This window comes from Falco peregrinus, chromosome 4 (genome assembly GCF_023634155.1).
Source record: "Falco peregrinus isolate bFalPer1 chromosome 4, bFalPer1.pri, whole genome shotgun sequence".
Taxonomy (NCBI): Eukaryota; Metazoa; Chordata; class Aves; order Falconiformes; family Falconidae; genus Falco; species Falco peregrinus.
In genome coordinates, this window is record NC_073724.1 from 118,579 (window position 1) to 406,936 (window position 288,358).

Below are 288,358 nucleotides of genomic sequence, written 5' to 3' on the forward strand. Positions count from 1 at the left end.
CAAAAGGTAAGATAACCGCCAGGTGTCCAGGATGCCGCTTGTGAAAGATAAGATAACCGCCAGGTGTCCAGGATGCCGCTTGTGCATATGAATGAAGGGTCAACACCTCCACTACTTCATGAACACGAAAGTAAAAAAAAAAGGTATAAAAAGGGACTGTTTGAACTGCTCAGGACGGCAGTTGGCGGAGCGCAGACTCCCCTGTCGTCCAGCGCTGTTTTTGCTCATATTCTACTTGCTATAATTAATAAAAATTTTAATTGGATTATGATCTATTGTGGTCTCAATTTATAACAATGGGGTGTCCAACCCCAGGGCTTCACCATGCCCAGGCTGGATGAAGTTGTGCAGGGCTTTGCTTGTTTGGCTGCATTTGGAAAACCTCATCCCTGGTTGTGCCTGGGCTCCTACCTCAGCACTCCACGACCTCCACCGGGAAGAATTTTATCTTGTATCTAGTAAGAATTTCCTTTGCTGCAACCACATTGTCAGGTCAGCATCTTGCTCTTGCTGCTGAATCTTAGAGGCACGACTGCTTTACAGACTAGGATTTCTCCAGCTGGACACTGAAGCATGGTTAGGCTGCAGTCCCTCGTGGCGGTGAGGAGGAGTGAGTGTAAAACGCTCCTACTATTTCTGTGCTGAATCCCTCACAATAACTCCTTGCAAGGGCTTCTTCTCTAACAACACTTCAAGGTTGAAACTTCAGCCAAATGCCATATACTTTCCCTTTGCAGCAGTGGGGAAGGTGCAGTTAGCAGACAGGACTTCAAAAATGGCACCTTGCACAGGGAGAGATTTTTGTAGCCCTGTTTATGCGTGTACAACCAAATTCTGCTGGCCAGTAAAAATACCATTATAGAGAGTAACTCAAGCTTCCTTTTCAGTATTTGAACTGAATGTGGTGCCTTACCACATTATTTCAGCTTACCTCTCTTTACAGTACTGAGAATAGGAGCACATACTGATGATGCACATACTGATGTTGAGATATGCTCAACAACTCAACAGTGATAAGAGGCAATAAAATGACAGCTTACATTTTGATCTGCAATTTCAGTGCATAGTGTTGGTAAGAAGGGTGGGGGCTTTCAGCTTGTGTGTGTGCTGTTGCATTTCTGTGCTCTTCTGCTTCGTTGGAAGTGCAAAAGGAAGAGGAAAAAAGGCACTCAGAGCTCAAAGCCAAAATGAAAACCTGGAACTGATTCTTGCATTTCCTTGAACAAGAATTGAATATGAGGACACGTACCTTACCCTTTTTTAGTGGGCTAGGAGAAGTTCCAAGCTCTTGACTTGCTTTGAAATCTCCATGTCAATTTTTAAATTCTGACTGAACATTTACATGATGGGATGATTTTGAATATCGTATCACTTTGATATGGAGAAATAGTGTGAAATGGGGACAATGGACATTGATCGTGATTGTATGTCTGCTCAAGAAATGTGGGTATGGTGACTGGTCATGGGTGTGGTGTATGGTCACATAGTCACATAGCTTTGAGGAGACACCTACCCTTCTTCCTCTGACAAAGGGGCTATTTAAAAAAGAATGAGAAAAGGATGAGAGATATTCCAATGCTGTCTAGAGGGAGTGAGTGCTAAGTCTCCTTGCTGGAGAAGACCGCTCCTTGCTGGAGACGGAAGGAGATGATCGGATGGTTACAAGAACATGAATCGCCTACAAACCTGCAAGACCACCACATTCCAGGCAAAGGACTGATAAGCTAATTAACATACGAAGCGAGAGTAAGCGGGTTTAGGTAACGAATATGTATAGGCGTTAATTGAATATTCATTTGTTTTATTGTATAAATGTGAGATGGTTCGTCACTTTGGGCATGCACGCTTGTGGAGGAGCGATCCCCCGTGCATCTAAGTGCAATAAACATACCTACTTTATAACTTTCGAGTTATAGAGTCTAATTCTGCACGTCAACTTAGTGGTTCATCCATTTTCATACCTGTATGTGTTGTAGTAGTGAGGGTCTTGCGGTGAGTTTTGTTTTCAATGAGACTGAAGCCATTTAGATTTGCCTTGTAGCCAAAACCTCTACTCATGCAAATGAGTAAGGTTCTAGAGAAGGGTGGAGCACTACAGTGATTTCAAGAAGATTGGAGGAACTGGACTCCTATCTACAGTTTTTTGTAAGGACCTCCAATGAAGAAAATAATATTGCTAATTTTCTTTCTTTTTTTGTTGTTGTTTTACCTGTACTTTGAAAAGAGCTCTGAAGCTTCTCTGCTGCTTGTATTTAGATGCCGTCTACCTTGTTTTTCTTTTTTTATCTTAATGAGAATTTATGCACAAAGAGGGTATCAACAAATGAACAAGAGACACTGCATATTCTGAGGTCTGGTTCAGACTGAGACAGGCACAATGCTTTCACAGAGGCTGTTTGATACTTTTGTTTTGAGCACTTAATGCAGAAAATTGGAAGAAAAAAATTCCTTGAGAACAGGCAAATTTCCCATCAAGTTGGCACTTACGTTACTTCTAAAGTTAAAAGAGCCAATCTCATCCAGTTTATCACACAAAGCCTTGATTGTGACTTCAGAGTGATGCTGAGGGCTTGCAAAGTTGGACAAGTAGTCTTGTTTATCAGAGGTGGCTCACAGGTTTTGCTTGACAGTATAAGTTGAATTAAGTTAGTATTTCAGTATGTGTCAGAGAGAAGTAAAAGCTTTGAGGACTGAGCTGAAACAGTAGGTGATGAGAAGGTTCTAAGAGAAACATGAAAACTGAGTAATTTGTCTGGGTATCTCAGTAATTTGTCTGGATGGCAGGTTCATAGGAACTCCATTTTTCCTTTTTTTTTTTTTTTTTTTTTAATGCAGGATTGATTGTCCTGGGTATATGAAGGAGGGAAAGGGTAACTACAGAACAAGAAGCTTCTGTGCTGAAATTGCTTCAGGCTACCTCCTGGAAGGTAAAAGAAGTTGCAAAATGCCTTAGGAAAGCCTTTCTTCCTCTAATGCTTTACCACCTTTACGAAGTTAATAAGAGAACAGGAAAAGTGAAATGTAGCATTGCCCAAGGAGTGAGTCTGCTAGAGAGGCTGGCACTAACAATCAGGCCCCAGAATGTGCTGCATGCAGCCTCCTCTGGAAATGCACTGGTATTCCAGGTCAGGTATACAGTCTTCCCTGTGATGAGAAGTATGTCTGTGGTTTCCCTGCTTCCTCTGTGCTCTTCCTTCATCTCTGCCTTCAGATTTGCTATTACATTACACAGTCTTCATAGAATGTCAGGAATTTTCCAAAACCATAGCTGTTGCATATGTGGCTTTGTCAGGGCTAAAAAAACAAACTATGATGTCTTTCCTTGGAAGCCTGGGAGAGGAGAACGGGCAGAAGTGATCTGTTGAAGTGGATTCCCTATTTTCTTGTACCGAGATCCAGGTCAAATGTGCTACTCCCCTGCCCTAGTGTCATAACTCTCTTTTCTTGTAGCCACTGTAGCTGTTTATACAGACTAAATGTAGTGTTTGCTGTTACGAAAGTCCATCCAGAAGACAAACTACACACCCTTCTGTCTTCCCTGGAAAAATCAGTATGTTGTTTATGATTAAGTTAAAGGAGCAGCTGAGTTAGCTTACAAGTCTTAAGAGACTTGTTTCTGCAGCTGTTTTTGAGTAACAGATTACACTGTGATAGCATGGTTGAAACTACTGACTGGGCAGCTCTACAGAGCTCCAGAGACTTACAGTCTTTGAAATGCTCCTGCATAACTACAGAACTGAACTTTGAACTTGCAGATCTAAAATCACAAGCTTATGGTCCTTTAAGTTCAGTAATGCCCATCAAGAAGCCTTGATTCTAAGGGTGTCAGAAAGCACTGCCCATGTTATCATGTGTAAAATAAGATCTTTCCCACTCTTGCAAGAGGGAGATGCTAAATGTTTTTGCTGTGGTAGCTGCAGCAACTCAGATTAAAAGACCTGCAGTGCTGTCTTAATATCTTGTGTGTCCATAACCTTTCCTGGTGTAAGACATGATGGCAGGATGAAAGCTATGTCATTAGGTCCTAGTTCATCTTTATTCAACTGGACTAAATCACACTCACACCAGTACCTGTGTAATTGTTTACACCTGTTTTGTACAGCTTGCTGCAGATTTCAACATTTTTTTAAATTGGAGTACGTCACAATCTGCACTTGATCGGACTTCTGTAAGGCATGTATAAGTTAACATCCCATAGTATTCAGCAGGTTTTTTAATACTTACAGTTATTAAAATACAAATCTTACAGAAGAAGTGGCTGTACCAGTGCCACCACCCAAAACAACATTAGCAGGAAGACTAGTGGCAGGGAGGGTTGTGATGCATACGTGGAGAATCAGCAGAGAGCTTTAGAACAGGAAAGCAGTTTCCATGGAAAAAGGAGCTGTGCTCACCCTCGCTGACAAGGAGGATGACCAGTGTAAGAATCAGGGACAGTACACAAGAGGAATGTTGGGAGTAATTTAGAAGCTGGCAGTTTGGGACTCATGATGGTTCCTGGCTGTGGCATTTTTAACCTGGTGCTGGGGGACTGGTTTGCCATCTGGTGGAACTGTAGGCTTAATGCACCTTCTTAATCTTACCCTTACTGCAGGGATGTCAGGCAAGAGTTTCATGAAAAAGAAGATAAACTGGTTTTCCTGCATTGCTTCCAGAAAACTGATGGTAAGGCCTGCTTACTATATTAAGTGCTATCAAGTAAGAGATACTTTTTCCTCATCCTGTTAGTTCATGGAAGGTATAATTCAGGTTTTGCAGTAGCCGTTATTCAGTGACAAGATCTAACTATCAGACCTGATTTTCTCCATTGGTTTAAACCTAAAGTAGTCATTCTTCTTCTACAGGGTGGATACAAAATGCAGAACAGGGTTAGGGTGTAAGGAGATCTGTTACCTTGGCATAGAAACCTGGTTGGATTGTAAGGTTATTCATTGATATTTCTTCCATCTTCAAAACACTTAAATTCTTAAGGATCCAAAGGCACTTTTGGTGCAATCAGCACTCCACATGCATGACCCTGAGTGTCAGTGAGGTCTGTGCCTTTAAAGTAACATGTGTACAAATGATCAGACTGGGTCAGACCAAGCATCTGCCTGTTCCCCATCTCCAACAGTGGCCCCAAGCTCACCTATAATGGTTTGCCCTGAGCTCAGTGTGTGAAAGGGTGCTTCTGGGAAGCAGCTGGTCTAAGCTCAGGAAATCCCTGTCTACCTCACAGCTGCCCAGGCCAGCAGGCAGGGAAGCACATGTGCTCCATGGGAACAGGAGCACATTTGTTCCCTAGGACTTGGTGTTGTTTAATATCTTTATTGACAATCTGGACAAGGGGATGAGTGTACGCTCAGTGAGTCTGCAGACACCACCAGGCTGGGGGGCGGGGGGGAGTTCTGACCTACTGGAGGGCAGAAAGGCTCTGCAGAGGGAGCTGGGCAAGCTGGACTGATGGGCTGAGGCCAACTGTATGAGGTTCAACGGGGCTCAGTGCCGGTCCTGCAGCTGGGTCACAACAAACAACCCCACACAGCACTACAGGCTGGAGGAAGAGCAGCTGGAAAGCTGCCTGGTGGAAGAGGACCTGGGGGTGTTGGTCAACAGCTGGCTGAACATGAGCTGGCCGTGTGGCCAAGAAGGCCTACGGCATCCTGGCTTGTATCCAAAATCATGTGGCCAGCAGGACTAGCAAAGGGATTGTCCCCCTGTACTCTGCCCTGGTGAGGCTGCACCTCTGAGACTGTTCAGTTTTAGGCCTCTCACCACAAGAAAGACATCAAGGTGCTGGAGTGTGTCCAGAGAAGGGCAACGGAGCTGGTGAAGGGGCTGGGGCACAAGTCTTGTGAAGTGCGGTTGAGGAAACTGGGGTTGTTTAGCCTGAAGAAAAGGAGGCTGAGGGAGGACTTCACTGCTCTTTACAATTACCTTGAAAGGAGGTTGTGGACAGGTGGGGGTCGGTCTCTTCTCCCAGATAAGAAGCAATAGAACAAGAGGAAATGGCCTCCCGTCGTGCTAGGGGAGGTTTAGTTTGGATATTAGGAAGAATGTCTTCACTGAAAAGGTGGTCAAGCATTGGAACAGGCTGTCCAGGGTGGTGGTTGAATCATCATCCCTGGAAGTGTTTAAAAAAACATGTAGATGTGGTGCTTAGGGACATGGTTTAGTGGTGGACTTGGCAGTCCTGGGTTAACAGTTGGAATTGGTGATCTTAAAGATCTTTTCTAGCCTAAATGATTCTATGATTCTATGACAGTGGAGTGGCTGCAATGGCTCCATGGTGACTGCACTGATGGGTCTGCTGGGCTCAGGACATGTCTGCCTGGCCCTGCTCAGGCCATTAGGACTGTTAGCCATGGAGTCTTTTCCAGGAGGAGGAGCCACTGTCACTGAGAAGGTTGGTCAGTGTGTGGAGAAGCAAGCCTTGTCCAGGCTTTTCAACAGTCTAGAAATCCCTCAGCCTCCAATTGTCTATGCATGCCCTGTTGGACCTTGATGCGTGGTCATAGGGCTGCCAAAAGAGAGCTGCAGCTGCAGTAAGAGGTGGTGGGAGAGCAGGTGGGAGATCCTCTCAGAGCAGAATTGTGAGAAACTCAGCAAGAGCATCTGGTTCTTGTAGAAGTGCTTTGACTGCTCAAGAAGCATGGTTAGGAGTGGGCCAGTGGAACTTGCCACATCCACCAGGACAGGAATGGTGCTTAGGGGATGGTTCAACCCTTGCAATATGCACAAGAACAGATTGGTAGTGTTATACCATGTACAAACTGAGCTGGCTGACTAAAAGCAAGCCAAATCCAAAACCAGGCGCCAGGGAAGCAGGAGAGTGAGGCATGATACATGCTGGATTCTCTCCCAGACTGTGTGTGCTTTCACTTTAGGGATTTCCTGAACCTGGTGTGATTTATCTACTTAGTGACTATCAATAGATCTCTCATCTAAATGCTTGTTCAGTCTACCTTGAGAATTTTCTGCAGCTAGAAAATCCTCTAGCAAGGAACACTGTGGTCAGTAGGTCTTGTCTAGAACCCAGCTTCTCTTTGCTTCATTGATGGCTCCTCACTCTTGCATATCTGAAGAGACAGTGAAGGCCATCAGGCCTTCCAAAGGTGTCTCTCCACCAAGGTAGAGAATCCTAGCCCACTAGCTCCTTGTATGGTGGCCATTGTTGCCATGTGTAAAGTATGTGTCAGGAACACATTGCTTACCTGTGAAATGCATGTGTTTCACTAGTGAAACACTGCAGATCTTCATCAGCAGGTTAGTGGATTTCTAAATTAACCCACTGTCTTGAGCAATATTTTCTTCTCTCAAAACCCTGAGGACCAAAGACCAATGTTTTGTTACTGGCTGTTCTTGTGTATGGTTTGAAAAAGAGCACCCTAAATGTCCAGCCAATAAATGTCTTGGCCACACTGTGATTTTAGTCTTGCCCAAGAGGAATCACCATCTGTTGAATCACAACTTTCACTTCCTTTGTTGCCGGAGTTTCTTAATCTTTCATCTCACATTGGTCTAGCTCTGTAGATGGGACAATGTCACCAGAGCAGAAATAATCACGCTGGAGGTAAGGCTGAGGACTGCAGAGGCGAGTCTACGAGCAGGAGCTCTGGGGACTGGGCTGGAGTGAAGTGGAGCAGCCCCCGTGCAGATGAGGTGCTTTGGGGGAGACTGGACAGCAAGGGCAGAGAGCTGAAGTTTCTGGGGCAGTTTGTGACAATTAGTTTGGGTACCACTAGTGGTTTTAAAAAGTTTGCCCACGTGGGCCAAACTACTCCACGGGAGCCCTGTTGGGTACAGTGTGGCTTGCAAGGACTGAAATAGATTTGAGGAGCAAGCCAATGTATTGAAAGCCACAGAATCAATTTCTTCCTGATACTAGTGTCTGCTATGAACTTCCTCTGTACGACTCCTTACTAGAGATCTGAAGAATGCTGATAAGGTGTAGGACATTGTAGGGCGGTTGCACCATCTTAGCATCAGACTTCCTTTTTTGTCTATTTATATAACTCTCCTTTCTTGCCAGAGTGTGCCTCATCATGACTTCTGTGGGATTTTATTGTCTTTTCAGCTCTTAAATGAAACAGAATGTCCCAAACAATACTGCATCTCAGCACTGCATTATCTTCCCCTTCTGGGTGGTATTTTTTTTTCATTCTTTCTCAGTGTAATAAACCCCAGAGCCCTGACCCAGTGCCTGGCTTTCCCTGTTCTTCAAAACTGCCTTTGAAGTCCCTGGCTAGACTATCACATGCTCATCACTGGTTTTCCCCAAGGGCCCTCTTTCTTGTAGAAGCGTAAGTCCTTAGGGTTGTTGTCCCAAGTCTGCCTTTCACAGGAGAGCTGTTTTCTATTCTTATATGTGGAAAACGTCTGCAACTTTTCCTCTCCCACAAGTTTCAAACTTTTCCACTCTTCTGGACTTGCTCATTCTCCATTAATGTGAGATACTGACCAGCCACAGCAGCACTGTGCCTGCTTCCTGGAGAACAGAATTTCTCCCTCTATATTTCTTAATAAGAGGCTTTTGAGAAGTTCTCTTGTTTTCACCTATCAAAGGAAAAAGTAGGCGGATGGCTTTTATTTTCAGAACAAGGGATCATGTGAAAGCCATGGGACACAGGGCCCTACCTACCTTTGTTGACTCTTAAGATATGCTGTCTCTTAGGTGTTCAGGTTTAGTTGCACGGTATCAAAATGCATTTAAAAACTGGGCTTTAATACATCTGTGGTTTTATGATCTCTATGTTAACAGATGTAGCCTGTTTAACTGGGGAAAGTGGAAGATACAGGTCTGTTGCTCTAGCTGAACAGTTGTTCCATTGCCTCCCACTGGTATCTGTGTGACCCTTCTCTACAGCTGTGATCCATTTCTTTCTCGTTTTATATTTAGCTCTAAGAAGCAAAGGAAGGGATATTGGACATACAACATTAGCCTGTCCAAGAACTGTGCATCAAGTCCTGTAAACTTGCGGAGCACTTTTTGAACCGTCCAATGTAACAGAAAAGTGAGCTATTTTTAATACTGCTGTAGCATTTCTCTAGATAAATCAAAAACATATATCAATGTTTATACTCTCTATTAGTCTGTGGGATTGTGGAAGATACTGCTCTAAAAACACATTGACTCATTTCTGTTACATTTTCAGGGCAGTCTTGTCACAGGATTACAGCAGTATTATATACCAGATGACTCTGAGGGCTTCAGGAGAGCATGAGGATTTTGGAGAACATACACCTTTGTTGAAGGATAATCTTACAATATAGGAAATAAGCAAGGTTCTTAAATTATTGTAATTTTTAAACTGACTGATTTCTTGCTGACTTAATGTCAATGTTTTGTATGCGCTGTCTATAGCTCAGTTATTTCAATCGCACTTTTGTAAAAGACAAACTGTTCAACAGTTGTTTATGTTTCAAGTTTTGCTTACTTGTATAATTTTTTATGCTGTATAATTTGTATCTTGTATAAATTTTTGACAAGTTCTCTATAAACTCAGTTAGCAAGTTACAGCTTGTATTCAAGCAGTTTGATATATTTGATTGACTTTTTCAGTGCTGAGGCCTTTGGATCTTGAAAAATGTCTGAGCTAGCATGTTTCCCAGCCATTCCTGGAAGTACTGGGAGGTGAACTCTAACAGCTGGCATTCATTAGCTTGAGCAGTTTCTTTGTTTAAAGTACAAAACCCTGGTCTTATTCTGCAAGGGAGATCTAGAAAGACTCCGAAGGCTTTTGTTATCATTTAGTTAGTTCAGAAACTGTTGAGATTGAATGTACTTTTTTCTGAAAGTTTTCCCTGTAATTTGTGGATATAGCAGCAGCAAAACAAAACTTAGATGATCCTTGTTTTGCCTCTATATCTCCTTCTGTACTTCTAAATCTGGCCCTTGCCCCACCGGGACAGGTAGTGGAGATAGTGGTTCTACTACTGATGACCTGGTATTCAACTTATGGTCTGCAGGTGGTTATGGAGGGGATTATTCTATCACGGGTTAAGAAGTTCAGAGTGCCTATTGAAATTAGTAGGCAGCAGGCTTAAATCAGCCAGGGGCAAGTTCTTCTTACATAGCACAGTAGAAATAAACTATGAGACTGATGGGCACAGGGCACTACAGAGACCAGGAGTATAAATGGGCTCAACAAGGAACTGAGGAAAATCATAGAAAGCCTTTTAAATGCACAGCAAAACCAGCCTCTGGCTCTGCCTCTCTCTGAACAGCAAATTACCAGATCTCACGAGGGTGTATTAGAGGAAGAGTCAGTCTTGCCCTGTTTTTTGTACTCTTTCCCTAAGTACCCATTATTGGCCACTGTCAGAGGAAGAAGCCTGGCTTTTTATAAATTTGATCTGATTCACTATGGCTGTCCTTATGTTATTGACGCCCTACATATGATAAACAGGAGCAGATTCATGGCCAAGTACACATTTTCTAGTGTGCAGAAGAAAAAAGTAAAAGTAATTTCCTCAGCCACACCACAACTTGTTCTCACTTTGTTAATATGCAGAGTTAATGAGCATAAACACATCCACTCAGCCTAAACACATTACCTAAACTAAGAGCAGCAGTGCATTAAGTCCTGGGATGGTTTGAGAAGAGAAAGTAAAACATCAAGTTACTTTTAATTCTGCCATGGTCATATTCGGTTAGCTCACAGATATTCAGGAACAGCAAGAAAAATGCAGGCTTCTAGTGTAGTCCAATGCCAAGAATGTAATCCACAGTTTGTCCTTAATCCCGTGAGGATCATCTCAAATGTTTTCAGTGCTTTTGACAGGAATATTAAATTACAAAATCTAGTATGCTTGCCAGAAACAGAAAAAAGAAGGTTCACAGTAAAAGCAGTGCCCCTGCTCTATGCTTCTGTAGGAGCAAAACGGCATGTCAATATGGATAATTACTTTGAAAAAAGCAAATTAAAAGGGCAACTTCTAATAAGTGTCTTACTTATTAAGTGTCCATTCAAATTAGTTCCCAGTACTAAAACATGCACTCTTTGATGCCTGATGACAATTCAAGAAAGTAAGTGAAGGTGACTATCTTGTCAATATATTGAGCTTTTCTTTTATGGAGCTAACAGTACTTACCTGTCTCATGTCCAGCTCAGGCTGGTACCTGCGCTCCACAGCCCAACTTCTGTTTTGTCTGTGTGTTGGAAGCAACTTGCAGAACACAAAGGGAATGCTTCAGATTCTCTAATGCAACCAAGACCATGCTTCAAAGATTGCAGTTTTTGTTGAATTTGCTGTAAGAAGGTTTATTTTACACATTTGTATAAATAAATCCTTGACTATACAAAGAGTTCCAAGGAGAACCAGTTGGAGAACTGTAAGGTCTTGTTGTATATATGTCAACCCTCCTTTGAGAATTACATGCAACTCAATACTTGCTTTATTTGTCAAGGTGAAAGTCCCATTTACCTTTAGGGAGTGAATCTTTAGCCATTTCTGATGAAATTGTTGTACTAGGGTACTTCTGTGGGTATAAGCTCTCCACTAGAGAGAAGGGAAAATTATAAACTCTTTATTTAGTTGATACTGGAAAATTTTCATCTTACATCAAACATGTTGACTTTGACACATTTTCCTTCTTTTCTCTCTTTTCCTGTTCCCCTGTCCCACATGACTGCTTTTCCAGGGTCTACAGGGGAGTATCTGACATTCTCACACCTTCTAGGCAGTGCTCCGGTCACTTCTTCAAGAGGTAGAAACACCAATGATTTATTCAGTAATACATTTGAATTTTGTCACTCTTTATATTCTTACTTATGCTTCGTTGAAGAACTGACCTTAAAATTAGTTGGAGATTTAAATTAGATATTCCAGATTACCTTAATATTTAGATATTACCTTAATAATTAGATATTACCAGTACCTTACCCAAAATACACATCCTACAGAATACCAAAGGTACACAGATGTCCACTTATTGGCTATTGCTTTAAAATAAGAGGAGTCTGAGCTTCAGTCTCTGGATTTTTTTCAGTGCTTACCCCATGCGGGTCCATTGACACTGTGATGGTGCAAATGAAAAATAATGTAGTTACATAAAGCTGGTAACAGGATTTTATTGGCGTGTTGCTTAGCATCAATGCCAAATAGTGGGTGATGCTGTACTTCAGTGTCTCCCACTCCACAACTGTACTAACTCAGGCACAAACATCACAGAATCCATCTCTCACTTTCTGTCAAGAGTATGGGGTGGCTGAAAAACTCTTTTCTCCTTTGTATCAGACAGTTACACTTTTCTGTGGTTGCAGGAAAGGGTGGAGAGGAGGAAGTGTTGACCTCAAAGATGCTTTTGTGCTGATCTTTTTTGCCTTTTCTTATCCTGGGGGGTATTATGCCTGCTAGCTGGAACTCACCCGTGGCTGCATGTCTTACCTTGCAAAGCTGATTGACTTCTTAGGGTGCTTAAAAGACCCTTATACGCTGTTGCATTTGTACCATATTTGTTAGAAACCATGTCCTGTATCGCGTACAGAATTGCAGCTACAAACAGAAAATAGGACTTATTTTCCACTTGTTACTTAAGTTCTGATAAATCTAAACATGAGACAGCATCTAGCTTGTTATCTTGATTCTGTTTGCAGCTCTGTTCAGATGAAAGTGTTTGAAAGAACACTGAAACTACAGGGAAGGTGACAGATCAAATACATGGAGGAGCAATGCACACTCCGCCTCTCTTGTCAGAAAGGTAGATAGAGGTTCTGGAAATCTTTGGAGGCACAAGGCTTCTTAAAACCACTGCACATTTTTCAGAGTAAGCTGGACAGTATTCAGGGAAATGTTGCTGGCAGTGTTGCAGTTGCTTAAAGAAATGATGGCACTGCTTTCTAAACATAAGCTCCTCTTCCTTTTTAGTTATAAATCACTAGTTACTTTCATCAAAGGAAACCTTGAGATACTTCTTTCTTGTTAACTGTATACTTAATGACTTTTTTTCTGTTGAAGATCGACGTGACCTTTTGTTAAAACAATACCACAGGGTAACTAGTTAGTGTTAGAGAAGTGACAAAGCAGTAGTAGCATTGACAGAGGGAAGAAAATGGAGGCTTCCCACTTGTCAGTGTCAAAAAATGTATGTTACTGATGACAGCCTAGTCAGCTATTTCTATACAGCAGTTATTTTGCTTTGTGACCTCTGGTTTCAAAGCCTTGGATGTTTAACTTAAAGTATATGAAAGCAAGTTATGTACATGTGCTGAAAAAGCATACCTTCCAAAGACTCTCTGGCAAGGCATTTAGGCCCTCATGTAAACTCCAATTCTTCAATTGCCATGTTTGCTGAGCACCTGTGAATGAGTATCGACTGCGGAGGACAGCTATTTCAGATGCCTGTACTGCAGATTTTTATGTTGGCATCGTAATACAAGCAATTAAAATGCGGAAATAGTTGAGTACATGAGACATCTGAGGCTAACGTAGACCCACTAAACGTACTGAATAATTAGCTTCACTGAAATTGGAAGCAAAATACCCAGCATTTAAACAAGAAATGCTGGCCTCTTTTCTATGTACTATATATACAAGATGAAAAATGAAATAAAAATAAGCCTTGGAGCACAATCTTAGATAGGCTCGGAGTCCTAAATGAAAGAAAGAAAAAGGGCAAATGAAAAAACTGAATTCAAAGCCTCCAGTAGTTTCCAGACTCAGCATGGAACGTTCCAGGGAGAGCAGAGCCCAAAACTCCTTTTGCAAATAAGGGGGAGAGCCTTACTGAAGGAAGAGAGGGATAACATAGCTGCTTTGCTTGTGTTAAACTTGTCTTTCAGCTGAACAGATGTTCTAGTAGAGTCCAGTGGAGTTTTGCCAAAACAGAACTGTATTAGGCACTGAATAGGATTTCAAGACTTTAGGTTCATTGATGTACTTTTTAGCCCCCTGGGGCATTGTGGTAATTACCCATCTTCCCCTTAAGAAATGACTGTAATGATACTCTCTGCTTCTTACATTATGTTGTGCAGATTTGGTAAAAAGCCTTCCCCCTAACTTTTAGCATATTGTTGCACTGTTTAGTGCTGGCATGAAATTAAATAGCAGGAGTTTGGAACTCATGCTGCTTTGTGCTTTTTTAGTATTTTTTTGTGTTGTTCATGTTTACTGTTGTTTTAATATAACAGCCTACATGGGGTGCTTTAGTTGAGAAGAAATTTTCTTATTAGCATTCTTGAGGCATACCGGTCAAATCATACTCACTGTAAAACATTGAGCAATGATTAATGAACCCTTTGAAGAATGTAGGTGAGTCCTGCTTCACATTACATTCTGATGAGCAGAAGGACAACTACCAACATTTTCAGGACGTTTGCTAGTGCTGTGAGATTCAGTAGCTGGGAGATTTGCTGTTATGTGCTGGGCCCTATTAAAACAGCTTAGCTTCCTGTTGGCTGATCATATGCCTATTAGAAAAAAAAACATTGCCAACTAGAAATGCTGGCCGCAGGGTCTTAGAATTTGTTAACTTCTTGAGCCTTGCCTTGAAGGATGCTGAGGACCTGTAACCCTGGTTCTTACTGATGAAAGCTACTTCCCCTTGGGATTTCTGAAAACTAGCATAATGTTTTTCAAGCAGAGTTTCCAAAAATGACTGTATGAGTCATTAGGTGGTAAGCACTGTAGGGGCTCAGCCTGTCTTCCTGTTCTGCATTTATGCAGTGTGCAATATTATAAGGGTCTGGAACTGAGTGTCTTATGAGCTACACAATTCACTAGATATCAACAGTGGTCATAACTAAGGGATGTAGTGTGGCTCTGATGAGATTAGAAGCAACCAAGTTTCAAATCTTGCAAAGGTGAATGTAGAAATCCAGAGTCTCTAGACCTCGCCCTTCATTTTTTGAGCAGCAGGCCTTCCATTGCAGTAGTTATTCTGTTCTATACACAGCAGCTCCCCGTGAAGTAAAATAAAAAGAAGAAGGCAGAAAAAAGATTTTGATGCAGTGCCTGATTGTTTTGTTTGCTCAAATGGCATTTACAACTCCGCAGTGTGCAATTGGAAACAAGGCCTCCTACTGCCACGTCCTATGCAAACATGCTGGAAAGTATAATCTTTTCCACACAATTCTCTTAAAATTATATTGCCTGTTAAGTAAAATTTTTACTTCGGCACTGAGATTATCATGAAAGCAAAGGGAAGATTAGGAGATGCAACATTGTCCAAGCCATCCATTTGAAGAAGACTCAAAGTCACAAGACTTGCTTAAAATACATAATAACTTGGGGTTCTTCTCTCTTTGCCATCTTGCCCAGGGGTTCAGATTTTTCAGCTTCAGATCTTCAGCCCGGATGATGAAAGGTGGCTTTTATCAAGGGAGTTGAAGGTCGTGTGTGGTCATGTGATTGCATGAGTTAGCCTTCAGAAGGGAATACCAGATATTACATTATTTAGCAACGTGGGGTAGCATTATTATCCCTTTAAATTGCTTTTCAGCACTGGGGAAAGATGTTATTTCCAGTAACTCTTCCTAAAACTACGAATAGACCTTCCTTTTGCTGTATTCTCAAGGAATGATAGTGAATCTTCTTTATAGCCATAGGGAGATTGCATTTTGCAGCATGCGGGGATAAAACACATCTTAAAGCAGCATGCTTGTATGTGAATGAAAGCTTCCTTAATGAATTGCCTACATTTGGGGGTGGGGGAGTGGGCATGGTGCAGGTAGGGCTACAATGTGTGTCAAAGCAGGGCTTGCAAAATACCAGTCATGATTCAGGCACTTCCATGACTTGGAAGATTAGGAGTGAATGCTGCTGAAAACCATAAAGTACTACAGTATGTAACCATCCTCTTTTTAATCTAATCTTGGTGGCTTATCCTCTGTGAACAGTGACATTCATGATGTTGTTAAAAACATCATGAGTCTGAGCGAATTGATTCCAGAATCTCTTTGGTGGCTTCAGTGTATCCCAAAAGCTACAATCCTCAAGATCAAAATGCAAAATATAACTTACCTTACTTCTCCTTACTGAAGTGAACTTTGTGTGCCTGCATCATTTATCACTTCTTATCATTACACAAAGGATAGAAGATACATTTAGACACCAGAAAGTGGCATATGATGAATTTACGTTGGCACCCAGCTAAAATAACAGTGAAGACAGCAATTCCAGGTAGAACTTGGAGTAAGCCTCTTTTGTTTGACTATGGTCTTGTCTATAAACTTTAACTACTGCAGCCAGCCCAAGTTATGCTGGCTTGATGGCTTTCTTAACCTGAGTTAAGGTCCCCCTTGATTTTGGGGGTTGCATGTCAGGTTTTGGGTTGTTGGGTTTGGGTTTTTTTTTTTGAAGGGTATGTTAAGGAGTCTAAATTGCTTCAATTCCTTACAGATAAAAGGAAAGAGATAGTAATTAGAAAAGCAGCTAACAAGATAAAGAAGGCTAGTTTTATGGCTGGGGAGACCTGAAATCAGGGTGACATAAATTTCTTGAGGTCACATCAGAGTCCCTGCAGAGCAGGGATTAGAAAGCAAGATCTCCTGGCCACTTTTCAGTTTATTTGTGCCTATGTGTTTGCATAAGCCAGGAAAAAACATGTGTGTGTGTGTGAGAGAGAGGAGGCTTTCTATTTTTGAGCCTATGCTACTGTTTCATAACCAGTCTGTGGCTGTGTCCGCAAGTATTCAGATATATGGGGCTCATGTCTGCAAGTTTTCAGTTGTGTAGGGCTCAGCTCTCCCTTTTGATAAGCAGAATTCAGGTCTAAGCCTGAGGACGTATACACTCCTAAACGTAGCCTAATCTGGGACCATTCATTGATACATGACGCTGAATCACATAAACAATCCAAGTGACACTGAGACCTTACTGACTGCTGAGCCTTTTGTGGTGTAATCTGTCCCCTGCAATAGGAAGAGTAAGCAACAGGTAGCAATTACTTCTAACGCCAGCAGAAAACAACCTGTATCCCAGGTACATTTTTCACAAGTGAAAAAAGAGAGTTGTTTAGGTGTGCAAATCGGACTGAGAGTTCTGGCTATAGTAATCATTTGGGTGATGTGCTTATTATTTTTCTAAGCATTCAGGGAGAAAGCATTATTATCAGGGAAAATCTGGAGCATCTTGCTGTTTTCTTTCTTAGTTCAGTCTTACTCTTCTAATACATCTTCAGTTCATGCACATTTTCGTCCTCTTTATCATCTTTTTCTCCCTCTCCTGTATCTCATCCTATCACTGCCTTTGTCCTCCAGCTCACCTCCATTCACTCTGTTTTTTCTACTCTACTACCAGACCAATTTTCTCACTGGTGTACTCTAACCCTAGTATGTTGGTATGTGCTGCACCTATATGATCATAGCATAATATATGGTAATATGTGAAACAATTTGGTATGATAGAGAAGCTATGTAGAACCATACATTTATTTTTGTTGTATGTGTGCTTATTATAATGCTGTGAGGTCCCAAACAGGAAACCACTTTAACCCAGACATGTTGAACTCACCTAGTTGTCCTCCTTCTAGCTTTGCCATTATTCAGTTCTTATTGACCCAGACAGACTGGAAAGTGCCTAGATCTGAAGGAAATGAAATGTTTTCACCAGCAGTCTGGCTAACACAGTGTAGCAAGTGCATAAACCCAATTAATGAAATCACACAAAAGCAGGCTTTCCCAAGCAGTGTTAGGCTTTAAGTATAACAGTTTTTATGCCTCCCTATTTCTGTTATTCTACCTTATCATGACCTTTTCCAGATGATCACCACATGTACTTTTTTTTTAGTTTTTATTTTAATTGTTTTATTTATTTTAATTAGAAAAGCATTTTGAGTAGATGAAGAACATTGTTTTAACTGTATTTTCCAGGAAAAATCCCGTGTTGGGGTCCCTCTTAAATAATGCAGAATTAAAAAAACAAGAGGAAGATGATCAAGACAGCTGCATCAGTTTGACTCAATCACTTTACTAATTGGTGCAGGTACCTTTTCTGGGCTCTTTCCTAAATCATTAACAGCTGAAGCTGATTCAGTCTATTATCTGTTGTTAATTCAATTTGAGATTGTCAGCCTACATGGGTAGCTACTCTAGCTAAGTCTGTGCAATCAAGTCAGAGGGTAGACCTAATTTTTTAGCCAGCTCTCCTTTTCCATGGAGTATGAGGATCATTGTCGAGATTCTGAAGGTGAAGAAATGACTGTTTATCATAAAGTATTCATCCTTTCCCATTCAGGCCATGAGGAAAGTTACACTGATGAAAGTGGAAAGAATGCCAGAAAAAACCCCAACATTGGAACAATTGTGCAAAGACAGATTTTCTTCTCAGTCATTGGCTGTGGGAACAGCTTGCTGCCTAAAGGTAAGTTTTCCATTTTTTGCAGGAGCAATGCTGTGTTTGGTAGTATTTATAAGACTTCAAATGTTACAGTTAGAGGAGATGTGTTTGGGCCACTGATTCGGGAGCTGGCAATCTTTCTGACTTATTCAATGTCTACTGCAGAATGTCTAACATTATCATGAAATACTTCATAATAGCAAAGTATCTTTGGGAATATTGTATGGATAAAATGACTTATTGGTGCTTATGTTTCACTGACTAGAAACATTCTGAGTAGTATTACAGGATACCATAAATAAATGAAACCTGAAGTTGGAAGGGACCCTGTGGAAAATTCCCAAGGCTGCTAACCTTGATGAAGCTTTGGAAGCAACAATGAGAAATAAAACAGCAAAATAATAATAATAATAATTAAAAAATAATTTAAAAATAATTAAAATTATATAGCTCTAAAGGATTTTAAAAGGATTTTCATATGTGATACTTGACTATATTTCTCAAACTTGCATGGGATAATTGCGTTTGAACACTCAAAGCCTTCTTTTTGTGCTGCCCTCTATTTATGCCTTAACTCAGAAAAGGGCATTTGTTCCCACCATTTTAAAACAAAGCCTATGAAGCAGCGGAAGGAAATGCTTATGAAATTAGTAGGAGATTTTATCTGGTAAGGAAAAGAAGAGCATGGTACTGTAATACGCTTCTTTTTTCTTCCATCTAGAAGTGTTTACAGAGGGGCACAGCAACCCAAGTTTTCTACTTGCTGACTCACAGGAGTGCTAGTCTGTACAAGCCTTGCTGGTCACAAATTTTCACTGTTTTAGTGAAAATCACCTTCCAGGTAAAAGGGAATTAAATTAATTAAATTAATTAATCGAACCCAAAGAGCTCCAAACACTTTTTGATGATGAGGCCTTGTCCTCTTCACTGAGAGGAGGTTGTGGAGGCAGTGCTTGCATACCTGTGCATATATGGATCTATCTTACCTCAAGGTGATTATGGCTATGTTTACGTTGGTAAGTAGCACAGCACCATAGGAACTGATTTGTGGAGACAAACAGTGCTGAAGACCCAATGTCTACACTATATGCTTTTTTTAAGGTGGTTAATTTGGACTGGCTCTAGTCAGGTCCCATGGACTGACGGCCCTTTAGCAGCCGGAGCACTCGAGTTTATCAACATCTTCCAATTTTGTTTTGTCAAAAAAAATAATCCAGCCCCTGTGCTCTGAGGCTGTTATGTGAACCCAAGTGCTGAATATGGGAGCTACTGGGACACTGATTTTAACAGGAATGAGACTGTAGGCACCCTCCCTCAGCTGCCAGCTACACTGAGACAAAATCATAATGCAATATTGATGCTTTCATTTTATTACAAGGCACATTCATCAAGGTCATCACAGAAGCATTGGATGAAATTCCTGTGTGTGTGACTGATGTCAAGGGCTTTGTTGTCATCTGTTTTCCCATCTTTCAGCCCAGATGAATTATTCTTTAAAGATTTATTAAAGGCTTTATTCTTTGTACCTTTTTGTCTTCTAATTTTTTACAAATGGGTTAAGCCTAATGCTTAGTCCACTTGTAATTTCAAGAGGCTTTCAGTGGTTTACATCAGGCTCATAGATTCTACATCATACCACAAAAGCATTTTTGGAATTCTTTAGGTTTTCTCCTTTGTATCCTCTTTTGTATTTCTTATTTGATTCTCAGAGATTGTTAGAGGCATAAAAGTGCCTGCTAGCATTGTTCCTGACTATGATGACAGGTTGAGCCCTTATCAAGGGTTCTTAGAAGTCAAGGAGGATGTTGGAGCTATTTATGAAAAACTGGATACTCATTTCCAGCTACGTTGGTGAGAGTACTAGAAGAAAATGGTTACACTCAACAATTTGTTGACTGAAGCTGGAAGAGCAGCTTTTAGTTCTGGAGGTATTTTCAGTTTCATGCATGTCTGTAAACCGAGTGGAAAATTTGTCCTTTGATAAATTCCTTGCAAGAAATCTTTAGTGAGTGCTAACCATTAGTATGAACATTGCTTTGGCTGCCCTGGTGCCACAGCAGTGGTACCTCTTAATGGAGGCATAAATGCCGTCTTCCAGTACAGTATTTAGTTATATATAGCACAGCTGTAGTGCATAAAGTGCTGACAATTGTTGTGGGAACAGGGAGATGATCTGCATGAAGGACTGATGCAAAAAGAAAAATTTCTAAAACTCCTATCTGGTTTTAAAAGCAGCTCAGTTGAACTGTTTTTTAAAATAGTCAGAGCTGGAGCTACAGGTGCTGAAAATGTTATACTGTAGGTCTGTCACTGACTGTCATTACAACAGGTGTATCCATCACATAAGTAATATCTCATTTTAGTCTAAGTAGAGACAAAGAATAAGTGTGTTGTGGATTCAGTACCACATAAACAGGAATAGTAAAGTTCAAATAAAAGAGATATTAAAAAAATGTGACTGATATTAGTAGAAGAGTTTTGTTGAAAGTTTTTGTTTTTCTTCAGACATTTTCCAAGATTGGAGCCAGAAGACTTTGGACAAACTGAGACACCAGGTTAAGAACGAAGAGCAGTGGGTATGGTACCATACAGGGCTAGCTTTTCAAGGGGCTTTTTTGGAAGGGCAGATCCTAGGATCAGGGGAATCTCTTATCAAGTGGCTGAAGAACTGGACAGCAATTACAGACATGGGTGGTAAAGGGAGGACTGAGGAGGGAGAGAAGCCTTTTGTACACGTGCTATTCTTTTTGTGGCGTGGGGTGGAGGATACTGAAGAATAACATGCCTGAGGAGAAAGAAATGAAAGTATTGGAATGGGCATGCTTTAGAGCAGAACACAGAGAAGAGAGCTTGGCAAGAGGGTATGAAAGAGAACAGAACTACTGAAAAGTCATCCCCATGGAAAATAGTCACCCAAGATAAGAGGTGGGTTGCAACTCATGTATGGGTAAATACAGACATCACAAATCGGAACAAATTGGTGCCATAGTGAGTATAGCTCTTTGTTTGTGGAAATGCTGGCCTAGAATAGCTTTAGGCTTATCTATTGGTTTTGTCTTCAACTGCTAAGGAATTTGTGGCATACTGGCTGTATCTTAATCAAGAGATCTGATTTAAAATCCAAAATGGCCATAATGAAGGGAGGAGAGGGAATAGTGGGTATATGCATGTGGTTGCTTATGTGTGTATAGTTGACTGTGTCCTGTGGTTTTATTACAGAAAGCTGAAGTATGATCCAGTAGGTAAGACAGATCGAGAAGTTTAAGGCTTTTCTGGGTAGCTGTAACTTTCTTAAAGGTGGCTACTTACTGGGTAGAAACCTTCAGAGCTTCTGCTCCACAGGTGGAGGGAGAATGTTAACTCTTCTCCATGACTGTTAACTTGAGTTTCAGATCTAATGTCAGTTTTGCCTCGGTTAGTTTGCCATTCACAGGTGTTACTGGAAGACCCAGGTTCAAACATAAATACCTGGGTTGTGAAACTGCGCTGGGTAGCCAGTGCACCAAGGCTGCACTAGAGAAACAAACTCTGGTTTTTTTCAGTTCATAGCAGTTCCTCCTTTCCCGTGGAGGCATGTGTGGGGGCACGTGCTAAGAAACACAATAAAAGTGGCTAGTGCTATGGAAATGGCATTCAAAAGTTTATGGATTCTCACCATTGGTATTAGAAGCCAGCTGGGTCAAGCGCCATAGACCAGACTGCTCTTGTTTCCTGAAGGCATTTTTCTTTGTAGGAATCATTACTGCACCTCTGTACTCCTTGAGTAACTGAAGCAATGAAAACTTGACTTTTTGTAGCTACTTACATTAACATGTATTCCAGTTATTTCCTTCTCAGGGAACGAACAGAACTTTGCATGTGACAGACACTTCTTAGGTTACCCCAGGAACACGTTTCTACAATTGTTTGGCAGTTCTTGAAAACCTGAGTTATGTCCTTTCCTGATTCAAAGTTTCACTGGGGAGCTCCCTCTTGCTGCTTTTCACCTCCCCATCCCAACAGGTACCAAGCCCGCTTGCACACCACAAAGTGTTTCTGGTGTTATCCTGAGTGACCTAACCTGCAACTGTTACATTATAATAAACAGTCAAGGTCCATTTTTAAACAAAACTCTAGCCTCCCTTGGTTTTTTAGGGTTTTGTTTGTTTTTTAGTGTTCATATTCATATGAGCTAAATAAAACAAATGTTGAACCAAAGTGCTACAAATCTACCTGTAGTTTTTCCTACAGAATTACAGCAGTAATTAAAAATGAGCAAATTTACAGTATCAAGATTTGCTTGTAGGCAACTGAAGAACAGGACAAACAGATAAACTTATCTAGCATATTTCATTAGTCTACACTTTTATTATTAGTAGTGCTATTATTTGTAATAATTATGCTTGGGTCTTTTGCTTTTTACAAAATAAATTATTGGCAGATTTGATATTGACAATTGACCATGTTGGGTTCAAGGATAAAACTCATAGCAAGATAAATCATTAGGTGCAGCTGAGCCTCCAGGCATGTAAACAAACAGTAGAAAACATGTATTGTAAGTATGAATAAGATTTTTGTTTGTTTGTTTTGCTGCTTTTTGGTGGTTGTTTTAGTTTTTTTAACACAGGTATATCATGAACATTTTTTTCCCTATAGTTGACAAAGCACACCCATCAACCCAAGTATTAGTAAATGTGTTTGACCATCCTGCATAGGTGAAACCTGTACCAATTTTGCCAAAAAAAGTAGTGTGTTTAGCTGAAAGTAAGAACTAATAACAATCGGAATTGATTTGTTGACTAGGGGGGGAAGAAAAGTCCATGGACTGGATACCAATCAGTCTTTATTTCTCTTTGTTACATTGGCAGTTGCATTTTCTGTTCCTTTTCAGCAGGCATGCCTATCATATACTAATCAAATGGGTGCTTACTTACTCCAAAGTGGAGCACTTTTCATACTAAATTTTTTTGCTTTCGGGGGGGGGGGGGGGCGTGGCATGGGGGGGGGGGGGGGAAGAAGGTTGTTTGAAGTTCATAGTATAGAATGTAAACACATGCATGGGACTAGAATTGTTTTAGACCACAGACAAACATCAGGATGGTCAGATCTGCATTCTGTTTGTTTGCCCAGTATTTAAATCAGGTTGGCCATTTCTTTATTGCCTCTGAGGACTGTGGATATACGTAATCTTAAAGATGCTGGAAGATAATCTGATTCAGGCTTTCTGTTGAATTCCAGTGTATGGTATTTGAGTTTAAGAAATGATTTCCTAGTCAAAGGTAGTAGGGGGTTGGGTTTTTTTTTCCCCCTGTTGTTTAGGGAAAGATGGTTTTGCTCAGTTTAATCAGGTCAACAGCCAAACATTAAATCTTCAGCATTTTCCGTAAAACTGATCCCTAAAAATGTGCTGAAGTATTAAAATGAAACCAGCTGTAACAGTTGTCATACTAGATATACTTTTGCAAGTCTCCACATATTATTTTTTTCACTGTAGTTTTAATATTGTTTTTTCCTTTATATCTCTTATTCTCATGGCAAAAGTTAGAGCCATTTTTGGAAATGTGTATTTTTTTAACTTGTCAGTGGCTTTTCTTCTTCAAACTAGCCACTGTAGTATCTGCAGATGATTATTAATTCCCTCTTGTTCAGACTTGTATTTGCCTATCTGCCTTTCCAAAGACACAATTCTGACACTTCCCAAACCAGAGGCAAGATGAGAGAATGGTAAATTCTCATCACAGATGACTTTGAAAATCAGCAATTCTGTTTTCATTCCAAACCGCGGTGAAAGACAATTGCTAAGCTCTGCACAGAATAGCAATCTGAAAAATGCTAGTTTGCTAATTTCAACAAATTAGAACTGAGGAAGATTAAGGAAGTGCAGGCTTCCCTATTCAAAAGCCCCTGGATCTGTCACAGAAGCTGGAGCTTTGTTCCCTTTCAGCCTGCTTAGTGGGATGGCAGGTGAGGGAGAGAAGCATCTGTGATTCTCCAGTTTCTAGACTTCTGGGGCAGGTAATCTGAAAATCTTGGACACTCCTTCCTGAGAGGGCTGCCAGAATCTGCAGGGCTCCTGATATTCCTGGTTTGGGGAGGGGGAATCTGCTTAGTAGGCTCTGTGGGCCATGACACCACAAGCACTTCCCAAAGTCTGTCTGCTGAACTTCTGAGGAGCTCAAGGAGTAAACCAGGGAGAGTTCAAGCAGGATCCCAAGGGAGAAGTGCCTATTTTCTTTGATTTAAAATGTATTTCTTGAAAGTTCACTAACAACTGTAATTGTAGATGAGGAAAAGCAAGCAGTTTGCGTACTGATGGCTGAACATCCCAGGGAATGTCACCAGCAGTGACTGACTGAGGACTCAGATGCAGCTGATACAAATCTTCTCACGGATTTTCTGCCTCTTGGTGTCTCACATTGACATCAGATCTGCACTGGCTTAAAACTGATCCGCTTCCTCTGTTTTATAGCTACAGCTTGCCCTGATCTTCTTATTCCTAAACTCTGAAATGCTTTCAGTCATCTGACAGTTGTCCACAGGACCTGTAGATCCCAGCAGTCAAAGACAGATCTGGAACATGATGTGTCTGAACTGAACTGCAGTGTTGGCTCAAACTTTTTTTTTTTTCAGAAACTTTGGATGTAGGTAGAAATTACTGTCAAAACCCAGATAGCATTTGTGGAAAAAATTAAGTAAACCTGTGTGCAATGTTCAAAAAAAGTTCAATATTTTTGTTTTTAAGCTACCCTTTTTCTTTCCCTTCATGTAGCCTAGTCTTCTTCCTCTGTGTTTGCCTACTGGTCTGAAAGACCTAAAAAATCAAGATATATGTCATCGTTCATGTGGTAGCAGTTTGGTGTCTTGGTTCAAGGCACAACTGGCCGTGTGTTTTGAAGATGGGAAACAAATCTCCTTTGTTGTTCTTAAAAAGCAAAAAGTTTCCTCTCGGAGAGTGGCACGTTACAGCATTCAGTTGCATGTACTTTGAGGAGACTTCTTAACACCAAAAGACACTTTGATAAATTTAAGAAGTGCAGTGTAAAAATATCAGGTAAGATCTAGTGGCAAGTGATAATTAAGTTGGTATGAAGGTTTTATTAATCACCCACTTCTCAGGCATTTTAGATGGAAGAAAACCTGTTCAGAAAGCGGACTGTTAGCTGCCACACCTGCTGAAACACTGCCTCTTCGCAAGCAGACACAGCAGTGGATGAACCTCTTTTGGAAGAACAGCCTCAGGTTAGAGTAGAAAAGGGAAAGAATCCTCAAGAGAAAAATATGGAAAATCTGTTAAATAGGCAATGAGGTAGGTTCTGCTCTCAGCTGTATGGATTTAAATAAAAGTTGTTTCAATGACATGAAATCAAGATTTATCTAATAACTGAAGGGCAACATCTGGTTTGCCGCTTGTGTTGCTATGACAGCTGGGCTTCACTTGCTTGGTGGGGAAAACAGACACTTCCACTTCCACATGGTCATACCAAGTTCAACGACCAGCTCAAAAGCATGAGTGATGATACAAGCATCAGTTGTGCCAGGGAAAGAGTAACATAACTGAAAGTTACTTCATTCTAGTCATACTTCTGTAAAAGAAGGTGTAAGTTGGCAGCCTCCTTTCTGCTAGTTCACTATGAGCATTGGCCAGTTACAAAAAACCTTGGGGTTTTGTGTTTGTAGGTATTCTGACTTAGTCCTTCCATGCTTTTAAGGGAAGAAGGGGAAAGATGTCATGGTTTAACCCAGGCTGGTAACCAAGCCCCACACAGCCATTCACTCCCTCCCTCCGCAGTGGGATGTGGGAGAGGATGAGAAGAGTAAAAGTGAGAAAACTCGTGGGTTGAGATAAAGACAGTTTAATAGGTAAAGCAAAAGCCCCACACACAAGCAAAGCAAAACACGGAATTTATTCATTGCTTCCCGTTGGTAGGCAGGTGCTCAGCCATCCCCAGGAAAGCGGGGCTTCATCATGCGTAACTGTTACTTGGGAAGACAAATACCATAACGCCAAATGTCCCTGCTCCTTCTTCTTCCCCCAGCTTATATATCCTCAGCATGATGTCATATGGTATGGAATATCCCTTTAGCCATTGGGATCAGCTGTCCCGGCTGTGTCCCCTCCCAATTCCCCATACCCCCCCAGCCCTCTGGCTGGCAGGGCCTGAGAAATGGAAAAGTCCTTGACTTAGTATAAACATCACCCAGCAATGGCTGCAAACATCAGTGTGCTGTCAACATTGTTCTCACACCAAATCACAAATGCAGCACTGCACCAGATACTAAGAAGAAAATTAACTTTGTCTCAGCCGAAACCAGGTCTTGTTTTCATCACTTAGTAATTTGGGGTTGTCTTTTTTTGTCTCAATGACTATTGAGAAGAAATCTGGCAGCTATTGCACACATGGCTAGCTGGGCCTGAGTTTATTATTAGAATCATTTGTTTCCCAAATAGTATCTGGGGAGTTAAAGCTGACCATGGCTTAGTTCCCAGTAGTGTTTCTGTAATAACATTTCAGTGACAGACCTCTTCTTGCACCATTATATTTTAGCTGCAGACAAGAAAGGTCAGGTTTCAATGGGGTGTCCAAATCAAAACCAACCAACCCCTGAAAAACAAAGACTGTGAGCAGGTGGTCTGGGCTGCTGGAAGCGGAGCTTCCCGGTCACACGCTATGGAGAATTTTATGATGAATTAAATTATGGTGAGTTCAGTGACAGGTGGCTTATTTTTTGATAAACTGCAAAGATCGCTTGATGTTTTCCACTTGTCTGGATGAAATGGCTAAACGCTGAAATAGAAGGAGTATTGTACTAGGATATCACAGCTTGGATATTGGCCTATTGATCATAGTCACATGGGTTAGGTCTGGCTCCCATTTGGAACAGGAGTTGAGCTGTAAGAAAGAAAAGTCTGCTGTATGAGCTATTGCTCTCCGAAGCCACAGAGACCAAGCCAGCCTTTCCTGCTGCAGGGCTGCTCTGCTCAGCCTGGAGCGCTGTGAAGGAAGAATTCCCTCTCCCATGCCAACAGCCCTATTTCATGCGGGTACCTACTGGATTCTTCGCACCTTGCAAGTGGCCATGCCTGCAGCAATGGTCTTTACCGGGTAAGTCAGTCATGGGAAGAAACGCAGCAAAAATTTTCCCAGGTGTTGAACCTACAGCCAAGACTGAGTGCAGCTTGAACTCTGAAATGTAAGAAACACGCAAAGCACTTCTTCTTGGCCCATGTCTGTCTCCTTGAAATTAGCCTGCTGTTCACTTATGACAAGGCTTCTAGTGGCTTCTGCCACACCATTCCTGACTTACAGTGGCTCACCTAGCCTTCTCACCCTCCTTCTTGGCAATCTAATGGTAGCTATTTGTATCACTTTTATAGCTCTGTGTTGTGTCCTGTCTTGCTACATTGTATTTTCAAGCATAGACCCAGCCTGAGGAGTACTTGCAGGAAAACCTGTGCACCTGTTTCCAGATCTTTGGCTGCTGCAAACCAGTAAAGGAATCCAGGCCAGTTAACACCGGCCAAAGAAGTGGGCCAGAAGTTTGAAGCTGAAAGGCTATAGATCTGAGAGCTACTTGCAGCAGCTGCCTTAACATTTGTAATAATGACTCAGCTGTACAGGTGATGGCAGCAGTACACCACACAGAAACTTGGGGGCCTGGAGGCCAGAAAGATAGGCTTTGCAATGGGGAGCCAGTGCGAAAAACAGGGAGGTCTTTTTCATAAAGTGCACAGAGAAAGCAACTGGGCACTAAGCTGTGCTTAAAATGGCAAAGGCATTTTGCATGCTGGCCTCTCCTTGGAAAGGAGACAAGGAGCAGTGAGTCTTGGCATGGTATTGTAGGAATGACTGAGCTATCATAAAAGGACAGGTATTTAATCTTCCAAAAGTAGCTTATCTCAGTCATTTGAGCACATGAGGCTGAGTGGGTAGGGACCCAGAGCCACAGGTTCAAGGACTTCTTGTTCTCTCTGAGCTCAGAGCCCATCTGCATTTGGCACCGGGGCTGTGACTGCAAATGAGGGTCTCCCACCACCCCTGCCACCCACCCGGGTCGTTACTCCCTCTGTACACCACCTCACCTCTCTCCTTCTCCCAGTCTTCCCTCATGCCAGATGCCACAGCCAGCATCCTCTGTGAACAGCAGTCACTGTGTCCCCCTGAGCTACAGGGAGGGGACTCCCACATCCCTGTCAGATGGGTGGAAGAACTGGATCTTGAGAGGTTTGTCTCCTGTCAGGGAAGGCAGCATCAGCTCTTGTCCTCTTTCCCTGCGGGAAGGGCTGCTTTCAGTGCTGTGCAACTTCAGTTTGGGTTACTCTTGGACACATGTAGAGGTGGAGTCATGCCAGTATACTGGCATCCACTGGAAGGATGGGGGCACAAGTGGAAAACTTACCTTGAGTTCCACATGACAGCGTATTTTAAAGAAACAAGGCAAAAGTGGAGGGGAGGAATCTGTAATTAAATGTTCCTCTTGATCTAGTGCAAACCACTACCTGCTCAGGACACGTTTTCCTCAATTTCGCAAACCCTTTCCCCTTCTCCTTCCTGCTGTTTTGCTCACAATGCTCTTCAAGTGGGTGTGTCTTGACCTATTCCATCCTTTTGTCCATGCCTAGTGAAGCACAAAGATGTTTGGTGCCTATTGGATAATGTATTTCGTTTACTGATGCTATTATGTATAGATACGTGCCCTGAGGGCTTCACTTTGGTTGGCAAATAGTGCTTCCTAATGAGCTCACCACTTCAGATAACATTGGATTGGCTGGCAGGGAGGCTGTCTCAGCCTTACCTGGGTTACCTCCATGGTGTTTCTGGTCATCATATGTTTTGTTTGCTTGTGTCCTCTCTCCCAGATGAAGTACAGGAGCACTGCACAGCCTGGGGCAGGAGAAAGCACTCCGTACTTCCCACAAAAAGCAGTTCCTAGGGACCATGAGAGCAGTCACAGCCTAATGTAGTTCTTTGGTTGACCAGGTTGTGAAAAAGTGACCTTGAACTAGGTGCGGGTTGCATGCTGTGAACTCATGACAAATGCTGTGGGTTCTGATGAGATGTCCTACAGGAACTAACTGGATTTTTTTAAAGCTCTTGCGACAGGCTTTTTAGCAAGTTGTCTCCTGGCAAAGAGTCTCTAGAAGAAATACCATGCAACCACAAATCAGTAACCAAACAAGCTAGGTGAGGACTGGTGCTTACTATAGCAGTGGCGAGCTCAGAGCCCCCAGCATCTGGGACAAGGGGACAGAGAGAAACTCTATGAAACAGAGTTGTGCTGAGACAAGTTTTGGAGCTCAGTAGCAGAGATCTGAGCATGTATGGGACTTGGGGCTGTTCTCATGGCATGACATAAAGGTTAGGATCAGACTGTGATGGCAGGTAGTAAAGCTAGTAAATGAGTGAAGGGATGTTGTGACAGTTTGTATTTCTATAAATGCACTCATCTCCTAAGGTAATTAATAAAGGGTGGCAGTTATGTCACATTTTAATTCTAGGACCAGAGATGAATTGCATACACAGAGCCTGATTAGTCATCTTGCCTACTGGATTGCTAGGGAGGAAATCACTTTCATGATGCTGCAACTTTCCATTCTGTTTATTCCATGTTCTCCACAATTTTGCTTTTCCCCTGTTCAGCAGTTTTTCCTTCCATCTCCTGTAATTGTTCTCTTTGTTTTTCTCTGGTTTTGCAAGCTGGGGTAGGGTCTGGCCACATTTTCTTAGTTTAGTGACTCAGGAGGTACACAGATTTTCCTGGAACTAAAATATGACTACATTTTATTTGGATTTATTCTAGTTATTGCTTTGCATTTCAAGGTTTCTGTGGCTTTTATGTTTGGTTTGGGGAGATTTGTGTCTCAGGAGAGTTAATTTTGAATTGAAATAGTAAAAAAAAAGAAAAAGTATCTGTTGACTTTTTGGTCACATCCATTGTTTGTGCTTGCACAGCATTCATTTGACTTCCTGTTAGTCATCCTTTTCCAAAGCATTCTGAAGTCTACTCATTGTTGTCAAATCATCACTGATACCATTTGTGTGCAATAGACTATATCCCAGAGAAGTGATTCCTTATACTTTCTGCCAAATACATGCATCTGTTGCAGGTGAGTTATTAACTTCTTGCTTATGCAGATCATTTGGAAAACTCCTAGGAACTAATTTTTTTTTGGTACTATATTAATTGTTCAAATTGCCATTTGAATCCTTGAATTTAGTTCAACATATTTAGATGACAACAAACACCAGCTTTCATTCTGTTGCTGGTCTTGGGACAGTTACAGTTGCTGGAAGAGGCTGAAATGAAATTACATTATTACAAATTAGATTATTATGTTACTTGACCAATGTAGTTAGAACTTGAGATCCAATGTAGTTAGAACTCGAGATTTTGTGATTTATTCAAGGTAGAGATGTATTCAGATATCTTAGATACAATTCTTTGTATTTCTTATACATGCTGCCTTTAATGCAAGAGGATAAAACTGTGAGCAACAGGTCCTCTGTTCACAGCACTCCATCTCCTATGGAGTTTGGCTGCAAATGTGAAAGCTCAGCTCTTCCTAGTTGGATGCCTTGTAAGACTCCCAAAAAAGCAACAAGCACATAACTTGCAGCCAGCTGTAAAATCAAATGGCTGCTTCTAAGTCATCACGTAATATCACCATAGGTACATTGCATATGTCTAACTAGCTTCACAGGTGTGTCAGTAACTCGAGTTGGCTTCTCTTGGCAAGTGGCTCAGCCCTTGTAACAGCACATTCATGTTCTTCACTGCGATGTTTTTCAGCCTGCCCAAAGATCCATGCTAGACTGTTATCAATACCCAGGTTAGCTAGTGTGAAATTAGCTCACACCCATAAACTTACACACATGCAGCTGCAGCACACACATCCTGTCTGGAACAGAAGGAGGAACAGCATCCACTTCCTCAAAGTTTCCTATGCTCCTCTGCAGTGAATTGTCCCAGCATCTTGTTCTGAAAAAGTCTGGCACATCCCAAGAGTAAGTCCATCCTGTATCCTAACAAAGGCAGGGTTTTGCAAAATAAAGCAAGGGGAGAACAAAATAATATTGAAATACATAATTTAAGACTGTCCTGAAACATATGAGCAAGGGGATTGATGTGAAGTCAACCCGTCTTCTGGTATTTCCTAACTTCCGACCCCTTCATTGTGCAACTTGTTTTTTGCAATTGTGCAAAATTATTTATTTTTTATTGGTTTTGTGCCTATAATACTTCAGTGAATTGAAGGGTAGGTACAGAAGAGACACAGGAAAAAGGTACAGCAAAAATTAGTTTAGAAGGTAGACAATTTAGCTATATACACTTTGAAGCAGCTTGGTTTTGTAAAGGCCAGGATGTGAAGGACAAAGGCCTGAGGAACCTCTTGGGAGAAGGGAGCAAAAGTACAAAGGTATTTTCAGCTCAAGTGAAGTCAAATTACAGAGGACTGAACTTTGGTTCCCAGCCCAGAACACACTGAAGGCCATCTCAGCAGGCTACAGGGTGGGATAGTCCCTTAAGAAGAGACAAAATTTCCCTGCTTTTAACATGTTATTTTTATTACATGTTAATGTCATAATTACAGGCTGCATAAAACTGCTGCTGAGAACAGACTCCACCTCTGGTCATTCCTAGCGACAGCCACGAAAAACAGGAGCTGCTCTTCGAATAAGGGAAGCATCCTGTTCTGATACAATGCTAAAAACATCCTGCAAGCTCCCTGAAGCATCACATAGAAAAGTTTTGGATTAGAAGTGATCAGGGTCATAATGTTTGAAACAGTAGAGGACAATTAAATTATTAACAAACCCTCAGTTTTCTTCTTGCACGATAAACTGCTCTGGGCAAATTACAACACTGGTGCAGCACACGATTCCAGACAAAGCCGGTTTTTGCATCCTCTTTTATCACTGGCAAAACTCCTTATTATTTTCAAAAAGCAATGCTCGGTGCCGCGCGGTTTGATGCTCTGCTATAGAAAGCAGGTTTTCCAGGAGCCCCCTGGCTTCTGGGATGGTCGCGCAGGACAGGGCTGCGCTTTGCCCTGCCAGCGGCTCTCAGGGGGTAGTTCCTCCCCCGACGGCTCTCACCGGAGCCTGCTGGAAGGGGCCATGAGTCCCGCACCTGAAATAACTGCTGTGCCTTTCAGGCTGCTTGGTTTCCTACCATAGGTGACAATCAGTTTGCTAATTAGCTGCTAATTCCCGGAGGCTGTGGAGTGCAGGCGGGGCGGGAAGGGCTGATGCAGCGGCGGGCGCGGCTCGCCGCACCCTGGCTGTCGGGCGGGCGCGGAGAAGGTTCGGCGCTCGGCGAACCGCCGGCCCGGGGGGGGACGGGGGAGGGCAGCAGAAGGAACAGCGGCTGCGGCCCCTGCTGACATTCATTCAGAGAAAAGAAGATATACTCGTTGGGGGGGACGACACGGGGGACTCGACACACGGAGCAGCGCTTTAGCTTTCTTTCTTCATGTCAGTCTCTCCTCCCCCCGGAAGGCTTTGGTATAAAACGAGGAGGAATTTCGGCAGACTCAAGTAACATCTCTGCTTCAACGCAAAACTCAACGCTGCCTTTTATTTTTACTCTTGCAGACGGGGCTGAGCTGAAACAAGCCCTCCCTCTTCTTACTGCAAACACCACTGCGGGATAAGGATGAGGTTGCTGAGAGGCTGCCAACAGCGGCCAGGACGGTCCGAGTAAGAAGCGACACGTTCCATCCTCTTGTCACTGATAACTTAGACATAAAATACCCGCTCTGCTGACAGCTGGTAAGTGAGCATCCCCGCTCCGAGGAGCGCAGCTGGCTCTGTAAGCTGTTGCATGGGCCCAGGGGGACCCCGCGCCGCCTGCTCCCGCGCCGCCCTCTCCCGCCGCGCTATTGCACGGTTTCGGCCGCGGAGCTCCTAGCTGGCCTCGTGGAGCCTCCGCACGCTTCCGTTCCAAAACCTCCTTCGGGCAGGTACCGGTGGCAGCGGCTGCGACAGTATCGCTATACCATGTAAATCGCCGCACGCTCAGAGGCAGAGCTGGCCGGTCCCGTACATCGGCGTGTTCCTCGGTGAAAGCATTCAGGGAGCTAATTGCGTTTCCAGAGGAATGGAGCCTGCCTCAAGCTCCTTTGAAGAGAATACGGTATTTAATGGGCTTGCGAGCCGGTGAGACGAGATGTCCCAGAGCTTTCCCAGAGGTTCCTGGGAACTTCCTGGTAAAAGCTGGTATCGCGGCGAGTGGAGACGCGGGTACCGGCGGGGATGAAGTGACAGGGGCTGCGGCGCGGCTGCCCGCCCGGCCCGCGGCGCGGAGATGCGCCTGATGCCGCGTGCGCCGGCGGAGAGGCCGGGCGGAGCCGCCGCCGCCCGGGGCCGCATGCAGGGCCGCCGCTCGCCCCCGGCCGCAGCGGGGCCCCTGGGGGGCGGGGGCGGGGCCTGGCCGCGCCTGGGAGCGCGGGAGGAGGTGGCCGCGCCGCGGGGGCGGTCCGGTGGGTCTGCCGGGCGCCGTCGCCCGTCAAGGTAGGCGGGGGGGACGGCCCCGCTCCCCTATCGGCGCTGGCGGGGTGGCGGAGCTGCTCGGCTTTCGGCGGCCTCCCGGCGCAGCCCCGCTGCTGGGTGGGGGCAGCAGCCGGGGCCGGCCTGGGCCCGAGGCGAGGCGCGGCGGGCCGGGCGGGGGTGGGGGGTGGGAGCGGCGGCGAGGCGCTAGCGGAGATTCGTGGCGCCGGCGAAGCCGCCGGGGTGCGGCGGTCCCACGGGCGGGCTCGTTGCGGGGCGGCGGCGCCAGGGCTGCCTGGGGCGTGCCTCGGCGCGGCGGAGGGAGCAGCGGCTCCGTGGCTGTGCTCGGCCTTAAGCTGTGCGAGCGCATGACTGGTGCTTTATCGGAAGAAACAAACCTTGGAACGTGTATGTTCTCTGCTTTTCTGAAAGTCCTTGGGCTGTTCTTTGCCGGTGGGGGTGGTGCTTCTTCTGGTTATTGCAAGCCGTGAGGTCGGTCCCGCTGTCCTTTCTCAAATCAAAGCTTCCAGCGAGATGAACAGCCGCTCTGTTGGGAGGATTTATGGCTGTCGCGCCCCGGTTACCCGGCTGAAGCGCTCTGTCGAGGTTCGGTCGGTGCGGTGTCTCTCTCTTCTTCACCTGCTTTGTGCCGAGGTATTCTTACATACAGCGTGGCTGAAGAACTGTTTATAAAGGGTGAAATTTGCGATGGGATGAGATTACTTGTTTTAATCTAACAATTCTGTTGCAGCTGAACTGTGTGAAAATGTTATGTGTAAAAAAAAAAAAATGTATCTTCTGTTGTGGCGAATGTGATGGTGCTAGACTGGTCGCTCCTCAACTTGAAAAATAAAATTCAGGGAGGGCTGTAAGGGAAAGGAGATGTTCATGGAGCGAGGCTGCCTACCCATCTATTTCTGGATATGAAATATTCCTGTCTAATTAGGTCGCAAAAGTGGTATTTCTGAAACGAAAGTAACTTTCCTTCCATATGTTAGATTGCACCAGTTGTATCCTTGTTTTTCTTCCCACCTGCACGAAATAAATCTACAGATCTTTCTTTCCAGCTTGACATGGTACCTGATTCTTTAGTATGCCTGTGCATCTGCTGAGCTGAAGCAGAGTCAATTAAGTTACTCTTTAAGTTTACAGCTGTTTCTTGAAGCAGCACTATTAAAGGTAGGTAAGTCCCATGGTTTCCCGGAAGGGCGTCTTGGCTATAGGAGACACCTCCTGCTTGTGGGATGTATGCATCCTCTCCTGAGACTCATGAGAGTCCCAGTGTCCAAATACCCCTCTGTTCAAAACTAGGAGGAAAGTTTCTCTGGAAGCGTTTGCCATCTGGGGAAGTGCTGTGGGAGCAGCTGTGGAGTGTGTAGGCAGGACAGCAAAACCTGAAAGCTGGCAGGAAGATCGTAAGTGCCCAAGCCCTAAGTCATAAACAAGTGGGGAAGGAGATATTGTGGTCTTTTGGCTAGACAAGGTGGTTGGTGAGAAGTTATTTTGATAACGTACTGTGCGTGCTGCTAAATAATGGCTTTAGCAATTATGCAGGGGAGTTGCCTCACTGAGGAGGGAAATACAGCAGCTGGCATGGTGATGGGGCTTATTCACAGTGCCAAGCGCTTGAGGGGCTTCTCTGTCACCACTTCTTCAGACCTTCGAAAGCCTACAAGCAGAGGGTTTTAGAGGATTTTGAATGATTGTTTTCTTCCTTGTGTGATCATTATTGATAGAAGATGGTAGGGAGGGGGAATAGTTTTTCTTGTGATAGCTGCTTTGTGCCATGAATGCTTTTATTTTGTCCCAGGCTTGTTTTTGTTGTTAGTTTCTGGGCACACCATGATTAGTGCCTTTCAGTAAAGGTTTGATCCGTCTTCCCAAGAAGAACCTGCTTTGGCTGATATGTAGCTTTTGGGTAATCTTGTGTGTTGCTTGATATGCTGCTGGAGAGGGTGCAGTCAGATGGGTCATTTGACAATAGAACTTGCAAGACCACTGAGTCTCTGTGAGGCAATCCACACCATTGACTCAAAGGAGCTTGTGAGAAAAGGCTCTCATTTTTTTCCTCCATGGTATAGCTTAAGCTGTAGCACAGGATCTTTGTTTTTGTACTTTAAGGTTGTATTACTTATAAGCATGAACAGTTGTTTTTACTGAGTGTATGATGCAAGATACTCCACTGTGGCTCCCTAGTTAAGTGCATTTTTAGGAATGGGATCAAGATTACTCAAAATACCTCTTTTTACAGACGTCTTTTCTTCCAGATGTTTGCACTGTTTTAGTTAAATTGGTTGAAATGTGTGCTCTGTGTTTGAAGAGTTTAATTTATCAAGCTTGTGGCAACTCATTTGTCATTCATTTCAATAATTTGTTCATCAATTTCTCTAGCCTTATAGAGAAGCTAGTAAATAATTGGGAAAGAAATTCATGCAGTAAGTGAGTGTACAGGACATTTTCTTTTCAGTCTCTATTTTCTACTGCTATCAACTCAAAAGACCAAGAGCTCTGTAGCTGAATAAAATCCCTCTGAACCTCCCCCATTATTCCAGTTTCTTCTACTTTTGCTGTGTTATGTATGGCTTCTTCTGTACCTATTCATAGTCTTCAAGGGAGGTTTTCATTTGGTCTGGTAACTTCCTGAAGCATTTAATCTTTCTTTCCATCCTCCTGCTAGAGAAGAACCTAAAACCTCATCTTTTCTTGATGTGTATTGAGGTCAGGAGGAAAATGTAACATGCAAGCTATTTCTTTTGCAAGTCGCCTTTCAGTAGTGTGTGGAAATTAATCTGTTCTCACTTTGCAGTTCAGTGTATTAATCACTGATATCAGTAACTGCTATTTGTACAGAAAGGTTGAAAAGCTGAAAAGTGATGGGCAGCGTTAGCTAGTGCATGCTATGAAGCAAAAATAGGGAACATGTGGCTTGCATGCGGTATTGCTACCTGTTGAAAAATGCTTTGAACAAATGCAGGTGCAGAATGTGGTAAAATAGTTTGTGGTAGTGCTTCTTACGTTCTGTACTTAAAACATCACATCCTTTTTAAAGTTCATTTTCTTCTGGTGGGGTCACTCGTCAGTGTTCAAAGTCAGTCCTCCTTTGGTCTTGAAGACAAAAGTTAAGCCTTGATATCTCAAAAGGAAAACACTTGACAGTACTGCAACAGAGTGAGCAAATTTTGTGTTCCCTGGGATAACATCCAAAGTTTGTGTGTAACTGTTCTGCGTTGCATCTGCTCCCAGCCCTGGCAGCAGCAGTGGAGCTGCTAGAGCTATTCTTTACATTCCAGCATCCGTGTGGAGCCAGGAGGAGCAAGGCAAAAGCTCAAATAGTCCCCACTTCCTCTGGTTAGGAAGGGAAGGCTGGAAAGCTTGAGGAGCCACAAAGCTGATCCTCCTTCCTGTTAGGAGGACAGGAACAGGGTAATGAAGAAACTGGTTTTAAGAGAGACAGGAATGAAATGAAGTTCAGACTTAATCACCGAAACTGCTCTTAACACCTGTTGATTTACAGTGCAAGTTTCTATTCCCTTAGCAGGAATAGTGCTTTCTTTTAGGCCACTAGTCTGTAGGAAACTTCATTTGTGAGGTGGGTGGCTAGCAGGCTTAGACTTCTATGGACTCTTCAGCTCCCTTTTTTTCCAGTTTCTAGCCCTTGTGAGTACAGGTTGGAAACACTAAAATAAGGAGCAGCTGCTGCAAAGCTCTTTGTTAAACTGGATCTGCAGACTGTTACTTTGCAGCATAGCAGTAGCTGTCTGTTGCTTTCTTTCACTACTGCTTTTCAGAGTCCTTTGGCCAGCAGTGAAATGATGATGGTGAGGGGCACATCACTGGCTTACTTGGAGCCTTAGCAGGGCAGGCAGAGAGAATATGCATAAGTAATGGCCATTTAATAGTCAATGCAAAATGTGTGTGTATAAAATACAAATGAGATTGCATATGGGATGGGGGAGGAGTCCCTTTCCTAGGGTAAAGAAGGAATTGAAGTTGTGTTTTTGCCATTATTCGTTTTCTTTTTTCCAATCTAATTGTTGGTTGGTGTAGCTCTCTCCTGGGCAGCTAGCTTTTGCAGGTGTGTTATGCTGACACAGGTTTTTGGCTACACGATGAACTGTGTGGCAGAAATGATCTGTTAGCAGTATACAAGCACCCTTGTGTAACACAAGGGACAGTGTGGGGAAGGAACTTGGGGGTTTTCTTCTCTGCAGTGAGGAGAGAAGAAGGTGCTTGCTGCTTAAGAGCTATTGTTGCTGAATGAAACCACAATCTTATTAATCTTTTGGAGGTCAAAATAGGTATTTCCTGTTTCTTTTGAAGTTCTTGAACCTGCCTGTATACATCCTGCACCAGTATTGTGCCTGAGCACCCTGCAAACACTATCACCTCAATCTTAACGGTGCTTCAGGTAGTCTGAAGTCAACGTACAGGATTGAGATCAGGAGGAGGGTTAGTGGTATAGATGTGAGGTACCCTATAATAGGGTTTGTTTGAACGCAACATTTGCACAAGATTAAATGGAGCCGTAATATTAAATCCACTTGATGAAGTGCCAGAGCAAGTTAGGATTTGTCCGTATTGAACATGTACAAGGCTTGCTAGCATGTGGTAGCTAGTCTTGATCGTGACCCTTGTGTAGACAAGTTACTGCATTCTCATTTGGTTTGCTGGGAAAAGCATGGGTTCTGCTGGAAACAGTTAAGGGAAAACTACAGCTAGTTCTGCCTGCCTAAATGTTTTGCAATATTTAATGAGACAGTGTGACTGTTACTTGCTTCAGCTGAGAATCTGGAAGGGTATGTAAACTTATCCTTCTCCCCACTTGCTTGCCCCCCTCCTCAATTTTATAACCACACGTGGCAGTTTTAATTCCCCATTCCCAAGAAGTCACGGGCCTCAGGACTGTGTGGCGAAGTGCCCTGTGGCTCAGCAGCTCTGATCTAGCAGTATCACTTCAGTCTCAATTGATTGGTTTCCTGTCCTTTTCTCTGCCCAGGTGCCAAAGCGTGGGTACTGGCAGACCCATAAAAAGGGTGCTAGAAGGGGTAGACAGGGATGTTATCCTCTGACTCCTATGCTGAACAGTTGTAGGTGCTGCAAGTGAAGTGTGTGGACAAAGGGAATGAACAACAAAATGTGCTGTCCCTAAACAGCATCTCCGTCACTGCTGGAGACAGACTAGTGGGCTAGATTGGTCTGACATAGCAGAGCGCTTCTTGTGCCTGTCTTGCTCACCTTGCGCGGTGGAGCACAGGCCCGGTGTGTAAACTGGGGTTTGAGTAGCCAGATGGTTAAAGTACTGGTTAGATACCATTTGTGCAATTTCTCAAGACTGACTGCCCTTTCTTGCAAAATATACTAAGTAAATACTGTTATTTCATTTTCATTGGAGCAGTTTGAATGGAATAGCTGTTTCAATTCTTTCTTCTGTGCTAATGGCACACCATAATTTGTTTTCAACTTGAGACATTGATTCTTAGGTAGCTTAGCCTCAAATCTTAGGTTTTGTATTAGTTTAAAGATCTCTAATCTGAGAATGTTTTTCAGAGATTTTTGGAAAGAATAGTGAAGTGAAATAGAATACGCGTGTCACTTGAGATTGTATGGAGAATATTTCCTATAATACATACTGGCTTATGTCTGACTTTTTGAAGCTGGGTGACTGAAGTCAGCTAAGACTATCTAGTAAGTGACTGAAAAGGATATCTATAATGTTTAACTTCAGACAACTGTTTTGGAAAATTCGGACACTTAAATGTTTGTGCAAGACTTCAAAATTTTAGCACTTTTTTTAATGGCCAGAGGCTCTTGCAGTAACTCTGCTACACAGTTGTGTGACAAGCCGATATAATGAGACCAGGTTTCTGATGTCTTTCTGCATGTGGACTTTCTGATCTTTGATTAAAGATGAGCTTATGGGGTTTCTTTGTGTTACCCAGCTGCCTGTTTATTTTTGCAAAACTTACGGACGTCTCAATTTGTTAAGTTCCTAATCTCCTGTCAAATTTGACTGAACTTGGCCAAAGGGATTAAAAAAAGTTCTACAGGGAAGGAGAGAACGGATATGCACACATGCATGCAGGATGTGTTTGTCTAAATCTCATTTCATGCTAAAACCACATGCAATAGAACAAAAAGCCTTTTACTGTACTGCATTTCATGCTCTAACGGAGTTCTGCATCATTTGCGGCATGAATAGAATCTGATAGGACACGGTGATGCCAGAGGCTGAGCTGGATTTGGTGTGGTCAGGGTAGCAAGGAAAAGATGTCAGTAGGGACACACCAGAACTTGCTTACAGTGTATCTTGCTCTAGAGGACTACCAGTTTTATGCTGAAGTTCAAGTGTCAGACTGCATGTTTTATCCCTGCTGCAGCGTGGGCTAGCTTGGCTGTGGAAGAGCAGATCTGTGCCACAAAAGCCCATCACCCTGCTGTGACTCATGGGGAGGTGAGCTCTGTTGTTGTCTCGGGGCTTGCTTGTTAATTTTACCTTCGGAGGAGACACCTGAACATCTAGCCCTGGGCAAATCTGACCTTCTGCAAGGATCAGGTAGGGGAGGATGGCTAATCTGTGTAAAGATACTGCAGTCCTAAAGAAACCCCTGTTCATTTTGCTTTAGCAGTTAAGGACTGTTGAAACTGAGGATTGAACAGCAAAAATAGACAGTATTTTACCTACAGCAAACCAGGCTTTGTTTAAGAAATGAACAGATGAAACTGATGGAGGGTGCTGATGATACGCTGGCAGCAGAAGGCACTGTGCGAAGCCATCCTGCAGCAGGGACAGGGCTGCGTGTCTGCAGCCTGCCCCTGGCAGCAAGGCTGCCCAGCTGCTTGGTGACTCCTGGCTCTCAGCTGTGCATCACAGCTGCTACAGGGCAACCCCAGCAGAAGGGCTGTGAGACCATGAGAAATGATGTGTGGGTGGGGTGAAATGCACCTTTGACTCCTCTCGGTTTTAGCCATGACTGTCCGTTTCAAAATAAACCAAACTAATAAAACCCCCAAAACAGTGATACATCAGCTTTCATTTTTGGGGAAGGAAATGGTTTGTAAACGTTCAACCTTGTGTGAGGACTGAGGTCTGAAAGCTCTCAATGAGTGTCTCTGTAGTACTGAGGAAAGCCTATAATCTCTCCCAGCATTCCCTACTGACTCACTTAGGCAGCTTTCCTCCCAGACAGATGGCAATTGAAGATTACCATCAAAGATAATTAGTTTTCATCATGTATAGGTAAGGAAGCCAAGGTGCATAATTCAGGGCTGTGAACTCTGCTACTGGATGGATACCCACTAAAAGTTAGCACTGCAATATGGGCTGTTGTAGTGTCACTTTGTATCTCTGTATACACAGAAGTATGTAAATAAACTTATGCATGCTTTTCCACAAGGAGCTGAGTTCCCTTAACAGCAACTAACAGTTGCTCTGTGACAAATTCCAGTTCTGGCTTTGGGTCTTCTAGTTTGCTGCTTTGTCCTGGGTTTTTATTGTTGTGAGTCTGATTTCAGCTTTGTCTAAGGAAACACACAGTTAATGATGCTCTGAATGCTGAAGTCAGATACATCTTTGTTCCCCTTGGAAAGCTCATTGCTTTACAAATAACTTTTTGTTTTTAAAACACAAACACATGTAGACTTACTGGCAACCTTTCCCATTCAGAAAAGATGTCAGTTAGGACTTGCTGTGTTAAATGTTCTTCAGGACTACATTTCGTAACTATGGTATGCCTCATAGCTCTCAATCCTCAGGATAAGTACTGTTTGGATATTTTATGTAGGTAGCTTTTCCTGTATTCACATTTAAGAAATGAAACACAGCACTAAAAGCCTTTAGGGGATCAGCTACAGGCTTTGCTGTAACCTGTACAACGGTTCTTTGTTAGCTCAGAAACACTTCACGTCCACAAAACGTTATGAAGTTGCTTATTAGAGCTTTTCTTCTTATGGGTTTTTTGTTGTTGTAAATAATATTTTTTTGAGCTTTGGTGCTAAGAAAACAATGCTACATATAAAGAAGACTTTTGAAAATAGTTGTAATACTTAACAGTAGTCGGGCTTTTCAAGTTTGGCACTGGCAGTTTGGCTTTAGCTTGCTTATAGTAGTTACCAGTTAAAGTGTGTATTCTGATTAATTTTCAAGATCCAAAGGCAATGTGAATGTATTCATTGCAATGCTGATTTGAGAGTGCTGGAAACATAAGGCATTAACATTATCAGAGAAGCTGCTCACACTGCTAGTGTCCTGCAGCTTTCTCCAGGGCTGGCAAGTTAGCTGCCCTGGAAGACTTCCAAGAGCAGTAGTGTGGGGTAAGTGCTACCACTTATCTCCATTTTCCTTCCTCCTTAAATTAATTTAGCTTTACACTTTTCATGGACTCATTTTGCTGCATTCCTGAGAATCCCAGAGCTCTCTGGCGCACATACATTGCAGCAAATAGAATTTACCACAACAGCAGATTCTGCAATTCAATCTCAAACAGCTGGGTGTTTTTTTTGGGGGGTGGTTTGTTTTTTTTTTTAAAGTAGCTAGAGTAAGATAGGGAGCAATACAGCAAAAATCAGTGAACATAATATGTTTGGGGCTCTGACGGCAGAGGTGCTTTGCATGTTATTTAAATGAAAATTAAACTGTTCAGTTTTGTATGCCAGTAGGAGCACGTTCACAGCTATTTGCTGAGCCTCTTAATCCACACAAACCTGCGTAATGTAACTTCTTGCTTTTTAAAATATGGGGACTAAAAATTCCAGTAAAAAGAGCTGTGGCATCAGATGATGGCAGTCCATGCATATTTGGACTCTTAATCATGACTGGGGCTTGCAAATCCTGCTGTGAAAATTAGTCATAAAAAGATCCCGTGTCTATTTAGGGACAGATTCTGACACCAGTACAGATCAGTATTTATGTTGCTATGACTAAGCGAGAAATTAGTCGGATTTACTTGGGGCTTACTGTTGATGTAGATGGGGAGCATTTAATTCTCCATGTGCTGGTAGTGAAACAAGTAAATTAGCCCTCAGTTATATATATATATGGTTTTTTTTAAACAAGGAAACATTATTCCCGCTGCCCTTGAGAGCTCTGACTTTGCTTGTGAGTGGGGTTTTTTTGGTGACTTATTTTAGCCTAGGGTTGAGATTATTTGTTTTCCCCGAGCTGACTGGTAGATTTAGTTTTTTAATTCCCAGCCATTTTTGTGAGAGTTGAGGTTTAAATTGCTAGCTGTAAATCAGCCAGAGCTGGATGTTTTAGATATCCTAGACATTATTAGAAGACAAAGTGTGCCTTGTTTTAAGGTGAGCCTTAATGCTCTAGCAAATGTGTGTATAATACAAATAAAATTCTCTGGTTGGATCTTTTATTTATTTAGGTTGATTGTGGTTTCTGGGTTGGGGGTGGGGGTGGGAAACTGGTGTGCTGATACGGTTTGGAACTCAGTTGTTCTGAAACCAGGATAATTTGGCTATTTCCAGCCTTTTCTCCCTGCCCTTTTTTCCTTTTTTTTTTTTTTTTTTTTTTTTTCTCTCTCTCTCTGGGAAACCCAAGAAGGATTGCGTGTTTGACCACAAGCCTCTCACTCTGTAGGCACTCATGGACAAAAAACAGTGGGTGTGCATGAGTATACTGGTGTTGTAGTGGGTAGTATGTCTTCCTATTAATAATTTTCTGTTTTGCTGAGCATTGTGTAGTGTGTCATCTTTGTCTAAAAGGAGGTGAACAAGCAAAACCACTCAAAATCATGATGCTCTCTTCCTTCAAGAAGAGTAGATCAAGTTGACAGAAGCCTTTTCAGTTATGCAAATCAGGGTATGAGGAAAAAATTGCTTGAACTCTGACCCCCCAGAACACACTGCATGACTTGTTTATATTCCAGTCTTTCTGGAAGAAGAGCTGAAAGGAGAGGGAGAGCATAGGCTGAGAATGACCACTGTGTGCAGGAGGAGCTGTGTGGATTTATAGTACCTGTTCTCTGTGTATTTTGTTCTGTCATGTATTGTACTGATACCTATGATGTATAATATACAAACAGCAGCCTAACTTAAGCTGGCTAAAGCTTTAAAGATTAATCAGGAAGAGTACAACTGGGCTGAAAGAAATGTTTCAACTAAGGCTGTGTTACTGAATTTGTGATTATTTTTTTTAGCAATTAAAAAAAAGCATAGTTAGAGCTGAATTTATGGTGTTTGCTTTGATTAAAGCTTTGGGAGTTCAGGAAGCAGAGCTATCTATGCTTGGCTCATACCTGCTTTGGGCTTTGCATGCACAAGTTAGCTTCTGACCAAACCCAAAGTAGTTGTTCTTGTACTACACTGCATCGCTGTGGCTGTTGGGCATGGCAGTAACTGCTGATCTGTGTTCAAGTGCACAGCAGGAAGAAAGTAAAAAAAACAAACAAAAGCAACTTGTATGGGGAGGCTTGTGGAGGGACAGTGCAAGGAAAGCATATGGAAACGTCTGTTCTGAATTTCTGTGCACCTTTGCATAAATTGACCAGTTCCTTCTAGTCCTCATCTCAAGGCACAAAAGTGGGCAAGAAGATGAGACTGTGGACTTGGTGTTATTCTTGATTGTAATTATAGACAAGGTTTCTGGAAATCTGTGATACTTAGAAAGCACTACTTAGATGTGAATCCAGTAATTATTTCTCCTCTTCCCCTCAAAACCCATGTTGGATTTGAATCTACCCAGGGCTGACTTTTAAACTCAAGTTGGTAGTGTTTAGCTGTGTATCTATTGTTGGAATGAGCCCCAAACCATTTTGGAACATTAGGGATCATTTTTTTTCTGTCTTGGAGGGGAAATAACTAAAACCAACATTCACCAGCTGAGAAGTATCAAACCACCTGTCTCTTACACATGTAGTTGTGTATATCTACACCATGCAATAGAGCATGTTGTCGCCTTGAGCTGGCTCCAGGGATCCACATTGCACTCTAGTAATCTGAGCGTATGTAAATATAATCAGTGTTAACTCTGATCTTGAGGGTGGTGTAGCAACCCTGTGATAGCCCTAAGCTGGAGGTAATGTGTTTCTGCCTCTCAGTAGGGCTAATTAACTCAGTATCAGACAGTTGCACCAAATACTGCTCCTATTTGAGGGCCATTTCAGTGATACCTAATGCCTGTGCTCCATTGTGTTTTGCTCATCAGGGTTTTCTGGCAGGATGCACTGGTGGATGCTTTGTATTCCTGTTTTTCGTCTGTGGATCTAGTATTTGGTGTCAGTGTAAGTGACATTAAATTTTGTATTTGTAGGCCCAAAAGTGGTATCTCTGTGGAACAGCACAGGTCATTGATTGCAGTATGTCTGAGAACAGGATCACAGAACTTCTTTGCAGCCAAAAGGGGAGCTGTTTCAGTAAGCATTAGTAACCTGACCTAGGCTTGTACATGTGTCGTCTTGCTATCCAAGAAATGGTCTGAGTGCATGCAACCTATCTTCCCCCCCCTCCGCTTTTTCTGTTCCTGCCCCCACAGTGGGGGACATGTAAAAGCTCCTGTGTACTCAGGCAGAGGGAAGGAAGAGCAGTGAAAAAGGAGTTACACCACTGAATAGATGATAGTGCTCTAGATAAAAAGGAGGTAAGAACAAGAGTCTGAACATGGTGATAAGACTGTAAGAGTAAGTCAGTACCTGCAGGCCTTTTGTAGCTTTTGCCAAACTCTCTATTGATGGCATGCCTTCCTGGAAGGTTACAAACCTGTGTGTTTCACATCTTGCCTGAGATCTTGGAGGGCTTAGGTTTGGCTGGAGCAAGCTGCTGTACCCAATTTCTTGCATTTAAAGGTAGCAATGGGAATGAGGTGAGAGCATGGGACTGGAGACAAGACTTGGAGGGGGTGTAGGTGCTACACTGCCTGTTATGCCCAAGACACAAGCATAAACCGTACTTGTTCCTGGGCCTGCCTGCAGCCTTCTGGAAGGGAGCTAACCTTCGTCTTCCACCAGCTGTCCTCTCTAGGTAAATTGAGATTGCAGGGGGTGAAAATTACTACAATAGATCTCACTGGGCTTTGATATTATTATTATTATTTTTTTGAATCGATACCTTTTAGCTGAAGGATATGCCTGTCTGAGAAGAGTTTCTGAGCTTGGAGAGTCACACAAGAGGGAAAGTGATGCGGAGATCTCCTTGAAGATTTTTGGACTGAAATTGTGATTGCGATGAAAAATACTGATTAAGTTGTTCTTCGTCCTTGCTTGACCCAGCTGGTGGGCATGTTCTGGTGAAGAGCAAAATACTGGTGTCTATACTTGAAAGACAAAAATGGAGTAAAATAAACATGAATTGTCCACAGAACAAATGTGTTGCTGTCTCTTGTGGTACAGAATACGTTTCACCATTAGCAGGATGATGAAAGGGAGGGAGCACTTAAGGCCCTAAACCCAGTCTCTTAACTCTTTCAGCCTGTCCTGAATTGGTATGCAGCCACACAACAGGTCAAGTTGGACATAGCTCTAGACAGCATCTCTCCCCAGTAGATTAATGTCTGCAGAGGCTGTGTTTCTGGCTGTAGTAGCTACTAAAGAACAAGGGCTGACTAAATCTACTAAACACTATCACAGCTACTGCTGTGATACTAAATCTTCTGGACCTCATTGCTTGCTGTTGAGTACTTGAATAAAAGATTATCTTGGTATTGCTTTTCAGGTCTTCTGTAGTAGTTGGAGAAGGGGGAGGTGTTAGGGGAAACACTGGAAACCTTCCTTAACAAAGAGAAGCTATCTCTGGAAGAACATAGTCTTTTGTCAGTTATCAGGATGCTGTGGAAGCAAATAGCTAGTCTGGTGTGCTCTTGGAGGGAGGAAGGCTCCAGCTGTCAGTCAGCAAACTCTTTCTGTACTGCTTATCCCCTTGTTGTTGAAAGAGATTAGGGCAGAAAGCCTGAAAGAATCTGATCTTCCAGAGCAGAAAAATCTTTTAACTGCTGGTAAAGATCATACACGTGGTGGGATGGTGGAAGTCCCCAATCATGTTTTGACACAGTAATACTGTGGGTTTTTGGTGTCATGGTTTGTGCCGGCCTTGGGGAACAGCAATAACTGTTTTGGTTTGGTGGGGGACAGGGCATGTTAGCGATTCCAGTTAAGATGTTGTTAAACTTACCACTTCAAAAACAAGTCAGTGTTGTCGGAGAGTTAGAAATGTAGTTTTGATTCAGGGCTACTTTGTTAGGATGATCCAATATATCTACTGTCCTCATTTAAAGTTAGTATTTCTGAGGACTTCTGTTTCCTGATTAAAATCAAAAGGAGCGTTGGAAATTATGAAAAAAACCTTGAATGTATGAGGAAAGGCACTGAAGTGGCTGAGTCAGACTGCTGTGGTGCTATTGTATTGTCCGCAGTGTTTCCTTCCTGAAGAGGGGGAGAATAAATGAACTATTGCATGTACTTAAGAGTGAGAACTGGAAGAGTTAATGATGAATAGTGCCCAAATAGATTTGGCAGAAGAAATATCTGTGCATGTGCTATAATGTGATCATGTTCTGGCAGCTTGAGACAAATAATGGCATGAGGGAGCTTCCTCTTTGGTTGTCCCTTTTCTTGCATAGTTTATCCACCAGGCACGCACTACATCCTGACCAAAGGACACAGTGCAGCAGGACTGGTGATCACACCCAAAACCCACAAAATACTGACTACATCTTAAGAAGCCTGATATTTCTTTTTAAACTTCTTAGTAAGTTTTTATTTGCTTTTTCTACTGTCCCTTTAATTTTCAAGGTCCACTCAAAGCTTTCAAGCTCACTTTCCTTCCTCCCCCACAACTAGTAAGAGCTAGGAACTGAAGGTCTGAGTGAGCTGAAATTTTCATGCTGTCAGCTAACTGCAGCAGCAAGAAGTCAAACTGTCCCAAGACTAGGTATGTAGCTAAGATTGGTTTATGATGAGTAGTATTTCATTTAGTAGTAGCCACTTTTTACTTAAATATTTATTGTTTAATAGTCAAAGGTGCTTTACAAAATAAGCAGGACAGATGGAAAAGCCTCTTGCATTGTATTATTAACAACCTAATTTTAAGCAAGAAAGCAAAAGGAAGGCTTATAAACAATATGAAAAAGTTGCTCGTAGTGTGGTGGTGTGATCACCCATCCCAACAGCTGTATTTTCCTGTGTGATTATTTTATTCTGTGGCATGGCTGCATCAACTGTATATTTAAACTGAAAGATAAACAGAGACTCTGAGATAGTGGCTCATATTGAATACCACACTTACTGAAGTAGCAGAATAAAGGCTAATGGTAAGTGAAGATGCAGCTCAGCCTGACAAGGATCTGGGTTCCCCACTTCCACCAAGGGAACAAAAATTAGCCTCTGGGCTCATATAGCTAATTTTTCATATACCCAAATGTGTCTCTGTGGTGGGTTGGTGGGAGCTGAGGTGGATCTATCTGTCCATAGGAGATGCAGGCTGACCTCTGAGATCTCTTAATACCATAACAGAGTCAGTCTGGTCTAATTCTGTAATTGTAGCTCAGCTTTGGTAGGACTGTGAAGTTGGACAGAAGAATTTAGCTTAGATTGCTATTAAAAACAGCACGCCAATCTTTTTACAACACTTAAGCATCCCATTGCTTGCTTGCTTTCAGAAAACTGACCAGCCAACAGCTTGAATGCTGGTCACTGGCATGTTGGGTTCCTAGCCCCTTTCATTGTGTGGATCACTGTAGGCTTTTTGGAAAGAGGAGGGAATTGAATAGTTAAGTTCCAGCTTTGTCCTTCTTGTTTTGCTTATCACTGACTGACCTAAGGGCACCATGATCTCTGTCAGTTAGGTGGTAGGGTTTAAGTCATGATGCTGGGTCTTGTGTTGTGATAAGATGGAATGGGACTGTCATTTTACATCTGAACTGTGTCTCCTCAATTACCTATTTTCTTGCATCTCTGACAATGGGAATTTTCTAGTGCAATATGTGTGTTGTGTAAGTTTGTTTTCTTTTGATTAACTTTCTATAACACTCAGCTATTTTAAAATAGGAAGGGAGAGCTGGAAAATGCTGTCATCATTAAATATACACCCAGAATAATTTGTTCCTTAAGGCAATGGTTTAGTTTACTAAACCAGGTTAAGATATTTGCTAAAACGACAGTCTTTCTTGACTGCAGAACATCAAAGCACTGAATGGAGCCAGGCGCTGGGGGATGGGATGGTGAGAAGATTCTTAGATAATTAAAGATCACTTTATGTTCCTGAGAGCTAAGTAGACCCTTAATGATGGGTTTGGGTCCACCCCAGCTCCTACCTTCTGATGTGTGTGCCAGGTTGAATGTCCTATGTAAGATACTGAAAGTTGTTACAGGTTTCTTGTGATCCTGTTTGAAGAATGATGTAGACTTATATTCTCTTGTTCTAATGAATGTTTTGCAGGTTGTATGAATATATTTGTAAATACTATACAAACAGAACTTTTTTACTCTGTGACTAATACTGCTATGAATAATATTTTTGTTTTTAAAGACTGTTTATAGGACTTTTGCCCAAAGACCCTTTGCCTTGTCTTTTCTCTGTTTTGTAGCTTGGCCTGACTTCAGCAAGGTTCTCTTTTACACTGAAGTCATCAAATCGGCAATTTCATCAGTTGTTAATTTAGCAACTTTATCTGAAGAGCTGGTTCTTTATGTTTGGTTGTTTAACTGAAGTTTGCATTGATTGAATTAGGGAGTAAAAAATAAACAGCTGATTTCCACTTTAGTGGGATATTTTAGCAAACCTTTGCACAGCAGCAGAGGGATAAAAATACTGATAATGAAAGGGAAAAAAAAAAAAAACACCCCAAAGAGTGCAGCATCTTTTTCAAGTAAATGCTAGAATTGTTTAGGCTTTGATCATTAAGATCATAAAGTCCAACTATTAACGTAGCACTACCAAGTCCACCACTAAACCATGTCCCTAAACACAATACTCGTTCAAGCAGGATTTACTCGAATCCCTACATTTACATGTTTTTTTAAACACTTCCAGGGATGATGATTCAACCACCACCCTGGACAGCCTGTTCCAATGCTTGACCACCTTTTCAGTGAAGACATTCTTCCTAATATCCAAACTAAACCTCCCCTAGCACGACGTGAGGCCATTTCCTCTTGTTCTATTGCTTCTTATCTGGGAGAAGAGACCGACCCCCACCTGTCCACAACCTCCTTTCAAGGTAATTGTAAAGAGCAGTGAGGTCCTCCCTCAGCCTCCTTTTCTCCGGGCTAAACAACCCCAGTTTCCTCAACCGCACTTCACAAGACTTGTGCCCCAGCCCCTTCACCGGCTCCGTTGCCCTTCTCTGGACACGCTCCAGCACCTTGATGTCTTTCTTGTGGTGAGAGGCCCAAAACTGAACAGTCTCAGAGGTGCAGCCTCACCAGGGCAGAGTACAGGGGGACAATCCCTTTGCTAGTCCTGCTGGCCACATGATTTTGGATACAAGCCAGGATGCCGTAGGCCTTCTTGGCCACACGGCCAGCTCATGTTCAGCCAGCTGTTGACCAACACCCCCAGGTCCTCTTCCACCAGGCAGCTTTCCAGCCACTCTTCCCCCAGCCTGTAGTGCTGTGTGGGGTTGTTTGTTGTGACCCAGCTGCAGGACCGGCACTGAGCCCCGTTGAACCTCATACAGTTGGCCTCAGCCCATCAGTCCAGCTTGCCCAGCTCCCTCTGCAGAGCCTTTCTGCCCTCCAGTAGGTCAGAACTCCCCCCCCCAGCCTGGTGGTGTCTGCAGACTCACTGAGCGTACACTCAGTCTCCTTGTTGCAATCATTGATAAAGATGTTAACCAGAACTGGCCCCAGCACCGTGCCCTGGGGAACACCTCGTGTGCCTGGCACCATTCAGCACCACTCTTTCGGTGCAGCCATCCATCCAGGTCTTTACCCAGCGAAGGGTACACCCGTCCCAGCCATGAGCAACCAGGTTCTCCAGGAGAACACTGTGGGAGATGGTGTCAAAGGTTTTACTGAGGTCTAGGTATACGACGTCCACAGCCTTTCCCTCGCCCACTGAGTGGGCCCCCTTGTTGCAGAAGGAGATCAGGTTAGTCAAGCAGGACCTGCCTTTCATAAACCTGTGCTGGCTGGGCCAGATCCCCTGGCTGTCCTGTATGTGCTGTGTGGTGGCACACAAGGTGATGAGCCAATTTCTGTTAATGACACTTGGCTAAACCTGGTAGGTAGGTTTTCTTGTAATGTTCTTGTAGTTGTAGGGAAAGATTGTCGCAAAATTATTGTAAAAAAGTTGGGGTTTGCTCTAGAAGTTGAGGGTAACTGTTGGCAAAAATTTGCATTGACTGTTGAAGGAAGAGACAAGGGAGCTGGAGCTGTAAAGGGAGCAGTGTTACTTCCTGACCAGGGATGAAAGGTTGGAATTGGAACAGGGGCAGCCTATGAGTATTTCATCCAGCACAGAGCAGGACAGCCTGGAGGATACACTGAAGGTTGATAGGTTGTAGCTTGTTTGTTAGGTGGCTTTGTGGTAGATGCTGTTATAAAACCCCATCTGTGACCCGACAAACGCCTGTGAAAGATATGGAGGGTTGGGAAATAAATAGGTCATGGCTTGTTGCATTCAAGTCATTGTAACATATAGTTCACTGTTAGGTATGTCTTGAGGGGTGAAGCTATGTGAGTGGCAGTAGTTTGCTTCTCAGTTTCTGCTGACAAAATGCAGTGTGCTCTAGTAGTTTCTTGGCCTTAAATAAGGTATGATATTGGGACGTTACTAACATAAAGCATAAATCACTTGGACAACATCTACCTTCGGTTTTATTGCGACCTTGAGTTTTATTGCTTTAAGGCAGTTTAACGCAAGTTTGAAATAACAGCAACTCTAAATATTCTGAAAAGCTACATGGAGTTTAAAAAAAGAAAATTAAAAAGAAAAACCCCAAACCTAAAGCCGAAGGCTCTGCTTTTGGAAAAAGCAGCAGTATGTTTGGATGTGGCTTGGTTTTGATGGACAGTTCTTTGTTACCTTCACTTTAAAATATAGATGTGCAAGTAGGTGTTTGTGCATTGTGTGTACTGAACTCCTTACCATGGGGGTAGAAGTGGAACTAATAGAAGGATTATAGCTCGTGAGTAAATTTCCACAGTAACTTGTGGCCAGAATGGCTATTTTGGACTTTCACAAGATTAAGCAACAACAGTTCATTCATAGCTGCTGAAAGGGCAGCTCAGTGTGTTAGATGTGAGCAATGCAGAACTTGCTTTTTCCCCAGTGTGTCTTGCTGGATACATGAGCTTCTGATATTTCTCTGGTTTTCTTTTACTAGACTGTGCAATGAAATGAAAACTCTATTTGAAAAATGAACGCTTTTTCTGCTATTTCTCCATAATTAACAGATTCCACAGATTGGGTCCTAACTCGTCTTCCTGATTTAGTGATGTTTGAAAATAGCATTTTTCTGTCACTGTAGCAATGAAGCCTAGCTTGTGTCAGGAGCTGGAGACTGCGCAGGAGATGAGGGTGTAAGCAGACAGCTTCAGTGATGCTTTAAATGTCCAATACCAGACTTCAAGAATATTTGTGATCCTAAAAAAGCTAGTAGCAATTTGTGGCAGCTCATACCCCATTCTCCTTCATTGGCATCAGCCTATCTGCCTCCTGCAAAGTGCCAATGCTTGTTTAACTGTATAATTATGGAAACTGATAGTGGGTGGTGCAAGAAAGAGGAGAGGCACAGGTACCTGTAAAAGCCATTTTCTGACCAAAGAGGCTGGTTTCCTTGGGCTGCCAGTGGACAGAAAGGAGCTCCTACTCCGACATGCTTCTGGAAGAGCCCATCTTCCTCCTGTGTCTGTAACAGAGAACCTAGACTGAGCCCCTGTCAGTGCTTCTGTGCAGAGTATACATATGTGGTAGATGCAAAGCAGTGTTCAGCTCCTGGCACTGGGGCTTTGTGTGAGAAATCAGACTGGAGTGATCCCCTATCAAATTTGTGGTAGTGGAGAATGATTGTAATAATGATGACTTCCTTTCTTAGGTTTCAGGATGCTTTATAGGAGTTAATGTTTAATAGCATAACTGGGATTTAAATTTCTTGTTTTGTTTTTCTTACATTTCAGGTCTACCAGTCATGAAACGAATTCTTCTGTTTTTTATCTTGGCTGCTGCTGTTATGTATGGTATACTGCATGGAAATCTGTGGAGAAATAACCTCTATTGGTATGGCGATGCTTTGTGCATTTATAGTGCAAACATCCTCCTGGCTGCATGAAAAATGTGGTTGTGAGTTGCTGAACAGCTGTTTACTAGTAATCAACTACTCTGTGTGTTTGGGGTTATATTTTTGTACTGTGAGGGAATGAATGTGATTGTTCTGTCCTGTCACCCCTTCTCTCATTTCACTTTTAAACCTAGTAGTCTGTTTGAGCCTGGTTGCATAGAGAGGTCAGGACCTCAGAGAAAGGAAGCCCCTCTGAGTTTCATGAAAACAGGTGTTCAGGTGAGGAGAGGTATCTTACTTGTGTGTGTCATGTGTCCATATCTCCTCCCACCCCACATCTGTTTAGCGTTAGCACGTTCCTTTAGATGCCTGATAAATGATACGGGAGAGACCTGCTCCACATGTGGGAATAACTGCAGGTGTAGTGGACACCTTTTCAAAAACTGAAATTTGTTGAGTCCCAGTGGCAACCTTGTGCGAAGTGTGCATTTGGTGTCTCCAGGCTGCACGGGACAGGTGGCTTGGGACCTAAGATTCAGGGTGCTTATCAGAGAAGTAGAGTTTCCATTGGCCTTTGCACAGCTGTGACCAGGATGAACCAGTGTGTTTATGTTATTATGATAATAGCAATAGCTTTTAAAAGTAGTCACTGATGTGCCTCTACTTGTCTTATAACGTACAATTGATACAAATGGCTTTCTGTTGTGGTTTCTGTTTATAGGAAACCACAGTGTTGTGACATTTCCCTTTTTGCAGGATTAGCTTTTATGGACAGACTTCCTCTGTGAGGGCTCCTCCTTCCTATGAGACTAGTGGAGTTACCCAGTAAGTTCAGGAGCTGAGTGTTTTTTGGTGGGGCTTTTGTTTGGTTGGCTGGTTTTTGGGCATGTGGGAGGGATTGAGACTAAAATCCATAGCCTTTGTCCATAGGCTCCCTGTGCAATTGATTATTGTTCAGCTGTGTCCATTGGCTGTTTCTGTTCAGAACACAATTGTAACATGTCTGGCAGAAAGGAATTTGTCCACGTCATGTTTCCAGTGTTTGGTTAATATTTATAGCTACTTACAGTGACTGTAACAAGCAATGAATTGTTGGATGGACATTTATTTACAGCTTCCAAATTTTTACAATTCTGACTTATACTTGAATAAAATTAGCAGAGGTGCGGTTCACTTGCAATGTGCAAGTGTACATGTAAGCAGATGTTGTACTGGTAAGTTTCTGCAGTTAGGTTTGTGGGACCTGATGAGTGCCTATGCTAAAACTTAAAAGCAGGCCTCTGTTCTCTGAAGCCATCCTGGGAAATGCCTTCTGTGAGGCTGATGCTGGAAAGCAATGAGCTGGCTAGCTGATACATCTCACGAGATGCTTTCTCAGTGTCAGTATCCATGTGACGACTTGAGGTTACCAAAAGCAGTTAACCTTGATGGTCTGTTTGGCTTGTGGTTCTAATGTGGCAGTTTCGTTCTCCTGTTCTTAATGCAGCCCAGGTGCACGCATTGCTTATACTGAACTTTACCTTCCCTTCTGGGCTTCATATTATGTTATTAATGGGGCTCTATCACCAAGGCAGGTATGTGCTTAGAAGTGTACACCTTATGATGAGAGTAAGAGTTTATCCCCAAGCAGTCTTATTTTCCTTGAAGTGCCCTATGTGGTGCTGTCTGTTCCCCTCTCCAAACAAGACTCCCACCTGAGGAGCGCTGGTGATGCTATCTGGTACGGCTGCAGGGGTGACTCAGCCCAGGTGTCCTGCTTCTCTGCAGGTGGGCCTGAGATCTCACCTCTGGTTTTGGCTGCATTGACAATTGCTGTGCAAGGGAGGCTGTAGACCCCTTGAAGCAGCACTGTGAGATGGAAGCTTTTACTAATAAAAGTAACTGTACCACAATGAGAAAGATCCATGTTTATAATACAGAGGCGATTACAAAAATTTTGTGTGGTGTTAACTCAGTAGTCAGCTTTGACTAATTTGGCTTGTCCAGGTTTCCCTGCCTTGTTTCTGCTACCCCTCCATTCCTGTTCTTGCTATTTCTTTGAAATTCTCCTTTTGCAGGCTGCCACCTACAGCTGTGGAGAGAAGGAATGCACTGGGTACTTGTGTCCTGAAACCAGCATTTGAATCTTTAGTGGGGTGAGTCTTTGCTGGGGAGGGAGGTGGAGGAGGAAAGGCTGTACAAATTGAGGTAGAAATGGGCTATTTATATTTCTGGACTATTTCACATTTTGATTTGCCTCTGGCAGTACAGCTTTTGGGCTTGGGTTCGTTGCTGCCTTCCTGGTTATAGCAAAACCAAATATTTAGCTTGCCACTGACCAGCAGCTGAGCAGTACCACACAATTAGCTCAACACGCTGGTGTATGTACTGAATAAATAAATGCTTCCTGTTCAGATACTGTAGCTAGTAACAGTAAAACTATTCTAATTATTGAAATAAAAGCCTTAATTCCTTCTGCAATTCCTATTTCCCCCTGCTTTTCCTGTAAAAGAAACCTGCGTTTCCAAGACCGAAACTTGGTCATTCTGCTGTTAAGAACCTGGACTTAAAAAGATTAAGATTTTTGGTAGCCAAGTGTTTCTGTAGCAGCTAGGGACCAGAGACGTTTTGAAAATATCTTCATTTTATTTGGAAAGCAGAGTATTGGATGACTTTTCGCATATTTCAGTCTTTAATGACCTAAGATTCTCTCCCTTCAATGGAATTTTAATTTTAAGGAAATTTAATTCTGATTAAATTTGCAGTTATTCATGCTTTCTTTCCTCTGATAGTGTTGTTGAATTGTGTGTAGGTGTCCTCTGCTTTAAGGTTCTCACGGGAAGCTTCCTTTGTAAATGAGCAATCAGGTGAAAAAAGGAAGAGCTTCAACACAAAACAAAGGAGGTGTCTGGTCACAAAAGTGCATCCAAGGGGTTTGTGAGGAAATACTGAAAGTTTTTGTTATTAGAAGCACAAGTTTTAAATGAGAGATGTAGGAAATGCTACAGGACCAGGAGCAGACAGGCTGTGTTGTTGGCTTTGTATTTACCTGAGTGAACATTGAGTGTGGCCCTGAGAAAGCTTGGGAAGATGTTTAGAGAGAGTCCTGGCTTAAAGCTCTGAGCAAAGACACCATTGTTTCTTTCTTTCTTTTTTTTTCTTTCTGTTGTCCTTCTTGCATACAAGAAAACATGGCTTTGATTCAGTGCTGTTATTGTTTTAAAGAACATGGAAGGGTGTCCAGTTAGTCCTCCCCAAAGCAGTCCTGTAGTCTGAGCTTTGGTTAGCTGCCTGGCCCAGCGTGGTCCAGGTTAGTCTGGTTAGTTAGAACTGGTTAGTTCCCTTGCCTGTGGAGCATGCCCAGGCTGTCAGGCACTGCAGGATGGCTCTTGGACAGAGCAAGGAAGGGGGTGGGAAGGGACTTGGCTGCACTGTGAGAAGAAGGTAGGTGCAGAGCTAGAGCGGTCTCTTATTTTTCCATAGCTCCTTTATAGGGATAATTTGTGTGAGCTGAATATCTGGTCTGTGCACTTCAATAAGAGCCTGGGGAGGCTGAAAGGATTTCTAACCTGCAGAATTAATTATTGGAAAGGAGCCAGAGCTATAAGAGCTAGAATTAAAAGTCTCTTTACAGTAGGTAAATTATTTATTATGTCTAAACTTACCAGCTGCTTCTGAACAGCAAGGCAAGTTATTAAACTTAATATGGGAGTTCAGTCTCTCAAAGTTAGCTGGTCTTGCTTAGTTAATCTATGGCCCAGTTCTTGGTGTGTGGGCTGTGGTGTTTTGATTTTTTAACAGCTGTTAATATTCTTAGTGGAAAAACAAGTCAGGTGCTAGCTGTGGGTATTTGTGATCAATACTAGGTTTTCTCACTCTGACTGTATACTTCTGTGTTAACATTTTAATATGGAAGCTAGTATGCAGAATTGCTACAAAGTTAACCAGTTCAGTGAGTGTGTGTCCTCGTAACTCCAAGGTGAAGCTGAGGGCATGGTAGCATGTGAGGGGACTGCGTCTACGGGTCATTCATTTGTCGTAACAGTCCCTTCCCTGCTGTGAGGTAGCCCTTGTCTGCGGTTACTTTTGGAAAGTGACCCATTCTTTCTATCTTGATGCTTATAAGGTGTAATGCTGTCGTGTCCTAGACTGCAGGAGGGATGTGCTGTTGGGGCACACCTGCTTGTGATCCCCACGTGCCATGCTTCTCATCACAGGGTAGCCTGTGCGCTGGGCTCCTTTCAGACACCCGACTTCTAGCTAAGCCAGAAGATGCACTGCAGGAGCACACCTGATGTGCTACAGCTGCTGAGGGGTGCTCAATCTTCGGGACCCTACTAGAGTTAGTCTAGGGTTAAAACAAACAAACAAACAAAACCCCACAAAAAAACCCAACACATCCCCCCCACCCCACCAAAACCAAACCAAACTGCCTGAGATGTGTGTAATGTGTGCATGAGAACTCCATACCATTTTGCTGTATGTTGCCCCAGACTACTTACTAATGTCAGCACGGCCATAAAACACCTTGTTTGAATGGGAGCGCATATCAAATAAGCTGATGTCCTCAAGAGGTGGTATTTTCAGGTTAAAACATCTTGTTTCATATCCCATTCTTATTTATTAAATTGCCTTATATAATAACTCTTAATTTTCCTTGCCTCTGTTATGTTATCTTCCTGGGTTATATATTCTCTTAAAATATGCTGTCTCATGGTGTAAGCTTTCAGTCATGTGATTTTGGTGACTCAAACTTACACTAGCAGAGAAATTCTTCTATCTCACTCTCTACCCATATTTTCCATAATAAAATCTTCCCCTTTTCTGTCATCTGCTTTCTTTTCGTGTGTTCATGAATTTTCTTCTTTTAAAAATTGATAATACTTGAAGTAGGCTAAAGAAAGCTTTTTTATTTAAAATGCAATTGCATGAATTATTGGCTTATTTGAATAAGTCATGTGGATTTTTAAAACATCTTACTTTTTCCTTTCATTTAGTGTTGACAAAATATACCCATTCCTGTGTGCTAACGATTTTATCAGAGTGGCTGAGTTCCACGGGAGCGATAAGTTTGAACTGCCTTATGGAATAAAGCGAGCAGGTTTGTCTTCTCTGTGTGCCTTGGTTTTAAACAAATACCTAAACAGTTTGTAAAGCCACCTGAATCTCAGGCCCTGGTCTTTCATGTTTACCAATGCCAATCCTTTTGGGGGTATCTGGTGGTGATGTAGTGGTTTCGTTTAGTCCCTCTGACCTGGCACCTTTCTGGTTTTAACAAATAAAACACTGTGTTGGGTTTGCCCCTCTTAGCAGAGAAGCTCCAAAAAGGTGGGAGTGAGGAAGAGTGGACCTTATTCAGCTTCCTTCCGTTTGTATGTGGGCTGGAGCACTAAAGGTACCTAGCTAGTGCTTTGCTAGGTGGAATATTAGCTGGGTCAGTGTGATGGGGTTCGTTCAACACACGTAAAGCCAGTTGGGATCTAGTCCTATTGAGGCAGAAGTCCCTGGGTTGGGGCAGTTAAATCAGCAAAATTTTCTTTTTACTGGACTAGCTTCTCCCACCAAGAAGGAGTCACTGGGGCTGCAGGGGGTATTCCTGCTGTTGCACGGCTGCTGTACCTATACAGTGTGTTGGCTTGCTTATGCCTGGTGCCTGTGTTGGTCAGGGCAGAGTAGATGGGGCTGGAGACCCTAAGGGTCTTAGTTGCACTTTTGGAAAGTCTCAGGTCTTAAGAGTTTCTAACGCTGAACAGTGCACCTTCCTAGTACCCTGCAGATCTGGGCTTTAGACTCTCCACTTGTCCTCCATCAGTATAACAAGGATGGTGTATTTTCCTGCACCTCTGGAGCTGAGGTGGAGAAAAATACATTTGGGAATGAACTGAGTCCCTTTCTCAGTTAGAGGCACATCAAGTGTCCAGCAGGCACCTGCCAACCAAGGGAGGGCTGGGAAGGTGCCTCTGCCCAGCTTTGCCAGTGAGCACAGGCTGGTTTGGTGTCTTTGCCCAAGATATGTGATGCTCTTACTGTCTCTGGCTGTGCAGCCTCTCCTCTTGGGTCAAGGCTGCTTCTGTTTGAGCTGAAGATGGGTAGAAGAAAAAACAGTCAATTAGGATGCAGGTCTTAAACTCTTCCAATGCTTATTTACTATAACTAAAACTTACTATTTTTTTAATACAAATTCCATGCTGTTTTCCAGCAATGGAGTGTTGGTGCAGGAAAAGCTTCCCAGAGTGGAGCTCTGATAAACCTGAATTTCTTTGGCATCAGTGATTAACCTGGGGCCCTAAATTGGTGTCCTTACTTGGATGTTTTTAATGCACAGTGCATAAAACTAACTGTGTCTGAAAATGCTGTAGTCAGGGTGGCAGGTGTATTTTTATATTGGAAAGCACTGAACGTTTTCGTTAATCTTTCTTCACTTTTTCTTTCTAGAGCAATTTTTTCGTTTAGCCCTTTCAAGACTACAGAACTGTGGACTTTCCAATGAAGATGACAGGTGAGATCGTTTGTTTGCTAATGTTTCTGTTCATTGCATTTTTAATACCTATCTGAAAAGGAATTTCAGTGGCATTATCTTGAAATTGGTCAAGTTAGCCAAGATGCAGATCTGTCAGTGTCCAAGCAATATGTAGCTGATTCCAAGATTTAAGTAAGTTTGGTTTTAAATGTATGTAGCATCAGCGTTCAAGAATAATTTCTCTGTGAGGGAGCTTAAACCTACAGATTTCTTTTTGCAAGTGCATTAGGAGTTCACTAGCTGAATACAGGGAGATGGGACTGCAGTATCTTTCTATACTTGAGGAAAGTTAAGCCACCCCTTAAAAACTGAATATGATGTAAATGTAAAAATGACTCTTTCGAAGTCATTAGTGTAAGCTAGAAAATGTATGCAGTAAGCAGATGCAAACCAATGACTGTTTCTACACAGAAGAAATCTTAGGTATATCCGTGTGCCACCGCATCCATGGGCCTGCTGCACACCCTGGTTTGTGTGTATGCTCAGCTTCCTTTTCCTGGGAATGGGGGAGACGCAGGCAGCCAGGAAAGGCTGTTCCTGGCATTGTGTGAGTAACTAGGGTGCGGCACATGCATTAGACAACTCTCTTCCCATGCATTAGGTTCCCCTGCTTAATCCAGTGGTTAGAAGCCACTTCTACTGAGATTTTTTTTGTTTGGTTTTGGAGGGTCTTTCTGTGCGCATGTGCGTGTGGTTGTTGTTGGGGTTTGTTTTGGTTTGGTTCTTTTCTTTGGTTTTGGGAGGTTTTTTTAGGAGGTAGCATACCTGGGTTGGCAAGTATACTGAAATCCTGTGTTTACTAAACAATGCAAGTGACTTCTTAGACTTACAGTCCAGAAAACGGGCTGACAACCTGCCATATCATGTTTAGTATGTGGACTTCTTAATAAGTTTAAAGCCAACCTCAGCATTACTTCCATTCCTTGGTTTCACTTTTTAATCAAACAGAAGACTGGCTTCAAGCCAAATGCCAGGATCATGTTTTATCCTTGGGTGGAATATGAACAAAATAATTTGCGTTCAAGCTGAAGGATTATCTCTTAGTACCCAGTTTTCTTTTCCCTACTGTACTTCCTTTCCCAGTGTTTAGTATCTATTTCTAGGATGTTCAGGTTTTCTCTTAAGAAGAGAGAGGGGAAAAAAAAGCAAAACCACTCTTTGCTGTCAGGAGTGTGATAATTGGGGAAATTTATGCAGAATTGGCTGACAAAGGCTAGTCTTTGTCTGGAGTTTGAAGGAGAATGTCAAACACGAAAGTCACAAGTTCAGCACTACAATAATTTTGGCTATAAAGTAGAGATGCTTGCAGTACAGCGTAGTAGCTTTTAAATGGCAATGTCAGTCGTTCTAGATCAAAGGTAAGATAATTGGTATATTTATACTTTGAATGTAGGCTCTCTGAGATACAGATATGTGCAGTGGTTCTGGGAAGTACGTCTCATTTTCAAAAAAGTAATGTACTTCAGTAGTACTGAAGCAAAATGAGAACCATTACTGTTTAATAGGCAGTAGTATAAACAAATCAAATGTACAATGACTTCATACAGTATTCTTTCTGGATCCATCAGATTTTGTGTATAGCACTGTTAGGGTGTCAATCACTGTAGGAAGGAAGAGAGCTTTTAGATATGCATTTAACTGAGAGACAGTGGGTTTTACATGTGAAACACTTTGGGAAACAATCCTAACAACATTCTCCAGTAATACAGAATTATTAGGCAGCTCTGTAATGCTGCTGCCTAATTTGGCCTTCTTGGCAGAAGGCAAACTGAATTTCCCTATAAACTTTTCCTGGGGCAGAGTGGGGGAACCTGCTGTATAAAGTATCCTAACAAATATGCTCATATAAGCTGTATTTGTGTACAGCTTAGGTAAAAGTGTACATAGTGAGCCACAAAGGATTTTTTTCTGAACAGAGCCATTTCCCACAATTAGATGGGGTTCTCACTGTCTAAAGGTCTACATTCTCCAAAACTGTTTGGAAGTGAACAGTGTCACTAACTTCAGTGAAACAGCCCAGAGGAGAAGGGTTTTCCATGCTGAGGCTATCCAGAGTAACCTCTGAACACCTGCTCTATTGGTATCCTCATGGTTACTTGTTGGGCACTCTCAGGACTCTTAAGCTCAACAGCAGTAGATTCTCATCAATGAATTTACACAATCCTGAGTCAACAAAATGTGACCTCTGCATCTTCCTTTTACCAAATAACCTCAAAGGAAATAATTTGCATTCCTCAACTGACTATGCGGGGGTGTGTTAAAGGAGTTGAGGTTGAGATCTTCTTTCGACACTTCCAGAGAAACAGTATTTCAGTGGAATGTGGAGGATGCAAGCCTTTTGACCTTTAAAGGCTGCATTTTCATTTAACAAGTTTTTTTCTCTTTTACAGACTAAGAAAATGTTTCTTTCAGCATTAACAATATAAACAAAATATGTAAACTAATCCCTGCCTTTGAGATTAAGAGGCTCTTGTACACCATGTGAATAGGGCAATGGTTTGAGTGACTAAAGGGTTTGCATTTAGATACTGGAGATCAGTTACTATGCAGTTTGCATCAGGATTGATTTATACTCTTAAGCAGATCTCTAACACCTAAATGCAATCCCTTAGTCACTCAAACCATTGTTATAGCAGTTATTGCAGCTGAGGTCTTAATATTTTTCACTTTCATTGGTATTGTGCTGGTGCTTGTAAGCCAGACCTCCAGACTTTTCAGTCTGTTATGTTTCACTTACAGCACACCTTATGTTGGTTAAGGACATCTGAATTTATTTCTCTTCTTGCCAATTTATTGACTTGGAGAAAGCGTGAGTGTTTAGGGTTTTAATATGAAAACATTAAGAAAAAGGAAACTTCTAACAAGTGGGGTTGGTAAAATACCTGGAAGTAACAGTCTGCTGAAAACCAGTGTGTTGATTTCTGCAATCTATGGTAAGTACAGGTCAGGTCAGCTTGTTTAAATAACATTGAATACAGTCCAGCCTTGCTACATACTCTTTATCTCCATTTCATATGTCTGTTTCCTATGATATTATGTTCTGGTTTTTACTCTAGCATAAACAGTTTTCCTCCTCACTTATCCCTGTTGGTGGAATCTGTGCTACTGTGTACGTAGACCTGTGATTATAATGGGACACACTTGAATGGGGGGAGGGAGCACGGGTGAAGGGAGGTGGCGGTTCAGAAATGGCACACTTGTGCCAGACTTCCTGTTTGAGTTGGCCCACTTCAACTTCCTGAGATTGACAGAGATTAAAAGCTGATCCAGTTTGTTTGACTGTATTTATGACTGTATTAATGTACAGTTCATCATGAGTATTTGATCTGCTTGTGGACTTTATCCATTTAAAAAGCTCACATACCAATGTTAGATGTTTTAGTAGTTATTTGAAGTCAGCTGCCAACTTTGGTTTTGAGTATGCATGTCATTAAGGGCAGTGGAGTTTGAAAGCTTAAACTTCAAATTTCACTCATTTTTTCCATCCAAGTAGTATTGCTCAACTCGGCCATGAACCGAGATCTGGTCTGCTTCTGTCTGTAAGAGGGAAGGAGGAGTTCAGATGTGATGTGGAGAGCAGCTACCTAGCTTCTGTAGCTGCATGAACCTCAGCTGCCCTTCTCTAAAGTAATGTTTTATTTTGCTGCCCCTGCCTGGAGTGTGTCCTGCAACATCACAACTGCAGAGTGCAGAGAGGAGAAACCAAAGAGCTCTTCAGTTTTATATCAGAGTGGAAGGCATTACTTCAGTAGTTAGGGTTTGACATAGTGAAGAAACTTCTGAAATCAGCTTCTGCTAAAAACTGGAAGGTATGTAGTAAGGAATCAGTTGAAGTTCATCTACAGGGGACAGAACAGGCAGTGCCTCCTCAAAGTAACATTTTGGTCAGAAGAATACAAATCACTTGTAATGGATTTAACATCATTTTTGGAGATTCATACCAAGTAATGAGTGTTTGTGCATGGTGCATCAGTCACTGCCAAACCAGGGTGTCCAGCAAACATCAGGGATGGATGCTCTAGCTAGGAGGTACCACCAGGAGTTGGAGTATGGGTAGCAGCCCAAGATTTGTATTGTGGTGATGAGGTTTGTACCTCAGTTACCTAGCTGTGTCCGTGATGGAGAATTCAGAGATCTGAGGTGACTGAAGCTTTCAGTGACTCAGAGGCATGTAAACAACAGGAAAATGTGATACAACCAAGTACTAATTCTGCACTCCCCTCCCGCCCCGCCCCCCCCCCCCCCCGCCCCCTTGATTCCACCTTCATCATTTACTGATCATGTTTTTGTTCAGTTTGCCTTTTTCCTTCCTGTTTCTCCTTGCTGTTGCTTCTCTGTAGTGCAGGATCTTGCTCTGAGCTCAGTGATACAGTTTGAGAGTAATGAACTGTAATTCAGGAAAAGGGTAGCTTCTGCTCCCTTCCTCCCATGCAGATTTTGCAAGAGGCACATATGTTCATCACTCTGCTGTCTCAGGATATCTTAAAACGAGGTTGAAAAATTAATTTGAAAATGAATAGACTGAAGCAGTCCTGGAGTAGAGAGGGAAGGGTTTTATGGCCGTAGAGGGAATGGGCATACTGAGGGCAGGAAGATGTAACAGGTTTTCACTCTTCTGATCTCTGAGGTGTTGAGTCATGTGATTCTGTGGCATTAGCTGGAAATCTTTTTATGAATGCTTGGCTTCTACTAAGCTGCTCAGGAAACGCTAGAGAAAGGTGTGCTAGCTCTTTCTATGTCACCCCTCCCAGAGTTGCTGCATTTAGCAGCACTATTCTTATACAGATATATATATACACACATATATAAACATTTTTAAAGGCTGCTCCCTCTGTAGATGTGCCCCTAGAGCAGCTGGTGAGAAGGTGCCATCCCAGCATCTCGTTTGAAATGCAGTGCTTTTTACATTGCCATTTATTCTCACTTCACCTTTTCTGTAAGCAGGTTTTCAGAGTTGTGTTGAAGCCCCTATCCCCCACGCAGTACAGCATAGCTGCATTGACAGTTCTGCAGGAAATACAGGGAACTCCTTTGTACATTGAGGTGTTGGTCAGTCGTGGCTAGAACAGGCTGCTTTCGTTGATGTTGAATAATAACTCTTGGCTGAAAAAACAGGTTGGACTGTGTGAGGAGCGAGATATTGATTAGTCTGCATAAACTGCTACACTGGGCATTTAACACAGATTGTAGTATTCTTTGGGATGCAGTCCTGGGGTCTCCTACATTAAGAAATGACATCGAGCCTTTTTCTTATTTGAAGAACTCTGTGGGAGTGCACACTGGGAGGTGGCTTATCCTCAGTAATCTGTGAGCCTGTTTGCGTATGACGAAAATACTAGCATTTTTATTTTGCCAACATTCCTGTGGCAACAAGGCTTTGCTCTAAATAAAGAAGCATTTTTACAATTAAAAATGATGTGCTTGTTTTCTGTAAGGGGGAATTTGCAATCTTATACATTGGATGTAAACCTTCCCAAAATTTCTTGAGTAAAACGCCTGTCTGTGCCTGTCTTTTTTTTTTTTTTTTTCTTTTTAAGCAAAGCACACATTTTACTAGCCTTAAATAAAGTAGTAGAGAGCAAATGATAAACTTAGAAAATCTGGGATAACTTGGAAAATCTTACCATTAGAATTTCATAAGTTTAGCATTTGCATAATATCTTCTTTGAGTGCTTTTTAACTCTAAATATATTCTAAATTCAAAGGAATTGCTATTTTGATTGGATGTAGTATAAGATTAATTTGTAGCTCACTTTTATATACTTAATGCTTTCTAATATGAATCTAATCATATGAGAATGCAACTTTTAATCAGGCATGTCCTTCTGTATGTCATAACAGCATGCACTTCACGTGTTTAAACATGTTTAGACAGCACTTTTTAAGTGGGAGAAAAATCAACATGATTATATTCATTTGAAGAACCATCATGTGTCATTGGGCTAAGGTTTCTCACAGGTATAATTCGGAGGCCTCTGAGGTAAATTGTGAAAATAGATCTTGCTGCTTTAGCTTATGTTTCAGATCTTTAGAGCTGTGGAGTTGTGCAATATTGCAGAAGCCCCTTAATTTGAGTTAGTTTTTCCAGATGTACTCTATCCTCGTTGCGTACCCCCAGACTCGGATAAGATTGAAGCTTTGTAGAAGATAATTTCTCTAATGGCACCCACATCACCAGCTGGTTAGATGATCTTCAACAGCAAACCACCAGAAAGAGGACCTGTATGAAAACAGTTTTACATGAGAGAAGCCATTTCCTGACTTTAGCAGTTCCTGAAATAATGCAGCTCCTTTTTTTTTGAAAGCAGCCTTAGTGTGTGATACAGGATTGAGACTGCTGTGTAAGGGCCAAGCAGTGTAAAAGATACAGCACCGCAGTTAGTAAATAAGCCAGCTAAATGCAAATATATCATTAATAACAGTATAAAATAGGGGAAGTTGTGCATATTACAAGTTCTGTTTGTTCCACAGTATTGCCTGTCGACGGTGTGTTGTGGTCGGTAATGGAGGAGTGCTTCGAAATAAGACGTTAGGAGAGAAGATTGACTCGTATGACGTGATAATAAGGTAAATGCTATCTCATTTTGTATACATGGAAAGAATTAAACTTTTGCTGTCAGCCAATAGCTTTGGAGTTCAGTTATTATACAAATGAAAATGTTTTACTTATTCTGTCGCAGCCTTCATTTAAAAAATTTTGGGAAAAATGGATCAGTGTGTTGTTATTACACAGACGGGTTGATACAGGGGAGGAATGATCACTGGGTGTCAGCCCGCCTCATGTACAGGTACACACGTATGAGATGCTGCTATCGGGGTGGGTCCAAGCGTGTGGCAGGCTGGAGCCCTGGACTGCCCTTGCTGTGAGCCAGCGTCCCAGGCAGGCCTGTCTTTACCTTCCACACCACCTCTGTGCTGGCACGTGGGTTGCTTGGGGTGGATTGAAGATAAAGCTTATGCTGGGAAGTCCATCTTAAGGTATGTGTCTGCTGGAGGCTGGTGGTGATGCCTGCCTCTTTCTCAAGCATCTTAGTTCATATTGGAAGTTTGAGATGCCTTAACCTAGCAGAGGGTGCTGGGATCTGAAGAAGAGGCATATCTGGACTAGAGGAAACTGAGGAAGTGCTCAGGGAGGAAGAGGCAAAGGGAGGGGGGAAGCTCAAATGCCAAACAAACTGAAAATGGACTATTTGGCTAATCAGAATTTTCTGCACATTAAGAAGATGATAAATTAGTTTCTTCTTTGCAGGAACTGAGATGGTAAATGATTAAACAGCCCTTCTGCCTGTTAGGTACCCAGTCAGATACTGTGACTGAACCCTCTTTCACTAAAACCTTTGAGCTGCCATTTGTCTGCTTCAACATGTCATTGAACAAAATCTCATTTTTGTTACTTTGTCATCAATCCTAATGCTCATTTTAGTAATAATGTTTCAGTCTTAAAGCTCTACCATAAAAAGTTGTATACAAAGCCTGGGGTTTGACATGCATTTGAAAATGCACTGATGAGGTGGAAATGAATACATGCAATTCTTCAGTTGTAGCTCTTCTCATAAACTTAACTATAGGAAGATACTACCCCTGTTCTTGGAAAACTTTACTTGCCTGGCAGCTTTGTGCTTTGCCAAAAAACCCCCATGTTGCACTTACTTTGACTGTAGTGTGATGATGCAAAGAAGCTCCATGGATTATTTGTAACCTATTTCAAGTATTTGGGCTCTTTGTAGATCTGTCTACTCTTCTTTAAATGGAAATCTGCATGTAGACTGATGTCACAGAATTTAAAGATGGCTCTAAATTCAAAACTGTTTCAGAAATACAGTATACATTTGTTTACTGTGAATGAACAAAGAGGTGGTGTTTGCATTCTGTACTTAATGACAACTTCTGATGAAACTTGGAAATACTCCCTGCATCAAAAGCAGCATGACTCCTATGCTAAGCAGTCAGTCACATTGGCAGGAATGGAGATACAGAGACTGCCTGAATTCTCTGAAGAATATGCAGCACACCTACCAAGCAAAAACTCCAAAACAGAGACTTAAACACAGCCCCTCTTAACACCTCAGAACAGACAGACCTGACTCACCTGCTCACTGGTTATTAATCTTGCATACCAAAGCAGTGTCAGCTGTGCAAGCAATACTTAAAAAAAAAAAAAGGGGGGTGGGGGTGGGGTGGGTAGCATGACTGAACCACCACCCCGCACAAACAAACAAAAAGCAAACACAGCAATGTGTCAGAATCAGGTACACAGTCATGATCCCTATTCATGTATGCTGTAGACAGTGAAGAGTATTAAAACATTTTTTAATTGCCTCCTGTATGGCTTGGATAATCTAGCAGCATGAATGGAGCGATGGGTAATTTTCCAAGCCAGGTAATCTTGGTCTTCTCCAGTTTCTGTGTTTGAGCCAAACCTTGGCCAAGTTCCCATATGTGCTTGATCCCTCTGAGTTAAGAGGGTGAGTGCACCTGATAATTGCTCATCTGCTATATAATGTGATAAGTAAGTGCTGGGGCATTAAACGCCCCTGTCCTGCAGACTAATGTGTGTGCTAAGCACCGTGCAGGACAGGCATGGGTGCAGTGGTCACTGCCATCTCTGTGTCTCTGTCCCCTGCAGAATGAATAATGGCCCTGTTATAGGGTACGAAGAGGATGTTGGGCGGAGGACGACTTTTCGCCTTTCTTACCCGGAATCCATCTTCTCTGATCCAATCCACTATGACCCTAATACAACTGTTGTTCTCATTGTCTTCAAACCACGTGACTTGAAATGGCTTTGGGAGATACTAGGTGGTCAGAAAATAGTGAGTTCAATGATTCATGCGCTTTGGCTCAGCTTTCCACATACCTCTCATGTGAAATACCTGTTCTGCTTTTAACCTTAGCTCTCCTAGCTGTGGGGAGCACTGGATCTCCTAGTTAGTCTGCTTGGTGTCCCTTTCCTGTAAATGCTTCTGTCCTCTCTCACACACGTTTCATCAGTTCCTCACCCCAAAGCAGTTTTCCTCCTGGAAATACCTTTTTATCCTCTTCATAGCACGGTTCCATATTCTGATGTGCATGCTCCGGCTGTTTCCCGGATTATTTCATCCTGTATTTTTACTGGAATTATGGAATAATGTTGCAATGGACCTCTGCCTTGGAGATCTTTAGTCCAAAACCTTGTTGAAAGAAAGCAGGGCCAAATTCAAAGCCATACCAGGTTCTCAGGGCATCACCCAGGCAAATTTTGAGTATTTCCAAGGATATTTCTACAGCCTCTGTTGTAGTGCTGCACCACCCTCACAGGAAAGAACTTCTCATCCTTTCACTGTGTGTCTTTCTCAGAGGCTGGTGCTGTCTCTTTTTGTAAACCCCTCCTAGACACCTGAAGACGGGCTGAACAAAGCCAGTCTCCTCAGACCCTTCTTGCTGGCTGTGTGCTCTGGCCCCTTGTCTGTTGTAGTGGCCTTCTGCTGAACTTGCCCTGATTTGATACTCTCTTGCACAGGGGGGAGCCTGAAACAGTATTTGTGAGATTGCAGAAAGACACAATACAAAACAGTCAGTAATAATTTCTGTCTACCTGTTCCCTGTGCTCTGGTGGCCAAGGGCACAGTGAGTGCGTGCTTGCCTCCGGGGCAGGCTGCTGCTGTGTGGGGTGTCCCTCGGGGATCTTTCTGCAAAGCTGTTTCCCAGCCAGCCAGCCCCAACTTCTGCTACTGCAGTGGATTATCCTATTGCAGGAGCACAATTTGGCACACATTTTGGCTGAACATCTTCCTCAATCTCCTGTCCTTAGATTTTTTTACTCTGAGAGTTGCTACAAAACCAAAATCAACTGTTTATTGCCATTAAAAATGTATGTTTACTTGCCTGTTACAGAGTGCTAAAGGCTTTTGGAAGAAACCAGCTCTGAACATGATTTACAGGTCTGGTCAAATCAGGATCCTTGATCCCAGCATCACCAGAAAAGCGGCTTATGAATGGCTTCGTTTCCCAATAAGGTTTCCCAAGAAGGAGGTAGGCTTTTTTCTTCTATGCCTTTTAGTTTTGTACAACCAAACGTGTACTTAGAGGTAATTATCTCTTTATTATAGTGGACTGTGTTAGGACATCTTTTAGGTTCACATTACAGCAGTTTGCATTTAGATGGTGCTCAAAAGAGATGGGAAAATGGAATCTGGAAAGAGTGTGTGTAGCCTTGTATGGCCAAAGTCTCTTTTTATTTTTATAGATTCTATAATTAGTATTAAATGAGACTTTACGCGGACAGATGTAACGTTGTGAAATTGGAACATGGCAGATCCAAAGAGCCTCTAGAAATATTAAGGAGTCTTGAATTATTAAATATAGCATGTGTTACAGTTTTTCTTAAAAAAAGACAACCAAAAAATGCAACACAAATCAACAAACCAAAAGACATACACCCCCTGCCCCCCCCAAAAAACCCCAACAACAAACCCTGAAACAAAAAATACCCCCACACCAAACAAAAACCACCAACAACCTATAATGCTAATGCTGCTGCAGTTTCACTGTGCTGGGGGTGGTAGGGACTGGGGAGGATACAGGATGTTCCAGCCCTGCACTGATGACATATGTCTAGCAGCATTCTTGTGCTTACTGGTTTGATGCCAAGCATCATAGTGAGTTAACCGACAATTTGGACATAAAAATACATTCTAACTGTCAGTTTATGACTGAAGAATGTTTCTGATGAAAGGTAAGGCTTCAGGCTGGAGACCTCCCTTGTGCAGTCAGGGCTCACCGGGTGCTGTTTAGCACCAGTATGGTTCCCTGGGGTCACATAGTTGCGCAGAACTGCTTTGTGGGGATCAGCCACAACTGACACGTGTGAAAGTGTTTGACAGTCACTGTGGAGTATCTGCCACAACTTTTTTTCTGGCTTAATCTTTCGAATATTTGAGGGAGTTAAGGGTTTTGTGCATTTGAGAGGTTTTGTGTCTGTTTTGGGGTTTGGTTTTTTTTTACCCCTTTCTTTTTGAGCATATAGGTGGCTTTTTACTCCTGTGCGAACTCCCAAATTGGAATACTCAGTTTGGCTGTGTGCTTGCCAGGGCTCTGTGGCATTCCAGCCCTTCAGCCAAGGGTGCAAGGGTGGGAAGAAAGTAGCATAGCAGTTGGGCGTCTGACTGTCTCCTGAAGGGCCACAGAACATCTGTGGTCTCCATGGCTCCAGAAATACCTCCTGTCTTGCCTTGTGCTCCCCTCTCAGTGGGAGTAAAGGTAAGACCAGCACCATCAATAATGAGCCAGAGATGGGCACAGTGCCCTGGAACTGGTGCAAAGGCACAGGCCCCCCGTGGCTCTGGGCAGCCTGTGTGCCCACCGCTCCTCTGCCGTGTGCTGGGCACCCCTACCCGGAGCTGGGGGCAGAGTGTGTTTGTGCTGGGAGTCCCCTGCCACCACCTCCCAGTCCCACTTGCTCTGCCCCAGGGGTTTTGCAGCCCATCGTCCCTGGTGGCAGCCACGGTCAGGCTCGGGCATGCTGTCCCCCATCTGGGCAGCAGTGCAGGCCGTGCCCGGTACAGCTCGGCTAAGCTGCAGGCTGTGCCCCGGGGGTTCGCGCTGGCAGGACCCGCTCGGGGAGCCCCCTGCCCCTCAGCCCTCTGCCCCGTAGCTTGTCCCCGGTGGGGCTGGGGCTGCCTCCGCTGCCCTGTGCTCCAGCCCCCTCTGCCTGCAGGAGACACTGAAGACCGTGGTTGCTTTCTCTGCCGTCTCTGCCGCTTTCATTCGGCCAGTTCCACGTTCCCCAGCGAGCCTTCCTGTGGCTTTGTCGGCAGCGCGGTGGTGGCGGGCAGAGCCAGGAGGAGCTGCCTCGCAGTCTGGTGCGCTGCCCCTGCCCCAGCAGCACCCAGGGCAGAAGGTGCTGCAGAGTCTTCCGTGTCTGTGCCTGTTCCCGTTAAATGCGAATGGCTGAGCAGGTTTTCATTACAGGCCAGAGGATATCTGGATATTGTTGGGTGCTAGCGTGATAATATATTTTTAAAATAGCGTTGCTTTTTTTGAGTATATTCTTTTGAGGTGAACTTTGATAGCCAAAGGTAAACAGAGCTAGTTGCAACCTGTGATATCCCTGATATTTCAAAATAGCACTAATCCTGACCTGTAGCATTCCTGCCATGATTTGCAACAGAGTCATCACTAAGTTGATGGTATTGGGTTCCCAGGACAGAAAGTTATTTTGCTAACTGGCAAGAGCCCTGGGCAGTAGTGTGCATTGTAAGCCGGTGTTATTTCTAGAGTACTCAGAGTTGTATAAAGGTTCAAAAAAATTCTACGTAAAAGGTGATAGTTCAGTTCTGTGACTTTTATTAGTCTTACAGACCTGACATTGGTAACTATTTGCTGGGGATTTGTTCCTTTATCATATGTTACAAAGAAGTATTTTTCTGTATCACCAAGTGCATCTGCCTTCGGTGTGTAGAGAGCTGTCCAGTACTGCTTTGCCTGCTTCATTTCCAGAGGCAAATGAACCTGATCCTTGGGTAAGAGTTCAAGAAGGCATGTGATTTTGTGCTCAGTTTGAAGTTTGATCAGAGCTACTAAAAGTGTGTAGTTCACTTGGTCTCTGAGAAAATTCTTGTTTTAGCTAAGAAGGGCATTAGTGCCGGAAGGTTTTGTTCATTTTTGGGGACGCTCTTTTTCCCCACAGCTTCATCTGTTGGTCTTATGAAATTCACTTCTCTCTGCAAACTGTGCTTCATGTGCTTCCCCGATCATTGTAGCCACTGCTGGTGCTAACAGTCACCTACTTTGTCACAAGACAGGGTAGGTGGTTGCAGTGAGTTGTTCTGTGCTCTTGTAAGAAATGCTTATTTTCACTTAGGTGCTCTTGATTTTTCCCAGTTAAAACCTGTTTATGACCTGCTCTTGGTATTTTACATAGCATTTACCTCTGAGCTATCTCACTGTAGGGAGGAATAAGCAATTTCATCTAGTTTCTTTTCTTCTAATGGAAATAAGCAGGAGCTTCCTTGCTTTGAAAAAAGTTCAAATGCAACCAAATTTATGTAGCATTCGTTCTTTTTTAGTTTGATGTTACAAAGATTTGAGGCATGTCATGTTGTTCTGTTTGATGATGGAGATCCAGACGAGACATTTCTGAACACATCCGATAGTTCAGTCAAATCTGATGGGGTGAAATGGCCCCCGATATATTGAAGCCTGACCAGTTTCATGAAAGTAGGTTGCTAAGCAGAGTAATGGGGAGACCTTCCTGATGCCTATGCAGAGGGAAGGGCTACGGTGTGGGCTCAGCTCTCACTAGAAACAAGAGAATCCCAGGCAAGGCTAACAGGGCAGACACCGCAGTCACAGAAAACCTGCGGGCATTACCTTGCTCCTTATGAGACACGAGGGGATCAAACTACAAAACCAAACATCTGTAGAAGAGCCAAGCTGCCTGATTTCTGCTGTTTTCACTATTGGGTTTGCTGTTCTCGTCAAGCTGCCAGTTTTTTCTGTATGTGTGTTCTTTTGTGTTTTGTTTTAGAAACCCAAGCATCCAACAACGGGGCTAATTGCCATTACACTAGCATTTCACATATGCCATGAAGTTCACCTGGCAGGCTTCAAGTACGACTTCACTGACAGAAACAGTTCTTTGCACTACTATGGCAATGACACGATGTCTCAGATGATGCAGGTGAGAAACGCTTGTTTCTGCTGAGAGGAATATAGCTGGTAACTGGGGAAGACAAGTCAATATAGATAGTTGTGTGCTGCAGGTCACTAAAGCCTCCTGTCTTCTCCCGGATCAGGTGCTCATGGGTTAACACTGCTTGAATCTTTTCATCTCTGCTTTATGTTTCTTAAAAATGTGGACAATGACATTCCTTATGCTGCACCATATTCTGCAACGTCTCTGTGAGATACACCCATCTGTATGTTCTGTTTTGCTTTGCTGGCATTAGCCTTAGGCTGCGCAGCTCTTTTTCATAGTGGTGTATTTGCTAGCACTGTCAGAACACTAATAGCTTTGTTCTTGTTTGCATTCTTTTTTTTTCCTTGGCACCTACTTGCGCAGTTTGTCATAGCTGCCAAACTTAGAGAACGAAGAGCAAAAGGAAATGGAAGGAGTTAAGACCTACAAACTTGCAGTTAGGATAAGAACTGAATTTCAGAAATTGAAAGCAGAAAAGGAAAGCAGCTCTTGGAGGGGGTTAGGAAGAGAAAGAACTGCTTCCAGGAGGGGCAAATCTGCCACTCGCCAGGAGAGAGAGAGCAGGAGGCTGGGATCAGGGATGCCTTCTGCTCCCTCCTGCTTTGCTACAGCCACATCTCCGTTTTCTTACATGCCTCAGCTCTTGTCTTCAGCTCTGTACTCGGAGCAACTCAATCTCAGACCTTTACCTCAGTGTGAACAGTTTTCTCTTCCGTGTGCGTGCCCAGTGTGTGTGGGGGCATTTTCTCTCCCCTCCCTTTCCTGAAGGGGAAGGACAGGACCAATCCCATAGGAGCGCCTCATGTCTCTCTGAGGGCTCCTAGGTGCCTGCTGGCTCTGAGAAAATTTCCCTCTGGCATTGAACTCACCTTCGTTTTGGGGCTCCTGTCTGCCTGTGCTTTTTTGCAATTTATACCAAGCTTGGATAAGGTTGATCACTAGTTGAATAGACATCCGTAAGTTTCCTAAAATCTTGGAATTTTAAAAATCAACTAAACAAAAACCTTATCATCAATTCTTTACTGGCATGAAGTTGCAAACATTACACTTCAAATGCTGCATAACAGATTATACATATATATTATATTAAGTTTAATTGACTGGATTCAGTGTCTAAGATTGTCAGTAAACTTCCCTTGTGCTGTCCACCACTAACCTCAGTGGTCTCTTGTGTATCCAGGATCTGGATACAGTACAGAAGATGGGTTGGTTTTGGCTTGTTGAAACCGATTGTCAAAATGCGTCTGATTAACAAATACCTGACATCTGCTTTTCAAGAACTGGCACTGAGCTTTGAGAATTAGTCATTTTCTGATGGCTTGTGCTGTAAGTGTAGTTACGCAGCTGTTACCACTAAGCACTGGGAGGAGTTGGGGGAAGTGGTTATGGAACGACTTCTGTGAGACCACATCTCACCCATTCTTGCCACTGAAGGATTATCCCTTTTGGTTTGTGTCCTAATGGAAACTCTAATCTAGTTTTGAGCAAGTCACTCACCTGTTTCCTTGGGAGATTGTGCTACAGTATTTGCTAAGAAGTCTTTTCCCCAGAGCTTTCCTACTCTTAGCACTTCCAAGTATTACAGGTAATTAAAAGGTAAGAACAATCAAGTGATGCTTCTCATAGTAATTTGAATTATTTGTTTTTATTATTCCCTCACATCTTTTTAGAATGAATACCACAACATCAATGCTGAGCAGAAATTTCTGAAGAAGCTTATAGACAAGAACTTTGTGGTCAATTTGACGTGAAAGCTGAATGGAAAATAAGAAGAACAATCACTATTTTCAAGAGTTGAAAAATTTTATTTTTATATGATGTTTTTATATTTTAAGTGCAGCATAACTGTTTACTCTTTAAAAGGAGCACAGAAACCTCACCAAGGCAGAAGCTTCTTCTAAGCCTGAGGGTGACTACTGCAAATAAGTTAACATTTTCTGTGAAGCTATTTAATAATGGCAAAACCATGGAACGTTCAGCTGAAAGTATTGGGAATATATAAAAATGTGATGCACATCACTTATTTATCAGCAAGAACTCTTTCCAAATGATTACTTGTCTGGAATACTTTTGTTTCTGATGTTGTCCTCCAAAAGAGTTACACTGTCAAGAGACTGAGGCAACCAGAGTTTAATTAGTAGATGGGTATTGAGTCTTGAATGTCTGTCCTATAGTATGAAAATGACTTTAAAACGATGCCTATAAATTGTTACCGTGTGCTTGGGAGAGGGGGGAACACAGAGAGTGTACAGGTTTTGGCCTGCCCTGCTGCTGAGGAGGGGACATCCATCTTCGGCAAAGAAGCCACAGCTTCTGCACTGGCCATTGACTTGGAACTGCTGTCTGCCTTTGCCAAAGGTGAAGACCCTTTGGTCTGACTTGGGGAGATGCTGATGCTGACAATGCTCGTGTTGTACCCAGTTTATGGAAAATCATGCTCCCTGTGCTGTGTGCCCAGTAAATTTTACAGTTGGTGACGTGACTTAGAAAAGAGGGAGTATGAAGACTGAAGAGTTGTCCTAACTATCTGCCTGTCAGCTGCTTCCCCCAAACCACAACAGAAACGTGAGGGAACTTACTCGGGATTTTAATTGAAACATTTAATGGGACTTCTGTGTTTCCTGTATCAGTTTGTCTTAGACGAGCCTGTTGAATAAATCTGCCTAGGAACACCCTTGACAACTGTCAAAGAACAGCTACTAATACACTGTTCCAATTCTCTCATAGGGCGTGCGTATATATGTTTTTCTTTCTTGTGGCAGATTTGCTTGAAGATCTTGCGGTTATCTTAATCACACCTAAACAAAGTACAAATAAGTCCCCTAAAAAAAAAAAAAAAAAAAAAAAGAATTTCAAGTTGGTAGAAAAACCTTTGCTGCTTTTTAAAAAAAATATATGGAGAGTTTTAATACCTTTAGAAGCAGTGCAAACAATTACAATATGAATACAAACCTCTAGCAGGTCAAGAGCATGGTATTTGTGTTTTCAGAAGCTGAGGATTACAAGAGTACTGAACACAGTTTCTTTGCTGCAGCAACGTAGAGGAATAAGCATTGAAGTGACCAGAGAGTCATCTTTTTTTCTTTCCTATTTCTCTTGTGGAGTGCAATAGGTATTTAAAAAAAACCACCTTCCTGTAGTTCTCATCCCTGTCTTTAGCTCCTTGGCTCAGCCATTTGGGAGTTAGTGAGGGCAGTGTGGTTTGGAGGGGAGCCACAGCTGAAGGGGAGGAAGCTTGGGTCTTCACCTAGTGACTCCTGAGCCTTGGTCTGTTTCAAGCAGATTGGACATACCTGAAATAATTCCGTGTGTCATAAAAATCTATGGCAGGGGGTGGGGAAGGACCCCAATGTGTCTCTAGCAAGAGACAGGCTGTGCCACGGTGTCCTGCCAGCTGGACGCATGTCCCTTGGGCCTGGCTGCCACAGGTGATGCTCAGGGGGTGGCCCCTTGTCCAGTGGTGCACGGGGTGGCTGGTGGGTGCTGGGGCGACGACGGGGGGGGAAGGGGGGTCCTGGGGCACCAGAGCAGGTGGCTCTGGTGGTGGAAATGGAGGAAACCACAATTTCTTCACCAGGTGGCAGAAAGGGCTCTGACTCAGTTATTTGTGCTTCCTTTTTTATCTTTTTTCTGGGTTTTTTTGTTTGTTTGTTTGGTTTTTTTAACCATGTACATTTCTGAGGCCTTTGCTTAAAAATCTGAATTTGGACAGGTGGGGTTTTGGGTCAGTAAACAGTGACACTACTGTCTTTTTTTCTACCAGCATATATTTCTCATTGTTTCTGTTAATTAAAAAGGTTTGTTCGTGATTCCGCAGCCCCAGACCTGCAGTGATTTAAACTACTGATAATAGTAATTCCACGTGAAAAAAAAGCTGAGATAAGGCTTTCCGCACAGGTTGCAGTGTCAGCCGAGCTTTCTTTGTGTCTAAGTGCTTGGTAGATCTCAGACTCTCTTGAGAGCAGAGCCAGGCAGAAGTGGAGGGCTGCTGCTTCCCCCTCGGAACTCTGTGGTAGCTCCCAGACCCAGCCCCCCGGCTCTGCCATGGGCTGCCACTACAGGTCCAGCTGCATCCCTTAACGTGTCACAATGTGCTGGCCATGAGGACTTTTTTCCAGGAAATCCGTTGAATTTGCCCTGTCCTCACAGTGCCTGGTTCTTGTGAATGGTGCAGGCTGCTTCCCTCTGCTTCTCCACCCCTGTCCTTGGTGGCAGGAGGACAATAGGGAGCTCTGCTTTAGAGGATGTAGTTATTTTCTCTCCAGAGATACTCTTCCCACTAACCTAAACTGATTCCTTCTAATTTTCCTAGGAGGTTTTCTGCTTTTACTGGGGGGAGGGGGGAGTCGGTTTATTCTGCTACGGTTAGAATCTAAACAGAATAATTGGAAAAAGGGTTTCACAGGAAATAAATTATGCCCCCTGAAGTCCTTTTACTTAAAATGGACTCCTTTATTCTCTTTTTTTTCTTTTTTTTTTTCCTACCACATCAGCTTTTTTAGTCTTTCTAAGATCCCCAAGATATTTTTTAAATCTATATAACATGTTTGGTATTCTTAGTGCATTTAATATGCTATCTACAAGCATTTATACCTATTGGCTGCACGTTTTTATTTCTTCTTAATAAGCTTCCCTGATGGCTGACTTGTTTCTGAAATTAAGTGGTATTCTCAGGGGTATTTTCCCCCCACCTATGTGCTTCTGCAGGGATGTTAAGTCCGTATATGCCAAGGTTACTGTCCCAGGGTGACTGAGTAACATTTAGAGCTGACCTGTTCACTTGGGACTGAGCCAAGGGCTGAACCTCGGGCACTACTTGTTTTGGTTTTTTTTTGTTTTTTTCTTGAAAGCATGGCTTGCAGGTCCGTCGCTTTTCTCTTCAATAATAAGCAGCGACCCAAGTGATTCATTCCCTCCCCCACCCCCCTCAATGTTTTAGTAGGATTCTGCTTCATCACTTGCTTCACACAGTCATTTCCAGTTCTCTGCTTTAAGGACCGGTATTGCTTTTACACTAACTTCATGCAGGCAAGAATACCTGCAGGTAGTATGATTTTCAGTGATCAGCCCACAGATTGGTGTCCATTCTGTCTGGGCACACATTTTCACAGGTGTTTTGCAATACCAAAGACTTGCCTTGGGACTTTCTGAAAAAAGCAATAATGCAAACTCCAGATACTTAGATCTCTTTTCTGAGAGTGAGCTGCTATTAAGATTTTCTTTTTCGGTTTCTGCCATTCCTGAAAGTGAAATCTACACTTAAACTTCCCTTTAAAAGCTACCCAATTTTTTTAATCACAGCAGTAGTGAAGCTGCCGATTTTGAATCCCAGGGTGCTGCCATCTTTATTTCCATGTCTGGTAATGGTGTAACTATATAGGTACCCAGTGTCTCCAGTCAATATTTTTCCTGTATCAATTGCAAAGTCAGGTGATCTCATCCCTTCTTCCCCTGTCCTGTTCTCCAGCAGCCTGGTGAATTTCAAGACAGCAGCATCTTACAGCAAAGGTGCTCCTGCATTTTTATCTGCTGCCCCTTTCAAAATGCTGCACCACCAGAAAGACCCGCCTCTAAGGTACCACAGTATGCACAGAACAGGCAGGATGACATGCATCAGCTGAAAGCTCTGTTTGGCTCTGACTTCTGATGGGGTTTTCTTGTTTGTTTTTCGGTTGGGGAAATTACTTTTCCCTCTGCTATAATAACTAAGGGAAGCACTAACATACGACTCAGAAGGTCACAGACTGTTGCACTAAATAGGAATCTGAGAGTGCTTAAGAGATGCTACTAAATGATACTTTCAGTGACTGTATTGGTGGTGGTATAGAAACAGTAATAATTAGTGTGTGGTACCTCTTGTTTCCTATGTCACATTTTCCGTTTTAACAATGCCCTGGGAGGTAGTATAAATACCTTAACTTTTAAGTGGAGTCTGAATTTTAAGGATGTAGGAAGTTAACGTCTGGTTTTGGGATTGGTAAATACATATTTTATTTGCCATTTGTCTTAAGTTTTATATGCCTTTAAAGTGCCAGCTGTATTTTGAAAACATTCTTACAGTTGTTTCAAGTGAAATTTTGAATGCTACAAATGAAAAGAGATTATATTCCTGTGAATAAATTGTGTTAAAGACTGTGTCCTCAGGCTTATTTTTTGCAGTGTCAGTGCTGGGGTGGGGGGGAAGCATGCCCAGCCCCACCCCGCCCCATAGTTAATGGTGTGTAAAGTACACTCAGTGTTGTCAGATTCAGTATTGAATTTCAGAATAAACTTTGGTGCTTAACAGAAAATAATTAGGCTGAGCTGTACTGCAGGTGGAGTTTACTCTAGGCTGAGTCAAAGCAAAGCTGGGACATAGTTTTGGTGGGTTAAGATCAGGTTTTTCATGGTTAATTTTTCATGCCTGTCTTATTGGGGACTTTCAGGGGAATGCTAAAATAAAAGATATTTGATGAAGAAGATGGTGTATGACAGAAGACTTTACATAGGAAGTGAGGGATGTCAATTGTGAGACTTTGCTCATGTTTTGGTGTTCTCTTTGTGCAGTAAAAATGAGAAGCTGGGAAGTGGGGAGCTGCTTAGTCAGCGGCTTCAGGGAGTCTTAAGAGATCTCGAGAGCGACTACCTGATGCAAGTAGGTATGCAATGCATTTATTCTAGTGTTGACTGTAGGAGTTTGGCAGCTTGGACGAAATGCCTGTGAGGTGAGATGGGGGGGATCCACACTGTGAGTTATAATTTACACCCCACTATGGAGCCACAGTTGAATAGTGATGTAGATCAGTGACAATTACGTGCAGCTTTCACACTAGGTTTTTGCTGCAGGTGAAAAAAGGGGGAGGAATGAGAAAGGCTGTTTTCAGATCACAGAGACAGCCAGGGAGGTGGTGTGCATCTCCCAGCCTGGGCAGCCAGCTCTGACTTTGTAGGCGAGCGCAACCCCTTTGCAGTGCGCCTCTGTGATGTCTGATTTCTTGGCTTCCCACGCGCTGCCCCTCTGCCTTGTCAAGCTGCAGTCCTGCCTTGGCTTGTGCTGAGCAGGCGCCCACCGCTGCAGGAGCCCCACGTTCTGCGCATCCTCCCCAGCCACACTCCCACTAAATGTGACGCTGGGGCAGCGTGTGCATGCCAGTGGCTTAGGGCAGGTTTTGCCAGTAAAGGGGATCTAGAGAAAAGGGGATCTCTCTCCTGACCCCCCTTTCCTTTCTTCTTCTTTTATTTTTGCTTTTCCGTTTTCACATCAGGCTGTCTGGTTTCTGTGAGTCCTCGTGGTCCGATACATGAATTCAGTGGGTTGAATGTTCCTTCCTGCAGTTCTGCTGAATGAAGACAGGTTTTGTTGTTTTTTAGGATATTTAATAAGGTATTTTTTTCAAATCAGTACAAAAATTTTAAATACAAAATTATTTGCTTTTGACATCTCATACATTCTGGAACATACTGAAGTCACCACTGCCTGGTAAACTGTCTGTCTGTTCCTGCCACCGTTCCATAACATTTCTGAGATAAAGCACCACATTATATCACTGGAGTCCTTAGTCAATGTTAGACTGCATTAAACTCTGCATTTAAATAATGGTAATGCCAGTTAAATCCAATCTTAGTTCTGCATGAAAAATCTAGTTCATTTTTGGATCAAAAAGCAGTAGCGTTAGCTAAAGGCATTGAAGAAGTGGTGAGTATTGAACTCTTTCAACTAGCATAACAGTGTGTGATGTGCAGCACCGCACAGGGAACCACAGCAAAGTACAGTGCCCTTTGCGAATGAATACGTTTGAGCTGAGATTAGCACCATTGATGAACAGACAACTCTTGCAGAGAAGTTGCTTTCCTCATGTAGAGGAAAGATTGAGGCCTGCAGGTTCTCCTTGAGAATTGGTAACACATAAATAAGGATTGGAAATTGGCATTTATATAAAATGACATTCTCGGATAAATCTGTATGATCAGTCTTGCTGGTTGATCTCGAACAACAAATTAGTTAATTAGCAAATAGAGCTACTTCTGCTTTGCCTAGTCATTGAAGAGTAAACTGATTTAACTTTTGCTGAGTGGCAGAATAGATGCCTCTTCTGACAAGCCAAACAGATGCAGGTTCTTAGCACGAACACAGAAATCCAAGCAGATTTATACCACCTTGCTGTAATGCCATGTGTTGGCCAAAACATCTCAATCATGTGGCACAAAGGAAAAGCGGAGCCCATCATTTTTGTCTCTGATCTACCTCTACTTCAACCTCACAAATGCAGATGGAGACTTTTCAGAGTGCTGTGGCATTTGGAGGTGAACCCTGTGCCTGCTGGAGTCAGCAGCCACCTTCTGGGTCCAGTGACTGCTGGAGAAGCCTGGCAGGGAATAGTTACACAATCAGTGCTCCTTTTCCATCATAAATAAGTTGTACAGGAAGAACGCACACCTGCAGGAATATTTTTAAAGGGGGGGAGGGAAATAAAGATCTCCAGCTAAGAGAACCTTTGCTTGTCAGTCAAAAAAACCAAAGAAAAACCCACCCAAACAAATACAAAGCCACTCAAGTTTTTCCATGTAATTTGAGACTGACCTACTCTGGTTTAAGTCACTGGATTTCATCTCATAACTATGATCAATGCAACAGTCAAATATGCAGCAGGAATGAGTGATGTACACTGATTTGAACCTTAGTATTGAATTATTGTGAAGGAAATGAAGTAAGCATGGCATCACAGAAATATATAATGTACAGCTAATATGTACCCCTTGGGTGCAAAACGACTGTTTATGAACCGGATACACATCTTTAGATATGTTCACCTCACTTTTTTTTTTTTTTTTATAACTAGCTGTGCATACCGTTAAACTTTGTAATTTATTTTTTTTGTACAAGATGGTCCAAAACTGTCATAAAATGCATCTTTCATGGTATAAAAGTTTGAAGCAGAGAAGAAAGGTTTTGATTGTGTGTGTGTGTGTGTCTGGTTTTTGTTTTACATGGGATACAATAAATATCCTGAAAAAGATGAATGAACGTACTGCCCGGCATAGAGTCCTGCAGCCTGCTCAGATGGCATTTGAACATAAACCTTGTCTCCGTGCATCAGCTGGACAACGGCGCTGCCTGAAGCCTGGTCCAGAAAGCCCTTCTTGTACTCATCGTAGGTGTACATCAGCGGCTCGTTGTTCTTGAACAATGCCACCCAGACGCTGGCCCCTTTACAGTGGACGTGGTAGGCAAAGTAGTAGACACCGGGGATTTCGCAGGTGAAGATCCCTGTCTGGGGGTTGTAGTTCTGCCGGCCGTTGTAGAGGAGCTTGTCAAACTTCACGGGCACCCCAACCCGGGGGAAGGGGGTGAGGAGCTCTGCTGTGAACGCAGGCATCTCATAGATGGCACCGCCAGCCTTGCCCTTCTTGCCCATGTAGCCGTAGGGGGGCTTGACGCCATCGATCCCTGGCCCCACCTCAGGCATGTACTGTCCCACGGCCGGCGGAGTGGGTGGGATGATGACTGGGGGACCTGGGGGCCCAGGGGGGCCAGGTGGCCCCTGGAGCCCCGGCTGGCCAGGGGGACCCAGTGCCCCGGGCTTCCCTGGGGGTCCCTGCAGCCCCACGGCACCAGGCTTGCCCACACCGGGGAAGCCAGGGGGTCCAGGCAGGCCGGGCTCCCCCTTCGCCCCTGGCAGTCCTGGGGGGCCGATGGGACCGCTGGGTCCTGCGATGCCTGGGATGCCCGAAGGGCCCTGAAGCCCCTGGGCGCCAGGGAGCCCCGGCTCACCCTTCGGCCCCACCAGCCCTGGGACGCCTGGCATCCCTGGCAAGCCTTTATGTCCGGCCTCCCCCTTGGGCCCAGTGGGGCCTGGCAGCCCGCGCAGCCCGGGGGCCCCCACTTCCCCAGGAAAGCCCGGCTTTCCTGGAAAGCCCTGCAGGCCGGGTTCGCCCTTGGGGCCGACAGGTCCCGGTGGCCCCACGGCACCACCCTCTCCTTTGGGTCCTGGGAAGCCAGCAGCCCCCGGGGGGCCCATGATGCCCGGCAGTCCCGGCTGACCCGGCTCCCCCGGCGGACCCCCCATGCCAGGTGGCCCAGCGTGCCCCTTCTCACCCTTCGGCCCCAGGGGGCCAGGCAGGCCACCCACACCACGCTCACCCTTGGGGCCAGGGAAGCCTGGCTTCCCCACGCCAGGGAGGCCAGGGGGCCCTGGCAGGCCCGGTAGGCCCTGCTCCCCTTTACCGCCCGGGAAGCCTGGCTGGCCGGGGATGCCGTCCTGGCCGGGTTTGCCGACGCCGGGCAGGCCAGGAGGGCCTTGGATCCCGGGGGCCCCCGGGGGCCCCTGCAGTCCCAGCTCTCCCGGGGGCCCAGGTTTGCCCAGGGGTCCCTGCGGGCCTGGGAAGCCGACCATGCCCGGCTTGCCGACCCCCGGCAGTCCCACGGGGCCGGGGGGGACCGGGTAGCCCAGGCGGGCCCTTCAGTCCTGGCAGACCCGGGATCCCGATGCCCTTCTCCCCTTTTGGCCCTGGGATCCCGGGGGCTCCCGGGGGCCCCTTCATCCCGGGCTCACCCTTCGGCCCTGGCTGTCCCTGCAGCCCCGGAGCACCTGCTTTCCCTATGCCTGGCAGCCCGTGAGGCCCCGGTGGTCCTTGTGGCCCAGGTATCCCCATAGGACCGACCTCCCCCTTCGGCCCCATCTCCCCTCTTGGCCCCGGGGGGCCCATGACCCCTGGTTTCCCCGGCATCCCTGGCAAACCTGGCTTCCCAATTCCTGGATATCCTTGTGGGCCTGGTTTTCCTTTGGCTCCGGGCACACCATGACCCGGTAATCCTGGTGGCCCCGGCGGCCCTCTTGGTCCAGGCTCACCAGGGGGACCTTGCTCGCCCCTCAGACTACGCATGGGCATTTCTGGGTTGGGAAGAAGAGAAAAAGAAAAAAGAAAAAGAGGAGGGGGAGAGACAAAAGGTGATTGCAGCCACATCCTTTGAGAAATACAAAGGTTGTTCTGACCAGAGTGTGCTTGTTATGGTGCCTCTTGGTTATGTGGCAGGCAGGAGGCAGAGGTGGCTGTGACTTACAGGCTGGTGTTTGGAACGGAGAAGATTTTGTGTACCCAAAACTTGTGTGCATGTTTCTACTTCCACAAAATAATTATTTTGCACCATATTTGCTTATTTTTTGCTATGCAAAAGCTACTTGCACTTTGCTAGTGTTTTCCACCTATACAATCAACCAGCAAAATCTGCTTTTTGTCCCATATTGCTGTAATCTACTTTTAAGAGTTTTTGCAGGAAACAGAAGCTGCTTTGTGCTGTAGGAGGAGTTCTGGTATAAAAGTGCTTTTGTTGGAGGGGCTTGCACTAGCAAGATCAATTAATGATTGGCTCAATAAGAAGTTTGTACACAGATGTGATGGCATTTTCACCAAGGCTTTGGTTCCCATCATTACTGGAAACCTACAGCCTTACCCAGTGTTGCTAAGCTCCCACAGGTTTTTGGCATAGCCCTGTCTAGTTAGAGCTCTTCTAAACACTTCACAAAAATGTTTTTATTGTCCAAACCCACATTTTTGTGTATGTGACCACTTAGCATTGCAGGTCAGGGTGAGGGAGTTGCCGCATGAGAGTGGTTGTGCCCGGGGGTGGTTGCTTTTCAAGTTGCAGGTGCTTTGTGTTAAGTGGCAAATCTGCTTCTCTACAGCTCTAAAATGGAAAGAGAAGTGAGAAGTTTGGGGGATGGGGGAGAGATATGGTTTCAGGGCAAAAGAATTAACTGTTCTTTAGGAGGCAGGAACCCTCCTTCTCTGCACATCTGTTTTACGCATGTAGAAAACCTTTGCTTGCTAGACAGGTTGGCTGTAGTAAAAGCAGTTGTGCTTGTTCAGACACTCCAAATGTAGGCCCTGAAATCTTCCATTTCCCTCTGAAGCCAGTGGAGCCTGTGGTTATGCTGAACCCTCAATAAGACAAACAGTTAACCAGCTTGCCTGAAGTCGCACAGACACTCACTGTCCCCACAAGTATTTTATGACACTGGGTGTTCCTGGTTACGCTTTGTTTTTTGGACATTTTTTTGTTGTTTTCTTGAATATCCTAATATTGTCCATATTTTCTTGACTGCATACTGAAACTGCTTGTATGTGCGGACTCGTGCAGTAATGCCCCGTACCTTCAGTGCCTCTATTATGCCCATAAATAATGTACAAAAAGAGTATTGCAGAGTCAGAAGAGCAATTCTATGTTTTTATCTGCAAACCTTTAACTCTCAGGGTCTGGACAAAATGGTGATATTCCTGTAAATTCATATCTTGGGGCTCTTAGCTCTTTTTTCATGTCCAGTCACTGCAGTGAGAGTGGGAGCACCTCTGGGCAGGACCCTGGCTCATCTACCTGGGCCACCATTTGAGACTCCATCAGAGGGTTTTCTGCATGCAGTTGGGATTATGAGGTTTCTCCTAGCCTGGCACAAGCACCCAAACAAACCTAGGGCCAGCCCCGGGTGCTGGAGGCTCGTCACAGGTAGGGCTGCTTGGAGGCCGTGCTGCGGCCCAGGGGATGACTGTGGCCTTGCCCTGGTGACCCTGGGCTGCCCTACAGCTCACATGAGCCCATTTTGTCCACCTGTGGCCAGGTACCAGCCTGGCCAGTCCTTCGGGCACATGGGTGTTATGCCCAGCCTGCAGCAGCCTGCTCCCCATCTCCAGTCCCCCCCCGGCAAACAGTGCTGTGGGGCACCAGGTGGGTCCATGTAGGGGTGGTGAGGGACATGCCAAACCTACCTTTCTCTTTCTTGGGAGCCATGTCCTTGCCAAGCAGAGGCATCTGCGGGACCTCCTTCATGTACTGAGGCAGATGGGGGTACTCTTTCCCATACTGCATGTGGGGCATCTCCTTGCCCATGTGCTGCATTGGGATGCCTTCTTTGCCGAGGGGCATGTGAGGTACTTGTTGTCCGAGGGGTTGGTACTGGGGCACCTGGGGTGGCAACTGCTTGATCCCATAGTAGACGCCACCTTGAGCAGACCTCACCAGCTCTAGGTAAATGGTGAGAGCCACTGCCAGCAGCTGCACAGGGAAGAGCAGCACAGCCATCACCTGCAAAAAATACAACAAACCCCACAGTTGGTAGAAAATGTATTTTCACGTTGTGTGTTTCCCATCAGGGTGAACCTGGTCTCATTTTCTGCAGCAAACTGGTTCTCATTTGTGTGTTGCCCTGGAGGACATCCTGCAGCAGGGCTGTATCTGGTTTATTAGCAGCTCTTTAAATAGTACTATTATAGCAAATGTCCTTATACACATTTAGTTTTATACTACTTCGCACACCCTGGGCAATGGCCTCTGCAGTTTCTCCATACAGGGACCTGCTCCCTCCCATCCCAGAGCTGCAATTTGCCACTTTCTTGCTTGTGTCAGTGCCACGACACAAGGTTTGGAGAGCTCTGCTGCAAGCTCCAGCACAGGGGGGAGAGCAGGCAGGAGCATGTGGGGAGCTCTTAAAGGCTTACTGCCCAAGGAAGCTAAATTATCAACACCATAGCAATGAAAGCTCAGCCTCTGCACCTTAAATCTGTGCTGAGGATTGTGCCCCGTGGCTGCAGAGTCGAGGGACTCTCCATTTCTGTAGCAGCTCTTTGCCAGCTCTGCTCTTAGCTGGGCTCTGATCCGCTCACCTAGAAGAACTGGGCCACCTAGAGAGTGTCAGGGCCATCGCTGCCTCCAGCATTATCAGCTAATCCAAGTCTTGTTCCAGAGATGTTCAACCATTTTCTAAAGGCCTCCCCTGCTGCAGATCCTGTCCCCTCCCGAGGCAGCCCATCCCAGTGCCTCAGCAGTCCTGCTAACACAACAGAACAGGGTTGTTTTTTCTTCCTTATCAAAATATAAGCTTGGGTCATCTTGTCCCAAGAACTGGGAACTCCCTAAATGAATGCAGATTTGGGGGCAGTCGGAGGTAACAAGGGGACTCTCCCTGTATTCAGGTATTTTGCAGTTTGTCCTACAGCCAAGCCTGGTAGGCAACTCCTGCCTCCTGGCACTCTTTTGCCACTCAGAGCCACAGGGACATGTGAGAGGTAGGTAGGTGGGGTTGGGGGAGGAAATGCATTTCTAGAGAAGGGGGCAGCAAGCAGCTCTGCTTGCCTCCTCTAATGCTGCATAGCATCCAAAATAGGTCTCAAAATAATTTGGGAGGGTGGGACTTTGCACTCAGAGGGACCCGTGGGCAGAGGGTGTGCATGGGCTGCTGGCAGCTGTGAAACTTGCCAGGCTCAAGGGTCAGCGGCACCACAGGTGTCACACCCCAGCGTCGTGACACACGTTTTCCTCAGGCGCCACTGTACCGCTCAGCTTGAGCAGCGGGCGGCTGGCATGGGCCGTTCCAGAGAATCTGCTTCCCTGGCTGGTCTGTGCTGACATGAAGGTTATTGACCAGGTGATAATATTGGGTGTCATTTAGTTGTTATGGTTTACTCCTACTTGAAGTTCTCCATGCACTTTGCTTTAGTAAAGCACCTGGAGAAATGCTCACTGCTCTTTTCAAAACATTTCTCTATTTTGCTGTCTGAAATCTAATCTCTCAATGGAAATTAGTGTATTATCTGAAGGTGTAAGTGGAGACTAAATCAAAATTGCGAGTTGAAACAACCAGCGGGAGGTTGATATTTTCCATAATGATCCTAAACAGACAAATGAACTACAAAAAAGATGGAACTATGTGTTAACAGCAAAACAAACCGTTTAAGAAAATGGAATACTAGTGAATAAACACTAGATGGAGCATATGTTGCACAGCTGCGTTTCTGCAGTCACTTTCTGTCCCAGGAATTTAAGGTCTTGGATGCAACCAGCTGCCATGTGGCAAAGAAAACCAAAGCCAAGATGTACAGGAGTTTTTAAGTGTAGCTAAAGGACAAGCACAGTCACTCATCCTTGTTCAGCAAAGCATTTCAGCGAATGCTTCATATCCAGCAAGTTTAATGTGGCTTTTAGCCCACGACTGGCTGCTTTGCTGTGAGCTAAAGTATTAGGGCCTTAGGATGCGGTATTACTGCTTAAAGCTCAGTGGCACTGGACTGTGAGGACAGCCTGTGTGTGATCAGCTACTGTGGCTCTGCTGGGACATGGTAATTTATTAACCTGCTACAGCTTAATCTGGGTACGTGGACCCTAAGCAACCTCTGTGTGTGTGTGTGCGCACACGTGTGCGTGTGTGTATCCCCACTCTTGTCTCTGTTGGCCTTTCTGTTCTGTAACAAGTTACTGGCTGCAGCTTTGGCTTTCTCTAGCAGAGTAAGGTAACACCTGCCTCTGCAGAGAAAATCCCAGCTACTGGAAAATTTGCAGCATTCTGTGCATCTCTCCCCAATGAAAAGCATTGCCTGTATGAAGAGAGAAATGTAGTGACACCTTTTAAAAAATATTAGAAGATATTGCATGATTTAGGACTGTTGTTGAAACGTACAAGTATGAAGGGCAGGGTGGATTTTGAAGAGTGAGTTTATTAAATTAGTTTCTTGGCCACTTTGTTTTTCTGGTGGCCAGGTTTTGTTTTTGGTTTTGGTGGGGGTTTTTTTGTTTTGTTTTGTTTTGTTTTTTAAAGAGAACTTCAGTGGAATAAATTGCGAGGGAAATAGGTAAAATTCCTTTGGATCTGATCTTCCTCCTTGTTTTTGTTACAAAACATGGGCTTTGTGTGTGAGTGGGAGCTATTTGAAATAATTGAAAAAAAATTCCTAGAGGGAGACACCAGCCTGCCTGCAGGCTGAACTCAATCTCCTGCTACTTGTGCCAAGCTCCCTCGGCCCTGCCAAGTGCCATGCAATGCACCTGCGGTTTAACAGGCGTGACTATGCAGCACACACCATGGTTTTTTTTGTGTGTGTGTGTAAACTTTGAGGGAGATCAGGTAAGACTTCTAGAGATAGGAAGGCTCCAGGAAATGAGGTGGTGTCACTACATCTGTGTTCCCTTTAGTGTTTTTTGACCTATCATAACCAAAACAGTGTGGCCTGGAAATGACAAATTGCTTCTCATCTATCGATTTTGGCTGGGGCTAGTGCCTGTAACTAGCTGAGGTGGAATGTGGAGGTTTATTTACTGTATAACCTCGAGCTACATGGGGGACTTGGCCAACTTCTTTGTGGGAGGAGGTGAGAGCCTCCCTCGTGGCCTCATGTGAGCTGTCTGGGTCTTGGGATCTGCCACAGATACCTGGGAAGCGGCCTGTGTTTGGTGCCATCCATACAGCTTGTCTCTCCCCCTGGTCCCAAAGGAAGGATCAGACAAAATTAGTCCTGATGAGAAATGTGGTAGAGTTGTGTGTGTGACTCCTACTGCTCACTGCATCCCAGCAGTAGGTCTGGATGGGTTATTACTATCAGATACCGTCACTATGAGGCAAACCTGCCCTGAAGCGTGAGGGATGCCTGGAAGAGTCCTTCAGTGTTTCAGCTTGTTGCCTGTCTCATCCTACTTAGCTTCTCTGAAAGGTTTTTGTGTACTGACAGGAATTGAAGGTCGTTTTTGCTGCCCTGCAGCTTGTTTCTGAATGCCAGGGTGCACAGCTCTTGTTGTTTAAAGACCTTACTAGAAAGCTACCAGTATCTTTAAATGCCTAAAAGCTACTGAAAATCTTGCTCTTGGTTTTTAAAAGAAGCATATAGATTCTAAATGTTGAACAGGTCCTCCAGAGCTTATTAACAGTGAAAGCAGATTTTCCCAGCGATGACAGGACCTAAGGAAAATACCAGAATGAAGAGGAGAAAAGTCTATGCTGAAGATGCAGCCAAAGTGTAAGACCTCACACCCTTCACTCAAATCCCAGCAATTTAGGCATCATCTCCACATACATTCATGTAATGTGATCCGATGTGCTTTCAAAGGTGTCTGTTAGCGGAGCAATAAACTGGCTTTGGAATGGGATTTTCCTGGGTTTCTGTCAGAAAGCAATGGGAATGTGTCTGCTATTTATGGCAGGTAAATCAGTGCATGCATGCACCTTTAGAGAAGCCAAAGGCTTAAAGAAAGCAAAGTTTTACCTTAACTGTTTGAATGTCTGAGGGAAGATGGAAGCGAAGTAACAGTGCCTTCATATGTATAAGTCATTTTGTACCAGTCATTCAGATTAAGAGACAATAAACATTCTGCTTTACCTTGGGTGGGGCAAGCCACTTGAGGGTAAAGGAACATTATCCTAAACCACAGTGTTCAGCTGCTTGTGTGTGAATGCATGTGGTTAGCTCTGTGGGTGAAAGAGTCCCTGAAAAAAACACAGGCAAAGCTCAAGTGAGAACATTTCTCAATAACCTTTTTGGTAGAGCTGTTCTCCTGAGAAAACTAGGAAGGACCTTCCTTGGCTATTTGCATTTGTCAGTAGAAACTGAAGACAAAACAAAATGTACCAGCAGTCCTAATTCTTAAATTGATGTGAAGAAATAATGGCTGGTTTAGCCTAATTGTGTAAAGAATGTATGGAAAGAGTGATGCCCATCCATATGGGACTTGAAATCATAGGTGGTCTTGCAAAGGGTGGAAACCAGACCTTGATTTATCAGTTCTTACAGGGAAGTAATCACTCTGCAACCAAATTTGGGGCTAACTGAAATTTATCCATGTCTCAGAATCTAAGTTACTCGCCCAGAGACTAGGCCTATGAGCTTTTATCATGTGTTGCTTTCGAACTGCTGTGTTTCCTGAAGAGGCATAAGGCATGAGTAGACCTCAGTGACCTGAACCCTTCTGCCCTGGGGTCCCCTCCACAGGAGGATGCCTAAAGCTGCAGCGACCTGTTCCCTACTGTGCTGATATGGAGAAATAGTGTGAAATGGGGACAATGGACATCGATTGTGATTGTATATGTCTGCTCAAGGAATGTGGGTATGGTGACTAGCTATGGGTGCGGTGTCTGGTCACATAGGCACACAGCCTTGAGGAGACGCCTACAGTTTTGAGGAGATGCCTGCCCTTCTTCCTCTAACAAAGGGGCTATTAAAAAAAAGAATGAGAAAAGGATGAGAGATATTCCAATGCTGTCTAGAGGGAGAAAGTGCTAAGTCTCCTTGCTGAAGAAGATCGGATGGTCACAAGAACATGAATCACCTACAAACCTGCAAGACCACCACATTCCAGGCAAAGGACTGATAAGCTAATTAACATAGGAAGTGAGAGTAAGCTGGTTTAGGTAACGAATATGTATAGGCGTTAATTGAATATTCATTTGTTTTATTGTATAAATGTGAGATGGTTCCTCACTTCGGGCATGCACGCTTGTGGAGGAGCGAGCCCCCCGTGCATCTGCGTGCAATAAACATACCTACTTTATAACTTTCGAGTTATAGAGTCTAATTCCGCACGTCAGTGCTGAGGGGATGGTCTTGCTAACACTCAGCTTTCCACATGGAAAATGCGTGCTGCAAAACTTGCAAAATAAAAATCCTAATGACTCTGGAGATTTTGTGCCCAGAAGAGGACTACTAAAAAATATTTGATGCTAAAAAGCTAAAATTTCTAGGATGTCTTTGACTCAAGATCAAAAGTGGTTAGGAACACGGCTATTTTTGGAGTAACTTTGACTGTATTGCCAACCCGAGGTTACTGCCATTCCTAAAAGCCCGGAGGCCTCGTGACGGAAAGCGGGGGGCGGGACGGAATAAGGCGGAATCTCACAGGAACAAGAGGGACCTCACAGCAGAAGTAAAAGGGAAACTTTTGCGTAGGAAAAAGAGGAAGCTAGAAACTTCCTTTAGGTTGTCTTAAGAATTGGGGAGTTCCTAGAATGTAACAACTGAAATAGCGCTCTGTGTCTTGTTTGTTCTATGTGTTGTCTTGTTACATGTTCAAAACTCGGAGTTATGAAATGTGTGTTGAAAAATAATAATCTGGTAATTCGTGGCAAATACCGGAAAACTTAACACTCTGCTTAAGACCAGGAAAAATTGGTTTTTTGTTTGTTGTTTGTTTTTTGGCAATTGTTCATTGAAATGCATACTTTGTGAACTGTTAGTGTTCCTAAAAGTTGTATGTAAGTGCACGGTACCGTATAACATACTGCTTGTGTGAGGGCTGCCCGGAGAGTGTGAATGGTGTGATTGAGATGCGCATTTTGATTTTCCGTGTATAGCTTAATTATTTTGACTGAGTGTGAGTGCAAGAGTGCTTGAGACGTGCGTTTGAGTGCAAAGCGAGTAAGGAGCTCTATCCGCGTTTCTGACCTTGGGTGGCTAAGGCGGCCGGAGAAAAACAAAGTAATTAAAATTGCAAAATAGGAAACGGAAGGAGTAAGCCCTGTGAAAAATCGCCCTTGGGCTGTATATTAAAACATTGGAGGGATATCGTAGGACAGGGTGGTACCAAAAATAGAAGGAAATGGATTAAATATTGTAATCAGTGGTGGCCTTTGTATAAATTGGAGAGTGATGCGAAATGGCCTCAGGAGGGAGGAACGTTAGATTATAACACTCTCCTGCAATTAATGTTGTTTCTGAGAAGAGAAGGAAAATGGGACGAAGTATCATATGCAGACATGTTCTTCGTCCTCCAGGACAAACCTGAGTGGCAAAAGGACTGTGGATTAGTACCCCCTCAGGATCCTATGGTACTAGCACTAGAAAGAGTGTGGGATTAACATCACCTGATCTTTGATTGTGGCTCTAGAAAAGGATAGGAAAAAACCCCTAAGACCTAAACTAGAAAGATGTTCTTGTTGAAATTTTTGTGTTTAAAAGCTCAGGTTGCGGTTCCTTCTGTGGAGCAACCAGAATGAGACATGTTGTAAGATATAAAAACTTGTACTGATGTATGTAAAACCTGAGATGGGGGTGGGTGGAGAATCAAAGACCTTGTGAAAGTGTTGAAGTATTGGGGTGAGTTTGTACAAACCCCCGTACCCCCTCGAAGGTGCGACTGAATCATGCTGGGATGCATGGCAGGATGTTTTCTGTTTGCCTGCAAAGGCCTGATATGTAAGAACACAGACTTAAAGCAACAAGTAGCAGATTTGCATTCAGGGTAAGAAAGAGTTAAAACAGAAGTGCTGCTGCAGAGGCAGGCTTGTGTAACCTGCAGAGCAGGAAGAGCATCTCCTGCCCCAAACCCTTCTGCTGGTAAGGAGGAGGGGTTGCTATTGCTGACAATTGAGCAGAAGGACCTGACAATGTCACCCCAATTGCTGCAGCATTTGCAGTACAACAGGACCGGTAACGGCCCCTTTTAGGGCAGGGAATGGGTATGAGGTGGAATTTTAGTGAATACAAAACCAACTTACTTGTTAAACTTCAGTAAAAAAAAAAAAAAAAAAAAAATTGTTAAAGTTGTGGGAGCTGCTGGCCACCAGGAAAACATCCTGAAACCTTTAAAGTACAAACTAAAAAAAACAAATAAGAATGCCAAATTCACCAAAATCTTTGTTGGGATGAGATTTATTAGAACATCTAGACTTTAAAGAAGGAGAAATGAAACTAAAAGTTAAAAATGATCAAGTAATTGAAATATTGAGATTATCTTTAATTCAACAGAAAAGAGGAAAAGAGGACCTCCCTGAAGTAAAAGAAATTTATAACCAGGTGTATCTGAAAATAAATTCCAGGAAAGGTGAAAAATGCTTTACCTGTTACAGTAAAATGATAAGGGGGAGGCTTGCCCAGTTCAGATAAAAACAATATCCCTTGGTCAGCAAGGCTGTGGGGATATTGGCAGAAAAAGTGCAATAAAATACACTCTGTAGTAGTTCTACTAATGTAAATCTGTGTTTTGCCATGACAGTGACTTGTTATGGGATGTGCAGATAAAACTGCATTGACAACGAAGTGCAAGGAATAAGGTTGGTCAGGTGCCTCCTACCATAGTCAAGGGCAAGACTGGGTTGGCCTCTGTGTTTGCCACCAAGAAGAATCTTGAGCTCCACTGTTGGCTGCAACCCAGTAGGCGTTGAGTGGTGGGAACATATGCCATGCCAGACCTTGATGTGAGGAATGGCCCCCTCTGTTATAAGAGGGTCATCCAGGAAGGAAGAACATAAGGTGGCCCATAGAGGCACTGATTTGGAAATTGGAAACCGCCTGGCCGACCATGAGGCCAGACGAGTAACAGAGGAGGTAGGAAAGGAGGAATTATCCTTAATACCAAACGATAAAATCCAAACTGTAAGTACAGATCAAGAGCCAAACTATTCTAAAGAAAACTTAAAGGTAATTCAGGACATGAATTATAAAATAAAATTAAGTAAATGGACTTATTTAAGGGATGGTTGTATAGTGGTACCATCCAATTTAATATGGACCACAGCCCTATTATTAATAAGACACATTGGGGAGCTGATGCTTTATATAAAAGTCTAAATCAGAAATTGATAGGGCGAAACTTGTATACTGTAATAAAACAGGTGACTCAGCAATGTGAAATGTGTTTACGCAACAATCCCAATACAGCAAATAAAATAAAACTAGGGAACATTAGTAGAGGAAATGTTCCAGGGCAACATTGGCAGATCGATTTCTCGGAACTTCCTAGAAAAGGGGGGTATCGATATTGGTACTAACAGATGCCTTTTCAGGTTGGCCAGAAGCCTTCCTGTGCAGAACTGCTAAAACCTGGGAAGTGACCAAAATACTACTCCAAGAGATAATACCTAGGTTTGGAGTCCCAGCAGTAATGTCCTTGGATAGAGGACCACATTTTGTGTCCAGAATAGTACAACAGATCAGCCACCATCTAGGAATAGATTGGCAATTACATACCCCATACCGACCACAATCGAGTGGCCAGGTGGAAAAGATGAATCATCTAATCAAACAACAGATTGTCAAGTTAGGTCAAGAAACAAATCTAACTTGGCCCCAGTCTTTGCCATTAGCTCTTACACGAATTCGAACTAGACCAGAGCAAAAGAGGGGCTTAGCCCATTTGAAATTTTATATGGACGACCCTATGGGGTACAAAAGGGGATGTCTTCACAGATTGGTGAAGAAACAATGACTTCCTATATGGTGGCACTAAACAAACAATTAATAAGAATTGAGAAGCATGTGATGGGAACACGTAGTAGGGGTCTGGATGGACCTGTTCACGATATACAACCAGGAGACTATGTATACATTGTTTTGCAGATAAAACCCTGGAAGCACAGTGGACCGGACCTTTTCAAGTCCTACTCACCACCTACACTGCAATCAAGGTTGAGGGGCAGAATTCTTGGATTCACCATACCCAGATTAAGAAAGCCCCTGCAACTTCGTGGAAAGTAACCCCAGATAAAAAAGAACTGAAACTCAAATTTACTCGGACAAATGGGAACAATGTGGGTGGCAAGTAAGTGAACCTGAGCGGTTGTAGATCCACCATATGGGAAGGGCACCACAACAAACAATATAGAACAAAAGAGTCTGGGACTGAGCCAGTGGCCAGTCTTGCCCAACTTGTTATCAGTAAGCCCCAACTCAAACAAAGATATTTTGATCAAAACAGATTTTATATGTATATATGAGGAATGTTTAGATTCTTAAAATGATCAATAGTGGGTTTAAACCATTTGTGGTTTTTTGTACCCTCTCTCTTGCCTACAACCAAGAGCCTGATAACTGGCCTTGGAATCATGCCCAGAAAAAACACACTGGAATAATGGGAAAGGTGGACTCAAAGACGAAACTAGCTGTGGTGGTTTTTTCTGAAAATGAGGTGTACCAAAGGAATCAATGGGACCGGGAGGATGTACACAAAGTCAACTGATTATGGGGAAAATTAGGAGATAGGATAAAAGTAGGGTGTCAAACATAGAATGAAAAGGATAACACCAAGATTTCGGGAGACACCCTAATTAATGTCAGAAAGGTAAATAAGGAATTTACCCTTCTAAATACAACCATGTGCTTTAATTCACGGGAATGTTGGCACAATTTTACCTTAACCGAGCCCATCTTTATAATATGCCTAGGAAAGGAATCCCCAAGAACAGCTCTGACTTATAAGATTAAAATAACAATCCTGCTAACCACTGTTCCTACCACCACCACAGTTACAACAACCCCATTAACGCTTGATCTTAAATTAACTAAACCAAATCCAAAAATTTATACAATTGGACCATATGTAATCAAAAATACAGGTCAGCAACAAATGTTGTTTAACCCAGAATGGTCTCTTAAAAGAATAGAGTTACAAATACAAGTCAATGTTTCTGATGTTAAGCCATCCTGTTCCCTCTTCTTACGGACCTCTTATGAGGGATGGACAACTTGGTTAAGAAAAAGGGGAAATATTTATCGAAACAGAATAGTGAGAGATGTAACTGGAATGTTGGGAACAGGACTCGGAGTATTAAATTCCATGGATTCAGAGGTGATAATGGATAAACTAGCCGCCACCACGGCCGATCTATCAAAACTACAACAACCACTAAAATCTTCATTATTAGCATTAGGGGCACACCAATGGTTGATATCGAAGGTACTCCCCAGGTGGGAACAAACATGGAAGATCATCAGCTTATCACTAAGGTGTTAGGTGGTTTACAGGACGACGTCGCCCCGGCTCTAAGTTGTATCCAAGCCCAAATGTGGAGGCAATCAATAGCTGCATCCATAATAAGAGAAGGAGAGGAAGGCATATTTCCTACGGAAATTCGAAAGATGGTTTGGGACAATGCTACGGAGGTAGAAAGAAAACTCCAGTCATGGTGGAGTATGGTGAACTTTACCTACGACCCCAACACACACACAATCACAGCTTTTGTATTAACCATACGTAATGCAGTAATAATTACCATACACCCCATTGTAGCCCTTGGAATTAACCATAATGGGGTGTTCCTATATCCTTTTGAACATAGAACATGGGCCAGAAAGACAGGCAACAAGTGGCAAACAGTAGATTTAGAATCTTCTATTATGCAAGAGCAGCAGGGCTTCCTCTGTGAAAGCAATACTATAATAGCTCAGGATACTTGTTTAGATACAGATCAGAAAATATGTCATTTCGAGGCCCGACCAAATGCAAACTTGAAAACAGTAATTATATATGCAGGGAAGGGATGTGCGTGTTTGAGAACTAAGTGTAACACAATAACCATAGATGGGGAGGTAAAGGAGACTGCACAATATTCAAATTACTGTATCTGTAATTTTACATCTAACTTTACCCTATCACAGATGATAATTCCTACCCCCATAGGACTAAATATAAGTAGTATAAAAGAACTATTAAAACATGCAGATTTACAACGTATACTGGAAGAAACCAAAGAAAAGGGACACAAAACTCTTCTTACGATCCATCATGATGTAGAGGGGATCAAGAAAGTTTTAAAAAGGTAGAACAGGATGGAAACCATAATTGGTGGAATACTCTCTTTGGCTGGTCACCTTCTGCAACAGGAATTCTTAACACTATGGTACACCCCATTGTGATCTTATTGATCAGTTTAGGAATTTCCTTAATACTAACCATTATGTTATATTTGTGGGTTTGGAGAATGTTTAAAAGGGTAACGCTTATGTATGTACTTTATATCATTCGGGAAGACTGCTTAAGTAAAAGAATTTACTTAGTTTGATAGAAAAGGGGGGATTGATATGGAGAAATAGTGTGAAATGGGGACAATGGACATCGATTGTGATTGTATATGTCTGCTCAAGGAATGTGGGTATGGTGACTAGTCATGGGTGTGGTGTCTGGTCACATAGGCACACAGCTTTGAAAAGACGCCTACAGTTTTGAGGAGATGCCTGCCCTTCTTCCTCTAACAAAGGGGCTATTAAAAAAAAGAATGAGAAAAGGATGAGAGATATTCCAATGCTATCTAGAGGGAGTGAGTGCTAAGTCTCCTTGCTGGAGAAGACCGCTCCTTGCTGGAGACGCAAGGAGATGATCGGATGGTCACAAGAACATGAATCACCTACAAACCTGCAAGACCACCACATTCCAGGCAAAGGACTGATAAGCTAATTAAGATACGAAGCGGGGTTTAGGTAACGAATATGTATAGGCGTTAATTGAATATTCATTTGTTTTATTGTATAAATGTGAGATGGTTCGTCACTTGTCACTTCGGGTATGCACGCTTGTGGAGGAGCGATCCCCCGTGCATCTGCATGTAATAAACATACCTACTTTATAACTTTCGAGTTATAGAGTAATTCCACACATCACCTACAATGGCATATACAGGGTTGTCTGTGCTTGCGGGGGGAGGGTCCAGCCCCATGGGAACATTATAACCCTCACTGAAGTCTCTCATTGTCATATAAAGACATGCAGGGACAGCATAATGCAATGGAAATGGCAAATAACATGTTACTATGCATCAGGAGTAACACCACTGTGTTGCAGCGAGCTGGTGGGTTGGATACACAGTAGCCCTCCATGGGGGGTTCCCTGGCTGTCCCCCAGCTTGCAGGCAGAACTACATGGCAGCTCATGTGTCATCAAAGAAAGACTTGTAAGAGAAAGCTACAAAGTCTTCACAGGGCAATAGCTTTTTTTTTCCTGTTTTCATTTTTAGTGTTACTTTGGTAAAAATAACCTATAGCATTCCTGTTCTGTATCACATGGTTCCCTTAAACTGCTGCGTTATACATGCAAGCATGTGCACATGCCCCACCTCCTACACATATTTTTGCTAAGGTCCCCAACACCTGAAAACCATTAATCACTCTGGGCATATAATTTTGGTGGGCATTTGTAAATGAATCCTGTTAGCCAGCTACCTTGCTTCTAAGAAATTCTAGCACAAAATGAGAAGAGCAGCTCAAGGCCTTAGTTCCTCTAGTTGCTCAACACCAGTGAATAACTGGCATGGCTTCAAGTGGGGACTATGTGCTTAGATGTGAAAAGTCAAGCAAATGTTGGTTATTCTCAGCAGCAGTGCTGTAATGCATAGGTGACTTGAGCAGTGCTCTTCCCAGCATGTTGTTGTCCACAGTTTTCAAAGACACTGTTTCAAAGTTTAATCTCTGCTTACATTAACCTCTGGATCATTAAACTCCTTTGAGGTCTAACTTGTCAGTCAGTGCATACTTTCTGAAAGGATCTGAGGATACCTTGTACTGCACAGAGACTGAATTTTTGTGGGAACTCATGTTTTCAGGGCAGGAAAAGCCAGCAACCTTCTGCTTGCCGAAGAATTCTGTATCTGCTCAGAGCTTAGGGTGCCACTTAACGCACACATTACCACTTGAATATAAAGCACTCTTCTGCCTTTCTGTGCCAAACAAGGTTTTGTGTAATTTGGACAGATGTTTTTATATTTGCAATCAAACAAATTAAACACAGTTGGGGGGGGTTCTTTTTGAAAGTTCCATCGTACTCCACATAAAAACAGGGAGTAAAGGCAACCAAATGCAACTTCGCACAAATTTCCTCCGAAAGCTAACCAGTTTCATAACACAAATTAAGACTAGCTACGCTGATTTAATCTTATTTTCAGCAGTAAAGAGCAGGAGGATGCTAAGGGAGAGCACAGCCTCTCTGCGAGGGCTTAGCTATGCTGAGACAGTTGCTCTGTGCTTGACTTCAGCCCAAGCTGTTTTGGGGTCCCACATGATTTTACTTTTAACAGTCCCTACGGCTTCATTGAAGGCAATACCTGTTTCTTGAGTAGGTGAAGAGTTTACCTTGCTAAAGGGTCTGTAAGTGCCCATGTGTTCAGTAGGGAGGAAAGCAGGATTTATGGTAAATGTAATCCTGCCTTGCCTCTCATGCAACTTTCCCACAGAGATTGGGGTTGGTTGTTTTTTTTCTTTCCCCTCCCTCCTTTTCACTGTCCCCTCCAAGGAAACTAAGTAGTGCTGAGTGTCTGTGTTCAGTTTAGTTTACCAAGAAACAGCTATTATTCAATATGTTAAAATTAAATTAAATCATATTTTGCTCAAGGTCTAACAACTGTGTCTGATTATCATGTGGTATTTACTAAATCTAAGACAGTCATAACAAGGATTGTCATAATAAACATTTTAAAATGCACACATGCATAAACCTGTTGCTAATGGGGAATATTCAACATGTGGTGCACAACTATATTTTTTTTAAATTCAGAATGGTGCCTAGAGTTGCTTTCTTAGAGAAGTGTGAAAACATCTAAATAAATGGCTTAATCTTAAAAACTGATAATCATCTATATGCTATCTTTGGCTTCAGTGGTAATTATACTATCTTTTCTTGCAATGCCTGGGGAGATCTCTGTTAATCCAAAGACAAAGCAGCTGCTTCTGCTCCAACCTTTTTGCAAATACATTCGTGCAAGTGCTCAGTCTGCATGGTCACACACCTCTCTGGATGAAAATGGCACCCTTGGACTTTCCCCATTTCTTACTTCCAAACAGTTTAATTTGCATGTGTGCCTGAATCCACATATATATGAAAATAATTGTCTGTGTGCAGGTATTCATGTGTGCACATATGTGAAAACACACATCCTGAGGCTGGAAGCAGCCATGATGAGAAGGAGAAATTAGGCCATGCAGACATAATTATATTGCCTTTAGTCTTCTCCTCATGCCCGGTCTGCTGCAAGCCTACCTACATGGGCCTGGGTAGGCATCTCCTTCCTTCTCTGCAAATCTGGGCATGATTAGATTGGCATCTCCACAACCCCTAACTCCCAGGCACAGGGATCTGCCGACCCAACACAAAGCTCACGATTTATGATGGTATTCAGATGCCTGGCACTAGTAATTGATTTCCAGGGGAGTTAGTCTCTTGCGTGTCTTTGAAGATCTGGCCCAGAAGCTGTTTGCTGGAAAATGCCTGAAAGCCACTTGCAGTCAGACGGTGGGGAGCCGTGACAAGGATCAGCATGCTGGGCATTGTTGGCTGGGTGACCGCAGTCCCTGGGGATGCTGCTGTCTTGCGTGGTGGGATGTACTTGTTTGCACTAAGCAGTGTCTGACCTCGGAGTGGGGAGGAAGGACCAACGTGGGGGAATGTTTGCAGAAAAGCATGCGACTTCAATTATGGGATTAGAATTAATTATAGGTAGGATTTAACAAATACCTCCCTTTGAATACATTTTCCTGTTCTCTGCCATACACCATGCGCTTGAATCCTCTGCCCAGTGCTCTCTTTTGGGCAGTTTGCCTACAGTCTTGGTAGCAGGCAGCTTTGATGGAGACACTTAAGCGACTGCCACTAACTCCCCATTCAGTGATTGGCTGTACGAGGCACATAAACCCGGACCTGATAATGTGGAACACACAAAGCGATCAAAGCCTAGAGCTGCCTCCTCGGTTATCGGCACGTAATCGCCCTCCTGGCGTGGAGCCCAGGACTGGCGGCTGATAAGTCCAAGCACAGATTGTTTGTTCAACGTGGGAACTGAACTGAGGCTCCTTCTCTGAAGCCGTGGTGCTACCGGGCACTGCAGGAGCTCACTGTGGGGCACAAGCACTGACACTGTCCAAGGAATCTGCCTTACCAGATCTAACTCTATCAGGTTTTCTGCATGCAGCCCACTGGCATCGAGGCTGGTTGTCACGGAAGTGTTTTTATAGCCAACCGAACATCTCCTGGGGGCATTGTTAGTTTGGGGATTGTTATGGCGAAACCACTTCACATCTACTGCCAGTCCCCTATGCCAGTCCCCTACCCCAAAATAAATGCAAAGACAAACAACTGGAGGTGCTGAAGGGCTGAAGTGCTCGATCCAGTGGACTGAACCTCAGGGTGTTGATAATGAACCATGGTGATTACTCATTGCAGAACAGTGTGGATGGGGAACTACAAGCTTTTTGTGGAAACCTCCCTTCTCAGCTGTCACTCTCACTCATCACTCTTGGCCTTACTCTGCCCTGAGATAGGTTGTGCTGGCTGTGTGCAGTAGAAGCCTCCCAAATTTTCATGGTACAATTGTTTGCATGTTACTATGGTTTGCAAAGCATATCACAGCTTTTTACTACTTTAATCCAAAGCAGTGCCTCTAGCAGTGTTGCTATGAATTATACTCACTGGTGAAAGTGTACAATATTTCCATTTTACTACCTCTTGGTTCAGCCAGCTACAGCTTTGTGAATGAGCCACACGCTAGCAATTGACTCTAAATGACAAGTGAATAATCTGCACAGTTAGGTGTTATGCTTATTAATCAGTGAAATGCTCCATCCTGTCAAATGTATTGGAGTAGACAAAAGTGAGTGAAGAAGACTGACCCTTTTGGTGGCAATTAATAAAATCAAATGTATTCTGAATCTTCACCCAAATACTCAGAAGTGGCAGAAAGTCTTATTCTGAAGGACATCTACCAGTTTTACTGCTCAGAGAACTCTTGGTTCCTCATTTAATTAATCAATGTATTGTATTAAAAGAAAAAATAAAATATATTCTTTGTGAAGGTGCATTGGGTCCTAAAGAGACACAAAAGATCAACTCAGGCTATATATATTTTATTCTAATACAGCCTGGCTTAGGGTTTTCTTTCATGTGTCTGGGAAGACTGCTTTGAAGGACAGCAGTGTGTGAATTAGTAGATCTCTATGCCTTTAGGAAAGCTTAGAAGTGCATGCAAAAATCCCATTCCTTAACATCTGCAAGACACAAAGTATGTATTTTTATTAAACACTTTCAAAGCGGCAATAGAAAGGAAAATGCTGACTATAAAAGTGCTCTTGGTAATGAAAATGACTGATTGTTACAGAAGTCGCAGGGAAGGTCACTTATTTTTTTATTAGATTAAACATTACGTAAAGCAATACAGGTGTCTACAGATGCATATTTGTGTAGGCTTGACTTTTCAGACTAGCTAAGCTATGCTCAGTCCCAAACCTGAGGAGCCAGGGAAAAGTTTTAGCCTCTTTATTATCAGTGATGAAGCAGGGACTTCTCTTGAGGTTAGAACTGTATTTCCCCTCCTCTTCCCTCCTTTCTTTAGCACTGCACACATACTGATTAAATGCTTTACAGTGATCTAGATGGGAGCCATTAACCCCTAACAAGGCATCAAGAGCGTGAAATCTCATTAGGAACAAGAGTCTAATTCTGGGTGCACAGATTCTTTGGCTGAAGTAATTTTGTTATAGAGAAACTTTATTTCATGTGCCCCTTCATAGTGATCGTACCCTAGCTTTGCAACCCAGACAATGTTTACTTTAACAATCCAGGGAGTTCTTGAACTATAAAGCAAGAAATCTGTGCAGGACTCTGAAGTACTTGGCCTGATCTTAACTTGAAACAATTTACTGTTCTCTGTGACTCCTGTTGCAATCCTGTGGCCTTACACATTGCCTTCTTGCCATAAAATTTGCTTGATTGTCTTTTTCTGAAAGTGGCATGGCATAGCATATCTGATCCTCTTCTCACTTTGATGGCATAAAAAATGTGTTTTCTTCGCCTCTTGTCCTCATGCTGCTTCATGACTGTTTTATTAATATATATACATAAAAAAGCAAAAGGCTTTGGAAGGTCCATTTTGGAGGTGCATTGTTACCACTTACAATATTTCCATTCACTGTGCTTTGTTGAGCCTTTTGAGAGAAAGAGTTGCTTCTCCCTCCCTTATTTTTATTTGCTGTGTTCTAACTGCGCAGCTCCTTGGAACCCCAAAGTCCCAGTCCAAGGGAGACAGGAAAACAATAACAAATGTCCGTAAAATATTTTTCTTGAAAAAAACTCCTGTCTCTCATACAATTTTTATTGGAAGGATATTTGCCATTAAAAAGATTTCTGCCCTTTGCATACTTTTCCTACCTTTGCTCAGTGGAAGAAATAATCTTGCCGTAGAAGGTTAAATATGCTAGGCTACTCCACCCAGACAGAAATCAGGAGGATGTTTTAAAATTATTTAGCAATAGTTATTTTCCTATTTTATTATAAAATATTGCAGATATCATCATATTTTTTAGGATGTGCTGATCTTAGTCATGACCTGACACCATTCCATTCACAAAAATCAAGCAAATATTATCTGACAATCATATTTCCTAAATGGGTAAATTTTATTTTGTATGCTCTTTTTCATGATAAATACTAAGATGACAATAACCACAACTAAACACTCATTTTGTTAAAATGGTTTCAAAGCTGGGCTTTTAATTTTTATAAAAGACCCTTTGTTCTCTGGGTAGTATCTATGGGCAGACATGAAGTTGGAAGTTGCTAGATAGTTGACAGTGGATTTACCAGTGTACTTCTCTTTGTAATGTGGCACTTTGGTGCAATCACCACCAAAAACTGTAGCATACTCCTCTACAGTGCCACTGTGGCTGAACTGCACACACGCATCCATGTGTCATGCCAGACAGATCTGCCCATAAAGACCTTCTGTCTTCTCCTCTTGTGCAGCAGGTAAGAAATGCTTCTTACTGAAGTCCACTTCAACACATAACCATTTGACTAGTCAGTGGGCAGAGAGTCAGACTGAAATCATTGTTACTTGTTAATGTGTAACATGTGCAGGCCTACACAGATGCCACTCTCTCCACTTGGCAAGTGCAGAAATAAGGGTAGCATGACACCACCAAAAAAACTTTCAACCTTAGTTGTGAAATACTCCCTGTAGGTTTGATTCATTGAATACTTAAACATTTGCCACATCTCTCAAAAGCACAGTAAAGAAAAAGAATACTTCTCAAACACATGCACACACCCCCCACCACCACCCCACCCCACCCTTACCCTGGATCCATGAAAATTTACAGTAATTTAAACTCCAGAGATGCCATGAGGCAGAAATAATTCCCAATATGCAACCCAATGTATGGTTTAAAGGAGTTTAAATTACTATATCTGTCACCTTGGAATAACACAACCAAGGGCAAAGGAAAGCAAAGCCAAGTACTGCACAGCAAATACTGTTGATTACTCACGTAAGTCTCTCAACTCTACTCTGAGAAACAATATGAAATGTTCAGTGCAGCCATATGGACCCGTGATTACTGGTAACTGTGGGACTAGCAAAAACATGGTCTATAAAGCTGGTCACTGCTCAGCTCTTCTGTCTAACTATTATAAAATGTCTGCGGTGGGAGCTGGTACTTGCATTTCATCAGCACAGCAGCCAGGACGGAGGACAGGCTGATAAATCTGTTACTACCCAGCTGGTAAACTGGATGAAAGGGGGACACCGGCCAAGGCAGACATGGGCCTGGAAACACACAAGGAAGTAGGACTGGAGGGGGAAATTAAAGCACTTCAGTCCATAATCAAAATCCATTTCCCTGATCAGAGACTGATTAGCTGTTGCCTGAGCTGGCAGGCCACTGAAGTCCTCAAATGCTGCTTGGTCCTGGTGCACAAACCTTCCTTAGTGCACCTGAGTGGTGCACTTAGTGGACCTGAGGCTCCCTTCACCTGCTGACACCTTGCAAGCTTTTAGGCAAGGTTTCTTGTGGCTTTCCTCCTGCCCAGGCCTCCTTGTGTCTGCTGTGACCTGTGCTAGCTCCCACCCACCTCCTGCCAGCTGATGCCTGTAGCTTGCTGGGTCTGGCATGCCTAGTACGTAGGAAATGCACACTTCAATGCCCTTTGCTAAAGGAAGGAATTAGACCCCTCTTCAGTAGCCTGAGTAAGATGGTGCTTGAGCTGCTGACTGCTGCTCAGGGTCTGAAAGAAAAATTTGGCACCTGCCTTCAAAAGGGGATTGTGGGCTGTGGGCTGAGAGTGGAGGGACGCACCTGGGTACTTCACTCACCAGAAGGCACTTAAACCCCTGAGAGATCTAAGATTTAGGATGAACTGCTTCAGCTTTTCCTATTTGGTTGGCTTAGGCAGCTCCCCAAACAGTGATTTTTGCAAATCCCCCTGAGGCACTTACCTCCCCTTGCACAGGCATGGAGTTCAGGCATGGGCTCCATTATGGGGCCAGATGCAAACATCCCCTCATGGATTAGGATCTGAAAGCTTCTATATCTTGTATTGTTGATCAACTAATGAACACCTCAGTTTTCCTGCCCAGTCCTCCTTTCTGGCTTCAAAATCTGGATTTTTTTGAAGCAGAGATGTATTTTTAAAATTTCTTGTATCTATGCAAAGGAGTAGTCAAGTGCTGGCTATTCCCAGGATGATGCAGTTAAGACAACAGTGACAAACTTTACAAAATCTGGTATTAGAAGAATTAATGCACTTAAATGAAATCATATGCTTCCCCACAAACTTTGTCCACCAGATTCTTACTGCTGAACATCAGAGCCAAAGGTTCATGGCTACCTATATGCCATGGCTTAACCAAATAAAAAATAGGCAGGTATTCCTCTAGCAAGGAAGGAGGAGTTGTTTCTCCAAACAGCAGAATGGCTATCAGCGATGCTTACACTAACTCTCTTTTGTTTGACTGTGAGGGACACCTACATTAATTCTAAGTTAATTCTGTGTTAGGTCAAGAAACCTGCTTGGATTTTCAGATGTCAGTGGAAATCATGTATTCTTAATAGAAATGTTTCTGATGTGCTTTGTGGAAGGCTTCTTTAACCATGTTAAGGAAAGAGATTATCTGTTGTATGTAATTATAACCCACAGGCTCAGGGTTTGAGATGATTATTTTTCAGGTCTGAGCCTTATTCCCTGAAAATTGTGCAAAATTCTCAATAAATTAAATAACAAGGCTGCCTAGATCCTGTAGAAACAAGGTCTTTAAAAGACTGTACTTCCAAGTTGTGCTAGGAAAGTCATCCAGGGACTAATGTTTTCAAAAGATGTGTTTGCAGCTTTGTGAGCTCCAAAAACCTTTGAGGAATACTTTGAGCCAGTGCCTACTGGACACAGGGTGCAATTTTTGTTATGAGTCAGAGCGCTTTACTGCTAAAGGAATACTAAATGGCAAAGTGCTTCTAGCTGAGAAGCAGCCATACCAGCAACTCTGAGCAATGTGCTGGGATAGTAAGCCCTGCCCGTACACACACACATAAGCATGTGCATAGAAATTATATAGTAAGAATTAAAATAAAGAAATTAAAAACTCCCAAGTCAACTTTGCTGGTATTACTGTGTCTATATGAGCAGCTTGTGGTGGTGTAATTTTTGTTTCACGCTGCTGACTGACAGGACCCCAGAACACAGAAGCTTAATAGCAGGCAAAGGAAGAAGCACTTGGAGGAAAGCTGGGCTATGAACAGAGGGGAACGTGTGAAGGAATTAAATGAGGTACCAGAGATTTAGCAGCTGTCTGCTTGAAATTGATGGGTAATCCAATTTCTTCCATCTTCATTGATTTAAGCTTTAATAATAAATCAGCAGTGACAGTACTAGACAGAAGTCTAAGAGCTTTTATAATCTCTGCAATTCTATGTCATTCATGTTTGCTCTTCCATTAGATACTATTTTCATTACAGGTTTTTGAAAGTAACATTTCAGAGAGGGGAAGTAAGGCAAACTTATGGAGAGTTTTCATCTCTCCTTTTAAGACATAGTGGGCAAAATGTACAGACTACTGCCACACGACAATGCCATTGCTTTTAAATGCAGATTTGGATGTATTAGTTTCAAATATTAACTATAGGAAAAAACTATCACTCTCCTATTTTTCTTCTTTTCAACCTAAAAGGCAGCACCAGTAATCAAAATCACCAAGAAATTTTACAAAACCCACCTCAGTACCTCTCTTCTTTTGGCAATTCTGTTTTTCTTGCCTATCTAGGCTCTAGACTGGATTATCTCCTAATGTGTATACAAATCTCATAAAGCACCATTGAGAACTGCTGTTAAATTCTACCCATGCCTCTCCTCTTCCTGAATTCCTTCTTATTTTATCTTTCTTCTATCATTAATAGCTATACCTTGTTTTGTCCTTTATTGTACATATATCTATTCCCCAAATGATGCAGAGTGTCCATTGAAAATTATTTACTTTTTTGATATTGTAATAATGATTACATGACATTATGTATTTGGTTTGGAAATAAGTCTTCATCTTGATTAAATGTGACACCTGAAATGAACTCATCTTCAAAGGACTAAGCCATGACAAATCATCCAGAGGAAAGGGAGAGGTTTGTGCTTTCCTTCATTTGCAGTCATCAGTATATTGTGACCATACAACACTCCTGTGGCATTCATAATGCAGTGATAACTGTTATGGAGGAGAAGAAAAACCTACTTATTTTTCATTTGGAAATACAAAATTATTAACACAATATTGTTGAAGAATTTTCCTGGCTAGTTTTCCCTTGGCTGCCTCAGGCTAAAAATGACTGTTGAAGTTTAATATTTTACGAATTGTCCTGACTACAAAGGCCTAGTAATTCTCCTTGGGAGGATCTGTGACACAGATAAAATGCAGAAATATGAATGGACATGATGGAAAACTATATGCAGTAGTGACTGTAACTTTGAAAAACTTGTGTCCCCTTAGTTCCTGTGCATCAATTACACTGGTAAATACCAAATGTTTAAAGTAAAAAAAAAAAAAAAAAAAAAAAAAAAAAAAGTATTTCCTAGAGTTCAGTAATTCAGACCTCCACAGTTGTAAAGAAAAACCTGACATGATCTGGAACAGATTTTTCTCAAGTGACTCAATTAATCACTTCCATGTGACAAGTAGCAACATGAGAAGCTTGTGAAATTCAACAGCTGGGGAACTGGTCACTTGTGCAGACAGGCAATATGACATATATAGATAATCTCATTAATTCTTAATGAGAACTATAACCTGTATAAAGTTTGCTAGTTGTTAAATACTTTTAAATGGATCTCAACCTGTATATACCCAGACATATATATCCATATATCCAGACATATATCCATGCAGTAGACTATAGCCTGTTTTTCTTAATCAAGCAAAACTACAACAAGAATTTTGCTCAATTAAGAACTGAAGAATTTGGCTGAGTTTTATTCAGTTCCTGGCAGTAGGAAAAATTGATCTTTCCAACATTAAGTGCCAGTGCAAAACATTTTGGCAAGGAATGAATGTCAACTTAGATCTATGAAATTCCCATTTTCAGGCAGTAAAATTAGAATTGCTTTGGTTTGTATTAGCTGAAACATACTCAAACCCTGGCCTGCTGTTGTGTAGCTAAGTAAACAGGTATCCAGTGCTGGCCCAGATTCTGTCCTCAGTTGTAGTGATATTTTGAATGTAGTGGAGGTAATTCCTATTTATAAGCAGAATAGCCAGTATCACTGAGTCCTAACTTTTCTGTGTTCATTTTATTGATATTGATATTCTGGTGTAGAAATGATCACAGTGGTTAAATGTATCTGGCTTGAAGTGGACTGCAGTGATTGTTACGGAGTCCATTTTACTGCATCTTATCTTGCTAATGATTACATTTAATGGGATATCACAGATGAACAGCTTTATTTGCCTAGCCCCTTTGAGCTCAAAGGAAAATTTCCAAAGATGGAAGAGTTGGAAGATAAGTGGGCGTGTTGCTTTCCTTTTATTTTTTTTAAAATAAATGTTTTTCTTATCATTCTTTTCATCTATTCAAAACTATCCCAAATTCTTCCTGGAAATTGGGCTGGAGATGTCATGAGAACAGACATTATTTCATATATATATCTTTTTTTTTTAACTGGCGACAAAGATCCCATTTAATTAAATGAAAGCAGGCTTTGGATGTCTCTGTTAATGCACAGTCTTACAGGCAGCTGGGGTATGAAGGAAGAACCTGTAAAGTAAACCTATCTATTAAATTAAAAGGACACACTTATGTTCAGACTTGACTATTGTTTTACAAGGAACTCCTGAGAAAACATGCATGTGGATCCCATTTCCTGCAGAAGTTTGCTTTAAACACTCATGTAATCAACATAGAATTCTTCAAAGATTCCTTAGCTCAGCTAGAAGGAGGGCTGTAAATGTTCTGCTCATACCCTTCACCATGGCTTTGCTAATGCTATCAGGCAACATGCTTCATACCTGTGGAAAAGGCTACTTCTTTTTGGCCTGCTTTGGAGCTCTATAGGCCAAGTGTCAGCACTGCAATCAGGTCTATAAATCTTCTAGATTATTTGTTGCTGGAGTTGCTTTTGCCATTATGATGAAGAAATAATTGGGTTGCAGAACTCCACCAGTACATATGAAGCTCACTGAATTTTATTCTCTAACAAAAGCATTATTTTGTAAATGGGAAACAAAGTATAAACCTAAGAGAATACATATGTTTTTGATATTTTAATCCATTTAATTATATCATTAGTTTTGCCAAATAACATGACATGGACAAGTTAGATATTAGCCTTTTTTATAATTTAACCAATGTGATCACATATACTGTGTGCTGGCTACACACACTATTATGTTTGATCTTTGTCCAACCACAGAAAATTGGTGCAAAAAAAGTATGGGAGGACCCTGGGCTTCCAAATATGTTAAATTCATTACAAAGACATTTTAAACTTACTCATTGTTCAGTCTTGTTCACTCTTGGTGATGATGCCTCACTGACTAAAATTAATAATCCTAAACTGAATTGTTTTGTAAAGGAATTCAGTGGTGCCATCTTTTTTTTTTTCTTGTAATTAAAATATAGATGATTCTCAAGAAAAACACAACTTGAAGGTTACCACATTTTAAAATGCACATCTATGGCCTTGCTCAGCTGTGTGCTGCCAAAGCATGCACATTGGAAATGAACTGAGATGGCAGTATCCAGGTCCAGAAAAGCCATCATTTTTTACTGCAGATATAACACAGACTTCCACAGTTGCTATCTCTGAATGTGGGGCTGACGCTCTAAATCAGAATGGTGAAACAGGCACATGCTGAATGTTTACTGTTCTCATAAGATATTCTTTCTTTTCTACAGTGCCAGAGGGGGAGGGAGTTAGGCAATGATAATTGTGAAATAATATTCCTGCCTCCTATGAGGACATGCTGCCCCTAGAGAACTAAGGAAATGTCTGGCTTATGCTTTTCCCAATGAATTCCTAAGAACAGACTTAGACACACTAGTATCTCTGAAAAAGGCCAAAGGCAAATTATAAACTGTCTGGTACTGCTGAGTTAAATAATGGCTTGGCCCCTGGCTCTAAGATAAACTCCTGCGTTGGACTTGGATCCTGTCTGCTTACTCACATTGGTAAGGGGGTGGCAAAATTCTGGTTGCAAGTCCTGATCTGGTACATCTGGACACCATCACTCAAGCAGCAGGCTCAAGTTTTAAAAGAACTAGAGATTTTTAAGCATGTGTGTGAAGTTGTTCAAAACTATCTCTATGACCTCAGGCAAGTTCTTACAGCACTGGTTTTTTCATTCCTAGGGAAAAGGCAGGCCTGCTCCACCATCCTTACTCCCTCTCTGCACGTGTATGTATTGCTTGCTCACTTCCAAGTTCCTACCTCTTTTCCTTTTTTGTTATTTTACATGTTCTAACCCCTGCTCACAAGTTTCTTCTACCTTGAACATTATAATTTTTACTGGAGAAGGAAAGGAGCAATGAAGAGAAGGAAACCAACAGGCAGTGGAGTTTCTTGTAGTGTCTTAAGGTCCCGCAGCTCACACATCTCATTTAGGACACATCTGGACTTCAGGACTCCAGTCAAAGTCTACAGTGCAGAAACAGAAATAACTTGGCAAGCCACCCTGTGGTGAGCATCAAGATGGTGCAGCCTGACTGGCTAGTGATACCCATGATACCTGGTTTAAAGTTAAATCTTTGATACCTCTGCAAAACATTGTAGATGCTTCTGGGACTGCTGTATAGGTATTGCCATGCTTTGCTGTATCTTCTTCAGTTCTTCATTTGCAAAATGGATCTGGAACGCCTTAGCTCTTAATGATGCTGTAATAAGTACGTTGATCATTTTGGTGAGGACTATACTAAGTCATCAGTCTTATCTTTCTCATGCTCATGAATGTGTAACACACTAATTTATGAAGAGAAGAAATTTTTGGTGGCAGTTATATGTACTACGTTGTTTCTCACAGTCTCCAGTTCCTGCAGTTGATTGTTTACAGGTCTCACTGAACCTTTTAACTTTAAATAAAGCCACACAGAGACCACAAGTCAGTCTTGATAAGCAGATGCATTTATTCAGGCTCTCTTCAGAGCTATGAGACCCTAAAGAATAGTTTCCTGAAAATATACTTGTCAAGAAGATGATCACTCAAGATAAACAATATAGCGGAGGCCAAAAAAGAAATTAAAACAGGACACCCCACCCCCACCCTGCCATCGTCTGCTTAAGCAAAACCAGATGGATTTGTCTTTGAGGTCCCCAGGACTGGAGCTGCTTTTTTTTTTTCATGCTAGGTGCCATATTTTGCGTGCTTTTTTTTCCTGGCTTTGCTTTTTTATATATCATAGTGTCTAAAGCAATTATTCACGTCAGTTATTCTACTTCATCCATGCAAATTAGAACTGTAGTTGCAGTTAATATGAAACTGTAGGCACTATCCCCAGTTTTTCTTAAATCCACACTGTATTACTTAAGTTCTGTGTGCTATTGCTGCTTCTGAATTCACTGCTTGGTCAGAGTAAATGCGATACATTAACTCTGTTTTAACCCCCATACAAGCATCCTCCCTAGGCCTTTAATTACAACAGCTTTCAAGAACATTTGCCTTCGCTGTCTGTGATGCCATTATGAGATAGACTAGTAATCTAAAATTAAAGGGATGACACATTTCATCTTGACATTATTCTTTATCCTGGATTACATCAACATTTTGTCAGTTTTGGAGCCACCTGAAATTGCTTGCTTCTGTCAGGTATCTACTTCACTCCAGTTTTAAAACCACCAGAGCAACTGTCTTTTCCAGAAATACTTCAGTCCTAGAAAAGTGCATGCTTCACTTAAAACAAAACAAACCCAAACCAAGCTAAAGCCTGTAAGAAATGGATCTTACTGGAAGGAAATGTTACAACAACCCTATACATTTTGAGAAAGGAATAAAGTTTTAGGCTCTGATACTCATCTCCAAGTAGAAAAAGAATCAGAACTTTAGAAGAATCTTCCTTTGTGTCAATGGCATTGTCCCAGTGTACAATTGGAATACCATGGTGGAGCAGATATAACAACTGCTTCTTGTTTGTAGCTAGTCCGTCTCCTGAGAAACAGTGGAGGAACCTTCCTTACTGCCAGCTTTCAAGTACAGCATTTGGTGAGACTGTAAAAGTCTTGGGGAGAAGGAGGTGAAGAGGGTAAAGAAGCACTGACCAAAAATTGCTCGAGCCTGCTGCAGATTAGTCCATTAAAAAGAGAAAAAAACATAATAATGTCTGGAGCAATTGTTTGGTTTCATTTCAGTTTTAATCACATAAGTCCCTGTCATGCTGTAAGCAGCCCAGCTTGCTGAAGGAAGAAAGAAAACAAAACAGGGCATGACTGGGGTAAAACGCATGGGGAAGGCCATGTCTTCTGCATGCACTGCCATCCTGCCATACGCTGTTTCCAGTGATGAGCTGGGTGGGGAAGGGATGCTGCCATCCTTGTGTCTTCATCCATTCAGTTGCTGGTGCCTTTACTTCCACCCTCTCCCAGTGTGGCAGAGCAAGCCAGCCTGGGGCCTGCTGTCCCAGGGACTGCTCCGGCCCCTGTGGATTAGCCCTTTGCTGCTAGGGGACTGGGAGAAGGACTTCTACCACCCTCTATGGCCCCCGCCTTCGGGCTCAGCTGCTCAGGCTGTAACCTGCTTTTGGAGCTCACCTGTTATGACTTAATGACTAGGTAGTGCTAATGACTGAAAAAAACAGCTGAAAAGGAGCCTCTGAAAGCAGTGGAAAGGCTGGTACTTGCAGTTATATAAAGGAAATACTGCTACTCCTAAGGGAAAGGTACTACTTCTACAGCTATAACCTAAGACGTTTTTCTCTTTAGCACCAAAGCCACACACTGGTATTCAGCTAGGCTTAATGCAAACACTGCACTGGGTAATGCAGGGATAGTCGGCTCCTACGAGCACTTGTGGCTTTGTAAGCTTTGTTTTTATCAGATTCCCTACTGCTGTCTTTGGTAGACAAAATGGGCTTTATATTTAAAAACAATCTTATATAATTTTTCTAATTCCAGAAACAGTCAGTGTAGCTCATTTTTGGCAATAATCAAAAGAGAATTAGATGTTTATGTATCCTTATTTGTAACTAGGATGAAAAATGGATCGTTAGCAAGTGTATTTATAAAATGAAGCACACTTTATGTCAAATGGTGTAGCAGTGCATCTGAAGATCAAGTGCTTCTTATCGATATATTTAAATAGTGACTATGGCCCATTCAAATGTCTGTCGGAGCAACTTTTGGTCAGTATGGATACTATAGGGTTATCACGGGAAATCCTCGAGAGCAGACACTTCTCGCTACTGAAGCTGCCCTGTAGGTGGCGTGCACCATCCACTCAGCACAGGCACTGGCCCAACACTCTGCTTGCATTTTTTTAAAAAAAGCAAAGTAACAAAATCGTGTTCACATAGGTGTCCTTTATATAGGTGCTACTACCCGTGTTGATGAGAACTCTCATCTCATGATAAAGACATTTCTTTCTGCTAAAGGTAAAGCCTTATCTTAAAACACTGTGCTCACCTGCGTCTTTGAATGAGGAGGGTCCTCTCTTCTCCCGCATTTAACAGACAGCTTGTTACAAACAGTGTATTCCTGCTATTGGCCAGGGCAAATATGATATAAGCTACACGGTGAGCAAATACCTTTTCTTTCAGTCCTTTCTGGCTTCCAGTCTTTTAGTTTGCGTTTAAGGTTTTCAAACAGTACCTCTTGTTTGTCAAAAGACAAGGGACTTTAGTTTTCTAACTATCCTATAAGTGCATCATGTTGGAATGTGCTTTGCTCTGAACACATCAAAACCTGCAGATTTTTCTGCTGGTAGGTAGAAAATGGTGGGCACCCACCCTTTGATCTTCATTCTTCTACATTTAGGGAAGAAAGGGAATTAATTTTGTGCGCCTGCAGTTCCTATGCAGTTATAGCTCCCCTTCAGGGATCATATTCGTTCCTGGCTAGGTTTAATTGCATGTGACATGGTGTTTGCACTTCTCCACCTGACCATGGTAGGAGGTAACATGTACACTCATGCATCTCTTCTGCTACATTCAGCACTACTAAACCTCAGAGCAAAACTGTCCATGTCTAGGTAAAAAGTGAGGGGAGAGAGGAAATTAAAAGGAGAAGGAATTCAAAGAAGGATTGTCTGGAGAGACCTTCTATCTTCAGCTCTTCACAACCACTGAATATTTGTGCAAATAACTACTACACTTTTAAGCCAGGTAGGCTGGACATCAGGTTTCAGGTACAGTAAAGAAAATTTAATGAAGGGGCCAAACAACAAAATATGTTTTGTATCTCAGGATACAAAAATATCTTTCTTAAGAAGGACATGAAGGAATGTGTTACACAGCAGCTGGAACAGGTATTCTGGCTGAGCTTGAAGGACAAGGTGTGCAAAGTATCCAAGCATTTAAGACTGGAAATAGATCCCCCATGGCATTGTCAGGTATGCCAATGGGAGTTACAGGGAAATCTCACTAGGTACCTCTCAGCACCTATAGGCACAACACGGGCTCGTGTGGCACTTATAGTATACACAACGAACTCCTAATATATGATCGTCCTGAAATACACCAGGGGTTGGAAAGCTAGGAACACAAAGACAAATCTCATCTGGAACATTGAAAGAATACACTCTGCAAAAAATCTAGCCAATACCTGGCTCACCTACTGTTCTATCTTTACTATTTAATCCCATTCACCTCCTAAGATATCTCTGAATATTCTGAGCCCAGGAGAGACGCACCGAAAGGTAAGATTAATACAAAAGGCTTTTTCTTGTTTGTTGGTTCAGCAGTAGAGGCTTGTATACTGGAAGTAGTTATTTCACAAAAAGCAGTGGTTGCATTCACTTCTTAGGTACACAGGTAATAAAACCTCTTTTTTGGATTTCTGAGGTTACATACCTCCAGGAAAACAGTCTCCACTTGGTTTAAATTTACTTGAGTACAGGGAATAAAAATGTCATTGTCTGTGTTGCAGAGGCTAGAACTAAACCTTTCCTAAAGGAGATGTTATAATAATATCCAGAGGATAGAATGAATTCACTGCAGGCAAAAATTATAATTAAAATAATAATAATAAAAAAGTCAGACTCCTCAAAGTCTCCTTTAGCTCAACTACAGACTGTAGGAGATTTCTCATAAGCATTTGATATTTTAATGTGACTGTATGTTGGTTGGGAAAAGAGAAACATAACCTGTTAAGCATTAGCATTTTAGGACCCTCCTTCATCATGCTAAATTCAATACTGCATTTTGACAAGAAAACTGTAGGCCACTTGTCTTAATTGAAGCTGGGTAAGCCTTTTAGCTTATCAAATGTCACATGAAAAAATACCAGGCAAGCTGGAGCTGAGTAAGTGTTAAAGCTTTGTTATTATGGTGTGTCCTCAAATAATCATAGAACGCCAAATACATAGCTCCCATGTTCCTTCAGGCTGAGCAGGGATGCCAAGTATCGAGAACTGGAAGCTGTCTATCAGGGATTTTTTATTTGTTTGATACTGTGCAGACAGCAGAGACAAAATACCAAAAATGCTTGAAATCCTTATAACCTTTCACTGCAAACTGTGAACTTTGTCTGCTAAACTCAAATTTCTATTTACACTGTCAGCACAGGCTCCATGCTGTTGCCTTTTCTTTGCCTTTCCAGTCTGTCATGTGTCTAGGGACAGCTTTACAAACACTGCACCGGAGGAAGAACGACCTGCACACATTCCAGACCTTTTGCAGGTTCAAAATACTAAGTCTCCATGTTGTGGATTGTTTAAAAATAGCTGTAATGCAAGCAAAGTAGCATGACATATGCTGTTTGCACCCAAAGCAAGTATTCTTCAGAAAGCCTTAGCTTTGCCATCAGCTGGCATGCCTCACATTCCCACATTGTGCACGGACACTATGCTGCTGCATAGCTGATCCTGTTCGCACCATTCCCCATTTACATCAGGAATACGCAGGTGATGACAGAGTAAATTGTCCAAAAATGGATTCAGTAAACTACTGCATCAGCTTCTCAACTAAAATATCCCTGACTTCAGCATTGTGCTCCAGCATTCATCCAGCCCTTGTAAACCATGAGCTAGACTCCTGTAGTGAACAAGTACAGGGGAAAGTTCAGCTGTATAAAGTAGAAATTGTGAGAGTGAGTAGATTGAGTAGAAAAGTGAGGGTGAGTGAGCGCTGGCACAGGTTGCCCAGGGAGGCTATGGAGTCTCCATTCTTGGAGATAATTCAAAAACCATGTGGACATGGTCCTGGGCAACTGGTCTGTGTCCCTGCTTGAACAGAGGGTTGGACAAGATAACCTTCAGAGATGCCTTCCAACCTGAACTGTTCTGTGATTCTATGAAACTGTTCCTATGCAAAACTACTCTGAACTGTTAATATTCAACAGTATTTGCATAACTTTTTCAACTGAAAAAGGATATCCTTAACCTGTTACTTAAATAAACAACTGCACTGAACTCCTTTGCAACTAAATAGGTTGAATTACGTAACAAATATTTTTGCTGAACTATCATTATTAGCTGGGTAATTCTTCTGACTGTATTTCGAGTTTAATTTCATTCTGTGGTAGCATTCCCTAACTTTACAAGACAAAGGTATTAATAGAGTTCTGTGCCTGAACTCTTCAGGATCTAGAAAATTGTCTTGAAAGGCAACATTTCCAGAGAGATTCCTGCACTATATTTCCTAAAGGAACTCTGTGAGTTCACTAGGAACCATTGTGTTGATAAATTATGTAATCGAGGCTTTTGAAGGAAGACTATTCACTTAGTGCTACTTTTCCCTGAGCATGAAAGCTACAGAAAATGTGTGGAAAATGATTGCAAAGAGATGACCACAGCTATATGCTCTATGTTGTTGCTGCTAATGAGATATCTGTTAATAAACTGTATGCTTCATCATATAAACAGGAGGATTTAAACAGGGAAACAAAGAATTGAATGAGTAGCAGGTCCTTCAGGTCTGTGCTTTGCACAGCCTGGAATCATAAACTTGTCATCATAGTTACTAACAGCAAGCAGGAGGTATCCATGGAATATCCTCAATTCTAATGATCTGTGGAGGCAAGTTAATCTCCTTTTTCTGTGTTCTTCTGTACTAGAGCTTATGTGTCAATTATCTCTACTAAAGCCCTAAACAAGCCCCTCTTCTTCAAAACACAGACAAAAGCAACCATTGGGTTTATTCACAATAAAGCTTGGATTAGTTAACGAAACCACATTCACCAACAGGAAAGGAGAAGTAAATTTCTAAGCTATTGAATAACACTGTTATGTTTGGAAAGGCTTTTTCTTTTGTAACTCCCATTTAATTTCTTCCCATCCTGAGCTGCTGAGAGGAATCTGAAGCTAGGTTTTCATGTGTGACTACAGGAGTCCAGCAACTGACTCCTGTTTAAAATCAATGGTCCTGGAAATGTAAGGTAACACTTCCATAAACACGTGAGTAATTTGAGGTTTAAGTTCCATTAAAAATCACCTAGTACCTCCAGCTCCCCAAACCAGAGACAGGGAAAAGGCAGACTGGTAAACTAATCCTTATTATCAGATAATCAGGGATTGAATGAAGGAACATAAACCACAAGAAAATGTGGAGGAAACTGAGGACTGAGAAGATGACTATGTTAAAGAAGTTTGTACACTGAAAGGCATAAAAGAGAGTTCAACAGGAAAAGGGATAGACAGAAAAAGTATTGGACTATATAAACTGAAATATTACTTTCAGTTGCTTAGTTTTAATTTGATTTTGAGATACAACCTCAGTAAACCTACATAAAATTGTATAACTTTATCACCTGACTCAGTGTCTCTGAATTCAGCACATTTTTTTTGTTCTGTTTTCTGATTAGATTAAAAAGTGTCTGAAGTTAAATGTGCGTTCTGATAACCTTTCTGAATAGTTTTGCTTTCTTCATTTCAATTGTCATTTTTCAGTTTAAAAATATTAAAATACCACATTTGGGTGGGTAGTGACTACCATGACACTGTGTAGAAAACCAAAGCAATTTGAAGCAAGCTAGACATTGAGTACATTTTTTAAATACCTTATTGCTTAAATAAAATAAACTTAAATCTTTTAGTCTAGCAATTACTTTCAGATGTTTGATTGTTTATCTTTAAGGAACTGTCACATCAACCATTTAGAACTGACAAGTTCTAAATCTGACAAGTTCTATTTTGATATCTTCACAAGTTTTCTCTAACATCTGCTCCCTGCCTTAGGTTGGGAACTACATACTCATCTTCATTGTCTCTTGTATTTATTTAAATTTTGCTGTATTTTATTTTATTAGAGAAAAAACTTAGCAGAGCTGTTTGTGGCAAGATTTAGTTACAGGAAACCCAAAAGCTAAGTCCCAGTTTCAGCTGAGACAATTAGACTGTTGATTTTGGTAGCAGCTCAGGACTTCTATTGGACCCAAATGCCTTTCAAGTCTATCTGCCAGTTGATGCTCAAGTCTGAAAATTTTCTGTATCCTTGCTACAGATAAAGGGCTTTGTTTCCTTTTAATTTGAGGGATATTTCTATTCAGACCTGAATGTTTTGCTGAAATTCTTCTCTATTCACTGGAATAGATTAAAAAGAAAAGGAAGTAACATTTTCCAGAACTTTCAACCCTTTTTTTCAGGCTTTTTTCTCCCTTATTTCTCTATTCCTTGATACTTGTGAATTTTTGAGGGCAGTGTTTTCCTCAAAGCAATTCTGCCATGCATGAAAAGTAGCAGGTGCTAATTTGTAATGCTTAGCTGAACTGTTGCTTTTTTCTCTCTAGTAAGTATGTTTAATAGCTCATATTACTGTTTCACCTGCTGTAGGTAAAGGACTCTGTAATACTGAACATGTGTATACTGAATTTATCTATATTATATAACACAAGATCATTATTAAAAGGTTTGAAGAAATTGCAAAGAAAAAAAAGCAGTGTTCTTATACAGTCTTTTCATCAACTGACAGAAACTTTGCAGCTGAGTTATCAAAGTCCACTGCCATTCTTGGATGGATGTTTTATTGCTAGGTGGATTGGGCTCTAAAACTTTCTTATGGATGCCCTGGGAGAATGTAAATACTAGCTGGGGAGTGTTTTAGTCTCTATTAATATTTTGTGGGCTGGAGCCTTGGGCTATACAATTTTTTATTTATTTCCTTGTTTTTACTCAGACTTTTATAACACCTGACATAGGGCAGGTCACAGCAGCCGATGCCGGGTGAAATGGTTACCAGGGACAGCTCCGGCAGCGGACACTGCCAGAGATCGTAATACCCTGGCACTGCACCAGTCCACCCCAGTGCCTGGAGAAATTCAGTGGGTTTGCAGAGTGGGGTCTCTCTTGCCAGGGCTCATGCTCCAGACGAGTGTTTGTAAAGTCATGTTTATGTGAGTCTACTGCTTTCATTTTAGACAAATTGTGTAGGATTTCTCTGCAAGAGAGAAACACAATTGAATGTAGCATTCATCCTCCTTAAAAGATGTTCAGAAAGTCTGAGGAATTTGCGTGATTAATTCTTGACATGTGGATTCTTTTAATTAGCTATCTAGAAACAAAAACAGTGTGCAGGACACTACTGCAATGCAGCTTGTTAAGCAATAATGCATTTTTTTTTCCAAAAGTCACACTTGATAACAAACAATAGTCATAGGATGACTGTGGATACGATGAGCTAATGTCTAGTTGTCAGGAACTTTTCCATTAAGACTCAGAATGATGTTTAACATATTCTTCCTATTATTGAGCTAAACTAAACATTGCATTAAACATGGATTTCCTAGTGCATGTTACTGCTTTTTATTTTCACATGTGCATACATATGGAAGCAGACACGTGTACCTAAGCATTTTGGATCAATATCAAAATGACATCAATATCATGGTTCACTCTATTCCCAGGATATAATGCTTTTTGACATTTCTTTTTTAATGAAACCTGTCCTTACTCATTCCTTACCATAAAAACACATTTAAAACAAGATTCTTTAAACAAACATGAAATGCCAAAATTATCTGTTCTCTCCTATTAAACAATGGAGAATGACTGAAAGGGTAGATTTTAATTATCTAGGGAAAAAAATGAAATGCTGCTAAGGATGATCATCAGATTTATGTACCATATATTTTTTTTGTCAAAATTCAAAACCTTTGGTGTATAGCAAACACTTGAATAACTTATCAAATCCTGTGTAGACACTAGCTTTAAGACAACTTCAATTTTAAGCCTTTGTGCTTTGTTTTTGGCATGATGTATAACTCATTTAGTTTTTCAAAGCTGGATCTACTTACATTTAGATTTCAGGAAAGGGCAGGACAGGCTGTTTGCTTTTCACTTTAAGAGACCTAGATTTCCTGATAGGCCTGTTGGTACTTTGTTGATTTTAAGTTGGTCCCTTGAAAAAGAAAAGGGGAAAAGAAAGCTTGTAAGAAATGTATGAGCACACTCAAACTTTTTTTCAGAAATATTAAGGAATATTGGCCTATATTTTCAAATCTAGTGGCTTGACATAGACTTTTAACTCCATATTCAGGCTTCTTACTGAAGGTTTACTGTTCAGAAGTATGAAAACCTGGCAACTCATTCACTTTGAGTAGCTTTTTCAGTTGCTCATGCTTGTGAAAACTGATGTAGCAGTTTGAATATGGACTAAAAATCATAACGTTCGGTATTTTTGTTGGCAATCCTGTAATAATTATTCTCTAAATGAAAATATGGGTTTGGATTTCAAGAAAAGTGCCTTGAGCCTTGTTTCTACCCTTTTGCAGAGACACTGCATAGCTTTTTCAGATATCTAGGAATAAAATTACCAGTCTGAAGGACAGCTGAAAAACTTTTACTTCATCTCATCAACAACTAACCATGTGTGTTACCCCATGAAGATGTACATATAAATCTTTTTATGCAATGTGCAACATAAAGTCATTAGTTCCCAAGAGGCTCGGATTGACACGATGTGCTTAGAACTGCCGTACAAAGTCCCAAGCATGACTGCACTCAGAGTGTGAGGATGCTAACAAGAGAGCCACAGGCAATGCTAATGTCCTATATAAACATAAAATATGCTTATCTATTTTATAGGTGAATCACTCTCATGAAGTACCAAGTCATATGTGCTTCACCTGACCCAAATCTCACTGACACGACTGGAAAGAGTCCCTGCGATTTGGTGGGCTCAGCTGTCATTGAGATACGGCTTCAGTGTGATGAAGTCCGACCTAGATGGTGAATTCTGGAGACCTGTGCTCCAGCTGGAGTGTGAGCACATACTTCAGTGCTTTGCTAGATCAGAGCTAGGGGAGGACCCAGCACCTCCCTGCAGAGCCCCCACTTCAGCTGCTGACAACACACTCCATTTGCTGCTCAGTGTCCAGCCCACGTGAACCCACAGGCTACTAGAAAAACAGCTCTTTGATAAGCAGGGTAATGCCCTTCATGTGCTGATTGGCTTTGTGGTGAAAACTGAGGTATTTGGCCTAGGATCTTCCTTGTCTGTGTTTTTACTCTCCAGAGCCACTGGTTACCCAGTCAGAGTAACTCCAGAAAGCCAAACACACCCAAAGGTATCTCTCCATTTACTTTAAGCATTTTATCAGCCAGGGCAAAATGCAAACTCAAGAGTAGTGGCTCCTAACCTCTGCACAGCTGAGCTTCAGCAGTGCTGTGTACCCCAGGACCCAGTGGGCCCCAGGGAGCTCCAGGGTGGTCTGACCACCACAAGACTATGGTAACCCTAGAGGGAGGAAGCATTTGGAGAGGGAAGAGAGCCAAAAAGGAGCACTGATTTCACAAGGAAATCTGTGAGTAGCTTGACTTTTACCTCAGATTTATTCAAGCCCATTTGAAACATGCCTGCTACCCTCTCTTTCATCTGAATGCCACACCTAGGCTACTGTAAGGTCTTCCTCTTTCAAATCTGACAAAAGAATGAATTACATTTTGGTCAAAACAGTACTTTTTCACAAAAGCAGCTTGAACCTTGTAGACAGAGGAGCATTTTCTGCCAGAAAGGAGATCTCAGAACATCAGCCCAGGTACCTCCAGAGCACATTGTTGCCAACCAGCCCTTGAACTTCTGGTTGCTGGCTGGAATCTTTCTACATTTCAGGTGGCTCCAGCTGCCTATCCAGCCCCAGCATGGGCTCTGAGAGCTGCCACATGAAGATCAGAGCCCTTGCAGAAAGTAACTGGCTGCTTTTCCAGGCCCTTTGGTTTAGATTATGGATTAGATTAGTGACAAAAAAGTTTACTGGCCTCTGGTGTCAAACTTATTTTTTACATTTTCTGTAATGATTGCTAGCTCAGTTCTCTGGCAATACCAGATCTAGCACTGGCCGCCAATCGACCCTTTGCTTTGGTAGACAATCCATGTTGATTTTCTCTTGACTCCCCCCATCTCACAAGTGGACGCCTGTTCAGCTTGTGGTGCAGTTTATCAGATGCACTGCCACCTGGGGAGCCAGTAGGAAAGATTATTTCATTATTTGCAATTGCTTTTGTCCAATTCATCTGAGCTGCACAAAGAAATGTGGATTTGAAACCTTTCTGAGAGGATTCTAAAGCCTGGAGAGCAGAAATTGCCAATGCATTATGCACTCATTGCCATTTGCTTCCTAGTTTTACGAAGAGTAGCTTTTTTTTTATTTATCCCACCAAACAGTCCTTCTCCTTCAAACAATGAGTCAGTAATTCAGAACACATCTACACCCATTCCACACTTTTAGAGATGGCTCTAGGCTACACAGTTCAGCTCTGGATACAAAACTTCTCTACAGCTTGCAGGAGTTTGGGTTTGGGGCTTTGGCTCTGCTTCTTGTGTGGATGAAGGAAAGTCAGAAGTAGCTTTGAACAGTTAGTAAAATGGAGAGCTGCCAGACTGAAGGGGTTGGCAAGCTACTTTGCCTGTGCCTAAGAAGAGAGGGATTAGGCATTTCAACCAAACAGCTCATTCCTGCCTCCTGTTTGTACCATCCATGCTGCTGTTACTGCCTTTGTGGGATTAGAGAGAGGGTAAAGCAGTGCCAGTGTGTACCAGAGGGCCCCAGTACAGCAGCAGCAATCACATCTGCCCCTTCTACCTCCAAGTGGCAGCAGGACTCCTCTGGCTTTCTGCCCTGGTCCTGTCCTAGTTCCTGTCCCTCCAAACAATCAAGAAGGTACAGAAAAATGTGTAGATGGTGATGATGGAGACAGTGAAAGTGAAGGGAAGGTCTCTGGGTGTCCTGCCTCTGGGGAGAAGGGGAAGGAAGGAAAAGAAGTGGTCCCAAGGATAAGGGACAACTGTAGAAGCAGGAAAAGTGCCCTGTCCCCTCACAACCTTCCCACCCACAATCACCTCAGTTCTCAAAAAGCCTATACAACATCACTGACACAGTCCCCACCTTTCCCTCTGACATGCCTTTCCCTGTCCCAAACACTGCCACTACCCCTGCTTGCCTTGCCAGCTCCAAGGATGCCCTTGGCCAGCACTGAGAGTTTGGTTTGCCACACAGTGTAACCAATAAAAAAGCCAAATTCTGCTTCCTGTAAATCATCCAGCAGGGTCCTACTGACTTTTCTGAGAGGAACTCCTAGCCACTTTGAAATGTTGTTCTCTTTAACACTAATACATTAGTATTATTACTATTACTATTACTATCATTAATTATTATCATTATTATTAAATATTACTACCACCTTCACTACTACTATCCAGCTCTTCATGTCCTGAGACCAATCACTTCATGTGCATTCTTCCATTTAACTACTTTCAGAACTGAAAACCTGTAACGGTGCAATTTTATTTTTTTTTAACCTGAAAAAATAATCTCATGAAAGATTTCCTTTTCTCCTCTGTGTTACTCAATCATATGGAGATCCTGATATATATTAGGACTATTTGGAGAAGTTCCAAGTCTAAAGCCATAATGTTGGGGAACATGAAGCAATAGAAGGCAGTCTTTTTTGTTATGGAGAAAATAAGCCTAAGGCGGCTTCCTGGAGAAGTAAGGGAGGGAGGGAATATGAAAGAGAGGAGGATGAGAGAAACTATTCCTAAGAGGAAAGTTAAGCTTTAGATTTCCTGATTGGTAGAGTTTCATTTCATCACTCTGCTTTTAAGAATTACTTAGTGCAAAGCTGTAGCTGAATGTAGAAGGGAGAATTTATTTTCTGTATACTAAATCTTCACATATTCTAAAGTGGCATGCACTCTCCTCCCACTCCCAGTCTGCTGCCTGCAGGTATTAACTGGGTGTGAAAAACAATGTTTTCTGTGTGCAATTCAGGTGCAGAAAGGAAGGCAGAAAAATCACTGTGTTCTCTCCCTTAACACAGAAACAGCATGACCCCTGGTTTATTTAAGTAGTCACATGAATATAACTTCTATTTTAAGTATAAACTTAAGTCCTGCTGATTCAATATTGAGCCCAAATACAAATGACTTCTGTGGAATTAGTTTTGCACTGAACTGGATCTACTTAGTAAAATATTTCAGTCTAGTGTTTGAGGGAGAAAAGAGGAATCTGGTAAATTGCTGCAAATACCTCTGTAGCAAAATGACGGTTGTACTCCTAGTTTGTGTTATTTTCCAGGGAATTTTAAATTTTTTTGTCAGAGAGAACTATTGTGGAGTAGAAGGCTGCTTTGGAGAAAAGTCACAGGAATGTGTACACATAATTACATCTTTTGAAAGGAGCACACTACATAGGATTTAATAAATTGTACCAGAAAACATTGACATCCTGGAACTGACATTTGCAATTTCAAATACCAGCTTTCCAAGCATAATTAGTGTCCTTGTAAACATTCCAGTATCAAAATTGGGACTCTCTTTGGACAAGCCAGTCCATAAACTCAGAATTATATTTTTCCCCATTTCTTATTTCCTTTTCCAATGTTCCTGGGATGACAGCTGTGATATTTAAAGCTAAGAAATAGTAAATTGAAATAGCATGTTTGAAAGTATTTATTACATTTAATTACAATTTATAATTCATTCATTTCTCCTGACATTGTTCTTTTTTTTCTTGAAGTACCTATGATTCCATCCTCCTTTATGCAAAACACACAAATACGTTTACATAACTACAGCTTTCCTCTAGTCACACACCAAAATAGAGGGTAGAGAATATGAAAATTACTTATGACAGATGAGTCACATTAATATTTTGTTCTAAGCCACGAGAAAAATGAGACACAAGGGGTAGGAAACAGAACAGATCAAAACCCTTAATGTTTTATGATTCAAACCCACAACTATCTACTGAGGTGCAAAATGTTCTTTTTTCAAATAAGTGTGAGAAAAACACAGAGTTTTGTACTGCAAATGCTGGCAGCACACAATGTTGTAACTAGTCTCAGTATTTTGAGATGCTTGAATCATAACCAAAACTTCAAGTAACACTAGGTAAAAACATTTTTTATATTCCTTCACAAAAAAAAACCCAAAACAAACAACCCAAACTAAAAAAAATTGAGTTTGCCACAGTTGTTTCAGAAATGGTGTGCCAAGTTTCTAAAAGTGACTGATAATAAAAACAGAAGGGAGGGATGTCATGACATCTTCTTGTCTTTTTTCTTTTTTCCAGCATAGTAAATTCAGAATCATTCAGATAGTACTCCCATTAGCTTTTTACCCTATTTCTGTGTTGCTAAAAAAATCTTGTATATTCTGTCTTTGAAAAGAATCATTCCGATAGCCTTTTACAGGTACTTTACTATTCTAGTGCATATGGCTAACTGAGGCTGTATACAAAGCACTATCTTGCTTCCTATTTAGAGGACAATAAAAAGATCGGTCACATTGGGTACATTCCTCGTACGTTACCACTCACTATTAGACATAAGAAGAAACATTTACCACTCTATCTGATGTTGATCAGGTAACATTGTCTGTAATTTGGGTTACCACCGGGTGAACTAGGTATTCTGTTTCCTGAGATGTAAGTACTCTCTTTTTTCATTCCCTCTTCTTGACCTAGTATCCAACAGAGAACTCAAGTCAGGAAGATGGTAAGCATCTCACATGAGCTTGTCAGCACCCTCAAGCCTTGGGAAAGGATGTGCTCCTCTTGGTGTCTGAAAGAGGCAGGCAGGGACCTCTGTCCAAAGGCACTATGAGTGTTCTTCCTTGGCTGCACAACGGGTGCTTCAGTACGTACCTGACAGACACTTCAGCCTGCCAAGCCCCAGTTCAGCAAATACTTAAGTGGGGAGGGATGAGACATGTATTCCCCTGACTACAGTAACTTCAGTGTCACTGTACATGTGCTGTAGACTGTACAATTACTCTATAGGACTGGAGCTGAGCTGTGTTTCTTATCATGACAGTGGATTAGGTAGGTAAGTATTAGCTCCGCTTGTTTGTTCTTCCAGCTGCTAGCAGGGGCCCTGTTCCCACCCACTCCCCATCAAAGTCTCTTTTCCGCACAGGATAACAAAAGTAGCTGTCACAGTGCATACGATGCTGGGCTGGGCTGGGCTGGGTTTATGCCACTTTTTCATTCTGTGTAGGAGAGTTTAACCATGGCAAGTGAACAGAAAATGTATGGCAAAGCACAGAAAAGATGAGGGATGAAGATTCAAGAATTAAATGGGTAGTGTTGACCAGACAATTCCTGTGGACTTTATTCAGAGAAATGGTGGCTAAACAATAGGAACCGGCACAACGCTTTGAGTAGTAATGGTGTTCCCTTAAGCCAATAAAAGCAAGTTCTCCTTTTTCTCCATTTTTAATTTACTTTATCATGCCTGTGGAATTTTTCTGCCTTCTTAATTTGTGCAATACTTTGGATTTGTTCTATAGGTATAAAGCACATTTCCTATCATCCATCGAACGTCAGTAACTTGGTTCTTTAGGATTAGGCTACTGGAGTCTATTGGGGTGTGATTGCAAGGAGCTTGCAAATAGGTATAGTTGTTGTACTTTGTTTATCTCACGAAAATTCAGTGGATTAGTTTTTGTTTGCCAGGCCACGTGTGAGATATTTGCCTTGAGGTAAACATAGACACTGGGTAATGGCAAGCCATTTCTGTAGTGATATGGGAACTATCACAAGATGTGTTTCTTGTTAAAAGTGGCTTATAACTGTGATAAGCTTCTCAGGCTTTTCAGCCAAAGCAATTCCTACAAAACCACCTCCCCAGAAAAGGTTTGTAGGAGCATGCTGAACTGCAATTAAATACTAGGCCTCCAAGTGCCAAGAAGATTATAGGGAGGTATTATTGGTCCAGACAGAAATTTCGCCAGGCCTTCAGGACAGAATTATGTAGCACTGCATGTTTCTCTCTGTTATGTTTCTACACCATGAACTTGGACAGAATTTTAAATTTATGATGAAATCTAAACTCTGTTAAGACTACTGAATTTCTGTCTTAAAATTTTTCCCAATTCTAATTAATACATACAAAGATTTGCTAATGCTAGCCAAGACTAGCTATTTCTAGAAGAGGTACCTGTAAAAGGAAACAGTAGGTATTAAGGGCATGGTGTAATTTAAGTCAGGTTATTTATGTATGCCTCTTAAAACCAAACCAAAGCAAAAAAATAGAAAAGTAAACTTTCCAGTTCCTTACTACTGCCCATCTCAACAAACCTATTCTTTATCCATCCTGGAATTTTTATCAGCGAAGTCTTATTTTATAAAGAAAAGTGAAGTGAAATGCACATTTTTGATATAATCTAATAAAAAGTCAGAACACATAACTTGCTAGCATAGTGTGCATTGACAAATGTCTCTATTTACCACAGGTATAGATAGTGTTCCTTACCCTGATTGGCACCAGCCAATTCTTGCTGCATTGTTTATTTGTTTGGCTGAACTCCCTGAACCACATCACATCCTTTTATGTAATTCACCTTAAAAAGCTAAGTGATAGCTGTAAGGACTATGCTAACTTCTGGATAATATATTTGAAAGAATTGTTCTAAATACCATAAATATAATCATGATGAAATATCAGAGCAGAGAACAAACTTGACCATCATCTGCATATTCTGCATGGGCAGAAATGAACAAACAAACAAAAGTAAATTCTATACTCCATTGCTGAAGCTCAGAAAACTGAATGGACACTCTGCATCTCTGATCTTTGGCAAATGGAAAAAGCTTAAAGGAGAGGAAATTGCCAAACAGTTTCTATGTTAGCGTTATAGAATTTCACATCATAAAGAAAAGGCAAAACTTTTCTGTTCAAGTCTCTAGAACACTGAGTTACTAAAGTAATTAAACATGTATCTCATTTATTTTTGAGAGTAATTAAGTGTTATACATTGAGTTATGTACATTATTAGTTTCTTTGCTGAATCAGGGGCTTAAATCAAACTGGTAGAAATGCCCCTATACTTAGCAGAGAGCAAAATTTCAATTGCAGAAAACCGTGGTTTCCTTTTTTTGCCATACTTTTTCTCTTAAGTAAAATCAAAACAATTAAACATACTCAAACAGATGTGTGTCTACTTAGGTTGGGATGAGGGAACAAAAAGGAACATGGCCTACTTTTATTAATAAAAACGTAGAAATAATATATTTGTATATTTCATCATAAAGTAAAATGCTTTCAGGTTTATAGCAGCAAAAGTAATGAGAGTATGTTCAAAATGCCACCCTTGGAAGTAAAATGCTTCTGTGGACTGCAAAGCATGACTGCAAATCCCCCTTAGGGATTCATGCAGTTTGTTGTCCATTCCTTTTAAGGCAAGATTTTAGGAGTTTCCCATTACATGCAAGCAGGAGAATTCCTCTCCATGCTAATATAGTACATGATGAGCTTATGCCAGTGGCTTATTTGGTGATCATTACAGTAGTACCTAAATATTCACATATTTATCTCCACAGTACCTTGTGAGGTAGGGAAGAGGTACTGCTCCCATTTTGTAGCTGGAATGAGGCTAAACCCTCTCCCCAAGGTTGGTCAGGAAGTGTGTAAGAGATGTGGGGCACAGGAAGGAAGTATTCCCTGCCTCAGGGTAGTGCCTCAGTCCATGGGTCAGCCTTCCTTTCTACAGGAGTGTGAAGCCTTATCCAGGACCAGCAGCACAAACACTGCTTGTGTGTTTGAAGAAATTATGACACATCCTACCTGAACGGTGTTTCACTTGGGATATGTCCTGTGATCTCAGCCAGATCTCATGTTTCCCTGCCCCTTGCCTCTCTAACCCCAGACAGCACAGCCTGCACTCCTTCAAGGACAGAATGAATTATTTTTATCTTATGAATGTCATTAGCTAATTAAAAGGTACAGTACACACTTTGTCTCTACCATGCTTGGAATTTCTATTCCAAAATTTCATCATTTGATGTGATTATAGAGGTGGTATTTATACATGTGACTGTACTAAACTCCCAGCTCTACTGCTATGCAAATTAAAGGCTTTCAAGAGACAGCAGTTACAAGGTGAGGTGTATGACAAGTCAGAAATGATGCTCAGATGTCATGCATGAGTAATGAAATAAAACATTTCAAATGCCACTGAATATATTTAATTAATAAAATGGGCTCGTAAAAATGAGAACATTAACTAATGACTTTAAAAGAAGCATTTAAAGATTTTCTCAAATTTATACAAGAGACAGCAGAAGCACCACAAAATACAGTAAGTACTTTGGCTTAGCTGAAGTCCTACAGACAGAAAGAACATTTGGATGGGAATATAGCTAAGCAGAGATTCTGGAAATAATTCAGCTATAAAAAGCCACAGGAGTCCAGGCTTTGAAGAATTCCTGAGAACATTCTGTGAAGAATAAAAACGTACTAATGCTAATTCTAAGGAAAGATACCTTTTCTGAGTTGCACAGAATGATTTTGGTGATAAGAATGTTTCTAATCATAATCCTAAAACTTCTGAAATTATGAATGTGTGTGGAAAGTATGGATTCTAAGACACCAGCAACATTCTGGCCAGCAGAATGGAAACAATATCAAACATAAATCAGATGTATCACTTTAGATTAACTGAGAACAAGTTCATAATGATGTTAGTTCATTGATTTCATTTTATATTTTCATAAATGTAGAATTCAGTCTAATGGCAGCCTTTTCTGGAGGTGGCAAGAAGGATTTTGATAGTGGAATGTATTGGTTACACCCAAAGTGTTATCTGTACTGTAGCTATCTGAATATGGCAACAGAACTCTGTTCTGGAGTTCACACTGCCATTAGTACTAAAAGGTACTAAAATAAAATTTGCTTGCATATGGGAGACTGACTCCAGGAGTTAACTTCTCTTTCTTTTATCCCTGGTATTTTAATCTGAATTCATTTGAAATCACATGCTATGTCAGTTATAAAACCATTTTCTAGGTAAGTTCCACTTTTCTTCCAGATGACATCAGAGTGACACCAAAGTCGAAGTGATCTATTCAGTTGTAACTTCCCAGATGGATCTACCATTACCTGCAGATAATTTAGATGTTACATGTGGTAGAAAATAAATCTGTCCTCTGTTTCCATGGCTTAAACTATTGAGAATTTAACAGACTTAAATACCTTCACTGGTGTCCAAGTCATAGGGAGATGAGGAATTCCTAGGGACTTAAATATTATTGTTGATTTCATGTGGGATGACCTCAGATACCATGTTCAGAAGTGGTAGTCTAAACCTACATGGAAGCATGGAGTTAAACAGAATCTTTGGCTTTTAGAAACTGGAAAAATACCTTTCTTCCTTCAAAAACTGATGAATGCAAACAAAAATATAAAACGACTTACCTTCCACAGCAGCTGGTTAATGCCTTTAACTTATTAGACAATAATACTACAGGGCTAACTGGGGTAAGTTTTAGGTTTGGTAAACATTAAAAAGATATCTCAAGTCTTGGCAGGATAGCTGGCAGGTTTAGTAGATACCTTATTTAGTTATGATAGCAGTAAAACAAAAGATATGTTTTAATTTAAAATTGGACTTGAATAGGATGAGGTCTGATGAAGGAAGATGGGTCAAACTGCAAATCTGACTGACAGATAAAACTGTTAGAGATCAAAACTAGCAACAGAATTCCACAGCTATTAACATCCTATTTTTATATCACTGTTTCCAGGTGAATTTTTATTGGAGAAAGGAACATAAAATTTCTGAATGTAATGGGAGGACTCTGACAAAAGATGGTGAAAATTAGATACGCTTTGACTTCCAAAAGTTGCAAAAGAAAATTAATCTTGTACTCTTCTAAAATGAGCACTTATTTGAAGAAAGATATAAAGATATCCCTGGGGGTTGCTTCTCCCAAAAGACAAAATCTTCATTAATCAGATGTATGAATACTTGTGGAGGTCACCAGTTCAGTGAACATCAATGTCTCTAGCAGAGGATGTGAAATGTGATGGTTTTAAGAATCCATGTATCACCTACATGGTAGATCCTATTGTAAGACTGGAAAAAAAAGATACGGGTAACTTCAGCAGAACCTGTAAAGATATGTGGTCAGCTTATCTTCAGCAGCTTAAAAGCACATGAAAATCAGTTCTGTTTGATAAAGGATCCGCCTTTCATAGACGTTGTATCAGTCAGCAGGCAAATCTTTTAACAGCTCTGTGCTAACGTCTCTCCATCTGCAAAATGATTATATTAACATTTACCTACCTCGTAGTGGAAGCTGGAAGAGCTTAATTAACATGTGAAGTTATTTAAAGCTCTTGGCTTGAAAGCTGCACTAGAGGTCCAAAATATTTATTAGTATTATTATTTCTATACCCAGGTGATTTTCTCACATGTTTGCAACGTGCCAGTATAGAAATCTACTAGATGAAATGCAGTATTGGACAGTTCACCAAATGAGAAGCTCAATGGCATAAACAATAGTTCTAATTGGCAGGGTGTTTTTGAAGATCCACCCGTCTTAAGGCTTTATTTCAACTCTTTGGCCATAGAGAATACAAATCAGCTTCAATTTATGATTCTATTAGCTCCAAAGCCACTAAAGAACAGAGAGCTAGAGTCTGGAATGGAGCCGGGAATTCATTCCAGCAGCATGCAGTCTCATTTGGGCAGATGTCATAACCTCCACCTTGGACTGAAAGCTCCATGTGTGCCAGCAGAAAATAATTTTTCAATATGCTGGACAATAAAGCAAATGCTGTTATTTGGAACTACTAGCAAAGACACCTGCTGACAGTTGGCATTAAAGGCAATGGCACTGCTAGACACATTGCAGAGGGAGAGGTGAACTCTGATCCTTGTTGAAGTCAAGCGAAGTTTCACCAGTGACTTCAAACATGCCAGAATTTTTCTTACAATGATTAATGATTTATATGTGTATCTACAAGGTTATGGGTAGTTTATGAAACTTTTATACACAGGAAGTTGTCCATAATGTCAAATAATGAAGATGCTGAGATACCAAAGGGATATAATTACCATACTAAATACCTAGTAGAAGAAAACAGATAGATCACACCTTGCTTTAAAAACTGATTGATTGCAGAGTTTTATATCAGCCCACAGAAAAGTCATAAAACAGACCATTCGGTGGCATTGGTGGTTGGTGAAAAACACTTTTCAATGCTTAGATGGTCTGTAACTTCTAGTGGTGTGACATTGCTCAAGAATCTGGGGGGTAGAAAGAATTCCTATGCATTTACTTCATGCAGTAAATAAATTGTCGACTCCTCTTCACATTTATGCAAATCCATGGGCTTTGATGGAGATCAGAAGCAAGCTCTGAGGAGAACCAGCTCTGGTTTTTGCTTGTGTATTTTGCCCAGTGTCTCTTTGTTCCTCTGCATTTTAGTATTATCAGTCCCCCGCAAGTGTCCACATTTTTTTTTCTTGGAAATTATATCAAAAAGTTTGAAGCTTTTAATGACCTGCCAATAAAACCTCTGTAGCTGAGTCTGCTAAAACACCCATGCTTATTCTCTAAAGGAAGCAAATTTGCATGCAGGTTTTTGAGTGCACTGAGAGAATGTTTCTGTTGAAGTAATTTTTTCCAGTAAAATCACAGAGTGCTTGTTCGAGAGGCTGGTCTGACAGATGAACTTCCACAAGCTGAAAAAATTTAGACTGGTTGTGTGCTTCCACTGTATATATCATTAGCTCAACACAGACACCTGTGAGGCTTTTATGCAAAGCCTGGACAAGAGCCTGACACCATTGTTTTAAGCCATGCAGTCAGCCAACAGGCAGCCAATCCGCTATAACATACTATAAACCACAGACAAGAAAACCAACGAGAAAGCACTATTGAGCTGTCCCTTTATGCTCCTTGCAGAAGAGTGTCTGGTTGCTTTGCTGTGTAATTTACACCCTGGAAAAAAAAAAAAAAGTCTGCCCTTGAGAATACAAGCCTGAAAGGTTCAGGTGGAAGAGTCACGCAACTCCCTGCAGAAGAGTCAGCAGCAAGGATTCCCCCTCCTGGTGCTTCAGGACTCAGTTAAAACTGTCAATACCTTCTGTGCATGACTATGGCCTTTAGGTTCTCTCTTTCTTTCTGGTTGAAGATGGAGAGATGCTGGAGAAACTACAGTATCTGCTCTACTTCTGTGAAAATCCTGGGTTTGGAGGAACTCACAGTGACCAGGCACTACCATAGCACTTATAAAGTACTTCCATTTTGATGATTAAAGGAGAATGAAAGCTTGTGTTCATGTGAGGAATGGGAACTGAATGAACTTTGAAAATTTCTTCCAGAATGATTGTTGTCAAGTGATCCCATCACCACAAGGAAGTGCTAGACAAGATAATCTGTGTTGCTGTGATTGCTCAGGAATGCAGCAGCTGCTGCGCCATCACAGCGAATGTATGGCAGATGAATTCACTTTCAGATAAAAGGTTGTGGGTAATCTTCTGGTGCTCAGGGAAACATAGTATGGTGTTTTGCAGACCATAAAAGGGGACAGAAGAACCCTGTTGCTTCTGTTTTCTTCCCTTAATGTAATCGGTGGTGGTGGTGGACAGTCAGGTTTTAAAAGGTGACTTAAAGGGAAGTGTAACTTCAAGCAACATGCATTACATTGCATGTACAGGTAACACAGTTCCACCTGCTTATATCTGATGCAATCACATCACATGTCATAATGTCTTTTAAGTTTCAATGAGTACACTGTTAAGATTTTTTCCTGCTTTATAGTATTTTCTGCCTAATTCTGTCTCTAGATCCTCTTAACATATCTGCAAATCTACTACAGTAGCTACTTTATTTAAATAACAAGACTCCCCCTTTACCAAGGAATTAAGCAACCTTTGTTGGCAATGGTCTGGTAGGGTGCTTAATTCTGAAAAGGTTGTGCAAAACCAGGCTAAACTCATGAAAGAATGTTTGAAAAAAAAATCAGAATTCAAGGTTTGCTCTGTTGCAGAGCAAAAAAACTTGCATTAGCTCTTCAAAGCAGACCTCATTGTTCAGTGGCTCTGAGGCAGCTGTTGCTTTCTCAGCAGAAATGTTTGTGTCTGAGTTTGAACTAGTCCTCTGACATTTTTCACCGCACAAAATTATATCAGCAGAAAATTCTTTGTTCTACATGACCAACAAAGCATTCTACAAAATTTTAAGTAAGTCTCCCTTTCCAGCAAAAACTTATCAGTGTTGCTTACACTGTATCTTTATGGCAGATATTGAGATTTACACTGAACTGCAGCCTACTAAATTGAAAATCTTTGGTAAACAGGGCTTTTAGAAGGGACAGACCAGCCATCTCATCTCATCTCATCTCATCTCATCTCATCTCATCTCATCCATCTCTTAGGAAGCTATTGAAAAAATCTATTGATTTTCCCATGCTATGATAACTCTTGGGGTTAGAGCTCCCAGAAGCTACTGCTAATCTTTTAAGATATTTCTTTGAACTGACATGCTACGGCATTCACTCTTGGTATCAGTGACAATGCAATTTTGCAAAAACACATCTTCAAGATGTTTGGTCAGGAGACTCAAAGGATGTGCAGTGTATTTTACAGAGCGCAGGGTATCTGTCCTGTAGGATAAATTGACATGGTCTGTTCTCCTACCTATCTCCAGTATCTTGTTATGTTGCAACAACAAGGTGTTAGATCAAGGAAAAAGGCAGTATGGTCTCTGTAAAGGTAGGAAAGGTGAGAACATACATAGGATTCTGTGGCCTATGCAGTGGAAGTGAAGGTAGATCCAAAGGCAAAGACGAACAAAAAGGACACTTACCAAGCCAAAAGATTATCATGGAATCTAAAGGACACATTTGGCTAAAAAGCAATGTAGAGAAGAATGCTGCAAAAAACATCTGGACCAGTCTAAGAGAAAAAGAAAAGAAAGGGACAGAGTGATGGGGCAAGAAGACAAAAATTTGGAATCTCTCAAGGAAAATATTGGAAGCCTCATGCCTGAAGGTAAAAAGAGCCGTTTCTGCAAAAAGTATTAGAGAGTGACATGAGGAGATTATCCCTATTTGGCCTAAGTGATCTGCTTAGTGTTTTGCATTTTTGTATCCTACATTTTGTATCCTACACATGGATGCTGTCACTCCTCTCAGCCTGAGCAATTATTTGATAATTAATTAATCTCAGTGCCTCTCATGAAAGAACTTGGGGAGTGATCAGTCTAACCCAGCGTGAGCAAGAGGTACAAGAGCAGTCTTTAGGTTTCATGAGTTGTTATTGCTCAGCTCTGTGTAGAAACAAGCATAATTTTGCTCAGAGATATTAGCAGCCCAGTCTCATTTCTGCTCAGTCTGTGGAAAAGCCTGTGAACTGACAGTGTAACAACAAAAGAAGGAAACAGCCCACTGAAAGGACCATTAGCAGGTAAGACTGCTGTTTTGCAGTCACTATTTATAAACAGTTGGAGGTAGGTATCACTTTGTTTGGGAGCATGCTGAGGTACCAAAGCTGGAGACAATGAAATGATGTCACTATTATCAACAAAATGAAGTGCCTATCACAGCTAATTTTGTACTTATGGTGTTTACAGCTGAAGAACCATTAGCTTACAGACACAAGACTTTCTAGGGTAAGTATGAATAAATTTTGTTACTACCATTTTAGAGTTAGGAAAACAAAGGAAAACGGAAGGAATTGTTTGCCTGAAGGTTCCCAGCAAGTCACTGGCAGTGCCAAGCTTTAGGTCTCATGACTCGTTGCTCAGCCCTGCGTAAAGGCAAGTATCTTTTTGTGCGGAGATGTTAGCAGCCCAATCTCATTCCCACATGGTGGAAAAAATCCAATTTATGTCAATTCATATTTAATTTCATAACTTGGCTTAGGTCACAACTAGAACTAAGTAATAAATTATCTTTTTTTTTGTATTGTTCAGTTCCATACTAAAAAGCTGACTCAAACTTAATGTTTAATATAAAATGTGTGTAAACGACTGCATATATGTATCAGATTAGTATACCTGCAAAAAGATCTCAGCTTTTTCATTTTCCAAGATTTTGAGTAAATTCCTTATTTGTTGATACGCTGATCAGATTTTCATTATCAACATTTATATATAGAGAATACATATAGATAACCTGTAAATTAAGTAACAATATGTATGCTACCAAGACATGTAATTTTGAAGGTGCAGTAATTTGGAATATTTTCATGCCTAATTTCCCATGAATTTAGTTTAAATCAAAATAAAATCCTTAAACCTTAGTTCTCTCCCAATCCTTTCAAAAAAATTAAAGCTTCCCTTTGAAGAGCTAGTGGTGTCAGATATTAGGGAGTTAAGCTGGGCATCCTTGGTTTAAAGTTGTTAATGTCTATCTCATCTGCTCTCTCCTATCATCTTCAATTTGTCAACAGTGTGTAGTAATATGTTTGATTCATTAGAAGTGAAAAAAATGATGAAAGCAAATAAATATGTCAGTTAAACCCCATAAGTATTAAGTCACCTCAATCTGTTTGTCTGGTAAAAAGTGGCCTCTCATTGGGTGAATTGAGGCCAGCTTGATTCACCACCAAAATGTGAATCTGGAACTGACACTGAATTTGCAGATGTGCATAAAAGAAATCCCTTGAGTTTTGAAATAATCAGCTTTAAGGAGAGGCAGGAAGAATGTAAACAGCATTGTTAAGCAGACTGAAGTTAATTAGTTACCGTTGTTACTACTGAAATCAGTCTTGGTGTGACATCATGTTGATTTCTAATTATTTTGTCTAAATAAAGATTAAATTATTTTTTTCAATTCACTTAAATTGCACAGATACAGGATATTTTTAAATAATCTTCTTGCTTATAAACAACACAAGGAAGTGATATCATATATGAGATTAATAGCTGAGGAGTAAAGCTTTTGTGTGTGCAAAAATTTTAATTTGAGAGCTTTCAGGGAAGAGTGAGGTGTAAACACGAAAGAAAACCAGCATGAGTTGGAGTGAAGAATGCTGAAAATTATAAAGCATATACTGGAAACACCAAGCATGTAATTATATGCTGTTCTTGTAATAAGGGCTCTCTAATTGTAAATTTGGGCTTTCGGAAGCAATCATAAAAACAACGCTGTAGTGAAAAAAAAGGACAATATCTCTCTTTCTTGCTTCTCTGTTTATACAGGCCATCTTCCAAAGCTGTCAAAGAATCAAGCCCTCTTAGCAGAGCTTTTCCAGGTGTTTTCTGTCTAGTTGAAGCGTACATACAGATTAATTCAGAAGTGCAATGACTACAATTGAATTATCAATGTTCAAATTCATTTACGCTTCTGTTATTTGGTATTCACTTGAGCCATGGAGCATCTTTTGGGTCATTTAGATCTGCATCAGCCCTTCTAATGGGAGCGATATACTTTACATGTCAACACAGACTAACTTATCTGGCTCATATTTTCTCTCTTGGAATGCAAGACTTAAAATGGATGCCATTTTAATACTTGGCTTTCATTTAAAGACCCATCTGATGACGCCTGATGGAAACATTTTTAAACACTCTATTTAAAGATAATTTTGCTCATATGTTATAGATGATTCTATTCCTCTTTCTCCAGCTTAAATCAGGAAGAAAAAAATGATTTTGTCTGATTAAGACTTCAGTCCTTTATTTTATTAGTGGCTGTAGTGTGCTGTAAATTCCAGACCCATCAATGATGCTGTCACAAACAGAAAATTGCAACCTGGTTTTTAAAAACAGTGAACATTTTTGTCTCATTTTCCTTATAATTTTTTTTAACACTAAATCTCATGTTACACCTGATACAAATGCTGACAACATGCCTAAGTTTTGAAAACTGTCTAATCTTCAATTTGAGACACTTTAAGGCAATCTTCTTCTTAGAAATGGGTGGTCAGCACCTGGTGAAGGTTGGCCTTGCTGCTCTGTCTCTGGTTGGACACTTGGAAAGCCAAATATCTAAAGTCACTCTCCTTTGAATGTGTACTCCATTCATCTGATATGTGTGGCATTTGAAGCAGCTAAATGTGTGCCCACAAACTGGGAAGGACTGATTGCAAAAACAAAAATGGAAATCAACTTAATAAATTATCATTGATTGTTCAAATGAAAAATGTTACAATTTTAGATGTGAAACCAACCTAAATAAATGATTGTTAAGGAACTCTGTGAACATAACTCTCTGTTTTACAAATGCAATCAGATTAATTATCACTGTTACCAAGGTTGCAGCACATAGTCATGAATTATGGAGATCAGCCAACAGAAAATACTGTCTTGAGCTAAAAAACTAGTTGAAGTTATGATGGGTAAAAGGGTATCTCTGCTTTTTCCAGAATAATGCCTAAAAATTTTTTGAAGGAAAGAACCATTTGCTGCAAAAGACAAAGAAAAGTGTCAAATTTCAAGTAACTAGGGTACAGTTAAAAGTGTCTGGGCCTTTTGCTTTTCTAACAATTCTTCTAAAAACTCTTCCATTATTCACAGTACTGCCTATCATGTTGGGAAATGGATTATTTGAGCCCTGAGGTATGGTACAAAAGAGTTTGGATATTTAACCCCTGGATTGGGAAGAATAAAACTTATCATGTTTAAAACAATAACACACAGAAGCAAGAAACCAGCTATGGGTGCCTTTGCATTTACCAGCAAGCAGCTGGACTTCTCTCAGCAACCTCAAGCTAATGTTGAATTGATATCATGTCCTTTTAATCAACATGCTCTTTTGTGTGTATCTCAAACAGTGCTGGTCTTCAGCCCACACAATGACTGCTTGTTTGCTTCATCTTTACAGAATCCTTTAACAAGATACCTGGAGTTAACCAAGGAGCTTTGACCTACATTTTCCAAATGTCATTGCCTAAACCCTGGCATCTTTTATGAGGCACTGATCTTAGAGACTTGGAGAAAGAATTGTTGTTGCTCAGCATTTTGTGGCTAAGTGTAGATTAAAGCACCTTAGTTCAGGCACTCAGTATTTATGTGTTAGGGTTAGGGACTAGATGTTACAGCACCCAGCTACAGAGTTTCTATCATACGCATACAAGTAAGGTGAATGTTTAGGATATATTAATGATCTGATGATGTGAATGGTAATACTTTATGGACATATTATATGTAGATAAGACTAGTTCGTCTTGCAGGTATTTTTCATTCTGTCTTCAGAGGAAATTGTAGGCACTAATCACTCATCAGGAATGAGTTCATGCAAAAGGACATGAGTCCTCCATGCATGAGTTCATTTGTTGTGGCAGGAGTGACTGGCAGTGCCCCCTCCTTAGGCCTGCTGATTTGGAAGACTTCTTGTTTTAGGACCCCAGCTGTTGTGTGAACAAGGTTGGTGCAAACAGATTAATCAGCATGAGAATTACTTCATTTCTTCACCTTACTCTTCCTTGACTGGCTAATGAAAAGAAAAAAAACCCCACAACAAAACCCAAAACCTGTCTGCGGTGATTCCATGGAAACCTAAAGCAAACCATTAATACCCGTATGCGCATGGGGTCATCTCTTCACCAATCAAACTGTGCCAGAAGTAGAATGTACATGGGTCAGTTTTAAAAGGTCAGGTCTGGATTAAGTGTACTATGGAACAGCATTAAGCAACAAACTGCTGTTGAGTCATTATGGAAGAAGCAATGCTACGTGGAATGGAGGGCTTGGCGTCAGTTTTCACATCTGAAGCCATCAGAGGCCAGGATTTTTCAATGTGAGAAATGCAAAGTTCATGTGACTAATTTCCAAGATTCAAGCACATTCTAAGCATATGAGAGTAAGGATGGGAAAATGTTCATTACAAAATGTTATTTCATTCAGATTTTGAGGTTTGCCTTTCTTCTTGGATAGGTTTTAATTTCTTTTTTGATACTTTCCTGCAACATTGTATTACTTGTCTAACCTGAAAGGAACATCCTCTCAAGAGTCACAAAGTAGGAATAAACACCTTGGAACAGTCTTTCTTGAGACATAGGTTCCTATTTTTGTAGGTTCTTATTTTCTTTCAACTTCAAACTTCAAGCATCACTAGTCTCCTAGTGGCCCCATCACAGGAAAAAGTTCTAGAAGTAAGACATCTATGAAGTTCAGGTCCTCCCATGCTTTACAGAAGCTCAGTGGTGGTTTTCAGGATTGCAGTTTCAATCAAAAGCATGCATGTTGCAGCTAAGCCTCATTTTATTCTCTGATAGGCAAATGGTCAACTTTTTGTAAGATAACCTGAGACTTTTATTCACAATGACCATGCAAATACATTTATCTACTCCTATCTTTCAAAAATAAAATCAAAATAATTCCTTATTTTTGCTGAGAGAGAATGCATCTTGCCTTTAGTAGTGTTTGTGTATGGCCACATACCACAAACTAGCCAATGCACTGGAAGTTTGTTTCCTAGCTGACCTGCCAGTCATTTCTCTATGTGCGAGTGCCCTGACTCCTCCATGGAATTAGGCCTAACTTCCCTCAGTTTTGTCTTAAGAGATAATTTTCAGCTATTTTCCAGGAGTTTACTGAAGCTTATTTAGTTATTAACTAGATTTAGAAGTATTTAATGACTTAGAACTTGTACAGCATTTGAAGAACACTGAAAATTTGTTCCTCGTACTGAATGTAATAACAAAAACAGCCCATGAAAAACAAAGATGCAGGAAGAAACTTACAGATTTGCGGTGATAGGAAACACTTGCCAACTCCTTCATTGCGAACCTGAGCCTTTGTAATAAGGTACCCCTGGTCTCACTTAACACTTCCCACAGCTGATTTTCTGTGGTAGGTTATCTTTGTCTCTGGGTTGTTAAAGCGATTCAGAAGCTTGATGCAGTGAGATTAGTTTGGTACTATGTGCTTGTATTTCTATGTATGTTTTAATCTAAAAGATTTGCATTCTTTTTGTTGCTTTTCTGTTTCTAAGTGCAAAAATCTTATAGTCTTTTAAGGTCATCTAGCTCGTAGTGAACAATACCATATCTAAAAATTGACAAGACTGTAATAACAACTATTTTTCCTCTGCTATGCTTTTTTGTGGCGCTGTCTCTGTTATTGGTAAAGCCAAGAAGCTACACAGCTACAGCCCTGGAGGGGACATTTTGGAACTGGCTGCAGCTTGCTACACTCCTCCTTTCAACTGCTAAGTGGTCTTCATTCCGTTATATTTTTTTAATACCTTCTTTTCCCCACCTCTTTTCTGTCATTCTAAAGGAGATAGTGAGAATGGAAATATTGGTTTCTGAAACAGAAGGAATGCTAAGGCTTTTAAAAGGGAGTTGTATTTGTTGTTTATGTGTAATTCTTCTGGGGGAAAAGTAATAATCAGTGCACATATATAAAAACGGCTTTAAAATTTCATGCTGATAACATTTTCTGCCATACCACAGTTTGGAAAACAAATGCTGAGGAAAGATTTTAATATTTGGGGATATACTGTATCTTTGTGCCTATAAAATTAGCTTCTTTAGTTACTAGGGACTTAGATGTGTATGAATAAAAGGGAATAAAAAATATTTGCTTGAATTTAAAAATATCTTCGAAGTTATTTGGAATTATTTTCTGTTTTTAAAAGTGTTGACAGTTAACCCCCCCTGCTTTTTCTCTATCTTTAGGCCCCTAAAAAGTTCTTATCTTTAGGCCCCTAAAAAGTTCTGGAATTTTTTTTGGGGGGGAGGAGGGTGACAGGAAAAGCATTTAACCATTTCTGAATTAATTTGCCAACTTTCCTGTTCTCTATACTATACATGCGTATGCATTTTCCCTACCCTGTTCATAAAATGAAGGCAGAGGTGTTACAAAGGTACTGCTTAGCTCCCAGTTTCCTGGAATTGGGGGATTACATTAGAATCTTGTTTAGTTAATCTGTTTATGAACCTCTTATTTCAGGAAGGCTTGAAATAACCTTGAAAAATATGAACTAAATGTTACCCAAATGCAATAGTTTTTGAAGATGTTAAAATAGTAGCTTTGAAAATGATCAACAGCTTTATAGATTTTGATGACATCTCAGCTTCACAAACGTTACCAGTTCCACCTCAGCAGGTGACAGCAGAAGATGGAGCACAGGGAGCTAAACCTATTGGACTTAGTTGCTGCATCTGTCTCTTCTCAGGGTTGGGAAGACAAGCAGCTTGTGTTCCTATTCCAAGGTGTCTCTTTTACCAACCTATGCGCAAAGTAATCTGCCTGGTGTTTCCCATTTTTTTCTGGGCTATAGAGGTGCATTTACAAAACATGGAGAGCCATATTGCACCAAAGACTCTTGAAATGCCTTGATTTGATGCTGCCCGACTCCTTCCTTTTCTCATTTGAGTTTAATAATGGCATATACTGTGATAAGGAATAAAAAATTCATAATTATGGTGCCTCTATTTTTGAAGAGTTAGTTTAAAGAGCATAGTTCCCTGTTTCTGGTTTTCATCTTCTTACTATTGCTGTATGGACCGAGATAACATTCTTGAAAATAACCTCAGGTGGTAAAGCACTTGTGAATGTTGTGAAATGTGTCTGTACCTGACTGTTCATCTTAAGCAAGCTCCTTTTTTTGAAAAAATAAAAGTGTTACCTGAAGGCAAAATCTATCTGTCAGTAAACTAGTCCCTATGTAGATGTTTTTCATATTTTAGTTAAAAGCATAAGGACTTATTACAAATGTTTGAAAATTATGAAGTTTGAAATATGCCTGCAGCGGATGTAGTTTAGATTCTAAGGTATGTACATACAAAGGTAAGACAGAAGGGACTCTGACGTTGTCTTAAAAGAAAAGGTATGTATTGCTGTAAGAGGCAATACTGCTTATGACAGTTTGAAGACCACTTCATCTTCTTCCTGCAGTGTAACAAAACTCTCTGGCAATTGCTTATTTCCATGTGCGGACTTTAACATTTTAAAGTTACTTACTTTATAAGGCATTCTGTTACTAGCTCATTTTGCTTCATCCCTGAGATGTATGAGTGGAACTGAATTAAAAAACCAACAACATAGACTCTGGTATTTTAATAGGGGTAAATATAGTAGATTGCATGATAGATTTTCAGGTTTCTACTACTTGTACAGCACTTTTCTCACAAGTCTTTCTTTGGCAACAGAGCAATGATTCCTTCACCTGTTCTTTCACGTAAATTTAGTACACAGTCACCTTGCTGGACAATGGCATGATACTGGCATCTATTTTCCTTTCAGTGGGATATGTGTAGCCCAGAATGATAGTTGCTCGGTTTTTCTGCCATCTGGTTCACTCCAAATCCAAAGTGCTTAAAGTTGTCTTGCAGATTAGAATGTGTTACTAAGTGGAAGGTTGTGCAAGAGGAAAACTGAGCAGTGGAAAGGACTCATTCTGCTTTTAAAAAGGCAAAGGATCAGGCTATTCTCTGTCCACAAAAAAATTTCTATTTTATCTTAACATTAGACTTGTACCCAGGCAACACGTGTCCCTGATTTGCTATGGTGAGGATGGGGACAATATTCAAAGGACTTTACATATAGAAAACTAGCTGAATCTCATTGCTGAGATGAGTGAGCAGTGGAAGGATCAGGTGCTAGTATGTGCACTGCAGAACAAATAATTAAGAAAATTTGAATACTCACCATTCCCCCTAACCAATTCAGTGGGGTGCATATACCAGTGAGACAGGATGCTGGATGCAGACAGTGCATTGGAAGGAAAGCTAGGCAGGAACGAGGCTATTTCAGCATAATAGCAACAGTGTGGTGTATATGTTGGCTATGCCACGTTCAGTGGTATTCTTAACATGACAACCTATTTTTTCATTCAGCTACACTGGTATGGTAAGTCTGTGTCTCTGAATAGTTTGATATGTTTTCTCCTCCCCCTACCCCCATATCTGACTTAGACTGGTTGACAGAACAGTCAAATACTAGGAAAAAAAACACGCCATACATTCCAGAAAAGTTGATCTGAATTCTTCGACTGTCTTTAGGCTTCTTCGCTCAAGTTCTAAACAACAAATGTGTTTGGTGGACATGTTCTTTGTAGCAGCCAGTTCCAGCTGAATCAAGCTGAAAGCAGTCTTTTAAACCTGTAATGGTAACTTCTGGCCCTTCAAATGACAGGCTAAGCATTTGCTTACCGAGTTCAGAAAATATCTTTGAAATAAATGTATGCCATAACAACAGCTTATATTTAGAATGCCAAATATCAGAAATTACTAACAGTGAACACACTGAAGACTGAACCCTACTTAAATCAAATTTAATTACAAACTTTTGATTACAAACACTTTATCAACAGTTGGAGATAACCATCTAGTATATATGAAGGGAAAAAGGCTATCTTTCACCTTTTTATAGCTAGGAGCTTTTATGATCAGGATTCATATTTTGTCATAATGTTTACACAGAATGTAATAGACCTATAGGAAAAGTTTTAGAAATACGCATTCAGATCATCTGAACAGCTTTGAACACTTCTCCTCTCCCCAAAGATCATGAGTTGCTGTAGGTCACTGCATCCTTTTACTCGAGGAAAGATGAAACCTGAATCAAAACTTGGTTAACTAGTGGACTGAGGCTGCTGAATTCCTCTGTCAAGCTCAAAACCAATGTAACCTCCGTGTGGCTAAAAACTATAAGCCAGTCTGAGCCAATGATGTTAGCAAAAGATAGTTCAAAGTGGAATATGAAATCCTATCTCTGCTTTTTCAAACTAGACAATTTCTAGAGTATTTTCCCTCAAAAGCAACCTATTCCTAATTCCTCTTTCCACCTCTCCTTTGCTCGGTCTAGAATATAACCAGAAAAAAGTCTGCTTTGTTAACAGAAGTTACCTTTAGGTGGCATCCCAACAGCTGTAGTCTGAGTTACCCAGCAAGAGAATCCTGGCGTGACAAGTTAGGGAAATGAAAAGTGATGTAGTTAATTATAATTCTTTTGCCCTGAATTTCACCCTCAAGTGGAATGCTTGCAAAAACTGAATTATGTGTTTACCATTGCTATTCCATATAACTAGCCTAAACTGGGTCCCTGAGCAATAGACTATAAAACACATACTCCCTAAAGAAGGATCCATTATTCTGGACCATGTAACTGTCCTGTGGCAGTTAAAAAAAACAACAAACTCACAGAAAACCCCCAAAAATTCAAACAAACCACACCACAAAAAATGACCAAACTAACAAACCAACCGATGTTCGGTAGACCTGGTGTCACAGAAGAATGTAAGAGCAACCTCCTAAACTGTATTGCCTCACTGTATCTTCACTGAGCTTCTCCTCCTACCTCAATTGATAATGAGGAAGGAGGACTGCATCCCAAATGGTTCCTTTACTGTATCACCCAACTGGATTGTCCAAGTTGCTATGTGAGCAGCAAACCCAACAAATTTTGATTTCTTCTGGATTTGCATTCTTTACTTTCCTGAGGCCAAACTGAATGACTAAGAGCAGACTCTTGCCTGCCTTTCCCTTTGTGAGGATGCCAAGTTGTGTCTCTACCCACTGCTTGCCCACTGATTTTTCAGGAACTTGTGCAAGGATGTAATTTTCTTTCAGACTCTAGACTACTTTCAAGATGAGTTTCAAATTGCCCAGCAAGCTCAAAAGTTATTCAGGGGAGGGGGGAGAATAGGTGGACAGATAAGGAAGCATCATACTGAGATAAACGTTTTCTATAAAAAAAAGGTAAGTCCTGTGTGTGACTTTGTCTACACCATACATTAGGGACTTCTTGGATATGAAGTTCTGCAATCCATGTAGAAGGCTGAAAACACTAGGAATGGTATCTGGCACCAGTGAACACACAGGCTCAGCCTAGTATACAAACTATCAGCCTCCTTTAGCATTTTTGGTAGGATGGTGAGGAATTACAGATCTTGCTGTTGGAAATGTGTGTATACTGTTTTGAATCACACCTACATGTAAAAGCATTCAGATCTTCAGAGATACCAAAACTTTTGCTATTTAGCCTGGAAGATATATCTTTTCACTTTTCTCTCTAAAGTAAGCTCTTGGTTCAGTTTGCATATGCTATGCAGTGATTTAGCACTTCTTAAAAAATGTTTTTTTTAACATTGATGTAATTACAAAAGCATATGTGTATCACTTATTCCTTTAAATCTTTCCATGCAATTGAAATACTTAGCATTTCTACAGCCAATGATACGATCTCTTTAACACTGCATATATAAGAGGGTTACTGCAATAAATCAGATGACTTGCTGGATATCCTTCCCTTTGCTTCTGCTTCAAAATAAATTCCTAGTGACTTTGAGAAGGTGACAGTATATGCTTCCAAATGCCATGGATGCAGCAAACAGCTGTTCTATTAATACATTTTTAGAAAAGGTTGCTTCAGGTAAGGATTATTTTGGTCCTGTTTCTGACTTCAGCCCCTACAAGGTAGGAAATCCCTGCCTTGACGTAGAGGAGAGAAGTAAAGCTGTGTTTCTTGTGACAAATGATGAAGTCCTAACTCAAAATCTTTCAACTGTAGGAATGTATTTAGGGGAACAAGAGACATTTAGAGCCAAACTGCCAGTAAATTACTTGTAGAACCTAGCCTACTCCTCTGCTTTACAGAGGCATTGGACTGTGACTTCCTATACCATTCTTACACTGGCCAAAATGTAGAGATGAAATGAAAAGTTAGAATCTCAAGGGAAGGATTTTGAACCCATCAAGGGCCTTAATTTTGACAAATGAATTGCATTTCATGACTTATTACAACCTTTTCTCCTTTTTCCTCTGGTGCTTATGTACGAATGTGTAATGATTACATCTGCACAAATAAAACCACTGTAGATGTATAATGATACCAGAATTGTTGGTGCTTATTTTCTCCACTTCTGCTACTCTAAGTACATAAGCATGAGCATACTGTAGGGAATTAGATCTTTTCAAGTTTCATACCAGGGGAAGCTGGTATAATGCTACCTATCTTCCAAGACTAAAGCACCGGTAAGTGTTCATTCTGTTTGCAAGGAAACCTGAGATTTGAAATAAAGTTAATAATAAGGGCTACTGATCAGCTAGAGGCTGATATAGCAAATGCCTGCCTTTCTGGAGTCTCAGCCTCTGTAGCCTTACTCAGCTGAATACAGGGCAGCAACACAAATTAATTCTGTTGGTTATTGCCTTTGTTATGGATGTAATGACATCAAAAGAAGTGATTGTATTTTTTTTTCCTTTTCAGTTGGGTAGTTGAAGAAACATCCTAAACATGGACTAGAAGTGATTGCAAGTAGGACTACAAAGTAGTCTGTTAGCTCATTTAGTGTTTATTTCCTGATATCCTACTGTTATTGCATTTTTAGCCATTTATCTTTTTCTTTTCCAAGATGTGACTAACTGAATGAAGTGTTTCCTAACTGCACTACAGTCTTTGCAGTACAAAACAAAACATGTCTGGGTTTTACTTCAAACTTCATCTCAGAAACATTGTGCAAAGACCCTGTATCAACACCCTAATTGAGTTAGCATTTAAACTCACCATAGATTTATCCTTTAATAAATTTAAGATCTTACAGATGCCAATAAGCCAGTCTGGTTTATGAACACAGCAAAATGAAGTCTGCATAGAAAGAAATAAATGCTCACATTTTCAAAGGTTCATATCCATAGAAGACTGTGAATGGTGCCCCAACAAATGATGTGAAAGCCATTGTCTAATCTGTACCTATCACGTTATGAAGACGACCTTTGCCTCCTCTCGGGAAGCACTTGTCACAGTGGCAGCTTCACTGTCATATTTTTGGCTACATTTATAAAAGGAAATTACCTGAGTATCTGGTAACAGGGTGTAGAAGAATGGCTGCAGAAGCAGCTCTGAAGATCTGCACAATCCAGGCCTGGTATCAGAATAGGCCTGTAATCAGAACTGTACTGAAGTTGCTGTGCTGAAGTTAACAAGAAAGGTAGCCTTGAGCTATTCTTGAATCCTGAGACCAAGTAATTATGTTGTGCCAACAGGCCGTGGCTGTAACAAGCTACAGCTGCTGGGAAAGCAGGTGCAGGGCCAAGAAAGATAGGGAGCGGTATGGGAAAATAAGGAGTAACAAACTACAAGGCTGAAGCATAGCAACACAATTAGCTACATGGATAGAATGCTTATTTTAGTCATGATAATTAGGGATGTGAGAACCACGCGTGTTTAGAGACTACTAACCAATTATATTTCTGCTTTACGAATATGCATGTGTATCGGTTCTATATAAATAGTCTAATAAAGTTGAGCAAGATGCATAACTCATATTGAGCGTCTTCTTGACTCCAGCGAACCCTTCTTCCAACAACAGGGTACTTTGTTTTAAATGCAAAAAGACTTGTTCTCACTTTCAAGGGTGGGTTGTAACAGGGCAAGGTTTGTGAATCACACTGGCATCTGATAAAGGAGCAGAGGATCTAGTTTAGAATATAAAGCCCTTTAGCTCAAATGCTGCTTTCTTGTATATTTAAAGTGCCATAAGGAAGCATTGATCCATGACTGAAGAGTCAAGTATTATTGGTTTTGAAATATTTTCTAGAATTTCATGCATTGAATTATCTCCTTCATGGAATATAATACATGTGTCCACAGAAAGTACGTATGCTCCTTTTGTTGCCTCTTAGAATTATTTCCTGCCCTGTCTTTCAGCATGGAGGTAGAAAGACAAGCTTGTTCCCTTTTTGAAGGTTTGTGTGTGTGTCTGGCAAGGAAGTGACTCAAAGCAAAAATGTGTTGGCAAGTCCACTGACCTATGAAATCAGTCAGAAATCAGATAAATCAGTTAAGGAGTTAACTGCAGGAAATAAATTACAAAATAATAAAGCTTTCTTGTTGCTGCTTTAGCTTGTTTTTGCATTGGAATCTTTCCATTAGATGCTCATAAGAAAAGCAGAATCTGAGTTCCTCTACCAAACTAATAAAACAAGCATGGACTATTACATATAAATTTACACAGTTTAAGAGAAATGGTTCATTTGAAATATTCATAGACCTTACCATGGAGGTGGGAACCTTTTTTAAGAAACCATATATCCTATCTCCAAAATACATGACAGCTATAAAACTTTTGACATGAAATCATAGGATAAATCCAAGATAGTTTACAAGGGAAGGAAAAAAATAAAGCTGAGAATGGTTTTGGAGTTCAGGTCTGTATGCTTTATGCTTCTTAGAGAATTCACATCTCAAAATATTCCTAAAGAAGAGAAAGCAGTGTATCTGATAAATATGCCTTCCTGATTAACATTCAAATGGCATGTGCATGTCAAACAGACCATACAAAGATGGAGTCTGAGCATCATGCTATCAAACACACTGGCATCTGGGGAAATTATTCTGTAGAGACTGATAGGGGTAAGATAAATAATATCACTCGTGTCAAAATCACTGGACAACATTACTGTGTAAGCTTTGGTAAATTAATGAAAGCCAATACAAAATTGAGGTCTTTCTCTGTCAAAAAAGCTACTGCATTTCTTTTTCTTTTGGAGAAACTGTCTTGACAGCATGAATGGGGAGTGGTGCAGAAGTGGAAACAGTACTCACTAATTGCACTGCCTGTTTGTTTTAGCAACTGTTAGGTGGCTGGCAGAGCTTTTGTGTCAGATCTGACAGAGAAGTGAGACCAGGTGTTATTAGCAAGTAATACTATGTTTGCTTTGTATGGGAGTTAAAAAGTCACTGGAATTTTTTGTTAGAGGACTTGGCTATGACCTCCAGAATCAAAATCTGCCCTCTGCTCCTCACAGTTAGGTGCTGTCATCAGTCATCTTACATCCAAAGACTGACAGTGGTTTGTGTTGCTGTGTATAGAGCTGGGAAAGCTGTGGTCTTAGCAGCGTTACTAAAATACCTGATGAAGCTCTTTGGGCTGAGCTGGTGCTGCAATGGACAGCACAAACAACAGTGAGGCTTCCACCAGCTTTCATAGCCTCTCCTGCTTGCCACAAACTGCACTTTTAGTGATTTTTTTTCCATGATGTAGAGCAGCTAAAGGAGCTGGGATAAGGCAGCGGCTATGAAATAAATGGCATGGAATATCAACTGAAGCTTTAAGGGAAATGGTTTATGTCAAGCTGACTTCTGTTGGCAGGCACATACTAACAGCTGCTGAGCCTATGAGGTTTTTCAATTGCTCTGTTCAGTCCCCAAGGCTCTGTAAAATCCCCAAGGCTCATTAAAGGTGGTTTGCACACGTGTGAATAGAGAATCATGAAGTTCCTGAAGTTGCTCACAACTGAATTAGAGGGCACTTGGCTTGCAATTGTTCTGGCTGGTGAATAGAGATTCTTTTGCTGGCTGGAAAGGGAACGAACCAGCTCATAATCTGGCTCTGTGGTGGGTCCTTCCAGGAACAGCATAATTGCATTATAAAGAAGTTATTTTAGAGGTGAAAAAAAATAATTACAACCAAAATACAGTTTGTTGTATTTACTTCTTTTCATTGTCTTCACCAGGCAATGTCATCAGTGAACTTGGAAGCTGTTGTAAAGTATATGTTAAGATGCTTGATGTACTTATTCATGGGAACTTGGACTTAGCTTTTTTTCCCTCTGCCTTTATCAAAGTAGAAGCTTAGGCTATGGATTTATCTGTCACAACTAGAGGAGGAAGTGCCATCCCTCTCCTATAGGACACCAGGAAATGTACCTCAAGAAAACGTTCTTCCTGTGTTCGAAGAGTTGATGGGTTTGCTCATTATACAGGCTTCATCTATTTTGGTGTGCTAGGGTGCAAATGAGCTAGCTGTAAGCAGTGTTATATTGCTTACCCATATCTCTGTTTTATACCTACCAAACTTAGGGTGTGTTTGGGGATGTAGTGTCTGGTTCTTGGTGGGGTTTTTTACTTCTTTTTCTTTTTTTCTGATGAGGAATTCCTAAATGAGCAGATACAGGAGTTACTTGATTTCTGTGAGCTGAAGGGACTAAAACTAGGAAAAAAGAAGCTTTTGCTTTTTGTGGATAGGAGTGGTGTAAGCATCTAAAAATCCTCTTCTTTCCAATTTTATGCACCTTGCACAAGCTCAGACAAATATCTACTGTTTTGGTGCTTAGAGAGGAGAAAAAGCCTTCAAATCTGATTTCTCCTCCCTCTGACTTTTCAGGGGAATTGTGCTTCTCTTAATAAGTTTTCTGATTGACTGTATTTGAATAGATAGAAATATTATGGAAGGTAACTTACATGCATAGCTCTAAGGAAGAGGGTATTCTTTTTATATTTTTCCCAGTTGCTGTGACTGTTGATACAATAGAAAGTATTTTTTCTTTTAAACTTATGACGAAGTGTTGCAGATAGAGAATACTGAATAGATCTTAAAAGACCTTGCAGTATTATTGTGCTGTCTTCACCCTAAAGCCACCTCAAGCTCTAGCAAGAGGCTTGCCCAAACTGCAGTCCTATCTATAAACATAACCTTTACTGGAAGTGTATGGTTGTTCTTTACTTGACTGCCTGTCAGGGTGTAGATTAAAACTTGGTTTAGGAGACCTTACCATTTGCAGTCAGAAACACTCTGTGGCATGTATGAAGGTCACCCCACTCAAATGGGACAAGTTTTCTGGTGCCTTCCCAGGCATTGCCTTTCCACAGTTTTGTGGGAAAGAATTCATGGAAAGCCTGAATTTACCACCAGGTGAAGCAGGACGGATGTGCCCAATGGGCCTTTACTGCCCCTTCCCAGGGAGTGCTTTGCTGAAAGCGGGAAGCACTGTCTGCTGGTGTAACCAGTAATTACTGTGTTGCTAACCTGTGAATGCTTTTATGTTTGGCACTGCTAAATACTCTGAATGCTTTTTCACTCTCCTAAAAGCAACAGTCTATATTTTTCTAATTGTGTCACAAATAAAAAAGTCCTTCTTTTAAAGACACATGAGCCTGAAAAATATACATTGGCTGTCAACTGATTATCATCCAGTTTTCTGTAGTTCAGGACAAACATCTTGCATGTCACAGGACTTTTGGTCTCCTTTTCTCCTTTTTGAATGTTCTTGAGGTTACTTAATTGAAGTATATGGAGATCTAATCTTTAGCACAGTTTTTCAATCCAGGTTTGCTTGTCTTTCCTCCCAATTATTAGCTTCTGCTCCTCAAATTAATGCTGATGGAAGTAAGCAGCACCCAAGACAGTTACAGTAAAATATAAAGGAAAAGGAAGACACTGATTTAGCTCTCTGATTTTTAATTGAAATAAAGTACTGATGCACCTCTTCTTGCTGTACTTTTTTTCTATAGGAGAAGGAAAAGATTTATTAAAACTACATTGTCTTGTATAAGTTACAAGTTATAGATAGTTTCCAGATTTACACAAACTCGTAGAACTATTTCCTTTTCTCTTCTGGATGCTTTAAACACCTTCAAGAACAACTACATTAAAAAAGACAGTTCCTTTGCTGTCAAAGAATTCTGTACTGTTAGAGACAGTACTAGAACAAATCGGGTCTGAAGGAGTTTGGAGGAAATAATACTCCGGCTTTACCCTTTGATTTGTAATCAGTATAAATGTGTCAAAAAAAGGGACATATCCAAGAATATTTCTATCCCTTCAAAGAGACAGATTTACAACCAAATTCCTTAATCATTTTTGCTTTATATTTGGCCAGTCTTTTGAATTAGGTAATGGAAACTTAATCCTTCCCCGCTGCGAACTGTTTTGCAAGACCAATGACTAAGAAGTTCACCTGCTCAAATCAGAAAAACAAAAAGATACTTAACATTTGTTGTTCTTCTAAGAAAATTTTCCTGAGTGCTCTGGCTAGGCCTCTTCAAGATAAAGCTAAACTTCTACTTCAAGAATGGTATTTATCATGGCCTATAGTACAATATTTTCATCAAGGTAGCAGACTTGGACTGCTTATGTTAGAAGGCTATATAACTCAATACAACAAGGTTAACACTTCCACTTAGCAAACCACACTTAAATTCCTGAGTCTTTAGATGTCTGAAAACACTCAGGTCATATTTGGCCTGTGGCTCCTTATGAACCACAGCTTTTGCAGGAACTGCAGAGGGATCTCTTCGCAAACACACGTTAGGATTTAATGATGCACACAGCCTGCTCAATGATAATAGATATTATCCCACAACTACTGTCAATAACAGAACTGCTTGGAGTGAGTTGGTGTGGGCTACTGGATCTATAGCATGACTGTAATTGTTGCACGTGAATATCGTACCTATATGTGATGCTGTCCTGAGTACATTCGTACAGCACAGATGGTTAGTTTTGTATTCAGTCACCACCGGCTCAAGAACATCTCCATATTTTTCTGCTCTTTCTTCAGGCCACTTTCTTATATCCACTTATTTGAAGGGACAAATCACTATTAACGTGGTACATGGTGAACTCATTGTTCATTGCAGCATGTTCTTTTAGCAGTCCTTCTAACCTGATTTGAGGCAGTCAAGCTTTGGTTTAAACAGATACTCTCTCCAAAGTTCATACTGAAGAATTATCATATTAAAAATGTTCAAAGGTGGCTAAGCACATTTCAGATGCATTCTTCCCATCTGGCACACAAAGAGCAGTAAACAAAAGGAGGCTACCAGAATGTTCTCCTAAAATTCCTATAGATTTTGATACTTCGGAATATCCTATTCTTGGAATATCTGTGCCTGTCAGCAGAATTTCCCCTCTGGATTCCTGAAGGCCCTGACACCGTGGAGTAAGAACTGTTGAGTGGAACACGAAATAAGAAAAGACAGGAAATGCTTGGCTGAAGAGAGGGAGGAAAAGCCTCCTTGACAGTGTGTGCCAGGATGTGTCTAAAGGAAAGGCTCGAATCTCCTTTCTCAAGGGTCTTCAAAAACTAAGCACTAGAAAATGTACTACAGGGAACAATACTGCACTGGCAGGAAAATGGCCTGGATGATCTTATTATTTACATCTTTAACTTGTCAAAGTCTATGAATAATCCAGATCTCTCTAGCTGCTCTTTTTCTTACTAATTTCCAAACTATTCTAAATTGGGAATAATTTCTTTTAAAAGAAATAATATTAATAATTATTACTTTTCATCCCTCAGTCCTGAGGCTCAACAAATTCTGACTTTTCCTGTAACTTGTTCTACTTTCCAGAATTGTGACATGCTAGGTATAGAGCTAAGCTTAGACAAATATGAATAATGTCACGGCTGGTTTCTACAGTGTATGCCTGCAGAGTTTTGGGGGCAGTTATACTTAGGTTTTGGTGGTCTGGTATTAGTAATTCTCTACAAGTAAACCTGTAAAGTTTAGATAATAATCTTTGACAAGCCTTGATGTTGAGAATTCCTTCATTCCCTCACTACCATGGATATTTCCTAATACAATGACAGCAAGTGTCCCAATATTTCTATGAATGTGAGTTAGCATCAGCACAGTTTGTTAAAGGCAAGCATTCACCACCTATGTCTTTAGCAGACTTCGAAGTATTCATTCATTTAATATGGGAACAGAAACATAGAGGATACTTTTGCTGAATTGTACATTTTATGGATTTTGCGTTGTGCAAAGACCCTTTGTCTTTCATATCCCTTACTCCTATAGACCAAATACAGCATAGTTTGTATTGTTTCTATATGGCTTGATTTTACTTGAAATGTTTTACTGCACTTTTCCCCAAACAGAAACCTATCTTATTTATATGTAAGCATGTGTACATGCACATGTGTACACATGTACACTTGCATAAATAATTCAGTTTTACAAATCAAAGATGAAATATCAGCAGATACTTAATTCTGTCCCCAGTGCGGAAGGTCTTAAAAGACTCTACAGTCACTCCACTGACGGAGATTCCTGTAGCTGCTTTGAATCAGCATCACAGGACATATAAACAGATCAGGTAAGCAATGTGAATGTCTCTTACAGTTAAGCAGTAAGATTGTAAGTTCTTTAGGACAGAATTCATATAGCTCTATACTTGAGTTCACTGAGTATTGCTAAGCAGTCTTCAGCATGTCATTACTTCACAAAGAGTAATCAGTTTATCATCCAAGCTCCTATGTTAAGGAGTGTCTCATCAGTGTGTTTTCAAAAAATAGGAATTGAGGCACACAAAACTTGTATTCAGACTTACACAAGCAGTGGGCGGCCTGACTCCTGTTCAGTGGAGGTATTCAGTGAAAGTTATCTGCCTGAATAATGTAGGTACAAATCCTGCATCCAAGTCTTGCATTGAAATGTAGACCTTCTCGACACACATGTTAACTTGACCCCACAAATGTCTTGTTTTATAAATTACTCAATTAGTAAGATATCTCAGTCTAAAAGCAAAATACCAGCATTAATTTCCTGTAGAAAAAACAATATTAAGAAACTACATCCATCTAAGCATCTACCTGTTAAGGGTTCTCTTTCAAATCCGAGGTGTTACAATGACTTGTTTATGACAGACTTTCAAGGCTGCAATTAATGCTGAGAGCCAGTTACTTTCACTAAACTCATGAAATTGCTAATCCCTTTGTGAATCTATTATGGACAACATGAGTTAGTCATCACAATGAGAAATGAATCTTTTGAAATGTCCATGCTAGAATTCATAATACTATTAAGTAATTTTAGAAAAGAAGCATTCAGTTAGCTCTTGCTACAGTGAAACTAGTATGATGCACTCAAAACAAGAGCATTCAACAATAACACAGTATGTTCTTAATCAAGACAAGTTTACTGTGAGCCAGGGGTCAATCAAAAAAAGGAACAGGAAGCTTGCAGCTCTTTGTGAGTTTGGGTAAACCTCTCCATCAATATCTGTGTTCAGCAGTTTGTATGTTGTAGCAACACTTAAATGAAAAATCAGTCAAATCTTAATTTAGCCTGTAAGATTTTGTTCCATATGCCATAACTTTCCATGATTCAATTATTTTGTACATTTTATATCTCTTAAATTAATGTTGTTTTATCTAGATGTAGCTGGGGAAAATATTGTTTCTAGAACAAGGATGGCTAAACTAATGAACAGTTGATAAAACTGTGAAGTAAGTGCTAATTCATCTTTTTGACTCAGTATTAATAACTGAAAGAGCTGAATAGAGGAAATAAAATTGCTGAGTTGGTTTCAACCTGGTTTAACATTTATCTAAATCACTGAACTTTTCCTAAGAAACCTGGCTCTATTTTGTGCTTGAATATTTGAATAGTTCTTTAGGTTGAGGAGGATTCCTCTTTTGAATTGGAAATACTTTCAGTCTTTTTAGAATTCCGACTATTTTTGTGCAGCAAAAGTTTAACTATCCTGAAGCAATTCAGTAAGAAAAAACACACCTCCACCTGGTCTCTACATATACAAATTTTAAAATCTGTGCCTAGCCACTATAAAAATAAAATGTTATCGGATGAAGGTTTTTAATAAGTTATTATTATTATGAGTAACATCTCTAAATGTGGCTGTCTGATGGAAGGGAGTGTTTATTTTTTTGTTTAAACAAAAAAATTATCATTGAAGCTAGCCTTATTCTACAAAGTGGAAGTCTTCAGGCTGTTTCTAGCTATGTGCTTGAATCCCCAAGCATTTTTACAGTCTTATGTATTTTCTCCCTGCCCATGCAAACCCACAAATTTCCTATTGAGGATGTGATTTCAAGTTCTCTGAGCTGAGAGACTTTACTTGAGATTCGATTCAAATTATTTAAAAAGGAATTTGAATTTACCCTAAGAAATGTGTAGAACCTTGCTTAAAATGTGCCTATGATTACCAAAACATGGGGCTTGTTATGTATGCATTTGAAATATTTAATAGAAATTAACTATTTCTCCAGATCCGAAAATAGACTGCACAGAGAAACTTTGCCAGATGACACCAGGTCATTAAGTGCTTTGTGAGAAATGTCTTGGCCTATTCTAGTTACTGATGAAACTTGCTTTCCACTTCAGTGAGGCCAAAACTTCACAGTTGGATGGTGCCCTAGAGATTATCAAGAACACTAAGAAAAATTTCCCACCGCCTCTGATTAATTACCCAGAGTAAAAAGTGCTCTCCTGGGCAATTTTGTGTCTCAGCTATAGATACGCACTGCTATGTGAATTTTAACAAAGCATAAACCCTGCAACAAGCAGGATAAATTCACCATTGCAAACATCTCACTTCATAGTAACCACTATACGATAAAGCAGTTTAACAAAGTCGGTTGAGGCTCCCATTGACAATAAAGTTAATACAGTGTAATCTAAGAAGTTAGTACTGGTTTGGGTTGTGCTGAGTAAACATACAGCTTAATGTTCACTGGTGGATTTGAGACCAGTAGTCAAATTGTACAATCACAGCCAAAGGACAGGCATTAAAACTGATCACTTTCCATTATGGAAGTGCATGTGTATGTGTTAGGATATGCAAACCTATATAGTGTGGTCACAGCCTAGGTTCTCTCAGGTGCTAATATCCAATCCATGCCTACCGTAATCCCATAAGCTCAGGAAAAAATTAACATGAACAACATTGTAGAGAACTGAAACCTTTATCACCATGTGTTCCTGCTGGTGGCCTGGTAACACAAAGCTAGAATAGTATTCACTGCTCTCTAATATAGTAATGCCAAGACCTTCAAGGTTATGAATTCAACTGTATTTTGGGGTGGGGTGGATAAAAGGAGGGAAGAAACACCCTAAAAGGGCTTTAGTACAAATTAATTTCATGTATCAGAGTTATTTGCAAAGGAGCTCAGGGACCTATATTGGTAAGACTGTGGAATGTATCTATGAACAATCTCCAATACTTTCTATAGTATAAATACTGATTATTTTTTTTAACGTTCCTATTTGTATCTTCCTACCAGTTAATGCATTTAAAATATTTACTAAAGTCAATGAGGATATGTAGCCAATTATCCAAAACAGAGGTGTTTTTTCATTTAAAAAAAACATTACTCCTTTGTTATAATCATTATGTTATGACATGTAATTAACTCATTAATATCATGATCACATCAGGTTACTACATTGGAAATAATTCATAAAAGTTAGATCTATTGGTAGATTTGGGATACAAGTCCTTCTTCACTTAGTTAAACAAAACCACTACCTTTCCCAACATACCTTGCCTAACTTATATTCTCACAAAAGAAGAAATAAATAAAAAGACTGGTATTTGTTTAACTATGCAAATGAAAATTCATTTGGGACATATTTTTGTTTTGCTGATTCATGTTTTTCAGAGTCTTTCTCCCTCCTTTTCAGTTCTAAGCTGAAGAACTGCTTTTCTTAACATTGATGTGGAGGCTGTACACGTTTTGAACCTTTTCCTTTGTGTTATTTGTCCAGAATGTGAGTTTGAGAGTGCTGGAATAACGGAGACGCAAGTGTCTTAAAAATCTGCATAATTTTAAAATTTTCTGTGTGGACTTGTCTGTAATCCTTAAAGAAGTCGTGAGGGAGGCATAATTTGTGTCATTTTATAGATAGATAAACATAGAAGTTGAAAAGATACACAACTGTAAACAGAAAGATGGTCCCTAATCTTTGACATGAAAGGAGAAAGGGGGTGGTGGTGTGGAATTAAAAAGAAAAAAAAAATAATTAAAAAAAACCACCAAAAAAATAATTGCCAGAAAACCTATAAGGATTACTTCTGAATTTATCCGGGGAAAAATTTTGATGATTCACAAGTGGCTTTTGAGCTGCCAGTCTTTTCACTTTGCTTGCTGTGCATGTAGTGCTGCCCATCACCTGTTGTTAATTATAACATCCTATAAATCTAATGTTAGAAGACTAGCAGTGAGACACTGTCTGCATTGGCTTAATGGACACTCTTGGAAAAAAATAATTTTTCAAGAGTTTATTCCTGGATGAGCTTCTATGGACCTGGCATTGTTGTGAACTGATATTTCAATTAAGAAAAACACTAGTGGATCCCTTTAAATAAATAAGGTCCTGACTTCATACAACCGTTGTGGTTTTAAGCACCATATCAAAACCCACTATGATGGGAAGCTATCATTTAATAAATCAAAATAGCTTGCTTGGTAATAAATATTTTTCTTAGAAACCATAATATTCTCTTTCCTACGGATCATATGACTTCCCAGTTTCTGCATTTTTTGAAATTACAGGAGCAACAAAGGAACGTGGGAAATAATTCAGCATGGTGAAATCATTCAGATTAGCTGTGCCTACACTGTGCTTAGGACAACTTAAAAATGTGTGTTTTCAGGCATATGTGATCACATTCTTCCCTTTTTTCAGGTAGCCACAATTTGGCTGAACTGCGCAGTGCTACCTCTCTGAGGTGAGGAAAGCATTCAGTTTTGACTAAATCACTTCAATTTCATTTCTCAGCTTTCTGTTCTACAAAGAGATGAACAATATTTCCATCTCACAGTATGGGAAATATTTTCTTGCCTATATGGGCTCTGAACATAAAAAAAACATAACAAACTGTAAAAAATGCCATGAATCACTGCTATTGACTGTGTTCCATGTTGGCTGCTGTTCAGGTAACTTCCACTTATATTGATCAATCTGCTTGTGTAGTTAGCAGTGAAAAGAATTAAAAAAAAAAAAAGGAAAAAAAAACTTCAAAGAGAGGAAACATACAGAAATTGATACTCCGCTGTCAGTGGTGGCAGTCTAAATCCAGGTTAGGTTTAGGCATAAGTCCTGTAAAGGCACATGCACATAAATAACATCTATAAGAAATATAATACTACACTTTCATAGATATATTTTCACATGTAGAATAACTTGACGTAAAATATCAAGTTGTCTGTGACCTATCTATTGGTATTACTGAAGACTGTAAGTGGGTCCAAAATACTTAGTGACAGACTTTGCTAAAAAACATATATGCCCTTGCATGCTTGCCTGTATTTGCATATGAAATCATACATAAGTTTCACTTAAAGAATATAAGCAATAAATAGTTCTGTAAATAACAGTGCTCTGTATAAAGTCCTTTGAATTTTCTAATAATGTCTGCTAAGAAAGTCATAAAAGGTTTATGGAAGTCTGAGGATTCAGCTTGTTTTACTGGGATCTCTTTTGCAATGCACTTCTGATGCAAAGATCACTGTATTCTTACATTTATTTGTTCCACAATTATTCAGTATTCCACAGCAAGAATTTTTGTGTTCCTGTGTGCGAGATTCTTTTGATAATGAAGTACAATGTGGGTATGAATATATTTATATAGCTTCAACGACTTACTGGCTCTGCTTGCTCGTAATAATATGGTTTTGATTATCCTTAAAACTCCTGATTCAACTTACTTTGGGGAAGTTGAGTTATATTGTTTTTTACTGTTCACATGACATACTATGCATTCTAGCTGAAATCCAAGGTACCATACAGCGGACTTGCATCAAAAGAGAAACTGTTGCAGCAAACCTTGATCAGAAGCTGAAATGTAACTTCAGAAATATTAATAAGAGAAAGGTATTGAAAACTGAGTTCTGGTCTTAGGCAATTTCTCAGTGGTTCAAAACGATAGTTTAGAAGACAGATAGGACAAAAATTGCTGGAAGTATACAGGAAATATTATGAATGCTTGGGGCAGGGGGTGGAAATCAGAGTAATGTTTATTTAACAGGCAGGCTTTAAATGACCTCAAAGAATTATGTGCTATGTTGGTTGCTGTCTTGTAACAGAATTCCATTACTTTGAAAGCAAATGCAGAGCCTGAGGCAGCTTTGTTAGGTATACTAATAAGAAGACGTCCATCCTCTGGCTGATCTTCCTGTGCACCTACTGCTGTATTTTCTCTTCTTTTCCTCTCCTCTTGTCTGCAATGATATTTATGTGATAACCCACCTAAATCTTATCTAAAGCAATTGCTTCTTTACATTAACTGTGTTTTACTGATTCAGAAATGGGTGTGTGTTTCTAGAAGCTTTTTTTTTTGATTGGGGAGAAAAGGAAGCTACAAATCAAAAAATGCAGCTTCTTTAAGATTCATGTTAATATGCTCTGAAAGTTGTACAATTCTATTAGGGTGATGGATAGAAAACTGACAGTATCTTGATTATGATACACTAGGAAAGAAGGGGATATATTAAAGACGTGTGAGGGAAGAAAACTTTCTGAGAATTTTCTGTGTATCTTAGTTCTGAAGTTAATTGCATATCCACATACTTACGGGCCAGTGGTCAGCCTCAGAGCCATCTGCTCTTTTTTTTTTTTTTTTAATACATTTCTGCAATTGACTGCCTTCCTGTCTGAATCCTAAGTTGCCCATTCCTATAACATACTGTGACCACATAAGGCCTGCACTGGGTGCAGTTCTGTACTTGAGGGAAAACATGACACTATTAACCAATGACTGTTAGATATTCATAAATGCAGTTTTTCATGCTGAGTGAATAATATTTATGAAATAATTCACTATATGGATGCCCATCCCACTAAGTAGAAACTTATACCACTGTGTGTCTGAAAAGCAGTTGATATCCTTGGCAAAGCCTCCCTCTCCCAGAATAATACCCTGACATCTTTTGGATCTGTGAATGGAGAAGTTCTCTCCTCATCTCTGGCTTTGGGCTGGTATTTTCATGTAGTTTCTAGCCTTTGTCAAGATACATGACAAGATATATCCTTTTCAATGGCCATAATTTCCCCCAGGAAATGAAACTTTGAAAGACTTGTTAATTGCATTGTTTCAGCATTAGACTTTTTCATTAATTATGCTCTCTGTCCTCAATGACTTTAGCTCTTAATGCCAATGCAGCAAAAATGCAGTCTCTGACATATCCATAATAGTTATACAGTAGCCTTTTAAGAGGCCATGAATCTAGGATGTTGCATCTATCATGTCACTATTCCCTTTATGAAAGGAAAGGAGCTGACACTTGCAATCGCTTTCCAAACCCAGTTCAGTGTGGTAAGCTTAACTAATGTGCTCTTGCTAAATTTGTATTAATAAATGGGGCCTGAACCTCCCTGCCTGTTAGCAAATCATCAGTTTTCATGTCTTTCACATCAACTGATGGTATACTGTGCCATATAATGTTCTTCCCAGAACTGTCTTTATTGGTAGGGAATAGGGAGGTGGGAGGGCATCTTTTGTAAATGCTTTAAACAATTGAATCATTAGGAAGAAAATTACCTCAGCTTAATGGGAGAGTATACTTCAATGTACTGGTGCTGATATTCAGACTTGACATCCAGTAATGAAGAGATCTTAACAGTGCGAGGGATCAAATCTGAAGGATTCTGACAATCTGTGTTTTCTTCTCTTTCTAGAAAGAGAAGGGAAGAAAGCATGTTCATAATACTCTTCAAAATATGCAGGACAGCAGAGAAGTATTTTTTACTTTACTTGAATAAATAAGCTACATAAAGTTTAATTTGTTTTCCTGTTTTAATATTTTTGACATAATCAAATGTTAATACATTAAATAAACGTGAAACGGCACAGGAAAATTGTGTTTAAAACTGTTGTTCACATTAGAAGACACCATGAAGAGCTCACATTTTCTTTTGTTTTATTTTTATGAGTAATATTGTCTGCAACTGCACATTATGCTTGTGTGTAGCTCTATAATTCACAGTAAACTGTGAGTTATTTTCTCCTTGGACTACTTTGTATTATAATGAATCACTATTTCTATTCAGACAAAGCTAATTTTTCTCTCCCCAGTGGCATTCAATTTCAAACTTGTTCAGAGTTTTGAACAAGCAAAAGCTGGAAAGATGAGAGAGCAAACTGAAATATTTCACTGTACAGTGTAAACTCTTTGGTTTATCACAAAATACCAGACAACGACAAATTGCATCAACTAAAGCCTAAAACCTAAGTAGTTTTTTTCCTCCCCCCATAAACGAGTAACAGTCGACAGTTCTGGAATGTGCACTCCTCTCCCATGAAAACATTTTTCCGCTCTGCCTTTTCCAAAAATCAAAAGTTCAAAGCTGAACTACTACATGTTATAAAAGAACAAATTTACCATGACACTTAAACAAAGACATGAGTCAGTGTATTCAGTTTTCTTGAGGGAGGAAGGAGTTAAGTTTCTTGTTAAGGCAAGGTTTGCAGTAAAGAAATTATGTTTATAGTTATATATATCTCCTTATAATTATTTATCCACATAGATGTTCTACTTTACTGTACAGTTAAAGTTGTAACTCATGCCTTTTTTTGTCACTGATATAGATTAATTAAGGTTTACAACATTCCTCCTCGGAAACCAAAATATTAACACCCTCATTACACAAATAGGCAAGTGCAATCATGGACATTTAAGACACTTAGTATTATTTAGTACCTGCAGCAGTCTGGAAACCTCAGCTGCTGCTCTTTACTCTGAAGTGCTACTCTTGTTCTTGGGAACAGTAAAAGCAAGAAGAGCAGCGTGTATGTCAAGGAGAGAGACAAAATTAAATGGCTTTGGACTGCTGTGGGTAAAACAACATATCTGGAACAAAAAGCATGTGATCTTGTGTCCTCTTAACTGTGAAGTGTGGAACACAATATATTAAACAGCTGAATTGTCCTGTGCAGTTTTTAAAGCTGTCTAGGAAACTTGGAACACCATTTCCATTTATTTGGAACAAGTGGCTGACTCATTTGTGTGCCTTGAAAAACCTCTAGTTCTGTTCCTGACTGAAAGAAGACAGATATTCTGAAAGTCATTCCTCTTTTACAACATGAGAGAAGTGCAGAAAGTCACAGAGCTCCTTCTAATATTGAGCCTGGCCATCACTGAATGTATGGTCGATTTGGAAGGTGTTAAAGGATGCAAACTTCTACTTGGTACTGCAGTAGCTTTGATGTGTGTCCATCCTTTCAAAAAGATTAATACTGCAAAGTCTTGTTCTTTGTGGATACAAATTTGGGGCAGCTAGATTGAAGGTCTGCTCTAGATTTGGATCTTTGACGGTGAATGCTATATTCAGTAGGATGGAACCAAAATCAGAAAATCCTTAAGCACGGAGAAAGCTGACATCTGAAACTATACCCAACAACCCAGGCACGCCATCAGGATTCAGTTTTTCCTTATTGATATGTAATGATTTATTAGGTCATTCCCTAAGACCAGTGTTCAGCAACTGAATGATATGCTCAAACTAAAGGACACTTAGGTTTTTTTTCCTTCAAATTAATTTTTTTAACAATATCTTAGACATGTGGTGTCATAATTTCTATAGCCGCCCTTCTCTTTCTGTTGTTTCTGTAAGATGACATGTGGAAGGACCTTATATGGTAGTTACCTATAGTTGTAAGTTCTCTTTAGCCTTTTAAAAATACTGTTATATTTCACAGGAGAACACAAAGAGGGTGTAATGTAATTAATACAAAGGCGTTTTCTAATCTTTAACTTTTCAAATGGAAAGGTTTGGATTTTTCATTTGTCTTTGTTTTAGAGGCCCTTAACCAATTGTGTGCCATTGAATTTAATATTGGTTATGAATGAGATTGTAGAAAACAAAGGGACATAGTCTGTGGGAAGTACATTTCTAGTAACGGAGAGTGCCATAGTCAGTTTCGTTGGGTGCAGGCATATCACTCTATTGACAATGGCTAGAAGCACCAGGCAACTAAAGAAGTGTTATGTGACCTGCTGGATAGATGAACCGTGTTTTGACAACCTCTGAAATGACAAAAGTGAACTCTGCTCGATAGACAATAAAATAATTTAATTTTCAGTCATCATGCATTAAACTATAAAAGTTACTAAGAAAGCCACACCAAGATATATGTCGTTGAGTAGTAGGGAGCAATTAGGTGGCAGTGCCTCGACAGGAAGAGGGCAGCTGATTAGTAATAGGCTACTGGTAGGCACAATTGCTGGCTATGTGCAAGTGAGGGTGAGGAGTTTGCTTTCCCCTTTCTCTGGAGCCAAGCATAGTCCTCACCTTTGTGCTGCTTTGTTTGGCTACGCAGGCAATACAGGCAGTAATACCATATATGTTCTGATAAAGTCAGAAGCACAGTTCAGGCAAATTAGGTACCAGCCGGTGTACAAAGTATCACACAGGGCAAATATGTATTCCCCTGGCCAAGTCAGCAGGAAAGAGACTCCCACCAGAGGTTAGGAAAACTGTCTGATTTTTAGCATTGGTGGTAGGTGGAACAGGGGAGACTGTGGGACCAAGAAAGCCAAGTATTTTAAGCATCTGTTATAGGCCTGTGCCAGATGCAGGATACCAGACAAGATGTGCCATTTGTCTGTTCTTGAATGGAATTTCCTATGTCCCTAATACCAAGCAAACTCTGTTTATTTATAATACAACTACTTCTGGTTTTGTAGAGATGATATACAGCACATTTCATCTCTTCACTTTCACAATGACATTTAAACACTTTAAAAGTGATTTATTTTGCTGTGTAAAATCAGTCAGGCTTGGAGGTGTTTTGCTTTGTCATGGATGAATCTATGAAGGCTGGAAAACTTCTCCGTTTAGGGAGGCTGAACTGTGTAGCTTCCAGAGAACAGTTTTCTCTAACGCTTGTCTGGGTTAAGAATGAGACCCGAGTTCTTACAACAGCTATGTCAGTAGGCAGTGATTCCAAGTAACAATTTTCATGGGCACAAAGAGAAGAATGAGATATGGGAAAGTTGACTGTCCTTTCCTGAATGTGGATTTTTTCCCCCACTTTTATGTGATTACTTAATAAGTGATTCCAATTATTTCCCAAAGAAACAAGCAGGAATTTTTAGGCAAAACTTTTTCAAAGAACATGTCAATTCAAAACTATGGCTCTTTGGTGGAAATACAAGCATTAGTTGTAAAAGGAAACATCTCTCATTTCTTGGAGTGCATTTCTAGAGAAAATTAGACAGAAACATAACCTTCCCAGAGTAACGGTATCTCATTATGAGATACTTTAAGTATGAGATACTTTAAGTATGAGACCTGTAAGTATGAGACCTTGAAGTCTCTGTGCTACCTTGTTAATTAATATCAAAGACACAAGCCCCAAACTACACTTAAGACCAGGTGGAAAAGTTAGTGCTAGGGTATCTAGGCCTAGAAGGAAAATGTAACAGCCCCACAACAGAAGACCTTGGTTCCAGAGTAAACCAATTGTGTAGAAAGGTCAATCAACCTTTATTAATGTTGTCACCCTTTCCTGCCAGCGCTGGAATACCAGTTTGCTCTGCTTCAAAGGCACATCAGGATGGACTGTTAAATCCTCCAGCCTTTCCCATAGGGCCTTTCTGATATGCCTGCTCTAGCATCACATCTTCCAGACTTTTACCAGCAGGCTGTCCCCTGATCATCTTTACTACTCTCCAAACTAAGACCTTCTGTGCTGTTGCCAGTTTTTGAGTTCAGAGGGGACGCCCAAGACAGACTTCTTGACCTTGGTAGAACCCAGCTTTTCCTCAGAAATGTGTTGTCTTTTTCCAAGGATAGGAGAAGAATTAAAAATTTAAAAAAATAATCTGAATGATGGAAGAAGTGGAAAGTTGTAGTTATAAATTTGCTGACAAAAACATGAAGGCCCACAAAATTAGTAATCATAATCCAAGTTCCTCAAGTGATATTCCCTGTAAATTTTTAGGAATGTTAAAGCATGTGCACTTAACTGTCTGCATAAACAACCTGCAGGAGCAGAACCAAAAGTTCACACTTGCTTCTAGGTGTAATCCTCTGTTAGAAGAGTATCTACACACACATCCCCACCAGCTCCAAAATTTGTCCAGTATACTTAGCTGTTCCTAGCTGTAGCTAGAAAAGACACAGCTGCCTTTTTTGGCTTATATAGCTTGATCTTAACCCTCACAAACAGCTTAGTCTGAGCTGTTTTACAAAACCATTTTTCTGTAAACATTTTCATTCAGTAGTTTTCATGAGATATCTACGCTCCCTTAAAACACACTAGTGACTTGGATGCCTTCTCTTTCTATTACCAGACTCAGATGACTCAGGAGGTGGTCTGAAAGCTGAGGGAAGAGGTGAGACAGAGAACACTTAATGAAAGCTTGACTCCAAGATGGAGTCCTGTGATAGGCAGTCCAACAAATTGATGCTGAGTGACACAGAGAGCAGCATCTCGAGTGGCAGCTGAATGGATATGGTCAACTTGGAGGGGAATTCCTAAGCTAGCCTTGAGCTCATGGCTTTGGAAACGGTTGTTTGCAAACGGACCTCAACAAACAGAGCATAAAACACAGGATCCAGTCTGGGTTTGGGAGGTTTTGCACATGTTCACACTTTCAGGTACTCAGAATCTGGAGGCAGGTCCTTGCTTGAGGTTCAGGACAATCTCTAATGTAGCTAAATCATGCAGCCTACAGAGGCTGCTGTAAGGAGGCTGCTGCTTCCCACAGAGGTGAAGTCCGGCCAAGAATAGCATGTGTTTCCTCCTCTGCATCTAGCACAACTGCAGCTAAGTGGTTGCTTATGTTCAGAAATGAATGAAATATTCAATGAAAACAAGAATCTTCACTGACACGACCACTGCTTCTTAATCATTACACAAAATAGTGCTGTCTTGCCCAAACATGCCTGGCGCTCTAATGATAATGGAGACAGTACAGTGTTTGGATAGCTGTTCTTTTTTTGGAAGAGTGGGGAGGGTGTGCCTGTGTGAGGGCACGTTCAGAAGGGTTTTAGCCCAGAAAGAAATAGGTACATCTGGAAAGAGCATAATCCAGGTTGCCAGACTCTGGCACTGCTACTAGAAATAATCTTTTCTCAGGAAAGTACCAAAATGTGGCTGTCTGGGTTGCCCACAAGTATCCGGGCATTTTTCTTGGCAGGTGTGGGTACTGGCAGTTATTTGGCATTTTGATTCCTGCCCCAAATAGTGTCTATTCTTTCTTTGCTGAAGATGGAAGGATATGTCTGTGGTTAAATCACTGGCCTAGGGATTAAGCAAAGTGGGCTCTGCTCAGATTTTTGTCTGCATCCTTGGCCAGGTCACTTAAGCAAGAATTTTGAAAAGTGATCACCACCCACAAACAGGATCAGATTTTTCAGAAGCTCTCTGCTTCCACTGAGGCAGCAGCAGACAGACGATCAAAGGAACCTTTCAGAAAATTTGTCTGTGAGTGCCACTGCGAGAGCTACTGGGTGCTGAGCACTCATGAAAATCTGGTTCTCATTGAGGTGCCCAGATGGGAACCAAGCTCTCCAACTAGCCCCCGTCATGGAAAGACACTTGAGAATCTGGCCAGGAGCAATCTCTTGAAATGCTACACCAGCAACTTTCTTTGTGCCTCCACTTCCTCTAAAATGAGAGTGATGTTGCCAGGGTGCTTGTAAGGATACATTCATTAATCTACTGTATGTGATGTTCTTGGATGCTTCTGCAGCCAGGAGAGGGAGGTGAAGCATTTGTAGTATAATATCTTTCCAGACATACCAATCATCTGTGTAAGCAAGAGTGTGTTAAAGGGACTACAGCAGGAGTCCAGGAATCAACTTCACTCCATGTACAATTTATAAGCCTTCAGGTTCAGGAGCTGCTGCTGCTCTTTGTCTTAAACCCTTGATCATGACTCAGGGCTCTGCCATGCTAGGCAATGTAACAAATAGATCAAAAAGACTCACCCTGAAAAACCTTTGTGCTAAACAAAACAGGGTGGAGAGAATACATTGGAAAGAAATGGTAAAGCTGTTCCATTCAGCTGTTTGCCTTCTGAACTCTCTGCCTGTTGAGTACAGTAGTTTCATAATTTTTTCGTCACATCCTACCAAAGCATGTGGTATTTTGGGGGGACTGGGGGTGGTTTAGAATTTTAACTTTACAAGACCAGTTATTCTCGTTATACTAGATACCCATATACAGCAGTTCTTTTTGCAGGTAATTTTTTTTTTTTTTTTAGTTTTAAGTCCAAAGACCCTAAACTTCAAAATGTACGTTTCTCTCTTTTTCTTTCTAACTTACAGTGGCCTCAATTTTGCATCCAGATGGGGAAATCTGAAAGGTCCTGCAGCTCCTGTGGTGTGTGCTGGAGCAGCCTTCCTTCTTTCCGAGCAGCCTCCTCACATGACTCGACATTTTCTTTCCAGCTAAGAGTGGAGCCCCCCCCGCCCCCCTCATATTTGGCCTTCCAGCACTGTCCGCATCTGTGCGAGCTAATGCTACCCAGATCCTTCTCAAAGGGGCACCGAGGGCTGGCACACAGAAGCAAAGCCCCCAGGCTGTATCTCTGAAACCGAAGAAACCTCAAACACATTGTGTTTCCATAAAAGCACCTCAGCCGACCGGACTGTGGGCAGTTTCCGCTCGCCTCAACCCTCCAATCTCCGCTGGGAATGGGAGGTGCAATCGCCACATCAATCTCCGCCCGGCCTATGTGCAGACATGGCGCTAACGCCAGAGCCGGCCAGTACCGTGGGCGACGGCACGAGGCGGGAGGCGGCACCCCAACGCCAGGGGCGCGCCGTGCCCGCAGCCCGGCGACGGCGAGCTGCCGACGCCCCGCGGGGCGATGGCGCCTTCCCTCAGGGCTACGGCGGCCCCAACGCGGCCCGGGGACGCGCGCGCGCCGCCACCGTTTTTGGCGGGTAACGGCCGCCAGGCGGAGCTCCCACGGTGCCCCGGGGCTGATGCGCTGCCGTGCAGGCGTTGTTGGATGCAAGTGCTTATCGGCTACTTCCGTTACAGTGTTTTAAACAATAATTGGGGGTTTGCCTTTTTTGTGGCTTATTTTTTTAAATTAGAGTGTGACATTGTTCAACTAGATTGTCGCTGAATTGAATCCGCGGACACGAACCCCTGCTATCTCGACAGCCTGTGGGCCTCAGGTACAACGCCTCACGTTCTCCTGAAGCCTCAAAGCCTTCCACGCAGCTGAGGATGCAGAAGACTTTCTGGGCCCCGGCCCTGGTGGCGGCGGGGAGGTGCTGGGACGGAGGGCTGCTGTCCCGGTGCCGTGTCTCGGCCGCCACTGGGGCTGGCCCGGGCCCGGCGGGCGCCGAGGAGCCGCTCGCCCCCGGGGCAGGCGCTCCTCCTTTTGGAGGAGAAGGCTCTATGTGCGAGTATCCAGCAAGCTACGCTTCCAGCTTTCAAAATACGCTTGATGAATGGAGCATTGAAAATATAGTAGGTTTCTTACCACTTATTTTTTAAATACTTGTTTTCACGAGGTAAAGACTAGAAAGTTGAAGGCATGTAGCAGAGAAAATTACTCTGAGCAGTCACAAATTGAATTTGTTTTGCTTCAGTTTCACAGTCCTTTTGTACTGAGGTCTTGAGAGCGTTCAGCGTAAGTGACAGATGACACGTTGAAAATAGGGTGTTTCAAAAGAATAATATAGTCATTGCAAGTGAATTCTGAACTCGGTGAAAGACAGGTTTGGCACTTGAGATTTGAATCTAAGAGCTATCTTGCCCTGACTGTGGAACAGAGATATACCATAAAAAATCACATGCCAAAACTAATCGGTAATTTGGATTTCAGATACCGAGTACTTGCAATCGGTTGCTTAAGAGCAATCTAAACCCAAAGTGCAATGAAGGTGACATTGCAAAAGCCAGCTGAGATGAGTGGATTTCCTTTAAATTAGACAACTTAAAAGCCGTCTGATAATTTTATAGCACTACAAAAATAAAAAATTTACTGCTGCAAATGAATCTAATAAAGTATCAGTCTTGGAGTTTAAAACATAGAGTTTTCTTTATTTCCAGGATAATACAAGCAGTGTTTTTAGCTGCAGCTTGTAATGCAAGGGAACAGTCCTAAAATCTTTTCCATGTTTCCTGACACAGTAAATTATGCCCAGATCTCTAAAAGGTAATGTAGGAGTTCCTAAGTATAAGAACTAAGAAACCACACTTGCAGTAGCAGCTTGGACTGTACTGCACAGAACTTCTAAAATGATCTATGGTGGGTGGAACTGGAGGAGAGCAGGAATTCCTGTAACAGGCACAGAACAACCAGCTGCTGCACCTCTTCTGTGGGGGACAGAAACTCCTGCTGTGTCTCTACCTATATGTACACACAGCAAAACAATTCTGAGATCTCCCTGCCCAGACTTGCATGCAGCTTGCATGCACAGTAGGAACTCAGTTCATCATGAACACCTCCATCCTTCACTGCAGCATATTTTTGGAGCTATTCATCCAAGAAGGCTGGGATAAGATGGGACGGAATCCTTCCAGTTGTTGCCTTGTTAATTCATGTAGGGAGTTACTACTTAATAAATAGGCAGGGTAGCTCTTGTGAGCTAACACTCAGCCTATGAATTCTGCATTAATGCGTTGAGTATTGTCCAGTAATCTACAGCATCATATCACAAATTGTACCCACAAGTATTCCAGTCTTGGAATACATTCAAGTGGAAGCCTAATAATGATTACAGCCATTTTTGAAAGCACAGCTGGATTTTGCTAAGCTCTGCCCACCCTTGGCAAAAGTGTTTCCATTTATTGGAGGGCTTGTGCTCTGTTTGAGAGCTTTTTTTACCATCTTTGAGTTAACCAGAACTTGGCTTTGGCCCTTTAAATCCTTCTCCCTATCAACTCAGCAACCACAGAGGCAGTTTATTACTGAAAAGAAATCTAAGAATCAGTTTTGGCCAGCATTGTCTTGGAAAGTTCATTTTATTAACATGGTTTTGGTTTTATTTCAAAAACACTTTGACAAGCACTGACATTTTTGGAACCAGTAAAGCACAAGAGACTTACTCCTAAAGGCCTAAGCTTTGCATTTTTCTGCAGGGAACAATATGATGTGCTACTATGGTAAATTCAATTCAAGCCACTGACTGAAAGGAAATAAGTACTGAGTTTTCTTTTTTCCTTCACTTTCTAAAATACATGATGTGTGAATGCTAGTGCTTGTGGGATGTTATTGATTAACTGCTTATTTGCTTTTTATCTATAGTGCAGGTGACAGATGTATCAATGCTGGCAACATAAACTTTCCTCATAAGCCTGCTTTTATTGCTCAACTTTGACCTGAAGTAACTACCTCTTGACCTTTTACTAAGATTTGCCAATAAGGGTCCCAGTTGTGTGTTTTATGTTAATGTCCATCAGCTGCGAGTTGGGCTAAGATCAACTAAGTCATTTACAAAGAAATACTGGGAAATAACTGAATATTTTCTTTTCTTTCTTTTTTTTTTTTAATGCAAGCTGAAGGAGAATTTCTGGTCTCTGAGCCACATAAAAGACCCTCTTCTGATACTCTGCATTCACTGGAGCTCCACACATGGTGGGATGAGTGGAAGGGCAGAACAGAGGTAAGTCGTGTGCTGGCATAAGCAGACTTGACTGCTAGATTTCTTCAGTGCTAAGCTGACTGTATTTGGTTTGAGTGTCTCTGGAGCTCTGCCACCTTCCATTCTGTGCCTTTGAAAATTATGTTGAGTAAATGAGAGGCAGTGTAAGCATCTCCATTTCAGGGCCTGTAATGTATTTTAGAGAGAGATATATATATACACATATATATATATATATAGTGTTGTTTCACATCGTAACAGTGGGTTTTGATAGAAACTTAACTTTGCTCTCTGGATTTTTCAATTGCAAAAATGGTCAAATGCTTTGCTTGGAGTTCCCTATGGAAGTTTACAGTGTGTTACTGTCCACTTCTTACTTTCCTTTCAGAAAAAATGCAGCAGTATGTTGGTCTGGAAAGTGTGGTTGCTTTTTTAGTTAGCAGGAAACATGTGCTGCAGATGTTTCAAAAATCTGGCTTTTAATATATCTTTGATATCTAGTGTGTCAAGCTGTTCGTTTTGACTCATTCTCCTTTTAATAGGATACATTAAGTGTATCCTACCTGTATGTTGCTGTGATAGATTCCTAGGAGCTGACATGAGCTGGCATAGCTGACTCAGGAGTTCATGATTTTTAGTGCTATGGATATTTATTTAAACCAGAAACTATTTCTGAAGTTCGCAGTATATTTTTTCATCTCAACTTTATTTCAGAGCGACTGCATAAATTGTATGACCTGTTTCTATGGTTGTATAACCAGCTTATATAGGCCTTTCCCTATAAGAACGGAAAAGAACTAGTTAGGCTCTTCTTCTGTTTGGTTTGATTGGGTGTTTTTTTTCTTTAATAGGTTGGAGTGTTCTTGTTGGTACTATTTATTTCTTTTTTGCAAATGTGGAGTTCTCAGAAGCTATATTCTGAAGTGTTATAATTTGGGATTGCCAAGAATGTTTCTGCTAAGTGGCCAGATGTCTCTAAACTCAGTATAATGAACACACACACACTTTTTTTGGAAAGATGGAAAAAGCAAGGTGTGCATATGATGCGTAACAGAAGGATGCTTTAGCTGTGAAGTATTATGAATGGCATAGTTGCTAGCATGCTTCTCAAATCCTAAGTGGATACCTCCCAGGAACTCCATATTATTTTTGAGTGCCCTCATGTTGAACTCAGTGTGGTTGTTGATGAGACCCTATAAAGAATGATGTCCACATACGTGCACAGACACCACAGTCATCAGTTTACCACATGCACACAGCGCTGGGAATAGAACTTAAGACCTTCGCCTCCGCAAACACAGCTGCTCATCTGGCTGTGGGCTTTGTAGCCAGCAGAGGGAACTGATAAACAGTCTCAGAGTGCTGTTCTATATATATTTTTTCTAACCAAGAGAGGGCACTAAGTCTCACTCCCTTTTGAAAAAAGTCCATTACATGTCACCCCTCTACAAGTTTCACCTGCCATTGAAGAAGTAACAGACTTACATTCATCTTGCTTTTGCTATAAAATAAAACTTCTTCATGCAAGTCCATAATCATCAAAAGATGTCCCTAGACTGCATAGTGGTATTAATCCCCTGCAGTGCAATTATGAGACATAACATTCATTACACATCAAGACAATTACAGAAACACATCCAACCTTTCAGGAGTACTGGGAGACCAAGCAGAATTGTTTACTGATGCGTACGGCAAATAGGCACAGTTATTCCACAAGACCCACAAAAGGCTTCAGAACCAGGACTCATCATCATCTTTTTAAACATAGAGGGCGCCACAACTTTTGCTGGAGGAGAATTCTGTTAGCATAAAGAATAGATCTCACTTTCTGGAGGGAAAGCCACAAAAAGGCAAGATTACTTGCACAAAACTCTACAAAGTATAAGTGACAAAAGAAAAACTTTTGTACAGTTTAATACTGATATCTGTTGGTTTTAATCAGACAGAACAAGCCACCTCTAACATTTTTGTCTTTTCTTGTTCCTCCCTACAGTAACTCCGTTGAACCATTACTCTTTTAGAAATAAGAACACTTGTGAAAATTAAAAATTATCTCCCTGTAGAAGGAAAGTACCCACAGCTTGGAATAATTGGAAGGCAAAAAAAGTAAGGGAAAATATAGGAATATATTTAAGCTTCAGGGATAAAACCTAATCTTTCTTCCCCTGAGATATGTAGCAAGGTATAGAATAAGTGGGCAGAAAATTCTGCCTTGAAGATGTGCTCATGGATGTATGAAAATTGTCCTACCTTCTATGGCAGATAGTGAAATGACTATTAATGGTTCTTCTAGCCCTTAACACTCCTGCTAATCCTCCAGTTCCCTTTCACTCATTCACTACTTTATAAGTGATGCATGCTTACTAGTAATTTTGAATTTAAAAAAATTAGATGCAAGGCCTCCATTGCTAGGGCAATTACTCTAGAAATCAAGCATCAGAATGGTTTGTTGTTTGGGTTTTTTTTAATATAAATACAGTCCACGGAGCAATTAAGTCTCTACCCCCATAAATTAGCTCTAGGGTTATAAATTAAAGGGATAGGGCTAAGCTGGTGGGTTTTTTGTTTTGTTTTTCATTTGTTTGTTTTAATGGGTATGAAACTATGTCCTATACATTTATAGAGATGGCACATGATAGTGAATGTAGAAAAGAAAGGAAGAATATATTCTGTGTGCCATACAAGATCCACTTGAATAATTTTGCTTAAGCACCGTGGGCTTCTCATAGAGCTCTCTACTGCTGCTGAGTTGCCAAGACTGAATTCTTAGAGTAAGATGTTGCCCATCATGACAGTGGATCTCTGCTTGTTCATCTTTCCAAGGGTGGGTTGGTCTTCTTTAACCGCAGAGGGTAAGAGAGAAGTGGTCATTTGGTTATTTTTTATTCATTTACCCCCTCCAAGAATGATTTGCAAATCCTGTTAAGGGGTTTGTAAAGGGTTTCACAGGAAATTTTAAAATGTTAGGAGTGAATTACCTGTCTCAAGATTTGTCACTGGAATTCTCCCTGCTGTTCAGCTTTAAAGAGTCATGCAAAAACAGATCAGTTGCAGAGGGGTTGACTTTACAAGGCTGAATACAAATGGAGCACGGGACTGAAGTGCTGGACTGGAACCCAGAAGAGCTAAATCTGACTCTCTACCATGAATTTTCACTGTGGTCATAAGCAAAACAGTCCATATATTCTGTATCAGCATGGCCAGAGGAAAACGTATCTCCACCTGGCAGAGAGGTGTGTAAAAATAATTTCATGGAGATCAGAATGTCTCACAAGCAGTGGTACTGGCAGACCTATGTGGTCAGCAGTCAGTGATGTGTTTTCCTGTGTTTCTGGGTATCTAGTCTAACACTGTTGACAGCAGTGGAAGTTAGACTAGTGGCCTAAGTGGCATTAGTGCCCTAAATGAACACCTAAGAAACCTAAGCACAGCTGCCAGGAGAAATAGCTGAGCATGGCTGCTTCACACTTAAGTTGTCTGTGGCTGAACAATTAATACAGTCTCTTTGCCTTTATGCTGTTATTTTAAAATATTGTGGTCGTTATGCAAAAAATCTGAATTCCTTGTTCTCCCACTGATTCACTTTTTTTTAAAGTTGTGGTTATAGCACTCTTTTAAAATGACAGTATTTTTATCTTAATATCAGTATGTTGTGATTCTTGTGAAAAAGGAGTTTCAGATCAGCACAGAAGTCCATAAATGCCTTCCTAGAGTTCTTAGTTCTCTTGGAGACCTGCTGGGTACAGTTTCCCTTCATCCCCTACTGCAAAGTGATGCGAAGCTGAATTATCTACTCAGCTTAAGAGAAGTTGCTTAGAGGAGATTCTGATGTAAATTAGACACATTCCTTTGAATAGTGTTTTCTTAATATGTCCTGCAATCCATTTTTCAAATGGCAAAACATTACATTTCATAGAAGGCTTTAATAAAAGGTATTTTGCTATATACACATTTCCAGTGGCAAATACATTTTTAAAAATATTTTTTTCCTTGAAAGTTGCTCTATTAGAAATTTTGATCTATAAAGAGTAAAATTTTGTGTGAACAATGAGGCTTTACTTCCAGACTGTAGGCCTAAATTCTGTATGCATTACACCTAAAATCACAGGTCTGTGTTTTACAAGAGGGGAGTTTTTGGAGAGGGAAGGGAGGTGTGCTGTAAAAATCAGGTGTTAACTAGAGGAGTGAAATTTTGTAGCTCAGAGATAGAATGCCAGTTATGAGGAAAACCATTGGGCTCTATTCCTGTCTTCTATGGGCAATTTATATGGATTACCTGGATGTAAAAATAGTGCTACTGTAAGCCTACTATGGAAAGCACTGTGCTTTGTTTTTGAATAGTTCCATTTGTTTAATTTTGGTTGTTTTTTTTTTTTTTTTAAAGATACTTATGTAATCTTCTAGGCAAATAGCTGAAGGCAGTGTTTTCTTTTCCCATTAGTTACAATAGATAACATGTAAAATACAGGAAGAATCTTAGATACAGTATGCAGAGAAGGGAACTTTGAACAGACTTCTGCTTTTGTTATACACTGCTATAGCTTAAAATGTTGCAGCTAATGTGAGAACAGCTATATGTGGACATAATTTTTTTTTAGAAAAGACTTTATTTGGGGAAAGAACAAGACAGTCAATTTTGAAAGAGAATTTTTTGGCTATCAAGAAGAAAATATCAATCTCTAACTGCAGAATGTATTACATAGAGTACAAACAAGCCATTTATAGGTGGCATTCACTGCTTTTGGTAGTTCATGCTTTCCCTCCTCTCTGAGCACTGGAGAGAGGCATTCTAGGATTAAGATTTCTATGATGGAGTTTCTTTAAACAGGTGACTGTGTGTTAAAAGTGCACTCACACAACATGAGAGGCTGGTACTAGTCACTAATAGATTAATCTTTGTGGGGATGGATAGATTAATAGAGGGGAGTACAAATACGATTTTGAAACTACTTTTTCAACTGTTCAGTAGCTGTCTCTGAGGCTTTTAACTATTCCTTCCTCTAGCATTAGAAATGTCTATGTAAGCAAACTGTAGTTAAAATATAATTTGAGCTGATCTAGAAATTTCAAAAAGACACAAGGTCTGTTGTTCCAAGAAACAGAACTTTGCTTGTGAAATGTGTACTTCAAGCATATTTGGTACCAGATAGTGAATTCCATCAGCCTTACTGCTGTGCTTCTGTGAGGACTTAAGTTCCATCACATGTTTTTAAAGGCAGTGAAACCTGTGAAGATGCACATCAGTCCCAAGACTGGCTCAATCTGGCTAGTAATAATAGTTAAAAAAAAATATTCCTCCCTTAAATTGGCACTAAGCATTTTTTTTTCCTCAAACAGAATTTAAGGAAGCTTTAGAGTGTAGTTTTTTGATAACTTTGGACAGAGGGAGACTAAGGAGTAAGAGGGATAATAAATTGTTAGAAATGGTCTGGGTATACTAATCTCTTCAAAATCAGTCTGAAATGGAGACAAGACCTTTTCCCAGCCACACAGTGTTTCCCAGCAAGATCTGTTTTTATTTCATTGCTAAAACAACAGACTGTTACTAACTTAAATGTCAGATGACACTACATCTGAAAAAAAAAGGGGGGGAGGGGGAAGGGGGGGAAGCCAGCACCACCCAACAAGGCAGTGCTGGAGTTCACAGTAAGACTTTCTCACAATATCTGGTTAGAACAGAAACCTGAAGTAGCAGTAATCTTACCTTGAGTATACAAGATCCAAGGAGAGAAGATCAGTAGCTCAAAGCAGTGGAGGACTGAGGAAGTGCTCTGATCTGCTGCTGGTAGCATGCACTTGGCTTTTATGTGCAGGTGGGAGGAGCTGCTCCCTACGGTAGGTGGGCAGTGAGGATTGCATACAGACAGCCTTCAAGAAGGCATTGTAGAGTGGGGGTTTGCTCTTTGGGGCAGAGAGAGGGAGAAAAAGCAAGGTGGATGGCGTTTACAGGAGAAACAGTGTTGGATTAATTTGTTGGTTTTTTTCTTTAAACATTTAGTTAACTACAGATTTTCTACTGTATTTCTTTCTCTGGATCTGAATCTCTGAATAATTCCAGTTACACATATAATGCTACTAGGTCTGACTTTGTCTTTTGGAAGGGTTTTTTCAAGAGTGAGATAATAATGCAAAGTAGTTATCAGAAAGGCTGCAGTTTCTGTTTCTAGGAAGGGATAGCTATGAAGAACCAGCCCCTTGATCACTGTAGTTGTCTGTTTACTCAGGGATTGAACTTCCTTTATATTCCAAATGTCTACAAGATCTCAGCTCCGGAATCCTACTGAGTTTCTGTTGCACTGAGCTACCCAGTTTTTCCTTGACGCAGCTGTAACATGTTCATCTACACACTGACTTACTAGCAGTTTAGTTTAGAGCAGTTTTATTGTTCCCTGTGTCTGAGTTCTAAACAATTTTCCCAACTGGTATTCTCAAAAGCCAAATGTAGCCAAAAAGACAAACCAGTAGGAATATGCATTCCTGGTGGTTTCTGTTAAAATTATTCATTGTTCATTTTAACTCATTCATTCCTTTCAGGGCACAGAAGAATGCGTGGCACTGTGTTCAGACACTGGCTCCTGCAGGTGGAACAGACAGTTGTACCCATCTGGAATAAACTAATTCAGTATTTGCACATGTCCCTGCATGAGGCTTCTGGGCCTGTATCATTTACCATAATACAGGAGTAAAACCTGTGTTGTATTGTAATATTGGTGAGTGGAGAAAGCCAGCAGGATAGAACAGGCAAGGGGGACAGTAGTGTGAAATCAAGGGAGAGGCTAGAGGCAAACCCTGATGTAAAATCCAGGGGAGGACCAGGCAGAAATACGAATGAGAACCTGAGTTTACAGAGCTGAGATAAGCAAGTTTGTAGTGAAGCTGGTGGAGATGAGCTATAATATAGTGATTTTTACACTAAAGGGCCAAACTGGTCACTGGATAAAGAGATATAAGATGCTTATAGAACCTGGGAACTTCCATCAATGCCCTGCATTTGCTGTCCGTGTTAGGCTGTTGTGTCTATTTGGAGATCTGAATATATATGCTATGATCAGTGTAAGCAGATCTCAAGTCTTAAGATATTTATTTTGGGAATGCTAATTAAGTCTTAAGATGGACTCAGAGTAACATTCACTTCCTTACCTTTCTTCTTCCCTCTTGACTATAATGAGTGTTTTTAAATTAAAAAGAAAAAAAGTAGTACTGAATGGCTGTGTTGATCAGAACATACTTGGTTGCACACAACTGGGTTTTTTTTTTTCTTTTTAGAAAAAGGCTTAGAAATCAAGCACCCATCAACCTGGGTGTTGGTGTTATATGGCAGAAGTAACTGCATAACCTTGGTGATGTGGCCTCTGAAATTTATTGCTGTAATGCTGAAAAGGACTGGTTAAATTGCTAATGTTTCTTATAGGTATCAGGGTGCAGTTGGATAGGGCAATTTCTACATTATTGCAACTAAATGGTGAAAAAAAGTCATATTATTTTATTATTTATGTAGCACTCAATGTGTTTTTACCGTTCTCATTAAGACATGAGTTTCTGCTCTGAAGAGATTACAGTTTACTTTTAGGAAGGCTACATGAAGTAATGGTAACATGGGAATAGGGAAAGCAAGAGTACAAGTTACTGCAATAGGTTCATGTAATTAGTTCAGTTATGGCACCTTTTAATGGTTCAACTGGTTAAGTTATGTACATAAAGCAGAATTCTGCTCAGCTAATGTCTAAACAATCAGACAGTTTTGTACTTAGAGAAATCTAGGTCAAGATTTTCATCAGTTAGTGTAAACAGGTACCCACCACCTTATGTGATGTTTAAACTGTTCTTACCATCTCAAAATTGCTGAGATTTCTGCAGGTCCCTTTTAAATTCAGTGGGTAGTTCTATAAACTCAGTACCTCCTAAAATCAAGCTCTTTTTCTCTTGGGAACAGCAGTTTAAATGTAGAGGACTAGCTGTATGTTTATTTTTTTAAAAATTAATTATTGATTGATTTTGCTTACTCAAGCCAGCTCAGTGTAACTCCTCCATACTCCATTGGTTGTGTGCACTGAATATGCATCCTGCTGTACTGCAGACTCAAGGATAGCCTTACCTTTTTATACTTCTAGAAGAGAAGAATGTAAGAAGTTTTCCTTTAGTTCTTTTCTTTAGGGAATCTTAAAGCACTGTACAAGTGTTAAATAAACCTATGAACACATAAAACAGATATAAAGTGTTGGACCTATATTAATGATCATTAAAACACCACCATGATGCAATTATATGGAAGATTACCTTATGAGACTAGAGCATGAGGCATAACCTGTGATTTTCTAGTTACCTCATCACTTATCTTCCCTAAAGAGATTTTTAGTAGATGAAAAATTTGCCACAATATTCGTGGGAAATTTGATTTAGGTTGTCACATGATGGTCTGGATTTCAGGGCATACTGCCAGGCTGATCAATGAACTCAATGTGGACACGTGGCGGGAAGGGTTGTCATGTTCCTATGGCTAGAAGCGATGTCCAATCTTTCAGTTTCCATCTACCTTTTAAGAATAAAGTTACTCTTTCAAGAGATACTTCAGTGCTCTAGCTCTCTTGCTCCATTCTTGCCCCAAAACATCCAGATTGGTTTGCCATGAACTTCTAAGAACTGTTTGAGGCAGCTTGTGCTTTCAACCAGTGCTTTCCAAAATCTGAATCAGGTATTTACTTTACTTGATGGCAAGGCTACACCTGTAGCATAGAATAGAACTATTAGTAAGGGAATCAACTTCATGAAAGTATCTTAGACTTGGATAGATTGTTTTACCACACTTGTGGGAACCATGCATATTTGCTTTTCAGTGAGTCTTCTATGAAATTAAATTTGATTCAGCATACAAAGTGTATGACAAAGAACAATTATCAACAGAGGTGGCACCATCCTTAAAACACAGGTTAAAATTATAGCTGTACAAACGACAGGCATTTTACTCTAGGTCTTTTAAAATGACCTAAGACAAAATCCTATAATTTGTTTCATAAAGGAATTCGGTATTACTCCCAGTTTGCCTTGAATGTAACTGAGCTAATGTTGGTGGTCGATGCAGAAAGAATCACCCTGGATAGACTGGGAGGATAAACCTTTGCAAATAAATGATGATTTATGTAGCATCACAGCAACAACAGCTCAGGTAGGTGGCTACATGCTATTTGGTGACATTGTCAAAGAAGGAGGGTGCCCAAACCGTTAGATAGCATGGTGGTGGCAGAAAATTAGCTATCAAGATCAAGGTGTCAACATTTTTTTAAACGCAAACCAGACAGAATTAGGTGAAGATCTCCTAATGTAAAGTGGGATAATAAAGGTAATGGCAACCTCATGAGGTAAAAGTTAACACTTCCAAATTTCAGCTACAATTTTTTAAATGCCATAATTAAAGAAAGAACAAGACATTTCAGAGCTTTGCTGTGACGCTTGTTAATAGAAAAATATTCTGAACAGCCTACAGGTAAATTTCTGTTAACCTACACAACCCTCATTTAAATATATTGTATTTTTCATCTTGTTTGACTGTAGGACCGAAGACACAAACAATTTCTCCATTTGACCAGTAGTATATTTTATTAACCTATGGTTTTAGGCAACATTCTGTCTTCCGCATGCTTCCCAACACTGTAAGTTTTATCCAAAGTCCTTGCAGCAAATTTGCCTTCTGAAGAATCGAATGTGACAGTGTTGCATTTTTTATAGAGCATTGTTTGGTTTTACAGTAAAGATTCACAAACCTAGAGGGGAGAGTAAGGGGAGAAAGTGAACAGTTTTCAAAGTGCCAGCTCAGTTAAGTTTGTTTTGTCTGCATGATACCGAGAATCTTGTCTGATACTGCCTTTCAGATTTGCATCCACAGAGTAGAGCTGTGGTCTGGCTTCAAAACCACTATATGCCAGTCCAATGCAAGATACAAAATCAGGATATATTTTGAACGTGCAGATCTCGCATTCTAGGTAAGCATACACCAAGTCCTGAATATACATTTGAAGGGAGCACATGTAAAAGATACGTGCCTACGTATCTTTTCCAATCAATGTTTCCTCCTGTATGACAAGGTTCATTCTTTAGCACACAACCTGATAGAGGCAGAATTAACAAACAAATAAACAAAAAACAACCCCAAAAAGAATTTATATAGAAAATATTGTAGCCATAAGTAATGCCATTTTGTGTGCATCTTGGCTGTGCTGACTCTTTTTAGTGTTGTGTCCACTAATTAAAAGGGAATGCAGTCTAAAGCTGCTAGTATTAGATCAATAAATCCAGACTACAATTGTATCATTTATCGCCTATATTTACTGAATTCCTATATGTGTGTGTCACTCTGGAGCTTCTGCTAGGATTCACTAGCTGATGTTGATACTTACCACATCAAAACGGGAAAAAAATACATACTTTTAACAGGTGACTCTTGGCAGTGTTAAAAACTGGCTGTTTTTCTAGAAGGTGTATGACACAACATAAGCCAAATCGAACTTTTAACAGGTGACTCTTGGCAGTGTTAAAAACTGGCTGTTTTTCTAGAAGGTGTATGACACAACATAAGCCAAATCGAACATATAAAGACTAGGAACTTACTGGCTGGGGAAGCAGTTCTGCTAAAAACAATGGGCAATGGGAGAATCTTGCTAGACAGCAAACAATGTGAGCCTACAGTAGGCTGTGGCAGCAAAGGAAAACAATGTCTTGGACTCTAATAATGGGAGCATAGCCGGCAGCCTGAGGAAAGTGATTATCCCCCTCTACTCAGCACTTACTAGGCCATATTTAGAAGACTATGTCCCATGTTGAGCCTGCCAGTGCAAGAAAGACATCTCTGAACTGGAGTGAGTTCAAGTGGAGGGCCTTCAGGATTGTCTTTGGGGCTGCAGCACTTACATTTTGAGGGGAGGCTGCAGGAACCAGGCTTGTTCAGCCTGGACAACAGTTTGTTGGGGGGACCTAACAAACAGCAGCCTCTAGTACCTGTGGAGAGGTTATTAAGAAGATAGGAGTTGGGCTCTTCACGGTGGTGGGAGGACAACAGACAACAGGCCTACGTTGAAAGAAGGGAGATTGTGTCTGGATATAAGGAGGAACTTTTTCCCTGCAAGAACAAACAGGCAGTGGAGCTGGTTGTCTGGTGAGGCTGTGCAGGCTCGATCCTTGGAGGCTTTTGGTTACCAAATGGATAAAGCCTTGGACAGCTTACTCTGACCTCATGGCTGACCCTCTTTCAAGCAGAGAGTTAATGTGATGAGAGATCTTCTGAGTTCCCTAATTACCCTGTGGTCCTGTGTTATTTTACAAAAAATACTAAATTTTCACTTGAGTGATACTGTACAAGTGTTTAGGTTAGCTGAGTTAGCAGGGTTTCAGTTCATCCACATTTAAGAGACTGTGATATTGGCCCAAGGGATGATCAAAGTTGATAAAATACCCTTGTATTCAAATCTAGTAGTGTTTGTGCATTTCTGAAAAATAACCAAGGTAACACATGGAAGTCTTAACTTTTAATGTATCACTGAGAATTAAATAAGACTTGTCTTCAGTTCCACTAGAATGTGCTTGGTGGCAGTAGTATGCGTTCTGTGTGTGCTTTTGAGTATTTTTCTTCTAAGTAAGTTTCCTGAAAGTTTACTTAATGAAGCCAAGTGGCACACATTTTGGCTGTAATATATATTCTTTTAAATCTCTCTGCCAGAAGTTTATATTGTGTTTTTTAGTTTAGAAAGATAATTTGTGCTCTGTTTCAAATGAAATATAGCATCCTTGGGAAAATATATTTCTGATCAAAGGAAATATTTGGCCCTGTGACAATGAAGTTAAAAAGAGAGTGAAACAGAATTTGAATAAAAATGTTCATGTTTTCTAATCCATTTCTACCACACAGGTCTTACGCCTTATTTCACAGGTATTGCTCACTTTGTAACTCCACAATTAATCAATTTACACATAATACACAGGTTTTGCTACCTTACTTACATCATTACTAAATTCTTTTGCCTTCTGCACAAAAAAGCTGTATAGAGGCAGAATTAAATTATTTATCTTCACTAATGTTCAAACTGTCTGGTATTATGAGAAAATCACTACGCCATAGGAAATTGATCCTAAACATAATAATGTTTGTTTTTTTCAGGATTGTGGAAAAAGTAGTTTTATTGCATATTTGGTCATTGGCAAAATTATCTTTAAAGTGTAATGACTGAGATTTTTTTTAAACTCAAAATTGCCTTGAATTATTATGGAAATGGACATGTGGAGACTTTGAAGAGAACACCTAAAACACACAATCTTCTTACTTTGCTGTAATAGATCAGAGCGTGGCCTGTGGAGTGTGTAGGAAAGAGCCTGACAGCTCGGTACTGTTGCGTCTCATTGATTCAGTTATTTTTATCTTGTCTTGCTCTCTCCTCCATGCCCACCCCCCCACCCCCACCCCCCAACTTCTGGAAGAGCACTTAACTCTGGAAACGAGTCCTCTCAGTTCACATTAGCATGATGCATAATGAAGACTTTTGAGTGCTCTGTCCAGCTTCTGTCTCTGATCTTTCATGGAAGTCTCCTGAAATCATTTCTACCCGGCAGCAGCTAGATCAAAAGAAGTTCTGGTTACAGATGAAGAGGTTTTCTGGCATTACTGGTGAACAGATACAACATCAAGTAAATTTCAGTGGCATTAAGCTTTTTAAACATATTGGTTTATTATTAAGAACTTTGCTTGCCACTGTGTTCTCCAGGAAAAGGAATAAAAAATGAATCTTTCATGACACATCAGCATTTCTGCATGCAGTCCCAAATTGATACTTCGATCTTTTTTCCCATGGTGTCTCATCTGGAAAAAGCTCTTTTCTTGTGAACGTTCAGAAAATTACTTTGAAAGAATGAGTAGAAAATTATCACTTCTATGTTATATTCTTGACAAAGGCCTGTTCCTCACTGTAGAAATTCAGTTAAGGCAACTCTTTGAGGTTTATAATAATTTCTTTGTTTTTTGTTAACTTGTCTCATTTTTCATAATGGATACATTCTCAGGGTGTCCCCCTGCTCATGTTAAAACTGGATGAGTTAGATCAATGTTGACTTTTTTTTTTTTATTCTATCCAAAGCTTTAGATAGCCTTCATTATTAATGCACTGTAATGCATTTAGTAATGCTAGATAAACTAATAACAAGAAAGTTCACCACTTAATTAACAAAGACCTTTTGCATTTAAGATGATAATGGTAAGCTTGTTTTTCACTTGTTTTTGTCTCTTGGAGTCTCAGTGGCAATCTACCAACCAACCTGCTGAAAGGATTTTCCTGTTTTCCTCATCTCTGATCCCCCTTTGGTCTAGATATTAAGAGGAGCTTTTGTAAAATAAAAGAATATAGTGTGTGATTAATTAGAGAATTCTTCTCCTAGTACAGACCAATTATTAGTTTCAGGGGGATGAAGTATCCAGAACTGTATTAACTTTGTAATAGCACTGTGCTTCCACTACCGGAGAAGGAGAGTGGTGCATCTAGTACAGACCCTACGTTCTGCTATGGGAGATGTGTAGACTTACACTCTAAGTCACTAATTAGCAATGTGGCATTCTTGCACTAGAATACTTTTAGACTGTTTATCAGACTGCTTATAAGCCCATTTCCATGTCAGAACTCAATGTTATAATTTTTTAAAATCACAGAGAACTTGACATTGTTTTATTTCTGTGAATGCTCAGTTCAGGGTTGTTTATTTTAAAGAAGTGCAAGAACTCTTCTAGCTAGGATCTGCCATTCCTGCAGTTGCAACAAGAAAAGGCAGGCTGAACTACTGAAGCTTCAATTCTCACCATAGCATGTTATGTGAAAGCCTTTCTGCTCCATCCAAATGCAAAGGCACTTCATATCTTAAAGCATTTATTTCTATTTACGCTGGACTAGATGGAGTATCCAAGTGTTACTTTTTCCCAAGCAGTTCAATGTTTATATGTTGCTGTTAACATCAGAATAAGCACTAAGCCAAAATCATTTTGTCCCATAGACCTTGGATGAAGTTTATGTGAATTAAAGAAACTTTGTATTTGTTCATTTTTCATTGGTTTTTTTTTTTTTTTTTGGTGTGTTGTGTTTTGTTTTGTTTTTCTAAGTGAATAGAATCAGCTCTCTGTAGCTGTTAGGCTTCTCAGCAACAATTCTAGAGCAGTTCTTCACAGAGATTTTTAGGAATGAACCATCAGAAGTACACAGTTGACTATAGAAGGAAGTCGACTGTTTGGCAAGTCAGCTGCTGTTTTGGCAACTCATATCTGCATATTCTTGCCATGCAGCAAAGGTGAGCTAACTCTGAACAGAGAACCATTCAGGCAAGAGGAATTTGATGTAAAATGCTGACAGACTTGCTGTGTTGCATTTATGTGTTTGTGCCATTGTTTATCACCGTTTTGCCTGATGAACCTTATCTGGCTATTCCAGATAAATTCTGTGGGTAAGTCCTTGTTCGGTTTTTTGTTTGGATACTCAACTGAAGTCGGAGATACTTATTTATACCATCTGATTCAGGAACAATGGGAATAGCTTTCTCACAGGATTCTCTCTGCTTCTCTGGTGTCAGAGGAAATACCATGACTGCAGCTTTTCTCAGACTTCTATGTGTGGTTTTGGTTGAGGAGGACATTGTCACATGTACTTTGTTAATGATTTGGCAACATCAACTGATTTTCTCCAGAATTTTTCTTTAAGAGCATTTTCATATTAATATGTTTTTTTAGTTTTATGAAAGTGAGAAAATCACAGCAGAGTAGCCTTGTGCTGAGCTGTTCTGATATTTGCATCTCAGAATATAAGCCACCCTGCTGAAAGACTACACAGACATTGTCATACTGTTTCCATGCTGGAGGGTTCAAATATATTTTGAAATTATAGTCAGGTTGTCTGAAGGAAATTAATTTTTTTAGTGTTTCTGTAATTATGGACTAAAGAAATGAAACTGGGATGAAGTGGCAACTTGAAGGCTAGGTAACACACTGTTTTTTGTTGTTTGGTTTTTTTTTAAAAAGAGAGTTTTGGTTTTGCACAATTTGCTTAAGGTTGTTTTAAAATTTATTACAGTTTTTTTGTCTTGTGCTTTCTATTCCACTTCTGGCTCTCAAACTCAGTTCCTCTGGCCAGTAAAAAACACTTTTATTTTTCATCCCTCTATACTGCAGGTAGTGAAGTAGTACAGTAACAGCAATTACCACTGTGTGGTAACAGCAAAACCCAGATTTTATTTTGTTTTTTCATGGTGTTCAGTTCAAGGCCTCATTGTGATGAGGAGCAGTTTTCATCAGGACTTTCCATTCATGTCTCTGTAGGCCAACTTTATGATTCTGGAACAGCAAACTTCAGGGTGAAGTTCATGAGAAATAGAGAAGGAGACTCAATCAAAGCTTTGCACTATGGAATAATCTACAGAGAGAAGACAGAGCCAATGTCAATTACACTCAAGAAATTTGCTGATCCTATTATTTTTGTCAAAACTTTTAAAAAAAATTTCATAGCTTTCCAAGATGACAACTTGAGGATTCAAATATGACTGTACTTGAGAGCTGGCTGATTTTTATTATTTTTTTTCTTTTTAGAGAGCACCTTGCACCTTTTTCTTTCTTTTTCTTTGGTAAATAAGGGCCCTACATCAGGTCTTGGCCTAGATGCTGAAGTTGCTAAATGTTTTCTAAACTTTGCTAACTAATTTATGGCACTCTCACATAAAAAAACCCAAACAACAAACTAGTAAAAGGGCAAATCTTGGAGAGGCAGTGTGCTGTACCAATATATTCTCTGTAAGTAAAATTTATCCAGTCAGAATTGTTGTGTAATATTTAGATTCTGCAGTAATTCTGTCAAAAAAGCCTAACATCAATATGTCTATATAATTTTCTTGTCAGTCAAAACAGAAGTCCTTATGTGCAAATCTGAGCTCATGTTACTTCAACATATTTTTTTTCCAGACTTGTGAGAAGCAGGGAATAGGAGGGTCCTCAAGAGATTTTTTTTCTTGTTTGACTGAACTTAGGATCTTTAGGAAAGAGAATGGTGTATCCCAAGTGTGACTGACTGGTGGAGAAAATTCCAGCATATGTGTTAATTTATTTACTTAAAAACAAGGCTTGAGAACCAGTTACAATCTGTAGATTGGTTAGTAAGTAAAATGGGAATGCAGTTCTGTTTAAACCTGGCATTGTAAAATATATGCGCTGTGCACACTGGCTACAGAAGGAGGATCAAGGGCATTTACCGAGTACAAACATTTAACTTTCTCAGTGCTCCCAAATAACATTTCATGGCATGATATTTTCCACATTTCTGAAGATAATTGAGAATACATGATTATATGTGTGAGGAAAGAATCTGTGACTTTTTATAAGGACAAATATGTGGTTTTGAGTATTGTCTCTGTGTAACTGTTTGATTTAGCATTCGGGGCTCTGTGTGTGTGTATTTCATGTATGCATATACATACGCAGCCGTCCTGTACTGGGTTTATGCAAAATGGCTTAATAGTGAGTCATTAGAGAGGTGGCTCAGAGCTTGTAATTTACCTCCCCAAGTATTAAAACACCCTCCTATTCTTTAGGTGGAGCATTTAAAGTTTAGTTGAACAGCTTCCAATGAAACTGGCATTGACTGATACGATCATAGTGGTGAAATGGGTTCAGTGCATTCCTTTTGATCAATTATTCGTTAATTGTCATTCAGCTGGTGCTTAACAATACAGGTTGAATAAAATAAAAGCATAGGTTATGGATATTCAGAGAAAGAAAATTATTTTCTTTAAACTGAAAAAAGATCAGTTCTGGCTTTCACTGTCTGGATATTTGGAGTATCACCTTCTCTCTGTTCACATTTGTTTGTTCACATAACATACAATGCTTTTAGAGCATGACAATTTCTGCAAAAAGGTGTCCACCTACATAAGCAAATACTCATATTCTCCACAGTGCTGACAAGGGTCCGCTTCAGGCACCCTGCTTCTAAAAATGTGTGTACAAATAACAGGGAAATCAGAATACACCAAGAAGAATGATCAAAGATCTGTGACTTCTTACAAGGAAATGTAGGAGAGCTTGGGTTGTTTAGTTGAAAGAGGAAATTTAGGGGAAATGTTAACAGCCTTCAGAAGCATGGCAAAGAGTCAAACAAATAAAAAGACAAAATTTGGATCAACAAAGAGCAGAGTTTGCCATCATATAAATTTTTTATTTGCAGAAGGATCTCAACTAGTCTGTTTACATTGGAACATTTGTACAGCCAACTTCTGTTTTGCACTGGGAGTTACCCAGACAGTGTGAGAATCGGTATCAAACACTTTAAATTACTGATTGCATGCTTTGAATAGCAGGTACTTAAGGCCATTGTGACTATGAAAACTTTGTGTGCGGTCCATAAAGTGGAATATGCACACATAAAAAGGTACTTAAATAATTTTGAATGCTGATAGTCTGTTCAGTGACTGATTCTGAACCTTTTAGGGGCTAAATTATTCCCATGAACAGTCCAAGCACTCTCAGTATTTATTTTCACTTGTGAATCATTCAGGATTACTGTTTCCAGGTTTTCCTGTGTATTCAATCTGTATGTTTCAGATTATTTTCCCCTCCTAGTACTAGCTTGCATTAATTTTGTTAAAAATAATATGGTTATTTTCTGCTAATGTTTCCAGTCTGCTATGTCTTTATTTCTTGGTCCTTGTTGGTAGAACTGTTAATAAAGGGTTATGTGTTGCTTGGAAAAAGAAAATATATGCTGAACATCTTTTCCAGATTTTATCTTAAGATACTTCAGAAACATTGGCCTACTTACAGTTGTCTTTCAGTGTCACAGGAATCTGCTAAATTCCGGAAAACTGGGAAGCAAAAAAAAATATTGTTGCAATTTCTAAGTGGCTCTCTCTCCTCCCTTACCGTTTCCTTCCTCTTCCTGAAACAATTTCACCGTCTCCCCCAAATCTGATTAATATTCATGGCAAATTAATAGGATAGATGTTATGAGAGAAAATTACTAGACTTCTAGATAATAACTTTGAGTTTAATGATGGCACATTGCTGCTTTTAATAAGAGAAGAAAGCAGGCTTGATGTATGAGTCCTGTGTCTTAAATGTGAAGACTTCCAGTGGATGAGTGGAATACTGCAAAACTATGGTTTTCATGTATGATCTTAATATCCAAATTGTGAGAAATCCAGCTGTAAAATGGGTATTCGGGATCAGTATCAGCAGGTAGTAAACAATTAAAAAAATATTTGCTGCATTTGTTTCTGAAACATCACCCAGTACTCCCATTTAGTAGAATAAATGATAAACTGCTGCAACTTAGAGCTACTGTGTGCCTGTGTGTGACTGTAGAGATCTCAGAGCAATGTAAGTTAGCCAGTTTTTTTAATTGAACTATCAGATGGTTTGTCTGTTCCTTGCTCAGTAGCAAGGTAATCAAACATTAGCAAGGAAAACATTTTTGAAAAAGTAAAATTTGCTGCACCTTTATTTATGTCATAAATTTCGATTTATGACTCTGGAGTATGTAACTCAATCCATGTTCAAACTTAGGGTATTTGGAAGTATATTTGAAGTTTCAGTTGTGTCTGCAATTCAGTTTTCTATTGACTTACAACTGATTCTTTGTCATTTTATTAGGGAGAGGTGGTACATACAAGAAAATAGCTAGCAAATTAAATGAGTGTAGGTACAGTAAAATAAGCAATGAAGAATTGTTGAGGGATTTGAGCTGCGCATGTGTTTTCCATTTTCTCTCCGTGGTGGTGGAATGTTCTTCTATGCTGCAGGGGTTCAGAAGAATCATTGTGGGCTAAGGGAGACATGCAGGACATACAGAGGAGGCTGCATGTCAAATTCTGTGAGACTGAACCTGCTCCGCAGCATCCAGAAGGTGCCTCTGCAGAGGGAATAAAGGGGGGCAAAGGGGAGAATGTTGCATGCTGTATGCGTTTCAGGACCACCAATAGGCAAATCTAGCTTATTACTGACCATGTGATGGGGACTGTGACTGAAAGTCACAGTTCTAGATCTTTTAAAAGACTAGGTCAGTTACTTCTTTAACAGTTCTTCTTAAAGTGGAAGAATTTTTCATACAAAATACAGGGAGAGGAAGGTGGGGAATAAACACACAGAAATGGAAGCAATGATAATTCTAGAATCTGCAGTGAAGAGAGAGCTGAATAAATGCTAGGGAAAAGGCTGTTAATTCCAATGGTCTGTCCAGCTATTAGTTTTTTTTCTTGTTCTTTATCTTCCTTCTCCTCTTCTCTCTTCCTCCCATTATTACTGCTTTTTTCTCTCTGACACACATCACAAAGATATTTTGTGCTACCTGAGAACACAAAGAAAACATTGTTTGCTGTTACAACACCACCTACTTCCAAGTGTTTTAAGAATGATCCCTTGCCAGTAACTGCAGTGAATGTTCAAAAGTTTTTGTTGTTTTTGTTTTTGCATTGTGTTTGAATTATTTTTGGACAACAATGGAGCACAATCTGAACTAAGTTCCTAAAATGTTTGAAATAGTGGTTAAATGGGGGAAAAGAGAGGGGAAAAAAGTCTCTCTGTAGATGACTTTGGAGATGTGGGCCAGATCTACTTGTACATGCCCAGGTGTACAAGGGAGCTTTAACTGCTGTAGCGACCTTCCAGATATCTTACTGGACTACCTGCTCAGTCTGTCAATGAGCAGAACATCTGGGATGAGGGGCCTTCCTGGTTTTTCTTGTGTGAACTCAATGCTTGCTCATCATAATCTGATGATTTTTGCCCAACTATTTTCAAGATGTACATGAGGCAATAAGATGGTTTTTGCCATTCTTGTTTTTAACTGATCCCAAATATGGCTATTGCTTCCTCCAGCTTTCTCTCATAACTTTCTCATACATTTTTCTGTGCTGTGCAGTCTTCCTACCTGATAAGCCATTTTCAAACTCTTTCTCCAAAGTCAAGTTTTTGTATCTGTTAGAGGCTTGAGTCTAATTCTGTAATGCCACCTGTTGCTTGGAGTCCTACTCATCCCACTCAGTAAAAAAAACCTGTAAGAAAGCATTTCTACTGTTATGACTGACAGAAACTTTTATCAGTTTTCTCCAGGTGGCTTCTAGCACACCATGCATCCATGCATGTGTGTTTGAAACAGACTTTGGTTTTCCCAAATGCTTTTAACTTTTCTTGACAGAGCTACCCAAAGGATTTTAATTTGAACAACTATGGCCCCATAGTTCTTGTGCGGAAGAGACAATGAACAGTCATAATTTCCCTGTAAAAGTCATGATTTTTTGGACCACTACTATACCCTCTCTAGGCTGTCTTTTTTCTAGACAAAATCTGTGGGCCTTGCCCAATACCCACTGCTGTCTGGGTGAAATATCCTGGTCTGTGAACCAAAGTGCAGGGTACCTGTTTGCATCCATAATTGCAGGCTTGTGAAATGGCCTGTGCCATGTATTCTGACTTCAGCCTGAAGTTTATGTTTGTACACAGTGATGCATATGGAGGCCTGATTAGGGTAGGGCACTAGCTGACAAAACAAGCATTGGGGCAATTAAGTCATCCAGACATAATTTTGAGTGCTACTGAAAAGGCTCATAGAGGAGACAACTCTGTGCAGGGCAGTCATTCCGGACCATCAGGCAGTCAGAAAGAACAGTGCACCGGAAAGTTTATTATAAAAACAAATATACACACAAATACACACATGCAACCACTTAGCATAAGAAAATCCCTGGCAGGAATCTTAAAAATGTGTTTATGGAATTGTCACACTAATGACAATGTCACTGAAAATATAGTTAAACCAATGAGTATTTATGAGAGAAAAAATTACTTGGGCCTTCTGACTGTTTGGGGCATTTGCAGAGCTTCTATCACAGCTGTAGTGCAGTAACACCTAGATATGGATGCTCACTGCTGAGTCTGAACCACAAAATTGAGCTTGTGAGGGAATGATATTTAGGGGCAAAATAATATTATTAGTAAGGGTGATGATGTAATATTGTGGCACAGTTACAGAATAAACAGTGCTTTACACTTCTCTGAGTGTATCCTGGCTTCTCACTGAGCCTTGCTCTGGACAGAACCATGTGTACCAGTTGGTGGGGACATTTGGGATAACAGGGCAGCCTTGCCATGCTTGTTTCCCAGCTGTATTGGCTTGCTTGGTTTGGCACCTGTGGGCCCCTTCACCATGGGAGGATGTAGGCCTGTAATTAGGAAAATACCTCAGGAAATGGTCTTTGTTTTATCCTTTTGTCATGTGTAGGAAAAAGGGTAGAAGGAGTAAGGTAGCTTGTGTCTGTCTTGTACCTTCAGCTTTCCTTGCCTGCACTGTAAATCCCTTTCATGTCAGAGATTATGATGTTGGACAGGTTCTTCCTGTCTATTTCTATGAAAACCTGATTCCCTCATCTATGCTGAGCTGCAATTTCCTAGCCCCAGTATAACAAACTGCTGTAAATGGCTAGAGGGAAAATAGAACCTTCTCCTGTCTGAATGCCAGAGGTGCTGCCAAGAGAAGGCGTCAAGATCATCCTTCTTGCAGAAAAGGCCATGCTGTGTCTTTTAGGTAAGAACTATAAATGTTACACACTTTTTTTTCCATGTTGGTCTAAAATAGCCTCCAGACATAGTGTTTATAAAACCCTGGAGAGGACTGAGTGGTACTTAAATCTTTAGATGGTTCTTGAAAGCTGTTATCTTGCACAGTCAAGGTAAATTTGAATTACCTTGTATGTGACTGTAGCTGAAACTCTAGGCTACATGTGATAGGGGCAAAGATGTGATATAAGGCTTGTGTTTAGTCTGGGGAATTGCAAATAGTTTTCAGGGACATGTAATTCCTCTCACCTTGTTGTTTTTTTTTAAATGAGTTGGACAAATCGTGGAACTTCTTTCTCCTGTGTGATAGAATTGCAATATAGTGATAAATGTGGAAGATGTCTTTGGGCAGTTTTTGTCATCTTGATAGCTGGGTATTAATGCAGGCTGTTTCCCGATGCATAGTAAACCCTCTCTGAGTGAAAACATCTTGTCATGTTAATACCAAATTATATATACAGGAGTGCCATGATAGGTGCTAAGCTCTATGTGATGGCTAAGTTGTAGTCTTGATTGTTTGGTGATTATCTCCAAAAGTTGTGCTTTGTCTTAGGAGAGAAAATCCTGTGCATTCTTACATAATAAAAAAGGTAATTATTAGAGTTTGTCTTCTAGCCCAGATTTTGAGGATATGCCTGTCTGCAAGAAAAGGAGGAGGGAAAGCAATCTTTCTTCTGAAGTGACAAGTGACAACACCTCTTTTTTTTCCAGTTCGGTTTCCCAGGGATGTCTTGTCCAACTGGACTCACACTTTCCCAAAATAATTTCCTCTGGCTACAGACCAAACACGAGAACTTCAGGCAAGAAATGTTTCTTTAAAAAAAAGACTGAAAGGGTATCTATTGAGAGAGGGAAAAGATTACCAGGCTTATCATGATAAAAACAGAATGATATATGATAATGTTTATTTAGCACTTAGGACTAATAATTGCATTCAAACCAAATTCTGATTTTTATATGTCTGCTGTAGATTTTCTTCTGTCTAGTTGTTTGTATACATACAGTATGTAGGAATATCACATAGAAAGACCTTAGTGATATGTAAGACTTCGTCCCAACCAAATTCTGGCAATGCTCCATCCCCAGACCATTCACAGGACTCCTTCCCAAGGTCTCTGGTGGAAGGAAGTGGCACTGTTCAAGGCTTGCTGGCCTCATTGCTGTTTACTCACATGGGAAGAGCAGCTGGTCCAGTAAACAGCATAGGGTGGTGTAACCCTTTCATTCCAGTGTTTTGGTCACTACTTTGGCCATCTGTCAAAACTCAAAACCATCAAATTCAAAGCCCTCAGTGGGCATAGGTTGCAGCTGTTATAATAGCTGCATCTTCAGGCTTGGTATGTGCCTGTGGCAAAGGTGAGAGTTATGTTTTGGTTTTTGATTTTACAATAATGCCTAGATTCCTCAATCTAGATCAAGTCCTCTTCATTCTTTGCCTTGTACAAAAAAATGTAACGTGAAACAAGCCGTCTCCTGGGAAGTTCAAAATCTTGACAAATTTAGTAATCTAAATAGCTAAGAACACAGCAATTGCACTCTTTGTTAGAGATTTGCTACAGAATAAAGTAAAACACCTACATCCCAGCCACTGTTTTCTTTTAGTTGTGGAAGGATAAGAGGAAGGATTGAAATAAGAGAGCCAGCATTTAGAGATTTCTGTTAACAAAATACTAGATGGTGATGAAGGTGCATGTCACTGGACTATGTATAGTCCCTGCATATCACCAATGGTAACCTTAAAAATAGGGATAAAGTCATCCGTTGGGTCAGTTGCCAAATTTCACATGGAAGCTTTGGTTTTGAAAGATCCAAGGGTGAGCAGTGGATGCAAAGTTTCTTTGCTTGAGTTCTCTTTGCCTTTTAGGGTTAGATTTCCTATGACCTGTAGCGTTGCAGGAATGGAATCTGTAGCCCTTTACCACTTGTGGAAGGAAAGATAGACAAGCCCTGCTGTCTGTCAGAGCATGCTATTTTGAGAAACTGCACAAGTAAATACTCAGCAGCAGCATTACAGTGTCAGACTGTTGCATGTGTAAAGTGTAAAACATGGAAATGAGTAATGTGGCCCTCATACTTACAATAGTTTTTTCACATATGTAAGCAATCAGTAGACTCAAATAATGAAAATGATAGTGCGAAGAGGGTAGAGAGGACGTAAACCTGCTGATTACAAACAAGATTCCATTAGCTAAGAAGGGGTGTACATGTATTGTTGTTTAGAGTAATTTATTGCATGTTTAAATAAGTGTCCTATTAAAATGTATAAAGTGTGTCTGAGCTTCTGCTAAAAAAATCTATTACAAGTCACTCATTTTCTGACAGACACGTGCTACTTTCTGCTTGAATTTCCCACAGATGTTATCTTTAGATTCAGCAGTGTCCTAATTTGGGCATAAATATCTTTTCCCTTTTTAACAGAGAAATTAAAATGTTAAACAAGCCAGAGTTGTGTTGTTGGGTTTTTTTTCTGCTAAGTCAGCCATATGATGTTGGTGACTTGCAAGATTCATCGAAACCTCACAAAACATGGATAGCAAGTGATGCTAATGGGGTTAATTTCTAAGTTTGTTGGGGGTTTTGTCGTTTTTTGTTGTTGTTGGTTTTGTTTGTTTTTTTTCCCCAAAGAGGTAATGAAGTGGATCAGGGCCTGTCACTTACCTGAAAACTGATTACAAGCAGGCATGATGACATATTTCACAGATCTGAGTATCTTCCTGGGGGAGCTTTCAGCCGTTGTAAGGTACCACTGTGGGATGCTGCAGAACCAGCCTCAGCTGAAAACAGCAGTAGGGCATTGGGGGTTTTCTGCCAGCAAAGAGGCAGATGCTGACGGAAATGCTTCCTGTATGCATTACCCCAATTGTGCAACAGCCTCTCCAGGAAGGGAAAACATAAGCAGTCCCTGCCATGTCTGGTGGGCTAATTTGGTGGGTGTTGTGATGCAGGCATTTGTTCTCTTAGAACTAGAAGGAAACACATTTAAATTATGTATTTTGAACATTATATTCAAACCCTTTCAAATAAATAACTAATTATTCAGAATAGCTATTCCAAAAGAAGCTTGCTTTCTTTAAAAATCTCCTGGGGCTTTTGTTCATCTGTTTGCTTGAATGCCCAAATCACATCCGTCGTGGTGCCGCCCACCCTGGCCCTCCACTCCCACCCCCCAAAAAAAATATCATAATTACTCTGTAGCATAGCAGAAAAATCTTTCTAGGTGGAATTCTCCCAAAATGCATTTTTGTCTAAATTCCAGTGACAGTCAGTGGGGTTTGTGCTCTAAACCCAGTTGATTTCTTTTTAAAATCCTACTAATGAAAACAAATTATCACCTCGGTTTTACTGGGTAACATTTACAGAGCGTCCATGTAAGTTGTCTCCTCAGTGCAGAGGGAGCACAAAATGTTTTTAGAAATCTAGCTTGAAGTAGGGGTCATGTCAGTTACAGCAAAAAGTAATCGGTATCTTTCACTTCAGTGTCTTTTCAGTGAATGAAGCCAAAGATAAAGTGCTGTGTATTCAGCTAAATGCTGGTAGCCATGGAGGGAAGCAGCAGGTAATTGAAACCAAAAAAAGTAATAGCATGAGTCTCTTTTTGTTAGACAAACCAGTTTTGTCCAAGAAAGTAAAAGGCATGTGGTAACAATGAGTGTAACTACCCTTCAGTTTTGCTGTGAGATGGTTACACTTAACAAAATACAGTGCAATTACCTGTTTCATCCCAGGTTTAGATTTAGAAATCGAGTAGGGCATGGTATGAGTGAGGTAGTTTCTTTAAATGCATAAATGACACATAGGAATCTAGTTCTTCTGTCTTTCAAAATTTCTTCTTCAGTGTATGCTACCACCATTTATCCTTTCTCTGATAGCAGAGACTTTAAAATCTGCCAAAGGCATCTAATTGCTCTGACAGTTTTCCACTTCTCAGTTTGGTGCTGCAGACCCAAAGTGCCTATGCAGACCCAAAGTGCCTATTCAGACCCTGGGTGTGATGCAAGAAAGCAAATATTTGCCCCATTAAACAGAAATGTGGACAGAGGCAAGTGACTTGCCAAGTCATAGAGTGGAATCCTTTCATCGAAGCACTCTTGTATGGCTTTTGGATCTAAATGTTGACGCTTTGATACAGTGTCTACAGAAAGGAATGAGTAAGTTTGAAACAGAACTGGGCAAACATCTTGGTGCAATTACCTGTTTAATCCCAGTATTAGAAATCGAGTAGGATATGGTATGAGTGAGGTAGTTTCTTTAAATGCATAAATGACACATAGGAATCTAGTTCTTCTGTCTTTCAAAATTTCTTCTTCAGTGTATGCTACCACCATTTATCCTTTCTCTGATAGCAGAGACTTTAAAATCTGCTCACAACCTGTGAAAGAACTTTGCTCACAAAACCTGTGAAAGAAAACGTCATAGATACATGTTAGTATAGGTAAAGTTTTCTGGTCAAAATAAGTCCCTAAGGAAAAGTGACATAGATATGGTAGCCTCTTATTTCTGAAGGTTTGCAAATCAAACACTTTGAAACAAGGCATTTCAGACAGCAAAACCCCAGCTAAATATTTGGAAGTGTGTTTTCAAAACCATTGTAATTTAAAAAGCTCCTTTGATTAGACCAAAACAAAAATAAAAAGAAATATATCATCCCTTTTGTTTTGCTAAAACCTGAAGACATACATTGGTTTATATTGTCATGCTGTAACTTTCACAATTGTAGCAATTGCAAAAGGTATCTGTACAGCCTTGATCAGCAGTTCTTAGATCAGTGTGAGAGCTCCCTGATAGTGATCTCTTTCAAGTTAATACCTCTATGATTGACCATGTTTTTATTACTGCAATGATGCTACCTACAGTTGCTGACCCTAGCTTGGCTGTTCATCTGTCTGAAGTTGAAGCTCATATAGTAGTTAGATTATAAATGGGAAAGGAAATACAATAGGATTTTGATATTTTTTCCTGTTTGTTTTTTTTTAAAAGAAATTAGACAGCTATTAAAAGATTCCCACAAACATGTACTCTTTGAATTTTACCAAAGTCCTGTTCTAAGAGCTTAAGTGGAATATGGGTTTTGCTGGTTGTTTTGCATGGAAGTCAGCTTTACTTTACATTAATTACTTTACTGCATGCAGTACTCAGCTGTTTCTGGTAACTGACATTAACAGAACTATCCAACCAACAAGTATTTTCAGTTTAAATATGAAAGGAAAGAGAAAGCCTGGCTGTATTATGTTGAAACACAGTTGCTTCATTTTTTTCTCCTGACAGTGTTTGATTGCATCCTTCATTATTTCTGACAGTATTTAATTTCCATTTTGCTTTACCCTGTGACTACAAAAATAAAAGGAGCAAAATGACTTTAAAATAAACCACGCAAGACAACTGATTTACAAAAAAAAGAAAAAAGGAAGGGGTTGCCAAACCAAAACCCTGAATTCAAATGCACCCTCACAATGAGTTTCTAGAGAGTCCAGAACAAGACCTTGAATTTTGTGGCTCTGGTTATGCTCCAGTTTCTCCATAGCCCAACATCAAATATCTGGGCTCACAATTACACATGAAGTTTTAATAGAGTAAATGGATTGATTGGAAATACTCTGTGAAGAGGTTATGAGAAAAGACTTACATAGTAAGGGTGGCCAAGATTTAAGTCATTATTTCAGATGTGAAGCATTTGGCAACAGAAGGTGATTTTCATCAAAAAGGAAGTCCTAGTTCATTATTTTTGGTCTGAGAATAATTTGGTTCTTTGTTTAATGATACTCAGTCTACCACTAAACAAAAAATTACATAAATAGAATGAAAATTATTTTTTTCTTTAATTAAAATATCATCGCACCCTAAAGGGAAAAAACTAGTAACATTATTTTACAACCTTATGAAGTGTGAGATATGACCTGTTAATACGTGAAATTCATGCACAATCCCCCATGCAAAATGGGCCTATTTATTTCTGATTAGGAACTGGCACACTTGGCCCAAGTGACTATAAAGCTAAGTGGCTTTCCATGTGTATTATTGCAGTGCAGCATAGTTTCCACTGCATAGTTGTGCTAAACTGATGCTACTTTAATGCAGAGATGTATATACAAATGGATAGACCCACTCAGAGACTTAGTTTGATTATGTTTTGTAACTAGAGCATCTTATCTGAGCATCAAGCCCTCCCTTCTCCCTACTGCGTACCTCTGATCATCCTGTCATGCTAGGAAGTGGTTTGCTCCTCCTTCCCTCCTTCCTCTCTTCCTCCCATAGTACAATTACTACAGGCTTTTGATTCTTCTCACATGTTGTGGGACTTGGGTTTCCCTTCCTTGGCCAGTTCCTTTGGGAAGAAAATTGTTACTTTGCTGGGCTCTGGTGCTTGCTTCAGGGTACCAGGAAAATTCAGGAGTATTGTTTGGCCTCCCAGAGAATCAATTCTGTTCTACTGGGTTTGGAGGGTTTGATTACAGTAAGACTCATGACTGTGGAAAAGCGAGTAGACCTCAGAGGACTGTCTTAAAAGCAGGAGCATCTGGTAACATGAGGTCTGATGGGATGGGCATGGAAGAGGGGGAAAGAAGGGAGCCCAAGAGATCCATGACTAACACAGCAGTAGTCCAGACAGATCTGAATCTTAGGACAGATTTCAACTACGCCATGCACTGGCTTAACTCTGATCCCACTGCAATCAGACTTCAAGGAGGGGGAGAAGGCTTAGGCTACTGCTTATTGCTTTTATATCATCCTACCTTTCCGTCAAGTTCTGATGAAAATACTGGAGTGTATTTAATGTACCCACAAATTACATTTAGGAGTACCTTGCTGCTACTGCCGACGATAAATTTGTGAAATAACATACACTTCCTGTGCCTTGTGTGTGCCAAGTTTGTGCATGTCTGCATTCAAATACAGACGAAAAATTAAATTTGTTTGGCTTGAACAGTTTTCACTGACAGCATAACTAATTCCTCCTGAGTTCCTGGATAAGCTGTAGCTGAAACTATTCGTTCTGCGTTTACTGCCCAGTGCCTGAAAGCTGGGGTTAGAGCTGGCTTGCTTTAAATCAAAGCTCTGCTGAGACACACCGACAACCAGGACAAAGGCAGTAGGCTGCCTCCTTCCTAATCCTCCTGGTTCAGCCACACTTCAGAGGAAGTCTTTAGAGAAGGAATAGACTTGGTTGCAGATGATACTGGGAATTTCATATGACATTCAGTAATTGCATTCAAATGGGTTTCTTTGTATGATTTTTTTAAATTGTCTGATATTTGACAGTAGCCATATGTCTACATATCCTTCCTTTTCCATGTTGGAAAACAAAATACAAAATTGATGTCTTGCAGTATTGGTAATTGAAGTGAAAAGATATTCTAAGATCAGAAACTGTCAACCCCTCTTTGTTGAAAGCATGTCTGTTTTATCTCGACAGCTAATTTACCTCAGCACTTTTCCAGGATCAAGAGAGCATCACTCCAGTTAAGCAAAGACTCCCCACAGCTGACAGAAATGTTAGTTAACATTGGCAACTGCACCAATACTAAATACCAGCTTGATTTTAGAAGAAAGTGTGGAGCTTTTAATCCTGCCTGTTGATTAGATAGGGTGACTGTCCAAGAAGGAAATGTGGGGACACTTCCAGCTTAAGAATGTGTCTTTAAAAAGTGTTCAAAGCTTTTTGCAAGCATATTTATTAAATACAGGACCAGTTCTGATTTACAATATGATTAGTGCCATTAATCTGGAAGCATAAGTTGTCCATAAAAATGTTAGAAATCAATTAAGTCCAACCCTGTAGGTTGCTGCTTGTTAAAAAGGAAAAATTCTTATAAATGAGAATTCATCATTACCAGCATTCTGTAGCTGGATTATTCTTGTACTGTTCTTGACTAGGAAATAATGGTTGATTAATAAATGAAGGTATTTCCTTCTACATGAAGGTATTAAGCATGCTTACCAACTTCTTCTGGTGTTATTAGTGCTTTGAGACGCCCCAGTTTAGGACATACTCCAGAGAGCATAGTTTTCAGAAGAATCAGGAAGGTACCATGTCACTTCGGGAGGTATCAAGTTGGTACAAAGTATTAGCTGTCACTTGTGAAAGAGTGGACAGTGTGGCAGATGGAGGCACAATTTTTGAATTCCAGAACTTATACCATTAGTGTACTAAAAATATTCTTTGCAGCCTCAAATTCTGTGTCTTCTATGCTTACTCATTCCTACAGAAAATACATTTTTGACTTGCTGCTTCCAGTATACTGAATACAAACTTTTTCTTTGATATTGCAAGTATTCCAAAATACTGAAGCACTCCAAAATACTGAAGCACTATGAGGGAAACATCATCTGTATGTTTTGCCAAACAGATTGGCTTTGGATACCCACATAAATTTTCTGGATCTTTTGATCAAATCCTCCACCCTGTTGCAAATTTGGAATTCATGCCAAATACAGCATCCAGCAATGAGATAGATCTGAATTCTTTCATGTGAGCTACAGTGGGTTTTAAAAAAAATGTATTTGTGCTAAATATTCTGTATATATTGTTATCAAAGCTGGTCAAATAACTTATTCCTCAAATAATTTGAAAATACTGTTGTTGCTTTTTAATTCAACCAACTTAACAGGCATTCTCAGAAAACTCTCTTACCAATACTGCTTACAAGTACTACTGCTTTTAATTTCACAAGTATTTTCAAATACATATTGCTAGCTTTTGTTACTATCCAGATTTTTGATGTTGGGAAAATGATATTTTTACTGGAAAATGACGTCTGGATATTGGAAAACAGAAAGCAGACAGGGCTCACCCATTGAAGTCAGTGGGACTGTTTCAGAAATTTCCATTTCGTGTGTCTGACAGAAATGGGCTTAAATGCATTATGCTACTTCAGTCAAGGTATTTCCAAAAACACTGCTGGGTGAATATTGTTGCTGATGGTTTTCATCAGGAATACTGGGTACAGCCAGATTACCTGTTACTTAAGAAATTTTAAATCAAAAAGGAACAGGTGTAAAAAAACATGCTTAGATTGTCTGGGGTTGGAAGGATACTATAAGGGAGAATAAGAAAGTTTAGCCAGCATAGTCAGGCAAAACAAAGGGATATGATTGTAGTCTATAAATATATTAGAAAAATAAATGCTATTTAAGCTAAGGGAAATGCTGACACAAGAACAGATGGGTAAATCCAACTGTGTACAGGTATTCAGATTTTAGAATGTGTATAATTCTAAAAGAAATGAGAATCTGTGACAACTTTCTACTAAGAGTACTAGGAGCAAAAAAACCCAGCCCCCAAATCAAAAAACTCTAATTGATTATAAGCAGAGCCTGAGCGGCATATGAAAAAGATTATATGGCATGGCTGCCTGCAAAAACAAGGGACTGAACTCAGTGACCCAAGAGTCCCTTCCAATCTGCTGTTCTTAATTAGATATATGAGTATCATGGGAGCTCTCCTAGCCTCCAGCCTGTTCCTGCAAGAGGATCCTTTTATTTCTGTAACTTCCCACTGAAGTCCCTGCAGATCTGCAGATCCCCACTGACATGTAGGTGATATGGATTCTTGGATCAAATTCCAGGGAGGGATTGTGATCCCAGAAGAAAATTCTCTGGCTTCTGTTTTCCTTCTTCGTTTTGCATACAGCTGCTGTTTCAATCTGTGAAACTCCCTTCTCTTCATTGTTTCATTTTCCTTTTGAAGGTAACTTTTCTTCTTGAAGAATTATTTAAATGCTAATAAATCAAACATTTATAATTAAAATCCATATGGCAGGAAATACTTTTATGTGCAGAGTACCTGTTGCCAAGGCCTGAGTGCCCTTGTCATTGAAATCAGTGCAGGTGGAGCATTTCAGTGGTTTTTCTGTCCCTTGAACCAACATTATACCTTTCATCACCACAGGTCAGGTCTTGCGCCATGAAACTTTAAACACATACTTCTCATAGGATCAGTGGGTGAATGTTAAGGTAGCCTAAGCTTCCAATATTTGTGAGGAAAAAAATTGTAGTGGGACCTTCTGAAAACAAAGTTCTTGATCTGGTAGCATCATGGACAATCGCACAGATTTTTCATGCCCTTTATGGTGCTCTGTAATGCAGTAATTTTTGAGATTGGATTCTTACCTTATCACTTGTGATCAATTCAAAATACTTGCTCAAGTCTTTCCTTTATGCAGGATAACCTGGCCGTTTCTGCCTCTATTACTTCACCTATAATTTAGTCCAGTGTGCTGAGGACCGAAAAGATTTGCAAGGGATGCCTGGAGTCTCTGATCCAGAAAGTCCTACTTGTAAATTATTATGATATTATTATGATAAAGATCTTTCCTAGAAATTAAAGATTGCATTGGAAGTTCTTACTTGCTATGATGACAGATGGGAATGGAATGATTCCCACTAATTTGGGGTGGTTGGTAACAAAGCCTGACAACTTGAGTTACTGATTTCAATTGTTCAGTGATTCTCTAACATGCTGTTTTCCCAGGGAAGTTCACCAATGACAATAACCACAGCAGTTCTTACTGTTTGCTAGCTTGCTGTATGAAAGTCACGATCTCCAAAACTTCTGAAGCAATCCCAGGACCATTTGCTCATACCAGCAGTCATACTGGGTTTGACTGGTAGGCACCCTCTGCCAAGAGGGAAGTATGGTACCAGGGCCTGAAAGGAATACAAGCTAGCATTAAATTCTGAATAAAGATGATTGAAATTTTCTTCTCTCTCCATCCTGAGAGGAAAGGAAGGGGTTCTGGCATTTTTCTTTGGCAGTGTTTTTCTTTGACTTTGTACCGAAAATGGTGTATTTCCTTGTATTCTGGATACTGGAATCAATAACCTTAGAATTTTGTTACATGTTAAAAAATACATTATTGAAGCAAACCTCTGCCTTTGACACGATTTGTACCATTGTTAAAAAGTTGTTAAATTCAATCTTGATTATTAAACCAATGTAAAATCCATAATGCTGCTATTCTGCACTGCAGAAGGTAGGTGGGTACCTTATCTCTGGGAGTCTAAGGCACAACCACTAGTCTGTGACATGCGCAGACTAAGAACCAGTTTGTGTGAAAAAAGCTGCAGCTCTCATCAGGCACAGGGCAAGAGGTGGCCATAGATTTTTCAAACCTCTACAAATGCCTTTCTACTCCGAGCTTTGCCTGTGAATGGAAAAGAGAGAAATTTTACCCAAAGCAAGTTTGGAACTCCTGCTGCCCTTTAGCTGTCACGTGGAAGCTGAAGTGTCTTTCATTATCATGCGGCACCTGACATGCAGCTCTTTTACTTGAATTCTTCTCAATTTTGTCTGTACAGATGACAACCTGCAAGTGACTTAAATTCAGGTGGTGAAACGTTTTAGAAATGCAGATTGTCTTGATCTTCTAGTAAGTAGAACTGAATTCATGAATATCAGATCAGCTTTGTTTGTGCAGAGAATATGGGCAAAGGCAAGACTGTCTACCTGTGAGAGGTGGCAGGACAGCCTCCTTGCTTTATGCTGTTCATGCTCTTATTTACCATTTAAAAATGCTCAGTAATCTGTACTGCTGTTTATTTATCTTCACAGGACTGTCAGGGATAAGGAATTAACAGCATAGGGAAATAGAAAACATAGTATATGTTTGAATACTGTCATTTGCTCTGGAGGGAATTTCAGTGAATATTCTGGGCAACTTTATTTTCTTTAATTTTGTCTTTATAACTATATACTGGATCTGCCATGGTCCCTTTGCCAGTGCAAGTCATTTTGAATTTCACTTAACAATTTTCTCCTTTTTTTTCTTCACATTTAAGGTAGCTAGTGTTCTGTGTCTGTGGGAATCCTAGATTCCAAAACTTGCTGGCGCTTTTTCTCTTTATTTTGAAGGATATATTCACTGAAGTGAAGTTTTGGAGGAATTAAAATCTGCCTATTTAAGGAAATGCATGCAAAGCGATAATGGAAACATATGAAGTGTAACCATTTGTGAAAGAAATCAAATCTGTTGTCATGGAAGGAACTTTGATTTCACCTCTTTTGGCCTTAAAGTTTTCTTCTTGCAGAGGTCACAAATCTTTATTATTTGATGAAATTGGTGATTCTGAGATACCACAGAATCAGAGAATGGTTTGGGTTGGAAGGGACCTTAATGATCATCTAGTCCCAAGCCACCTGCCAGGGACAAGGACCCCTTCCCCCAGCCCCGGCTGCTCCCAGCCCTGTCCAGCCTGGCCTTGAGCCCTGCCAGGGATGGGGCACCCACAGCTGCTCTGGGCAGCCTCTGCTGCCAGCACCTCACCGCCCCCACACTGAACCATTTCCTCCTCACACCTGATCTAAATCTCTGCTCTTTCAGTTTAAAGCCACCACCCCTGGCCCTATCACTACATGCCCCTGTACAAAGCCCCTCTCCATCCTTCCTGTTGGCCCCTTCAGGTACTGGCAGGCTGGTAAGGTCTCCCTGGAGCCTTGTCTTCTCCAGGCTGAACCACCCCAACTCTCTCAGCCAGTCTCACAGGAGAGGTGCTCCAGCCCTCTGACCATCTTTATGGCCCCTCCTCTGGACTCGCTGCAACAGGTCCGTATCCTTCTTAGGCTGGGGTCCCCAGAGCTGAACGCAGCACTCCAGGTGGGGCCTCACAAGAGCCGAGTACAGGGGGAGAATCCCCTCCCTCGACCCAACCTGCTGATCACGTTTCTTTTGACGCAGCCCGGGATTTGGTTGGCTTTCTGGGCTGCAAGCGCACACTGCTGGGCCACGCTGAGCTTCTCGTCCACCAGCACCCCCAAGTCTTTCTCTTCAGGGCGGCTCTCAGTTCATTCTCTGCACAGCCTGTATTTGTGCTTGGGATTGCTGCCACCCACGTGCAGGACCTGGCACTTGGCCTTGTTGAACTTCATGAGGTTCGCACGGGCCCACCTCGCCAGCCTGTCAAGGTCCCTCTGGATGGCATCCCTTCCCTCCGGCATGTTGACCGCACCACACAGCTTGGCGTCATCAGCAGACTTGCTGAGGGTGCACTCAATCCCGCTGTCCATCTTGCTGACAAAAGATGTTAAACAGCGCTGGTTCCAGTACTGACCCCTGAAGTATGCCACTCATCACTGGTCTCCACTTGGACATTGAGCCACTGACTGTAACTCTTTGAGTGCAAGCATTCAGCCAATTACTTATCCACTGAGTAGCCCATCCATTCCGTGTCTCCTCATTTTAGAGACAAGGATGTCATGTGGGACTGTGTCAAATGCTTTGCGCAAGTCCAGGGAGATTACATCAGTTGCTCTTCCCTCACATGCCAGTGCTGTAACACCAGATGTAGAAGGCCACCAAATTTGTCAGGCATGACTTGCCTGTAGTGAAGCCATATTTGCTGTCCCCAATCACCTCCTTATCTTCCATGTCCCTCAGCATAGTTTTGAGGAGGATCTGCACCATGATCTTGCTGGGCACAGAGGTGAGACTGACCAGCCTGTAGTTTCCTGGGTCTTCCTTATTTCCTTTTTTATCCCTTTTAAAAAATGGGGGTTACATTTCCCCCTTTCCAGTCAGTGGGAACTTTGCCAGACTGCCATGACTTCTCAATTATGATAGATGGTGCCTTAGCCACTTAGCCCACCAGTTCCCTCAGGAACTACAGACGCACCTTGCCAGGTTCCATGGACTTGCCCACCTTCAGATTCCTTAGCTGGTCTCAAATCTCATCTTCTCCTACAGTTGGTAGTTCTTCATTCTCCACTCCCTACCTTTGCCTTCTGCCGCCTGGGTGGTGTGGCTGGAGCCTTTGCCAATGAAGACTGAAGCAGAAAAGTCATTGAGTACCTCAGCCGTCTCTGTGTCCCAGGTAGCCAGGTTTCCCATTTCCTTCTGGAAACGGCCCATGTTTTCCCCTGTCTTCTCTTCCACACTGACGTACCTATAGAAACTTTTTTTGTTGACCTTGATGTCCCTGACTATATTTAATTCTATCAGGGCTTTAGCTTTCCTAACCTGGTCCCTGGCTGCTCACTTTCTGTGTACTCTTCCCAGGCTACCTGTCCTTGCTTCCACCCACTGTAGGCTTCCTTTTTGGTTTGATTTTGTCCAGGAACTCCTTGTTAACCCATGTGAGTCTCCTAGTGTTTTTATCTGACTTCCTCTTTGTTGGGATACATCACTCCTGAGCTTGAAGGAGGTGATCCTTGAATATTGACCAGCTTTCTGGGGTGCCTCTTCCCTCCAGGGCTTTATTGCATGGTGCTCTGCTAAGCAGATCCCTGAAGAGGCCAAAGTCAGCTCTCCTGAAGTCTAGAGTAGTGATCTTGCTGTGCACCCTCCTTGCTGCCCTAAGGCTCTTGAACTCCATGATCATATTTGGATTTGGACAATTTGAAAGAAGCAGTGAAAATCATTAGCTACATTTTCATCTCTTAGGTTGGCACCCTAAACAGTCTTAGGTTTACATCCCTAAGGGATGAAATTGCTACCCTGCTCTTTTTGCTTTCTCTGTGTTGTCTGGACTTTCATTGTATTGCTTGATGGATGTTCAACTATTTAAAACACTTTGAGGAGATTAGTAACTTTGATTACAAAGTCCTCAGTAATCAAGAACTCTACTTCAGCATCCTTACATTCTTACACAGGGGCTCAACATTATAGAGGTTAAGAGTCAGAAAATCCACGTAGAACCCTCTTGAGTGTCAAATTGAAGGTAAAGGAGAAAATCAAGGGTGTTCTCTGCCTGTTTTATTTCCTTTTTGGGAAAAAGCCTATACATTTAATCTGTGAGTTATTTAAGCAGCTTGCAAACATATTAATAAGATAGCAAATCAGCAGATTTTATTGTGATTGCTGTAATTCCTTTCCCCACATGGAGCCAAATAGAATCTCTGTCAGCAAAGGCTTTCATAGGTACATGTTTTGCATCTAAGGCTGATAGCATGTGTTAAAGTATGTCAGAAATGTGTTGTCTGATCTGCTTTCTCTGTATGATCCAAAACATGCTGGCAATATTCTTCAGGTTAGATATGTCAGAAGAAATAATGGTGCTAAACAAAATCAGAATTCTGTACTTAGAGTCAAATAAGAAGAAGCCAGACCCACATAAGAATAAACTTTCAGCTGTTGATCTATTTTGCTTTGCAGCCATTATACCATCCCTACTGGGAGATAAGGTAGGAAATGGTCTATCAGATAGTAGTACCAGAAAACGGCAGAGCACCGCACAACCGCTCAAAGATTTATAAGAATTACCAATAAAATGTTGCTTTACTTAGTATTTCTGTAGATGCATTCATGAGCAAGAAATGTAGGTTTGAGGTGGTAGGCTTCTGTAGGAAATGATGGAAGGAAGAATGTCACACTTTGAGTCCAAATCAGTTTGCCTCACACAGGGCACCAATTGCTGCAGCACAAGCAAAACTAGCAAGCTGCAACAAAAGCTTTGCTGTTGGTCAGATTCTACTGTCCATGCTGTTTTTCCATCCTCCAGAGGCCAGGTCACACTGCTGCTTCTCTCTGCCACTTTGGGGTTCTTCCTTTTCAGGGCTTCTCCTCCATCCAGCCTCCCTCTCCTACACTCCTCAGAGCTATTTAACCACTTTGCAGGCTGCACATCGTCCATGTCAATCAACCCACTGCCTCGAGGCAAGGCCACATCTGCATATTATCAATAGTATTGAACCCATTGCCTTCATTCCTCTACAGAAGAATATTCTTCTTTTTTAGATGACTTGCTTTATACTGTTTTGTATTTTATTTTTATGGGGCAACCCTCCCACCCCACCCCAAATTATGGTATACAGCACAATTTTTGAAGGGTATTTGGATTTCAGACTGGGACTGGGACAGAGCATGAGCACAATGAGGTTGGGTCAATCCGCACCTATTGGGTAGACACATTCTGTGTGGTGCTTTTAAGTGCCTGTAAGTTTGTGTTATGTAAGGATGAAAGTCATGGCAAATATTCTTGTATGCATCTTCCACTGTATAAATTATTTTGACAGCTTTGTTGAATTGATCAAGATTGACTTCATATATACAGTCCTTGAACACTTTTCAAATGTTTTCATAGAAATCTCTTCAATTTCACAACCTGTTTACGATAATCTCTTATGAAGCCATTTGGCTCTAGTGAAAGTTTCACTCAGCGTCTGTAGACGTAACTTGTCTTCAGTGTTACAAAACAGCAGTAAGACTTACTGGCATCACTACTGCAGCTTCTGCAAATGAAGTATCCTTTACACCATCACACTGTTTCTAAGGCTAAGGTGCATCTTTTTTTCAAACCAGAGAAAAACTGCAGGAATTTGATGAAATGAATCTTACAAAGGAAACCTGCATATGTTGTATCACTACATCAGATGTTTTTGCTGTATGCGATTTTAAACTGAATGCCATTTTCTTGCATGTGTGAGTTTGTTGCAGCTGTCATTTAAAGTGATTTTATAGATACAAAACTGCAGACAGCTGTATGTATGTTGGTTAAAACCTCTCTGCTGTAGCGTCATATCATAGGGCCTCAGATTTCCCCAAACTTCTGTTTGTGGCTAGGTGGAGGAGGAAAACTTCTTGTCTCTGCTTGTCTATGAACCCGTTTAATAAGGTTCAGCTCAAGTAACAAATAACTTTTGAGAATGAAAGAAAGTAATTTTTCCATTATTAAAGAAAAAGTTTGCAGTCTTTTTGAACAGCTGTACTGCTGAGGTGGGTGTGGGTAGAATGTCGAAGTCTGGTGGGAAAGTTGCCAGAAAGGGCTTTGTGAGTTGGAATGTGCTTAGAAAAAAACAGCTCTGAATTACTTATATTTTTTGTGGGGGTGGAGTGGTGACTAAAGAAGAATATTCTGAATAGGTTTTTTTCCTCATAAGGTAAATCCTTTGGCTTGATTCAGGTCTGTGAACAGTGCAAAGTCAACCTGCCTTTGAGGGAACAACAGAGGCTGTTCTCTTTCTGGACTCCTGATGCCTTCAGGAGTCGTCTAACACATGAAGAGAGCGCCACAGAAACTCCTGCACCCCATTGTTGCACATGGCACTTGCACACAGTCCAGAGCCTGCTCTCTGCCCTTTTTGTTTTACAGCAAGTTTCAGTTAAAAGAATTAGGATACTGCTGTTCTACTCTTCTGAGTTTAGAGAGAAGAATGCTTTTTATGCTTTGGCCAAGCCCTAGAAGAGATGCTTCTTCTTACTTTATCCCCATGCTCATCGTACAGAACGAGTAGGAATGTAGAAACAAGGATTAATACTTCCTTCTGAGATTCTTCTAAGGATTTTATGACAATCATGAATTGACTACAACATGTTATGACATTAAATTTTTGCCACTGCACTTCTGTAGCACGGCATACCAGCTGTTGAAGCTTTAATACATCTTCATGTAGTATTTATCTATCCTCTGTTAGCCTTCCCTCCTGTCACCCATTTAGACTGACATTAAATCTTCCAGAGGAACATTTATGGTGGTGCTGCTCTGAGCTTTCTAGTACCTAGCAAAGACATTCCAAAGTGTGTGTGGGGGGACAGGGACAGGGACCATGACTGCTTATTACCAGAGTTACTTCTATTACATTTCACACAATTAGAATTTGAGTTATGATGAATAAACCAGTGAATTAGTGTGTTATAGGTCCTTCTAGGGTCAGTTTTTTGAAGCCATACTCTTATGTTTGGAAGTTTTATTCTCTTGGACTCCAGAACTTTAATCTCAAGAGACACCTGTATTAATTTTATATCAGAGTCATAGGGCTTGTTGACCTGGGGAAATCGACCAGCATCACTATAGCAGAACTTTACTTCAGTGTAACTCCCCCATGTGGACATTGTGCTGTGGAATAAAACTGACTTCATTTTGAAATAATTACTCTTACTAATTGTTCCAGAATAAAGTGTCCACAGGAGGGAGTTATGCAGAAATAGCTATAACAGAATAGTTACAGTGTAGCTGATTAAGTTCACTGGATAGGAATCCCCTGTGCAAGGTTGGCACAAGACTTACAAGGGTAAAAATGCAGTAGTTAGTCAGCTCTGCTCTCGTCAATGAAGGGTTGCTGGTGTTAGCTGTTTGTCCTATACAAAGATTTGTAGTTTCCGGAGTGCTCTGGGAAATTGCAGCAATTTTGCTTTCATAGCGTTCTCCAAGTAACTCAATAAATTTAATATAAAATACAGCTTTGTTATGTGTTGCCCCCCTGCCCTTCCCCCCCCCCCCCCCTCCCCTTTCTAAATTTAATTTACTTTTGGACATATAATTACTGGGTGAAAAATAAGCTTTTTATTTTTTCTTACTGTGTTCCCTGACCCTTCCTTCATGCCTGTCATTACATCTGAGTTAAAGAATACCTTCTTGAAAGATCTGTTCACCCTGGTCACTATATGGTCAGCCTGTACCACTAAAAGAGATGCAGGATTTCTGGTCTTTTGGTTGTTTTTGTCCCCTGTAAGGGCAAGGAGCTGTTTGCTGATACCACATTCTCTTTGTTTTCTAAAATATATCTCAAACATTGCTGATAGCTGCCTGATTTTCAAATGGCTGGAAGAAAACCCAGAGATGCCAAATAAAAGTGAAACTGTAACTTCTCCCATAAAACCTGCAGTTACAAAATACTCTTTGAGACTCTTCAGAAATCCTAAGGAATTTAGGTTTTTTGCAGTTTTGTGCAAGCTGTTCTGTAAAGGAACCAGTATGCGGCCTTAGTGGAATCACTAATGTGTCACCATTTGCTCTCTCTATGCACATAGACATGCTATAAAGCATGTCTCACAGTTGAAACCATCAGGTAACAGGTGCCATGCCCCTGCAAGTGCTAAATGTTACTTTTTATTGCTAAACGTGCAAGTTCTTAAAGCAATCATTAAGGAAAATGGCTCAAGAATGGGAGCAAAGGTGCTGAAACTCTGATAACCTCTCTGTTATATGTTGTGGGCAGTAATGAGACTACTCTTCCAGTTCTTCAAGCCAGTTCAAAGTTAGGTGGTTGCATTGCCGTAGAGATGAGTCCAAGTTCATATGCCTGTTTTTCCAAGATGTAGCACTGTCCTAACATAGTCACTTATGCTGCACAGTAACCTGGCTACCTCTAGGAGTGCTGGCACAGCAGGCCAGAATATACAGTGTAGACATTGAATACAAAGGTTCCTAGGTGAGGATTGCAAGAGATTTGGAATAGTCACCCTCACTGAACCTTTTAATTGGGTTTCCAGCTTGCAGGAGAGTAGTCGTAGCCAGTGTATTCGGAAGGAAAGAGTGAGTGGAGAAGATGCCTGAAAGTGAAGGAGAAGTTTAACTACAGTTAAAATCAAAATTAATCCAGTAAAATGGGGTTAGCTGGCTCACTGTTCAGAGCATTAGCAACATGGATGTTTCAAAATAGTGACGACTGCTAGTATAGAATCAAAGAACCTGCATTAAATCTAGTGAGAGTGTCTGTAGTTAAAAGGGCAGAATTTGCCAAGGTTGAATGAAGTTCTGGTGGAATCACAGAAAACCAGCTAAACCAGATGGTTCCTTTCCCTTCCCTCAACAAATAGCCTGTCCCTCTACCTGTGCTGTTTCCCATGAACATAAAAATCAGTGGAATCCTCTCCACTCTGCAGCAGTCCTTTACATATTGAAATATTGCTTCTCCCTTTGGTTTTTTTTGTCTTCACTGAAGAAAACAGTTTCGGCTTACTCAGTCTTTCCTGATAGGTCTTGCTGCGTAGATCTCCACTTGTTCTTGTTGCTGTCTTCCAGACTGTTTCTACAAGTTCCTCTCTCATTCATACACTGCACTTGAGGCTTTAGCTGCACCTCACCTAGAGTCTGAAGGGCTACTTCATGTATTCCAAGTACTTTATGTATTCTGGTATGGTTTTTGTTTGCACTAGTTTTATGTGAGGAAAGAGAAGCAAGTGCTTTTGCAAATAAACCAAACTTACTCATTCAAATTCAGACTAAGAACCAAAGTGAAAGGGGGGAAAATAGGCTAGACCTGGGCTGCTACTGAGCTTAACAGGAGCTGGGAATAAGGAGTGATTTCCTCCCACAGAAGCAGTATAAGAGGAGAACCAGGAAAATGACAAGAGAAAGACCATCAAAGTGAGATTCTCTCAGCTAAAGGAAACAGAAAGATCAAGCAACTTTAGATTAAAAGGCTGTGCCTTGCTGTTAGATCTACAATTCAGTTGTTTCCTCTAACATGAGACCAATATGCGTCATACAGCTGTTAATTCAGATGTGGTTTTTTCTAACTTGGAATAAACTTGTTTTGGCTAGCTTGATGTGGAAAGAAGCAGAAGGTAGAGTGAGGATTAGAGACGGAGCTGAAGAAGATCAAGGGAACCAAGTGGTCATAAGACTTATTTTTCTTTTCTGTTATGGAAGGTGTATTCACTTTGCCATTACTTACACATTTGCATTTTAGCCAAAAAGGGGCCCCTGTATTTTCCAAGCTGCAACTTTAGCAAAGCTCTTCAAATGTTATGCTACAAGGTCACCGTGGGTACTTGTCTAGCATGCTCTTTCCAAGGGTTTAAGGCAGCATATTTTGCTGCTTGACTTTAAAACAGTGTCTCAGCAAGTATGAAGAAAGTATTAAAAAAGCAAGGCTGTAGAAGGAACTCAGGTAGAGTAGAGAAATCTCTTAATATGGCCACAAAGTGCTGATCTGTAACAACTGAGGCTTTGAGCACTGAAAACTTTTAATGCCCCTCCTTCTTTCTAATCTGGTGCAATGCCTCTGTGGGAAGTGAACTCTTAAATCTGCACTTAATTCTGACAAGTTGTACTGAGGCATTGAAGAGGTTTTTGTAAAGAAGGATGTTAAGACAGATCTGTTTCTCTGCCCTGGTTATTGAATTACTGAATTCTGAAATTAGATGTCTACGTGTCCAGTGATATGATACTTTTCAGTCACTGGATAATGACCTCTGCAGAAAAAGCATAGCAGAACATTATCCCTGTGCTCCCATGTGTCCTTGTTTTTCAGCAGATTTGTGGAAGACTAAAGCTGTTACTAGGAGTACAGCGAAGCCCACTAAAATGGGTCACCCATGGCATGGCTCACTGCCCTGTTTGGAACACGTGACATCGTGGCAGTGTGAATAATACCCTAAAGGAATATTTACTTGAGATTGATTAGTTGGTAACTGTAACAGTTAAACCTATATGCGTTTAACATTATTCTTCATTAAACTGAGAGACAGGATGTTGCTAAGTTAAAAGAAATTGTAAATCAGACCAGCTGCTCACCTGCTGGACTCCTACAGTGCTGGAAGTGAGGGGATTCAGTGGGAAGGGTTTTTGAACAGCACTCATGTGGTCAGAATAGTCTCCAAGGTCTTGTCCTGAAGTACTGCACTGCAGTTGTTTCAGTAGCAGCAACCCATGTTAAAAGGTGCCTGGATATTAAGAGGAGGACAATGGGCATCCCATTCACCTGTCTCTTGGACACAGATCCTGATATAGACAAGATCCTTGGCTTTTTCCCCCCCACTCCCTGTGCAACTCAGAAAGCAGTCAGCTCTGTGCTTCCTCAGGTCTCTCATCACTCACCTTGCTATCTTCTCCAAATATCCCAGTCCAACATGATAACCTGGGACATCTGATTTGGTAGTGATAGACCAGTTTGCAACTGTGCCCAATTAAAAGCTCCAATGTAAAGCTGTCCTCAGAGGGCTGTAAGATCTGATCAAGGGGGTAAAGAGTGGTTTTTCTGTCCTCTTAGCTTGGCATGTGAAACTGTTTCTTAAAGAATTTAAACTATGTAGTTGAGGCTCTTTGTTTTGTTTTGTATTTTTCTTGAAACAGGACTAATATGGAAATTTAAAGATCTAAATAGTCCCTTCTGAAAGTTCCTAACATTGCTATCAGTATCATTCCTTTTTTATAAACAGAACTGTTACAGTTCTAAGAAATAAAGTATTCAAAGAATGCACTCGTAAAAGATTACGCATACAATGGAATTTTTTAGCCTCAATGGGAACAGAAGGCTTTGTGAGAAGTGTTTGTTTTGTGGGCAATGAACATAATGTTTAAATCAGTTTTTAAGCTGTTGCTAATGAAACACCACCCTTTGAATAAGGGGCTACAAGGCATGCGTCTTACAGATACACAACGTATCAGTTCCTGGCCAGCATATCAAGGTCGTATGGGTTTAGACTGAGAAACAACTGTTCAAAAAAAAAGCATGCTAGAAGAGGAGCGGAGCATGGAAATAGCCTGAAATGCAGCTTGGACTGATGTGAGATTATTCCCTTAGCTTGTGTTTTCCATGGTTTCATCATATGATTTGGCAATTCTGCAGAGCTGATGTTAAATACATCACATAGGAATCTGACAGAAATACTTCTGAGCCTTGGATGAGTGACAGGTCTCACAGAAAAGTAGTTACATGACAGTTCCTACCTGTTCCCCTTTTGTAGTCCAGCTTTTGTTTCTGTTGTGGTCTCCAGTCTGTTTCTCACCTCAGCGACTTCCTTTAGGGGAGCATGGTTGCTGGCAATGCCCCTACTTAAATTTTTCAATGAATGGGGAGGCTGGGGGCATCCTTCAGCTTCATCCTCCCATCATGTACATTATCTCCAGGCAGATAGATATCCTTCACAACTCAACCCTGGTTGGTCACTTCGCTCAACCCACTGCTCAAACTTATCAGTACAGAAATGTGGTTCAGGATGAACTGGTTATTCTGAAGGGTTCAGTGAGTGGTTCAGGTGGGTATGTACCTTCCAGCCTCTAAGTTGCTTCTGAATCATTTCTTCAGAGAGCTGTGAAAGTTTGTTTCTTTAGTCTCCTATTAGGTTCATTGCCAGACAATATGGGTTCTTGGTCTTGACTGGATAACTCTCAAACTTAAAATTAATTTTCAGTGTGGGTATGTGAATGTTTCCATTGCAGGTAGACCTTATTGTAAACATCTACAAAACCTTACTATTGCAAATGTTCTCTTGCACACACATTTGTTCCTATGAACTGTCATGAATAACAAGAAAATGAGACACAAAAAAAGCCATTAAGTAAATTTAGTAGTTCTTCATTCAAGTGAATGTTTAGATTGACTGTTGCACAATAGTTGCCCCAAACTACATTGAGCTGAGTATCTCCAGTATGAATTTATCCCTGGAATTTCCACTGGTGAGCAGTTTGTTACATACTCACTTCAGCAAGGATAACCCACTAGAAAACAAGCCACTGGGAAATACTGTATCTAGCTAGACCTATCTTTGGTGGGTTTTTTTGTTTGTTTGTTTTTGGGGTTTTTTGTGTGTATGTGGTGGTTTTGTTTAACTATCATTGTATCTGGCGCACATGTTCAGACTGGGGAGACGAAAAAAAAATAAAAGCACAGAGAGCGAGTGAGAAGTTCCTGGAATTTTACAAGCTGCTATGTCACTGGGAATGGCAAGGCAGGCAGGCAGAAAGCTCCTCTGTCCAAAGCTGATGCTACAGTGGGAAAATTTGATACTTACTAGGTAGTGGATTAACTGAACCCATAACTTTGAATTAAATGTATAGTTGCAAAGAGGTACTGAATATCCTGCTCTTAATTAATCTTCCCCTTAATTCTTATACTGTATGCTTTTTTAAGATATGCTTTCTGAACTGTATTCTTGGAAACCTTATGGCCCAGATGGCGTTATGTTTTGTAGACCTAGGGGCTACTGTAAATTTTAAAACTACTTCAGTTGTTTTTGTTTTAAAGTGATGGTCTCACTTAGACAATAAAACAGATTATTGTATAATTACAGTTTACACATGCCACTTGGGATGTGGCAAAATTTACCTTGTGTGTATTAAAGGGAGAAATTATTTTGTTCTTCCATCAGCAACAAAGCTAGAACTGTTCTGAATCCTCAGAGAAAGAAAAGCCTGGTTCCCATGCTGTCCTGTGCACCATGTTTCCCAAAGAATGCCATCTTCTGGCACATACAGCTCCTTTAGCCTGCAAATGTGTAAGCTGTTGTGTAAAACGAGAGGATGCATTGTCCTTAGAGCAGCAAAACCTGAACTCTGAGAACAGAAAATTTCTACCCTCATTGTTTACATATGGGTTTACGCCATTATCAGGATGGCATAAGCAAAGTGCGTCTTCTTGTAGTCTCCTATTTCTTCTCCCTTAGAACTGTGCTCTCTGAGAGATAAAAAGGGGGATAAAACCAAACCAAAACTTGAGGGAGGTGTTGAGGGGTCAAATTCATATTCATAATTTCTAACCTTTCCTTACCCACCCCTCAAAGGCCTAACCACGGTGAGAATTAACTTTAAAATGTACTCATTTCTGGCTGGATTAATGGTTTAGGGCCTGGTTCCCAGACCCAATGAAGAAAACTGAAAGGCTTTCCTTAATTGATCCTGATAAACAAATTCATTAAAGAAGGTTACCTGTCCTGGCAGTTTAGGTATTCTTGTTGCACGGTAAGCAACAATTTTTGCTTCATGACAGACAAAAGTAATGTTAAAAAGACTAAAACATTACTCATTCCAGTCAAAGTTGAACATGGGGAAGAAGAGGGGAGATAAAGCAGTGATCCATGCACTTACCTGCAGGTTTCTGTAAAATGAGAACTTGGGGACCCATCCTCTTGTTAAGAGTCCAAACTGAATAATCAGTAAGGTCTGTAGAACTCTCATGGTGTAAACAAGTGTAGCCACTTGGTCAAAGGTTGTTTCTCGTCCCCCCTCCACCCAAGTGCTAGTAGCTGTTTCAGTAACCAAAATAAAAAGGCTCAGGATTTTAACCCTAATGTGCATGTTTTAAAACCACAACTAAGTTACAGTGTTTTTGGGGTGTATCTGCGTAGTGATTATAGCTTCACGCAACCCCCAAGCTACAGGAGCTGGTGACAGCTTAGACTCGCAGACATTCCGATGCATGCCTGTGCTTTAGCGTGGGCACTGATCCCATGCTAGTGCATCCCAGCCACTTCTAGAGCCATGCACATCCAGGCGTTTGGAAACGGAGGCAGAGCAAATTCACACTTGTCCGCACCTGAGTGCATAAACATCCCCTCTGATGCTTTCATAGCCTCAACATTTCCCCGTTTCAGCGGAGCTTAGCAGCTCGTCATTAAAAGTTTGCAACTACTTTTAGGGGAATCAAAGCATGCTGACTTAACTTTGACTTAACATCAACTGCAGACAGGCTTGCCAGCTTATTAACAGCAGTTGGCTGCGCAGGGCTCTAAAAAGGAGGCTGTGGCGTACGGATACATAACGCGGTGGCACTGGAATGGAAACCCTTCTTTCCTATACGTGCAGTAGTGGAGCATCTGTTAGGCTGCAGTGCAGCAGCGGCTGGGCGCAAGAGAGAGGCGGAGGAAGGCCCGGCTGGTCTGGAAGTCGTTGGCCGGTCGGCAGCCAGCGGCCTGGGGTGGCCCCCGCGCAGGCTGGGTCACCAGCGGGGCGCAAGGAGGGCGCCCCGCCGTTAGCGGCTGCCCGCGCCTCCGAGCTGCGCCGGGGCCGCGCGGGTGAGGCAGGCTCGGCGTGTCTCACCCTGCCCCGCACCGGGCTGGGCACGGGGCCGCGCCACCCGGCCGCCCCGCTGCCACCGGGCCGCCCGCCGAGGGGCCGCGGGCGGAAGCACCTGCCCGCAGAGGGCGGTGCGGCGAAGCCGAGCAGCGCGGGGCGCCGTTCTGCGCGCGCCGGGCGGCGGTGCGCGGGGCCGCCCCCCCCAGAGCTGCAACGCCGCCGGCCCCGGGCCCCGCGCCAGGCGGCAGTGCCGCCCCGCCAGGTGGCGCCTTCCCCCGGCCGCAGGCGGCGCGGGGCGCTCGGCGGCCGCCGCCCCTCTCCGCCGGCGGGGGGGCGCGGGTGCGGACCCCTCGGGGAGCCTCCGCGCCCGGCCGGGACCCGGGCAGGGCGGCGGCGGAACGCGGGCCTTGCTACCCTGCTCCCGCGCCGCCTTCCGTGGCCGGCGGGCGGCCCGCCCGGGGCAGGCCGTGCCGTGCGGCCCGCTCAGCGCGGCGGGCGTGCGCGGCGGCGGCTCTTGGCCACCCGCGCTGGCTGGGTGCCCGTGGGACGGTCGCAGGGGCTGGTGGCGCGGCAGCGGCGGGGCTGCGTGTCTCTCGCGGCAGCTGTGCCGTCGGAGCTGGGGAAGGAACGTTCTCAGCCAGACGAAATGCGTCCCTGCGGCTAGGAAGGGATGCTCTGCAGAGCCGTGAATGTTTCCACCGGGAAGGCTTTGGGGGGGAAGAGTGGCGCTTCGTGAGGGCCTGCGGGCGGCGGCCAGGTTCACAGCCCGGTGCCGCCGCAGGTCAGCCTGCTCGGGATCGGGAGTGGGGACACAAACCTGAACGTCAAATTTTAAAAATTACAGTAAAATTTCAAATCCTGTCAGAGTTGCAGTAAGACATTTTGATAACGTCTGTTTTTTATGAAATGTCACTTGGCTTTATATATGAAGCAAATTTTAACTTACTAATCTAGAAGGCTGCCATGAAATGGAACCTTGTCCTTCTGTCAGCTCTCATGGCAATTGATTGCATTTTATCCTAATCATGGTGAGTGGCCTCTAGTTTATCAGGCTGCTATATTTATGTATGTTCTATATCTGTTTTATTATTTGCTAGTCACCATAAAAGCTGAAGTAAATAGCTCGATTCCTTGACCATTGCTTACATGCACTTTTCATAATTTTTACCAAATACTATCATGTATGTGTAAAACATCTATGTTTCACTTCACTATTTGGGTCTAAGGCCCCGAGGGAGAGAAGAAGCTCTGCTGAATGTTGCAGGCTCGTGTTTCAGTTTGCACTAGTTTTACAGTGACTGATAAGCACTCTGTTGTATTTCTTAGAAAAATCTGAACTTCCCAGAAATGTCTGAGGTATTGTAGTGGCAAAACAACTCAGTTTCGCAGACTTTTGATGATTTTGAACTTGATGGCAAACACAGATGCAAATGTGTAATGCAGCGTCGAATATAGGCTCTCTTTAGTTCAGTGGATTCCTCTGGAATGTTTGCAAAATTCTTTTCATTGCTGGGGTTATCTTTCTTGTAACCATTCATAGGTAGGAGACTTGTTAGTACTCTGCGCTATTAATATATGTTCTTGTTACTTTCTTCTAAGATTAGAAGCTTGAACAAATTCCTGGGGACCTGTCAGAATGACTCCCCATAGGACTGTGAGAAAGTTGTTTCTTTGTGCCTTACGGTGGGCTCAGCTGTAACATGGGAATCACATTATTTATCTGTGAGAGAGGTCAGGACTCATAGGTGAAAAATGTGACTGTAAGTTCAGACTTTAGGAACAGATGAATGTGCCTTACTCTGTCTAGAGAAATAGAATGAAACCCCCACCCTTTTGTGGAGATTGATCCTGTTTCTCTGAAGCCTTTTGGAATAGAACTGAAGTATTTCACGTGTACAGAAACCTACACGAAGGCTATCCAAGCTTGTAAAGTGTCAGATGGACCAAGCTCACTAAATATGTGCAAGATTCCAAGAGCACTTTGGAAAATTATTATTTTCCTTCCACTGGCAACACTGAATTTTTTGTATCCCTGCACAAAAATGTTTATCATGCATTAAATTGTCACTGTATGGTGTTTATAAAAATTATTTCCTTCCTCTCAGTACTCCAAAAAGAAAGAAAAACTTTTATTTGTACATGCTAATTTTTCCCATTAAAGCACTCACACACTATAAACATCCTTTAATCAAAATTCCATGTGGAGAACATAGGTGATGATGACCAAATTATTTGGCTAACAGTAATTTCTATAGCAGTAGATTTAAATAGACTCTTGTTGTTTCCACAGGATTTTTGTTATGAGAACAAAGGTGGTGATGATGGTTTTCATTTGAAGGTTCAATTGTTGTAACTTGTCAAGCTGCTGCTTTCAGATACTCAGAACTTTCACAGCTTTCAGGCAGAATTATTATGTTCTTGTTTATAGACAAGCAAAAATATTATCAGGAAACTTTTAACAGAATGTATCCACCCTTTTTAAGTCACACTGGTCCAAGTATTAGAAACCACAGTCACAGTGAAGAATGCTTCTAGTGCTTTTACCAAAACATAAATGTGCACGTGCCTGTCTCAACAGCTGCATATACTATAACTCGTCTTTTTTTGTGGCTCTTACTGAGTCTCAAAACTTTGAAGAATAGATTATAAAGTTATGACCACTTACCTAGATTTGTAAATACCATATTATTTGCAAGTAGTGTCAAGGACATAGGAAATACTATACTTCAGCAGCATCTCTGTATTTGTTTTACCAGGGTGGGGCTGGCAAACTGCAAAACGGAAGGAACAAATATAACTTTCAAAATATATCCCCCACCTCTCATGTGTTTTGATGTTAGTCTTCCTTCTGTAATATTTAGCTCTGATTTTCAGAGTGCAGAGAAAAGCTTTAGTGCAGTGTTAAAGTTTACAGGTTCTTTAAAACTGACATGATTTCACAAACGCTTTAGGAAAGCTGTGAGTTTTGGTGCTGCTGCTGTACTCAGTTAGGCTTACAAGAACAAGAACAAGTGTTAGTATGAAGGCTCTCAAGTTCTGTTTCCCATTTGGTTGTCATCTGGCCACACAAATATTTCCATAACACAGATAAATAGGCATCCCTTTGGACTGGCTCTTACAACCATTAACATTTCACAGGTGGGAGGACTGAAGTTCAGGGGAGGATACAGGTTCACAGGGGTATGGGTGAGGAAGGAATCAGCATCTTAAACAGGATGAGGCTCTACCATAAGCAAACTTTTAACTTCCTTATGTCAACTCTTTCTTTGTCTCTAGGCAGATTACTTTGACAGTCTCTGCTTTCTTACCTGAAAACGGAAAGGAAAAAAGAATGATTGAAAGATAGTAACACTCAGTTGTTTAATATAGAATTCTTCCTTTGCTTATTAGCTTTTTTATTTGTTGACTGTATGAAGATGCCTAAGGCAGACACAGTGGTAAATTGTAAGTTAACACATTATATAATGCAAAGTTCAAGTGCAGTAAGTTTCAGTACAGCTCATGTATTTTTCATATGTGGCTCTGTCTTCAAGTTTCACAGAAACACACATGGAAGCCAAATTCGAAGATTTTTTTTTTTTTTTTTTGAGCTTTCACACTGAGAAACTTATTCAACCTTTCCAGCAGGTTAGAAAGCCATTCTTTTGAAACTCTTTATGTAGGTTCCACTTGTATTGACATTAACATTATTAAAGTTGTTAATCATTGCTTTTCCTTCTGGTCTGAATTAGAAGGCTGCCCTCTCAGATCCCGCAGATTGCTAACTGCTGAGCTAGAAGGTGACTCTCTTGAACATTTATCCTATTTCTTTGTTTTCCTTCTGCTGTATCTACAATGTCTCAAAAAATCTTTTTTAGTATGCCATCTCTGCAGGTCCACCTTGTTTTTCCATGGCCTGCAGAAGATGAAGCAGGAAAGTGAGAAGCTTGTTTCTGGTCTGTTAGTCTACTTCCTGTGAATTTAGCTACATAGTGAATATGTATGTGCCAGTTTAGTAGCTCCATGAAAGATTTGGTACCCTAGGAGAGCTGTCATAGCCTGTCCCTGCTTCATTTTGGTTGTACAGCATGTATAATTTCATAAATAAACATCTATTCACAGAATATAAATTTGGCTGAATCATTCTGCATATGTGAATCATTTACTTTTGAACAGAGTAATGTTCCATATTCAGTAACTTAAATATTATATAACCACTTCAAAACTTGTCCATTTAAAGGAAAAAAGAAAACACAGTTTTCTTCTGGCCTCTTTCCTTCATTTCCTTAGAAACCTTTTCAATTGTGATTCAGCTTTGAAACACAAAAATATTACCTCCATTTTATTCAACAGAGCTTTAGCTTGTGTTTATCAAAGGCACAGTGGAAAAAAATAACCTTTTCCTGTCTTTTGCTTCTGTTGCTGTTTAGAGCTATTATTGCCCTGAAAGACAGATTCAAGTTATGTTGTGTCACAGGCAGCATCAAAGCTGTTTACTAAATTTTTAGCTTTTACAATACAGAAGCAAACCCACTGCTAGAGATTTAGCAAGTGTCACTTGAGTCACACTAGGAATATTGGTTTCTGTGCCCAGTCCCTCTGGTACTGTGGGCAATATATGAGAAAGTAAGTACTTCACATAATTTGAATAGCATGGGCTGTGTTTGCACACTCTGCAAATGATTATGTTCAGTTCTGAATCACTGAATGCAGTAAGCAGGGAGCTTCATGCGCCATTTTGCAAAACTGACTGCAGTAACTAACTGCTGTTTGCAGATGTGTACATCTGCCATCCAGAGGGACCTTGACAGGCTGGCGAGGTGGGCCCGTGCGAACCTCATGAAGTTCAACAAGGCCAAGTGCCAGGTCCTGCACGTGGGTGGCAGCAATCCCAAGCACAAATACAGGCTGTGCAGAGAATGAACTGAGAGCCGCCCTGAAGAGAAAGACTTGGGGGTGCTGGTGGACGAGAAGCTCAGCGTGGCCCAGCAGTGTGCGCTTGCAGCCCAGAAAGCCAACCAAATCCCGGGCTGCGTCAAAAGAAACGTGATCAGCAGGTTGGGTCGAGGGAGGGGATTCTCCCCCTGTACTCGGCTCTTGTGAGGCCCCACCTGGAGTGCTGCGTTCAGCTCTGGGGACCCCAGCCTAAGAAGGACACGGACCTGTTGCAGCGAGTCCAGAGGAGGGGCCATAAAGATGGTCAGAGGGCTGGAGCACCTCTCCTGTGAGACTGGCTGAGAGAGTTGGGGTGGTTCAGCCTGGAGAAGACAAGGCTCCAGGGAGACCTTACCAGCCTGCCAGTACCTGAAGGGGCCAACAGGAAGGATGGAGAGGGGCTTTGTACAGGGGCATGTAGTGATAGGGCCAGGGGTGGTGGCTTTAAACTGAAAGAGCAGAGATTTAGATCAGGTGTGAGGAGGAAGTGGTTCAGTGTGGGGGCGGTGAGGTGCTGGCAGCAGAGGCTGCCCAGAGCAGCTGTGGGTGCCCCATCCCTGGCAGGGCTCAAGGCCAGGCTGGACAGGGCTGGGAGCAGCCGGGGCTGGGGGAAGGGGTCCTTGTCCCTGGCAGGTGGCTTGGGACTAGATGATCATTAAGGTCCCTTCCAACCCAAACCATTCTCTGATTCTGTGATTTGCACAGATGAGGTTTTATATTAGGACAATAATAACTGATTTAAAAAGCTGCAGTCCTAGATTGTGAAGGGCCTTGTCTGATGTAAGACAGGAAAAGCTGGTGTATCAGTAGCAGAAGCATGATTCACTCATGCAAGCAACTTCTTGTGACTTCTGAAGTCAGTTTATAGGGTAACAGGTGAGGGGATTTAAGTATTTATATGTAGATTTCCCCGTTATTTCCTCTTACTTCTTGGACTTTGGCCATGTAACAAAAACTTGCTGATGAAGGATCAGCTTTCCTGTGCTTCCTACTTAATTTGCCATCAGTTTGCTCTTACAGAGTGCAAAAAGCTTGGTAAGTTCAAGGAGATGGGACATAGCTGTTCCCTTCTGGATCTCTGTGAGTAACCCCCTAGGCATGTACAAGGCCTCATGCCTTCATCTTTTTTTGTTTTCTCACAGAACAGCAACCTGTCAATAAGTTGGGCTTACCCAGCAGGCTGTCATGTATTTCTGGTAACTATTGTTGCCTTGGACTAGCAAATTTGTGACTGAGTGGGAACAGAGGCTAATCTGTTTAAGCTAAACTGCTGTTTAATTCTAAGAATAGGCAAAACATAACATTAGAGAAGCAGAATATTAAAATTGTTTAGAAAACCCTCCAGTTTGTCTATTACAGGTTCTTATCAAAAAGAAAAAGAAAAAACGTTCTTGCCTTATTTTTCAGGTGCGTGGTGAAGAGTGTTATTCTAGCCTCACCTCCATTTTCCAGCCTGATTGTCCTGCTGTTATATTGGTTCAGTATCTCTGTACAGTGAACAACACATCAAGTCAATACTTAGGATTCAGGAATTATCATGGGTGGGTCCCAATCTGTTACAGAGGAGAGGCTTCTTCTTTGCTTTTAGTCAAAAAAACAAAACAAAACAAAAAACCACTCAAGTGAGATATCATTGGTATTCACTCTCAAAAATAAATCAAAGTGGGGAAGGCATAAAAACTGCAGAAACAGTTTGCAGTTGCTCAGTCTGTGATCTGCGTCCCCGATATCTTTTAGGGTGGGATTTAAAGTATCTAGGTGATTAAAGATCAAGCCTGTTTGAGACTTAAAGCGTTTTTGTGCTTTTAAGCCCTCTCTGGACACTTTAGGCTATACTGTGATGCTAATTTTTCAGTCCCTAATGGTAGAAAACTGGAATGTAATAGCATCTGTGTGTCTGCTATGGTACTACTGGGCTCAGAAAAACACGGTAGGCCAGATGCATGTCTAATGTGGCTAGGCTCAACGATCCTGAAAATAGGATGTGGTTTGATCCAAAGTGAGAGATATTAGCTTAATTTTCCATCTACGAAAGAGTTCCACTGTTCTGTTTACATTACTTCTCTGAGCCTTCCTCAGCCTGAACACTCGGTACAGTTCTTTGGAAGTGGGTAATTCACCCTCTCCCTTCACAGGATATTTCTCTGCAAACTCCTGGGTCTCTGAGAGCCCCCTCTGTTCCCTTTTGCTTTACCTTTGCAGACCTTGCCACTCTGCTAACGATTCTTCCTGGCCAAAAAGTTCTGGATGTGGGTCCCAGCAGGGCCATTCAGCACTGCTGTTGAGTCAGGCAAAGGTCTGAATACAAAACATGTGCTGCTCCTTGTTACACAAACTGTGCTTCCTGCCTCCCCACTGCTCAGCAGAGCTTTCAGTGTAGCTCCTATTTAATGAAAAAATCTGACAAAAAAATAAGTAGCCTATTATCAGCTTAGGACTTTATAAAGATGCTGTTTAAGCCCTTCAGCTGTCCCAGAGTCCAGTTTACTTGATCCTCTGCTGCTTTCGGTAATATACCTTCTGTTTCTGGAGCCTGATCCAGGTTTGTGTGATCAACCTTAGGAGGCCAGAGTAGGTAAGGAGTTGGAAAATGTTTTCTGTTCTTCCACAAAGCAATTACCTATTGTATTGTGATGTTCCACAAATGGTGTAGTCTCTGTTCCTGAAACAGTATGATACAAATATTGCAATGTGTACTATGTATACTTTTGTGCAAAATTAGTGCTGAGAGCAATATCCTACTTTGGAAAATGTGGTCTGCTACTCAGCAGAAACTTGATGCTTTTCAAAGGCAAACATTTGAAGAAAAAATATCTTTATGTCATTGTAAGCAAGGTGGGTTTTACGTCTTAAAAGGTAGAAAGGAACTCATCAAAGGCAAAAGAAATCTCCGAGGTCTTCACAGTCCGAAAGGGCAGAGGTTCATAACTGGTGGCATTCAGGTTGCCACAGAACTGAAGGCATTCTGTAAGTGAGGCTGAGCACAATTATAAACCTTAAGCCCTCCACAGTAATCTGGAAGTAATCTCAGGAAGGGAGCAGTCCACCTGGTCATCCCAGTGAAGGGACAAAGCTGCCACCAGCAGCTCTATGTAAGGAAGGGAGAACAAAGTGGCAGTGAGGCTCAGGGAAAGGTCCAAAGACAAACTGAAGGTGCTGAAGCTAGAAGGGGCCCTGTCATGTGGGTAGTGAGGGATGATAGTAGCAGAGAAAAAAAACCATGAGACTTTGAATCAAGCATATGAATGGCATTGATAGGAGCACTGCAGAGAAGGGGAGAGTGCTCTCTGCAAGATGCACAGCCATGAAATTGAGAACACCTGACTTTCACTGATGGTGGTGTGACCATAGCAGAATCTTTTCCTTGTGTCTGAATTATTCAACTGTAATCTGGGAGCTTGTCTCATAGAGAGTATTCATATTATTTTGGTATTTGCCAGGTAAGATGTAAGAAAGAAATATTTAGTGAAATGTCTTCAGCAAAAGCCTCAGTGAATCTGAGAACTAAGCTGGCAGAGACATAGGTACTATCCTGTCATTGACAATATATTTTTTCATGCAAAAGCAATTGTTTGTACTTACTCTGTAGTGTTCTTTATCAATGTCAGTCATTATACAGGTACTACATACATTCACAGCTCAGATTCCATTAAATCATTTCTGTACTTAGCAGCATTCTTGCTCAAAGCTTGTAGGTACAAGCAAAATCCTTAATATTTTCCATTGTGTCAGGTAGGGCAGACACTCTTCAAAAATCAAAGCTTTCACTATACCATTTCTCCTGCCAACATCTCTGAATGCTGAATGAGCTAAATTTCATATTTAGGAGCCAAAATAAATATTTCTGCCACTTACTGCTCACTGTTAGTCTGATTCCACTCTAAGCTACAGTAAAGATGTTCCTGGAAAAAGAAATCATTGGGTGATGGTTGTCTTTCAGAATGAATTAGAAAGCTGGATGTATCCTGATCATCAAGGATACAGATTTAAGTGAAAATTTATCAAGAAGGTTTCTATAGTGTGTTTATGTACATGCCAGCATGCTGGGGAGTATTTATTTCAGCTAATATGAGATCTCTTACAATACAGATAATTAGTCTAGCTCCTTATATAGGCTTTTTGTGTAGTCAGCAAGATCAAAAGTTCCAGAAGGCAATAATTCTGCTTACCTTTGACATCTTTGCTTTTCCTGTGAATTTCCCTGAGGTGTCTGTCTCCCTTCACTGACTACAGAGGAAGCCTATACAATCAGTATAATCTAGATGCCTAAGTGACTACAGTTACCTGTGATAAATTCACCTGATACTGTGAGTATACGTACATATGCAGCACAGAAAACTTGGAGAGCACAGAGAATGCAAAGTGGTGTGATGTGGTGTGGCTTAGAAGCTTTATTGTTTTACACAGCATACAGACAACTTCCTGTCAGCTGTGGCTTATCCCAGATTTGTCCCATTTCTGCAGCCTAGAACCTGGCTTCCCAAAGTGGAGTGTAACTTTTAACCACATACGCACCCTCACACATCAGTGACAGTTGTTTCATCTGCTGTGTGATACAGAAAATTTGTGTGTACACTTGGATATTACCAGTCATGCCCCAAACTCATGCTAAGTTACTCTTTGATCACACTGCATCTGTTTCAGAAAACATGTTCTCCAAATGTCACAGTGTTTTCCACAGACTGTTTTGGGTAGTCTGCTGAAATTCTGGTTGCTTTTGCAGAAAAAAGTTGGTTGCACAGGATTCTGAGGTACAGGAAAACTTCCTTCTGAAATAGAACCAAACCAGAACTGATGAAAAATTAACCTTATCTCCATAAAATTTCATAATCTGAATTTCTTGGATCTCTGACTGTCCTAGAACTAGAAGAAAGTGCTCAATTCCACTCAAATGAGCTATGGTGGACTGTGGCCCTTAAGAACTTAGGTGGTGGCAAATGCTGAGTTGAATAACCTGTATCTGGCAGGCAGAGGGATTGCTACCTAAAAAAAGTTACAAGTCCCTCTCTAGGCAATTTTCCTTGCAATTTTTTTGATCTGCATTTGTGCTGCAAGCCAAGGATTTTGCATAGGGCCGAATACTGTAAAGGCATATGTTCTACGCTGTGAGGAAAGAAAAAGGAAAGGGAAGAACAGATGCGGAAGAGGTCTACCCACACTACAGGCTCCAGCATTTTTACCCAGCTATTTCTTGGATTGTATATTTGGTGATAAATGAAAACTGTGTAACTCCTGACTAAGAGAATGATGTCCAAGCTATGCTATAGTTAGTCCGATATAGTTAGTGAATATAGCCTGGTCTTCTAGATTCCTCTTCCACTGTATTTTGTAACCTCCCTCAAAATTTCTTCTAGATTGAACAAAAAGCAATTTATTATACAGTACCTGCTAGCTAAAAGAACGGAGGAAAACCACTGAAGATGCAGGCAGTGTGTGGTTTGTTTGTGTTTTTGTTTGTGTTTTTGTTTGTTTGTTTTTTCTCACAGAACTGAGAGAAATGGCATTGACTTATCTGGGTTTTTTTTGTTCTCACTGGAGATGAAACAATAAGGCAGACTTAGGAATCCAAATTTCATGCTTCAAAATGGCATCAGGTTATGTCTGAAATAATGTCAGGAGCAGCAAGAGCCCCAAAGGGGGTGAAACAGTAGAGATTTTATAAGACTGGTTTTTAATTTGTGTAAAGTGGGCAGTTCCAAAGAAGGCTCAGGGGTGAGATTTAAAGATAAAGGAAAACCAGTAACACTGGCCTAACAAAGCCACAAGTAGTTAGAAAGTAATACAAAACAACAGTTTGAAGGAATGGCTAAGGTCCATAGTACTCACAGCAGCCAAGCAGAGAGTGAGGCACTGGTTTGTTTGTGTATGGAAAATACTCTTCTCGGTGGCTGATTGGGGAGTATCTGGTGAATCTGTCCTCCAGCTATAATCATCACCTCAGGGACCACAACCTACAGTAACTCGTTTATAATCATCACCCATTTATAAATACAGGATCCAGGAGTTTCCTAAACAGTGGAGAATCAGTTGGAATTCAGAAGAGTAACCGAGGGTGTGAGTTCATTCTCACTTAGTGGCAGAGGAGAGGCAAACGTGGATTCACACACGGTCAGAAGTTCTGAAACTGCAGAAAATTCCCTCACCCTAGTTGTCAGGTTTTGGGGGGACAACCTATATGTGGTGATCTTCCCCCTCTCTCCTCCCCCTCCTTTCCAGTTTATCCAAGACAAGTATTGCTCATTACAGGCTATTCAAATACCAAGTTTCATGTTTGTTGTTTAGCCATCCTTCAATAGCTGTCCTGGAAAAACTTTCTAACAATGGGCAAAATGTTCAGTACATTTCTTTCTCACACACATAACTCAGAAAGTGTCTCAGTAGATTTTTTTTCTTTTTTTCCAAACATTCTCAAAAAATTTGTCTTTGGTCAAATACCAAGAATGAAAGACTTTGGCCAAAAAGACTAATATTTTATGAAGTTAAGGGTTTATCATGGAAATTACTTGATAACCTGTGCTAAAATGGATATTAATGATGTCAACATGTCGGTGTCACATGTGTGGTTGGTAGCACTGTCTATCTGCCCCCACTCTTCCCATAATAAAACCTTGCTTTTCCTTGCTTTATAGCTTTGTCAAATGTACACAGTTTGGGCTGAACATTTCCATGTCAGTTGTCTGCCCAGGGCTGATTATTTTGGAAAACTCCGTTCAGCCATTTCCAAAAATAAGACTATAGGAAAATATGTTGGTTCTGACCATGTCTAAAAAGCTGTGGCAAACTTTTCCTTGAAAAGCTCTAGAACTCCAGTGCCTTAAGGCACAGATGTAGCATTTTCTGGGGTGATGAGGCTGAAAGCAGAGAGGAAAAGCTTCATGTCAGTAATATAACTTCTGTTGTGCCACTCAATGCTGAACACATATGTTCAAGTTATAAACCTCTAAGAGCGCACATTTTGCATGGGCTCTGAAAAGACCTGCTTGAACACAACAGTTTAATGTTCCCAAAATCTATCTCTATACAGGCCACTTTGCACCTTGGGGTTTGGCAGGACTTTCTTTGCAACTACAGATGTGTGCTATGTCTGATCTAGGTAAGGGCAAGGCAAACAGAGAGTTGAACCTGTATGGGGACAAGAGAAGAAGATTCAGAGCAAAGAGGGGAAGAATAGCAGGGCAGAGAGAACAGAACTGGCTGAACTTGTGACTCAGTCAAGGGCAGAAACAGGGAAGTGGACAGAGACCTGACATCTAACAGTTACGTGAAATGTGAAGGGAGAAGTTAGCACTGGTGCAGAAGGACACTGGAGCAGAACTGCTGCAAATGAGGAGGCAGATCTGGTAGTAAGATGTTCTTTGAGATATGAATTGAGATTGCTGGGAAAAAGAGACTGAATAAGGGTAATGGAGATGAAGGGGGAAAGAGACACTTAAAAGTGGGGGCCATGACAGCAGAAGGGACTAGATAGGGAACTGAACAAGGAGGCAAATATGAATTATATTCAGAGATGGAGCTGGGATAAAGTAATTATCTGTGCCTAGTCCAGGGGGCAGGAGTAAGGAAAGAAGATCTAAAGGAACAAAACTGTGAGCTCCTGAACCAGAAGATGGATGCTAGGTTTGGAGTCTTGGGGAATGGCTTCAGGGAATGGACTAGAGAAGGAAGAGGAACTCTGCAGACCTGGCCCTAGACATATGCAAAATACTTAGGAGAGCAAAGCCCATTTACTTGCTGCTTATTTTGCCTATGCCAAAGCCCTGAAAGGTTGACAGGCTTCTGATGTTGAAGGAGGAGATGGGATATGCAAGGAAGCATGCGCTTCTCCTAAATCTCTAGTCTCTCAGTCTCTGTGTGATCAGGATGTCCCACTCCTGGTTGGTCAGGAATGGCTAAGCATTCATTTTGACAATCTGACCATTTGTTCCCAGGCCAGCCCTGAACAAGCAACAGCATGCATTATCCCTAGGGTGGCAACAGGCAGATGTGGTCAGAGCCCTAAGCACATCTTCATCTTTTCAGTGCATTTGTCTGCCTGGGCTCAGGATCTGTGTACATCGTACTTTGCTAGTGCAGTGTCCACAGCTGGTCTTGAATCGAAGAGCCTTGACGAGGTCTTGCCTGCTTTCCTCAGGAGCTGCTTTTAAGCTGAGGATTTTGCCCTTGGTTCTTGTCTGCGTTGCATTACAGCTATGCCCATGCCTGACCATGTCTCTTGCTCACTTGACATCCTGGCTTGACCTCAGACCTGCCTCATCACAATGGACTTGTCTGGCAGTCTGGGCTCTTGGCAGAACCTGGCTGCTATCATCAGACCTGTTCTGCTCCTGTTTGCATGCTATAGGACTACACCCTTTCCTGGTGAGGAGACTATGCCTGCTTGCCTTTCTACCACTCCAGCTCCTGGCTCCCCTTCCTTTATGAAGCAGCACCACTCCTGTTACTTCCTGACAGTTTTGAGGAATCTTCAGATGGCTTTGGACATCATGGAGGGTATTAGAGGAAATAGGACTTATGTAAACACATTCAGGGAAGATAGGCAGAGGCTGTGCCTAGGCATAGGCTCTTTGAGAGCCTGAGGTGGTACTAATACCGGAGGCTTAAATTCCTCTGCTGTCAGCAGCTACCCGTGAAATGCACTAACTTTTCTGATTATTTTTTTTTTTTTTTACCATGAAATGGAAATCCTAGCAGAAATGCAAATACTGCTTTTCCTTTGGAGAATTAATGTTTATAACACTGCGGATGTATAGTAACATAAGCTGTTACTTTATTGCTGCTTGTTAGTTATTCACGGTAGGAAGGGTGCTGTTCAGGTGTCTATAGAACACCACCTCTGAACTACAAATACAAAAAGCACATCAGCTTAAATAGGGTAGGAAACAGAACCTATAAGTAAAGCCTTGATCTTGTTTGTACCAATCCAGCAGACAAAGCTCACACATGAGTGAAGCGTTGGCCTCTTTAAGTACATCAGCAGGAAAAGGATGACTAGGGAAAATGGGAGCCCGCTGCTGAATGAGGTGGGTGCCCTGGTGACGAAGGACACAGAGAAGGCAGAGTTATTGAATGCTGCCTTTGCTTCAGTTTTCACTGCCAAGGCCGGCCCTCAGGTTTCCCAGACCCTGGATGCAAGAGAGGAAGTCTGGAGAAAGGCAGACTTTCCCTTGGTCAAGTAGGATCGGGTTAGAGATCACTTAAGGGAACTCGACACCCACAAATCCTTGGCCCCTGGTGGGATGCACCCCGCAGTGCTGAGGGAGCTGGCAGATGTTATTGCTAAGCCACTTCCCAACATCACTGAGACATCACGGTGGACAGGAGAGGTGCTTGAGGACCGGAGGAAAGCCAGTGTCCCTCCAGCCTTCAAAAAGGGCAAGAAGGAGGACCCAGGCAACTACAGGCTGGTCAGCCTCACCTCCATGCCTGGAAAGGTGATGTTCAGCTCATCCTCGAGGTCATCTCAAAGTGTGTGGTGGAAAAGGTCATCAGGAACTGTCAGCATGGATTCACCAAGGGGAAATCATGCCTGACCAACCTAACAGCCGTCTGCGATGGAATCGCTGGCTGGGTAGATGAGGGGAGGGTGGTGGGTGTTGTCTACCTTGACCTCAGCAAGGCTTTTGGCACAGTCTCCCATAACACCCTCACAGGTAAGCTCAGGAAGGATGGGTTAGATGAGTGGACAGCGAGGTGGGTTGAGAACTGGCTGAATGGCAGAGCTCAGAGGGCTGTGATCAGCGGCACAGAGTTGAGCTGGAGGCTGTAGCTAGCGGGGTTCCCCAGGGTCAGTGCGGGGTCCGGTTCTGCTCAACTTCCTCATCAATGACCTGGGTGAGGGGACAGAGCGTACCCTCAGCAAGTCTGCCGATGATGCAAAACCGGGAGGAGCGGCGGATACCCCAGAGGCTGCGCTGCCCGTTCAGCCAGACCTGGGCAGGCTGGAGGGTTGGGCAGGGAGGGACCTCATGAAGTTCAACCGAGGCAAGCGTAAGGTCCTGCCCCTGGGGAGGGACAGCCCCATGCACCAGTACAGGCTGGGGCTGGCCTGCTGGGAGGCAGCTCTGTGGAGGACTTGGGAGTGCTGGTGGGCACCAAGCTGCCTGTGGGCCAGCAGTGTGCCCTCGTGGCCAAGGGGCCGGTGGGGGCACAAGAAGGAGCGTGGCCAGCAGGTCGAGGGAGGTGATCCTCCCCCTCTGCTCTGCCCTGGGGAGGCTGCATCTGGAGTGCTGGGTCCAGTTCTGGGCTCCTCAGCTGAAGAGAGACAGGGTCCAGCGGGGAGGGTCCGGTGGGGGCTGCGAAGATGATGGGGGGATGGGAGCATCTCCCTCATGAGGGAAGACTGAGAGGGCTGGGCCTGATTAGCCTGCGGGCGGGGATCTTATCAATGTCTACAAGTATCTTAAGAGTGGGTGCCAAGAGGATGGGGCCAGGCTCTGTTCAGTGGAGCCCAGCAACAGGACAAGGGGCAACGGGCACAAACTGCAGCACAGGGAGTTCCGTCTGCATGTGAGGAAGAGCTTCCTTGCCTTGAGGGTGATGGAGCCCTGGGACAGGCTGCCCAGAGAGGCTGTGGAGTCTCCTTCTCTGGAGACATTCAGAACCCACCTGGACATGGCGGAGAGCCTGCTGTAGCAGGGGGTTGGGCTGGGTGATCTCCAGGGGTCCCTTCCCACCTGACCGTTCTGTGATTCTGTGATGAGGTTGGAGCCCAGTGTGCTAAGTGCTGTGTGTTCTTGCCTGTGGAAATGCAATCTCAGTAAACAAAACAAAAGATAGGAGGGAAGAAGATGGGAGGTGCAAAGACATGAAATAATCAACATCAAGGCAGCTGAAAAACCAAAGTGTAATCCATGTTTTCTAGGTTATATATGGATCACACTGACAACAGTCAGAGATATAAAAAATTTCATCATCTGAAATACCCACCATTTCCAAGTGGTCTTTGACCTTTACATTTTAATTAGGTATTTTTGATAGGACAGACTGTGAGTCTGTCTTGAGAGGAATTGGAAAGGAAGGGGTTGGGGGTGTCTTGACAAATGAAATCAGAATGCAGAACCATAAAATTACATGGTTTTCCTTGCTGGGTAACCCCTTTGGCTTGATTTGACACTTCATTACTTTAGTTTTACACTACTGTAGTTGTGGCAGTAATACTAACAAAGAACTGGAATTAAGCCTTGGCAGATCAGTAGGGAGTGTTCTTAATGTGGCTAAAATTAACTACATTTCTGAACATTTATCCTACTTTTTTAGGGGTAAAAATAGTAAGTTTGCATAACAATTTATCACATTGATACTTACTTTACCATTAAAGCAGGTTTTTCAAGTCCTGATTAAGAATGTAAATGTCACTACTGTGTGTCAGCATTCACAAACTTGTTTTCAATAGAAACACAATACAGTGTTTATCTCCAATAAATATGAGCGGAGTGCCCAAGGCATTATTGTCCGGAGTGAATCCTGACATTGTACAGTCATATTGTAGTGCTTGGAAGTAATTTGGTTCTCACAGTACATTAGGTGATTATGTTATGCAGTAACCTAAGTTTGACATTAAAAAAATTTAAAAAATAAAATAATTTAATAAATCCAGAGGTCAGTTTGTGTCAACAAGTGTGTCGCTGATTTAGAAAAAAAAAAAGCACAACGCACCTCTGCTATATGCTATTGTGTTGATCAGCCAGCTTTGATGTTCAGATGGCCAAGTGCTTTTCTGAGTACTGGCAAAATGACTCCATAGGTGGGTAGGATGTATTTGACAGTGTCCCTGTAAGTAGAAGAATTTAAACAACTGGAATACAACAGTTTATGGCAGGTGGTGGCTTATAATGTAGGAAGAAGAGAATAGGAGGTTGTGTGGTGTGGCATACACAGTTTGTAAGTACGGGTGTGGAACATTGCATCTAATGGGAACAGCAGGGAAGAATTGCACATAGATAATTGCAAATAAGTGCTAGTGAAACCTTTTATCAAACTTACAGTTTTGTATTTATTGTATGTATACTAGCAAAACTACTCCAGGAATGTGTTTTAAAATTGTATTTGCAATTTAAAATTAAATTTTAAGAAATAAATAGAATAACAGTGACATTAACATTCAGAATTAGGTTGGAGTTGGTATGTAGCCCGATTTCGAAGTATGTGGAGATCGCTCAGTTTAGAGGCAAAAAAGTCCAAACATGAAGCCCCTATCCTCTGGGAAAGTTAAAATATAATTCCATAGTCTCTGGGTGAGGCCTAGGCCTACAACATAGTATTTGCCTGCAAGCTTGTACACATAGGAGAGAAAGGTGAAAGGGAGGTCCTGTTTTGTTACACCAGAGATATCTGGGGTAATTCAAGTGGAGTAGGCAGAACCATGTATTTACAGCTGCATGATTAAGTGAACAGTATGGTCCGTGGTCTCCAGAGTGTTAAAAAAAAAATAAATTAGGGCAGTCTCTTGAAAGTTCTCTCTGCTTTTATACTATTGAAATTATATAACATTTAATAATCCTTTCTTTATTTTCAGTCTTATTCGTTAGGTCCAGGAATTATTACTTCTTGGCAACAGCAAATTCATCATTCTCTAATTTCCCCACCTTGGAAACTGCATTTTTTATTTTATAGTTGGCATCATCCTCAAAAGAAAACAAACAAGCTGCTAGTCAGTGAAAGAAAGGAAAAGAAATATTAAAGAAAGGAAAGGAAAAAAACCTTCAAATCATGTTTAGCCCCATCTGGCCCTAGAAAAACATGGAAATGGGTGATTGAGTAGTTTCCAGGATGGGCTGCCTTTCAAGGGAAACAAAATCTGGATATTTCTATGTCTAGACCACAGAAGAAAAAATTCTTTGGTGCTAATTAACCCATCAAAATCTTACAAACCCTGAGTGGTGCTCGGCAACTTAGGTAGGGTAGTTAGTAGATTTAAGCTGCCAAAGGAAGTGTGGGAGGGTGCAACCTGGGACTCAGGAGATCTGGGTCCTGCTGCTTACACTAACTCTGGCTTGCTCTTTGATTTCAGGTGCATCAATAGCTCAGTTTATTGCTGCCTCATTTTTCCTTGCTTTAAAGCGGGGTTTTGACATTACTCTCCTTCCAAGAGCTCTCTGATATCAAGAGAGGAAAAATGCTGCGAAGCAAATGCTAAGCCTTGCTCTCCTGCGTGGTATATAATTTATCTGGCCGTCACCTAAGTAGAAACCACAGTCTGTAAGGTGTATGCTGTAATCAGATGTTAAACAGTCACTGAGTAAGCACCCCTTTAGGACCAGCTATATAACTAAAAGGGTCTATGTATCTGAAAATATTATATTCCATGCTTCTCTCATGCTGCGCTTGCTCAGAGGGGAAAAGTTGTTTGTTTCTAGGGGCAGTTTAGAGATGTACTGATATTAGTCCCTCAGAAACTAATTATGCTTTAGGCTTAGTTTTTGAATGACTAAAGCATGCGTACCATGAGCATGCCCTTAAAAAATTGTTTAAATATGGATGGAAATCAAAAAAGTAGAAACAATATTTCACCAGGCAGGTGCTGCCTTTGATTCTTCCCATGCTTCTCAGCCCATCCCTGCAACCACTTGCCATTCTGGTCCTGCTGGTTGTGAACAAGAGTGGAAATCATTCCCACACAACTGCTTTTTTAGTTAAACAAATACCCACTAGAAGACAGAAAAATCCGCATTAGCTGCATTAAAGGGAAATAAATCAAAATCCAGGCCTGCCTGCTTCTGGGAAATAAAGCGATCATCTGGTATCTGAGTTTTACCTTGTACTCCCTTGTCAGCTCCTTCCAATACCTTGGCAACCCTCCCACTCCTCTCTTAGCACAGCTGCTAGCTCAGGCCTAGCTGTACTAATTTCACTGTCTGCATTACCCCGTTTCCCATTTGGAAACACATGTTCTCATCTGTTTACATGCCACCTTTTTCTTGGATTGGTCTGAGCATTCACAAACTGGTGACTTCAGAAACCGCTAGGGAGGGAAGAGAAGTTGGTGGAGGCTTCTTTGGTGATGGCTAAGAGGAACTCTGTGTTAGAGCTTCAAAACTTAGATGAAACTTCAGTAACACAACAAGGTAATGAATGAATGTTCAGGGAAGGAACTTGGGAGGGAAGGGTCAGCATCTCTGTACCAGGCAGAGAGCGGCTGTGTAGGCTCAGAGCATCCCTGTCCTTCTGAATGGAGTGTTGTCCCTACAGGAAAGCACTGAGGTGGCAGTGTTACCTACTTGTCAGAGTTGGCAGGGAGAGGAGTAAGATGGGGAAGTACGGGTTAGAGCAGATGAAAGCAAGAGTGAGAACATGTGCAGTCTTTTTCAGACCTCATACAGATCTCTTTAGTTTCTGGAATTTGGCATTTCTTCCATGTTTATAGACATTTCACACTAACAAATTAGTTCACGGTGTACCTTAGCATCTGCCTAGCTGATGTTTGGGTTGTTACCCCCTGATTGGTAGCTTGAGAAATGCCCAAACAAAACTTTACAGTCCTCCCATGTTGAGATGCCAGTTCAGCAGCAACTCTGGCATAGATGATTAAATAAATATTGGTACCTTGTCGTTCTAGATTTGCCTGGTAGGATCTCCTACCATGCTTCTCTCCACTTTTTTTCCTCTGTATCGCCTCCTTTTTCTCTCTCCAGCTTCCTAAAGTGTATTTTTATCCTTCATCCTGCATAATTTAAATCTTTATTTTCATTCATTCTCATTGTGGATCTCATCTCTCCTTCCGATGGTGCACCTGCATCCATTCCTACCCATCTTTGTCACTGAATCACGAAGTGGCATCAAGTAGCTGAGGTTGAACCTTTCTGTAGGTCTCTAGACCGGTCCGTATGTTCAAAGTGGGTGAGCTAGAAGAGGCTGCTTAGGGCTGTATCCATTTGGGTTTTGAATATACCCAAGTATGGAGACTCTGCAGCATCTCTGGGCACCTTTCCCAATGCCTGACTACCCACAGAGTAAAAGAAAAAAAAAAAAAGATTTTTCTTAACATTTAAATGGAACTTTCCATATGTCAGTTTGTACGCATCGCCTCTTGTTCTGTCAGTGTGTACCTCTGAGAAAAGTTTGGCTCCATCTAGATCCATCATCTCCTCCCCTCAGGTATTTATATATACAGATAAGATCCCCCCTTTCCCTTGATAAGATCCTCCTCTTTCTTTTTTTCCCCTCTGCTGGTTATCATACCAAATGTAAGACAGCGAGAGGGCCACTGCAGTGAAAAAGCCCTAAGAAGTACTGGCTGACTACAAGATGAGGCCACCTGGAGTCATAAGCCTGTGCTTGGGAGACAAGTGCCCCAAGACAAAAGTGTATTTTTCAGGGAGGGGAACAGGGGGAGCATGGGTGGGAGCTCTCTCCTGGACTTTTCTGACAGTGCTGACAGGCCGTTGAACTCAGTATTCAGCTTAGTACTGGCTTGAAGCTGGGGAAAGGGAAGTGGTGCCAGAAGAAAGCCTTTTCTGGAGAAAAGGAGCTCTAGACAGAAAGGCAAATAGCTTAGAGGGGAATAAGGTCAGGCGTCTTCTTGATAGAGAGGTATGGGACATGGGTCGTTGTTTACATAGAGCAGGTTACTGCAGCCCTCTGGACAGAGGCAGAAATTTGAAGTTCATTTGGGGAGCACAGGGAAAATAGTATCCAGATCCTAGAAATTACTCCTATGCTGACAAAAAACACCGAAGGGAGCTTTGATAACAGAACTTTGCTAAAAGTGGCGTTACAGGGTGCAGAACACATTGGTGCAACAAGGGTGTCAAACACTAAGTTGTAAAGTTCAGGTTTACCTTTACATCCATTGCTATAACGTATTTCAGCATTTCATTTTCTCTCTTCAATCTAGTCTCCAGTCTGAAAATATGAGTGTTATTTGCCCTTTCCAAAGACTTTGTAAGTTCACAGGAGTGAGACCTTTAAATCATATCCTGCTAATACTCATGCCAGGAGCATGAACAAAGTGTGAACTCCAGAGGAGACAATAATATAAGGGAAGTCAAGAGAGCTGATCTTCTAAATCTGGTAAGCAGATTTGTAAAAACACGCTAAGATTTGATAATATGAGGGAAACTTGTTTGAATTTGGAGCTTTGTTATAATTTATTTTAACTCCTGAGTCAAATACAGCATGCCAACATAGTAAACTAAACTTACCTAAAGCCAAACTGTCGCATTAATGATGATTTATAACCTGTGAGATTATAAAATTACAATTGAAGAAAATGCAAACTTTGAACAGTCCAACTGCGAGTTCAGTTTTGGTCACTCAGGAAACTAACTTTTGTCCTTATCATTCCAAAAGCATTTTCTTGTCTAAATGGGAAACATTTCTCTTAGATTGAGATGCAAGTGTAAAACTTCATGGTTGAAAGTAGAAATATTTTGTTATTCTTTGTAGATAGATGGTCTTTCGACTCTTCTCCAGTGTATATGCATTTGTAGTACATACAGATTCCCAGTGTAAACCCTCACAAAGTTAGGTCGTGTCAAATAAAAATACTAACTTCAACCCAGATTTCCTGCACTGATTTTATAAAAACTGATTTTTCATTCAATAGCTCAACATTTAAAAAGTCAGATCAAAATTGAATTTTCTATTCCTGCCTAATATGAATAAATGACAGGGTTTTTGTAGGTCAAATTAACATTTTGGCATTTATAAAGAACAGATAAGCGGAGATGAATGACTTGACTTGAGGAATGTGGACAAAACCAGTGAGGGGGCTTTGAGGCTCTGAGTTAAAGGAGGAGTATTCTTGCTTTGGCTTTTTTTTTGCTTTTTGTACAACTGTTGCAGTATGTTGCAGTATTCTGTTAATGCTCAAATGGAATGTCCTGTGTGCAGGAAAGTACTTATTTTCCCCAGTTTTTCCTCTAAAGTAAAGAAAGGAAACAAAAAAAAATTGGTTCAGTCTAATATTTTTAAAATGTCTTGTCAAATGAGAAGTAATTATTTGCTCATTCCTACTGACTATTTATAGTTTGAGTGGAAGTAAGAGGATACACGAAGAAACAGCAATCAGTAGTAATTTCCCAATGATGTACAGAGAGCTACTTGATTTTGGGTTGATTTGAAGAAGCTCATCATTCCCATAAAATGCCCCATGTCCTATTAACTTTTTCTTTTTTTCTCTGAAAAAAAAGTTACACTGTGCTATATAATTACTCAGCATCATTCCTATTAATGTTTTATATCATTATTATAGAGCATGGTGCTAAAGATTATACTCCTTTATCTTTCAAAATGCTTCAACATTAAGTAGTCAAAGTGAAATTAAGCAGACTATGTTAAAAAAAAGTCAAATTATTTCATATGATTTTGAAAAATACCGTGTTTTGCTCATGTAGGATCATTCTGTTAACTAAGTAAAAAGGTGAGCAATTTTTTTCACATAGCAACTCTGCTCATAAATCTATTTTTGTTTCTTCTTTCATTTCCTGAAAGATGAAAGCACATCACAGAAGAATTTGGAAAAAGATTAGAGAGTGTTTAAATAGTTTGGTAAGTGGGATTCTAATTTGGTGATTCCTACTACTTCTATTGGAACCAAATTTCATTAGAAGTAGAAACAGGCAGACTGTGCAAAAAATATTTTTAGTATCTGTTTAAACAAAACACAAAATTTTACACAGAAGTCATGATGCCCCCTGTTAATGTTCCCTATTAGTATATTGAATTGTGAATGTACACGTGTATCAAAATTCTCACCAGAAGCATTGAGATCCCACTTTCACATGTGTTTGTTTGGAAGGGTTACCTGCTCAAGCAGTAGGGTGAAACCATGTGACTCAAGCAACCATCACAGTAGGAGTAATGAAAATGTAAAGCAGTAGTTATTTCAATACACTGGATCTAGATTACAGGTCAAAATTAGTTTGTCTAATGTATTTCATGGCAGTGAAGGCCTGTACAACCTGTAACAGATGAAAAGTGCTAACTTGGTTGAATTCATAGTCCATTGTGAATAGTCAATACATCTGAATGAAGACCAATGTTTGGCCTCATTGGTGCAGGCTGATAAAATCATACTGGAAACCATTGCTGCTTACTCACTGTTTATAGTAGGTCCTCTGTGTAGTTTTGATTTTCCTCTCTTTCACACCTCTCTAATGATGCATTGCAATTAGTTTGTTGTCATGGTTTAACCCCAGAGGGTAACTAAGTACCACCAGTCACTCACTCACTCCCTGTGCAGAGGGATGGGAAGGAGATTTGGGAAAAGTAAAACTCGCGGGTTGAAGTAAGAACAATTCAATAAATAAAGTATAACATCATCATCATCATCATAATTGTAATGAGAAGGAGAGATAGGGAGAGAGGAATAAAATCCAAAAGGGAAAAAATCCCCAAGTGATGCACAATACAGTGCTCACCACCCACTGACCAATGCCCAGCCAGTCCCCAAGCAGCTATCAGCAGCCTCTGGCCAGCTCCCCCTGGTTTATATACTGAGCATGATGTTCTGTGGTATAGAATATCCCTTTGGCTAGTTTGGGTCAGCTGTCCTGGCTGTATCTCCTCCCAATTTCTTGTGTCCCTCCAGCCATCTGGCTGGCAGGGCCTAAGAAACTGAGAAGTCTTTAATGTAGTATAAACATTACTTAGCAACAACTGAACGCATCCAAGTGTTACCAACATTATTCTCATACTGAATCCTAACACAGCATTGTACCACCTACTGAGAAGAAAATAAACTCTCTCTCAGCCAAAACCAGGACATTTGTGAACTACTGAAACTGAGTAGCCAATTTCTTAGCATTCCAGGACTAGCTAGTATTTGTACTTTTCCCATGTTTCCCTGAGTGGTAATGTCTGTTTTTCAGTTTTACTTGAAGCCCATCATCGTACTGTGTTAAGAGTGGTTTATGTCACATTAACATCATTCAGGAGGACCCCATTTTACACGAAATAGTCTGTCATTAGCTTCCTGAGCATCAAAATGCTGCAAGGAGTGTGGTTTGTTTTTAACTTTTTTAAATGTGATTCATTTCCTTTGTGGTGTCTGGCAGAGGTTTAGAGGTTGATAGGATGTAGTCCTGTTGAAACTACTTTATGCCTACAGTAGTGTGGTCCAGCCATTTTACATCTCATCACATGATGTCCAGCTGTTTCTTTCCCTTACCCAGCCATTCACATACCCCATTAATTTTCCCTTCATGATGTAATGGAGTGACATTTGTATGAGTAAAAGATTCCTTACATAGCCATGGCTGTGCAAAATCACCATGTTGTAGTTCACAGGTAGCAGCCCTGCTGTAAAATGCTTTAGAAACATGCAGATACTACAGTGGGATTTCACTACACTAATTACTGCACTGTTCAGGATCTTTGCCTTTCTGCTTGAATAGCAATCTCTGCCATTTTTTCTGGCTTTCTTAGGGTTAAGGAGAGAAAGACAGCAAGCAGAGAGACTCAAAGGACTATAGTCAAAACAACTTTTCCAGTCCCAAATCACTTAGTCTGTGAGAGTCTGTGAGGACGCTCAGCTGATGCTGCCATTACAGTTCCTAAGGCACTCCCAGTGCAGTGTTGTGGAATCAGCTGTATTAAGATAGTTATCTAGTTCTAAAGGAAATTTTAAGCATCTGAATTTAGGTTTTGATTATAATATAAAAAAGCTTGTAGAGAAATAAACGCTGCAGAGCAAATTCCCAGATGGTTATTTGTCACAGCATGCTGAGTTATACATCAGTGGTTTGCATGGGCATTTCTGTCTTTGAAACATTTGTTTTGGAAACTCTTGCCCCATTGTGAAACACAGAAAAGCACATATTCCTGTTCCTCATTATCGCATATCCTTTGGCATTGCTATTGATACTGCTTGAGTGTAACAGTGTGGCTGGTGCCCTTCTATCATGAGGGAAAAATAGTTCTGGCTTCAAATGCTATATCACATGTTTTCTCACTGGTCAAACTACTCTTTCTCTCACACTCACTCTTTTGTATTTGTTGTTTGGGCTTTCTTTATAGCCTTTCAGTAACACCAGTTTTCTCTACAAAAACAGGAGTGACTTCCCGGGCTGCTTGAAGCAGCTGGAAGTTTTACTTCGGTGTCAAAGAATGCATAAAAAAGGATTTTTCCCCATAGGGAGAAGTCCTGATAAAGTGTAATTATTTTTGTTACTGTTATGACTGTAGGGTAAGATTCTTTCTGGGTCTCCTGTGGGATTGGGATAGTGCAATGGAAAAAGCCAAGAAGAATTATGGTGAGATTTTTAAAAACATATCTTGCTCTGTTAATGTTAAGCAGGCAAAAAAAGATATGCGGTCAACCTGAGGAGGTTTGCGCTTGAATTATCAAGGCTTCCGAAGAAAAGAAACTGAGATGTGATACCTGAACAACGTCTCACAGAGACTGTGGGTCTGACAAAGACACATGTAATGTTTTGCTGCTCTTGTACTGCAGTGCCACATCCCTGGCAGATATATCCCTGCAGACTTTTTGGTAAGCTTAGTTATTGCGGATGCCAAGCTGGCTGGCAGTGAAGCTGAAGAAGAAAGACATGTGGGTTTTTGATTTCTTTGTGGGCCATGACAGAGCTCTTGTGTGTACAATCTCTAGGATCCCTGACTTTAGGTCTGCTAAGGTTCCTATGGAGTCCTGTATGAAAATGAACCCCAGACACAAAATGTCTGTCACAGCTGGAATTTTCTTAAAATCATTAAGACCTTTTTTGTTTTTGTTTGTTTGTTTTAATTTGGGGTTTGTTTACTTCTGGGCTTTATTAGAACTCCAGATAGCATTTGTAGCTGTTACTTCCAAACTCCAAACTGTGCCCTACAGTGATTATTTTGCAAGACAAAAGCCATATAAGATAATAGTTTTAATATAATAAAAATAATAAACCCCAAGTAGTTTTAATTCTCTTTGACTTATGATAATATATTAAAAAGAACATTTGTTTTTATGTAACTATACTTAAATGTGGCAGATGTGCTGGGAGTGGTAATGGTATCTTGTCTGACTGACTAAAGAGTTCACTTCATTTGGACATGGAATAAATGAAAACAGTTTTGGCCCAAGTTGAAAATGAGTAGAGCACAGACTGATCTGTTGCCTCTTCTGCAACAGGATGTTACTAATAAAAACCAACAGTGAGAATTACGCAACATTGCAAATTCACAAATATTGGTTGGATGATAGTTCCCATTAAAATGTGCCCTTGACATCAAAACACGTTCATTGGAATTCAGTGGTAAATAAAATACTTAGATGTGATTAAGCAAGTCTACAGGAATGTCAGTCTACCTTTCATCATATTTTAAGTTTTCCATAATGACATTTTGGAAAGTAAACTTGGTTTTTGTCTCCATAATTAATGCACTTTGAGATGATTAAAGGCATACCAAAATTCTGATGGGAGTGGTCAAACTTCCCTTGTTTGACTGGCTGGCTCCACAACAGATCAAGGAGAACTCTCTGATCCAAGGTCTCTGTGTTCTGGTGGAGGCTCACACCACAGGTCTTAACTATCATGGCTTATGCTCACTTCTAGAGTTTACTTTGATGGCCATTTTGATTATATCCTATTGATCTTGAGCCTATATGACTCTCTTTAAAAAATTTCCCTTTTCAACAAAGTTTGTCAATCATAGCAAGATAAATGTCTGAAATTTTCAGAAAGGCCTGCCAAGACCCTTAGACATTGTAGGTGTATCACAGACACATGTTCCTGCAAGGAGTGCTGTATTTGGTCTCATCAGGAGTGCCTGTTATTGCAGCAGGAAAAGTGAGAAGAATTGCAGAAAGGGGCTGTTACTTCAGAGGCCAACAACAAGGAAGTTCTGGTGGGCAGACCAGCACCTGATATTAACCACACAGAATTAGGTAAACAAACAAAGGCAACCAAGCAATGCACTAAGAAGGATGCAGAGACACTTCATAAATCTCTAATTATAAAAAACCCAACAGTTCAGCCCTTATTCTAGGCTGACATTCAGGGCAGCTTATTGTATTCAAATCTTTTCCTCTCTTTTCATCCATGCCTTTGTAGCATTGCGTTCAGCAACCACCGGTACAAACAAATGGTTAAAGTAATAAAATATCTTGAACTAAGCTTATCCTGTGAAGGAACTGCTGATGCTTAGTCTCTGAGAGTGTTGAGAGAACAGAAAATTGGTGGGATGATGGGTTGGAGGAAGACACAGAATGCCTGTTGAGTATATCACTTCCTATTCAAGTTCTCAACTGGATGCCATATCAGGAATGTACTTTTTCATTTGGCCAGGAGAGTCGGTCCTTTTTATTTCAGTAAGTGGTTGTTGGCATGTGAACCTGAAATCAAAAGAAAAAAAATGGAAGAAGCCAAGTACTTCATGTAAGATTCAAAAAATAGTGTTAGGGCCGCGTACAGCATTATACAGTTACGATACTTTTGCAGTGTTCTTATAATACAATAGAGAAAAATAACTGGCCTACACAGCTACCAGCTCTGTATCTGTGGGAATTTGGTGGAAGAAGTGGAGTTATCAATCAGCAACCTGATTACGCTTCCATTGAAGTTATCTGGAGTTTTGCCAACGGCTTTAGTAGGTGGAAGAACAGCATCAGGGAGGCTATAGGTGAATAAAAGAAGAGTTTTCTCAGCATGTTAATGGATAAGTGCCACTGTCTAAAGGGCAGTGGGTGGCTCAGAGACTAGTTTCAAAGAAAAGAGATTGAAAGTGGATTCAAATAATTTGGGGCAAAAAGTCTTGTATAAGAGGAAAGACTAGGCTTTTGAGGGACATGGTATCTCTGATCTTTCTGTTGATAGTGACAGCGGAAGGGCACGCTGTATCAGAAAAAAAATATCAGTAACAAGTCAAGGTTTGAGTTTTTAAGTGTGTTGTTTCACAAAGTGTTGGTATCAGAGAGATGCGCCAAACAAATAAAATTAGATTTGGATGGCTAATTGATGTTTGTAGCTGTTGGCCCACAGGAGCCAGGCATGAAGTGAGGGTGCAGGAAGATAGGTGCCTTGGAGACTTTTGTTCGTATATCCTTGTTTTAAGGAAAAATATCTTTCAATACTTGTAGACTGTTAAGTCAGGTGACATTGTCGCCTTGGTCTCTTAACTAAATCCTTTCCAAGGGGACTGCACATCAGTACTCTGTGTGACTCTGTGTAGCCCTATCATATGTGTCAGCATTGACAAATCACTAAATCGGTTTCCTTGTTGTCAGTCCCAGGACCATGTGCAAGAGTTGTTGCAAGCATTTGGAAAATTGACATCTTATACTCCCCACTCAGTGGAATGTAGTGCTGTAGTTACCATCCTGAGGAAGGGGCACAGTCAGGGAATGGGGTATGTGAGAACAGTTCACACATAAAATAGGAACAAAATGGAATAATGAGCTTGATTATTCAACCACCCTCATTGATTTCCATTGGGTGGCCTGCTAAGAATATCGAGAATGGTGGTATATCAATTGAGGGTATGGTTTTTTCCACTTGCAAATGAGAATTGCCGAAAAGGATATATAGCTCAGGAATTTATCAAGGCCACATCGACTTTTTCTTGTCTGTCATCCGTGAAGACATCAGGAAGATGCCTGCTGGATACACAGACAAACTATATGTCAGGTAGTCTCCACATAGTAGTCAAGGTGCTATGGATAAGGTCAGGGAGAACTGAGCAAGTCTGGTCTTTGCAACACTGCTGTCACCATCAAAAAAACCCTCCACTAAATTCATTCAGATCCTGTACGAGAAATCATGGATAGACTGTATTCGTGCAGTTTGTGTGTCTAAGTGTTGTTGTCTTCTTACCTTGATAAAAAACCGGGCAATTGATTACAAGTACAGGCATCAACATAGTTGAATCTACCCAAACCATCATGATGGGCATGGCTATAGGTGTGTAGGACAACACATGCACAGAGAGAGACTGGCTCCTGGAGTACCAGCGTTAAGTATACAGAAAGAGACCTGAATGTGCTGAATTTAACAGGGCAGCCTTTGAGAAAGCAGAAAGACAGAGGTACTTGTATAGTGTAGGAGTGTTATATTGGAAGCCAGAAAAACTGACAGATTTGAAGTCTAGCGCTTGCTGTTATCTCTGAATGCCTGAACACACTATTCTACCCTTACATCTCATTGTGTAGAAACATAAAAATACATGTTGTTACTGCAGCATCTGCGTTTCTGGTTTGGGAATCCTGAGAAAAGTGCATATAAGTTAATATACTTTGGTTTGATCTGGGTCTGAAACCACTGTTTGAAAAGTCAGTCCCCTTAAAAAACACACCCCAAACCAACCTCATCCACACTGGGTTATTGCTTCAAATATCTTCAGACATAACAGCAAATTGAGTGCAGAGGCCAGTAGCATAGCTTTAATCTGTTATGGTTTCAACCAAGGTTCAGATGGAAAGACTAAGATCTAGAACTTAAGTGCTCTGCTTTTCTGATGTTTTCCCTTATTTCTTTCCATATGTTTGATTGATTTCACATTATGTATGTTCACTGGCAAGAATTCAAGAGAAGATAATCAAAAGACAGAACAGGCACTGGTGCTGTGTTATCTTTCCCAGATTAAACTACTTAGAAGTAGCAATAGATGTTACCGTTTGCAACAGGAGAGGTCGGAGCACACGATACAGACTTTATACTCTTTACAAAAATACTATAGAAGGCCACAAAGTTATGTGCTAACAGCGGGAACTCCTAATTCAGCTTTTGTATCCCTTTTCAGCATTCACAAGAGAGGGATACAGTGGAAATTTATGTACCAGATGAGCTAAATTAAGTGACAGTCTAATAGCTGTGAATGACCTCATGCCTTTCATTAAACCATCAGATGATTGAAGACCTCTCTGTATATCATCCCATTATATTTATCTGCCAAGAAGCTTGGCTAATCTGTTCATCAGTTTTAAGTGGAAAATCGGTTTGTGTATGGTAAAGAACTTGCGTTTTCTTCTTATCAAATTTTTAATATTTACAATGAAAAAGTATGCATCTCATCTACAAGCTAGGGGCCAGTCACTATTGGGTAGATGAGCATAAGAAAAAAATTGGAAGGAAGGGGGACTTGTGTTCCACTGCTGTCTCCTTTTGGGATCCTTCCAGCAAACACACATTTAAGCACTTCTATAAACCTACCATTTCAGAAGAAATATCAACACCAATTGCATTTCAGTCTCTTTTACAACCTGATAATTGTATGTGCTTTTTTAGGGTCTTACGAAGCTCTATTTCAAATTGTAGTCACTGTTTTATATTGCTTAATGGCTTTTCCAATTTGCCCTGGTTAAATCTGATATTAGCACTGTGTGTGAACTGCAGATGGGGATATACAGATTTCATACTGTGTATGTAGCCTGTTAAAGAGCACTGGCTTGCAATACTTACTACAGTGTTGCAAAAGTCCTACCTTACAACAAAGAATATGGGAAATACTTTTGCTATGAAGTCTCTTAGCTGTCTAGGTTTAGATGCACAATGAGGCCACACAACACTGAGCATTAGAAACGTTCTTTGCTCTTTACAAACAATACCTCCTTCTTGAAAGAAAGATAAGAGAGCTTTTGTGATTTTGCTGAGTTTACCATACTGTTTAAGAGCTGCAATGGCTGCCTGAGGAGTAAGTCCACTAAAGTGGCGGATTTTCAGGTATACGCACTGGTCAGGGAGCAGTGCTAAGAAAGTGATGGCCACATCCTGCTGCTCTTCGTGATGTCCTGTACTGAGCGCATACTCTGTTAGCTGGCACAGAAGTGGCTGCACAGATACACAGCACACGTCATCAGACCAGAACTACGTTCACTTCTGCAAGGAGACCAAAATTAGCACCCTAATCGTGGTTTGGTCAGATTGTGTATCGATAATTTCAGGCTTCTCTCAGTTTAGTTCTCCTGCTTTCTGTAAAATGTTCAGCAATGTAAGCTGGAGTGAAGCAGAAATAAATCACAATTCAGAGCTTTCATTTGTTTCCACAAGCAAATTTAAGTGCTTTTGAATTCTGATGCTGCACGAGGTATCCTGCAAGTGGTACCGAGGGCTGTGCTAGTTGTGAGAATCATTGGTAACTGCTTTCTTGTTAATGCCTTCCTCTGAGGAACTGTGCTATAAACAGCATAGCTTTCATGCAGAGTAATTCTTTACACCAGCTATGCAGAACGCACCTTTATGCACATGCAGTCTCACACACTACTCAAAGGCGCATTAAAAAAGTTCAGGATATCACTTTTAAAAATATTATTATTGCCAAAAAATGCTAATTAAGGTACTCCAGATTAATAAGTTAAGATATAATATATAAGATAATTATAAAATAATTATTTTTAAATTTTGAAATTAAAAGTTTAATATTCTTCTAACACAAAGTGACAACATATTTGGAAATAAAACTTAATTATTTTTAAAAATCTTGCAAACAAAGCTGACAATGCTTCAGGTCTTGTTTTATTATTTTTTTCAGTTTGTTTTGAGTTTCCTGCAAACCATAAAAAATTCTTTTTTGCAATTGTGTTTAATATTTGCAAAAAATAATATTTTCCCAAAATACTTTCAAGAAAAAGGGAAACTGACAGCAGCATATCCAAGAAAGAGCAGCTTGGTGTATTAGAAATTAGTTAATTTTGGTAAGATCTAATTGCAGAACAAAATGAAAAATACATTTCATCTAATCTGGTTTGTACTTTTTAAAACAGTGAAACTAAGAATACAAGTTTTAGGATAGCAAACTATGGTTTTATTTTAAAAATAAAATGTTAGAATGCTTATATCTCAACAGGAATGTAAATTGTTAAATTTGCCACACTTGAAGAGCCTTCTTCCAAAACACCATGGTAAGGGTGGATGTCTAGCTTTTGTGGTCTGCAACCATTTATTAATTTCAAGCCATTGCTTTCAACATTCTGATTTTTTTTTAAGCTGTCTGTATTGAGATTGTGGTGCAGTTTACTGTGTCTATAAGTGTCTGTAAGTTTCCTTTTCACCTTTTGCAGCCGTGGCCCTAAGCTCACAGTCTGAAAATAAACAGATACTAAGAGTAATATTCATTGTAGTACTCAATTTAGCATGCTTAGTATTGACACAAAAAATTACGTAGTCTCCCTGAAAGCACTCATGAGGTAGTAATGAAAGTGCTACAACTAACACAGTGGTATAATGACCTAGAGTGTAGTCTCATGTACCCATTTTTTTTAATCTGAACCTCCCTTTTCCACAAGGATTTGAGAGGTACGCATCCACTATGTTTCCAGTGGAGATCCATGCAAACACAGGATCCAACCACACGTACATGTTCTTTGGTTCACATATAAAACATATGAGGTTGAATTCATTGGTTTTGTTGCCTGGGTAACTTCCACATTTTGTTCTGTGAGGTCTGACCAGAGGAGTTGCTGAGGGAAAGGTAGAGGCGATACAGTGTAAATGTGTCTTACAAAGTCATATTGCAAAAAAATTTTACGTGCCAAACAGCAGGTTCCTCAAAACCATGCTTAGCTTTAAGGACATGAATAGTTTCTCATACAAAGTGACTAATGTCTGGTCTTAATACGAGAGGAAAAAAAAAAAGATGGACCCCAAACTGGTAGCTAAATTTTGCTTTTTAGCCTAGAGTACTTACTCAGATGCCAAGCCTGCTAACTGTACCCCACCTTCAGTATTTGGCTGAAAACACTGATGAGCACTGTGAGTAGGAAGTTTTACGCCAAGCAAGCCAGCCACAGCTTAAGTAAAAAGGAACTTTAGAATGGGATAAGTGAAAACAGACACTAATACTCTTTCAGTCTCTGCTTCAAAGCTGTGTGGTTCTCCAGGAATTGTAAGAAAGACACTATGTATGACCTTACTGCAAATTAAGTACTGTGATTAAATGAGCAATAACTTCAGACATATTTTTTTTCTGTGAAGATGAAAAAGAATCTCATAAAAATGAAACTTCACACACTTGATAAGGTGAGGGGAAAGCCTGTCACTTGACGAGAGTTAAGACGACTTTCTATTGGACTTCACAGTGGCTTTGGTTTTTGCTTTTGTTAGGAATTAAGTGAGAGGAAATTTGATCTGGATTTTCCAAGTTGCACTGCCAGAGACTTATGACAAAAACAGACTTTCAGGAACCCATTTGAAGGAAGTATATTCCACTGGATCCCTAGGACTTCCATGCTCTGACAGAGACCAGCATTTGTTGAATAAATGGGAACACTGACTCTTCCCTGGTCCAGTGGGGAATCTACTTACAGATCCCATTCTGGGAGATTCAGTGGATCTGAATCATATGGGAGCTGGATGAATGCCTGGATGCCAGCACAGATAAACAAATGAGCACAGTTTACACAGGAAAATTAATTTACCTTCCTTGTTTTGTTACCTTCCTTTAATTTCCCAACCAAATGGCGTATGGAAACAGCAAAAATTAACCAATACTGAAGAACAGCAGGGAACTCTGGCTAGCAGGTTTAAGGGTCTGCACTTAACCTGTTTGTTACGGGGCTTATATTGGCAGATGTATTTCCCCTCATTTAGGCTCAGAGTTTTGTTCAGCAGGTCAGCACTGAATTTTTTCAGGGACCTCTCTCCACATAGATGCAGCTGACAGGCATTTGATGTTGTCCAAGTGCTGCTCATGTAAAGAATTACTCCTCTGAACTACTTAAACTGGGGCCAGTAGATTCTTACTGGCTTCAGGCGAGATTGATCTGGGATTTTTATATCTGCTTTAGCTGTAGTGAGAGAAATCGTAGTGCCTTGGCTAAATGGCTCTCCCATGAGCAAACCAGTCTAATAATTGTCAGGGATGGGATTTAGGGATTGCTGTTTTCTTGAGAGGAGCAGGTCAGTGATGTTTTGCTATTCCAGGGTAGCAGATGGTAGGCAGAGACTGCTTCGGTTTTGTTGCTGCTGGTGCCCTATGGAAGAGTGAAGTTCCTTATGAGCCTCCTGCATGCAACTGCAGAGGGAGAAATGGTGTGTCTGGGGTGACCTGCTCGCCGTGCCAAACGTGCAGGGTGTGTTACCGTCTTAAGAATGAAGAGCATCTCCGCAGTGCTTTAATTCCCCAGTGCTAGTTAGCTTGACAGCATGTCCCACTGCTTAGGCTATGTGCTGGGTACCAGAACAGAGGCTGTGTTAGAAATAAAATAGAAATTTTCTGGAATATTCCTGTAACACAGGGGTTTCCTTAAGGTGTGTCACTATTCTTTGTGTCTCCCAGGTCACTCAGTAGACTTCTTTTATGTCAGTAAGTCACATCTGTTTTTCCCCTTCAACTACTGTGTGATGGAGGGATTCTTTGGATTGGTCCCTTCTGGATGATTCTTCGGCTGTGTTCAGGTTTGGGTTTCCCATGGCACATGTTCTGGGCTCATACTTCTGTCTGCTCTAAATATTTTCTTCTTTTGTGCATAAACAAAAAGATAAGGAAACATTTAGCTGTGACAGATACTGGCATTTGTTGCAGATGCATTCCCCCTAATACCTAATGCATTTCTAAGTGATTTCACTGTGAAGATTTTTAGTCATCTGTGTATCTGAAAATTTTGAAGTTGCATGTTTGATGGAAATAGCATTTGAGCTGGCGAGTCCTACTTGTAGGTTTTCAATGACAATAAAATGCTTCTAAGCTGACAAGCACAGCTGGTGCATTGCCAGTTTGTGGCATTATTTTCTTCTAGACTGAAATTTTCACTTGTGCAGATTACTGCCAGTAATTAAAAACCAACTCGCTCCTTGAATTCCTTTACTTTTTAAAGTAATGGTTGTCTTGGGTTTTCTGAGGTTTTAATCAGATTTGTCTTTATTACTAATTCATTTATTTTTTTATTGTCATATTACTAATTCATTACTAATCTGTTTTTTTCTGCATCTGGAGAATCTTTTATTTTTTTACTTGCATGTAAATTGAGTTTAGAAAAGCTATACCATCCGCAAAAAATGCATTGTAAATTGCTGTGATGTGTGTTATGTAGAGTCATTATACTGGTTTTTATATAGTCTTTTATTACATGCAAAGCTGTTAAATGCTCTCCTCTTAAATTCAAGGTTTCCTGAGAGATCCCTTTATAAGACTATTTTCATTTGAGTTAACTTTGCCAAATTTGAACTGTTTATACTGATATTTTCCATGTATGTCTTAGCCTGAATTTTTTGTTTTAATGTTTCAGATTAAATGGTACAGATGTTTCCAAGAACAAGATTAGGGAAAACTGCATTGTTTTTCTCCATTGCGGATTTTTTTCATAAGTTCATCATGAATCTCTAGAGTCTTTCATTCTCTGGAGCAAAGATTTGAAGCATTAGAATAAGAGGAAAGCCATGAAGGGAGGTGCAAGAAGAAATGAGATGGAAACAAGCCCTAAGGAATCAAATGGTCTATCTAAACAATGCTCTCCTGAATGCTGCTCTGAACCCATGAGTCCCAAGTGTTTCTTTTCCTTTGCTCTCAGCAATTAGTTCTTAGATGTTTTGGAAAATTATTACTACCCTTTTTTAGGGGCATGCTGGTGTCACTTGATCAGTCTTCATTCTGGCATTTCTTGGTGGTTTTTTAATGTGCTGGATTATAACTAACATGATTTTAACCTTTTTTCCTTTTGTGTGGGTATGCATGTAGTTTATATCATGAGGGTATTCCAAATGCAGTTAATGCAATGCAATGCAAAGTTCAAGGAAGAAATGCACCTCCATAGAGAGCTCATATTTTAGTGCAAGGCTTGACACAACATAGGAAGAATAGCAGCGCAAGAGACAAGGGCAGTACAAAGCTAAACAATGGAGGTACATAAAAAATTTTAGTTTTTTTTAATATTAAGCTATTACATAGTTAGAGACTCTAAGGAAAATCAAAGAAAAATAGGGCTTATATGGGAACTGGTTTTCAGATGCTCTTGCTAGTATAAAAGATTGTAATGTCTTTATAATTCCTGCATCCATCTCTGAAAAAAAAATAATTCTTTTTTAAGCTTTGACTTAACGCTGACTTATGCTATGATAACAAACTTCAGTGTGTATTATTTTCATGAGGGACATTTTGTCACATGGAGTTTTCAGTCTTTACAGAACACATAGTCATTATTCCTTTGCAGGAAGATACTGTATCTTGCAACATATCACATGTGCTAGTCACAGAATACCACTTGTCTGCATAGCGTGGTATTTTTCCCTGGCAACTCCGAGTGACTCACACAGTTCAGTCTTGCACCATTCGCTAATTAGAGTCTCCTTCCAAAATAAATGTCAAAGCATTAGCCAGGAAACAGATAAGATACTGTGTAAGAGGTGGGGGGGAGCAACCCTGTTCTGTAGGTCAATTTTTAGGACAGATAATGTAATGAAAATTTGTCAAAAGAAAATTGTTTCACAGATCTAAGCAGATCAATACTACAACAACAACTCAGGGTACCTTTTTTTTTTTTTTTTTTTTTTTTTTTTAGAACAAGGAACTTTATTGTTGTTACACACCTCTGCTAACACTTTCTGCATCCTTGGCTATCATAGTCTTACATGACTGTGGGGAAGAGAACTGATGCTTAGGAAACATTTCCCCTTCATGTAGTCCAGCATATTTCACAGGTCTGCATTGCCACAAAGCATAGCCAAAGATCAGTAAAACTTGTATTTCTTGTGAGGAAGGTCTCTGAGTCTGGAGAAGGCTCAGGAACACATGGAAGTCAGGGTTCGTATCCACTGAACACAATTTACTGGGTCAGATCAAGAGACTGGACCTGCAGCGCTAACAGCATCACACTGCTACCCAAACTAGTTGTGTCCCACGGTGGCAGTAGAGCAGCTGTTCTCATTTGCAGCCTAAGCATAGATGAAGGCTTATTGCTGACCTAAATAAGGTCATATATTATATACAATGAAAAGGACAAGCCTGAAAAAGCTGAAAAGAAGGAAAGTGAAAAGGCTGGGAAGAGATCTTACTGAGAAAGATGAGGCAGAAGGCAGGAAGATTGAGGAGATATGGCAAAGACCCTGTAATGGTCCCAAGAAAAAAAGACTGAATCACATATCTAAGCATGCTGTCATCATGCGTGTGCAGAACTAGACTACCTTAACCTTGCCTTTGACATTTCCCAGTTTTTGAGTGTCTTACTCTATTACTTTTTTTTAAAGTTTGTTGTTGTTTGGTTTGTTTTTTTTTTTTAATTTGGAACTATATACACATGAATCAAACTTTCCATAGAGTGTGTGGAAGGGTGCATGTTGCTTTGAGTTGACATACTTGCACATGCAAGTCATTGTAATACGCATTTTCAGATGGAAGATTTGAACAGACAAAAAGTGGCAGAGGTGGAAGATAAGGTGATTTGTTGTGACTGCAGCAGGAGTGTATCTTTTTTTTTTGTGTACATCTGCATGTTCTTCCCTGTGCTCTGCAAAAGGACAAAATAAGCTGAATCCATGTTAAAAAAAAAACTTCCAGTATGGCAAGCAGGAAAGATTTCTGAGTGCAATGGTTAGGCGTAACTTACCATCTGAAGGAGAATGTACCTGGGTAAAAAGCACAATGGGGATATGCTGGAAGTGAAGGAGAAGACAAGCTATTAGGGCCACCCTGTTTGCTATTTCCATCTTGTCCATCTGGCAATCTGGCATGGATCAGGGTTAGTTTTAAGTCTCAAAATACTAAGTCAGTCATGTACATGTCCTATAAAGCTGCATAACCTGCTGCTGTTCTGCTCTCACTCTAGTTGAGTAACCAAGAAAAGGCAGAGGTAAGGACTATTCCTGCTTATCTCCAGATCAGTTCTCTTGCCTGTTTCGGTATTGGTTTAACTAGCTAGCTAGATGGGCTAAGAATTTAACTCCTCATAGAGTTCAAAATCATTGGGCAGGTTTTGCTTTTAAATCAGATTTATCTATTCAGCACAGAACGCTATAGGTCTGTTACAAGGAATAAGATAAAATGCCAGCCCATTCCCCCCTCCCTTTTCCTTCTGTCTCCTTTTTTCTCTTTGAAACTTGCTAAAATGAGTACCAGACAGTATCCTTTCACAAACACATAGAGCTTTCTGTGGGTCAGTTCAGAAGCAGTTCTCAACTTCTTACGGGAAAATCAGATTGCAAATTAACAAGTCCACATAGAATATAGTGTTTAAATACATCGTTGCCTTTTTGTTTTAACATTAGCATCTATCAAATACAATAATTTGTTAAAACAACATGAAGAATTTGAGGCTGCAATAATTTGTTTATAGGGAATAATTTTTATGTGATTTGTTGTAGTGTGCAGGTACTGTTAGTGAGTGAATGAAAACTGAAATTTGCAAAGGGAAATGGGTGCCAATGCCCATTTTGGTGAGATTTGAATACCTTGAACTCAATGTGATTCCCAGCCACAGTTCTTAAATATATTGTTTTAATCTGTAAATGTTAGAAGATACTCCAAAGTTTTAAAGAAAGATGTATTCATCTAAAATGATAAAGGCTCTGGGTGTAGGGTGGTAATGTGAGTTTTTTTCAGATGTTTTTCCTACACACATTCACATGCAGGAGAATGGGGCTGTCAAAGCCCCAGATTCTTCCCCCCTCCAATCCAAGCAGTCCCCACTCCTTCCTTCCAGATGAATATACAAGACTTCACATCCTTTTTTTTTTGCCGTCCATCAACTCATGACAGACAGTCTAGAAAACAGTGAGCCCTAAATGTCATGTAAATGTTAGTCTTAATCAGGCAGCCAAATATAATATTGTGCTACAGCTAAAAATGAATTAAAGAACCTGCCACACACACGTTTAAAAATTTCCCTAGAAAGGAAGGTTTAGGGAAAGTTGAAAAGGATAGAATAAGTAGAATGTAGTCATAACAGGATATGCCTTTTGTAACTGAAAAAATGAGGAAGAGTCAATATCTGAAAGAAATTATACCTGTTTAAAATGTTATTGTCGAGGGAATCCATTGATAGTGGGTGAGAAGGTCTACCTCTCTGTTCTCTCTGGGGAACATGGAAAGAGGATAAACAAAAAAAACCCCAACAAAACCCAAACCCATCTGCACAGCACGATATAGGAAACTAAGAAGACTTGAATCTCAAAGCACTGTGGAAGAAGAAGTAGCAGGGAAAGCCTTTTCCATCATTTAACTTCCACATTATCAATAACTCTGTTTCACAAAAATTGGCCACAACCGCCTTTTATCCTTACCTTTTGGCACTGTGTTAGTGATAAGTGGTTGGCCCCTTTTATAGTAGAGCTACCACTATAGCAATTAAAGCATTCTCTGTTTCTTAATGGTCTATACCGAACTTTGCAAACATCTAAGAAAGCTATCCTATAAATAATTACACTATATTTTGAGCAACCCAATGGTCATCTGAAGGGGCAGGCTTTCTCTTGGTTAGCAATTCTCAGTTCCGGCTCCAAAAAGTGACAGCAAAATGATACTGAGGGTCCTTTATTGCATCTCATTAATTTCCAGGTCAAAGCTCCAACAGACCGGCTACTGAATATGGTTTTTATAGTGTTCGCCACGCTCAAGTTCCAAATGCTTGCTTTATGTGGCATGCATGAAAATTTACCCTTACTGTGAGTTGTTAGTCGTGTGATGTGATGCCTTTCGCTTGTATTCCAGTCAAATATAGTGGCTGATTTTGGTTTGTTATTATGTTCTCACTTTAATTGCTCCTGGTAGGAGGATAATTAGGTGCAATTTGGTATGTTTCCTAACAGCTTTTACTAGCTCTGTGGATATCACTATTTGCAAACTGTTTTGGGGGCGGAGCTCAACAGCCTTGCTCTGACTGTAATCTGCAGGCTTTTGAGGAGGAATTTCACTTTTACATATGCTCAGTACAGACTGTAATATATTAGCATGTTAGCTGTCTGAATTCATACCCCTTTTATAATGTAGGCATTTAACCAAATAGCTAACCATATAATCTTACAATTGGTTTCTTGTAGGGAAAATGAGAATTAACGGAGTTACTTCCTTTTGTAAGGAAAGTTGGTATCTCATTTTAAATGCCAGAAATTAGGCAATAAAAAGTTGTTACACGTTATTTCCACTTGGAAGAAACAACCTGATGATGGTAGGGTACACATTTGATGCAATCCTGCTTATACATAGATGTACACAAATTGTGTTCATTGGACCAGGTTTGAACAAAAGCAGTTACTTGGCCTGTAGCTCCACTCCTGTCTTTCTGGCAAGCTGCAATCTAAACAGCTGGTGCTCTGCCATGCTGTTTGTCTCCTCCTTTCTGTTTTCCTCCTTGCTGTTTACAGTATGCACCTAGGGCCAAATCCATCTCCAAATCCTGATGGTTTCTTTTGTTTTCTTGCTTAATAGAAGGGCACGTAACCTTCTCTGCTTTTGCCTAAGTGGCCTCTTCCAGTTGATTAATTATAGAGGTTTGTGATTTTCTTTAAATCACAGACTTATCAAGTGGTGTCTAATCAACCACTGATACTCTGGGCAACTGTGAAAGTTTTTTCTTATCAATTTCTTTCTGAAGCTCAGACTGAAAAGTATTTTAGATTTTCTAAATGTTTGGGTTGATTTCTCACATAACATAAAGAATTTTACCACTCCTGATATCTCTTCAGTATCATGTAATTCCAGGAGGGAAATTGGATTCCAAGCCAGGATCCCTTCCAAATAATTTGTTGCGTTTCAGTCAAAGAGTTGGTTTGGGATTTCAGCAGTCAAAGGAGCTAATCATCCAGCTCATTTAGCCTGGGAATAAATTCTCCCTCACTTTTTCTCTGGCTTTAATGGTGTCAGAGATACAGCAGCAAAATGCAGCTTTGTTTCCAGGTCCTTTTAATGTGAATCGTTCACACAAAAGGCTATAGCTCTGGCAGCACTTTAGTGCATCACATTTGTAGTATATTGGCAAAGCTGACAAATCCCATGAAACTACTAGACTTAGATTTGCTTCACTCAAGCTGTGATAAAGTTAACTCATCATAGTATAGTCCTCCAGGCAACGACTGGTAAGTCTTTACAAACTGCAAGGCACCTATTTTTTAACGGAAAAGTACCTATCTTTACTGATGTTGACATTAAAAATACTTATTTTCTACTTGATTCAAATTCCTCGATGTAAGTAACATTGACATTAGGTTGAGAATGTATTGTTTTTCTGAGAGGAGAGGTGGGAAAGAGGTAAGAAAGCTCCCCAGGTATTATTTTGGCAATTCATGTTTGAAGTCTGGATACAAGTATTGACTACCTCTTGTTGCTTGCTACCTGTGCTCTGCCTTTGAATAAGAAGTAGACTTATCTGAAGTTTTTTATGTGATGTATAAAATCATGCATAATCATAACTTTCCTTCACATATTTTGTGAATATTTTTAATGTTTATAATACAGACCTAAAACTCTTTCTTCTTTCAGCTGATACATTCAGAGGTTTGCCTTTTGCCTTGAATATATGATATAGGAGAAAAAGCTAGCTTCATCCACCATATTGCTAGGTACTGGACTGTTCAGTCTGTTTTGCCCTATAGTCCTGCCAGTAGTGATCATGAACATTCTTTGCCCTCCTAAGATTTCAAAAACCAATACACCAGAAGCAATTCAGAGCCACTGTGGGCTTAATTCTTAGTTTACCTAGGGGACTTAATTCTCCTTTGGTAGAGTGAAGGACCACAGAGAATCAACATAAGTTAAATTAACTTTAGGGGTTCTTCGTATTGCCTGAGCGTCATCAAAATATTTAGGACTGGATTCTCACATGCCTCGTAGCTCTTAGGAATCAAGTAACTTGTCTGCTTTCTCTGCCTGAAGAAGAAAGATGGTGCAGCTGTGTAGACTAAAGCTATACCAGGATGCTTTTGGTAGCAAGTATGAGAACTTGCACTTAATTGTGGGTCTGCAGATGGCTGCAGTCAGCCGCACCCCTCGTACTTCTGATTCTGGTGTCTAGTTGGCACCATTGTGTAGTTACAAATACATGAGACTCAGTAAGTTGAAGCAATGAATCCTGAGTCTGGCCAGTTTTTCCCTGGTCCTCTTTTTTTCTTCTTACCTCTCTGTTCCAGGTCCTGCTCAATTAGCATGATCTTGAGCTAGGCCTTCCTACCTCATATGATAATCCCAGCGCTGCAGTGTGATAACTGTCTTTGTCCTCACTAGGGAGGACAAAGCATAAGGGGTTTGCCTTATGCTAAATCCCACTTATCGCTGATTCTCCTGTTCGTGGCTTCTGACTGGTCATGGGCCACAATACTGGCAGCAACCTGTAGACCTGGACTCTTTGTGCCTTATGGCATGGTGGAGCTGTCAGCATTTGTCTGGGCAGTGGTTGTTCCATTGCATCAGCCACATAGTTATGCAATATCTAAGAAGACAAAGAAATATCAAAGAAAAAATTTCCTTGGAGCTCTGCATGGGTGTCTCATCTAGACACCAAAGCAATCTATAAAGAATAATACCCATTAACTGCTGTCAGTGAAGCAGAAGTGGGAGTTGCACTTATTCCTCCTGCTAAAAGGCAAGAACAACATCCCTTGCTCTTGCATGTGTGACCTGCACAGTAATAGGTCTATTAGTTCTTCCTTTGCCCACCTGTGTCCACTCTGCTGTTCTTTCTTGGCATGCAGAAATGGCATGGCAGTTGTGTTCAGAAGTTGTTATACAACTGGATTCACCACAGGGAAGCACATCAGCTATGTTTTCTCCTGAGCATTTTTTTCAAATTGTAAACTCCTTTTCTGTCCTTGGCTCCTAATACTTCTGCTGCATAAAAGCCTTGACAAGGTTGTAGAAGGACTTGTGCATTCTGGTGTAGGAGCTAGAAGGACATTATCTGATTGACTTAGCTAACAGCAGAGTATCTCACTGCAGGATCTTCATCACCTAACACCTTTACCATATACAGCAATTGTAAATACACAGTACAAATGAGATTTGTGAACCTCTTTATAGAATCCTTCTGGATGCAGTGATATTTTATGTGAGGTTCAGTGTCAATGACTGTGAAATCTACAGCAGTGCTTTCCTTGCAGTTTGAAGAGACCCTGGCTTGCTTGTAACTTCAGTTCAAGGCACAGCTTTTATTATAGTGGCATTTCTGATGGCACAGGCACATACTATTAGTCTCACTGAGTGGGCCAAAGATAATATGTAATAATCTCTTAGGAACTGATAGCTACATGAAAATTACAGTTTCCAAAGCAGAAAAGTATTGCTTTGTTACTTAGTACACTTTTTACACAGAGGGGCATTTGTTGCATGTGAGTCTTTGGCAGTAACTTTTTGACCGCCTTTTCCTGAACCTCTTGCAGTCAAGAGCTGGTTTCTCAGACTAAGGCTAAATTACTTATGAACGCACAAACATAGTTATTTTGCTAATGCTTTGGATATTAGTGTGAGTGATACCATAGCTCTAAGCAAATTTCTCTTCAGATTTTAGACTTGTGAAGGAACAGTAAGACCAATGATTTACAAAGGGGTTATTTATTGTAATTCTTACATTGTGTCTTTGCAGAGCTTGCTATTTTTACCATCTAAAATGCAGGGAAATTCTCAAAAGCAGTTTAAAATAATAAACTTGTCTTAAGTCAAGAACAGATCCCGTCAACCTACTGGCTCCCAATTCTGTTTTGAAAAGAGCATTGCTGTACCAGCAGCCCCTCTTCTGGTGTGAGTTTCCCATGGGCTTTCACTGTGGGCAATCTGTAAGTTTTGACCAGGTCTTAGACAGTGACATTATTGGAATTAACAGCTTCTGAAGTTCCACAGCTGCTGTGGAACAACATTTACATAATTTACGCCTTGTTTGACAGGTTAGCATAAAATCTTGACCTTGTAAAACGAGCCTTTTCCTCAATCCAGCAGAAGTCACTGAGAAAAGGGAGAGACCATTAAAAAACCAAATAATCCCCATTTCAGATTGTGGTTGCTTTGTTGGTTTTTTTTTACCCCCAAGAAATGAAATAGCCTATAAGAATTTGGGTAATGCATATACATGGTTTCTTGACTGTATATTGAGAATTTATGTAGGACGAAAATCAAAATACACAGTATCTATGTGAAGGATGTATGCTTGTCTTGGGGAGGCTTGACACAGAAAGAACCCACAGCAGTGTGTGACATGGTACCTCAGGGCTTGCTCTGCAGTGTGTGCTTCCCCAGAGGGCATTTAGCTGCCATTGCAGTGTTCCTTGGACTCTGTCTTCTTGGACCACAAGAGCTTTACCACAAACAAGTCTGACAATAAGCCTTTTGGATGTATAGGTGCCTCATGCTTATGGGCCAGCAATTAAAAAAAAATACTTTGCAGACAGAATGGTAAACAAATTCTGGAAATAGGAACATAAAGGATAGTCTCCCAACAAGGTTTTTTGTGGGTCCATGCAGGGAGGTCTGCATGCATCTGAAGCACTGCAGCCATATTCCGGGATCTAACCTGTCAGTTACTACCTTGTTGCATCCCTGTCAGCTACAGGGAGCAACACACGATGACTACAGGAACCTCAGCAACATGGTACCTAGGAAGTGGGATATCATTAAGACAGCTAGATGTCATCTATACTACCAGAAAACCTACCTCCACCTTCTTCCTGCCTGGAACAAATGGCATCCTATCACAACTGACTCACTGTTCCATTCCAGTACAGCTCTCTAGAGGATGGTGGTCAAAATGGCTTGCACATTTTAATTCCTCTCTGTGGTGCTATATTGGACTTCTTACAGAAAGATTGCTGCCCCTATTAGAGATGCAGACTTAGCTCAGGCTTAGAGCCAGATGGAATCTCTTTGTTTCAGTTTCCACCATTAGTGGGGCTCCAGGTTGAACTGCACCCTGACAGACCTGTGCCATCTCTTTTTATCGGCTTGCAAATAGGTTCAAGGTACCTGGCTTGGGGAATTACTACCAGAATGATATATGAAAAAGAAGGAAACCACAGAAGAATATGCGTCTGCACATGGCAAATCTACTTAGAAATGGAAGATCCATCAAAAATGTGAAATCACACAGTGAAAACTTTAAAGCTATTTTTCAGCATAGACCTATAGTACCTATTCCCCTTGTTCATTATGGGATCAGGCCAGGTATGGTGACCAGAGAAGGCTGGCAGGGGGTACGGATTCCTCAATTCTTTTCCGGAGCTGTAGTCAATCCTCTGGTTCCTGCTGTTAAGGCAACAGCAACAGCAATATGTTTGTATTTGAACAGAATATTTGGATTAGATCCCAAATGAGCTCAGCTAAATCAATTAGCATCTTTGCTATGTCTCATCTGTATTTGGTTCAGTAATACTTGTTATACATGGCACCTGGGAACAGTGATTAATGATCAAGATGTGTTTTCGAAATTCTTGAATGAAAGCAGCTACATCAGTACAATGTCTAAATACTTTAATGAGTTTGTAATTTTTTCTGTCAGTGGCAGTATTTTGTATATTGTAAACTCTTCAAACAGCATGAAACTAATCCCATTAAACTTTATTGAGCAACATAATAAAAATGAGTTGTTCCAAAAAGAGAACAAAACTTAAGTATGAGCACAAAGAACAGTTTTGTAAGCCCTCTGGTGTGTCTGTGCAAGGATGCCTGGGTACCTATGGAGCCCTTCTTACTCTGTTGATGCAGGCTACCCCTTCTTGACATGAAAGTGTTAATCATGAAGAAATAACTGCAGAAGATCTTATTTCTTGTGCAGCGTATACTATAGCAGCAGTTTATATCTGCACAGGCAAACCTGCATTAGACAGCATTCCATGTGCCCAAAGCCTGACTTGCAAAGAGAGAAATCAAAGGTAAGGAATGTTAAGTGACTTTCTGGCTCCACGGCTGAGGTATGAGCCTTTCCTAATAGGGTTTAATCTATTTTTAATATTTAAACACTCTTTTCTCATTGTTGCTTCTAACCTGTAAGGTCGCAGAACTCATGAGCTTCTTTGCTTGTAATGATATCCCATGATAATTAGAGAGGCAGAAACAGCTAAAAATAGTGTAACTTTCTTCTGTTCAGCCCCCTAGGAAAATATTTTGATAAGCCCAGGCAGCAAGCAGGAAGGCTTGAAAGGAAAAGTAAGACATACCTCTCTGAATCTGAACAAACCTTAGGAAAGCATGGCTTAAGAAATAGACTACATTTAAGCTTTTATTTCATATGAATCAATTTGCCTATTGAATGTAAAACAGATGTCATAATCCATTCAGGTAATAGGAACAAGGAAAAATCTCTTTCTGTGATCTTGCTGCTTTCTCTGCACCCAGATGTCACCCTGGCAAATGATCAGAGACTTGCTTTACATTTTGCTGGTCAGCAGTATACGTCAGTAAGGCAGCCAGGGAGCTGCTGTTTTTTGTTCTTGCATTTCCATACTGAGACAGAATTATCTGGGCCATGCCGTGTCCACAAAACAACAAAAATGTTGATTTTACATGGAGCGATTATAGGTGGCAAAAAAGGATACACTGTAGCTCTGATTATCCAGATACTCATGATTTTTGGGTGCTGTACCCTTATGATAAGTAGTATAACACCAAGGAGGAGGAAGGGGTTAGAAACCAGGAAGCTAATTTTCTGAGAGTATGCACTATTTCCAGTTGTATTTCAAGAGTACTGACTCAGTATCTGACTTCAGTGTCTACCTTAAGTGCTGTGCCCATGGGAAGTTCAGTGCCTACCCCATGGTAAAAACTGCCACTTTCTGATCACTTCTGCAAACCCTGTCCCACAGTTTCTGGTGTAGTAGCAAAGGTGAGAAAGGACCTTTGCTTTGCAGCCCATTGTATGTGTGGTGACAACATAGTAATTTTTGTACTTTGGTCATTTTAGGTAGCAAGTTATTAGCAAATTCTGGTGAGTTTAGGACAACTTCCGGTACTACAGGTGAAAGCCTGTCTTTACAAAATAATGGGTATCTACATGCATGTCAGTTCTGTGAACCAAGGTGGGGGGGTGTTTCTCCATAGTTTCTACAGTGCTTATCAAAAAAACCCCAACCCAAACCCAGGTTATTTCTTAAAGTGATTCACCATGAGTACAGTGAGTGAGAGCATATCTGCAGGTCAGTGCCCTCATCTTTCAGGCCTGCCTTGAGAAAATTCAGTGGTTTCTAACTCAGGGAAAAGCTGGATAATGGTTTACCTGTCAGGAAAACATAAAATACCATATGCATCTGTGAAGTTTTGGAAAGCTCCCCTTTCCTATGTGCTTCATGTTCTGTTCACTGAGGAGCTCATGTAAACACACATCATGCCATACTCTGGAATCTGACTCTACCAATGTAGCAAGCAAACAGCTGTCAGAGTTCAGGCACTGTTTTCAAAACCTTGTAACAACCAAAAAAAGCCTAACCCAAACAAACAAAAAATCAACAACCAAACCTCTTGGCTTTTATCACAGTATTATAAGGACATTTTTCAAGAGGACTGTTTTCCAGCAGAGAGAACTGGAATACATATAGAAGAACCAAGTCAGTATATTTTGGTCAAGGCTGACGTGAACTTTGATATTTGCACTTGACTCTGACATTGAGTCCTCTCACTGACTTAAACTGCATACTGGTTTTGTCACCCAGTTTCTTATCTGTTAAATGTGAAACATACTTTCAAGGGGGTCATTCTAACACTTAGGGATTTTTAAAAGGATAAAATGTATGTGCTAAGAATTGCATATTTAATACGAAGTTGAATTGCAAAGTGGTCTTAAAATACTTTTGACTGCATAGAAATAGCTATGCATTCCCACTAGGAGAGTATTCCTTAGGTCATGATTCTTTATTTTGATTGTGGTACATATGGAAAACTCATCATCATGTACTCACAAATGCTGTAATTTACTGGAGCAAATGCATTGGGCTGGTACGTTCTGTGTTTGGTCAGACTGCTCTTCTGGGATTACATACCTTTTCTATAGTCTACATGGGTATGAAATAAACATGCTTAATGGGCTGGTCAAAGTAAGGCACCCACATGACATTGTTCAGAAAAAGAGTGTGTTACTTCCTAGCATGTTTGGAGAAGGCCTGGAGCAGAAAAAGCAGAGCTGTAGCCTACCTTTCCAAGAATTCTTAATGTCAAGTGAAGTCTGGAGCTAGAAAACCATTTTAATACCAGCCAGACTGTTACATGCATAAAGCTGGTATTTTATAGGGCATTAGATATTTTTGCCATATTTGTAGTCATTTTCTCTTGTTGTTGCCAATTCAAATACATGGTTCATTTTCTGATCTTTGTTACTGTCTCCTGACTAGCTCCCTGTTCATAGCTTTCCTTCCCTCAGCCTGCAGTTCTCAGGGGCATCTCATTTTTTGCTTTTTCCTCCTGCTATTTTACTCGTTTGTTTTCCACAACATCTACATCCTTTACAAGTTATTGATTTCATCTGTTCTTTCTTTCTGGTCTCTTTCTTTCTGGTCCGTAGTAACTTTTCATCACTTCCATTCATTTATAATGTTTTTTCTTACCAACTTTGTTTTCTATTTCTGCCTTGTGGAATCTGTATTTATGCTTTAACCTCACTCATTTAGTATATTTCTACACTGTCCAAGGAAAATACAGTCATGAGATAAAAGGCCCCTTCTGTCTCATACATTCCTTTCCCAGGAGACGAGGATTGTTCCCATCAGTGCAGGACCTGACTTGTTCCTTCCTGAGGTCGATTAGATACCAAATTTTCAAGCCCAGTTTTCAGTCCCTGAAACAGAAGGAACCAATCTCATTTCAAGTATGATTTTTTGGTAATGATCTAAGAATTAGATGGACATCTCAGATAATTAGTTGGTTAGTGATTGACTAGGGTGGGTAAAGGAAAATGAATGGGAAGAAAAGGGTGATCTAGGGGAAGAATAGCCAAGAAAGCTGTTGCCAAATAGCTGTTATTTCCTTGGTGTCCACATGGATGCTTACCTTGAAATTTCATTAAGTTTTGGGTGCAAGCTATTTTGCTACTGTGAAGATTTTGAAGCTGTGGTGCAAGCAGATTTTTATCTTAACCTACTGAAATGGACAGCTTTGTGTCCCTAATCTTGCCCTCAGAAGGGCCAAAACATTTTAATTTTTGCTAATTCACCAAACTTCATCTCTACATGTATACTGAAACAAGTGTACCTGAACACACTCAGTGTCTTCCCTTACTCATGTAAATATAAGCACATGAACTTGAAACATAAAGCCAAAAAACTCAATGGTAACATTATGAAACCACTTCATTTTAATCCTTTCCCTTAGCCAACGCGCTACAAATCTTCTGCCCTATATAGAGGAATGAAGACTGTAAGGACTCCCTCTTCAAAACTATGCAGAAGGCAGGTGCAGCAGCACGCTCAGCTTTCCAGTCTGGCACTTTAAATGGCAGCCCTCCTGTTATAGGGTGGTGACAAGTGCAGCACAGCCATCACCTCTTGTTGTATAAGATTATAAGGGCAGAAAGCAAAGCACTGTTCTTGTTCCCTGACAGAGTGGACAGAAGAGGGAACTCTCCGCATTACACAGAAATAGCAAGTCTGGCAGCACTGCCACTGTTGCAATTGTTTTTCCTCAGTGCTGGACTAATGAAACATAGGGCTGACAGTTGCATGGGAGAGTTAGCATGAAATATAAAGTGCATGGCCTTGGCCAAGCCTTGTCTGATAACTTCCAACCTACATACATACATCAATGCCTTGTGACACAGGGAAGAATATATATATGAAAATCCCTTGTCTCTCCCTTAAAAAAAAATGTTTTAAAAAGGAATATGGAGTATTTGAGAAGAGCTCAGCCAAGACTGCTAAGCACATCTCACAGGTGAGCTCCCCTTATTTTTGTATCGCCTGACTTGGGAGCCTGCACACACCTGCAGCTCCTTTGCTGTAAAGGTGCACAGAAGCCCCTGGCGTGGCCATGCCAGCTGAAGCCGCAGCCATCCTCTCCCTTCTCCTGTAGGACCAGCAAGGGCATTCTGCGCCTCTGGATGTTTGGATGGATCTTGTTACAAGTGAATTGGAAGCTGCAGTTATAGCTATCTGAAATGATAGGATGTGATTTTTGTTATTTTTCCCCTTCCTGGTACATGCTTTCTTTAATTTGTTACTTGAAGAAATATACTACTGATAGGTCTATATAACTATGGGAACAGACTGTAATGTAACTCCAGCTGCTGCATTTGAGTGTCAGTTACTCAGAGCCTGACACCTCCCCAGAACAGCAAAGTTTGCATGCACAAGCAAGAGGTAGATTTATTTCAGAGAAACTGTCTTGTAATTCCTAGCAGAATAAACACTATGCTGGTAACAAAACCTTAGTAATTAAGGAGTCCTTAGGATATTTATACAGAAATTGGTAATGTTGGCAGATGTGTCGCTTCAGGTTCTCTGTATAGCAGACATTATACTTCTCAAAATACAGAATCTGGGGTAAAGAAGCATTGGGCTGGATGAGAAGGTGAATCAAACTCTGGAATTTGAATAGTAAATTGTAGTAAGAAATACAGTACAGGCGTAGCATCTAGTTCAAATTAAACTTAAGAGACAGTTTTCAGAAGGCTATTGCAATTGTGGCCTTGCTGAATAGAGGTTTATTTTCTGTGCATTTGAGCAATAAGAGGGTTTATTAATCACTCACACTTATGTTAGTGAGCTGTATGTAGCATGCATATTTAATGTCTGGCATTGTCTTAGAAGTATGCAAGAAGTATTTTTTAAAAGCAATAATTAATGGTTTATTTGAGGAAAAACTTGGAAAGACCATGTTTCTCTTAAAGGATAAGAGTTCTGTGATTGGCTTTTTAATTTTGTCATAGCAAAAGTAAAATATAACAGCTGAGATTTCTTTAAGAACAGAACACAGCTGCCAATATCAAGTTCTGATAAATCTAGAATCAGCTAGCTAACTTAAGATCTAACTCCCCTCATCACGTATATGTGATTTTGAACTGTTCACAAAAAAACCCTGAAAATTCAGGTCCTGAAGTTTATCCAGTTGCGCATGTTAGTAATGATGATGACTGAAGATATTCCCATTTCCCTTTTGCATGTCAGTATATTGTTCAGTTGTCAGAAATCATCTGACTATATTTCTTGTAATTCTGGTTGTCTGAAAACATGAAATAATGTTGAAAGAATTCAGAAAGACAGTGATTCTTCCTTGTTTCCACATGGCCTAGGAAACTGATTTACCATCACCAATGTTGTAAGAAGGGGAGAAGGAAACTGCATTAAAAGTATGTAAGGGAGAAAGTGTATTATGAAAAGGGAAAATGTTGCCTATGTTTAGAAAAAAACAAAAAATCTAATGTACAGCTCTTTGTGCAGTCATTACTGTAGTCTAATACATGAAACGTTTCCAGAACTTGACACCACTGCAAGTGCACATACAAGGACTCACTTGTAAATGTCAGTGTCTTTTCTGGGAAACAGGCTACGCTATTCTAGAGTGCTGACAGGAGAAGATTGTTGCTTAAAACTTCATCTATAATATGGAAGTGGCAAATCCTGAAATAAGTGCAACAGTAGATGGAGTGCTCTCATTCATGCTGATCCTCTTCTCTTGTTGAATTCAAGGAGATGAACATATAACTTTTAAGATGAACCCTGGAACAGAGTTTATGGGGAGGGAAAAAAAGCGCATTTCTCTCTGATTTGTGTCAGACACTGTGGCAAGACTAGGGAGATCCTTAAGTATTGAGATGTTAATGGACATAAAAGATCAAAATTCATAGGTAATTAAAAGAATTCTGTTGCATTCTGACTTTAGGCACACACACAAGTTTTCTGATAAAACATCTCCCTGAATATGTGTTTTCTGAAGTGCAATCTAAGACTGTTTCTATTGACAGAGGTACTGCCCTTGAGAGGTGCTGAAAGCCCCTTGGACTTGAAGAGTATCCTGAATTTCCACTATCTTCATTAACAGAAGAAAATACTCAGCACCAGGTAGGAAGTAAAAAAGAGCCGATTTACTGTACAAAAAGTGATAAATCTTGAGATATATCAAACGGGCTTGCATTCCAAAGTCTTGCAAGTCTTCATGAATTCTGAATGAGTTTTCTTTGTTCCTTACATGAAAACTCTTAAGGATATGCCTGTCATCAAGCCCTGAATTGAATATAACTTATGATAGTCCGATTGTATCCATATTAGATTACTTTCTTGGCCTTACATGTGTTCATGATGGTGCCAATTATTCCTTTTAATTCCCCTACTTACTTTAATTTGATAGCCTGTGTTAGCAGAAGTGCAACAATTGGGGTAAAGACACCTAAAATTACTGAATGTTACCCTTTCTACTCTCTTTACCCTGTGTATATGATACAGCTAGTATCATTACTGACATTTATAGTCGTTCTGGCACGTTGCTCCATATACTGGAAAATCTCCAGCAAGGAAGCTTGCTGAATATCTGATCCTATTCCTAGTAAAGGATGTGGAATTGCACCAACATAAACACTGATACAAGTTCTCTCAAATAAGGGCATCTGACAAACAGAAAATATTTCTTTTGTTTGTGGATGGAAGTAGAGCTTAAGAGGGTGTTAGGATTTCTGAATCTACATGTACATGTGGCTGTGTCTTCAAGAATCATCTCTCACAAAGTATGAATTATGCAGCAGGTATAAACAGTTGCACCAGGCCTTAGGAGCCTGGAAGGGAGTAGAACGAAACATGCTTAAAGCACTGGCAATTAGTCAGCTAATGACAAAACATGTTTAGGTGTTAATGAAAACCCTTTGGTTGTGGCCTAGCTGGGATGCAGTTAATCCGCCAGTGGTTCTATATTTTTATGGTGGAACAAAGTTGCTGAGATCCCAAAGCAGAAACGGATTTTCAGAAGGTCAGTTACATGTGCTTGAAATCGCAGTGTGGTAGAGTTAGTAGGACAAAAAGCCCACCAATCTTATGCTAGTGTGAGAAATAAATACGTAACCTAACTACCTAACAAGTGGAAAATTATGTTGTTTAAATTACTAATCTGTATGTATCATAGAGGTGTGGTAGTTCTTTAGCAGAGCGTGGGAACTGGACACAGAAGTCTCAGATGGCCTTGACTGACTCCTTAAATTCTGCAAGCCAAGCTGGAGGTCCATGTATCATGTCAGCTCTTGCAATGAGGTGGGAGGGCAGAGCAGGAGAGGATGCAGCAGAACTGAATGATGGTGTATCAAAAGCTGAAGTCGGTCAGTGCTGGGTTCCTTTCCCCCCCTTTTTCCCCCTTTCCCCCTTCTTTCTTCTTTTGCCTGCTAGCCTGAGCACCAGGTGTCACTGTGAACTTAAGGGTTGTTGTCTGTGGCTGCTCCCAGGTTCCTGAATGTACAAGTAAATACTAATTAAGGATAAATGCTTAAAACCTGAAAGTGAATTAGAGATTCTTTAGTTCGTAGTGATTCTTTGGTAAGTAGCTGATACTTTGCCTCCTCACAGCAGAGACAGTGGAGGAAATGTTGCTGGCTGTCCTGCATCTGGTCTCTTTTCACATTCCTTCCAAACAGTCTGTGAGAACAAAAGGCCAGGCCTGTAAGTAGAAAAGCTGATTTTGCATATCATCACTATGTGATAAAAATAAACAAAGCCTGTTCCCACAAATGGTTTACAGGTGTTTTCCATATGACAGGCTTTAAAGTGCATGAACATAAAAACCCAGCACCTGACTTTTTAAATGCAGGTAGCAAGAAACAAGCTTGCTTACTTGTGACCATGAGTCGCTAAGATACTTCATAAGGAATCTCTAGTGAGGTGATTTGTATTAGCATAAGGGAAAACTTCCTTTGAGTCTCTCAGGGAATTCAAAACTGTGCTGACAGTAGTGGACTGTATCACTTCCTATGGGCTGACATTTCTTCCTGAGAGATCACTGTCTCTGGGGGCTTTTCTCCAGGTTTTCCAGGCGAACTCTCTTCCGTGCAGTATGTGGTTACTGCAAGCTGTCCTCAGATGGTCTGCGGGATTTCCTAGGCAGGCATTCCTGAAACTGAACTGGGATTACAGAATAGCTAATTTGAGAGCCCAGCTACAGTTTAAAATAAATTCAGTCCTGTCCTTGATGCTTCCAATTTTAACTTCTACACTCAAATGGTATAAATTACTAGAGTACTCAAGTGCTAGAGTCTACCAGCTGAGCCTGCTGTCATGCACCTTTCTGGCTCTTAAAAAAATAAAATAAAAAGGTAGTGAAGAGCTGTCAGAGAACAGCAGGAAACTGTTTCTTGGAGCTCAGCAGTGTGCAGCGTGGAAGCACAGCATACCCTGCCCTGCCCAACCAGCAACAGATGCTAGCTGATGGGGAACATGTCCTCAGCATTGCATTTAGGCTGCGGTTTTAGATGTAATGGTAGCTGGCTGGTAGCTGTGACCAGCACGAAGACTACAGCTCTGACCAGCTCACAAGTTACAGAGCAAAAGCAGTGAGTTTAGAGGTCTGAATAAGGTGGATCAAGTCACCTGTTTGGTTAGAAGAGAAGGTGGGTAAGTGCAGCTCTGAGCTGGAGACTGCGCTATGAAGTTACTAACCTCTGTGTTGCCTGAATGAGAAGTGAGCAACCTGTGTTTATCTATGTTTACACCTGATTACACCACAGGGCAAAATGCAGGACAGGCCTCTTGCACCCTCTCCCCTCGCCTGCGCTCCTCAAAGGCCAGACATGGCCTGGCCTTTGCTCTGTGTGTGATGTGTCTGGAGGGGAATAAAAAGGCAGCTGGAGCTCTGGCATTTTGCCGTCTTGGTTCTGCCATGCACTGGTGGGGATGTAAACAAGGGTGGGGAAGGGGGAGAGCTTCCGTCAGCTGCCAGTCTACTCTCAGGAAGGTGGGAAGCCCAAGAGCCGAAAACATTATAGCATTGTCTTTTGGAATTGACTGAACATGTGCAAAATCACTGTCCTAATGACAAACAAGTAATACATATTGGCAGGACATGAATCCAGCCTCTACAAAGGCTTCTTTTTAAAAATAATTATAAAAGCAGCTCAAATCACCTTTTTATCACATTTTTAAAGTTTGTTATCCTGCACCCCTCTCTAGATTGCCGTATGGTGAAAGAAATGGTTCTTAGAACTGTTTTCTGTAGAACTGTAGTAGACATGAATACCAAACAACTTCACAAAACCACTAAATATTTGGCAACCTTCTAGTCTACTGTAATTTTTAAAAAATGCTCAAGACAAATGTTTATGTTGAAGGGGGGAAAAAATCCCCAGGATAGAGCTGTCAATTAGTGCATAATTTCATCTTTCCTATACAACCCTCTTCTATAAGCCATACTTCATAAAGAGTGACTACTCTTCTAATTAAACTTTTCTAAAACCTTAAAAAGCATTTGAATTGTGAGTGGATGCTGCTCTGGCTTTTCTGGCATGTTATATACAGGATGTCTGGCCAATTCTCCAGTTTTCTCTCAGATATGTTACTGATCCAAAATATTTTCACCAGACACCCTGAAGTGGAATCTCAAGTTTGCCAATTTCCATGTCATGTATCTTCCTTAGAAAACTGAAAACTACAGCTCATGAGCACTGGCAATTTGATTGCTCAATGTTCAAACTTAACTCACTGGAACAAAATAACAACAAAGATGAAGAAGATGATGCCTGGCCTCTATGAGACAAGATTGCTTAAAAAAAAAAAAAAAAGAAAGAAACAAAAAAAGAAAATAAAAAAGAGGTTATATTATTTTGAACTCAGAAGCTAGGCCGGGGGGGATTGGTGCTCTTAAACCACTGATGAAGTACAGAGTACAGATCAACAATTACCAGTAGACCTTCATCAGCAAAGTTACTGCATTATAACACTGACATTTTCCTGAACCTGCCCAAGTCTCCAAAGCAATTCTTGGTGTCTTTACACTGTGTAATTTTCAATTTTCTTAATTCTCTGAGTTCCAAGTCACCGTTTTTTTGGGAAACATATATGTTAGAAGAAAAGTTCTCAACAAACGTCTCGTATTCTGATTTCCTTGGACTTTACAGCAAAATTTCAAGTGCTGTTGAAACTGCCAAAAAAGAAAAATGTGTGTTATAGTATTACAGATGATAACATAGTCCAGTCTGGGTTTTTTCCTTCTAACTGGTGCTGTGAGAGCTTAAGCAGTGTTATTTCACTAGGCCAGGAAGTCTAGGCAGAACTTCATTAAAATACAGCTGAATGACCTGTTACACAAATGTGGCTCTGCAAGGGGGTATTAGGGAGTTTGGCAGTGTAATGGTCCTGCAAGTTGGTTCCTTGTTCACTAAAGCTGTAGCCTGAGGCTTGAACATCTCTTGTCCTCTGGAAAGGGATAACTTTACCTAGATGCCAAATACAGTTTTCTAGTCCTCATATCAAGAAGATCTGCTCTGAGTCAGGTCAAACTCTTACTCCTTACCTATCATCCTCACACCCACCCAGTTTATTCAAGACAAATGCTGATCCGCCGCCACAGCCCATGATTGCTAAGTAGTTTGTCCTTGCTTGTTCCAAGCTGGGGCTACGTGTTTAGGCCACCTCTTTTCCTTCCAGAAAATCTTCAGGATGGAAGGAATATGGAAAATGGAAGAGAGCTGTGGCTTTAGCAGTGAATCCCAGGGGATATATGACGCTATGGTAATCTGACTCTGGAGGATAAAGATCCAGTTGATGTTGCTAGAAGCACTCCAGGAAGCTGGTAAAGATTATAGCTAGACCAGGTCCAATACTCCAAGTATGATTGCTCAGAATTACAGGGTACTTAGACCAGATGGCCAAGGAGGGACCGTTTTAGGAAGAATTTCAGATTTGTAGAGCTGGGGGTTGAAGCCATAGCCATTTTGAAGAAGACCACAATGTAACCAAAGCCCAGAAGTTCCGTAAGTTCAGACTTTGGTTGAGATGTTTTGTCCAAACACACTTTGACTTTGAAGGTGCTACAAATCCCATGTAACTGTAGTCAGTGAGAGTTTCAGGAGCTGGATCTTCTAGGGAAATCCCTGTAGGGCAGAGGGACCACAGTTTGCAGGAAGTGATACTAGAAGCGCCCTTAGAGCTGAAAGGTGCCTCAGGTCAGGCGTGGACTCTGGTTTGTGGATGGTAGTAGCCCAGCTGAGTCTGACATTCCTGAGCTCTTGCACCAGCCTGGTTCTTCTTGAAGCCTGAAAACTTTTTCTCAGTCCTTGCTCAGTGTAATGTTGCTGCCCCACCGAGAAGCCCAGGCAGGAATTCATGGGGAGCGTATGGGTGATTTCCAGTGAGATCCAATGTGCTTTGTCTGAATAGTAAGCTTTACATAGTGAATATTATACTTGTTAGCTAAAAGAGTACTAGCTAACGAGGGAGGGGCTGCAAGCCCATGGACAATCACCCAGAATTGTAAAGGAAGGCTATCGTTTATAGTACTGTGTATTGCTTTATAAATATCATCAGAGGGTTAAAGTAACTGCTTACAGACAGGTCATAAAAATAAGGGAACCCTGAGGGGTTCCAGGAGCAGCTTAAGTGGTGAGAACATAGAATTTTTATTTGTAATTGGATACAGTCTATGTTGGTACAGCAGCCTCTTCATTTTGTGCAGAGGGGACAGTGTCACTTCTGGCTGTGTCATCCCAGCAAGTGCTTTGTGTCGAGCACTGTGTTGAATAAGGGCTTCAGTCCTAAAGACTACCATCCTAGCACATTTCACTGAGAAAAAGAAAACATCACTTTAAAATGTTAAAAGCCTTTATTGCCAAAACACATGTTCTGTGCTCGGGGCAGCAGCAAGGTGGACATCTCATGCCCAGCGCTCTCCCTCTCTGCTGCCATCCTGAATTTCTGCAAGGTGAGCAGGTGCAAAAGAATGGAAGTGGGGCAGATTTTGTATTTGGTTACGGGCAGCCTAGCTCCTTTGCAGCCAGTGCACCGGTGTGCATTCTGGCCGGTTCCCTGGCCCTGGTGCTCTGAGTTGCCCAACTGCACCCCGCGGTCCGTGCCGGGCAGCAGTGGGCCCGGGCCGGGCCTGGCCAGTCACCGCGGGCGCCCAGGCCAATGCAGCTGAGCGGGGGAGTGCAGCCGGGCGGCTGCGGGCCTACTGCAGCTGCCGGTAAGCATCACTGCGTCAGAGCAGGCTGGCGTCGCCTTTACGAAGGTGTTTCACAAGTAAAAATAATAGGGATTATTTAATCCAAATCGGATGATTCCTCCCCCGAATGGCGGCACATGCGGACTGTCCCCTCTGCCGCCTGGTGGTTGCTGACGCGGCCGGGCCGCCCGCAGGCCCGTGCCGCGGGTGAGGGCCGGCTGCGTACTGCGGGCAGGCGAGGGCAGGCGAGGGCAGGCGAGGGCAGGCGAGGGCGGCGGGCCCCGGGCCCCGCCACCGGCCAGCCCCGCCACCCAGCCCCGGCCTGACCCGCCATCCGGCCCGCCCCGCACCGGCCTGCCCGGGCCCCGTCCGCCCTCTGCCGGCCGCCTGCGCTGCGGCCATTCCGGTGCTTGGCTGATCGCTAACCGTCAAGAGGGAAATTGCACGTTGTGGGAAGGCCTGGTGAGAGTTGGTGACCCAAACCCACCAAGCAGAGGATCTTAAAGGGGTTTCTGAAGCCAGAGCTTTCAAGTGCATAGCCTGAAATTAAACATTTAAATCCGTGTTTAGGCATCAGAATAAACTGATTTTTAAGAGGTATGGAAGAACTCTGGTTTTCCACCCAATTCCCCGGAGGCTGTAAATTTGTTCATTTCCTCTAAAAATCTGGCAGCTTCTTCAGATGTTTAGGAATGGAACTGCAGTCCCAGCAATCCAGGAAAGCCTGAGAGCATCCCTCAAAACTTTGCTGAGTAAGGAACTGAGGGCTGAAATCCAGAAAAAAACCTGAGGCCCTTTGAAACACAGCAGGAATCTGGGTGTCTGTGTTCAGGAGCAAGACAAAAACAAGCAAGCAAAAAAAAAACCCCAAAAAACAGGTCCTATCTATTTGCTCACTTTCTGGCCTTGTTGGTCTTGTATGGCTTTCCTCAGCATTGCAGTTTCCACATCACAGCTAGATCCTTGGGAGTCAGTGTGCTACCTTGGGAGAGGACAGAAGTGGGCTCAAACCTGCTGGACTTGGGGGGGTTCTCTTTTCTGAGCCTGTGTTCCAGTTCTTGTGCTGTGGTAGGAAACAAAGCACTGTTCTCGCCTTTGTCCATCTTTTTTTTTCCTAAAGAAAACAATAGCAGTAACCCCAGTTGCCAAAAGGGTCTCATCATGTAGCCAAAACCATGAGATTTCTGCTACCCTCACATAATTGTATATGTGGCAAGACTGTAGCTGCTCCTCTCTTTTGATAATTTCAGTTCAGCTGCCTTAGGCAGCTCTTCCTCAGCACAGTTTTTTCTTGCTTGTATTCCTGTGCGCTTAACTTTTCACTGTTCCCTGAGTAAAAAAATCACCTGGGGCTGTGAATTTCTGCCTTGAAAACTCTGTGCCTAAAAATCATGGCAGCAACTACATTCCCCTGTAGATCCTGTGACCAGCAGTCCTAACACCTAATTGTTGCCATCTGAAAAGCAGATGCATAGTCTAAAATGCTTCCCTAGATCCTCTCTGAGATCATTTGAGGGAGGGTGAGGCCCCTGCTAAGGGCAATCCTGGCCAGTTAGCTTTCTGTTGGAAAGGGCAAATTGACCCCGGTTCATTGCTCCCACCAGTGAGAGGAAACCTAGATGACCAAGTTGGATTAGATACCTAATTGTTGGGTGGTTTAAAGTCAAGTGCAGTAATATACCATCCCCAGGGTCTGACAGGAATTTCTGCCATGAGCAAGAAGCCCATTAGTTGAGAATATTTAAGAAGGGCAGACCTGCCAGCCTGAAGATGGCTGTCAGTTTTCACGGGGAGTCATTAAAAATGTGGTGTGTGAATGGAGCTAGGACAAGCATTTCCAATCAACACAGTATCTCTCCTTGCATGCACGCCATTGTTACAAGGCATTAGTGAAGAATTCGAGTCACCTGTGCTCCAGGAAGATGAATTCATGCTGGAAGACATGTAGAGGGAGGAGAGTTGCTAAATAAAATGGGAAGTGAGGAATCTGTTTTAGGAGGAAGGATTAGAAGAGCTGGGTTAATTTGGCTTAGTGAAATTAATTTTGAGAGTGGAATGTGATTCTTTTCACATACAGAAAGAACATTATGGAATGGGAGGAGTTGTTTCATTTAAATTAGAACATTGGTAGAAGCTCCAGTTGCTATGAAGAGATCACAAATAAATGCAACACGTTTCTAGAACTTGCTTTGTCCCACAAAATTGAGCATATCTCTTCATGGCATTTACACTGCAGCAATTGGGGAAAGACAGCCCTGACTAGGACATGTTGCAACTCCTCCCTTATTGTGAGTGCCTCTGCCCCCTTCCACCTCTCCTCAACATGAAAATCAATGAAAAGGGTTGTATATTGAGAGAAGCCTGCCAAAAAACCCCCTCCAAATATATTGGCTAAAAGTCGTCTTTTGGAAAAATTATTTAAGAAAAAAGTAGTCTTGTGACAGCCTTTGGAGTCATGGCTGTTGACCCTAGTGACTGATGTATGTGGCATTAGCAATCTTGGTCCAGCTGGAACGTGTGCTTATTTTCCTGTTGGCTATCCAAATCTTGAATGAGCAAAAGGTGGTACTTTCTTGATCAAATTGCCCCAGCTCAAAGGCAGTTTTAGGCTCAGAATCCCTGGGAGGGAGCCCTTCTAGGAGGAGATATGATGTTACCTCCTCTGCCAAATGGGTTGATCAGGTTTATTGCTGACACTCCCATGGAATCACTGATAATTTCCTTGGATATTTTTGTGTTAGACAAAATGTGATCATTTACCAATGAAAGCTACGTCACTTCTTAAATCCTTGATGCATACTAATGAGCTGTTAGACATTTGGGTTTTTTTCTAACCAGTAATACTCTTAAACATCTCAGCTGATAAGACTTTATTCTCAAAACTAATTTACAGCCTATTACAGGTGATGCCTCCATTTGTTATTTATTGATTTAGTGTTACAGATGGCATTTCATTTCTCCTTTTAAATGTTAGTAACCTGGAAAGACAGCCATTACACATACTTCATCTGTCCACGCCCTGTGTCAGAGCCAAACTGAGAGATGTTGAGAATGCTGGTACAATCTCTTTACTTCTAGAAAGGGGATATGAGGAAATCAAGGTTGACACCTTGACTTAAATCCATTGGTTAAAAAGCCATGTCCACCTATAACCAACGCTATAAAGACCAGCTATCAAAAATCACTGTCCTTGAAATCCAGCTTCGCAGAAGGCGAGGCAGAAAACAATGCTGTTTTTAGAGGAACTCCTGTCATCTGCGTAAGCCCTTTCTTTCTGGTAAGTTGTTTTAATGCAGCCAGCATTTTTCGTATGACAGATGTCTAATAAAATGCTAGTGATAGTTTCATATCAGCTAAGCAAGGGTGTTATGGGCAGGACTTGTGGCTTGGTGCTGGTCCACCCAAATTCCAGAATGTGGCTAAAATTCTGAATTTTCCTGCACTGGCTTTAGCTGTTTATATCGGTCATTAATGGGTTCTCCATAAAATCTGTTTGTTTTCTCTGTTTCTCATCTAGCTTTCTCTTAATGTATTAGCAATACCTAGTTTGTGTATAGTGCTTTAATCAGCAGGCCTTGTAGTCCTTTGCTGAGAGGTCAATGTCATTTGCTCTGAGAAATGGAGGTTCTAGGAGTGAGGCAGTAGCACATCAGATGATGAAGACAGCAGTTCAGTATTTTGTTTTAATAAAGTTAGTGCCATCCTTTCTGTCTTTTGGAAGGAGACACAGTTTCTGTGTGGAAAATGCAATAGATGACCTGTGATTAAAGGTTGCAGCAGAATGCGTGCCTGCAAGAAGGCCACATTCATATTTATCAAGCAGCACTTGATTCTGACATTGCCTCACATTTTAGTGCTTGATTTTGTTGCCCTAATAGTGTTGTTTCTGGATATTTTCTTTAATCAAAAGTTCTACATACCTACTGCACCATGTTTTCCTAGTTTAAGTCCATCCAAGTGACTTATAACAGCATAAAACTGGAGCAATGGGTGTAGACCAGGGGTCCTCAAACTTTTTAAACAGGGGGCCGGCGCGCGGATGAAGTGGCAGGACGTCATCTGCGGCTGCTTGGTTTCCCCCCCTCAACCCCCGGCAGGGGGTGGTGGTGGGGGTGGTCTGTAAATACCAGGGGCCGGATTGAGGACCCTGGGGGGGCCGTATCTGGCCCGTGGGCCATAGTTTGAGGACCCCTGGTCTAGACTGTAAAGACAAATCTTTGTTTTGATGTTAGTGAGTGATAAACCAGCACTCAGAGTAAGTTTCGAAATATCATTTGGTATTAGTGCAAAGTACCACAGATAACTGTCTGGAGACTTCTGAACATTTTCATAGTATGAAGCATCTCCTGATAGAAACTTAAGCTCAGGAAAATGTTACAGCATGTTCTTAAGCCCCACAGAAGACAAAGCACATCCTTTTCTGAACCAGGGCCAGAGAAACTGTCTCATCCCCTCTTGCCCTCCCATTCACAATCACATAATGTCTTTGTACCAACTCAAAATATTGTATACATGGAAAAATGTGTGTGTTCCATTACAGGCAGTTATGGATAAGTGGTTCTGTCCATTCTGAAATAAATTAATTATCTTGTCTGCATGTGTTCTTTGTTTCATCTGCTTCTCCCATCTGTTCTCTTGCTCCCTCTCTTCCAGCTCCCTCTGTTTTAGCAGAGTTTCTCAACTGAACTGAGATCAGAAGTTGGCCCAGCATGTGTTTGCAAATTTTTATTGTGTTAACTTGGTTTTATTAAGGGGGTTGTTTTTTTCTTTCCTAAATGTCTTTCTCTAAAAATGGATGCAAGTCCCAGGCCTTATGGTCTCCCTTTTGTGGGTAGTCGTAACATTTTCCCCTATAGGCGGTCAAGCGAGGAAGGCAGTGTTAACATAAACCTGCCTGATGGAGCCTCTCTGAGTTCAATAAGCCATTCAGCTTCCAGCCTGGTGGGCAAGACTTGCCTGATAGCCACATTTAGGGAGTGGAACGTGGGGTCTTTGTGAGGCAGGGCTTGGAGGCTTTATGCTCCTCTCTCAGCTTCTACACTAGCGTTCCACCCCAGAGTGAACATTGCACCACATGAAGTGCTTTGTACATACTCTTGAGAGTATGGCCAGCCATGGCAGTTTTATTTGTTTCAGTTAGGTATACATACCCTATTCATGTAGCTCCGAATGCAAACACTCATCAAAGTAGATTAAATAGACTAATGCCATCCATAATGAGACAAAGCTTCCAAGTCACTGTTTTCATGATGTATCTAATTCAAACATTCCTATATAGTTTAACCTGTGCAATAAGCAACCGGTTTGCTTCTTTTCTTCATCTGCTGTGAGGGCATCTTCAATATAAAGAAAAATGTTGCAAACCAAATATGTCATGATTCACTTGGAACATGATTTAAAGTTTCTGAAGGGTCACGCAGTTCTGCCCTGCTTGACTGTTCTTGCTACCCCCCCCCCCCCCCCGCCCCCGTTTGCTGCAAATGCATGACATTTGAGAACTTTTGTAGGTTTGTAGAACAACCTGATGCATTCCAGAACAAAGCACACTTGTAACAGTTATATGCAAAGCCCTGACTCTTACTGATGCATTTGGAAAGCAGAAAGTTTTCCAGTACAACTGAAGGATTGAATTCTGATCTTCATACTGCCACTGAAAAGTGAGAGTAACTCTGTTTGAAATCAGCTAAATTGTTACACTGGAGTAATATAAAAATCAGACATCAGTTGCTAGACATAACATTTTTCAGTTTTAACAGTAAAAGCATGGGATAAAACCTTGAAGGTTGCAACCTTTTTGTTTCTTGCCTGATACTACTGACTTTCCCTTCAGCCAGTTGGTTGTCAAGTCATCCAGTCTTTTGCAGGCACCCAGTACTGGGTTCATTCTGTCGTTAGATGCATTATTCTTGACTATTCCTTTTTATCCCATACTATCTAGCACATACCACTTCTGAATTTGCTTCAGTGGGTTTCCTCTTCCATGCTGTTGGTTACTGGCAGTCATGTTATTAACAAAGAGAAAAGGAGGCTCCCTGCTTTAAGTTCCTATATGTAGTCTGGAATAATTTTCAGTTGCTATTGCTGTCCCTCAGTAACGCTGTGCTTGGCACCACAGCCCAGCTAATAATCACTGGAGCTGGGAGCAGTCTGATGATGCTCTGTGAGACAAGAGCCCTCAGAGATTATAGCTACTAGAAAAATCAAGGATTTTACTAAGTGTCTGTGAAATGCATTTTTTAAAAAAAAGCTTTCCCAAAGACAGCAAAAAGGACTCCTGGAAGGAGTGTCCCTTCCCCTGCCAAATTTTATATACATCATTTAAAACATTAAACAAATTGCGTACAATAAATGGTCTCAATTTTTTATATGTGGGCAAAATTTATTTCCCTCTAACTTTCTTTTCAGAAACAACTTAACCATGACTCTTGAAATTTAAAAACACATGAATAACAACAGCCTGGAGCAAACACCAGGCATGGAAAATTTCAGCTGAACTTATAAAAGTTTAACTAAGTTGTAACAGCGTCTTTTAACATAATATGTCAAAAAGTCGCTTCATAACAATAGAATAATGGTGAAGCAAATCAGTATTTCTGTGGAGGGTTGATTAGGGAATGAATAACATCACAGGAAGAATAAATGGAAATAAATGAATGGTAGGTAGCAATAGGTAGCACACACAAGCTATAGGAGTTGTAGAAAAGTTTAGAAAGCACTTCAGAGTCCACTTTTCTTAACATATTCTTTTCTAATAATAAGAAATGTTAGTGGCAGGTTTCATAACCTTTAACCTCATCTTTCCTACAGTAATAAAAGTATAAAACATACTGGAATGTTGCAAAGTGGTGACATAGTGAGGAATGCTTTTAAATATCCCAACTCTTTTCATGGGTGAGGAATAATATTTTGGGTGATCTTTTGACTGTGTCATTCCACTCTGATATTTTTGTAAACCAGGCTGATGTATGGCAGTTAACTCTGTGGCAGCCACTCCTGTTGCAGTGGTATAAGATCTCATTCCTCGCATCCATGGCAAAGAAAACTCTCCATTGCAGGAAACAAAACTACCCGTAAATCAATTTTTCTTATGCATTGTCATGTATGGTTTGTTAGATGTGGATGGCACTACTAGTGTACTTTGGGCCATGGCACAGATGAAGCTTTCTGAAACCCTCTCTTGTGCTTGGTTTTCCCATGTATTTCACCCACAGTGGATGTATCCTCTTTTCTGTTGCTGAAACATGGAAGAACAGATTCCCTTTCTTTTCTCTCTAAAAGGAGTGTTTCATCAGAGAAAAAATAAGTAGTAATTCACAAAGATGAACAGGCTCCAGGTGACGTTTTTTGTCTAGGAGCGTACAGGTTGTCTTTCCTTCTGAGAAGAAAAGTGTTAGCAACAAAGATGGGGTAACCATTTACTGTCATGGTCTATACTGTACCTGCACTGTGGCTTATGAAAGGTCATCAGTCCCTGGGGCTGTCAGTCCAGAACCTACCAAACCAACTGGATTTCCCTGTTTGTTGGGACTTCCTCTTATCTAGGATTCATGAGTAACTTTACACAGATATTTGGTCCCTCTTGTCTATCTGCAGTGCAGATGATTCATATGAATGTGCATCCGTATGACTGGGACACTTTGGCCCTCTCATTAGATGGTTCTTGAGTAGAATAAAATAACCTGGGACAGTTGTACACCTTCTTTTCCACCTATTCTTGGAAGAGCTGTTTGTGTCCATAGGGGAGTATCAGCTCAGGGCTGGTCCCTTCCAACCATTCTGTTCTGTCAGCCGTATTTTCTCCCTTATCCTGTATTATGGGTTTTCCCCCAGATCCTAGAGATTTATTTTAATAGACAAAAAAACCCCCACTCTGTGCAAGCAGCTGTAAATCCAGCTGACCTCAGAATAGGTACTGGTGCAGCTTTCAGCATTTTCAGCAGTAATGAGTTAGAACATACAACAATAGAAAAAATTTGTATTTTCTTCTGTGGAAATGGAAAGGAATAAGTCCCAGTCCACACAGGGTACAGTCCTTTAGGCAACATTGCCTGTCTGAAAGTCTTTATGAAAGCTGGAGCTTTGTGGTATGCCAAATGCAGAACATTCTGACAAAAGAGTAGAAAAGTATATTCCAAAGAAAGGAATGTAGTTATATTTAATTCCCTAAGAATATTTCTCTAGGTTTGGGCTTAATTTGTCCTCCAATATACTTTCCCCCAAAAGGCTTAATTTAATTTTATACTGTCTCTTTAACATGAAACAGTGGAATGCATCATAATATTTTCCCACTTGCCAAGATTTGCTTTTCCAAATATGTGCATTTATTGAACAAGGTAAAACCAGATTGTTTGCTAGTTGGGCAGCAGACATAGTAAATATCTCTTCAGAAACTCCCTAGTAAATGGCTTGAACCGTCTGAATCCTACATGGTCTAGCATCCAAGATGTTGAGGGGAGAGACAATGACACTCTAAGGAGTATTTATCAATAGGGAGAACTTTCAAAAAAAATGGCTTAGTTTTCACTAGATTGATGTGCTACTGACCTAGCCAGACATGACACAATACATTTCAACCCATCTTCAAGCCAAGGCAAGTTAATTATGTGCTGATTTATTTAGACTATGATTATTATTTTTTTTACAATTGGACATGTTCTCAAAAAAGACTGTGTACTGTGCATTCGTCAGTGCTGGGTTTTTCCATCCTCAACTGGAAAGCTGCATTTTCTGTTAAATATTTTAGTGTCATTTTCAACCTGATCTGATTTTGATGGCAGAGGAACAGTATCCCTTTTTACTGTGTTTTGTGTTGCAGAACAACAACAACAAAATTACAAGGAGTCTCAGGTGGCCTACACAGTGATGGCTGCACACAGTCGTTATTAGTGATCACTACAATTTCAGGAGCGGATGTCCCTAAGGATATTTTATGCAAGGAAAAAAAGTCAGGGGAAAGGACACTGGCCGTTACTTTAAAAAAAGAACAAGCAAACCACAGTAAATTTAGTATAAGCAAAAATTATTATCTTGATTTCTAGAACCGGTTGGTCAGATTATTAATCTGTGGGTTTATTTCTGCCTAAGTGAAAAATGGCTTCTTGCTGGGGAGTTTATGTGTATATGCTCGTTCTCTTTCATGTCCTTCTAAAGCCTGAGGCCTTGCTTTTGGTTTCACTTATGTTTGGGGTTTACTCTACAGGCTAATTTAAAGCAATATACATCTGCTGTTAATGAGTCACATTCGCCTCTGTGCATCAGGAACAGCAAGCAGCCATCAATTCAGGATAACTTGTTATTTAACCCAGATTTACAGCTGCGTATTGTCAGTGGACTTCCCCTCTCAGCTTGGTTGTGCTGCAGCAGTGTTTTTCAAAGTGAAGGTCATGGTCCCCTTGAGGGCTGTAGAAAGGATCAAAAGAGTGGGTTGGAAGTTGCAGGAGAAGTGGTGTTAATCACTAGCAGCCCCAGCTGCGGTTCCACCAGTTTTGCTTTGACTGTGGTGCTGGTGCGTGTAGTCATCCTGCCCTCCCTCTCAGCTGTTGTCTCCGCTCCTGCACACCAGCCTCTGCGTGGCTCCAGTATGCCTCTGTGGAACCACATCACTGTGAACCAGGTCAAGGGGTGAGCCTGGCTAATGAAATGCTCTGCCAGGCAGACACGCACCATCACAGCCAGATCTGTTTCCAAGCCCAATTTACCATGCAGACACAAAATATGAAGGTGTCTGTTGGCTTCGTGCAGGCTGCAGCCCAGGGTAAGAGCAAGCAGCTCTGCAGAGGAGAGTACACAAACTTTGGACATGAGTTCAAGCAGCACAGACACCAGTTGAGAGCATGTAGTGTCAGGTCATTCAGGGTAGGGGAAAGAGGAGGCTGTAACTACTTGCTGCAGTTTTTAGACCAGCCAGGAAACTAGGACACTACAAAGTGACTTTGATTGCAGACAGTTTGTCTGCATGAAGATGTGAGCATTTAACTAATACAACATATACAGGCTGCCATTCTGGGTCAGACCTGTGTTCTTATTAGCACTGTATCCTGCCTCCAACACGAGCCAAGAAGTGTACAATTTCTTTGTACATAGTACTTTCCCCAAATACCCTCCCTGCTGCCAGCCGCTTGCAGCTCAGGGACTTTCTGAGCCACATATGGTTGAATTTAGCAGTCTTCAGTGGATTTCTCTTCTATGAATTTCTATTATCCCTTGAACCTATGTAAGATTTTAGCGTCTGCAATGTCCAAAGACAGGTTATGCCTTCATGTAGTAATTGCAGCAAGTCCTTGCTTCTCTGTCCTGGAGGGAATGGTGTCACACCAAGACAGATGAGCCAAAAGGAGTGGATGGGATTGCCACAGTTCCAAAAGGTTAAAGAAAACTCTCTTTTATGCAAAAGAAGAAACCCTATCAAAGTGTACATGAGTAGTCTCTTCAAGAACTTAAGAGATTGGATCCTTTAGCTGGTGAGCACAGGTTTATCTTTAGAGACTTCAACAGCAGCAAATTGCAGTTGAGCTTAGCTTTCTAAGTGTCCATCTACTGGCATGTTAACATCTGCTTTTGCTT

General features: G+C 41.1%; 2 protein-coding genes across 16 annotated transcripts; one reads left to right on the forward strand and one right to left on the reverse strand.

Annotated features, from left to right (window-relative positions):
* Window positions 1-30,282: 30,282 nt before the first annotated feature.
* ST3GAL6 (ST3 beta-galactoside alpha-2,3-sialyltransferase 6) lies at window positions 30,283-79,191 on the forward strand. Of its 15 annotated transcripts, none has more exons than XM_027786794.2 (12): window positions 30,283-30,343; window positions 32,832-33,008; window positions 52,784-52,883; window positions 53,641-53,709; window positions 54,942-55,019; window positions 57,861-57,964; window positions 59,299-59,362; window positions 65,855-65,950; window positions 68,010-68,196; window positions 69,257-69,394; window positions 72,891-73,043; window positions 74,732-79,191. In XM_027786794.2, the coding sequence occupies exons 3-12, from the start codon at window positions 52,795-52,797 to the stop codon at window positions 74,810-74,812; spliced, it is 1,059 nt and encodes a 352-aa protein (XP_027642595.1). In that variant the 5' UTR covers window positions 30,283-30,343; window positions 32,832-33,008; window positions 52,784-52,794; the 3' UTR covers window positions 74,813-79,191. The 15 variants fall into 15 exon arrangements, with proteins under 15 accessions (XP_027642595.1, XP_055659285.1, XP_055659294.1 ...); XM_055803310.1 differs by lacking the exon at window positions 30,283-30,343 and adding an exon at window positions 32,479-32,540; XM_027786793.2 differs by lacking the exon at window positions 30,283-30,343 and adding an exon at window positions 32,657-32,741.
* Window positions 79,192-79,271: 80 nt separating this feature from the next.
* Window positions 79,272-178,864, reverse strand: COL8A1 (collagen type VIII alpha 1 chain). The gene is given in 5 exon segments (XM_055803308.1): window positions 79,272-83,476; window positions 83,478-83,932; window positions 85,803-86,118; window positions 163,061-163,193; window positions 178,781-178,864. Coding segments are annotated over 3 exon segments (2,220 nt in total). The 5' UTR covers window positions 86,116-86,118; window positions 163,061-163,193; window positions 178,781-178,864; the 3' UTR covers window positions 79,272-82,024.
* Between the last annotated feature and the right edge of the window lie 109,494 nt (window positions 178,865-288,358).

Coding starts and splice junctions, on each gene's coding strand:
- ST3GAL6 (XM_027786790.2), top strand. CDS start 34,094: ATGACTGGTGCTTTATCGGAAGAAACAAACCTTGGAACGT. Junction 53,710..54,941: donor GAGACTAGTGGAGTTACCCA/GTAAGTTCAGGA, acceptor CTCCTTTTGCAG/GCTGCCACCTACAGCTGTGG. Junction 55,020..57,860: donor GCATTTGAATCTTTAGTGGG/GTGAGTCTTTGC, acceptor CCTTTCATTTAG/TGTTGACAAAATATACCCAT.